The sequence below is a fragment of the Crocodylus siamensis genome, chromosome 13 (genome assembly GCF_052110815.1).
Source record: "Crocodylus siamensis isolate JL-2025a chromosome 13, ASM5211081v1, whole genome shotgun sequence".
Classification (NCBI taxonomy): Eukaryota; Metazoa; Chordata; order Crocodylia; family Crocodylidae; genus Crocodylus; species Crocodylus siamensis.
The window spans coordinates 19988194-20258063 of record NC_143407.1 but is presented as its reverse complement, the minus strand read 5'-3'; the positions used below and the strand labels follow the sequence as shown (position 1 = coordinate 20258063).

The following is a 269870-nucleotide window of genomic DNA, read 5'->3' as shown; positions in this document are numbered from 1 at the left end:
AAACTTAAAACCCTTAACTATGTTAGCTAATTAAGATACTTGTTATAAATTACTCCACAAGAAAATCTTTCCAAGCAGTGAGAAACAGGAGTTTTTGTGGGAGATACCTTTTATTGGACCAACTACATTGCTGGGCTAGATTTAGACAAGCTTTTGTGTACCGCCACACCATTTTTCAGGTCTCTAGAAGATAAACAGACACAGCAAGGTTAACTAGCAGATGGAACAAACCTTGTGTAAAATTCGATATGTAAATAAGTACAGGATTTTATTTTTTATTTACGTATGGAGTTTTGCACAAGGCTTTGTTCCATCCACTAATGAGCTCTGCTGTGCCTGCTTCTCTCCCAGAGACCTTAGGAAGGGTGCTGTAATACCCAGAAGCTTATCTAAATCTATCCCATCCAAGCAGTTGGTCTAATAAAATATATCCCCCATACAAATTCTTGCCTCTCTGATTTCCTGGACCATAACAGCTATATTGCTTCTGCATTTCCAAGTAACAAAATTTGCTTTTAGTTCATTAAGAAATGCCTCCCCCTAAGCCGATAGATTGGCCTTCCAAGGGAGGATTAAATCAGAAGCATATGGTAAGTACCTAGAGACAAGGGCTCAAGTGTTTGCATAGTCTATGTTAATTAAACCATTGGAATTTTTAAAATTTTTTGAAGCATTGATAAAAATATGTATTTTTCTTTTTGCAAAAAGCTGTTATGTAGTTTTCAACCCATTTTACTGTTTGTTAAAAGCAGCAGTAGAAAACTAAAAGTACTACAGTTCAGCTGTAGCCAGCTCCATGTTTAAGTAAGTTCTTAGGAAATGAGGTCAAGACTACTGTGCAACTATGTACCAAGTGATAGGATTGTTCAGTTCCCCCTGTTGTTTTCAGGTAGTACCAGGAAGGTCTAGGTCTGAAGTGTATTCAGTAAGATTGGTAGAAGCATTAGCCCACTGAGCAGTTAGCACTACTTGAAGAAGTGCTGTAGAAGCTTATCCTGGAACCTACCCTATACACATATGCAGAACCTGGTCCGACATGCTGGGAATCCAGCACATGGGAGCATACTTGATTAATTGATTAATTGAGTATGTTGAAGCACAAAAATTGATGCACTCCAGCAAGCTTACATGTCACATGTATCAGCGTTGCTGCATGTCCCTGCACTGAAAAAATGGTGGTGAGGCACTTTGAAATAAAGCACGTTCGATCAGCTTTAGTTCAAAGTACCCCGCTGCCATTTTTTCAGCATGAGGATGTGTAGCGATACTGATACACATGACACATGGGTGCTTTTAATTAGTGCAGCTCACTAATTAGAGCACCTGTTGCCATGTCCCAAGCACATGTAAAAATGCTCCTACAGACTACAAGCCCATTGTCCTGTTTTAAGATTTATGAAGTGTGCAACATAAAATGTCCTAACACTCTTCTTTCCCCATCAACCCCCACCCTGCAACTCATCTCGGGTCATTCAAGTTCATTGCCAGTCATTCCAGGGACAAGTCAATCAAGAGAGCCAGCCAAGTAACTTGGAAAGGCTATATATGTGTAAAGGGCTGTGTTACTCCTTGTTTGTCCCAGGTTTTGATCAGGATTAATCTGAACCCCCTCAAAGGAGATGTCAGATTTTAACAAGCTCCCAAGAAGATCCTCAAGGCTGCAGGATTGGATGTGTGGTGTGAAATGCTTAAGGGTGTCACTGCCTTCTGCTACCTGCAGTGGATCAGTTGAGTGACATTCTGTGCTATCCATTGCTCATACAGTGCCACATGTTTCACTTTAATTACATGCTATTAGTTATTAGAAACACACTAACAGCCTCCATTGCAGAATGAAATTGAAGATATGGTATCAGAGCATTTACGGTGGACATGACAGCTAGGGGTTATAGTGCTTTGTTGAGGATTGGTTGACCATCACATTTCTTTCCCATAAGATGCAGAGCCTATGTGAAAGGTGATGAAAATAGAGGCAGGCATCACGGTGGGTCCCTTGGAACATGAAGAGTCTGACCAGGGCTGTGAACATTTGTTTCTTTCCTAACAGACAGAAATTAGGATGAATGGCAAAGGATCAGACATAGTATCTTCTTGAGCAAGTGGCATCCCTTTGGTAACTTGATCAACCTGGTAGAAACCTGGATCCAAGTCTCTGTTTTAAAGTGTAATAGTGGAGACAAGAATTAAGTCCTCTTTGAAGCAGATCTATCTGAAAGCTTGTACTGCTTAATGCTAGACCTGAATTTGTCCATCTTCTTCCAAGACAGATAAGAATGATGACATATGTGCATGACATGATTATCACAGACCCTTGATACAATCAAAATGTCATTAGGACTAAAGCTTGATGACATTGATCACCATTTATGTTTTTGCTGACAGTAAATGTTAGATCCAAATCTCTTCTGCTGTCTTTCCATGGCACATAAGAGCTTTTGAGTCTCTGTGGGGTTTGTTTGTTTTTTTGTACAAGTGATCCTATATCTGTTATAGTGTTGTAGCTGTGCTGCGTGGGTGGGACTGGAGCAATGTTTTTGTGGACTTTATTACATGGATGCCTGGACTCAGTAACCCAGATGGCCCCTTTTGCTCCTATATTCCTGTGATCCCACAGCCCATTATGCATGTGTTTTATGCATATGAATAACACAATTACATTTAGTGGACCACTGCCCATCTCTTTAACTAGATGTGTTAGGGGCAGATTAATGGCCTTAGGCTCATCATCATTCTTTGGGTACTTCGGATGTAATGGGAAAGGTCCCTTTTGCCATACTTTGTTTCTGCTTCTAAATACAGACAATCCCAGCACCGTTTCAAGAAATTCTCTGTTAACAGTCAGGAATACTTATTTTTTAAATGATTTTCATAATAAAAAAGAAGGTTGAATATGGAATAATCGCTTGGTTAAAATGCCTTTAAAGGTGATAATTTACAAATGAAAGAAAGCAGCAAGTTGCAGCGGTATAAGTTTTTCTATCTACTTCTGTCTGGCCATCTCATATACACTGGTGAATTTATCTACAGAGTACCCCAACAAGGCAGAGAAAGAGGATTATCCTCATAGTACTTAGTTTTCCCCTTTTGGTAAAGAAAGATCAAGTGATTTGCCTATGTTGATCCACGAAATTATTCTAGACCTGGGAGTTCAACCCTGAATCCCAATCGAGTGATTAAACCACAAGAACGTGTGTCATATCTTGGCTGCATCCAGACAAATGCAGCTGTATGGTACGTGGTACCACATAGCACACATTCAGCTGTTCTCTGCACTGCAAGGGAGCAGTGTGGGTTTGGGTTTTTTTTGACCCCTGGATATCCAGGGGTCCAAAAACCCATGTAAAAAAATGCAGAGTGGTACATGCGGGGACAGTATGCACAGCTCAAAACTGGAGCCTGGACAGCCAAAGCCACGCTCCAGCTGCTGGCCATGATCCGATTGCCAGAATTGCTGCTGCTGCAGCTCCAAAAGGCCCCCAGGACTCCAGGTAAGGCTGCTGGGGCCAGCCCTGTGCTAACCCCAGCCCTCCCTACCATATCCAGGGTAACCTGCTGCACGCCAGAGGGCACATGGCACAGGTGTTTCCCTGGGACAACTTCCAGTGGCACAAGGTGTCCCACTGCTAGTTGTCCCTGGGGAACCAAACATTCACACTTGTATGGACACAGTCCTTGACTGCATAGCATGAAAGTGTATTGGTGATATATATTTATACTGTCTTTGTGTACTGTGGATGTATTTAGAAGTTTGTGCAGCTCTGGATCTCTGTGTCTGTGAGTGTGCAGTAGTAAAGAACCTTATTGTTGTTACTCATTTGAAATGGGCATTGAAAAAGGCAGAAATTCGGTCGTTCCTTCAAAGACCCTTCTGAACTGTCTAACAAATTAATAGGGTCAGTTCCCCTGCTCAGGAGGCCTCCAATAAAAAAGATACTGCCCAGGTAGAAAAGATAGTAGTAGGAAACAGATCATAGACATTAGAGAGGGAAAAGACCTGCTAATTTTCAAGCTAAGCAAGGAACCAAAGTACTGTATATGCACCCAATAGGTCTTGCCATTAGTGTATAGGAATAACTGGGCAATGAGACTGCAGAAAGCAGCTAGTGGAACATAGTGCCAGACTTTTATTGAAGGTGGAAGATGCATTTTGAGAGGAGAAATCTAGTGGAGGAGTTCCTTCGTAGCAGAGTATGAAGCACCTTCACTACAACTCCCAAGCAGTTCTGGGGCAGCATTACACAGCTGAACCATTTTGGTTTCAGCATTCTTTTTCTTTTTTTTGACAGAGCAACATTTTCTGGGAAGAGTAGATATTTTTTACTTTTGTTTTTTTGCAACAAGTATTTTCTTTTGCAAAACTAAAACATTTTTAACAGATTATTTTTCCACAAGTCTGCAAGGATTTTTTTTCCTAATAGCTCTGTTGAAATGTGTTTTTGAAACTTTCTTTGGTAATTTTCTTCTGTGACTCATCACCATCTCCTCCTCCTCTTTCAAAAAGGCTAAGCTGGGGGTGGGGAGGTATTAAGTTATCAGGAGGCGATTTAAGGATTGTTTTAAGAGGCATAAGAATTAGGTAGTCAGAGATTAGTTTGTAACTAGGGGAAATGGAGTCAGAAGCAGATGTCTGCAGATGAGTCTGCAGTTCTGAATCTTACACCTGTTGGGAGCTCATTTTGTGGCATCTGAAGCTTGAAGACATGTTTCCCATGGTCCTTCAGGGTTCTGCATCCAACACGCTAGTTAGGGCATGCCTCCACGGAAGTCAGTAAATAGTGGCAGTTATCAGAAGACATGCAATGCTCCCCTCAAATCCTACTTGGAGCTTCCCTTCATCCTGTGAAACAGACATGAATTCCCAGATGAAGAAAGTCTTAAAGAAGATCACACACCCTTACTCACTGGATCCAGACATGCAGGCACGCGTGGTTTGTGGTACTTGCTGCACCACAAACTGCATGAGTTGCACAAGAATCAGTGTACGGCACTCCTAATTTGCAGCATTTGGCCAAAATTTGCTACTGGGATTTCCCTGTAGCAAAAAAAAAAAAAAACCTGGGAAAAAAGCAATGCAGCCCATGCCAAAGTGGTGAATGCTTGGACAAACGCAGAGAGGAGGGAGCGGGCAGCCCTGGGCTGCCCGCTCCCCCATCTCCACGTGCTGCTTTCCAGCTGGCCAGGACACAGGGTGCCTCAGTGCAGAGGTTGGTTAGCCCCTGCTGAGGCACCCTGTGCCCCAGCCAGCACCCCCTCCAGCACAATGGAGCAGTGGGACACAGGCAGGGACATGCCACTACTATTTGTGCTGTTTCAAAGGCATACCGCTGCTCATGAGGACCTGGCCACTGTGTGCAAGTGTCTTTTGATCCAGGGGTGTACTTGATAGCCGTGTTGGTCTGAGACAAAAAGACATACAAAAAACTAGAACTCTTGGTTCCAAAATGATACTTTTTATTAAATCAACTGATCCAGGGCTTTCTGTAGCTCCAGTATAGCTACTAATTCTAACCTTCAGAAGGAACTAATGACAATATTAGCACAATTGTCTTGCAACCAGTGTTTGTGTGTCCAGCTCAAAGAAGAAGAATGAGGTCAAATCATTCTTGCCCATGGTAGGAGTTCTTTTTTGTGTTGGGGGGTCTCTGCATCATTGCCCTGTTTGGGCACATGCTTGCAGCAGGTGAGACAAGATAGCTATACAAATGAAAGGTATCCCTTCCTACAAGTATTTTAAGTATTGGTATTTCATCAGATAGTTGGAAAGAGAATGCAGCCCAAGTTTTCTTCTCTCTTTAGCCCTATGTATAAATTAGTTGATGCAAAGAGGAGATGTTTCAATTGCACAGCTTGAGAATAGGACAGAGCAGCAGTTCTCAATGCTTTTAGATGCAAAGCACTCCTGAGGAAATGCCGGCTTTTAGCTTTTACTCATTTCTTGATTACAGAAAAACAATAGAGAAATTATTCTGTTGTAAAGAAGTCAGAACAACAGTCAGAATTTTTTTGTCACCATATGGGTTCCTATTTGACATCTCTGGGCACATCCAGATGAGCTCGCATGTGCGGTTTGTGGCACCTCAAACTGTTTGAGGCACTGCAAATCGCATGCAGCACAAAATGTGATACTGGGAACTCCTGGTATCAAAAAAACCTGTGCTAAAAAAAAAGCAGCACAACAGTGACTCTGTCCTCCAGGGAGACGTTCTGGCTGCCAGCCAGAATATCTCCCCTGTTCTAGTTGTCCCCCAGTTCCTCCAGCATAGTGGGAGCCTGGAGGAGCGGGGAAATGGCAGTTTCCCAGAAGCATAGCAATTTGCCCCACACCAAACCATACATGCAGGGGCATGTGCAGCAGCAAAAAGTAGTGGCAAAAATTTGTGCCACTACTTTTATCCCGCTGCAAGTGCACACCCCTGCATTTAGAGAGATGCCATCTGGGTTTACATGAGTCATGTGGAGTTTCCTAGGAATCAGTTTAATGGCTTTCTGCAAATCTTCTGGTTTGTAATCCAAATTCCTCATAACTTCTAACTGTGGTAATCCTTCAAGCTCTTCGTGTTTGATATCAGTCTCACTGGAGTACCCAATTCCATAATGTTCAAGCCAACGCTTGAGTTGTTTTGGCTTATCAATAATGACACTTCCATTTAAATCTTTCATCAGAGCTGTTTTCTTCTTAACTGGACTAATTGCTCTTTTGATGCCTTCATACATTCTGCAGCTATCACCTGCATCAGCTGCTTTCTGAATATCTTCACAGAGTTTCAGCCCAAAATCCTGGGCACAACTCCTAGCCTCCTTTTGCATTTCTCTTGAAGCCTTTCTCAAATTTTCCAGGGCTGTGGTGTTGGGAGACTTCTTGTGGATGGTTAGTGTTATCCTTCTGTTCTCAACCAGTGGTAGAAAGGTCTCGGAGCGTTCTTCAAACACACTGTTACAGTAGGATTACACGTTAGTTTTTAGGCTTTCCCAAGCCTAAACGTCTGAGTTATTAGGTAAACTTGCTTCACAGCTTCTTCATTGAATAGCCTACATCTTTCTACATCTTTAGCTTGGCTGATGTCAATCTGAAGATGACAAGTAGTTTTGCCACTGTGGATCTTTTTGGCATTGATTCTGACTTTGCAGCAGACTAAGGCATGGTCAGTGTCACAGTCAGCACTGTGATCAGACCTCGTGTGCAGGACTTCTTTCAGGTGATTGTGCCTAGTCAGTTGTGCTTAATAACTGGTGCCAGTCCCCTGACCTTAGATGTTTGCCTGCTGAAATCTATGAACGTGCTAGTGACAAATTACTTTGAAAGCTCCATGAAATTATACGGCTCTGTTGGAAAGAGGTAGTGCTACTGCAAGATTTCCAAGATGCTCAGTTTGTACAATTACATTAAAACTAGGGGGATAGAAGTGACTGTGACAACTCTAGAGGTTGAATGTCATTAGAAAAGTTGTCACTTGTATTATACTCCCTACGCTGCAATCTCTAGGTGAAAGTATCTATCCTGAAAGTCAATGTGGCTTTTCCTCAGGACACTCCACCTGTGATATGACACTTTCAATCAAGCAACTGCAAGAGAAGTGTAGAGAAAAACAATAATCAATTTGACAAAGGTCTTCAGTATGGTCAACACCTTTCTACTGTTCTGAAGAAATTGGATTGTCCCCCCAAATCATTGAGCATCCTTCACTCATGACTTCAAGGTATAAAGGCAACTGTACTGTATGGAAATAAAGAATCAAAAGTCATTGACATCAACAATGGGGTTTCATTCCTGCTTCTTCATGTATTCAGGGACTGCAATGATGGCATTTATCTTTGAACCAGACTAGATGGAGTCTTGTTCAACATTCACACGGTTTAAAACAAGGTGAAAGAACTGGTTCTGAGAGATTTCCTGTTTGCAGATGACTCAGCCTTGGTTGTCCACACTGAATCTTCCCTGCAAAAATCTCTTGAGCAGATTTTCTGCATTTTGCAAGAGCTTTGGGTTGACAGTCTCAAGAAGACTGTGATCATGTACTAAGGGGTGGAAGAACCAGTGCCTGGCATCACGCTGGAGGGTGAATCGCTTGGTGTCATCGACAGCTTTTGCTACTTGGGTTCTACAACCAGCTGGAATCTTGACCTTCAGATTGAGTCATCGAATCATAGGAAGTTAAGGTTGGAAGGGACCTCAAATCAGCTAGTCCAACCCCCTGCTCAGACAGGACCATCCTGATCATTTTAGCTTTAGGTTTTAGCCAGGTCTTAAAAACCTCCAAGGATTCAGCTTCCACCACCTCTCTGGGTAACCTGTTCCAGTGTTTTACTAGCCTCCTACTGAGAAAATTCTTCCTAATATTTAACTCAAACTTCCCTTGCTGCAATTTGAGACCATTGCTCTTTGTTCTGTCATCTGCCATCACAGAACAGTCCAGCTCCATCCTCTTTCCAACCCCCCTAAGGTAGTTGAAGGCTGATGTTAAATCCTTCCTCAGTCTTCTCTTCTCCAGACTAAATAAGTCCAGTTCATAGTTTCATAGTTTCATAATTTCTAGGGTCGGAAGGGACCTGAGCAAGTCATCTAGTCCGACCCCCTGCCATGGCAGGAAAGAGTACTGGGGTCAAATGACCCCAGCAACATGTTCATCCAGCCTCCTCTTAAACACCCCCAGGGTAGGAGCCTGCACCACCTCTCTTGAAAGTTGGTTCCAGACCCTAGCCGCCCTGACCGTGAGGTAGCGCCTCCTGATATCTAACCTAAACCTACCCTCTGCCAGCTTGTGACCGTTGTTTCTGGTCACCCCTGGTGGTGCTCAGGGGAACAGTGACTCCCCCCAGTGCCCGCAGGGAGGTGGCTGTTCTGGTCCCTACTTAGGAAGACAGAGGCAAAGAAATCGTTAAACATGTTAGCTTTGCCGTCCGGTGTGACGACCAAATTTCCCAACGCGTCCTGCAAGGGCCCCACATTACCCGGGACCTTCTTTTTACCTCCTATGTATTTAAAAAAGGACTTCTTATTGTCCTTAATCTGGGAAGCTAGTCCCAGTTCCATCTCTGCCTTGGCTGAGTTCCCTCAGCCTCTACTTAGAAGTTATGTGCCCCAGTCCCTGAGCCATTTTTGTTGCCCTCTGCTGGACTCTTCAATGTGTCTGCATCCTTTCTGTAGCAGGGGAGCCCAAAACTGGACACAGTACTCCAGCTATGGCTTCACCAGTGCCGAATAGAAGGGAAGCAAAGCTTCTATTAATTCAGCCCAGTATATTGTTAGCCTTCTTTGCAGCAAGGGCACACTGTTGGTGCAAATTCAGTTTATTGTCCACTGTAACCCCCAGGTCCTTTTGTGCAGAGCTGCTGCCCAGCCTGTCAGCCCCCAGCCTATACTGGTGCATGGGACTGAACCGACTAACAGAACTGGAAAACCAGCTAAGAATTTCAGGCTATTACAAAAATGTTGCATAGAAAAACAGCAAACTATCAATTAAGGTGAAGGTTCAAATCTACGAGACGTGTGTTGTCAGCCCTGTTTTATATTCAGAAATGTGGACTACATGTGCTAGGCATATCAGGAGACTGATGTTGAATGACTTAATCTTGTGCAGGCATCTCATGTGCAAGTTGCTCAGCGTAGAAAGCTGGGAGAAAGAAGTGCACAGAATCCCATGCAATCTGGAGGGAACATCTGGCACTGGGTGCAGCTCGATACAAAGCAGCTTTGATCCAGAGGATGGAAGCAAAGTGAGAAAGAAGCAAGCAGCATGCTGTAAACTTGGAAGAAAAGCAGGAAAAAAGAATGCAGCGTGGACACATGAGCGTGTGAAACTTGTAACAAGCTTTGTCACTCTTGAATTGGGCTTCTCAGCCACAAACAAATTCATCAGGCACCTGACTTAGACCTCTTATGCCTACACCATGATTAGGGAGCTACTTAATTTGCAGTTTCCCAGTTTTGTGAAAGAAGCTGAACGTCAAACTAGATCTCTCATATCCAGAGTGTGTTTAGCTATTGAATAAAGGGTGACGGATACCACCTCCTTTTTTGGCTGTTTTTTTGAACTGGGTGATATATCCTAAAAAAAACCCTATTTATTCAAGTGCAGCAGAGGAGAAAAATAGCAGAATGTGCAAGTTTGTGAATTGTGGCAGGGCTTAAGCATGAGGTAGGTGCCTAGCTGCTCAGTACTGTCAAGATGTAAGGGCTATGGGGTATGCCCACAAGCAGGTCTGTAGATGTCTGGGGAACTTTACTGCTGGAAAGGTACTTCCCTTTGTGGTCAGGCAAGTTTGAGGACATCAATTTTGGACTCATGCACCAAATGTAGCAGTTATGTACTTAAGCCTGTCTACATTAAACAGCAACACAGAAAAGCTTTCAGGAATGCTAATTTCTGAAACTTTTTATGCCTCCACTTTATATAGCCCCAGAATCTAATTAAAAATTCAGATTGGATAAAAAATGCTTCAGCTCTGTCCTCTCAACTAACGTAACTTCTGTTAAGTGCCTCAGCTGAGGGAGGGAGACACCTGGGAGTCATTTCACACTCATTTCCAGCACCTAGGAAGATAAGGGAAATTTTTCCATTGTCTTTGGTTCAAATCCAGAGTGTTCCCCCTTAAGCCAGCCAACTGAGACTTAAACTATCCAGAAATGCTTTCAAAACCTAGAGCACCAAATAGAGAATGAACTCCTTTTAATAGATTTTTTAAATCACTAAATTACACTGGCAATGAAAGGCCTTATTAAATTCTAGAGACTCACAAAGAAAGCCTAAAGAATTCTACAGGACTTCCTCCTGACATGGCCCAGGCCTGAGGAGACCTGGGTGATGGCTGATGCCTTTCTAGTTGTTTCCTGGGTTTGCATTCATCTCACTATATGATCTACAACCTGCTGAGGTAGTTAAGGCATGGTTTATTATGAAGCTGAAAGGTCTGAGGAAGAACCAACTGAAATAGTGCCAGTTCCACTCACCTGCTTATTGTATTGCCTCCAATGAGTGCTGGCATGAACCTGGCTTCTATTCAGAGTTTTGAGGGATTTGGAGAGATCTCTATTTAGTTTATATGCACTAAGATTCAGGCTGCACTCTGTCTTGGGGCATACTATCCCTGAAAATAACCCAGCATCTGGCTCTGAACTCCTGAATGGGTAAGAAGAGGTATCGGGTTTGTAATATAGTTGGGTATGCCCACCAGGCTTTAGTTACCCCGAGAATACGGCTCTGATGTTTCAGCCGGGCCTAAGGGCTCTTAAAGGCATTGAGGTTATTCGTTCCCTGCGTCGCCAATCCTGCTCTTGCCTGCCAAGTCTTGATGTCTTGCCAATGGGTGGGCCGCCTAGCAGGTCCCTTGCTGCCCAGGTCTGGCCCAGCAGATGTACACGGGGCTCCACCACCCCTGCACCCCGGCCTCACGCCACCTTTCTTGAGCCGACTCAGTGGAGTTCTGTGGCCCGTCAAGCCCAGCCCACTTCCTCCAGGGCCCCATCCCTTAAACGCCTAGGGTCGAGCTGCCCTGGATACAGGGTTGGCTCCCGGCCCCTTTCCCTGGTCCCCTAAGCCTCATCTAACCCCACTTCTGGAGTTCGGGCGGCGACCCCGCCCCAATCACGACCCCTCATCCGGGTCCTTTGCTCCCCTCCGGGTCAGTCCTTCACCTGAGTCCTGTGCATTCCCTGCGGCTGCTCCCACTCTCCAACGTCCCGGTCAGCCCCCGCTCTTTCTTCACCGGCTGCTGGGGAATCCTGCGGGGTTCCTCACCAAGGAGCTCCTCACTCTCTCCCTCTAATGTCTTCTGGATGCCTCAGGGAGCCAGCTTCCTCCCAAGACGCCTGCTGCCTTCCCTCCCCGGGGCCATCTGCCCCCTCCGCTGCAGCCGCCATCATTTTTATCTTCGTCAGCCGGCATCTGGTGCTGATGTCACCGGCCGGCCGCAGCTGCACATAAAGCCAGCTCACGAGCCGCGTGGGTTTCCCGGGAGCGTCGTTCCGCACCGCAGGTAAGTCGCCAGCGTCACCCTGCTCCCTGGGACATTGGGCTTTGCAAGTTCTCTTAAGGACACTTCCTTTGGTATGGAAGGGAATCAAACACTGGAGGTCTCTTTGCATCCAGGTGGAATTTGGCTCAGGACAAAAAGAGACAGCCTATTTCCTCCTGTATCTCATCTCATTTACAGCAGTACAATATCATCACCATGTACATGGCCAAACAAATCAGAGTGACAGTGGAGACCCAAGTGTCTAGTAAGTGCATCTGCCCCTGGACAGCGTATGCAATTTTATGTGGTGTTTCTTAAAGGGCTCAACTCAGCACAGACCTAATAACTTCAAGACCAGTAACTTCAAGAAACCTAAGCCACACCCTGTTCTGAGCTGCTCCATGAGACACCCCCAAGGCACTCCATGGGTGGGAGCACCACACATCACCAGCAAGAATAGTCCTTGTGTTGTGGTTCATTGCGGGGGGGGGGGAGGTTAATAGGCCAGACTAGTGCTGTCCCATACAAGGCTGTGTCAGGATAATTTTTACTTGTTATTTCTGTTCATCTGTAAGCTGATTCAGCAGAATTCAGGGTACATCAGAGTGCAAAAAATCACAGCCACTAGACCCAGACCTTTTCCTTTGCTCTTGACATCAAGAGTAAGAAAGGTCTCTGTGCCAGAGCTGCCATTCTCGTTAGTAACAAGGTACATCTCACTCACTGTGCCATAGTTTTCAGCTTCTCTTTCAGTGGAATGGTGTTGTATCCTGTTGCCCCATGGCACTACACTGTGGCTGTTGGGACGCACAATCATCAAGCCAGTTCGTTGTTATTTTAGCTGCAAAGGAAAAGTGTTCAGCCTCTCTTTATAAAGAAACCAGCAAATTTCCAATGTAACTACATATAGCAGGCAAGCATGGATCCTTCTGGATCATGGTATATGCGTGAGACGTCATCAGGACCTTTGATGCATACACATAGGCAAGAATATGGAGGAGTGGAGGCTGCCCAGACCTTCCATTCCCCCTTTAGACCATTGAGACAGAATCCAAAGGCCAGACAGAGCCCAGTCCAGGCCTTCAGTCCCTCAACTGTGTGGCAGACAAGGATTCTACCCCTGAACCACAACAGCAGGTATGTAACCACTTACACATACAGAATTAAGGCTATAAAAAGACACTGAAAGATTATCTAGTCCAACCTGGCCTTGAACTCATGACTTCAGGGCAGTAGCACCATGCACGAATCAACTAAGCTGAACAGTAAAGAGTTATGCTTTTTATTTCAGTTCTAACCCCAATTGGGTCAATAGTATAGAAAACAACATGCATCAGTAATTTGCTTCAGTCAGAAACTGTTGATGCTGAAGGGATGGAATGAGCTCATTAAAAAAAAGCTTTAGAAATATGCTGAGTTGGCGTTAATGAGGATTTGATTGAACTATATTATGCATAGTGAGAATTTCCAGACTTAACATAATTAATAGCAACAATAATTATGGAGATGTTAAGCCTAATGCTCCAGGTTTAAGCTACTATTTGCAATCAGGATGAGATCTCACATACAAGCAGATTATCTCTCATCTGCTTGATCTGGGGTTATAACAACTTTTCTGAACCTTCTGGTATAGACCAGTGTCAGACACAGCACCATACCTAGACTCCTGGCAGCCCTGGGCTAACTTTTAGAATTAGGCCCCCCCTTCACCAGAGATAATGATGATAATAATAAAAACATTACCATTTTTGGGCCCCCTTTCTGTCCAGGCCCTGGGCGCCCTCCCAGTTTGCCCATGCCCGTGTCTGGCCCTGATATGGACTTTGGGTCTGATCCACTAGAATTCTGAGTTGCAGAAATGGGAAGGTGTCCATGCTGGCCAGTTGATAAAGAAGAGGAGTGCAGAGGCAGGAAAACAAATAGACACCAAAAGAAAATGACAGAGACGTGGGTACAGAACAAGGGAAAACATACCTGATTTTAATCTGATTTCAAATAACAGGGGTACAGTGTGTTACAGGTTTTACAGACATCTTAAGGACTCTCTAACAAGAAATCAAAGAGGAAGTAGAAACCCGGGTCCAAGAAAACCCCAAACTAAACAGAAGAAAGAATGTGCATGGGGGAGGTGGGGATAGTGAATGAAATAAATTGCACTTCAGTCTGCACATTTCCTCCAAGACAGAATGATGAACAACAGGCGCACATAGCAAAGAGCAATGCAAGTCTCCCCTCTGCCTCCCAGGGAAGACGTCTGCTAAGAAGGCTTGGGAACAATTTTCCTGCCATGGAAAGAGAGCTGAGTGAATAAAACACAGATTGAGAAATGTTCCATCTTATACCAGAAACCTGTTTATAGGAAGAGTATGGTAACACTTTATATTAAGGGTTGATTTGTAAACAGTTTATTGATAAAAACATTTCTGATTAAACCATTCAAAAACAGCTTCTTTGTAAATATTACTGACCTTGTTTCTTTCTCCCACCTGTTGGTGAGGTCACATCCCAGTACCAACACCAACTAACACCTTCTGGTGCTCTTAGCATGGGATTGGCAGTGTAGAACTCCTCCATTCTAACTGCAGCTTTGCCAACAGCAATTTCTGTTACCTTGGGAAACAGAGTTAATTTTTCTACCTTAGACTTCCTGCCTGTAATAATTATAACTAAACCCTCAAGGTTGTTGTGAGGATTTGGCGTCTGTAACTGCAGTTCACATCAATGCTGAAAAGCACTATATAAATTATAAGTATTGTCAATACGAATATATTTTTCTGCCTATAAATTACTATAAAACATAATTATATTTATAATGTATTTCAAAATATTAAAACCTGTAACTGTGCTATGAACTGCAAGCTACAGGTTTACAATAATCTATGTATTGGCTTACTATGTGATATGTTTACATTATAGCACATTATAAATGCTATAATTATTATATGCATTTACAAATTAATTTTCTTATCAAACAAGATTAAGGGATAAAGTTGACATGAGAACAATAACTTGGACATAATGTGTCAATGAATATCAAAGAGCTGGCATGAGGACAGGGGTGGGGAAAATACAGCCTGCAAGCTGGATCCAGCCTGCCAAGGGATGTTATCTGGCCCAGGTGCAGGGAGCAGGTTGGGCCATAGTACCAGTCCCCCTACTCGGCACGGGGGGCTGGGGCGGCGCAATGGCCGGACTCCACTCCTTGGCAGGCTTGGCCGCGGCAGCTCCTTCTGACTGCTGCTGCCAGTGTCACTGCTGCTGCCAGACGCAGCCCTGCTGCCTGGGCACCCCAGCCTGTCCACCCCACACTCACCACCAGGGGTGGTGGACGGAGCAGGCAGGATTTCCATGAAGACTGGCCTGGGACGCCTGCAGGCAGAGTGCGCTGGGCCAAGCAGATAGGATGGGGCCACGGATGGGCAGGAAGCAGTATCTGGGAGTGGGACTGGGGCCAGGATTGTGGGGTGGTAACAGTGTGGGGCCACAATTTGCTCCCCACACAATGGACTGTGACCAGCCTGACCCAGGAGGAGGGCAGAGTACACCCATGACCTGGCCCCTGCTGCCGCCACCCCAGCACAGGTGCACGTGGGCAGCCCCAGTACAGCACTGTGACCAGATTAGGCCACCCTGCATTGCCAGGCTGTACTGCTCCACAGCTGCACCGTATTGGGGCTGCCCACATGTGCCTGTGCTGGGATGGGGGCAGGGGGCCAGGTCACAGGAGTACACTCCATCCCTCTCCCAGTTTGGGCCGGTTACGATCCGTTGCGCAGAGCGTAGATCGCACCTCTGCCCTGGGCTCTGGGCCTGAGCTATCTCCACCTTGCAATCCAGATCTTGGTCCCAGCCCCAGCTGCCTCATGCCCAGACGCCACTCCCTACCCGCTACCTCATCCCATCCACCTGGCTGAGCACTTTCTGCCTGCAGGAACCACTCAGGGAGTCTTGGTGAGCTGGCGGGGGGAGCAGGGTTGCTCGCCCAGCTTACAATGGCTCACCAAAGTTCCCGCCAACTCAAATAACTGCCCTCCCCTACATTAGGACAACCTGTAGCAAAACATGTTACATTTTGTACTACAGGCAGGGTACAGAATAAATAACAAAAAACAGTTAATTCTGGGATCACAGTTCCAGCAAGAGCTTCTACTGACCTTGATCACAGAGTCTGAGTAGTTTGGTTAATCAACTATGATTCTCAGTGGACTCATAAACCTAGAATTTACAGTTGATTATTTATAGCATAATGTATGGGTTGTTATGAATATGTATCACTGCCTTTTACTGGACTGACTCAACTATGTGTCACAGATGCAATAATGATAATAGAGATTCTTCTTTACCTGAAGTGATAAGGACCTATTGTTTATGAACAATAAATGAAGATCTATTGTTTTATGAACAATAGATCTTAGGTGCCAACAGCTGCTCTCTGTGGGTACAGCAAAGTGCCAACTGTCTGTAATATGCAGCATTGTAACAAATGTAGAGAACTAGGTTGTCGTAGCTGCAAGTTTTTCTTGCTTTCATGCTACTATGCTATCCTCTCTAGTGGAAATGAAAGCTAACCACAATTCCAGTTGCAAAACTGACCTCAGTGTAATCCATATTCTACCAAGTGCCTTTGCTGTTAAGCATTATACAGTCTCCAAAGTGCCATGGACTGGGTCAAAAAAGTGAAACTTGTTTGAGTTCTTTTTTAAAAAAATGTACTCTTAATAAAAAGTGTTACCAAGCTGAGAATAGCATTCCTGTGAAATGGGACCTGTCAAGGAGAAAATATTGGACTTATGTCTTTTTCCTAGCTAAAGGAGGCCTGGATTTTCTTATCTGCTTTTTTATTATTATTACTTTTTTACCGTAGATGTTCCATGGCTGGGCAGGCTAGAGAACATGCTGGTCTCTGATAAGGTTCGGGAGCTTTTTCTACCCAAATTGACCCTTTAACAAAGACGACTTTTTTCTCAGATGTTTGAGTTAGAGGGTCTAACAAAACAGCCCTTTTAAAAAAAGACTAAATAAAAATCAGTTCTCCTCCCAATCTGTTTTCACCTAGAAGATGTCTCTGATGTTATAACCCAAACACGTCTCCACTTGCCCACAGAATCTTCTTGGGGGAAAAAAGAATAGACAAGCTGAATTTGTAATATAAAAGCAGAAATGAACCTTAAAAAAAATACAGGCCTCAATCATCTATCATAAAGAAGGGGAAAAAAGGCTCATACCCTACTTCTCATTCCTTTGCAGCTTGCCTTCAAACAAATTCAGTGTTGACACAATGCCATTCAGGAGCCTGCCATGAGATGGCATCAGTGTTTCTTGTAAGAGTTTTATTTAGAGAAAGGATTGTTTAGGAAAAAGTGATAACAGAAGAGCCTAGAAAATTTAACAGTGGTATTTACAGCACATCCTCCTTGTAAAGCCTGGACAATGAACCCTCTCTCTTAAGTCTCACTTGTTTTATTATGACAGTCCTGGGCTCCACGGAGTGTATGTGTGTTTGTGAATTAAGCCGCTTTCATTGGGAAGTTGAGATCCACTGTAGCTGCCTATGAGCCCTTTTAAACAGTTTAAGGAGACAGCTTTACTTGTTAGGAAATTGTATATACCTGCATATAAGCTGAGTCACCGAAAAATGTATATGTCCATCAGTCTTTACAAGGTAGCCTTAAGCCAGGGTAAATTTAGTGGGCAACTTATGTGAAACTGCAGCCGATGAGTTTCTAATGGTATGTGACTCTTCTTTCATCTCCTATGCTGTTAATAAACCAGTCCCCACAAGTGACGCATATAGAGCTGGGGATGACTTTGTCATCAGACCTGATATGTATTGACACAAATGCTCCTTTGCACAAAGGGAGGCAACATTGGTTTGGCGTAAATTAACATAAGTCCTGCCATATGTTTATATTAGCCAAAGTATCTCTGTTACTCAGTAAATCAGCTTATACCTGTATACACAGTATTTTCTTTTCTTTATCCTTCAAGTAGGCTGATGCCTAGTTTTGTTTCAGTATTATAATCATTTTCTAATTGGTACACAACTGACAGTGGTCAGATCTAGCAAGAAGAGGTAGAATCCAGTACCTTTCAGACAAAGCCGGTGTAGTTAGATGCGGGCTGTGTTGAGGGGGAGCGGTACTGCCCCAAGAATACCAGGATCATTTTGCTTTAAACCTACCTGCTGAAGGAATAGCTTGTTTGAAACAAGGAATGAGAAAAAGATAAAAAGGAGGAAGGAAGAAAAAACAGCTGCCAGATCTTTGTCATTAGCAGGAAGGTGGGTGGACATGCATGTATGTGTGAATGTGGACACAGATGCAGCAGTAAGGGGACCTCTTAGACCTGGGCTCATGTTATTGAGATTCTAAAAAAGGCTCTGAGCTTGTAGAAATAGATCAGGAGAAAACAGGAGGGTAGAACCTAACTTTTTGGGGTAATTTATTTTCTTTTTTGGTACCATTGGAAAATTCTCTCCAGAAATAAAAAAATAAAACCCTCAATTCAGCTGTGCCTTGTGCTGTCAGGCCACTCTGTCCTTCGAGGGAGGAAGCTCCAGATAGAAAGGGTGAAAGGAAGGAGGATTTGGCTTCCCTGCTGACATGCTTCTCTCCTGGTGGGAGAATGAATGGCCTGTTGATTTAAGGCTGGTTGGTTCCTTATGTCCCTGAGTGCAGTGAAGACATCTCTGGTCACCACAGCGAGCCAAAGGTGCATGCAGCTTCACTCCACTCGGGAACATGTTTGCATTAGGTAGTTGGTGTTAACAGGATCCAGTTGATGTTAACAGGATAGCCCATTCTCTCTGGAAATCTGCCACTTGTCAAGAGTAGGAGGCTGTCCAGAGGAAACCAATAGGGCTTGCTCATCAATGTCAATGAGAGCTTCATGCATCTCCCCACAAAAATGACTGGGCCCTGAGAGTTTCCTGCCACTCCCATCTTTTGCCTTCACTAAGTGGTGAAAGATTGTGCTTGGAACTGTGGAAAAGAAGCCTGCAGAGGAGGACACGCAGGATGGGATTGACACGGGGAGAGAAAAGCTTGATGGGACAGACATACAGAAAGAAAAAGTACGGAAGAATGAGACCTATAGCAGGACAGGTGCTGGGGAAAATAGGCCTTACAGTCTGATGTACAGTGGAATAGACTTATGGGGGGAGCAGACTCAGGATGGGCCAGATGCATACAGCTATGTGGCAGGACAAACTCGGAGTGCACACTGACAGTGCAGTGTATATAGTCAGGAACCCATGGCGACAGAGGTGAATAAGTGGTTCAGAGAAGGTGTAAGCCATGGACAGGGGACAGGGTGGGGAAGGGCATATTCCTGATCAGGATAGCTATAAGATGGGCCTGGCTAAGCACAGAATAGCAGTCTTAAGGCACAATGCAAATGGCCAGGGGAAGAGACAAATGCACTGTGACTGTGACTGGCCCAAGACAGAGAGATGTGGTGACATTCTGACCTGCTCTGGAGGTTTATAAACTGAGCTTTAGGACCACGGTCTCCCTGACATCATCTCCCTTCTGCCATGGATCAATTGATGGGTGCCAAGCCCAATGATCAGGTTTAAATTCTAGTTTTTATTCAGATAGTGCTGTGTCCCCACGCCCCACTACAGAGCCCCATATCTGCTGTGTCATAGATGGACCTAATGAGTAAAATTCTGGATCAAAACACCTACAAAATTTGGAAGTGCTTGGATCTGAGGTTTTAATCTATGACCTTCCTTCATATGTGATATCCACTCCCTGAAAGGCAAGCTGGCCACCCAATCTGTCACCCTTGGGTAACAGCCAGGTGGTAGCCTCCCAGCTCTGCCTTGCTCCACGCTGTCATGGCTCACCAACTGTCTGCAATATAAACAGAGAGACTTCCCCTGTCCCTTCTCTCTCCACGGTGACAGTTAACCTCTTTTCTCTTATGAAGTACTGCATAGTTCAGTCCATGATCCAATGCAGCTGATGGGAGTGGAAGGCAGAGCATGACACCACTGCCTTGAATCTACAGGCCATGCCATTGGTATGTTAAGGTTAGGCAGGGATGAGGCAGGTCATGCTGAGGCTTCATCCAGGAGAGACGGGCATGCCACTGACAGTGCTTCCTTTGAAAATAGAGTTGCTTGTGTCCTCCTGGCCGTGCTCCTCCAGTTTAGAGAAGACTCTGGTCTCTGAGTGTACGTATGGGCATAGTGAGCAAGCCTCACATAATGGTGCAACGGTTCCTGCGCAGTGCCCCCTGGAAGCGGATGGTGGTATGAACGTGCTTGCAGCGGGCACAGCCCACGCTCTTGAGGAGCTCACTGAAGAGCAGCAGGATGTGCCAATTGTATTTGGCTGAGCACTCAATGTAGCCACATTTCCATGTCTTTTTTACTAGGTTGGAGACGTTCCAGCGGGGGATGACTCGGCCTCTCTGCAGGTCCCGCTTGTTGCCTACGATAATGATGGGGGTCTCTGTGGTGCCAATGACTCTGAAAAGAAGAACGATTCAGAGAGCAATGGTGAGAATGGGAATATGAAATAGTTATGTTAGTTCCATTCCACCTCAGGGTCACAGTCCATCAATCCCAATCAGTCCCCAGCTAGCTCCTTTCAGCTCCCTTATTCCTTCTCCTCTAGCTCTTCTCTTCCCCACTAGCTCACTTGTAACATCCCTGAAGTTTATCTCTTGGCTAACATTTGTCTCCTGGGAACACCTTCCTGTCCTCAGGACTTTGCTCTGCCTGTCCAGATGGCACAAGAAAGCAATCAGAAGCTACCCATGTGTATCACAAGGGTGGCAAACAAGCTACTGTTTTGGGCCTGTCAGCAGGACATCTTGCTCTGCCTGGAGGGGCATGTCACATGCAGTGCAGCAAACAACTCTGCAGCTCACACAGTCTACAAATATTGTTAAGAAACTCAAAAATGTTTGTCAATGATTCAGTATGGCCCAACTGTGGATCCTAATATCTCACTGGTAGCTGCTAGCAGCTGGGAAATTTCTTTTCTGACCTATTTGCTACCCTTTGTGTTTTTACAATGCCTGTGTGAATTACCAGTAAGTGCTGGTGGAAGGGGCCTTGATTCTAATTTGCTCCTGTCAGAAGACATTCATCTCTAGGGCAATCAGCATTGATAGGAGCATGAGATTCTTGGAGGGACCTGGGCTCTAACCTACTCTTCTGGCCCAGTATATAATTGAAGAGGATGCACAAGTGAAAACAGATTTGAGTCATGCACAGGGCTCTTTTTGTAACTCAGAAGGGCCCAGCACTTACCTTGTTTCCAGGATCTGTTGTCGAATAGTTTTGATATACTCAAAGCTGTCAAAGCAACAGATGTCATAGACCAGGATGTAGGCATGGACACTCCGGAGCCCCCTGCAGCACACGTCTGCCCACTCCTGCAATATGCAGACAGGAATCAGCCTCAGCTCAGGCCCGTGACTCTGTCCCACCAACACTTCCAGCTAGCCCTTTTGCCATCTCACCTATGAGACAGCTTCTACACCAATGCCATGCTGTATGCTACCAGGGTCTAAACAAAGGTTTTCTTAGATGGGGGTGTCACGGAGTGGGGCCTGCGAGCGGCCGTGAGCTCGCTAGCTCCCCCTGCCGTGTCAATTAAGGTGATCCAGCACCCTCTTCTCGCCCGCCACGTCTTTGTTCTTATAAAGTTCAGTAAGGGAGGCTGCTTACTTTCACCTTGACACCGTGCTGGTATTACCTCTGTTCCAAGTGGGGTGCTCCAACACCCCCACCCCTATGGGCAATGAGTGCCTCCTACCTCCCCTTCAGCACTCGCAGCTCTTCCTGGATGATATCTGGTCCTTCTTTCTTACTGCGTCCTCTCTGGCGCCCCTGGGCCTGTCTTGCAACCAGCACACCTTGTCTGGCGCCTCTGGGCTTGTCTCACCCCCAACTGGGCCGTCTTCCTAAGCCTTTACTGGCCCCTCTGAAGTCAGTTAATGGTGGATATCAGATTAGGCTCAGGCAGCCGGAGCCTTACCTGGCCTTTCTGACCCTACTGGGTTCTTGCCAATATTATGAGTCCGATTAGGCTCAGGTGACCTGAGCCTTACCTGGCCTGCCTGACCCTTCCGGGTCCTGTCAATCCTTGGTGTCCGTTTAGGCTCAGGCGACCGAAGCCTTACCTGGCCTTTTAGGCCCCTCGGGGTCCCCAATACTGAGGAACCCCTCTAGGATCCTTTTTAGTCTCCCCCCTACAGGGTTTCTAACAATCAGAAATGCCCTGCCTACTCCTGGGGCCTCTCTTGGTACCCGCACCTGCTCCTGGAGCACCTCTCAGCGCACGCTCCTGCTCCTGGGGCTTCCCTCGGTGCACTCACCCTCTCCTAGGGTTCTTCCTAGTGTACTCGCCCACTCCCAGAGCTTCCTTGTTGCACCCTTGCACTCCTGGCACTTCTCCTGGTACATCTGCCCGCCCCCCCCCGGGCTGGGGTTCACCCCCACATTACCGCACCACCGGTGCAAACTACTGTGCCAGCTCAGGCACCGCTCTCTGTGCCCTTGCTGGGCACCAGGAACTCCCAAACTACTGGGGAGCCCTTGTGAGGCCTCCTCTCACCCCTACAGCCTTACCTGGTCCTCCGGAGTAATAATCACCACAACCAACCAAAGTCTCCCCCTCTGGAGCCACAACAACTTGAAAACCATAACAGAACACAGAGCCTCTCGGCTGTAACATAAACCTTAGGCCAACCTGGCTAACTGTCCGTCACCTCCTTATCAGGGTCTTCTCCACCCTGTATCTGCATGTCGACGCTCAGGCTGCTCGGCTCCTAGTCTGCTCCTTGGCAGAGCTCCTGCCGCTTAGGCTGCCAGAGGGGAGCTGTTGGCTAGGATCTGGCCTGGGCTATTTATACAGGCCCGGCTCTGCCCCCTTCCGGTCACATGACCACCCGGTTGCCGCAGCGACCGGCACCTGAGCTGCCCCTGGAGATTGGCAGCTCCCCTTCTCCACTCCTTAGGAACAGGGCACCTAAGTGCTCCTGTGACAAGGGTGCACTGCTGTCTCAAAGCAATATCATTTCTGCTTGTGCAGATAGAAATGCTAGCACCAAAGCCAAGCAGTATTGTACTTCTCTACTTCCAGCATCTCTGGGATCTACAATGCAACACTGGTTCCAAATCTGTAGTTACTACTGTTTTGATATGGGTGGCATGAAGACACAAGGCTACTCCAAGACTTCCTTCCCAGTGTCCTGCTCGTTGGTGAAAAAGGTGTTATGTTAGATAATTACAGAGGCAGTATGTTCTAGTGTTTAATGAACTAGGAGTAATTCCTGCTATAATTTTCATGGTATTACAACAAGAAAAGCAAATAACCACCCTTGGTGTATGTTTCTCTAAATGCTGCCTCTGCCTCATGCTCAGGGATCCTGGTTTTCCCTGATAAAATATCACAAACTCTCTGCTAAAAAAAACCAAAATCCATGTGTGACAGGAGTACTACTATCGAAGCCTCTCCGGGTATGCCTCCGGCCTCCTGTAATGGGCCAACCGCCTGCTTACTCTCCTGCCATGCCTTGATCTTACTCTATTAATAGATTGTTGTAATCAGTGGGAGGCTGCCCACTTCTACGCACTCCAATGACAGGGGGCTGCCTGTGGCTCCTTTTCCTCCCCTACACCGCAGCCCAGGCCTTGCAGATGGTCCTGATGTAATCTGACCAGGGCCCTGTTATGTCTTGGCCCTCCTTTTCCTCTCGGGGCTCCTCGCTGCCCCCCTCACTCTAGGGCTGGGGCCAATGCACCCCAAAGATGCTGCACCCCCTCAGGCTACCATGGAGTCCCTATGAGGCCTCCTCCAACCCCTAATAGCCTCACCCGGTCCTCCAGTAAACAGTAAACACAACGTACAAAGCCCCTGGGCTATAATGTAAAGCTAAACCGTCTGGTCAAACAACATTTGATCCCTACCGGGAAAATACTCCAGGCCCTGGCAGCAACCAGTGGATACTCATGCAGTCACTCCTTGTCCTTCTCCCCGTACTGGCTGAGCTCCCTACTCCTTGGCTGCCAGAGGAGGAACTGACACCCTGGCCTCCTGCCTGGGTTTAAGAAGGGCTAAGCCCTGCCCCTTCCTGTCAGCAGGCTTCGCTGGTTACCGCAGTAACCAGCACCTGTGCTGCCCTGGTGGCTGGCAGCTGTGCCTCCCCCTTCTCACTGCTAGGGGCCTCTCTTGAGCTGTCCTGTTCTCAGGTGCAGGGCACCTAAATGCTCTGTGACACATCTCCCCCCCTTTTACTCCAGACTCACCGAGCTGAGTACTTCTTTCGTCATGCGTTCCATCCGCCTGGGGTTCTCCTCTCGGCCATTTCCTCAGGCACCCAGCCATTTAGGTATAGGAGGTGGAGGTTTTTAGGCGTCTCCTGCTCACCTTTTACCCAAGGCGCACTGTGTGGGATTTGTTGAGAGTAACCTACCACAGGTAGTCCCCCCACACTAGCCAACCTTGGTAGGGCGCTGCTTAGGCCGGTCCTCCCTCCCTGTTTTAAATGTTCACGAGAATAGCCCTGGGCAGGGCATGTCCCGCTGAAGAAGGCAGCAGGCACATTATTATCATCATTGGGAGCCCGTCTCCCTGCTGCTCTCCTGCCTCGCTCCAGTTGTCCTTCTCCAGGTCTTGGCTTTCCTTCTCCAGTTGCCTGCCTGACTGGCCCCCCCGGGAGATCCCAAAATTGGAGGGGTCACTCGGCCTCCTAACAGCGAGTTTAGGGTCTCTAAATATACGCCCCCTTCTTTCTCTTGTCGGGGGTCCCTCTGTTCCTTCTGGTCCCTCTTCTTCCTCGTACTGTCTTGAAAGAAAGTCAGCATTTCTATTCTGGGTTCCTGGGTGATGTTCCACCTTAAAACAATACGGTTGAAGGCTAAGGACCCACCTCAGGTGTTTTGCATTAATCGGTCTTCATACTCTGCAACCAGCGCAGGGGTGTGTGATCGGTGACCAACGTGAACTTCCGCCCTAATAAATAGTACCTGAGTGTTTTGATGGCCCATTTAATTGCTAGACACTCTCTCTCAACTGTGGCATAATTCCGCTCCGGCAGGTGTAGCTTCCTACTTATGCAGGCTATAGGGTGCTCGTCTTCTCTTTCCCTTTGCACCAATACCGCACCGATAGCCACATCTGATGCATCGGTCTGTACCAGGAAACGTTTGTTAAAGTTGGGTGTATATAAAAGTGGTTTTAAGCATAGCACATCCTTCACCACTCAGAATGCCTTCTCTGCCTCTGGTGTCCATCTTACTTTGGTTGGGGTCCCTGCCTTTATCATCTCCATTAACGGTACAACCACATCTGCAAAGTGAGGTACAAATTTCCTGTAATAGCTGGCCAGCCCCAAGAAGGCCCTTACTTGTCTTTTGGTACGGGGTGCCTGATACCTCCGCAAAGCCTCCACTTTGCTCAGCAAAGGTCTCACCTTTCCACTTCCTACTAGGAAGCCCAGGTACTGCATTTCCTCTTTTCCTATCGTACACTTCCTGGGATTGGCTGTCAGCCCCGCTTTCCTTAAGTCTTGCACTACGGCTCTCAGCACGGCAAGGTGTTCATCCCAGCCCTCCATATATATAATAATATCATCAATATATGCTGCAGCGTAACCCCCATGGGGAGACAACTGTCCATTAGCCGCTGGAGCGTAGCCGCAGCTCCATGCAACCCGGACGGCATGAGGCAGAACTGGAAGAGCCCCCACGGGGTGGCAAATGCTGTTTTTTCTTGATCCTCAGGAGCCACTGGAATCTGCCAGTAACCCTTTGTCAGGTCCAGAGTGGAAATGTAGCGTGCCTGCCCAATGTTTTCCACCAGTTCATCTACTCTGGGCATTGGATAAGCGTCAAACTTGGCCACTGCGTTTACCTTCCAATAATCGATGCAGAGACGGATTTTTCCATCGGACTTAGGCACCGCTACGATGGGGCTTCACCAGTCACTGTGGGATTCGCATATTATACCTTGCTCCAGCATCATTGCCAGCTCAGCTTTTATCTGGCCCTGGAGTCGCTGGGGGATCTGTCTCCAATTCTCACATATCACCTGGCCTGGAGGAGTTTTTATCCAGTGTACCACACCCTGAGCTTCCCCCGGGGTTCCCCGGAATACATCTTTAAATTTTTTGACTAGCTCAGCAGCCTGACTCCTCTGTTCTTCTGACAGGCACAGGGCCAGCTCTACATCGCCCAGTCCACTTTCCTTCGCTAACAGGGGTCCCAACTCCAACTCCTCGGGATGAGGGACTAAGTACATACCCTCCTGGGCCTCCCACTTCAACATGTTGACGTGATATACTTGCTTTTTTTTCTTATCTATCTGGTGTACCTCGTAGTCTATGGGCCCTACTCGGCGTATGATTTTATAGGGTCCCTGCCACTGGGTCAGCAATTTACTTTTGCTGTCTGGCAATAGGACCAACACGCGGTCCCCCACATCAAACTGTCTTTCCCGGGTGCCTCGGCTGTAATGCTTTACTTGCCATTGCTGGGCTTCTCTAAAACCGTGTTCCAAGCCGCTTCAAGGCATCCCCGAAGTTGGATCACATATTGGATGATGTTCTGGTCGTTACTCTGTTGTTCTTCCCACCTCTCTTTAATTAGATCTAGGATTCCCCTTGGTTGGCAGCTGTATAATAATTCAAAAGGTGAAAACCCCGTGGAGGCCTGGGGTGCCTCTTGTACTGCAAACAATAAAGGAGGTATCATTCTGTCCCAATTTTGAGGGCTCTCCACCACAAATTTTGTTAGCATCTGTTTCAATGTCTGATTAAAACGTTCCACCAGCCTGTCTGTTTGAGGATGATACATGGCCGTCTTCAGATGCTTGATTCCCAAGGCTTTACTTACTGCCTCAAACACGAATGATGTACAGTTCATCCCCTGATCAGTTAGTAGTTCTTTAGGGAGTCCTACCCAGGAGAATATTTTCAAGAATTCATTCGCCACCTTTGGTGCGGACACTGTCTGCACTGGCACAGCTTCCGGGTACCACGTTGCATAATCCAGTAAGACTAATATGTACTGGTTTCCTGTGCTACTTCAAGGGAGTGGCCCGACAATGTCTACTGCCACCCTCCCAAAGGGGACCTCAACCAGAGGCATCGGGACTAACGGAGCTTTTGCAGGCTGCCTTGGGTTTGCTTTTTGGCAGACAGGACACGAAGCGCAGTATCTCGCCACTTCCTCCATCATACCTGGCCAATAAAACCTTGCCCGAACGTGTGTTTGTGTCTTGTCCCAACCTAGGTGCCCGCCCATGGGGAGCTCATGAGCTACCTTTAACAAAGCCCATCGATACTGCTGCAGGATCAACAGCTGAACAACCTCTTCGCCTTCTGACTTCCCTTGCTCGATCTGATATAGGAGGCTGTTCCTCACCTCGAACCTTGGGGTTGTTCTCATCAGCTCCGGCCTCAATACCTCATCGTTCCTTCAAATGAGGTGTTTCTGCAGTGCCCACTAAAAGTCCGTCTCTTGACTTTGTTCCAGTTGAAAGTGTTCGTCTTCCCCCAACTGGGCGATATCCACCCTCTGTCCCGCTTCCTCTTCGGGGGAGGGTTGCTCAGTTTTGCCCACGAACCCCTCCACAGTCGCTTTGTGCCTTACGCCTACTATTTCTTCTAACAACTTGGGCCAGTCGCAGCCCAGTACCACAGGGAGGGTAAATGGTCTGCGACCCCCATGAGCATCCGGCGGGTCCTATTGCCTACTCATAGAGTGACCCTCATCCTGTCAAATTCAAGGGGGTCCCCGCACCAACACTGCACCCTTGCACAATCCACTCGTCTTATCTCTCTTGCCGATAACATATCGCTCCGCATCACGGTCTGCGCTGAGCCCAAGTCCAGCATAGCCACTACTCTTTTTCCCACTATAGTTATTTCTACCACCGGTGTGGGCAGCTCATCTGCTGCCTCACGGCCAACTCAGGCTGTGTAGCCGCATATTCCTACCTGCACCGTTGGGCCGGGTCAGGTGCTTCCAGTCTCACTGGCTTGCAGGGTTGGTTGTCCTGCTGCTTGATCCCGTAAGCCTTGCACCACTGGGTGTGGTCGATCCAAATCTTGTTTCCCCGACTCTGGGTCGGGGGTTAGCATCCATCCTCTTTTCCCTCTCCACGTGGACCCAAGGGTTCTCTGCTTCTTTCCCAGCCAATGCACCATTGTGACAAGGAGTACTACTATTGAAGCCTCTCCGGGTATGCCTCCAGCCTCCTGTAATGGGCCAACCGCCTGCTTACTCTCCTGCCATGCCTTGATCTTATTCTATTAATAGACTGTTGTAATCAGCGGGAGGCTGCCCACTTCTATGCACCCCGATGACAGGGGGCACTAACTGAGGCTCCTTTTCCTCCCCTACACTGCAGCCCAAGCCTTGCAGATGGTGCTGATGTAATCTGACCAGGGCCCTGTTATGTCTTGGCCCTCCTTTTCGCTCTCAGGGCTCCTCGACGCCCCCCCGCCTTGGGGCTCCTCGCCACCTCTCTCTCTCTCTCTCGGGGCTCCTCGCCGCCTCCCTCTCTCTCTTGGGGCTCCTCGCTGCCCCCCTCTTACTCTAGGCCTGGGGCCAATGCACCCCAAAGATGCTGCGCCCTCTCAGGCACCAGGACCCCACGCTACCATGGAGTCCCTATGAGGCCTCCTCCAACCCCTAATAGCCTCACCTGGTCCTCCAGTAAACAGTAAACACAAAGCACAAAGCCCCTGGGCTATAACATAAAGCTAAACCGCCTGGTCAAACAACATTTGATCCCTACCGGGAAAATACTCCAGGCCCTGGCAGCAACCAATGGATACTCATGCAGTCACTCCTTGCCCTTCTCCCCGCACTGGCTGAACTCCCCACTCCTTTGTTGCTAGAGGGGAACTGCCACCCTGGCCTCCTGCCTGGGTTTAAGAAGGGCTAAGCCCTGCCCCTTCCTGTCAGCAGGCTTCGCTGGTTGCCCCAGTAACCAGCACCTGTGCTGCCCTGGTGACCGGCAGCTGCGCCTCCCCCTTCTCACCGCTAGGGGCCTCTCTTGAGCCGTCCCTGTTCTCAGGCGCAGGGCACCTAAGTGCTCTGCGACACCATGATAAAAATTAAAGGGTCTCCAGAGTTCCCCTGGCACTGCGGGTGCCCCTTGCACCCCACTCACAGCCCCTGCTCCCCCAGCCCTGCTGGAGGGGGCCTGCATCTGTCAGGGCTACGGGCCTGGGTCCGCAGCCCCCTGCCCTCCACCCCTCTGCTCTGGACTCAGATTGGGCAGCTCTCTGCCACAGCATACACTCCTGGGGGACAGAGGGAACCCACGCCCCCCCAGATCTGTATCAGGGGACAGTCACAGACTTCGGGCTCAGGCCCCCACCCTGCTTCACTCCCTGAGGTCTCTGCAGCCCTGCAGGAATGACCCAGTGCCGCTAGAGGCAGAAGAAATGCAAAAGGATCTCACTGCTGCTCGCCCTGAACTGCCCCAGCAATGCACCTACTACATGCAGGGCTGCACTGAGGGAAATGGCACAAGGCTATGCCCCTCAAAACAGTAGCAGGTGCTGAAGGTGTGTCACCAGGGCAGTGTGGGGTGAGCAGATCCCCATGCAGCTCCTCTGCTGCCTGCCATGCTGGATTGCACCTGCCAGGCTGGGGAGGCCCTGGGGGACAGAAGCAGGGTGGCAGGGAGCAGTAGAGCCATGCAGAGAAGTTGCTCACTGCTGTTCCCTGCCACCATGCTTTTCTCCCCCAGGGCCTCTGCAGCCCTGCAGGCATGACCCAGCATGGCAGGCAGCCGCAGAGCACTGCAGAGAAGTTGCTCACCGCTGTTCCTTGCTGCCCTGCTTCTCTCCCCGGGAGCCTCCCCAGCCCACTGGGTGCGACCCAATGCGGCAAACAGCAGCAGGGCCACACAAGGATTTCCCCGCTGCTGCTTGCCTGCACTGCCCTGCCGATGTGCCTCCTGTATGCAGGGTTGCAGTGAGGGCAGCAGCGCAGGGATGCACCCCTCAAAGCAACTTCCCTCCCCCCACCTAGCTTCTACTATCTCTAATTATTACTAGTTGGCCAATCTCACGGCCAAGGGTTAGATCAAGGAATAGTTCCAATTCTCTTCTAGAATATGGTTTTAAATATGGTTCAGATGCACTGTGACTGAAATCACTTGTATCTGCGAACTGTTTAATTGTGTGTAAGAACTGATTTGGATTTTCTGGAGATGGGATTCAAGTTCTAGCAGTTTGTTCTCCTTCATATCTGTATTGGAAGGGCAACATGTTGGAAAACTGCATATGAAAGCCTTTGGTTAGGTGCCTTCCAATAGCACTAAGCTTATTGTGATTTCTCAAGTCACAGACTGAGTTACAGAGGGTGTGTCTACATGAGACGCTAACTGTGCAGTAGCTTAATAACGCTGCACAGTAGCATGCCAGGCAAAACCCATGGTAACCCACTACTGTGCAGCAGTATTAGGCTACTGCTCAGTTAATGTCCAAAAAAACCTGTGCACCAGCACTACCACACAGTATGGCAAATTAGTGCATATTGGTTATCCAAGTACTAAACTTAATGCACAATAACTATGGCGCATTAATGAACATGTAGACACAGTCAGAAAGGTAGCAGTTCTGAAACTGTGGGTTGTGACTCCAAATGGGGTTGCAACATCAGCGGTTGGGGTTGCAAGATTTCTGTGCCCACCGTGGGCTATGGAGCTGCAACAGGGCTGGACCAGCTCCAGGCAGAAACCGCCTCCACAGCCCAGCAGGCAGGACCCAGCGCAGGAGGGAGCGCTGCACCATCATGGCCACCAAGGTGAGATGCGGCAGCAGCAGCACCATAGGATTGTGTCCCCACTGCTGCCAAGAGAGCAGTGGGCACCTCAGCTTGGCAGCTGTGGCAGCACAGCACTCTCTCTTGTCCCAGGTCCCACCCACTGGGCCATGGAGCCCCCAGGGGAGGGGCAGAAGGGGAGGGAACCCCAAGCCCACAGCAGGCAGCTTGCATCCTTCCTTCTCCATCTCCCAAGGGCTCTCCTCTGGCTGTGCTGCTCACAGAGGAGGGGACAGGGGAAGGGGTAGGAGCTGGGCTCCACACTCTGCTCTGGCTACAGAAGCTGCCACCTCCCACGGGCAGCAGCTGAGGCTTGGGTGCTGCTGGCGGGGAGGAAGGGTGCTGCAGGCCCTGGCTCTGGGGCACCCAGGGGGAGTGGGAGCCAACAGGTTGGGAGGGAGAGGCACCAGCAGGGCCAGAGGGCTGTGGGTCAGGATTGAGGGGCACCAGCAGGGCCAGGGGGCTACAAGTTGGGATTGAGAGACACTGTCAAGGCTAAGGGACTGCAGGTTGGGAGTGAGGAGTCATAAACGGGGTCATGCTGAGGAAAAGTTTGGGAAGCACTGCAGAAAGGCATGTTAGTTCATGCGCTGTCCATGGTCCTTACAAAGCTAGTTTCCTTGATGTACACTGCTTACCTCTACCTAATGAACTTCACTGGATATTTAATTGGTGGTAATGAATGTACTTTGTGTAAGTGGGGATCTAGATGCATGAAAATTGTGTAGATCTCAGAAGTAATATGTTTGTTTTCCCTTTAGTTCAGAGTAGGTCTTATCCACATCATAACTGTGATATATAACATGATTGTTTTTTCCCTTAGGAAAGGCTGGGACTGAGATAAGATTCACAGATAAGATGGCCCAAGATCCATTAGCAGATCTGAATGGCAGTCCAGAAGAGATTAGAACTGAAAGCCATTGGCAAAACTATATTTATGTTGAGTGGGGGTGACAGGATGCAAGAGCAGGATGAACAATAGACCATGACTGGCAATATGAGCTTAGTCCCTTGACTGGAGTAAGACATGCCTACAACAGCACTGTAGCATATCGGCAGCACTGTAGTATGTGGGATTTAAGGATTTTATAATAGTAGGTTAGGGCTGAGATGCTCTGGCACAGCCATGCTGGCAAAACAGCACCAGCCCACACAATGTCTGGAGCTAGCTCAAATGCTGTTCATTCCTCCCCACGTTTTTTAGCTCTACAGTTGACTTGTGTGTATGTATGTAGCGTGCGTGTGTGTAAGAGACAGACAGACGGACATGTTACATATGGAAGCTGAAATTATAAAAATTGTATGTCAATCGAAAGCAAAGTTAGTAAAAAAAGACATTTGTTGAACAGCTGGCACTTTTCAAGAAATTTCAATAAAGAATAGTCAGGATTTTGTGAAGGATGCAGAAGTGAAAATATACCCTGCTTTTACCGCCCTTCAGCAGCAGCTTCAGCAGTATTTGCTCAAAAAGAAACTGAAAAAACTACTCATTCCCAGTGCCCAATCAGGGCTCTTGGAAAAGCTGTATCAGAACCTGGCAAATACTTTCACCTCCTTCTACAATGCTAGCAAAGTGGTGACCCTAGAAAGGCAGCTGCTATCAAAGGATTAGAGAGAAGCGTGTTCCAGAAGAAAAAAAAGGGGTGTGGGAGAAATAACAGGTGTCCATCTTTGTCCACTGCCCAAACAACAATCTAACCCAGAGTTTTTCTACCTTTCTGGATCAGTGTACCCTTGACAGCTGGACATGGAGCGGGAAAGGGTGGGGGCATGTGGCTGGATGTGGACTGGGAGGTGGCACGCAGATGGACACAGAGTGGGGCGGTGGCACAAGGCCGAATGTGGAGGATCTGGCCAGGCAGGCAGTGCCTGTGCAGCAGCGTGGAATGGTGTGTGGTGGCGCTCCATCCCCGCCCACCCACATGTAGCCCTTTGGGTATACCCCCAGTTGACAAACCCTGATCTACCCCATGGCAGTACCATGAAGTGATAAAAATCCAATTTCTGGCAGCCTGAGATCCACTTGTGAGCCATACAAACTGGCAGCATTGTGTGAGCATATGCAGAGAGATGCAACTTACACTTCCTATCCAAACTCTCTCCAGATGGGAATCATGCTGGTTTACACTGCTCTGAAGTGATGCAGAGAGGGGACAAAATCTTCCGGGCCTTATGGAAATAGTAATACTTATATGCAATATGGAATAGATGATGCTAACTGTGGCAGTCTCCTGTTGGATTGCAGTATGTGCAGGAGAAACCCCAAAACCTCTTGAGACTTGAATATTAAGAGTATAATAATGCAGTTAGAAGAAATTATATCAATTTTTCTGTGAGACATGAATCATCCCCTTTTGAGTTTATAATATTTGGGAATAAAGCAAATGAAAAGACCTAGGCCTGAAGGAAATGGTAAAGGGAAACTACTGTTTGGAATGCTACTTTGTAGGCCATAAAAAACGGAATGAATCAGAGATTAGAAAGGGACAGGACCTAACTCACCTATGATGCAACCAGTGCCTGAAAAAAATGACAGGATAACTCTTCAATCACTGTTATCAGAGATAAAGCGTATTCTAGTGGCAGCATATCAGGGGCAGGCTGACATCTAGGCATAATGGTCCCAGTCTGACTGGGAGAGTAATAAATTACAGCTCATTATGTGGCAAATGCTGAGGCTGGGACACAATTTGCTTGAATGGTGTAACTTTTGACTCGCTTTCAGCCTTGCCTATCACGGTTTCTTGTTAGATTTCACTGGGGTGTTGTTATCCTATAAAGCTTTCTCTTTTACTGTCTTTTCTCCTGATGACTCCTGCAGTCACATGGTATCAGCAGAACAGAAAGGATTCTAAAAATGATGATTAGTTCATTAAAGATCAATTGCTGTTTGGGGTGGCTTATTGATTAAATACTCGGGTTAACACCTGACTTCTAATAGAAAGAATGAGAGACTGTAACTTGCCCTGAAGGCACCTAGACGCACAATGCACAGACTGGATAGACAGGAATCACAATATAGTTCCACTGGTTCACAGCACAGGTCTTGAGGGGACAGAAGTACTTGGATTCTACAGTTACCTATGGCAGTGTATCTCCAAGTGTCCTCAACTCCTTTTACTTTGGTTTCGTTTTCCATAAAACGCATTTAGTGATGCTATACCATTTCAAAGAGGAAGTCAAGAAGCTTTATTTAATGTTTACATAGGGATGCTGCTGCCTTGAGCAGGGGGCTAGACAAGATGTCCTCCTGAGGTCCCTACCCGCCTATTTTTCTATGATCTGAAAAGGACTTTGAGCTTAAAGTAACTCAAGGACGGCTGAGATATAATTAGACATCAACAGGATTGGTGTGAAGACATGTCTATGTTGATGGGAGTTTGCCTAAGTGCAAAACTGTTTGTCGTAACCCTGAGGGAAGCAAGTATTGCTAGAAGGGAGGCTTATGTTCTATATTTCCAGAAAAGTGCTTGAAAAAAACACCCAAAGACACAGGAGCAGCCAGCCTGTGATGGGCGATATGAAGCTGATGCCTGTTTCAACTGGTTTCTTTGAAATGGGAGTTAGTACCATGGTGAATATAAAATGGCTGTGGAGGGCTGACTAAATTTGACTAAATTGTCCTTGGTAACTACATACACCAGTTGTGTGAACATGAACCTGTGAGTTCAATTTCTTGCTGCTTACTATGGGGTTCACATGCTTCCTTTGAAGCATCTAACTCAGGCCACTGTCCAGAAAATACTGGACTGGGTGTACACTGGAGCTGATTCATTCAAACAAGCCACTTCCCTGTAGCTGATGTGTTTACCCTGAGATGAGTAACAAGGGAACTAAACCTCATATATTCTTTCTCGTGCATGGTGACAAACTCCCCATATTTAACCAGAAGGTGACTGAAACTTGATGTACATGCTTTGTAGCCTCTTGTCAGGCTGGCCTGTTCTGCCTCACCAAGAGACTTTCCTTAGAGGAAGCTTGCACCGATTTTCAGAGCATTAGATTCTAGATGGAGAGCTAAATTTGGAACTGAGTTTGCACACCACTGTAGATAAGGCTGCTGCTTCCTTACCAATTTCCTTGGGAACAAGCGGGAGAATATCTGCCATGACATCAGGTCCCTATTGCTTTTTTCCTCATGAACTGATGACAGTGTCTTCCTGCTTTCCCTTGTGAAATGAATGTGAAAAAGTAGTAGCCATGATGTTCTCTCCTGGCTGCTTTCCCTTGTGAAACAAGTGTGAGAATGTTTGCTGTGACATTAGCTCCACGCTGCTTCTGTTGGACCAACTAGCAGATAAAAGAAGCTAACAGTGACAGGTCTGGCTGCCCTGGCTGAAATGCTCCTGGAAGAAGAGTGTGAGACTAGTGAGTTTGAACACCTTCCCCGACCTGTACAAACCTACATTGTGGGTCAACTACACCCATGAAGACTGATATGTGGTGAAGCCCTGCAAATCTGAGAGAAGGCAGTACAGAGCTGCCAAATCAAGAGGGATGTGGACAGCATGGAGAGGGTCCAGAGGAGGCCACTCGTATGATCAGGGGGCAGCAGGGCCGGTCCTATGAGGACAGGCTGTGGGACCTGAACCTGTTCAGCCTCCACAAGAGAAGGCTGAGGGGGGATCTTGTGGCCTGTTATAAACTAGTCAGGGGGGATCAGCAGGCATTGGGGGAGTCCCTGTTCCCCCATGCACTGCCAGGAGTGACCAGGAATAACGGTCACAAGCTGGCAGAGGGTAGGTTTAGGTTAGATATCAGGAGGCGCTACTTCACGGTCAGGGCGGCTAGGGTCTGGAACCAACTTCCAAGAGAAGTGGTGCAGGCTCCTACCCTGGGGGTCTTTAAGAGGAGGCTGGATGAGCACCTTGCTGGGGTCATTTGACCCCAGTACTCTTTCCTGCTATGGCAGGGGGTCGGACTAGATGATCTGCTCAGGTCCCTTCCGACCCTAGAAACTATGAAATCCATGTTCCTCACAACACAGAGAAATGAGCCATACATTCGTCCTCACAATAAAGACTTGTTCATGTAACAATCAGGCAGTTTCAGGAGGAGTGGCTGTCATTACTTGCCTGGGGCATTAGTAAATTAAGGGCTGTTTCTTCCATCTCATGACCCCCAGGGAGAAAAGCTTATCTCCTGATAGCCTGCTTCCCACAGTCTCGTCAACTGCTGAATTATGCATTGCTACAAGTCCCATATTTTGTGATTATAAACACTGTATATTTATAGATCACTGAATGGCTCTTTCCACTTCACGCTGGAGCAGGCCTGGCCCTACTGCTGCCAAGCTCCGCTTAACAGAAAGGACTGGAGCTATTTAAAGGAACGAGCACAGGGCAACCAAATCCACGTGATGTATATGGGCAGGGGCAAGGTCTGTCAGCAGTGCTGCAGCCCACATGAAATAACACATGCCTAACTACCTTCCCTTGCAGCTCTTTGCATCCCCATTGCATTGCATCCTGGCTGCTACCTTGCCTGTGATTGTCTTAAAGCCAGGACAATTGCATATGTATCTTCCTCTGCATTAGGTCCAGATTCATTTATTGATACAGCATTCAGCAAATCAGCTCCTGCAGTAGCAGCAATTACAGGCACAGGCACTGATCAGGGTGGGGGAGCAAGGCACAGAGACAGAAAAGGCAAGGAGCAGGAAACAGCAGCAGATCTTGCAGGGGGAGGGGATCGGTGTCACTTGGGGAAGGTGGGAGGCTTAACTTGTGGCACATCTGCTAAAAAAGTTGGTCCCCCACAGCTGTAGGGACACCCACAGGGGAATGTTTCTGTAGCCTGTCTCCAGTCTCTTGAGCCATCCAGATCACCAACCTCTCTCAACAGCCTTCTCTTTCCTATTCACACAACCTACTATCTGGCTTCTCTCTTTCTATTCTCCTTGGCAACTGAGTCCTTAGAGCAGCTATGGTAGGCCAAGGCCTGCCTTCCCCTTCTCCCTTCACTATCTTGAGCTTGTTCCAGGGAGCAATCTTTTCTCCCTGGAAATCTCCAGCTGTTTGCATCCTATGCCCTTGCCTGCACACTGTGGCATGGAGTTAATTGAGTATGTTAACATCATCCCCTGTGTCAATAAATTACCCTTCGCTGTTTCAGTCCGTCTCTCTGGCTGACCTTTTGTTCCCTCTGCACGCTGTTTCATTTTTAATCTTTCTCCTTTCCTGTGCAGCCTCCTTTCCACCCTCTCCTTTCACACTGCTTTGGGGGAATCCTCCCTCCTTTAACCATTTCCTGTATTCATCCTTCATCACAGCAACACTCCTCCCCACTGAAAGGAGCTGAGCTCAATTCTTCATACCCCATGAATGTGTCTCTGGCTGCAGGATGCAATGGGTCAATCTACAGTGTAAATAGGAGGCTTAAAAGAGGTTTAAGTGAAGCACGAGTTTTATGTATGACCCCTGTTTTCAGTGCACGGCCGCTGCTTTCGTCAAATGAAAAATGGCTTTATGACCAAATAAGGTTAGTCAATTACCAGTGTCGCCAAGATTCCCAAATTTCTGGAGGAGATTGCTATTTGAAAAATGAAACCCAAACTTTTTTTCCCCCCAACTGAAACTTTGTTTTCCTTTAAAAAAATACTAGAGATTTCTTTTTGGTTTCTGAGTCATAGGTTTTTTTTTTTGAATAACTGTCTATTTTGTGACAAACATTTGCGGAGGAAACACCACTTTTCTAATGGTCTTTTAAAATAATTAGCATTTCCAAGCAGCTCTTATTTCACTCACTGAGCAGTGGTATCAACCACCTAGACCATGTCTATACCCACCTCATTCTCCCACTAGAACTCCCTGCTAGCCAGGACCATAACCTTACTGGACTGCTCTACATGCATCACCTGCGCCTTAGCTCAAGAATGGTGTTGTAGGCTTAGGAATCAGCAAATTAGGGATATACGCCTGCCTCTCTATGTGCCTAAGCTTTGTCTTCTATAAAGGAGAGGTCAACATGCCGACCCAATCTCATAAAGTCTCATTAGCTGTTGGCAGTAAAGTTGCAAAGTATTACTTAGCTCAGGTCTCTCTTCCACTTATAATCTATCAACTTCCAAGGCACCAAACAAGATGACTGCCTGGTCTTTGCCCCCAGATACCTTTAGCTCACCGCAGCAAGAACTATGAGACCAGTTCACATTCTCTGCATTGTGAGTCACCTAATTTATACCCACCAAAAAACAGGGTGATGTAGCTGAATGGAAACACAAGACAAATCTAGTATGTTTAATGGACGGTCTGGGAGTCAACAGAACCATTGGGTAAACAGTTTATGCTCAGGACAGCAGTCCCACCACAAGACTCTCAGATCAGATCTTTTAAACCACAGTTAGTTATTATTAGGAGGATGCCAGGAGGGACCAGGCTACTGTCCCAAGAAACTAGACATCCTCTGGCAGAAAGTGGTGCTATGCAAAGAAGGGAAAGAGGATGCTTGGTTGCTGATGGGCACAGACAGGCTGGGACTCTTTCCCCCCTCTGGGAACTCTGCTGCACACCCCTGCTGGTTTCCATCACCTCTTGGTACCAGTTCTTGATTTCCCCCTCAGGCACAGACTGAGGACAAGCACACGGTACTGAGGAGCTGATGGAGAGAGCAGGGGGTTACAGGTCCCAACAGAGTGAACGAGTGAAGCAAGCTGGGCTTGCTGTGATCTAAGGAAGGAGAAAATTAGACTTACAAGACTGCTGGTGGGTGGGGGAGCCATCTTTTGCTGTGTGTACCAAAATAGCTCAGGAGGCAAGGGCCATCTTGTTTGTTCCAGGAATAGAGCAAGAGCTAAGAGAGGATTTGGGCTTCAGGCTACTCCTGGGGAGGAGAGACTGAGCCTGCAGACCATTATCCTAGTGCAGTACTGCCTGGCTGGAGGGAGACTTCTTAACTGGAGCACAGCCCCTAACATCCAGCTGACCCGAAGAACTGACTGCCACAGGGGAAGAAAACTCCCACTGCTTCCAAACAGGGCTGCAGAGGCTCAGTACTTTTCAAAATAAGGTCTGCAAATCCTTTCCACCCTATCCTCTTATATCTAGGACAGAAAGTGAAAAGCCTGGCCATCACTCTGTAAGGTGCCTAGAGTGCAAGGTGGGAAAATGGAAGCAGCCCCACTGGGCTCAGCAAGCAAGAAAACAGCATCATCTCAGAACTGAAATGGGACTGCGATCTGGAAAACCTCTGCTATGTAAATACTTTCTGTCTCCTCTCCCCCTTCCTTTCTCTCTCTTCAGTCCTAGGCATTTGCGCTCATTTTCTCTTGCCTCGACTCCTGAATACTAATGCACTGTTGGAAACAATCAAACTACTAAGGTGGGGCTTTGATTTATCCCTTGTGCTCTGTTGGAACAATATCAGGTGCTCACATTAAATCCCCAGCAAGCCTGAAAGCGCAACATAACAGCCCTTCTGAGAGAGCAAATCAAAATGACAGAACATGTCAGGAGAACAGGAAGTCTGCAGGATGCAGGATGGGGATGTTTTCTAGTGGACTGAGCGTGGTGCTGGAGTCAGAACTCACTTTTTGTTCTGACGTATTGGGCAGCTATGGGCAAGTCACTAAACTTTTCTGGACCCTGTTTTCCTCACTGGAAAGAAGAAACGTTGCAAAGATTCAACCATGATTTGAATACAAGTATGAGATTTTCTAGCCCTCAAAGATGTTTTTGAAATGTAGTAATAGAGAGTAATCTATTCATTTGGCAATTTAAGAAACATTGAAGTATCTCTTACAAAGGGAAAACCAGAGCATGGAATTACTGGTATCTCCTGTAACATTAACTAAGGAGTCACTAACCTAACCTCTTAACATCATTTCATCTTCCACCAGTCCTCTATGAACCCTGAAGATGGCAGCTATAAAATTAGGGTCTCAGCAAACTGACTCGACCTTAGTGCTGACTTTAAGCACTGCAGCTCCTGGGAAAAAATCAATAAATTTTGCATTGCACAGTTGCAATAAGATCCAAAGGGTTTGTTGCTCCCAAATCCTCAATATTCTGTCACCCATCAGCCTGTTGGTTGACATGTCATCTATGACATTAGCAGATTGATGATGGGGGGATGTAATACCTTACTAAGGAGTAATTTTTAAAAGGACAGCCTGTTTCTGTTGGTGCAGCACAACGTCCTCAAAAAGCCCCAGATTTGTTTTGCCTGAAGAACAAAGAAAGCTTACCATACTTAGCAAATCCAATCACACAATACATGGGTAAAGGCAAAAAAGGCGGAGCAATGGATTAGAAATTCAGGAGGAGTTTAGCTGGACACTGGATTTTGTTGGTGTGCCACTAAGAGAAAAAACAGAGGCACCAGCCAACATTTGCTAAGATATGTACCGGAAGTTAGTTAACCAAATGTTTTTTCAAGAGGCCTGCAGCTGCCATTGAGGTTAATGGGACTTGTGTGGCTCAGCTCCTCTGCAAATCAAATGCTAAAGCAGGGCTTTGGCTAATCCCTGATTGTGCATCAGCGCAAGGCCAGGTGTTCATACTAAATCCATAAGCGCATACTAAGCCCGTAAGTCCTAAAGTGCAGACATCCTGCTCGCCTGGCCATCAACATGCTGTTGGGCTCTTTTTATCATACTGGGAAAGGGAACAAGTTTCACTCTCATTAGCACCATTTCAGCGAAGCATGTAAGCCTGTGCTTAAGTCCCATTTAAATCAGAGGCTTAAGCATGTGCCTAAAGCTAAGCACGTGTTTCAGCTTTCTGCTGAAACTAGGCCATCTTTCCTACTGTTACGCAAATCCTTAGGTTGAGTTAGGAACACCCTTATCCCTCTCCCACAGGAATATAGACAATGTCTAAATTATCCTAAATGATTTGAGTGCATCCAAAACATTCAGATCTGTATAAAGAGAAAGGCATGTGGCAGCAAGATGCATCAGGTGGAATGCCCCAGGGGTCAGTCCTGGGGCTGGTTTTGCTCAATACCTTCATCAATGACCTGGAAGATGCGATACAGTGCACCCTCAACTAGTGTGCAGATGACACTAAGCTAAGGGTAGTAGTAGATATGCTGGAGGGCAGGGCTAGGATTCAGAGAGACCTAGACAAATTGGAGGATTGGACCCAAAGAAATCTCTTGAGGTCCAATAAGGAAGAGTGCAAAGTCCTGCACTTAAGATGAAACAATTCCATGCACCATTACAGGCTGGGGATTGACTGGCTAAGCAGTAGAGCTGTGCAAAACTTCAGCAGCCATTTTGTTTTGGACAGGCTTTGGCCCATTCTGGTGCCCGAAACACCAAATCTGAAATGAAACAGAAGGCTCCAAAACATCTCTGGAATGAAACAAAAACATCCAAAACGTTTTGGAGATGTTTCAGGAAATTTTGGAGTTTTGGAGCCAAACTTGCAAGGAAACAAAAACTAAGGAGATGGAGGGAGAAGAGGGGGAAGGACTGCTCTGATATTGACATCTGTACCTGGCCAGTGTCTGCAATCCGTCTCTGAGGTCCCTTCCAACCCTAGTGCTCTAGGAGAAGGATGGCAGCCTGCTGTCATCCCATGCGCAGATCTGGGGGTCCACACCCCTCGGGAGGAGTCTGGTACAGCCCTGCAGGCCTCCTGGGGGGCGCAGGCTCCCAGATCTACGTGCAGGATGACAGCATGCTGCCGCTCCTAGCAAGTGATATGAGTTTTGCTTTGAACAGTTTGAGGTGCAGTTTCACAGAAACTCCAGCACCTATCTCCTTGAAATTTGGCAGGATTCGTGTCCTCAGAAGGGGCTACCGTCCCTGTAATTTTCATCTGAATCAGGCAAAAAAGACAAAGTTATAGGCATTTTAGTGATTCCCCATTACAGACTAAGGTCAAATAACTAAAACAGCGTTGAAACTCCGAAACAGATTCGCCCAAATGGAAACGGAACAGTGATCCGAAATACCGAAACAAATTACAGTCCTCCAAAACCAAAATGAGACATAGCTGTTTTGCACAGTCCTATTAAGCAGCAGCTCTGCAGAAAATGACCTGGGGGTTACACTAGACAATAAGATGAATATGAGCTAAGGGTGTCACTGTGGCAAAGAAGACTAATGGCAAACTGGGCTGCATCAGCAGGAGTGCTGGCAGCAGACTGAGGAAAGCACTTCTTTCCCTCTACTCAGCACTGGTGAGGCCACATGTGAAATAATGTGTCTAGTTTTGGGGCCCCACTACAGAAAGGACATGGACATATTAGAGAGAATCCAGTGGAAAGCAACCAAAAGTGGGGCTGGAGCACATAATTTCTGAAAAGAAGCTGAAGGAACTGGGGTTATTTAGTCTGGAGAAGATAAGACCAAGGCGGGATTTAATAGCAGCCTTCAACTTTCTGAAGGGTGGTTCTAAAGAAGATGGAGATGGACCAGGGGTGGACAGTTATTTTGGCATTTAATGAGTTTTGGTGAGCTGTTGAGGGCCGCACACAAAATCTTCCAGAAGATATGATTTTATCCATAACAAGTTATAGATAAAAAAAAAATCATATACTAAAAATCAAACACCTACTATACCATATTTTAATTTTATTAAAAAAATAATTTTTATCCTGATTGATTGATTGTTTAGTAGTATATGTAGAAGCAATTGCATAATAGCTCAAAATAAAGTCTCTTGTATATTGTGGACGGGTGTTGGGGGAACGTGCACGTGTGTGTGGGAGAGTGGGGGCATGAGGTGGGTATGTGGGGGTGTGCATGCATGTGGCGGGGGGGCTGCCCACGTGCTATGTCCTGGGAGCTGACTATGGTGGTGGGAGGAAGAACTGGGGCACGTGCAGCAGAGCTTGCCAAGGCCGTGTGGTGCAGGTAGAGTCTGCCCCACCTTCTGGTCCACAGATACTCCCATGGCACTCTCCATGGGGCCAAGACCCCTGTGCTCCTGCCTGGGGCACCCTGCATAATACTCCTGCTGGAGCTGCTGGAGGCAGGGGGAACTGAGCAATCCCTGAGTGGCTGCAGCAGCAGAAGCAGCCCCACCAGGAAGCTGTGTATACTGGCCAGGGCTGGGGACAAGGCCAGGCTGGTGACAACAGCAAGCGTGGGGTGGATGCAGGTAGGAGCACAGAGTGGGCTGCTTCACTGCTTAGCCCCATGCAGACCACCACAGGGGCAGCTGTGGGTCAGATGAGATCAACTGGCAGGCTGGATCTGGCCCATGGGCTGTATTCTGTGCCCCCCCCATTAAACTGTTCTGTGGGTCGTGTAATGGTGGAAGATAACAGAACAAGAAGCAATGGTCTCAAGTTGCAGCAAAGGAAGTTTAGGTTAGATATTAGGAGAACCTCTCTCACCAGGAGGGTAGTAAAGCACTGGAATAGGTTTTCAGAGAAGTTGTGGACTCTCCACCCTTGGAGGTCTTAAAACCCGGCTCAAGGAAGCCTTGTCTGGGATGATCTGGTTGGGGATGGTCCTGCTTTAAGCAGGAGACTGGACTAGATGACCTCCCGAGGTCCCTTCCAACCCTAATTTTCTATCATTCTATAAGAATGGGAATGTCCGATGCGAGTGTGGTTTCTTAGCTGCGTGGGCATACTAGCTGGTGTTTGGATGATCAGAGTCATTGTGCACTGTGTGTGTGTACGTGCGTGTGTGATGTGCATCAAGAAATGCATAACCGCTCTCATTAACATACAACTTCTGCAAAACCAGAAAAGGGCAATGGCTAGGCTACTGAAAGCTGAGACAGGTGCCTATCACACTGAGCAATATTGTCTCATCTGTCTGGGTCCATCTGCCTCGTCTTAGATTGTGTCAAGGGCTGCCCTTTTGTCTGTGTTTGTACAGTACGTAGTGCAAAGACATGCTGGTCAATAACTAGGGCTTGTAGGCACGACTACCAGGAATGACCTATTTTGTGGTATTGTGGTATTTTACCAACTGAAACAGTGACACACTGTGATGATTTAATATCTTCCACCTAAAGGTTTCAGAGAGTTGAGATGGAGGAAGAAAGAGGTATAATGACTTGCTCTGGCCAACGCTGTGATTCCTGGAATAGAACCCAGGAGTCCTGACTCTCGCTCCTGCACTTGGAACACGAGAACAAGCCTTTACTAGGCAGCCCCCTTAAACATTTGTTTAACAGTCACGTCCTGTCTTACACACCTAAGACGCATCCTAATTCTAAGAGGCAAGCGGATGCAAAAATACAACATCAGCTGTGGACTAGTATCAACTACTGAATCAAATGGCAGGAGTCCAGTGGCAGTGGGTTTGTGTCATAACAGCACATGCAACCTTGAGGAAAAACCAGGACTGACTCCTCAATAAGGATGGGTCAGTAGCCAAGAAGTCGCATCTCCCTTTGGCAGGCATTACAGGGTCAGTGACTGGCACATGTACCTGCAGAGTGTTAACTGGGAAAGATGTGATGGGCGGGAAGTCCATGATCTGTAGGTCGTGCACATGGCCGTTCATGACCACTGCTGGCAGGTAGACGCGCCGCGTCTTGGTGGGCACGCAGACGTCGCTGAACTCGTTGTAGAGGAACTGGCGGACGATGGCGCTCTTTCCAACCCCTTGAGCCCCAAGCACGGCAATCTTGAAAGTTGTCACCATGCCTCCCGGCCGTGGCCCCCCTGTGCAACTTGGCAATTGGCTCCTTGGCACAGTCCACTTTGTTGGCACTGCCAGGAAGGCCCCTGGCCTGCATATTCCAGCGGCTGCAGTGTCAGCCCCATTCAGGAAGCATTTCCTCTTCAGGCCAGCCCATCACTACAAGACCGAGAAAGATCCAATGAAAAAAAGACACCTTCTTAAAAAACAAAAACAAAAAACACCCCCTTACAGCCACCCACCAGACAACACCACATCCCTCCTGTCTGCCTGAGATTCATGCACTGTCATGTCCACATAGTATCTGAACACATCACAGTCTTCAGTGTATTTCTCCTAACACTCCTGTGAGGCAGGGCAGGGCTGTTATCCTCCTTCTATGGCTGGGGACCAAAGGCAAGTGAGACCACAGCCCAGAAATCAGAAGCAATTAGGCATTTAAATACCTCTGAGGATCTGGGTCTAAAGTACCCACCGGAGGTCACACAGGAAGTCTGTGGCAGAAAAGGAACAAAAGTGCAGGTCTACTGAGGTTTCATTCACTGATCAAACCACTGGGCCATGCTTCCTCCTAGCCAGCCCGCTCCTTCCCCAGTGTTGGCACAGTCCCGGATGCGCTCCATTCACTGCAACCTAGATACAAGGTACCAGTGGTGTCACTAAGTTGGGGCAACTATGGCATCTACCCCAGGTACAATCTTGTGAGGGTGGGGAACCAGCTACTGCAACAGCCATGAGACCATGATTGCAGTGGCAGTAGCAACCAGAAGTCACCGCTGCCCCGGGTGCCCGGTACTCCATATGATACTTAACAGGACAGTTAAGTACCTTACAGAGGTGTAACAGTGCATTACACCTCTGTTGTAAGGTACTTAACTGTCCTGTTCTGAATAAAAGCTGCTCTAAACTCCACCAGTTGGCTGCTGCTGCCCACTAAGGATTGTTGGAGAACATCATTTTGGGCCATTTCCCTTGCCTGCCCCAGACAGTCCCCTGTAGAGGAGGCTGCAGAGAAGTAGAGGGAGGCGGGTTAGGAAATAGGTCCTCTCTTGTTGGGAAAGTCCATCTATTTGCTAGAGGTGCACCGATACATCAGTCCAAATTGTATTTAGACTGCAAGCGGCTCATCTGGTGGGTGGAGGGAGGGGGGGAGGACAGCTCCTGCGGCTGTACACATCCTAGGGGAGGCATGGGGGAGCATGTCCCCCCTGGATCTGGGCATGGGGTGAGGGTAGGCTGCTGCTGCAGACTGAGGTTGGGCTCTTCCCAGCAGGGGGACTGGGCTGGAGCTGAGCTCAGGGCAGGTGGAGGCAGAGCTGGGAGGGGGGGGCTACAGCCACCCCAAAATTAACCCAAGCCCCCCTGAGCTCCCCCTCTCAGTGCTGCTGCTCCCCATGGCAAACACAGCCCCAGCCTATCACTCCTGCTGGAAACAGCCCTGTGCTGCCCCTGACCCTGGCTCTGACTAACAGAAGCAGCCCACCCACGCTGAGCGCACAGATCTGGGGGCACATGCTGCCCCTAGGGGTGCATGCAGTGGTTGGCACCCCCCCACACTTCCTGGACAAACCACTTGCAGCCCCACTCTGTGGCCCACCCTGGCTGGGTAGTGCCTGCCCCAGCCCCTCCCTCACTGTGGAGGCTTCAATCTGCAGCCCCCATGCCCCTTTCCTTCCCTCAAAAGACTTGCCAGCCAGATGCTACTCTCCAAGCTGCTGGGCTGCATGTTGGAAATTGGGCTGGTATCGGCCAATATGGCTCGTTAATAATTGACCATCAGCATCAGCCCAAAAAATCTTTATCGGTGCACCCCTACTATTTGTTTACTATTTGCAAGCAAAGGATTTAAGGGATGCTGCTGCTAAAAATGCTTGCAATGTCATTGCTAGCTCATAGTCCTTTGGTATTCTTAAAATCCCAGTTTCTGGAGTCAAGTGATTAGATGAGGCACTCAGTTTTCATTTTAAACCAAATACTGTTTCTAGCCCCTGAGGTGGTGCAGAAAAACTCAAAAAACATGAACCATACAGTTTCAAACATAAGATGGCAAATAAAAGAAGCTCAAAGTACCATTTTTAAAAACCCATGTGGCTTTTAAACTAGCCTCACGTGGTTTTTAAATGGTGAGATGTGTAGAGGATACAGCAAGAAATGGCATGTGCTTAGTTATTTCCAAAGGGGTTTTCATCTTATGGTGCAGTAGGAAGTATGAAACTTTATCTGCTTCTCCACTATATTGCACTTGTTTGGGATTTAAAAATCTTACCTAACTGAGATATGAAGGTGTTTCTCCCAGTTTCTCAACACTGGCAATTTTATTTTAGAAATACAATGGCAAAAATATCCCCAGCAGGTTTCTAGTCTCAGAGCCTCTGTTAGTGCTGGCTCTGTCCACCAAATACCTACTAGCACTGGTAACTGATTTTCTTCTGGCACTGGAGAAGGACTGGGTATATGCATTGGGCATGCTAGTTTAGAGTGAGCTATCAGACTAGACAACATGTCTAGTCTGCCTGCTTAGGATCAGTCTTGTGCCTAGTGAAGGGATTGAGGAAATTCTTGTTTGGCATCAAAAGTACTGAGATCAGACACTCCTAGCCCACACCCCTAACTGTCAAATCTAGTGCCTGCAAATTTGTATTCACAAATGGGGAGGAGCTGGTATCCTGTCCTGCAATTGAACTCTCAGTACATTATCTACTCTCAGGATTCAGCAGCACTGAGATGGGAGACTGCTGATCAGCCAGCTGAAGAATAATACTAGTGTTATTTATAAAGCAAGCGTATACACCCACTTGCTACACACGCATTCATCCTTCTGAATGCCAGGGATGCAGTACATCATCATCACCCAGCAGCAGCGGGGGCAGATAATCCCACATCTGCCACTTAATCTTACAGAGTGAAAAGACCCCTTTTTAAAAGCTTAACAGATCTCTTGGCACAAGCAAACAAAGGCCTGGGGAGCAGTAGGTCTTTCATGGCAATCCAGCAGCGATCAAAAACTGGATTCCATATATCAGTTCTTATACCCCCTCCTTTCCATAATAGCCCAGATGGACAGCAGGCTCACCGCCCTACAACCTAGCCCAGCAGAGATCCAGTCACCCAAGATGCCACGATGAGTCCTTGGAGAATTATGGCTCAGCAGATATCCAGCAGGTTGAGGATCAACAGGATATAAAAGCTAGAAAATAGTGATCTTGGGGTGATCTCCTGTGAAGAAGCCATTAATTACTGTGGGCCCTACTTCCTGAAAGGAGAAGGGACCTGGTAGTGAAAATGCTTCTATTAATATATGGCTTCCTTGATTAGGTTAGATAGGGCTAGGGAGACAGATTAAATTAGGCACACGCACATAGATGTGGCGACCATCTAATTAGGAAATGTAGGAGTTGCCAGGATGCATCCAATCCAGCATCCTGCTTCTGACTGTGGCCAGCTCCAGATGTTCCAGAGGAAAGAGTGAGGACCCTACGGTAACAGGTGGGAGGTAAATGATCCCCTATGTCAGGTTTTATTTTGGTCTCTGCTAACCAGAGATGGACTGAGAGAGGAGGTTTCACCTCCCTTCCAAGATTTTGGTTATTAAGTACAATGGCTCTAGATGTTCTTGTTCCTGTTTTTGGAAAGCCCTGGAGGAGTCCTGCCCTCAGTGACCTCCTGTGGCAGTGCATTCTGCAGTACGAGAATACACTGTGTGGGGAAATGGTAGTTTCTTTTAATTACCTTGCATGTCCCCTTGCTGTGGTGTTCTGGGAGAGGACGAGCAGATAACTCTCTAATCTAGACCATTTCTACGTTACTCAGGTCTTCTCTAGTTACAGCCACTGCATTTCTAAAATAAAATTGCCAGTGTTGAGAAATTGGGAGAAACACCTTCTTATCTCCATTAGGTAAGGTCAGGGCAGAAGAAAAGAGATGCTCCCTGGGGGGACCAGGCTTAGATTCCTTGGGCAGGGCCCATCCCCATTTGTGCATGATGGAGCCCTGGTCCAGGGCTAGGACACCTCAATGTTAGTGCCATTCAAATAATCACAAAAATACCTTGCTTAGCACCTTGTTCCCAGAGACCTCTCACCCTAGTGCTGGAGGGCTCTCATCCACACTCCTTTACATAACCCCGATGTGTACCACTAGAATACCTCACTCAGCTTTCTGCCTCACAAGCCCAGAGGCCCCACACTCCAGAGCGACCAAAGAATTAATCCCACTGTACGTAGCCTTGAGAACACATCTGGGCCCTGCACTAGGGACTCAGGGTCCTCCAAGGGCCTTCCCAGAGCTCAGAAACACCTCTCTTGTCTGTCTGACTAGGAGGAAAGGCATTTAACTGGGAGAGTTTCTCTGCTGCAGGAACAGCTCTGCTGTTTCATTTCAGGGCTTGACTGGTGAGGTAATTAACTTGGCAGAAGCTAATTTCTGAGCAGGCTGATGTGCCGAGTACTAGAGAGGCGGATGCACGTGGAGAGACAGGTGCACACACGCGTGCGCACCCAATTAGGGAGACAATTGTGGACCAACACACACACCCAGAGCAGTATTCATTCACATACAAGGACAATGGAGACACATCTAGACACACACACAGGACCCAGCATTTCTCAAAGCTACCCACAAACACACAAACAAATTCTAGTCTGCAGTCACCACCCTGCCTGGCCATATTCCCACAGCCAGGTGAAAGACACTGTGCACAGTGATGGAGAGCTGCATATGGAGACAGGCTCTCCAGGCCTCCCTGATCCCAGTAAGAGAACACCCATTAACTCAATGGGGGACAAGATTTCTCCCACTGATTGCAGAGGCCTGGGTGACATGGGAGCCTGTGTTTCTAATCAGGCAGGTACAGCTAAGAAGGAAAAAGTGCTTCTTTCTCTCTGCGGAATCTGAACTCTCAAAAGAACGGATTTGGCCTCTAAGGGAAAGCCCTGATCCTACCCCCATAGCAGCAGAGCTGCACGTGCCCATTCAGGCTGATTATATCTCCATGCAAGATCACGCCAGTCTGGAAAGAACGCTGTAGCAAATCGCTTAGTTACAACCACCAACGAGGCTCAGCATGGAGATGAGACAGATTAGATGGCAGTGTCTCCTTTGCCATGCATCACTCTCCATGGGGCAAAGGCGCTCAGGCTTTCTGTTCAGTTATGTCTCCTCAAAACTCCCCGTGTTTTGGAGGAAGATGGGTGACCTAGTGATTAAAGCAGAAGGCTGGGAGTCAGGACTCCTGGGTTCCACACCTTGTTCTGTGACTCACTTTGCTACATGATCTCAGCTTATTTATTTCCCATCTCTGTGCCTCAGTTTACCCGCCAGCAAATCAAGGGAAATGCTTAATTCACTGTGTTCGGTGTTGATGAGGCCACATCTGGAGTACAGTGTCCAGTTTTGGGCTCCCGCTACACACAGGATGTGGACAAATTGGAGACAGTCTAGTGGAGGTCAGTGAAAATGGTTAGGGGGCTAGGGCACAAGACTTCTGAAGAGAGGCTGAGGGAGCTGGGATTATTAGTCTAGAGAAGAGAAGGCTGAGAGGGGATTTAATAGCAGCCTTCAACTATCTGAAGGGCGGTTCCAAAGAGGATGGAGCTGGACAGTTCTCAGTGGTGGCAGATGACAGAACAAGGAGCAACGGTCTCAAGTTGCAGCAAGGAAAGTTTAGGTTAGGTATTAGGAAGAACTTTCTCACTAGCAGGTTAATAAAACACTGGAACAGGTTACCCAGAGAGTTTGTGGAATCTCCATCCTTGGAGGTCTTTAAGACCCAACTAGACAAAGCCTTGACTGGGATGATCTAGTTGAGGATGATCCTGTTTTGAGCAAGGACATGGACTAGATGTCTTCCTGAGGTCCCTTCCAAGCTTAATTTTCTCTGATTTGTAAATTGAAAACAGTTAATATAGACCTACTCTTTGAGGCTGAAAACTTTAGTATCTGTGAAGCCTTTGGGAATCCCCAGGGAAAAGGTGCACTTTGCAAAGCTTGTCCTGTGAATGGATTTCTTCCTACACTTCCTTTCATTCTTCTTTATAGACTTGCAAAGCCATTTGCCACAGCCAGGTGGCATCTGGCACTTCACCATTTGTGACTAGCTCTTATATTCCTGGAGGCAGGGACTGGAACCAGAGTGAGGGACACCAGTTCCCTGGGCTCCAGTAACAGAATCTATGACTTAGTGAGGTTCTGCGGTACCTGTTTGCGAGGCAGCTTCACCCCATCACATCACCACCACTTCACATGCAAACTGAATGGAAGTTTGCCAGCCTGGAGTGGAAGACGAGGGATTTGGGAAAGATTTCAGTACCTTCCAAGCTCATGAAAAATCAGGACAGCATCCTATCACCTTGGATGGATGGTAAGTCTAGGACCATGGGCATTACACCTATTTAGTCCAAGACCCTCTGAGGATTACACATGGCTTAAAGTACTGCTTACCATCAGAAGAAGTCAGGTTAGTTTTCTTCCTTGGATGTGATGGAAATATATGCCTAAGCAGGGGGAAATTGAGAAAATGGGGGGCCTTTATGTTACTAGCAGGCAGAGAGGCAGAAGTAGCTCTAGTGGATGGGGGAGTAGTTCCTGGAAGTCTCAGCTTTAACAAGACTGCTCAGATACAATTATCCCAGATAGTCCTGCCACTTCTGGAGCTGCCCACAGATACAAAACCACACACCTCTGCTGCTACCTTGGAAAGAAAAAGTCCCTTGGGCTGGCAGTAGCACAAGAGCCTTTATCCTCTTTGTAAGTCTCCTCCACACAGAGCCAATTTAATCACCACCTCCTAGGCAGGCAGGGCATGGTCCAAAAGCAGCATGTGAGTCCATCCCATCAGAGGGCAGGCATATTTTGCGTAGGGAGGGCAGGGGCTTGGGCATGCAGTCACCATGTCCTGGTTTTCTCCTCCACTGGGGAGGTTCACTATGGCTGTGGGTAAGGGAAACAGTCACAGAGGGTGTATGGCAGTACTAGGTCGGACTCCTTTGTCTCCTTTCCCAGACAACACCACCTCCTCATAGGGATTTGTGATGGGAATCCCAGACTGCTGGAAGTTTTGGAGTTAGGGGGGAAATCAACCCTCCCCCTCCAGGTCCAGATTCCCTTATTATCAGAGGGCTCAAGCTGCAGCCCATCATTTTGCTTGTGCGCCAAGTTATCTGAGATCCAGGTTAATGAAAGACCCAGGACATGGTCTGCTCCCTGCTCGCTTCATAGCAGCCTGCTCGGAGGCTGAGTCTGACCTAATCAATCTCTTGCTTTCCTGATGAAGGAATCCACCAGCTTCATGCTACACAATAAGATTATTTCCAAAAGCCGAGAGAAATTGCTATTTTAAATAAAATAATCCAAACTCTCTTGGGCAGCATGTAAACACAGACCCCTTCTATTCCCACTGTGCTTTGCAACCAGTTAAAGCGAGCAAACCCCTTCTGATGATCAGCCCTACTTCAGAGAAGAGGAGACAGGCCTGCCTGGCTGTAAAGCGACTCACCCAAGGTCACTCAATGAGAGCCAGGGGCAGAACTGGAACAAGACCGTAGGTCACCTATTTGCCCTCTGCCTGAACCACTGAGCCAAGCTCTTTCTGCCTTGGACTGGTGCAGGTCCTTGGATTTAGAGAGAGGGCATGTTTCAAGCTCCTGCAGGACTGTCAAAGCAGCGGGGGAGGGTCACGGTGGTCAGGACTCCAGGTACAGTAACCAGGTTCAATTCAGTGCCCTGCAACAGCTTGCCTAGGTCATCACGAGCAAAACACTTATAGCCTCTCAGCTCCCCATCTGTACAACTGCCCTCGCTCCCAACGCTGCTGTGAGCAAAAGTACGTTAAGGATCAGACACTACTGGAATGGATGCCATGTAAGCACATCAGACACGGTGAGAAAAGCCCTTAGTCTCGCCACAGTTTTGAAGCTGTCACTTTGAAAGGAGACACCGGATTTACAGTCTGAATTAAACAGAAAGGTTTGAAGTGAGACTAAATCTGGAATCGCTAGTGACTGTTGCGCCCCTGAGCTAAAATAGCTGCTAGCTTAATCCAGCCAAGACGTTTATTTCAGCCAAATCCCTTCATCGGTCTCTCTGCCACCCCTCTGTGTACAAAACAGCGTTTTACCTGCAGATCATCACAGCGCACGAGAGGGCCCATCCAGCCAGGGGGGAGCTGGGAAGTTACTGCTTGCGCTTGCACATAACGGCGCGCATAGGCGGTCGGCGCGACAGCACGCGGCCGCGGGCAGCGACACGGGCAGGTCCGCACCTGCGGTCAGCGCTGCCCCGGGAGGTGCGGGCAGGGCAGGGCAGGGCAGGGCAGGGCGGGCGCGTCCGCAGGAAGCATGTGCCGGCGGGGCTCGCGGACACGCACACGGAGCGCGGCGACCAGCTCGGCCGGCCCGAGGCCCGGGTGCAGCGCCTGCGTAGGAGCCCGCCCGGCCCCGGCCGCGGCCCCGGCCCCGGCCCCGGCCCCGAAATGCCGGCGGGGGCAGCGCCGACGCGGGGAAGGAGCGCGCGGCCCGGCCCGGCCCGGCCCGGCCGCACGTGGAGGCGCCCGCGCTGCCCCGGCCCGGCCCCTCTTACCTGGCGGCGCTGCGGGCGCCGAGGCCGCGCTCCCCGGCCGGGGCCGGGCCCGGGCGCCTGGCGGCGGGGGCGCTTTCCCATCCGGCGCGCGGGGCGGCGCGGGGGCCCGTCTCCGCACCTGCCGCCTCGGCCGCGCTGCCCCGGGCCCGGGGGCGGGGGCGCGTGTGCGGCGCGCGGGGCTCCGCCTCGCCTCGGCTCCGGGCGCCGCTGGGTCGCAGCGCCCGCCGGCTGCCGGGCCGGGCCGGGCGGGGCCGAGGGCTGCAGTCCGCCCCCGGGACGGAGCGGGCGGGGGTGCCAAGGCTGCTCCTTGGCGGCCGCTCGGCGCGCCTGGCCCTGCGGGCGGCGGCAGGGCCGTGGGCCCGCCGGCGCGCTCTCCAGCCCGGCCTGGCTCGCCGCACCGAGGCGCAGGAGCCAGCTCCCGCTGCAGGGCCCGGGGCCGGCCCGTGGGGCTCCCCCCGGATCCAGAACTTCGGCGGCAAGGGAGCAGCAATGAACGCTGCCCGCCTGCAAACGGCCAGCCCCATGGGGAGCCCCCTGGGCTGGCCGACACAGCTCTGCGAGCTGGCTCCAGCCTGCTGGTTTCTTCTAGTCTTCTGTAAGAACAGTTCTCCAGCCCCCCGATGATCGCAGTCGCCCTTAGGTGCGCCCTGCGAGTGCGAATCCTTCTCTCTTGAGCGTGGGTGACCAGGGTTACGCACAGCATCCCAGGTGAGGTTGCACTGATAGCATTAAAGCTTCCCTGTCTCTAAGGGAAGTACATTGATGATGATCTTCCTTTTTCTGCAGTGTTGATGTTGCTGTCCTCCCAAGGATCGCAGCCTTGGCATGGTGAAGAGGCTTGTATGCTACCCAGTGACCTCAAGAATGGTGCTGTTTGTTCTGTAGGTGGGGTCACCAGTGGCAGTGAGATGGAGAGGGAGGTTTCCAGACTCACAAAAACTCAAAAATAAAAGCAGGTGGATGAAGAAAGAACACTTCACAATAGCTTCAAGGGCAGATGAAAGCTATAGCTGAACAGAAACCTCCAGTTATCTAGGTCTTCCTTGCCAAGAAATGAAGGTTTCCTTCCCACACAGTATTATAGGGTTGCTGACAGGGGCATAGGCCGTAGCCGTGTTGGTCTGAGGACATAGGCAGACAAGGTTCTTTGGGTGATGCAAAGATGGAGTTGCTGATATCAGCACAGTGCGTAACCAGGCCTGGCCTCTCTCGGTCTCCTAGCTGGTTCCATGTAAACCAGCGCAGCCTGTTCCATGGTCAGGTTGCTGGTAACTAAACTGGTGCCGCTCCGTGGGCTAGCCTGAGCGAGGAGGGCGTGTGGACTAAAAACAAGACCTGTCAAAGGATGGATGAGCTCCCTGCCAGCCAGCAACCATCCATACCTGGAGAGGAGAGGGGCACTGCCATGCCACTGCCCAAAGAATCACCAGTGATACAAAGCAACTCAACTAACCTAGGAGGGTTGTTACAGCATCTAAGGTGCCCCAACAGTCAGAGCAGCCTCGGGATTGACTTGACTTGATGTACAGTAGCACCCACTGCATTAAAGACACATGCAGGTGTCTTCCTTGTAATAGCATGCCCTATTTTAATGGGTGAATGGCAATGGGGGCAGTTCTTAAATACTGGAACCCCCTAGTTATAGACCTACATGGAGGTGATGATTGTATGATGGTGGTTTTGTACTGACATCAGTAACTTATCAAGAGGCCTTGGGAGTCATTAAGCACATGAAGAACAAAGCATGTGGTCCTGATAGAATCCCAGAGGAAATATGTAAGGTGGAAAACATGATCTTTTACCAACTGCATCTCATTATTAGGTACATTTGAAAACATGGATTCCTAGTAACTTGAGAAATGCCAGAATCATTGCCACATTCAAGAAAGGAGATAGAGCTGTTTGCAGCAGTTATTGTGACATTGTACTCCTGACCTAGCCTGCATTCTCCTGAACAGACTCATTTTCCTCACTGAGGAGAGTCTACCTGAGTCCCAGTGTGGTTTCAGACCACTCAGGAGGTACAAAAGATATTATCTTTGTTGCTAGACAATTGCAGGAAAAGCACTGCAAGCAACACTGAAATGTTTAGATAGCCTTTATTGACCTAACTAAGGCCTTTGATTCAATCAACAGAGAGGCCCTGTGGGAGATTCTGGTGAGATTTGGATTTCTACCAAAATTTGTTACCATTATCAAAATTCTTTATGATGACATGACATCAACCGCCCTAAGCAAGGGCTCCTCTATAGAGTACTTTGGGGCAAGGACTGTACCTGTGTTTGGACAGTGAGTGCTCTTGGGCTGGAACTACTAAACACAATAGCAGGAACAATATCTAATGGGATTTAGGGTGTGAATTCTTTTCTATGTGGGCATTGTCATTAGTGAGATCTTATGGATAGGTCCAGACAGCTTTGAAATCCTGTTGGCGCTCCTGGGTGTACACAGCTGTAACCTGTGGGAGTGGAGCAACCTCTTTTGCTGATGGAACAGCTATTCATGCTCCTTCCCCTGGCTCTGAAGGAGTGAGGAGCAGCAACGTTGTATTTCTCTGCAGTGCTAACCCTATCCATGGCAAAGAGGTGCTCTATGTCAGTGGATTCTCTGCACAAATCCCCTGGTGCCTGGATCTGGTGAAACTTGAGACTATGTTTTCTGCACAGGTGGCGGAAGGGAGGAGCTAACAGGGCTTAGCCCCACCAAGCTGCAGGGCAGCGGGTAGGGCTGCAATGCAGCCTGGCTGCAGGCTCCAGGCAGCTACAGCAGGGGTGGGAAGAGGCACACACTCAGTGGTGAGGGAGGGAGTGGAGCTGGGGCAGGGGCTGCACAGCTGGGGCAGGACAGACCCACAAGCAGCATGTCCAAGGGGTGCAGCTCCTACTGCTATGCACACCCTGGGAGGGCATGGGGGGCATGTGCCCTGGATCTGCATGCAGGGCGAGGGCAGGCTGCGCTGTGCTCAGGGTGGATGGTGGTAGCGCTGGGAGGGAGGTTTGGGGGTGGGGGGGCAGCAACCACCCCAAAATTTGCTCTAGCCCCCTAAACCCCTCTCCCAGTGCCACCACCGCCCGCCCCAAGTGCAGTGCAGCCCACCACCCCCACTGAGAAGAGCCCCGGTCTGCAGTGGCAACCTGGCTCTCCCCATGAGGAGCCACCACCCCCTTCCCATGCTGGGCACCCCCCAGACAAGCCACTCACAGCTTCTCTGTCCTATGCACCTGCCCCAACTGTGCAGGACCTGCCCCTGCCCCTGCCCCAGCCCCACTCCCTCGTTCACCACCGTGGAGGGGTGCAGATCGAGGCCCCAGTGAAGAGGGAGGGAGCAGGTCTCAGGCAGGATCAGGGACTGTGGAGTGTGGGGCCCTGGCTGGGCCAGGTGGTGGGACAAGTGGAGGTCCAGGGGACATGTGTCCCCTGGTCAGTGTGCAAGGCAGAGGCAGCTGCCACTGTCCACTGGGCTTTGAACTCCACTGCCCCAAGAGCCACACGACGCCACGTGCCTCCCACCACCAGGTGGGCAGGAGTGCAGTGCAGCCCAGTGGCAGTAGGCACATGGCATTGGCCACTCCCAGAGCAGCTGCAGCAGGGAGCAAAGCACAGCACACAGCAGCAGCCACCTCCACCCCAAAAACAGATCGGGGGGAGGGGCATGTGGCCCCCAGGCCTCCGCTTGTGCCACCAGCTGGCCTGGCCAGGGCCCTACGCACCTCAGCCCCTGCCTGTGCCTGGCTCCCTCCCTCACCGCTGGCACCTCAGTTTGCCCCCCTCTGCCCCCCATGGCCTTTTCCCCTCGCTGGCCCTTTTCCCTACAGGCTTACAGCTGGGGGGCGGGAGGGGAGCATGCACACTCAGCCCCCACCCCAATCATTTTTTCTCCCTCTGCCTATGCCTGGGAGGTTTCTGAATCCTGGTGAGAATGGTTCACTTTTCACCTTTTGTCCAAAGAGAAGGAGAGGGCAAGATGGAGGCAGAAGCTAGAACGTGCAGCTGGAATGAGGGGGTGGAGGGGTGAGAGGGCTTGAACAGCTGCAAGAGCGTCTCAGGTCCACCAGCATTTGCCAGATGGGAGTCAGTCCTGCCCTCAAAGCTCCTTTCCTGCCTGTGTTGCCTGGCTCTGATAGAGCATGGTTCACAGAAGTTAGGGGCTAGAAGGGACTTCAGAGATCATCAGGTCCAGCCCCCTGCACTAAGTCAGGAAAGACTACTGAGGTCAGATGACCCCAGCAAGTTGTGCATCCGGTTGTCTTTTGAAGATCTCCAGGGAAGGTGACTGTACCACCTCTGGGGGGGGAGTCTGTTCCAAACTCTGAACACACGTACAATAAAGAAGTTTTTCCTAATATGTAATCTGAAGTGATCCTCTTATCAGTTTATGACCATTATTCCTAGTCTTTCCATGGGGTGCCTTGGTGAACAGGTGTTTTCCAACCCCCTTATGTTTGTCCCTTATATACCTAAAGGCTGCCACCAAGTCCCCTCTGTGTCTTCTCTTCTCCAGACTGAACAGTCCCTCAACCTCTCCTCATGTGTTTTCCATACCTCTGAGCATTCGTGTGGCTCTCCTTTGGACTCTTTCCAGCTTCTCCACATCCCTCTTGAAGTGCAGTGCCCAGAACTGGATGCAGTACTCCAGCTGTGGCTTCACCAATGCTGAGTAGAGCAGGAGGATGACATCCTTAGTCTTACTTGTGATGCATGGGTTGATGCATGCCAAAGTGTTGTTTGCTTTGCCAGCTATGGCATCACAATGGTGACTCGTGTTCATTTTATGGTTGATTGTGAACCCCAAGTCTCTTTCAATTATGTTGCTGGCTAGTTTAGCACCACCGAGCTTGTAAGTATGTTGTGGGTTATTTCTCCCCAGATGGAGCACTTTATACTTCTCAGTGTTAAATATCATCAGGTTTATATTTGCCTACTTTACAAGCCTGTCCAGGTCTTCCTGTATCCTTAGCCTGTCTTCCAGCGTGACTGCACTTCCTCATAACTTGGTGTCATCCACGAACTTTGCCAGTACACTTTCCACATCCACGTCCAAATCATTGATAAAAATATTGAAAAGCACTGGTCTGACTACCGAGGCATAATGGACACCACTGGTCACCTTTTGTCACGTCGACTCAGTTCTGTCTGTTAACGGTTTCTGGGTCCAACCTCAGAGCCAGTTTCCTAGCCACCAGACTTTTTAGTTGTTGAGGTTGCAACTTGCCCATTTTATCATGAGGACATCATGGGAGACCAAGTCAAAGGCCTTTTTGAAACCCAAGTATGTGACATCAACCTCATCACCCTTATTGAGGTGGCAAGTTGCCTGATCATAGAAGTAGACAAGGTTCGGCAGGCATGAACTACCCACAACAAAGCCATGTTGCCTGTTTTTTCTAGAATACTGCCTTCTGTTAGCCTATCAATGATGGATTATTTGATAAATGTTTCCAGGCTTTTTCCAGGGATTGAGGTCAGACTGATCAGCCTATAAATTCCCTGGGTCCTCCTTCCTTCCCTTCATGAAGATATGCACCACACTGGCCCTCTTCCAGTCTTCTGGGATGTCACCCGAGCACCATGAGTTCTCAAATAACTTTGCCATTTGTTGTGCAGTGATGTCAGTCAGTTCTTTCAGCACTCTAGGGTGTAGTGCATCAGGTCCTGCTGACTTGTAGATATCCAGCCTCTCTAGGTATTCTCTCACAAGATCTTCATTGATTATAGGTGCATGCTGTCAGGATGCTAGTGTTTTAGGGACTTTTATTCCAGTGGTGCATGTGGGGCCATGTAGGGCTGCAGCTACTAGGAACTAATCCTAGCAGGCTTGGCATCAAACATCTACAGGGTACAGGTTAGGGGCAAGAGGAGGGTGGGGATGAATGCCTTTAGGGAAACCCTATTATTGAACCTCAAGCCTAGAAAGTGTGAAAAAACAAGAGTTTTTGGCACCTTGTAGCACTCTACTGTTACTTGTGTAACTGAGTGCAGTACAGACACATACTAAGAGTGCTTATCCTTTGAGTAGACAACGGGTCAGAGTGGAAACTGAAGCAGAAAGTGGAGGAGTAATTTGGCTAAAGTCACCCAGTAACTCAGTGGCAAGGCTGAGAATAAACTCCAGGTTCGAGTCTCAATCAGGATGTCCTTGGACCTGGACCAAGCTGCTGCCTTTGCCATCATTGCCACCCTTTCATAGTTTCATAGTAGCTAGAGTTGGAAGGGACCTAGGTAGATCATCTAGTCCGACCCCCTGCCTTGGCAGGAAAGAGCACCGGGGTCAGATGACCCCGGCAAGGTGCTCATCTAACTTCCTTTTAAAAATCCCCAGGCTAGGAGCCTGCACCACTTCCCCTGGAAGCCGGTTCCAGGCCCTAGCCGCCCTGACTGTGAAGTAGCGCCTCCTAATATCTAATCTAAACTTACCCTCCACCAGCTTGTGACCATTATTCCTGGTCACTCCTGGCAGCACACGGGGGAACAGGGACTCCCCCAATACCTGCTGATCCCCCCTGACCAGTTTGTAGCAGGCCACAAGGTCCCCCCTTAACCTTCTCTTGTGGAGGCTAAACAGGTTCAGGTCCCGTAGCCTCTCCTCATAAGGCCTGCCCTGCTGACCCTTGATCATACGAGTGGCCCTCCTCTGGACTCTTTCCATATCGTCCACGTCCCTCTTGAAGTGTGGCGCCCAGAACTGGACGCAGTACTCCAGCTGCGGCCTGACCAGTGCCGCATAGAGGGGGAGGATCACCTCCCTGGACCTGCTCGAGATGCATCTGTGGATGCATGACAGGGTATGGTTGGCCTTCTTGACTGCCTCCCCACACTGCCAGCCCATGTTCATCGTGGAGTCAATGACGACTCCAAGATCCTTTTCCGTCTCCATGCTGGCAAGAGGGGAGTTCCCCAACCTGTAAGTGTGGTGCCGGTTCTTCCTCCCCATGTGCAACACCTTGCACTTATCAGTGTTAAACCCCATCCTGTTCTCATCCGCCCACCGTTGCAACCTGTCAAGGTCAGCTTGTAGCCTATTGCACCCTTCTAGTGCACCCACACCCCCCTACATCTTAGTGTCATCAGCAAACTTGAACAGGGTGCTTTCTACCCCGTCATCCAAGTCACTGATGAAGATGTTGAACAGTGCAGGCCCGAGGACCGAGCCCTGCGGAACCCCCCTGCCCACGTCCTTCCAGGTCGAGAAGAACCCATCCACTACCACCCTCTGGGTGCGGCCCTCCAACCAGTTGGCGACCCATTTGACCGTGTGGGCATCGACACCACAGTCTCCCAGCTTTTTGATGAGGACAGGGTGAGAGACAGTGACACAAGCCCTTTCTCTACATGGGACATTCCTGACATGAGCAACAGCCCTTCATACCCCAGCACATCCCTGCTCACCCACGGGTCCTGCATGAAGCATTTACCCTCTTTAGGAGCTGCTGACTGGTAATGGGCAGTTCCCAGTCCCAACCCACCCAGCTGAAGGGTGTCTGCTCAGCCTTGCCTTTCTCCTCTCCAAGGCATCTCTTCCTTCTGACCACAGCCCCGGGGCGGGGCACTGTGGGTTCTCTCCACTGCTGGAATCCAGTCTTTAGGAATGGGACTGTGGCCACCAGCCCAGTAGAACTGTGACCTCTGTCTAACTATCACAGTTGATGGGTGGTTGATGTAGGCGATGCGTATGCCCACCCTCTGCAGTCTCTAGCCAGTCAGTACTTGGCAAGGGAAATACCCTTTTTCTTGGCCTGGAATGATGTGGTGTAGTTAGAGAGTGAAGGTCTGTCCGTTGCACCGTGGGCAGGTACCCCACAAATCTACAAATGCAAGAACATCAGTTACTCAATTTATAGTGATATAGGACTGCTCTCAGGCTCCCTTTAGCTTTTTCCTTTGGCCTTTTGGCTAGGGGCAAGTGAGACTAGGGGGCATCTGAACTACAAGGCCTATGGGCTTGGGGCTTGCGTGTAGGATGCCTGCTGTAGATTTGGGAGCATCTCAAGCCCCAGGCTGAAGTCGGGGAGGTAAGATACTTGCTGGTGGTAGCAAGCACACAGACTTGAATGATTGAGCTCTCCTCATTCAGTAGAATTCAGAATTGATTTGGCTTGAGACACAAAATTAAAAAAAAAAAAATTCTATGGGGTGGAGGATGAGGGAAGCCAAAAGACCCTGTCTCCTGGTTGGAGGAACCAGAGTGCTAGGAAAAGATGAACAGGAACATGCCCATGCCAAGGCAATGGCTAGGCTGGATATACTTCTAACTTGTCCTCTCCTAGGGTAAAGCCTGGCATCTGAGTGGGTTTTGCTGGAACTTGGGATGCTTTGGCTTGTGCACTCTAAAGCTGAATCAGAGCACATCAGCCACAGCAACAGCTCTAACAGGACAGTAATATGTTACAGAGGCCGCACAGAGGGAAGGGCAGCACCTCGTAGACACCCCCCTCCTCTATTTGGAGACACCCGTCTCCCCAGCTGTCCCCGCCATCTCTTGCTGACAGCACTTCACTGGGGCAAGAGACCTGACATCCATAACAAAGGCCTCCTGTTCCTTTTATTGCATCTTTGAGCCAAGCAGAGAACACAGGCTCCAGATACCAGGTTTCTGATTTTCCATCATGCTTCCCTAAGGGCAAGCACAGGGAGGCTGCTTTGCTTTCTTCCACAGTTCCTGTGAACTCAGCCTCTATCTTCCCCCCCACACACACACACAGAGTCTGGCTCCTTTCTCTGGAATGCTAAGCAGAAGCAGGATGCAAAGCCTCCCATGGAGTTCCTCTGCCACCTCCTGTCTCCTGTTCAGTGTCCAGGCCTGTCCAGAGATCCAGCTGGCAAAAGGATACAGCAAAGCTTGCACCTTTTCATCAGTGCTGTATTTATGCTTGGATGAACCAATGAAGCCTCTGTTGGGAGTTGCTCAGTCCTGGCAATGCTTGCATCCTTAGCCATGGGATTCCTCCCCTTGGTCTGCTGATGCTTTCGGCAACAAAGAGCTCAGCAAATCTTCCATTATTGAAGGGCATTCCAAAGCCACAGGCAGGTGCACTTCCCTGCTCCTGCTGTTCTGCCTACACTGATCCTAAGCCAGGACTCTCAGGGGTGATAACAGGCCAGGGCAGGAGGGTCACATGGCTATTTGTGGGAGAGACTACCCAGCCCATTAACTCTCCAAAGGCTCAATGTTCATGGCCTCCATAACTCTCCTGCAAACATCTCTGAAACAGAGATAAGAACACCTTTGTGGTCTTCCTGTAAAGAGTTCTTCATACAAGGGATCCTTAGGCATATGGCCATTGTCCATTCTCCTCATGTGACCAAGCCACGAAAGTTGATGCTGACCGAGAAGAGAATGGATGCTCTAAATCTTGGCATGTTCCAAGACCTCAGTGCGAGTAACTTTGTCCTGCCAGGAAATTCCGTTCATGTCGCCTTCTCTGCATTCTAGGAAGCTGTTGAGGTGCTTTTCTTGAGAGGAGCATGTGGTCCCGGATCCACTGCTATACAAAAGTGCTGATGACATAATCATGATATAATTTAACATTGGTCTTAACAGTCAGTCAGTCTGTTGTTCCACTGTGGGAGCTTGGCTCAGATGCAAGTGGCCTGGCCTGTGGACAGACCTTTAGGGCAACTAGGAGGTCAACAGGATGGGGGTACAGGTTACTGAATCATCAGGTCAGGGACTGGCTGCTGGAGCAAAGAGTTTGGGACCAAGTTCCAATGCAGCTGAGAGGGGAGATCCAAGAGACTTAGTCTGAACCTTACGCCGAGATAAGGAGCCAGGGGCCAGAGCCAGTGTCAAGTTCCAGGGAAAATCTGAGATTAGAGTCAGGATGCTAGAGAAACTCAGAAGACAGCAAAGCCAGTGCTGAGTTTCAGGGGAGATCCAAAAATCAAAGTCTGGAAAGCCAAAGCCACGGTCAGAAGTCAGGAGAACCAGGGAGAGCTGTGAATATGAATGCGATGAAAGGAACCTACTTGTGGCTGGTCAAACTGGCCACCTCTCCATCTAGGGCAGCCTGTCCTGTCTCACCAGCCATGATTTGTTGATATCTACCTGATGTAATAAGCAGGAGGCTGCGCTTTTTAATGTCCCGATGCCAAAGGGTTTACATACAGCTCCGAACTCCCCTTATTGTGTCCCATGCCTTGCAGATGGCATCCAAAGTATAATAGCTCTGGCCAGAGACCAGGCCAAACCCTGCCCCTTGCTGGGCCTCTCACAGTCTACTCATACACTCTGCCCCCTCACAGGGCCTCACTCACTCTGTCTCCTCTCACAGGGCCTCTTTCATACTGCCCTTCACTGAGCCACACTCAACCCACCCTGCTCCATGAGTGGCCTTATTTGGGCCACAGGCTTGCCTACTTATACTCTGGGTGATCCCATGCAGCCCTTCAGGTGCCCAATGCACCCTACTCTACATGGTAATAGTCCTTAAGTCTAACACAAGGCTGACTTTAGCCACTAGCCCCTCTCCAGGGAATTGGCTCTTACTATGCTCTTTCAGGGTCTGCCCAAGTGCAGCCTTTCAGGTCTGCCTCAGCTGACCCTACTCTGCACACCCTGGTGCAGTCCTTCAGACCCGCCTAAGCAAGCCCTACTTTACACCTGGTACACATAGTCCTTCAGACCCACCTCAGCAAACCTCACTTTTTGCAGGCCTCTCTACTTCTTCCTGCCCCACTTCCTGGGGCCACTCTCTACCCCCTCACTGGGGCCAACTCTATGCTCCCTTCCTGGAGCTTGGGGTCTTATACCCCCAGGGACTCAGGTGCCTCTCCCTAGGTGTGCTGGTCCCAGTGTCTGTTCTGTTCCATAACCACTGGATAGCGGGGCTGGGGTTATAAGGCACCCCTACGTACCCTACACTGGGCAGGTAACTGGTTTAGCATTTCTGGGGCGCTACCCCAGCGCAGGCAGCCCCACCAAGCCATCCTTCTCTAGCAGGGTTCCTGAGCAGCTGCTCAGCTGGGTGTTGTCTTTCCAGCTACCAGCAGCAGACTGCTACCTTAGCCCTGAGGGCCTGAGCTAAAACAGAGTCTGCTCAGCTCTCTCTTCCAATCACATGGTACTTACAGGGTCATGTGACTGCCTCATCAGGACTGGCCTGCATCTGCCAGGTGCCCCTCAGAGCCATTAAAATGGCAGGCATGAAAAGTTCTGTGTTGCAGTGAGGCTTCTTGGAACAAACTAAGGCTGTGTCAAAGCATGATTGCAGCCTGAATAAGGAGTGAGTGGCACTTTCAGCAGCCAACCTGGCTGCAGAGAACTGGGGCAGTTGCATTAGCCAAGGATCAGGGACAGGTGTGGTAACTTAGCAGTTTGGCTCATCCAGGTGCACTTGATCAAAGGCACTCACATCCACACTAGTTTGCTCAGCATACTCATGGGGCCTCATGATTTGCCAATACAGGTATTCAATTAAGTCTCAAGTGACAGGTTGTTGGTAACAATGGAGCCAAGGTATGTAAAATTACTTACAACATCCAATATGTTTCCACCTATTGTGACTGCTGGTATTGAATCAATATTCTGACTCATAATGTTGGTATTCTTGATGCTGATTGTAAGGCCAAACTCCTGGCAGGCACAAGTGAAGCAACTGATGAGGATTTGAAGGTCAATGTGTGGGTTATCAATGCAGCAACAGCAGCAAATAGCAGCTCACAGAGCAGAACTTTCTGTACTTTAGTCTTTGCTTTAAAGTGTATGGGGTTGAATAACTTTCCATCTGAGCATATGTGCAGATACATTCCTTCACTGGTGGTCCCACAAATGTACATCAGAAGAAGACAGAAGAAAATCCCAAGTAGGGTCAGGGCATGGACACAGCCCTGCTTGACTCCACTTTGACTCCTAAAACCTCAGGCATTGATCTCTCATAGCTGATTGTTCCCTGCATTCCATCATGGAAAGGGCAGATTACCGGAGGAGACAGATAGATAATAACCCATCTGTAACTTGACCTCCAGGCAGCTGATGATTGAAGCATCAGACTTTATGCCCCTTGCAGTTGAATGTCATTTTGGACCCCCTCACTCTCTGTCCTTTATTTTGCATGCAATTAAGCTCTTCACTTCCATGATCTCTCAGACAGTGAGATCCACATTTACTTTTATTCATCCAGGCACATACCTCACTTCTAAGAACACATCACACACCACTACTGGGACTCAGAGGACAAGCTGGGGCATCAGAGCCTGAGTTGCCCACAGTCATGCAGGAAGTTGGTGGCAAAGTCTGTTCTTTCCCAGACTGGTGCCCTAGCCCCGCTCCCCCTTTCTTCAGTGGATTGAAAGTGGAAGCCGTCTAGTGTCAAGCTGCCCTTCAGCTTATGTTATGAGACAATGAACAGAAGTCCTATCTTTGTTGTGCCACTCATTCTGTGCACCTCTACTATGGCTCTGCTTATTATTCTAGACACAGCAATCCTTAGGGACCGTGACCCCAGGGAGATGGGAGTTCAAGAAGAGTGGTTGCTTCTCAAGGAAGCGATCCTCAATGCACAAGCTAAATCTATTCCAACACGGGGAAAAGGCAGCAAGAAGGCACAGCAGCCCTCCTGGCTCTCCAGGGACCTAGTGGACCTCCTCCGGCTAAAAAGGAAAGCCTACAGAGGATGGAGGACGGGATTCACCTCCAAGGAGAATTGTTCTGCATTGGTCCGGTCCTGCAGGGAGCAAACCAGGAAAGCCAAGGCTGCAACTGAACTCCAACTAGCTTCAAGCATCAAGGACATCAAAAAGTCCTTTTTCAGATATGTGGGGAGCTGGAGGAAAAGCAAGGGCAACGTTGGACCCCTGCTAAACCAGCTGGGGCAACTGGCAACTGACGCCCAGGAAAAAGCCAACCTATTAAATGGGTACTTTGCGTCCGTCTTTCATCAGTCCCATGGGACGCCCATGCCTGCTATGGGACAGGGAGATTCGGGTGATGGGGATCCCTACCCTCCATAAATGCTGACCTCGTGAAGGAACATCTTGAGAAGCTGGATACCTTCAAGTCAGCCGGCCCTGACAATCTGCACCCCAGGGTACTCAAGGAGCTGGCGAGCGTTGTAGCCCAGCCCCTGGCACAGATCTTTGAAAACTCCTGGTGCTCTGGTGTAGTGCCCGAAGACTGGAAGAAGGCCAATGTGGTGCCGATCTTCAAGAAAGGGAGGAGAGTGGATCCGGCTAACTACAGGCCCATTAGCCTGACTTCTATCCTGGGGAAGATCTTAGAAAAGTTTATTAAGGAGGTCATCCTTGAGGGACTGGCCCAGGCTAACACCCTAAGGGATGGGCAGCACGGGTTTGTTGCGGGTAGGTCTTGTTTGACCAATCTCATTTCCTTTATGACCAGGTGACCTATCACCTGGACCAGGGAGAAGAGATTGATGTCATATATCTTGACTTCAAAAAAGCTTTTGATCTGGTATCCCATGATCACCTCGTGGCCAAATTGGCCAGTTGTGGCCTTGGCTCCACCACGATCTGCTGGCTGGGAAACTGGCTCTGTGGTCGGACTCAGAGGGTTGTAATTGATGGCAGTCACTCATCGTGGTGCCCTGTGACCAGTGGAGTCCCTCAAGGCTCTGTCCTTGGACCCATCCTGTTCAACATCTTCATTAATGATGTGGACACTGGAGTCAGGAGTGGACTGGCCAAGTTCGCCGATGACACCAAACTTTGGGGCAAAGCATCCACGCCAGAAGATAGGAGGGTGATCCAGGCTGACCTGGACAAGCTCAGCAAATGGGCAGACAAGAACCTCATGGTGTTTAACACCGAAAAATGCAAGGTTCTCCACCTTGGGAGGAAAAACCTGCAGCACCCTTATAGGCTCGGCAGTGCTACGTTGGTTAGCACTACAGAAGAAAGAGACTTGGGGGTCATCATTGACCACAAGATGAACGTGAGCTTCCAATGCGATGCTGCGGCTAGTAAAGCGACCAAAATGCTGGCTTGCATCCATAGATGCTTCTCGAGCAAATCCCGGGACGTCATTCTCCCCTTGTACTCGGCCTTGGTGAGGCCGCAGCTGGAGTACTGCGTCCAGTTTTGGGCTCCACAATTCAAAAAGGATGTGGAGAAGCTGGAGAGAGTCCAGAGGAGAGCCACGCGCATGATCAGAGGTCAGGAAAACAGATCTTACGATGACAGGCTGAGAGACATGGGACTCTTTAGCCTGGAAAAGCATAGGCTCAGGGGTGATCTGATGGCCACCTATAAGTTTCTCAGGGGTGACCACCAGGATCTGGGGGAACGTCTGTTCACCAGAGCGCCCCAAGGGACGACGAGGTCGAACAGTCACAAACTCCTGCAAGACCGTTTCAGGCTGGACATAAGGAAGAATTTCTTTACTGTCCGAGCCCCCAAGGTCTGGAACAGTCTGCCAGCGGAGGTGGTTCAAGCACCTACACTGAACACCTTCAAGAGTAAACTGGATGCTTATCTTGCTGGGATCCTATGACCCCAGCTGACTTCCTGCCCTTTGGGCAGGGGGCTGGACTCAGTGATCTCCCAAGGTCCCTTCCAGCCCTGATCTCTATGAAATCTATGAAATCAACAGCAGGGAAAGCCTCAGAGCACATGTGGGGCTGATGCTTCACCATTACCCCCAGAGGAACCAGTGGAGCAGGGTGGAATGGAAAGACTATTGTGCAGCAGAGGTTGAAATCTGATTTTGTTCTGATTTGAGACAAAACCCCCACAAATCTCAAAATACTGCATGGAAGAGAAACCAAGCCCTTGTCAGAGTGATTTGCCTTTAGTCATTTTCTTCTATAACCCACAATTTTAAAAAAAGAGAACAGAAAGACCAGTCTGAAACGACACCCTGAGACATTGTGTTCAGTGCAGCCTGAATGCTTCCCCCTCCCCCACCCAGCATGCAAACCAGTAGTGAAACTGCTCCAGTGATATGTTGGGGTGCAGCAGAACTGCATTTGCAAACTGCTCTGAAGTGTGTCTGCTCCATTCTAGAAGTCCCTGCCTGCCAAGGGTCTAATGAAAAGACACAATTACTGACCCCTTGGGAGTTTCCTACTCCGCTATCCACCTATGCCACTAACGAGGGCAGTGCTGTGTCAGGGCACAGCCCCTTGGGAAGGAACACTGGTTCACGCTGGAACACTGCACATATGGCTAAGCTGCTACAGCCAGGGGCTGCAATCGGGGCTCCTGAGTTGTTCCTCAGTTTGACTTACTATGAGACTCCCCAGTGTTGCCATCAGCATGGTACATACATGCCTCACCCTGCCACTTCCACTATCGGACACTTCTCTGATGCTCTCAGCCGAACCCTGCCATGTTAAAAGCAAAGGATTCACCTCAGGATTTCCATATGTGCCCTGTAGCTGCAGCCCTTGTCAGCTTTAGGAGGAGTAGCTGCCCCCATCAGTGCCTCTAAGACAGCGGTGGACAATTTTTTGGACTGGAGGGCCGCTTAAGGAGTTTTGTTGAGTTAAGGGAGGTGGGTAATTGATCCTATCCGACTTGGCAGCTGCAGCCAGGAGCCTGCGGAGGGAAGGTTGCACCCTGTGCCACTCCACTCTCCTGCAGCTGGGGCCAGGCTGGGTTGCATTTCAGCTGCTTTTGTCTATGCAATCCAGCCTGTAGTACTTTTCTATTCATGACAGCTGGGATCCAGTGCATGACACCAGGGTGTATAGGATTGCTGCATCAGCCCTAGAGCCTGACTTGAGGGAAACGTGAATGGGCATCAGCTACTAACGCTGATGGAGGCAGAAGGGGATGGGGTGCCAGGCAGGGAATTGAATGTTCCAGGTCAGATGGGATGAGAGGATGGGTGGGGAGGGAGGCAGCAAACGTGAGTGGAGAGACCCTGCTCAGGTCATTAGCTGTGGGCTCAACTCAGTCCTTCCCAATATAAACCCACTACAGCAGAGGCAAGCATAACACAATCATTCCCCAGTGCATCCGCATGGGTCCCTCCTGAGACTTCTCTTCAGGAAATTACTCGGAGCTGAGGAGTTTCTTTGGGCTGCAATCCCTACAACTAGCTCTTCCTTGCTTTCCTGCCTCATTCAGTCAGCTTTTCCCACCTTCTGCTCCTCCGTTTCCTTGCTGGTCAGTCATAAGTCAGAATTGCTTGGGCTTGAAGAAAGCGTTTCTTTCACATGGCCCCTGGCAGAAAAGTCTCTGTACTGGAGTGGCGGTGCCTCCAGCAATGCCGCCACAGCTGGTCTGCAGATGCTGCCTGACAATTGCTTTCTCTGTCAGGACAGAAGGTGGCCTTTTAGTGGAGGCCTGGATTGTGATTCAGACAATACATCTTCTGTTCCTGCCCCAAGGACCTTGGGCAAAAAGTCGCACAATCACTCCATGCCCCACTTGTGTATCTGGAGAATCAGAATCTGGGACCCAGCAGCATTGCTTTTTTTCATTGCTATTTCTATCATGTCCCCACATACACCATACTGTGTACCATGCAACCCTTGTCCCAGCTGGAGTCCCTAGTTGCTCCCAGAAACGATAAGCTTGGTCTTGCCCATCCTTGGTGCTCCAGTGTGGAAATGACTGGAGTTCATCTTTCCCTCTCCTTTCACCAGCTCACCATCTAATCTGTTCTGAGTCTCTAAGGCATGCCCACTCGCTGCTGGATGGGACCATGGATAGCTGAGGCACTCCCTTGCATTGTTGTGCATCTAAAGGGTAGGTTTGAGCACAGCCCTCCTATGAAGGCTACCTAGCAGGAGAGTATCACAGAGCGTGGAGAAGCTGAGGTTCCTTGAGGTGCTGCTTGGAGTCAAAGGGCCTCAACTTTTCTTGCTGCTCTAAGCTGACTCCAAGAGGCACTTTTCCCTCACCCACTTCTAGGAGTCTCTAACTTACTCTGTTCCTGCAAACAAGAGCTTGCCAAAATCAGAGAGGGATAAGAACAAAGTCACCCTTGTACAGCCTGCTCCAAGAGTCTGACTCCAACCCTGCCTGAAGCAGGAAAAGTCAGATCCCAAAGGGGAAACCACTCCTTACCCTCAAACACTTTCCCCAGGCACAGTGCTCTGGGCTAAGGTGCTTTCATTGGCCCAATGTACCCTGGCTACTTCTCTTCCCAAGAGCAATGTCTGTTGGTGGAAACACACAAAGGTGAAAGGTGATACTATAGGAAATGAGACTGGTCAAGCAAGACCTACCCGCAAGAAACCTGTGCTGGCTATCCCTTAGGATGCTGGCATTGGCCAGTCCATTAAGGATGGCCTCTTTAATAAACTTTTCTAAGATCTTCCCCAGGATAGAAGTCAGGCTGATGGGCCTATAGTTAGCTGGATCCACTTTCCTCCCTTTCTTGAAGATAGGCACCACATTGGCCTTCTTCCAGTCTTTGGGCACGACGCGAGAGCGCCAGGAGTTTTCAAAGATCCGTACCAGGGGCTGGGCTATGACGCTCGCCAGCTCCTTGAGTACCCTGGGGTGTAGATTGTCAGGGCCGACTGACTTGAAGGTATCCAGCCTCTCAATGTGTTCCTTCACGAGGTCAGCATTAATGGAGGGCAGGGGATCTCCCTCACCCGGACCTCCCTGTCCCATAGCAGGCATGGACTGATGGAAGAACGACACAAAGTACCCATTTAATAGGTTGGCTTTTTCCTGGGCGTCAGTTGCCCCATCTGGTTTAGCAGGGGTCCAACGTTGCCCTTGCTTTTCCTCCGGCTCCCCACATATCAAACGTATAGGTGCCTTCCAGAAGGCCGCCCAGCCTGACTGCAGGCTCCATGTCTATTAACCGCTGGGATTGTCCCCAAACTTCTCTTGTTTTAGTCCCTGGGATGTGGAAGTGCAATAGAGCCATCCAAATGTTTTGGCTCTCCCATGAGTAACATGCCCTGAGAGCCCATCAGTCAGGGCCATGCAGGGGAGCTGCACAGGGTGCCAAGAAATAACTATGGCCAACAAAGGGTACAAGACAAATGAAGGCAGGGAGATCATAGTTGTTGAGAGCTGGGCAACGGCCAGCTCAGAGTGGCTGTTAGCTACAGGGACTGTACCACCAATTTCATTGAAGCATGAAGCAATGGTACAAGGGCTAGTCTCGGTCTTACTACCAGACAAAGAGTGCAGTCAGACAAAGAGTGCAGTCTAATGGCTATCGCAGGCAATGGAGGCACTAAAACTGGACTTTTCCCATTTCTGCCACTAAATTTTGGAAGGTCACCTTAATCTTCCATGTAATTGGGGCTGATCCATTTAACCCTGGGTGCTCTTGATATTGAAGCCCTGTGTAGATTATAACCAGGACAATCACTGATCAAACTTGTTTTATAACAGTAAGAAACATGCCTAATAACAAGAGATGGACGAACATTTCTTTTTCAGACATGCTTTTCAGGATAAAACCCTTGCAAACCTTTGCTATCTCAGCCCTTGACCCCTTGCAGAAGTTGCCACTTTGCAGCTGTTTAGCAACAAGGAGATAAGGATTAAGGTGAAACAATCCACTTTTTTCACTTGAGGGTCTGAATAAATAGCACATCTGTAGACTAACAGCTCCAGCCCATCACACCTTCCTCCCCTCAGTGTGTTAAAGGTACACAGCTACTATAAAGGATTAGCTACAATAGAAGGTCCCTATCTCCCCACCATCTGTATGGCCTCAGAAAAGAAACCTGAGAATTATTTGGTCTAAATAACACAAGAAGCATTCCAACCCCCCAAACCTGACAAATCATTGCCTAATTACCCCGTTACTCAGTGCTGTTATGCTGCTATAACCCGCTGAATGAGAAGATTTGAGCTTCAGGAAGAGAATTACTTGATGGAAGCTTTCCTAAAAGAAGAGATTCTAGCTCAGCCTTCGTGTATTGTATCAGAGAGAAAATGGGCAATTAGGATTCGTTTTGACAAGTATTGTGAAAGACTTAAACTGTCCTCCATGTCTTCAGTAAGATCATGCTTGCTGAGCAGCAAGGAAGGAGTGGCAGGCAAGGGCCACAATCTACACTGTGTAGGGCATTGAACCAGGGACCTCAGCAGATCTGATGTGATGCCCACTCATCTGGGCTGGATGGATGAACTGTAAGGTAGATAGAAAACTGGCTGAAGCATCAGGCTCAGAGAGTAGTAATCAATAGCTCAATGTCTAGTTGGCAGCTAGTAGCAAATGGAGTGCCCCACGGATCAGTCCTGGGGCCATTTTTGGTCAACCTCTTCATCAACAACCTGGAAAATGGCATAATGTGCACCCTCAGCAAGTTTGCAGATGACACGAAGGTGGGGGTGGTGGGTAGTAGATATGCTGGAGGGCAGGGCCATGATTCAGAGTGACCTAGACAAATTGGAGGATTGGGCCAAAAGGAAGCTCATGAAGTTCAAGAAGGACAAATGTTTAGGTGTTCACAGAGCATGTGTAACACACTGACATGAAATGCAGTTGTGACCACTTCTCTGCCTCTTCCCATAGCTGTGTTGTACAATCGTGCAGTTCTTCTGTGTACCTAAAGCTTAGAGAGTATTCCTCTGATGTGGGAGGCATGGGTTATATTCCTTAGTCTGGGGGGAATTCAAACCCACAGTTCTCCCCCTGAAAGACTGCTATAACCACAAGGTGATAGCTATTCTGGGAAGAAAATTAAGTTACATGGTCCTTAAATAAAATTCAGAAATTGCTCTTAGAGCGGGAACAAAAAAAAAACCTGGGTGTCCTTGACCACCCAGCTGAGTGCCTTGGCCCCAAAGCCACAAAATCATGGTTCCTGATCCAGGAAAAGCAAACACCAACTGCAGGTGCTTCCTCAACCTGAGGAAGGGTATTCATACCTGAAAGCTTGTTAAGAAGAATTTCTCCAACTGCTGAGGGTCTGGAACAGGCTCCCCACAGAGGTGGTACAGTCATCCACCCTGGATGGTCTTCAAAAAGTGTCTCCTGATGCCCATCGTGCTGGGGTCATCTGACTCCAGCAGTCTTTCCTGCCCAAGTGCAGGGGGGCTGGACCCGATGATCTGTAAGGTCCCTTCCTGCCCCCAACAACTATGAAACTATGAAAGTGCGAAGTCGTGTATTTAGGATGGAACAATCCCATGCACTGGTACAAGCTGGGGACTGACAGCCTGGGCAGCAGCTCTGCAGAAAAGAGCGTGGGGGTTACAGTTGGACCATAAGCTGAATATGAGCCCCCAACTACACAAAGTATGTGGACAAACTGGGAACAGTCTGGCAGAGTGCAACAAAAATGTTCAGGGGCCTGGGGGACATGACTTATAAGGAAAGGCTGAAGGAACTGGGCTTATTTAGTCTATAGAGCAGAGGTTCTCAAACTGCGGTCCATGGACCACCATCAGTCTGCAAGCTCCATTCAAGTGGTCTGCAGAAAGGTTGCTGAACAATTGAGAATATCTGTACTTGGCCCTGCACTTGAATTATTTTTTCTGACAACAAAGATCAAGGCCATTTTGACAATGATGCTGGCGCTGAATAAAAATAAAATAACATTTTTTTCTTTCTATTTAATCCAGAATCCATCGTTTTTAAAATTGGTATCACCCTACTACGCTACATACGTAGTTTTAATTGGTTGCATTTTTCAACTGTGTATGCGTGGTTTTCATTGGACGCAATTCAGCTAACATACCTGTATTGTATTTGCTGGTCATCATTGTCATGTGGAAAGTACTGACTGTACCAGAATCCAGTGCTTTTTCAAAAAATGTAACAGTTGTCAATCCAGTAAGTAGGATGGTAGGTCAACCCCCAGAAATGGGTTTGTGGTTGAAAAAGAGATACTTGAAAAAAGAAAACAACAAATAATCAAACCAGTGACGGTGAGATCAGCGAAAAGTTCAAAGTTGAACGTGTGACTACAGCAAGCAAACATACATCTGTAAAGGAAATTTTAAGTGCAACCCTGTGTTTACCAGGAACCAGCACGAGTAGAAGTACAGGTAATGAAAATACACTGAAATGCTGAAAGACGGTAAGACAGTACATCTTAAGCTATATTAATTTAGGCCTCACGTGGACTGGTGAACAAGACGAACCAAGGCCGCAATGTGTGTTACGCTACACCCTGCTGGCTAACAAAAGCTTGAAGCCTGTAAATCTCCGGCATCATTTGGGGACATTTGGGCTTTCAAAGATAAGCCTCCTGAATTTTTTCAGGGCAAACTCAATGAGTTGAAACAAGGGACGGTAACAATGTTTGCTCATGCAACAGTAAATGTAAAGGCCCTGGAAGCTTCATAATGTGCAAGCCTTTGAATCGCCAAAGTGGGAAGCCTCACGCTATTAAGGAAGAACTTATTCTGCCTGCAGCTAAAGAACTTGTGTTTATAATGTGTGGCGAGAACATGGCAAAGTAGTTAGATTGTGTGCCTCTTTCAAATAACACTGTCACGCAGAATTGAAGATATGGCAACTCATATTAAAGACATGTTTGTGAAATGTGTGAACAGTAGTAGGTATTTTGCATTGCAATTGGATGAGACCACTGATATTGCTGACCTTGCAAATCTTCTTGCATACATCAGGTACGAGTGGGAAGGGAAACTACTGGAAGATATTTTGTTTTGTTTTTCAGTGCCAAGAAGAACAACCGCCAAACAACTTTTCCAGTCACTAGATGAGTTTGTGAAGGAACATGGTATTGATTGGCAACGTTGCATTGGAGTATGCAATTTCTGGGTACTCTCCAGTAGGGGTGTGCGAAATGGGCCCTACTCAATTTGGATTCGGAAGTGCTTCTGGTCCACTTCCAGGTCTGCTGCCAAGTGCCCTGGGGACTCCCCTGCGTTCCTGCGGGACACTCCATGCGCCCCAGCATCACAGCTTTTACAAGCCACCTGCTACCTAGAGGTATGTAGAAAAAACATTTAAAGCTGGCTCTACATCTGAATCTCTTAATCTTTCTGAATCTCTACAAATTGACTCGGAGGGTTCCGATTCGGTACAGAGAGGTTGAAGGGTCCTGTGGTTTGAGTCGTAGATTTGGCCACCGAATCTGGCCAAATCTCCGCCGAATTGAATCAGGGACCGAAGCTTCGCACAGCCCTATGCTCCAGTTCTTTGAATCCAAAACTCAAGTAAGGAATGTCTTTTAAATTCTGACCATAACGTTTTGTTGCAAGAAAGCTCCAACAAGCACTCTTGTGCCTTATTTGACAAACCAGAGGGCAGCTCAGTGATTTCAGTTCTGAGAGGATTACTTATCTAGTTGTTTGGTTCATCTTCTACTGGAGAGTAATCTTCAAACTGTTTCTTGAGAGCAACAAGATGTTCTTTGATGTTGTTTTTTATTTTTTTTGTCAAGAATCAGTTCATTTTTAGACAGAAAACCTTCCAATGCTGGGAATGCGCTGAAGTTGTCCTTTTTTCTGCGACTAGCAAACAAGTCAAATTTCCTGATCATCACATTGATTTCATCTCGCACACCCAATATAGCCATTAAAACTCCCTGCAGCCCAGCGTTCAACTCATTTAGGTGTGTGAATATATTGGAAAGGTCAGCCAATTGCGAAAGCCAGGATAGATCTTCAAAATAACTTGCGAATTGGAATGGATGGTCTGTTAGAAATCACTATACTTCTGAAAGTAGCTCTAATAAACGAGTAAGTATTTTGCTTCTTGACAACCACCATACTATTGAATGAAGAACTTGTACATGAGCACTACCCATTTCATTGCACAGTACACTAAAAATTGGAGAACTCATAGATCTAGCTTTTATAAAATTAACAGTTTTCACAGCAGAGTCCAAAACACCCTTCATTTCCATTGGCATTTTCTTGGCAGCTAGTGCCTTTCGATGAATGCTAGAGTGCACCCACGTGGCATTAGGTGCCACTTTGCGGATACAAGCCATTACCCCGCTACGTCTTCTCATCTTTGCTTGTGCACAGTCAGTACATACTCCAATGCAACGTTGCCAATCAATACCGTGTTCCTTCACAAACTTATCTAGTAACTGGAAAAGTTGTTCAGCAGTTGTTCTTGGCATTGAATGACAAAATATTTTCCAGTACTTTCCCTTCCCACTCATACCTGATGTATGCAAGAAGATTTGCAAGGTCAGTGACATCAGTGGTCTCATCCAATTGCAATGCAAAATACCTACTGCTGTTCACACATTTCACAAACATGTCTTTAACATGAGCTGCCATATCTTCAATTCTGCATGACAGTGTCATTTGAAAGAGGCACACAATCTGCTTTGCCATCTTCTCTCCACACATTATAAATGCAAGTTCTTTAGCAGATGTATGTTTGCTTGCTGTAGTCACATGTTCAACTTTGAACTTTTCGCTGATCTCACCGTCACTGGTTTGATTATTTGTTGTTTTCTTTTTTCAAGTATCTCATTTTCAACCACAAACCCATTTCTGGGGGTTGACCTACCATCCTACTTACTGGATTGACAACTGTTACATTTTTTGAAAAAGCACTGGATTCTGGTACAGTCAGTACTTTCCACGTGACAACGATGACCAATAAATACAATACAGGTATGTTAGCTGAATTCCGTCCAATGAAAACCACGTAAACACAGTTGAAAAATGTGACCAATTAAAACTATGTATGTAGTGTGTAGGGTGATACCAATTTTAAAAATGACACATTTTGCTTCTGGATTAAATATGAATAAAAATAAAATAAAATTATTTTCTTTAGTGCCAGCATCATCATCAAAATGGCCTTGATCTCCATTGTCAGAAAAAATAATTCAAGTGCAGGGCCAAGTAGATATTCTCGATTGTTCCGCAACCTTTCTGCAGACCACTTGAATAGAGTTTGAGGACCAGTGGTGGTCCACAGATCACAGTTTGAGAGGAGACTGAGAGGGGTTTTAACAGCAGCCCTCAACTACCTGAAGGCAGGTTCGAAAGAGGATGGAGCTAGAGTCTGTTTTCAGTGGTGGCAGATGACAGAACAAGGAGCAATGGTCTCAAGTTGCAGCAGGGGAAGTTTAGGAATTAGGAAAGACTTTCTTACTAGGAGGGTGGTAAAACACTGGAACAGGTTACCCAGACAGGTGGTGGATGCTCCATCCTTGGGGACTTTCAAAACCTAGCTAGACAAAGCTTTGGCTGGGATGATCTAGTTGGGGATGGTCCTGCTTTGAGCAGGGGGTTGGACTAGATGACCTCCTGAGGTCCCTTCCAATCCTAACTTATTATGATTCTATGATTTTTCATTCCGTCACCATGATCAAACAGGACATTGGCCTCATCATTTAATCACTCCTGGTCTCAGTTCTTCTTACTATGTTTGTGATTGTTTCCTGAGGGCTTCAGGACCACAAAAATGAGGTTCTTCTGTTCTTGAACCCATCAGGCTGATAGAGAGGATATCATGCCTTTTAACTTAGTAGAAAGCAAATCTTCTAGTGAATTAAAATGAAGTACAAAAAGTAAAATTCAAGAGTTAAGCCTGCTGGAGCTAAGCAGAGCATAGGATGACATCAACAGTCCTTAGGTATTTGAAAAGAATCATTCAAACTTCACCCCACTTGTCTCACTCTCTTCAGAACTGCATGGCCTGAGTGAAGACAATTTATGAGTACTCTGTTGCAACCACTATTTTGGGGCATACTGTGCACATGGAGAACCAGCTCAGCCCTCCCAGGGTTCCTAGTCTTCTCCACCTTACCCATGTCACTGCTCCCTTGCAGAACAGTCTGGTGCTTGCAATGTGGCAGCTCCCCTTCACCTGGACCTTCAGCTGATTCAGTGCTCCAACAAAATGTATCAGGTGCTCTGAGGTTAGCAAAGGGCTCTCTAATCCTGATAGGTCTGCAAACAACCCTGAGATTACTCTTGTTAATGAATTTATGGAAATTGTTCAGTTGTTTTCTAGTTCCCAATCCTCCACCCCCTCTCTGTTCACAAGGCTCATGTTCTAAGCCACATGAAATAAAACCTTGCTTTATTTTTAAAATCCAAGCTGAGATTCTCATGTAACCCCATTACTCCAGAAACTGCGGCTTTAAATAACTTAGCTGACCGCACTCACTTCCTTCCTACAGGATCAGATCCACTGCTTGCTCACTGACTCCTGTGGAACCAAGCCAAGCCCTGATTTCCTGTGCCTCAAATTCAAGGAGAGAGGGAAGGGTAAGCCAGCTTGATTCAGCAATGTTCCTTCCTTTACCATCTCCATCCTGCTCCAGATGTGAGAGTCATGTCTATAAATTCATTAATGTGCCATAGTTACAACACATTAAAATTTAGTACCTGTAATAACAGGTACTAACTCAGTGCACAGTAACTGGCACTACTGCGCAATAGCACTGGCATATGTATTTTAAGTGATACTAACATGCAGTAGACTAATTCTATTGCGCATTAGCACAGCTTTTCCCATGATGCACTAATGCACAGTAGAATTAGTCTACTGTGCATTTAGCAGCTTGTATAGAGGTGCAGCTTTACACAAAGTCTGTGCCTCAGTTTCTCCTCTCCATCTTGCCTATTAAGACTGCCAAACTCTTCAGAACAGGTACCAGCTCTCATTGTGATGAAACAGCACCTGGCACAGGGGACACTGATCTCACCCATCGTAATGGAAAGCACAGAAGGGCGGCAATGTATATTTTCTGGGCAGGGGAATTACTGAGCTCAGAGCCAGGGAACAGAATACTGGCTTGCTGGGATGGAATCGTAACCTCCCAGTCACAAGACACCTTCTCTCCTTCCAAAGAACATGCAAGGGGTTGCAGCACATCCAAGGACAGGAGCAAAGAGAAGCAGCATGTCCATCCTAAATGGGTCTCTGAAAGGCATGAACAGTAACTGAACTGGCTATTCCTACCTAGCAGCACCAGACAGGCTGTAACACACCTGCCCCTTACCCAGACAGAGTCACACCACAGCAGAAGCCTTCGTGTAAATGACAGTTTATTGACAAGGACACAAGGGAAAGCTTACCAAAAAGTGAACACATCAGAAAGGATGAACAATAAAACCAATGGAATGGGGCTGCCACTGACCAACCCCCCTTCCTTGCCTTCCCGCTCCTCTCCCCACATACCACGCTTCACAGCATGCAGACACACAAACACAGCACAGGCCAGGAGAGAGGCATGGATGCTGGGAAGGAGTTTATGGCAGGCAGGACTAGCTGAGTACTCAGTTGGAACTCTCTTCCCTGGGGTCAACTGAGTAAGACTTGTGGCATTAAACCTGGAGATCCTCTTTTGCTTCTTCCAACTCACGGGCATATTCTGGTGCAGGCTGAGCAGAAAACCCATTATGTGGTACTGCAGCAAGGGGCAGGATCTGCATGCAGGGGTCCCCTGAACCCTACTCAAGCTGCCTTCTCCCACCTTGGCAGCTCTCAGGCCTGCTCTGCCTACCAGCACAGCTCGCCTCCAAACAACAAGCTTCCAAGAGGCAAGGCCAGTATGTAACTTGGCTCAGGACAGGATGGAGAACAGCGTGCATCTCAGCACAGCCAGCACTTTATTAGTTACTGTAATAATTATTTACGTAGTGTTCTTAGCCCACCAATCCATAGGGTGCCAAGCCACCACTCTGGCTCAATGTGCAAGTGCCAAGCTTCAACAACGCTGTCCCACATTCATCTCAGCCAGGAGTCTTGCTGCCAAACCAAATTGCTCTGCATAGAGGACACCGTCCTGTGCCACTGACTAAGAATCCTGCTGCTCCACTCCTTACTCACTGGCTCAGAACTGGCTTCAGGAGTCTCCAATTCAGAACCTGGCTGACCCTTCCTTTTCCCTGTATTTTTTAACATTACAGCCCCACTCTGCATCCTCCCAAAGAACTGATGGTGGCAAAAGACGGGTGACTGGACCCCAGCCATCTCTGACTGGTACTGCAGAAGCTTGTGAATGCCTTGCTTTAAGGGTAGGAAGTGGTTTTAACCATGGAGGCACGAAGGGCCTTGCTCAAACTAGGGGGAAGATGCTGTATCAAGCAGAAGCAGGAGAGTGGCGTGAACAGCAGAATCCATTCTGTTGTGTGGCCTAATTTAAGTGCAAAGCTGTACAGGGTTTCTGAATAGAACAGAGGCAGGCAGCAGCTTTGCTTTTACATTAGCCTTCATGGCATCCATTTCAGCTCCTTACCTGGGACATGGCAACTCCACAGCACGTGGAGAAAATGAGCAGCCATCCTTGATCCCTGGAGAATGCCATATGACAAGGATATATGGCAAAGAAGGGAGAGAGCACTCCTAAATCCCTCCCCATGCAGGGGAGTTTGAGACAATAGGGACCCAAATGATCCCTAGTCTATTGCCTGTGGCACAGGAAGCCCAGACCCAGTTTTTGGAATCACGGCTAGAACCAAGGACCCTGCTAAAGCTCCATGCCCACTGGCCTCTAAAACAGGAGCATCCAGCACTGAGGGTTACAAAGTAACATCAAAACACAGCAGAGGACTAACCCCAGGGGATCTTCCCCCTCCTTCCCATCATCACGTAGTTACTGCAGTACCACCAGATAAGCTGCAACTCCTGCACAGTTTCTTAGGGACCTTCCCTGTTCTATGGATGCTCTCCCCCAAGCATCTGCTAGGATTTTGACAGAACCCAGGGATTATTTGCCAGGCAGCAAACCTGTGTCCTGTCTTGCTGACCTCAGAACACTCCCATAAAGGGGACAAGGTGAGTCTCAGATCCCTCAGTACTTCAGTCATCATTGCCCAAGGCAGCCCTGTGCTCCTGTTCACAGCACACTGAGGTGTGAATGTGAATCAGCTGATGCTGCTATGGAGAAACATGGGCAAGTGACTGCGATTACCCTACAGATTTCCTGCATAAGTCTTTCAGTCTGGCCAACACACACTGCTAAATGAAATGCAATCAGGCCAGCTGAAGCTGACACAGGTGAATTTGGAGCAGGGGGTGGTGACGGACTGTAGCAGCAGCAGGCAGGGTGGGGATGACCAAGAAAGGGGTTTTACAAACAGGAAAAAGGCAAGGATGACATCCCACACTCTACCAGGTGGGAAGTTTCTCTTCCCTTGGTTTTTCACTATGCTGTACCATTGTCATACAAACCCAACCAGCTCGTGCTCCCATCTACTCCACAATAAAAATCCTGTCCAGCAAATCAGTGTCTAGTGAGCAGGTGAGATGACTGGGAAATGGTGGACAGAAGGCAGGGGAGGGAGTGGGGGGGAGGGGAAAGAATGTAATATTTTGAATGAACTGGGCAAGTCACCCAGCTCAAATACAATAATCAGTCCTCACAGGGCCTCCTTTCAATTCCTAGACATGAGACCCCTCTCATGCTCCCTCTCCTCATTATTAGCTCTAGGAAAGCCCATCTCATTCCTTTGGATACTTTCACTGACCTGGATTTGCTTTTCCTTTGTTTTTTTTTTAAGCCGGTTACAATTAAAAAAAAAAAATCAAATGTATAAAAAATATAAAATAAAGTGCAGTTTTTATGTTTTTGATGCATTTGCCTTGTTTTAATGAACAGAGACTTAGTGGGAGGGTTGTTTTGAAATGAGCCATATTTTACAAAATATTACCTATGCCTAAAGCAGTTTAGAAAATGCTGAACATTGGCACAAGATGGAGAAGCCCACGAGAAAGAACAGCAGCAGTGGCGGTGAAGGGGTAACAGGGGGGTGGTTGAAGCAGTGGTTACAAAGTTTCCATGGACGCTAAAAATATCAAACAGGTTTGTTCCCTATTATTATTATTATTAGCACGTGGAGACTAATCGCTACCTTGGTTTCTCAGTGCCTTTGACTGAAATCCTACACATGAATACAGCTGCTTCCAGTTAGACAGTGTTTTGCCAACACCAACAAGAGGACCATCCGGAGTCCCCCCTCCTCCCTCCGCGGGGTGAGGCATGGACCAATCCTGTTAGTTTTTCAAAATGGCGTCGTAGGCCTGGTAGATGTACTGGGAGACTTCAGGAGCCCGGCACTTCAGGGACAGCTGAGGAGAGAAGGAAACCTCTGGTAAGCATCAAGAAAATGTCAGCGGGATACATGTGGCCAGTCTTTACTAACGTACTAGTTTGGTTGGTCCCTTAGGACCCATTTAGCTGTTTATGACCCACACTCCACCTCCTTATGTCAAACAGCATTAACCTCTAGTAGTGGAGCTAAAAGATCACAGCCCTTGGTGTAGATGCAGCTCCAGGCAGACTCAAACTTCTTAGAGGACCACCCACAAAGTGTTTTAGGTGTTGTTAGCAGGCTTGTGCGAAGCAGCAAGTATTCACTTTGGATTTGGCCAATTTGGAGGGACAGCGATTTGATCTGGAGATTCAAATCACTGTCCCAATTCGATCTGGCTGAATCAGATCCGAAGACTCAGTGCTGCTTCAGAGATTCAACCATAGACTAAACAGGCAGCTGCCTCCAGCTGGTAAGTCTGTTGGGGTTGGGGGAGGGAGGAATTGGGGCTGGGACAAGCTGTCCAGCAGAGGCGCAGGGGCTCTGCCCTGCTGCTGCTTGCCCAGCCGGGGAGGAGGGGTGGGATGTGGGCATGGCTCACCCCAGATGGAAGGGGACAAGTGGCAGCAGGACATGGCCCCTGCTCCCAGCGCTGCCGTGCCTGCATCCGCCTCACGTCAGCTAGACAAGCGACAGCAGCACCCGCCTCTCTGCATCCGCTGGGAAGTGGCAACAGTGCCTCTTCTCCCCCCCTCCCACCTCTGTGCTCCCTGGCAAGAGGCAGCAGCACCTGCCCGCCGGCACCGGCTGGGCAAGCAGCAGCAGGGCACCGGGATACAAGCGCAGCAGTGCTGAGACTGGGGGCTATGCCCTGCTGCTGCTTGTCCCTTTTGCCCGAAGTGAGCTGCATCCGCATCCCATCCCCACTCTGCCTGGCTCAGCTGGGCAACCAGCAGCAGGGCGCAGCCCCGGCTCCAAGCGCTGCCGCACCCACAATGCACAACCCCCCCGCCCTTACTGAGTCCCATGCCACCAACCCCAGCTGGGCAGCTTGTCCCAGCTCCAATCCCTCCCTCCCCCATCTCCATCAGTTGGAGCCAGCTGTGTCCAGTGTGGTGAGGACTGCTGCCTGTTTAGTCTACGGCTGAATCTCCAAAGCAGTGCTGAATCTTTTCCGAATCGACTCGGAGGCTTCCAATTCAATTTGGATTTAAAAATTCAGTTGCCAAATCGGGCCAAATCTCCTCCGAATCAAATTGGCTACTGAAGCTTCACACAGCCCTAGCTGTTAGTATATAATTCTTCTTGAAACTTAAAATGTTTTAGTCTCAGTTACCTTAAGGACATTTATCACCAGAAGGATAAGACACGCAAAAGCAAATTCCCACACGTGCATGGAAAACAAGCTGCTTTGTGGCAGAACTTTGGAAATGAGCAGTGGGAGAAAGATGGGACACTGGCCCCGAGTCCATCACCGGCTGTTCTACTTGCTCCTCAGAGTTACTGACATGCTTGCCGTAACCCAGGGCTTCTCAAACTGTGGGCTGCAACCTCTTGGGGGGTCTCAAGCAACTTAAGAGGGGGTTGCAAACCTCCTGTGCCTCCCCAACGCACAAACGCTCTGCCTGCTTCCCTCCCTCAGCGGTGATACATGTGTTTGTGGACTCGCCCACATTGGAAGCGTCTCTTTTGTTTTCTAATCTCGGCGTGTACAGTTTGGTGAAGCTCAGTATTTATCTGTCAACAGTTCAGTTGACTGTGTGCAACTGAATGTGAGTTTTTTCAGCAGTTTTATTTTTGATCAGTATTTGCTCTTAATAGTGGCAACTGCTGAAAAAAAAATGTGGAGCATGAAATGAGACTATTTTTGAGACTGCCAAAGCCCAGGATTGAAAAACTAACAAGTACCAAGCAAGCTCATCCTTCTCGCGGAAAACTATTGACAGTTTTAAATTTGACACTTTTTTTCGGTTAAACAGTTTTGAATTTGATAAGCTACGGCATACAAAGGTAAATGTGCTTTATTTATCTCCTACCTATCCTAATGAAATCAACAGCTTTAATCATTGGGGGGTCGTGTACATTTATATATTATTTTATGGGGTTGCTGTATCACAAAGTTTAAGAAACCCTGACCTAATGCACCTTTTGCTCTTCATGGAGCTGTACAATCCTTATAGCGCCACCACCCAGAATCAGAATTGTCACCACATTAAAATAAGACCACGCCTGTGACACTGGGGTGGCAGAGGTCAATAACCTTTTAGAAGGTTATGCTAATTGCCTTTTGAATCACCAAGAGAGATTCCCAAGAGTCCACCACCTAGCAAATAAGAGGACTGCTCTCATGCTAATGTGTAATCAGAGCACTGAAAACAAAGCATGGTTCCTTTGTAAGTACAGTAAAAGTTCTGTTATCCAGCATCCCCCCAGGATGGGGGGATGCCGGATAACAAAATATGCTGGTTAATTGAGTGGTCCCGGCCATTGCTTCTCCTGTCGTGTCTGGGGTGTCCCTCTGCCCCTTCCTCAGCATCGTCGCCCCTCCCACGGGCCCTGCAGGACAGGGAGGCAGACCCTGCACAGCCCTGCGCAGCCTGTTATGCCCCCGGGCCGTGGAGGCTTGGCAGCGCAAGCTGCTTTACTCCCAGCTGTGGGGGCTTGGAGAAACCAGAAGTGTCACAGGGGGCACTTCCAGTTTCACTTTATCTTGCAAGCCAGCATGCCAGTTAATTGAGCATGCCAGCTTGTAAGATGCTGGATAGTGCAGCTTTTACTGTAGCATATTTTTAATGATTTTCTACTGTTTTCTTTCCCCTTAAGGGACCCTTCCCCATGAGTGCATCCTGAGATTCTCAGGAAGGGATCCTCCAAGAACAGAAGAAATTTCACTGGCAAGAAGGAAAGCATGTGAATATAAACAGATGCTCAGGGGAGTGGGTAAAGGAAAGAGGTACATCCAGGACATGGGGGGGGGGGAGGGGGAGACAGTACTCTCCTGCTGAGCAGTGATTGCCACTGATACAAAGCCAACATTGAGACAGCTGGTCTCCTCTTTAGGAGCACAGAGTTGGGCATAAATCTATAGTATCACTTACCAGAGTGGGGAGGGAAAGCAAGGGCTGCTGAATTCTGGCAAAGCTTTCTTGTTAATTTCTCTTGGCTTAATCAAATAGTAACAACCTTGGCCAATAAACTCCTGCTGTGGAGTCAGCATTAACCCAGCCAAATGGGCAACAGACGTTGTTCATTTCAGGGTTTCCCTGACTGCTTCCAGCTCAGCAGGGATTCCCTTCAGAGTCGCAATCAACAGGATCTGACCCTAAAACCATGTGCTAGGTAAAGTGGGAGGGGAAACATAGCTATGGGGTTGAGCTAGGTAATGAAAGGTTCTTCACTTTCCCCCACAGCCTCTAGCAGAGGGTCCAACGGGCCTTACCGTGTAGTTCGGATTTCCTGGCTGAATACGTAGCTCAGCCAAGATCCAGATACCATTGGTTAGCTTCAGAGACTGGTAGAGCATGTCCTGGCCTTCCACGTTCCTCTTGGCAATGGTGTAAACATTGTTGTTCTGCAGCTTACTGGAAACAGTATCTGCAAACAGCAACAAAGTCACTGTTAATTCAGGACCATGCACAAAGTGCCCAGAGAGGAAAACAGGCAGCAGCATCCCTAAGACATGTGCATGTGCCAGGAGGAGCTGACAGCCACAAGACAGTGCCAGTCTATGGCTAGAGGAGCAGGTCTGACAAGAGGAAGATGAAGAAAGAGAAGATTTGGTCTTAACTGCTCTATCCTCCTGGAGACCACACGCTGGAGTTGGGGCTTCCTGCTGATTATCCGCTCCTTCCTTTAGGGCTCAACACTTCTACCTCACTGCTTGGGACTGCAACTTAGCTTGGGTGAACTTCTACCTTCCCGCAACAAAGCCTATAGACCTTGGCCAGACTGATCTGGGACTCAATGCCATGCCCTCCCCAAGCCAGAGGAAACTGGATCAGAGCAAAGATCATGACCGACTTTGCTTCTTGGCCATTGACATAATTGCTGAACTCAAGAGGCAAAGACTGTCCAGACTCAAGGACCTCACAGCTCACTCCCAGTTAGGAGTTGCTATGTAATCATGTACCTACTATACCACACATCTTTTTCTAATGATAGCAACTGGCAATGATCCGCCCCCCCCCTCCCCCCAGCCATCTACCTCTAGGCACTGTGGCCATGAAAAGCCTTTAGTGAAATCTATGACTAGCAGTCAGGGAAGACATGGTTTTACCTGCATGTAAATATAAAGATATAACCATGATGCATGTTATTTCCAAGTCACTTTACAGAGAAACAATAGAACCAGATGAATGCAAAAAGCACTGAATCTAAATCAAAGTCCTATTCTGAAGATCTCTGGAAGCCAAGAGGTTTTTACACCTGGTTTAAGAATCGGTGAACTGTACTTCCCTTAAGGAAGGATGTTTCACAGACTTTGGTGCAGAGGCCAAGATGGGAACAGTACTCACCCGAGCTCCAACTTTCACTCCTAAAGCTGTACAACCTGCCAACCCAGGAAGAAAAGTTTAGCAAGTATGGATGTTCCTTGGAGTCCCTGTTCCCTACTCACTGTAAGTGATCAGGCTTTTTTTTCCCTGGCATTTTGGAAAGTTTTTCACACAGGTAGGTTTAATAGTTTTGTTCTCCAGTGGATCTTGTATGTGGGTCTGGTTGAGGCCTGCAGATGGTGGGGTTGCAACTGGAGCTCCTTCAGTCTCCCAGTCCCTTTGATATAATCACCTAACCACACAGTCCCCTATCTCTAGACTAGCTGGTCAGATGACTCTCATGAACCAAAGATGCAGAAAGTGAAAAAGCAAGTGTAGGTAAGGCCTCTACTCCAAGACTTGTGCCCTGAGATAACAGCAAATGCATGCAGATGGTGGGGGACAGGACTGCTGAGGTAGAGCTGAATCCTGTAACAAACTGGTTGTTTATCAATAGCTTGTACTTTGTGTGTCCCATTCCCCCCCGAGAGGTAAATACGAACTAGAACATCTGTCTAGCCAGCAAGAGAGTCAGAGAGGCCCCTCCAGAACCAATGGCCAATAAGTGTAGAACTGCTGGGAAACAGTGCGCCCTCTTCCATCAGGCCTATGCACAACAAGAGGAGGAGGAGGAAGAGAAAACAAGGATCGTGCTGCTGAGCAGAAGTTTCTGTGTGGACAGCGTGCAACTGACCAGAGCCCAAGCAGCCCCCACAACAGGGCTGGGCAATTATTTTGGGTCGAGGGCCCCTTGATGAGTTTTGGTGAGCTGTTAAGGTCCGCATCGGTAGCCCCACCCCTTGACAGAAGCCCTGCCCCCCTGGTTGCCATCTTGGGACCCAAAGTCCTACCCCCTAACCTTTGCCACCAGAAGTCCCACCACTTGCCTCCAGAAGTGCTCCTTTTGGGAAGGGGGTTTGCTATTTTGCAATCAGAAAAAAATATTATAAAGTAAAAATCAAACACTGACAACAACATATTTTAATTTTATTTAAAAAATATTTTTGTCTTGATCTGTGTGTTGTATATAGAGATGATTGCATAATAGCTCAAAATGAGGTCTTACTCTTGTATACTGGAGGGAGGGGGAGAGTATGGGTGGGTGGTATGCAGTTTGTGGGGGGCTATGGGCGTGTATGTGTTTGTATGTGGGGGTGTATGTGGGGGTGTGCGTGTATGTGTAGGTATGGGGGCAGGGTGTGTGTGTGTGTGCGCGCACGCGTGCACACACACGTAGCAGTGAGCGGGGCTCCCCCCAGAGGTGCATGGGGAGGGTGCGTGTGAGATTTGTGGAGGAGGGTGTGGGTGGGTGGGGTGTTCGTGGGGCGTGAGTGTGTGTGGGGGAGGGTGTCGTTGTGGGGTTTGTGGGGAAGGGTTTGTGGGTATGGGAGCCCCCAATGCACACCCCCCCTTGAGCTGCTTAGCAACAGCCCTGCAGTGCCTCCCTGCCATCACCAGCAGCATGCAGCCCCAGCACACCCTGCGCCTGCTCTAGACTCACCACCACCAGAGAAGTTCAGCAGGAACCCAAGTACAGCCCTGCCCCACATCTGCTCTGTATTGCCTGCCTGTGGTGTGTCCTGCCCCCCCCAGGTACACAGTAGGGCTGGGGCAGCTCCGCAGCTAGACTGTCTTTCTAGGTAGCCTGGGTGGTGGCGGCCCCTTCCAGCTGCTGCCCCTAGCCCTGTGGTACTGGTGGGGACTTGCATTGCACAGCCCTGACCCTGTGTGTCCCACGCCTGCTCCGGGATCACCTGTCTATGTTCAGCAGCAGGGGTGTGGGACAGAAGCTATTGCTCAATGCAGGGGAAAGCAGCCCCTCTCCCTCCTGCTGCTTGGCATTTCCTGCTGCAGCCACCTGGAGCCCGCACCGCACCAGGCTGCCCTGTGTTTGCTCTGTGTTGCCACCGCTGCCCTGCTGGCCAGCTCAACACAGGGCAGCTGGGCACACTGCAGGCTCTGGGTGGCTGCAGCAGGAACTGTGCAGCAGTGGGAGGCATTGTTTTCCCCCCGTGCTGAGGAACAGCTTCTGTCCCTCGTCACTACTACTGAACCTAAATGGGTGAGCTCCGAGCAGGCGCAGGGTTGGGGCTGCATGCACGGGTCCTTGCCGGTACCATGGGGCTGAAGCCAGCAGCTGCAGCAACTGCAAAAAGAGCTGCTGTCACCCAGGCTGCCTAGAAATGCAGTCCAGCTGCAGAGCTGCCCCAGCCCCACTGCATGCCCAGGGAGCTGCAGCTAGACTGTCTGGGTCAGGTGGGACCAAGGGACCCTCTGCGGCCTGGACAAAGACCTGCCACAGGCCATATTTTGCCTACCCCTGCCCTATACTCATGGATGCTAAAATCCACAGAGGTCCAGCTGGCTCAAAGCTTTCTAATTTGAAAAAGCAAAGTGTTTAGGGCAGTGCTGGTGCCAGAAGCTAAGAAGGAGCCTCTTAGATGCTCTCTTTCAGCTATCTGAGCCTCTGTCTGCACAGCAGAGAGCAAAGACAGAGATTCAGGGGTCTCATGTCCCTACTGCAATCTGGCATCCTGCCCCTTCTCCTCCTCCTCCTGAAGCAGGATCTGTCCAGCCAGAGCAGCAGGATACCTGCGCAGCATGCACATTTTGCTGAATCAAGCCTCAGTCCTGAGGCCTGCAGCTGGGTTAACCTCTGCCTGCTCCCGCAGGCTGTAGAACAGCTGCTGGCAGAAGTTATGTGCAGGTTTCATGCAGCTGCAGCTCCTTGTTCAGTTTGGGTTTTCCTTTCTTCCTAGGTTACTATGGAAACTAGGAGATACAAGCAGCTAATGAGCTCCCAGGCTTTCCAACCTCCCTCCCTCCTATCCTACCCTTCTCTGTGGAACAGAGGCTTCCAGATTAGGGGAACACACAGTGCAGAAGAGCCTCCCCCAATGCAACAGCCACAGGCAGGGGAGCCCTGCACTGTAAGTGGCATCAGCTGCTAGGGATCAGGATAAATCCAACATGTGCTTTTTGTCCCACCTAAACAGGATGTTGCTGCCAAGTCTGCAGAGGTTTCTGAAGCCAAAAACCTACTACTGGGTGAGATGCATCCCAGATAGTTCTCTTGGCTGAAGTTACCTGCAATTTATCGCACAGGTATGATTGTCCTCTGAGCAAGTCATGTTTAAACCACGGCACACAAGCCCAGCTTCAAGGGACTTGACTGTATAATCAGTTTTACTCCTACCAGTCAACCCATCTCTTAACAGTCAGCAGTTCCTCTGAGCCTTGAGATGCTGACTGGCTGAAGGTTTGCAAAAGCACTCCCAGCAAAAGATGCAGGGAACACTAAGCTGAATCCAAAGCCAACTGTGTTTAACCCATAGGCTTCAGTCTTGCTTTATCAGATAGCAACTGTTGCTTTAAATTTAGCAACCACCGCTCCTTGCTAGGGCACAGGGGTTCAGACTACACAGAGGCTGAGCTCTGGCTCTGCAGCTCCCTATTATAGCCCTGTAGCAACAGTAATGGCTGCTTCCAACAAGCCTTGGGTAGGAGCATCCTTCCAGGGTACGACATCAGGGCAGCTCCGACTGTCAGTGCAAACTAAAGATTCCAGGCTGCAGCAGGGCCACTAGATATGGTCTCCTATGGAGCCGTCCACTCTAAAAGCTCTTCCCTAGAGCCTGCCTTCTACCTGAGAGCTCTGCTTTCACCTCTTGCTCCCCACAGCACAACTGGTCCTACCATCCCTTTCCACAGATAAGGGAACTAGGAGGGAAGGTCCAAAGAGATGCATCTCCACGATCAGAGCTAGGGTGAGAACTCTGAAGTCTTGACAGCTTCCTACTTCAGCCATTATAGGGACTCTTCATATTAACCACCCTGACATGCACACTGCATGCAAATTATCGGTGACTCAGCCACAGCCCCTTAAAACAATCCAAGCCATGCTGGGGTCTGCATCATCACCTGATTCCATCTCCCTCAGTGCAGGCGCTAGAAATGCAAACTGGAGAGCAAGTGTCATTTCTGATTCCCTCCCACCCCCAGGTACTGGCTCCAGCCACTTCTCTGTAAGCAAGTCTGAGCCAATGTCAGGTTCTCCAAGATGGGACAGTGTTGCTAGGCAACGATGCCAGGCAGTGCTTTGCTGAAAGCAGGGCAGCTAATGTCATGTGACAGTACAGCCTTTAAAAACACATTTGCTGGGAGCTGAGCTCAGCCTTGCTTTAAATTGTGCTGTGGATTTACCATTGTGCAGCAAAGCTCCTGTTAATGACCATGAGTTACAAGCAGAAGCTTATAAGTGGGCCCTGCTGACTATGCAGAGATCCTTCCAGGGACCAGCTCGATTGGATGATGTTGCATACCAGAAATGTAGAATTACAGAGTTGAAGGGACCCTGAGGTCACTAAGTCCAAATGCAGCAGAGATGCACGACACTTTTCCTAAAGCACTCAGACAGATTGCTACTATCCTGCTTCTTGAAAGTCTTCAATGAATAGAGATGCCACTGTTTCCCTGGGCAAAAGTCAATCCTTTAGCAAGATGACCCCCTGTGCCTCTGTCCTTGCCACATGACTTGCTACAGTGCGGTGTTTCTGCCACCTGCTCATACGTAAAATGGATTTTTTTTTTTTTTTTAACAAAAATGTTAAATTTTACAAGATATGCATGAGGATGCTTTTTCTTTCTAGCACTGAAAACACAACCATCATTTTTTTCATGAAAAAAAACTCAAAGTGTTTCTTTTTCTGTTTGTTTCATATTGGAACAAAACAGTGAAACCTCAACCTTTCTTTCCTGAAAGGAAATCTTTGAGGGGATTCTTGGGTAAGTCTGCCTAGCTTCACCCTTCTGGATGCCTTTACATCTCTGAGTTTTGGGAAGTGCTGGATAGTTGACTGGTTGCAGGTAATAAAATCCTATTTATTCATGGGTTGTTGACATCTTTGCATTATACACAAGAAATGTTCTTGCCCATGAGAAAGACCATTGTAAGAACAGCAAGGCAGTGGAACAATCTGCTTAAGGAAACTGTGGAACCTCCTCCATTAGAAGTTTTTAAAAGGAAGTTGGACAAACATTGTTTAGGGATGATCTAGGAGTAGTAGTGCCTAGAGTGTACAGCGAAGAGCGATAGCTGGAAGCTCTGGAGATCCCCGCACAGGCATTGCTCAGAAATCATGAGGAGGCCTCTGAAGTCCAGAGCAGGCTGGAGAGATTATCCTCTGCAACAGCAGAATGAAGTAGGGCTCCACAATCTGTCTTAGCTATGAAAGAAGCTTGAAGGTGCTGGGAAAAGTTCATGGAGAGAACAGGATGACAGAAAGAGGAATTCTGGCCCTCCATTTAGGATGTGGGGTGGGTGGAATTGCGCTCTGCTATCCATAATTTGCAGAGCAGAGTGGAGGGTGTTTGGTTTTCCCCATGCTTCTGGGCTTTGCTGGTTGTTAAATGGGGTTAAGCAGAAATTCCCTCCTCCTCCTCCTGTTTCCAGGAGTGTCAGGTTTGGGCTTCTTTTTCCCCCCTCAGAAACACTGGGTGTTAGCTTCAGCTAAGGTTAGAGATTTTGACTAGGGTGTGCTGAAGCTCCTGCTCGGACTGAAAACCCAAGAGGCTCCTGGTCAGAGGGTCTTGCTTCTCCACTCAGGGTCTGATTGATCACCACATTTAGCATCAGGAAGGAATTTCACCGCATGGTCAGATTAGCATGGACTGTTGGGAGTTTTTGCCTTCCTTATCTCTCCTGAAAGCACTTAACAAGTACTTCTGTCCTTGCAGTGGCAGGACACTGACAGTCTCCCTGCTTTACCTATGGCAAATGAGCCTCTTTTTGATGTTTAGAGCACTGAGCCTAGTACCAGAGTACCGTCTGCAAAGGTTTTAAGAACAAGTTAGACAAATACTTATCTACGATAGTTTTGTCAGGAATGGTCCTGCCTTGATCAGGGGGTTGGACTAGATGTGATATCCCAAGGTCCTGTCCAGCCCTATTCTTCTGTGATTCTATAATACTGTTCTGTAAGCACTGACCTATGAAACATACCCATTTCATTTAGGTGTCTAAATTAAATTCTCCAGTGCCAAGGTCTTCTGAAAATTTGGTCTGTGATATTCTTTGAACAGATTTATCACACCAAATCTGGCTTCTGAATCAGCTCCAGTATATTCAGATCTCCTCTGGCAGTGACAGAGATGGAGGAAACCAGGAGGAGTTACATAAGAAAAAAGAACAGAATCTCTTTCTCTTACTAGATAGCATATACACAGCCATTATGTTAAAATAAGAAATGTTCTTTAGATTAGGCTGACAAAGCAAAGCCCAAGTTACTGAGCAGTTTAATTTGTAAAACAGTGATAGGGCAAACAACAGCAAACAAAAGGTATAAATTGTATGAGAAAATGGAAGGAAATATAGCTAGATACAGATAAAACATATTCAAATGAAAACAACGAAGACATGCAATGTATTTTTGAAACACCTTCTTTTAACTGATGTATATTGACTTTATTGTAATGGTTCTTTTGGCCCTGAGTGTGCTTTAGCACATTTAAAATAAAACCAGTGGAGGAAAGGCAAATGTCATTTTAACATGAGTTAGCTGGTAAAGAAGAACGCTGCACCATCTGCAGGAAATGAATAATCTGAACTGTCAAGATTGATGAATTTGCTTTCACACATGTAGGACAGTCATGTTGGCTAACATTAAGAGCTATGAGAAACTGGTTAGTAGCTGTCAGCTAGCATCTCTGACATGTCACTAGGTAGATTTTCAATGCAGAAAAGGATAGAGCATTGAAAACCTTATGCTCCTGGGGAGTTTCAAAATTTAGCAATATAAGGTAGCCTCATTGTTCTGGAGCTTCTAAATTTTGGAAGACTTGGATTTTTCTGCCCTTTTCACTTTTTAACTAGATTTTTCTTTCCTTTTCATTTATAGAACATAAAGATTAAAGAACATAAGATCTAAGTCAGTATAAAAGTAACGACATTAGGAAGTGAAGTTTATAACCTTAACTCTGACCCCTCGGATGTATTCATTATAGCCAAATGAAAAGATCACATGCTATCTCTCTAATCCATTTCCAAAATCAGAGTTTCTCTCTGTTGAAGTGGTTCCCAACCCACAGCTCAAATCTGAAACCCTGTCATATTACTTGTAGTCACAGGAAAGCAAAAAGTTAATATAGAACTTGGTAGGGAAAGCAAAGTATGATGATGCCTGCAGCCCCTTGCTCGGTATTCTTGCCCACAAACCAGCAAACACTGGTGCTCTAAATGCTGGAGACAGCTCTACAGCTTTAAGGACTGGATATATGGTGAGTTTAATGCGAGTGTAACCCACCCTTATACCAGCATTAAAGCAAAAAAACAAAAAACCCAGCAAACATATGATACTAATTTACCAGTGTAGAACTACTCGTGGAAAAATCAGAGTACTGTAGTTATACTGATTTAAATATGGTATGTCTGCTTCTATTCCAGGATAGATGTGTGGTCCCTGAAAATGCATCAGTCAGATATTAATCTACTGTACATCAGGGCTCTTAGGTCATCAACACATTCAAAATACAAACTATGTCACAAGCACACTTTAAATGGAAGATATGTGTATAGTTACATGACCATCTTGCTTGGCAAGTGACTCCATGGCAGAGTGACACCCATATATACATGAAGCCTTCCTGATTACACTGGGTTTACAAGGACATTGACATCAGCCCCTGCAATCACTTGTGGGGGTAAAGGTCTTAAAGTCATGAGTTAGAGATGCAAGAGAGTAAAAGCTAGATTCTGTTTCATCTGTTAAGATGCTTAAACATGATCCTATTCCACCTTGCTTGAGTCCCTTCAGTTCGCACAAAAGGATGTGCATCCTCCTCTTGCTGCTTTTTGTGACTTAAGATGGCACGTCACAAAATTCAGTGCATTAACAGTTTTTTAAAGGGACTTGAGTGGACAGGATCACAACTGAGTGTGTAAGAGCTGTAACAGGATGGGGCTGTAAATCACTCCTATGCATTCTAGCCACTCCTGTAGTCTAGAAACCTCCTTCCTGTAAATTTTGCCCTGGCAGGAACAAAAGCAGCAACTCGAGTAAAACCCCAGAGTTTAGGCTAGAACTGCTTTGAAGTTAGACTACTGAACTGGGGCAGCCAATCATACAGCATGCAAGAAATTAGCAAGCCAAATCCCTGAGTCAGTAAAGGACAAAACAATAGGTCTGTTGTTCTGAGTCATTCATGCCTCCTTAAGGAAATTGGTATTCTCCACTCAGATGGATGGCAGGGCTCTGTGCATCATCCACATCCCTATGCATGACAGTGAGGGACTTTGTGGCAAGGAGCAGGAATGCCAGATGGCACACCAATGATGTAGGCAATACTATTTGGATTACTCCCCAATCCCACCTCAGTTCCTCAGTAGCCAATCCACAGTATTCTGTGTGTTCTACTCCATCTGTCCACTGCCAGCTATGTCTACTATATTTAAAGAGCTGGTTTTGCTGTTATTAGGGCACATCAGCTGAGGAGTGGAGGTGTTTTTAGCTGCTAAAATTTTCAGCTAAATTCATGTTGCTGAACCGGAATCAGTTAGATTGGAGAATGAATGTTGTGTTATGGTTCCTAAACTTGGGAGGGAACTCAACACTGGGTATTCATGGAAACATGCTAGTCGTTAATCAGTTATCCGAGTGGGTGTGATGGGATTAATAAAATTTGTACCGACAAGTGATGGCCTGGACATGTATTATAGAAGCAAGCAGCTATTGGAAGTAGTAAATGGTGCTGAAATGCTGCAGTCCAGCAAATTTTGAATTTTAATTGGGAGCTACTGAAATTTGTAGATTCTTTTTGTGATGTCTGCTGCCCTGGCAGAGCCAATCAGTTGGCTATGACTACAGTCCCAAAGTGGTTGTCCTCTGCTTTGCCAACATTATGAGAGCCATACAGCTGCTACTGGGCTGACTTTCCAGTGGCAGCTGAGGGAAGGTGCACTGCATTTATTTATCTGTTCCTGGATTCCTTCAGGAGGAAAGAGGCCATGAACTGACACTGACAGCAAGGTCTCAAGGATTTCAGTGCTGAATGCTACCATCTCTTGAAAAAATGAGGGCTCTTGCTCCACTCTACACTGGTTAAATCACACCCATGCTCACTTATACTGGACTTAAACTGAGGCAGGGTGGTTTCTACAGGGGCAGCTTATACCACCCTGAAAACTGGCCAACCTTCAATGGTACAATTTGTGCTGTACCAGCAGCATGTTAGACGTACACTGGGAGCTAAAGCCCCTGGGCAGGCAACCCCCATACCTTCCATTCCCAGGCCAATGTCTTGGCTTTCTGACTCTCAGCCCGCTTGTTTCAGAAATCCAGGTGGCCAGGGAAGGAAGTGGCCTATGTAATTGCGACAGGGGAAGAGGCATCAGCTTAGGAGATACAAGAAGAGTGTCTTCAGCTGATAAAAAAGCATTTGAAGTCTGTTTATCAGACATGACCCACTTTCCTCCCTAAATAAGCAGAGGAGGTTGACAGATTCTACTTGCTTTATAGCCTCCCTGGTGACTGATTGCACTCAAAAGAGACACCGTTTCCAAAGCTCTCACTAAAGAGACTGACAACAGCTTCCTATCTTGGAGTCCTGGTGATGGCTGCAGATAACATGACAATAGAGAAATGTTATTACTCGCATAGAGAATACAACAGCAGAGAAACATGCTTAGGTGACAGTGTGCCCATGGACCGTTCTTCCCCCAACACCAGAGCTCATCTTCATTACAATTTTAAGTGAGCCTAGGTATGAGGTCTGGCACTTGGCTAGTAAACAGCCTAATAGCAAATGCTACTAGTTATTGATATCCTGTTGTTTCTCCCAGTAAAAATAAATAAATAACTGACCTACATTGTATAAACTGGCCAGAGACAGAAGCAGAAATTCCCTGAATGGTACAATACCCCATAATTACAGGCATCTGGAACTGGTTAATGTGATGGTACCCTGGACCACACAGCCAGCTGAGTATGTCAATTCCTGTTCCAATAACTGGGAAGTAAATTGGCAGCTTCTCTCCTCTCCTATCCTGAGCAGGCAGATTCATTACAATTACAGGTTATAGAGGCTGAGTCAGGGTGAAAGAAGTAGCTCTGTGAATCTACAGGCTATAAAGGCACCTAAAAGTGATAGAATGTACATAATCCAAGCCCACGTGGAAAAAATTACAAGAAGGAAATGTGCAATTGAACGTTTCCTTTCTAAACTACCCTGTAGATCCCAGTACTTCTGCCATCCAGAAGCAGTCAGCAGCCAACAAAAAGCCATCCTCTAGTTCCTCCTGTATTGCACAGTGCTCATAACAGAGTAGCTAACGGATGGCTACAGAGGAAGAAGGGCATGACCGACAACAATGCAGAGTTTTAAGTTAGGCTGCATGGTCTGTGGGCTGAGTTAGGGTTTAAGAGGATGGAAAGTCATGGCAAAGGTTCAGGGGTTGCTTTCGTCAGAAGCCCTTGGATGGAATCAAGTCACAAGGGACACCAGCTGTTATTTTTTCCAGCTTAGGTTCCAAAATAGCAATAATTATAACTACAAAAGGACCTGTAGTTCCTGCCTTTGAGTGAAGTCAGAGTGCTATCACTGTGTAATGGCAAGCATGAAAGAAAATAAAATAGTTACATGGAGCTGCAATCAACAGGGACATGTTTCTCCTCTGTAAAACACTGGGCTTTCAGGAGAAGCATTTGGATCCCATCCAGGCCTCAGACAAAGCTGATTTGCTAGCTGCACTCTCTCTCCTCCTTCAGTAGTAACAAGGTCATAAGTACAAGTCTAATGCTCTCACATAGAGGCAAAGAAATGACTAAGCATTCCGTTGTTCTGGGCAGATGATAGGAAGACATCAACAGATTTACCAATAACTGTGTAAGACATTGCACCTAACAGAAAGATTTTATCTGCAGCTGTTAATGCACAAGACACAAGATTATTATTCCATATCTGTAAGTAAGTGTGTAACAAAGCAAGAGACAAAGTTATTTGGCCAAGGTCACACCATAGGTAAGTGGCACACCACAGCTAGAATCCCCATTTTTTGGTTCCTAATCACTTCTTCTCACTCTGCTGGATCACGGCTGCCCCTGCAGCTAACAAAAAACTTGTCTCGGGGACCAGCATAGCACTGAAAGACTGACATGGAACAACAGGTTTTGAGATCCACTCCAAAGACAGTTCTGTGCTGGGTTTACAGACAAATCAGCTAAGCACAAAAGAGAACAGAAGGTAAGAAAAGAAGGGACCAGAAAAAAAAGGGGCCAGAAATGGGGAACTTCTTTGTATAGGATTTAGACAAAATTTTAGTCAATTAAAAACAAAACCTGGGATCTGCAGTTGAAAGCTGCTCTGCTTCTACCTGCAGTGTTATGGATATGCAATACCAGCATCCATCCATTCCACATGTTATACAAAGGCTTTTGGCATCAGAGTCAAGTCACTCACCAGCATTCAGGTGACAGTCTTTAATCTGGAATTGCAGCTCATTTTCATTTGGAATGTCCTTCCATGTTGCAAGGAAAACCTGGCGTTCTAGATAAGGCAGAAAAGGCAGTGTGAGTACTCCATCCTCCTGGCTCTTTGAGCTATCCACAGCATCACAGTATCATACAGAAGTAGGGCTGGAAGGGTCATCAGAGGTCATCTAGTGCCTGAGATAGAATCATCCTTATCTAAACTATCCTATACAATCCATAATCTAAACTCCTCAACTCTGACACAACATAAAAATAACACTGTAACCTGCCACAGGTAAAGTAGGGGAACAATGGCAGCCAATGTCCTGCTTCTATAAAATCGAGTAAATATACACTCAAGAGGTCCTGGGAAGAGGGGCCTGACTCCCCACTACAGAGGAAAGTAAAAATACCCACAGTTCATACCAATCTGACTATGGGGTAAAATTTCTTCCTTACCCCAATTATGGTGATTGGTCTTATCTCGAGTGGAAGTCCAAGACCATCTAGCCAGGAACCTGTAGCTTTAGCCCCAGTAGAAGCGCTGGCACACCTCAATCCATCCCCAGCAAAAAATTAACCAACACTCAAATGCCCCTGAGGAAGGCTTAACAATACCCTGACACATAGCAGAAAAAGAGGGGTGGGGGCAAACAGTAAAGCCCAGAAGTACAGGAAATGCCCATAATACAACACAGGTCTACATCTAAATCATCCCAAACTAGTGGCTGTCCAGTTTCTTCCTGAACACCTCTAGTGACAGAGAGTCCACAACTTCCTTAGGTAGTCTATTCCACTGTCTCACTATTCTGACAGCGAAGAAGTTTTTCCAATCTAAAAACTTATAACCATTGGTCTGAAGCAAGAGAGAAAAAATGCTTTCTCTCTTTAAGGCAGTGCTTCAAGTATTTGAAGACTGCTATCATATTCCCTCTTAAGTGTCTTTTCTGCAAGCTGAAAATGCCTAGCTCCTTCAGCCTCTGCATATGACTTGCTTTCCAAACCCTTTATCATCTTTGTCACCTGCCTCTCTAATTTCTCCACGACCTTTTTAAAATTTGGAGCCCAGAACTGCACAGAAATATTCTAGATGAGGCCTAATCAGAATTGAGTAGAGAGGCACTATCAGCTCATATGCTTTGAACCTATTGCTCCTATTGATGCAATCGTTAAGAGTCAAAGTGATGCAGCAGAAATTGAAAAGACGCAAGTAGCTAAACCTCATGCACCCCTATAAGGTCAGGTTCATGATTATTTCCTGCAATATATTTTCTCGCTGTTTAAATTAACTTTACTGTAAGCAACAAAGTGTTAAAGACCATCTAGGTGTGGATTTAAGATAATCTTTACTATGACAGCCATTTATAAACCCAGGGTAGGTACGACTGGCTAGGAAGGAGACCCTAAAGCTCAAAAATAACAGAACAGCCATGTCATTGAGGATTTCCACTTTTACCACCAGAAAAAGGCTGGGAGTAAAAGCAAGAGAAATTTCTGTTTATTCAAGCAGCTTCCCCACCTAAAGAAAAGTGGGCTACTGAACAGAGGTGCACGAGAAAAAGTGATGTTTATATAAGCCAGTAAAATCAATGTCCAACTTCCCTCTAATACCAAAGAGAACAGAATTCAGCTTTTGAACAGAGCTGTCCAACTTTGGAGTGGCTGGAGGGGGGTGACACACACTGTGTAGGCTCCCTGGGCCCTGCAACTGCCCTGCCCCCAGGAGCAGAAGCAGGAAGGAGAATCTGGAAGAAGGTGGACAAGCCTAGGTGCTACAATGGCAGTAGCTTCCAGAGTGATGAGAGAAGTGGCACCCAGGTGGGAGACTGGGGCCACAAATGAATGCCACATGGGCTGCATGCAGCCTGCAGGTCACTAATTGGACAGCCGTCCTCTAGAAGAAAACTAATCTGCCTATGTTTGTTGAACTCCACTGAATGGCAACTAGAAGAGAGGAGAGACCACTTAATTTTAATGCCCAGATTTTTAGGGGCCATTGGCACTGCTTCATTAATGGACTGGTCTGAAGCACTAGTTTGAAGCTGATAGATCTTTGCTGAGGGATGTCTGGCTATAAACTACGCTTTGCCAATTTCTTGCCTGCCTGCCTGCATTAGTCTCCAAAGGGCCCAGAAAAAGCTAACCATATATCTTAATATACAATACTCACCCATCTTGCCATCCTCCACAAAAAGCACATTGAGGGGAATTAGGCAGCTGAAGTAGAAGACATCAATGTTGTTTTTCACAGCCACCTACAATGGGAACAAACAGAAGAATTATGGTATCTTATGGAGTGCACACAAGTGTACCTGGTAAGGCGGGGCAGAGAAAGGCAGGGAGACCTTAGGAATCTTCCAGCCACCATCAACAATGGCTCATGTATTTCTCAGAGAAATATTGGTAGGAATATCCAGCTATGCCTACTGTGATATGCGGAAGAAGATGCTGAGTCTCAAACATCACACAGGAGGTAGACAGGGATCACATCTAGCCCTCTGTTATCTCCCCTTCAGTATCAGCCACACGCTCTCCTCCCATAGCTATTTCACTGGGCTTTCTTCAGAAGCATAAAATGCCAGTCACATTGCAGGGGATGGCAGCAAGTGCCCTCATTCTCCTTTTATTTCTTGTTTCTTTCTCCTTTCCCAACACTTTTTTCCTTTCACCTCCTCTGTAAGCTCATCTGTTCTGGCTGCACACAGCTACTCTGTCATCTCAGATCTTCAGCCCATATGTTTCTTCCTCTCTCTTGCAGTCTGGCCATTACCAACCAACCTATCAATTTTTGGATTCTCTAGCCTCCTGATCTTCTTCACCCCTTCAGCTCCTTGCTGTTCCATCACTTGTTTATGCAGATGCCCTTCTTTCTGCTTTCTCAGTCTAAACACTTTCTTGATTCTCTGTAATTTCCAGTCACAGGCATCCTCTCCCTTTTCTCTTCACAACATGCAAGGATCCAGTGAGTTTGATGTCTTTACCAGAAGGAGAGATGTGAAAACATCACTATGGCAGAACCTGAGTCAATAGCTCTGTGTTGGGCTGGAGAGCAGGATCTGCTTTACAGCATCTGAGACAGGGAAATCAATACGTAAAATGTTTAATCCACAGGATCATAAGCTACCAGCTGGAGAGATGCCATGGATTGCCTCCTACCACAAACTACAAAGCATTCAACATACTCCTAACTTGTTTTTGCCCACAAACCTTGAATTTTCCCCTTGCTGAAGTTTATGATGCGAGCAAAACAGAGACCTAGGAAAATGTACTGCCACATCAAAACATTTAGGGACTGTCACACTAGCCTTCTATTTCTACCTTGCCTGCTCCCTGCCCACACCATACTGCAACCTGATTATGGGTCCCTGGAGCAGAGTGGCAGTTATAAGCAATCCTTCTAGTGCAGAAAACCAAACCCAGGTACAGCATGGATAGTATTGACAGGAAAAACTATAAATGCCCTTGCTATAAACACTGACTGAGCTCTTGTGAACAGCCTTAAATTTCAGTAGGAGTTTAGGTTTGAGGCCTCTGAAAATCCTAGCCTCTAAGTCCTCCAATTGCAATATAAATCCAGCCACTGTGCCTATTGGTGAACAGAGATCTCACAGCTGGTCCAATTTAGCAATTAAAATATATCTGGATTCTGTCTGGAAAACCAAATGTCCTGGGGTGGGGGGAGGAGAAAAAAAAAAGGTGCCTGCTCTGTGTTTGGAAATAAAATGAATCCCTGTAAAAACAGCTGTTGATAAATATAATGCAGAAGAGAAATAATTGGGAAATCTGAACACCCAGCTCAGCTGATTTGAAAACACATGCAAAGTAGAGTGTTAATGAAATGAGGTCAGCTTTCCAAACCACTGAAAATGATCTGAGAAGCTGGGTTGTTTCCAAAGAGTGGAATAACATAAGGTTGAATGTGACAATTTTTTTCTTAGCTGTCTTTTTAAAAATAGGTTTATATTTAATTCACACAGTGAGAAAAAAAACACCCTTTAGAGAGGAGGGATAAGTTAAAAGCCATGATCAACCTGTAAATTATGGTGCAACCCACATCACAGTGCAAATGGTTGCACATAATAATTAGTTGTCATGCACTTTGATTGCTGGCGTCATGTTTGCAGGTGGGAAAGCTCAGAGGTAGATAGAACTATATTACATTCAGTTCTTGGCAGCCCATTACCACTGGAATGGAAACAAACTCATAGCCTTGTAGAGAAACAAAACTGACTTAAAACGGTTAAATTAACACTACAAGGGTGGGAATAATTCATGCATAAATTTTCGAAGGGAGTAGCCAGCAAGAAGGAAAATAGAACTGCTTCGGGTGGCACAATTAGGCAGAACTGAAGAGAGTACGAGGATTAAATGGGGAAAATTTAGGCTAAATGCATCAGAAAACTTGACAGCAAGGTCTTTTAGGCAATACAGTAAACTCCTGAGGGAAGTTTATTTTTGCAGTGCTTGGAGTATTTAATATTAGACTCAACAGTGCTCCAGCCAGAGGTACAGTAGCTGACATGGTGTGGCAGAGAACTGGTCTTTCTGACCAAAGATCCTTTCTATCTCTGGTTTCTGTTATGAACTGCAGCATTTGTTCTACAGCAAGAGTCACTCGTTTTCAGAGCTAGCTGTTGTTGCTATACAACAGCAGCACCTTGCAACAGGAACTGGGAAGCTCTTCCTTTCTCTAGTCATGGATCTAGAAACACATGCCCAATTAGGGTGGCTACTGATGACCAGAATACAGGGCATCCGGATTCATCAATGATTTGGATTTGGGTAGTAAAAGCAAACTGGCAAAGTTTGTTGACAACACTAAACTATGGGGGTGTGTGGTCATGCTTGAGGACAGGCTGGTAATACAGGCTGACCTGGACAGGTTTGTGAGGTGGACAGACATCAACCTGATGTCATTTAATACAGAGAAATGTAAAGTGCTCCATCTGGAGAAAAAATAATCCATAACATACTAACGGTCTTGGCAGTGCTACACTTGTCAGCACCACAACTGAATGAGACCTGAGTGTTGTGATAGACAACAAAATGAACGTGAGCCACCAATGTGATGCTGTAGCTAGCAGAGCTTATCAAATATTGGCATGCATCCCCTGAGGCACCTTGAGCAAGGCTAAGGATGTCATCCTCCCGCTCTACTCGGCCTTTGTGAGACCACAGCTGGAGTAATGTATCCAGTTCTAGATGCCGCACTTCAGAAAGAATACGGAGAAGCTCAAGACAGTCCAAAAGAGGGCCATGCGCATGATTAGAGGCCTAGAGACCAGGTTATGCAAGGAGAGACTGAAAGACTTGGGACTGTTCAGCCTGGAGAAGGGAAGACTCGGAGGGGACTTGGTGGCAGCCTATGAGTACATCAGGGCCTGGGGGAGCAACTATTCACCAAGGCCCCACAGGGGAGGTCAAGAAATAATGGACACAAGCTGACTGAAGATTGCTTCAGAATAGACATAAGGAAAAACTTCTTGACAAGTCAAGCACTGAGGATTTGGAACAGGCTCTCCCCAGAGGTGGTACAGTCACCTACATTGGCAATCTTCAAAAAGCATCTTAATGCCCACCTTGCTGGGGTCATCTGATCCCAGCAGTCTTTCCTGCCCAAGTGCAGGGGAGCTGGGCCTGATGTCCTGTAATAGGGTTACCATACTTCCGGGTTTTCCTGGACATGTTCTCTTTTTTTGATGCTCTGTGCTGCGTCCAGGTGGGTTTTTTAAATGCAAGCAAAATGTTCAGGATTTCCTCCCCAAGTCCATTTTCAACATGGCTGACGCTAGGTAGAACTATAGTTCCCAAAATACCTAGTGCTGCATGTGCACAATTGGGAGCTGAGTTCATGATTTTGCTTTGCTCTGCTGGTTGGAGCAGGCGGAGGGTGATCCGAGGCAGGAGAGAGCACAGAGGGTCGGAAGCAAGGGGCACTGGCAGAGCTGGGGGTGTAGGAGGCTGTGGATCGGGAGTGTGGGGCACTAGCAGGGTTGGGGGGGCAGGGAGCTGCACAACTGTGGATTGAGTGTGCGGGGCACTGGCAGCACCAGGGGCTGCAGGTTGGGAGTGTGGGGTACCAGCGGGAGGGGCAGGGTACTGTTTTCTTGGGAGTGAGGTGCACTGGCAGGGCTGGGGTCAGTGGGTTGGGAGTGAGGGGCAGCAGCAGGGCTGGGGGTGCTGTGGCTTGTCAGTGAAGGGCAACAGAATGAGCAGGGCACCAGCATGTCGTTTCCCTCCTGTCCCCCCACTCCTTCCCCCCATGTCCTCTTTTTTGGACCTGGAAATATGGTAATCCTATCTGTAAGGTTCTTTCCAGCCCACTAACAACTATGAAACTATGACATCCCCTTGGTGAGGGGGCAGGACCACTGGCCCTCTCAGCCAATCAGTGGTGAGGGGTGTGGGGGCACTGCCTCCTTAGCCAATCAGCAGTGGGGGGTGGGACCACTGAACCCCAAGGCCAATCAGCATCAAGGGGCAGGACCACCCCAGACTACTATTTCATCTATGAACCCCAGGGCTGATGAACTGTGTGGTGCCCTGTGACATGAGGGAGAGTAAGTGCCAGGATCAGCAGCAAGTTGGTGAACCTCTGCAGGTCAGCCAGCAGCCAGCCTTGGCCCCCCTGCATCGTGGTTTCACATATCCCACAGCCCTGCCTTTCTCTCCAGACAGTCCAGCCTTGAGAGAATGGGGCAGAGCAGGAGTGAGGCTCGAGCACTCCCTCCCCTCACTGGATCTGGTGTCACTCCAGCCCAGCTCTGTGCTTGGGAGCCAGAGGCACACACTGCACAGGGACCTCACCTCTCCCCATCAGTATTCAGCACCGACAGTGCGCACCCGGGAATCTGCCTTGGCCACGTTCTGGTCAGAGCTAGCTGAGTGGGGTCAGGGGGTATGAGATGCCTGTGGCAGTGCAGCCAGCTGCCTAGTGGGACCTTCCCTTCCTTCCCCTGAAGACAGATAGGTTTGCCTGTCCCAGGGGAGAAATAATGGCTTAATGAGCTGGCACAACCACCCAGGAGCCTGAAGGCCCCTCTGCCCAAAGCTTCCCTGCCCTCTGCAGCAGGATACCTCAGGGACCTACTGTGCTGCTCTGTGGGTTCAAAGACAGTGACAAGAGCCTCCTCCCAAGTCCCACCTGCATTCCAGCAGATACGAATACAGTTCTCCACCTGCCTGCTCCCAAATCCATTACCTTGCGCTGAGGCTGTGCAGGAGAGTGTATGTAGAGACCAACTGTCTGGCCCTGGGCCCACCTGCACACACCCAACTCAAGTTCAGAGAGTTTAGGCATGCAATAGTATCTCGCCTCTCACTGCACCTGCATGTTCACTGCAGCCATGGCTCCTCGCATAGGCACATAGCAACCAGCACCGGCAACAGAGGGGGTGCGCACAGGTGCACGTGCACCCCTGAGCTTGATGGTGCACCCCCTGCAAAAAGTACTGTCAACGCTACCAGCAGTGCCTGTGGGCGGTTGCTGCTTGCCACCCCTCCACCGACACAACCCGTGGCGTCTGCAGGCAGTCTCCGATTGCTGCTGGCCGCTGCTGCCAGTGGTCTTTGCGGGTGGTTGCTGACCACTGGTCAGCACTGACCATCCCCCTGCCCCATCACTGACACTGCCACAGCTGCCTGCTCATCGCGACCACATCCCTGCCACTGACTCTGCCACCACCTGCGGGCAGTCACCATGCCTCCCCAGCTGCCAGGGTCACATGGCGTTCATGGCAACCAGCTTGTGAAATCTTCCAACCCCCCCTGCCATGGCTGGCTTGGAACCTGCTCCTCCTGGTTGTGCACTGCCCAACCGCCAGGCTCAGACAAAGAATTGTGAGGACAAATAATTGACATGTATATCCAACAATAAACTGAAAAACAGGACTTTTTGCAGTCTGTCCCTCATTCAGGAATGGACAGGGGACAAAGGGATGGTCTAGTATAAAACAGAACCAATGACCCCCCTATGCCCAACTGATATGCTAACCTTGTTCCAGCAGTTCAAGAGTGTTATGTAAAGGTACCTGCTGACCTCCCTCTCAACTCTGCTGAAGCTTACGGCATAATCTGCCCTGCTATACTCTATAGCAGCAGTTCCCAAACTCCTGACAGATTGCACACCACCAATTTAAAACAATACAACCTTAAGTACCACCAGCAATTTTTTGTCATATAAAGTAACTATAATAAATCTGTTAACATGCATCACTGACAGGCTGTCTGCATACCACTGATGGTACACGTACCACAGATTGGGAACCTCTGCTCTATGGGTCTTGCCAGTTAACATGGGCTGGAGCACCATTTTCTTTTGACAGAATAGCAAGCACTGCAGCTGCCTTCCCAGCAAGCTGCATCAATTCACTAATGGCATCACTTGCAACCTTGAAGATGACCTTTGCAATCAGCTTTTGGAAAGGAGAAGCATGAGAGAGAGGTAATCTTTGCTAAGACTCCAGCTCAACACTATGCTGTGGTATGCCCTGTATGCTTAACAACATGCCTTACTGAATGCATTACTGTGCATGTCCCTTTGGGTGCATCTACAAGAGACATTTACTGCAGAGTAGACTAATTAGCTCTGCAGTAAATGTCTTGGCATCTACACATGCAGGGCTATTATGCTGAAGTAACCTAATTAACTCCACAGCAGCGCATACGTAGACACTGATGCGACTAGCTGGGGCACAAAGGTACTTCAGTGGGGGGCTGCCTGCCAGCTAGTCCTGCACTGGAGCACCCTTGTGGCCCAGCCAGCCCCTCTGCAGCATACTGAGCTAGGTCAGAGCAGGCCCAGTCTAGCAAGCTGACCCTTTGGCACCCTGGTGCCATTGGCACCCTTTAGCACAATAAGTGCTAGAGTTTATTGCATTGTATTAATATGCATGTGTAGACACACCCTTTGACTAGCTGGGTCTTTTGGACCCAGCTAGTCAAAGGCCCAAAGGTCCAAAGTCAAGGGTCTTTTGGAAAGGTCTATCAGAGCACAGATGCAAACCAAAAACAGTAACACTCCCCCTCCTCCCTCCCAATCACTGAGGCTCACTGAAGTTGTCCAAAGATGAGAGCTGCCACCTGAAGTTTCACCAGTGCCAGATCAGTTTCAGTGACAAATTCATTATTTTCTAATGGCAGTTTGGCAATTCTGAGAGGAGGATCTAGTAGTCTCAGTGCAGTGTTAGTGGGTGAGGACCCCCTCAAAACCTACCCTGAAAAGCAAGATGAAATGGAACTGCAGCCTCTGTAGGAGAGCCAAAACATATGGGTACAGAGATAGCATTTCTCTCCTATCTCTGAGAAAGAGGCTGGCACATGGGGGATATGGAAATTCTGCCCATTCTGGGGTGAGTTCTCATGGGCGTTTCAGCTCCTTTCCTGAGCACTACAGTTACTTACAAATGAAAGGAGTCATACATGCACCATAGCATAAGTTTTCAAAACAACCAAAAAAACTGGTTTTCTTGGATCAGGCTTCCAAGATCCCTTCAGGTGTTTAATCTTTGATGCTCCTAGTGCTGTCTTTCATCAGTGACATGAACCACGCAGAATATGAAATGGGTCTTATTTAGAAGCTCTATGTACAGGAAAGAAGTCTAATGAAGACAAAGGGCCAAGTCCTATACCACCTGTTAGGCACCTAAATGTGACCCTATCCCACCCTGCTGAAGTCCCTGAAAAGTATATGCCTATGGTAACACACTGCTATCTTAAGACTAAGTCACAAAAAGCAGCAGGGAGAAAGACCTGCCCACCTTCTGCATCAGAGGTGCCAACTTTTATTTTTGCTGGGGGGAAGCCTAAGATGATGGACATGTGCCCCCAGCCCTCCAGTGTGGGGGGAACAGGGTGGATGTGCAGAGAAAGGGGGGCTGTGGACACAGGTGATGCTTGGGGGGGACACGATGGGACAGAGGGCTGCAGCAGGGCTGGACCAGCTTCAGGCAGGAGCCACCTCCATAGCCCAGCAGGTGGGAATCGGTGTGTGGAAGGGAGCACTGCACCATCATGGCAGCCAAGGTGAAGCATCCCCTCCCTGCCTGGCAGCAGCAGAGAAACAAGTCTGCACCTCCACTACTGCTGTGTCTCGAGCCTGGGGAGCCACAGTGATACAGCACTCCCTCCTGCACCAGGTCTCGCCTGCTAGGCCATGGAGGTGGCTCCTGCCAGATGCTGGTCCACCCAGCTGCTGCCCCAAACCCCACCGTGGGCGCAGAAATCACAGGGGGTACATCCCTACCTCCCCCCCCGCCCTCTCTACTGTTTCACCTATGCTCACCTGCTCTCCCCCCAGTGCACTCCCTGTGCTCCCCTGTCACTGGCCCAATGGACTGCTTGTGCCCTCCAACCCCACAGACTTACCTGGAGGGAGCTGCTCTCCACCACTGCTTGGCTGCCAGGTGTGCATGTGCATGGACATGCACATGTACTTGGTGACCCTGCTTCCAATCTCCCTCCCCACCAGCCCCAAGCATCCCCTAGCAGGAAACCTGCTGGTTCCAGCTTTTTTCTCTGTTAAAAGAAAAAATCTGCATTTTTCCAGTGAGTGGAAAACCTGGATCCCTGGTAATAGCTCAGGCCTCAGTCATCATTTCTGAGCATGTCACTTCACATCTAGTGTGCTCAATGTAACTGAATCTATTTATTACACCATAAAATAATATTGCAATATTACATAATTTTCCTCTGGTTTAGGCCCTGACAGCCCTCTTCGCAGGGGGGCCAGGGCCCTTAGGCCCCTATATACTCAGTGCCTATGTTTTGCATCAACTGGTTTTAACAGATTCTAGTAGGGTGGAATAGGATTGCACTTAGGTGCCTAATACGTGTTTCTAGGGCCAATGGCCCAGTTCACCCACCCTTTGCTGTTTAAATGAAAATTACTGTATTTTCACGCATATACTCTGCAGGCTATATAATTTTTACAAACATGACAGATGGCTGCCGGCTATACAAGAATGCGGGCTATGCAGAGTCTTTAGAACAGTCTTTAATGAAAATTAAAACTGCGCTGTGCCTGTCCGTCCTTGGCTGCGGGCTGATGTCACGGTGGCAGCGAGCCCTGGCGGCGGTGAGCCCCGGCATTCTCCCCTGCCCACTTGCAGCTCCTCACCCCTTCCCCTCCCCTGCAGCAATTAGCACCACTTTTATCCAGCTCCAGCAGCAGAGCCTGTGCTGCCTCCCTCCCGCCACATGCGGGAGCCCCGTGTGCAACTGTGCTCCTCCGCCACCATGCAGCAGGGCCTGGCAGGGGCCGCCCAGTGCCTGAGCTCCAATAGGGCAGCCGCACTTGCGGCCATATCTCGGGGGGCGGCTCCAGGCGGGCAGTAAGAGCCCGATCCCCGCACGTTGGCAGCGAGCACCCGTAGCCAGGGCCAGCACCTCTCAGGCTTAATAGGCTTAAAATCGTCCCCGGCACTGACACTATTAGGTATGGGGAATACATGGGTGCAGTTTATACATGGACCATTTTCTGACAATACGGTTTTCCATGGGTTATACACTGTTGCGGGTTATATCAGTGTGCAGGCTATATGCAAGAAAATACAGTAACTAGTGCTACTATGTCTTCCTTGATGCCCACGTCCACCCCCGTAGCATCTATTATCTACTACAACACACTGTTCTATGCTCTTTCAACTCGAAATGGAGTTGACGTGGAGACTATTTATCTTTTATTGGTTTAAGCCATAATTGTATTATAGAAATCAATAGAATCTGATAAATTACTTGTGCCATTTGAATGATTTAAAATGGCTGTCTGTGTTGCCTGCAGGTATCTTAAGGAGCTGATGCTATTCCCAAAGAGGAACATTGTGAAAAGCTCTCAACTATTTTTAGCACAAGTTTATCCCTGATCATTCTGGCTCCTTTCAAAGGGTGGTTGATACTGGAAACTGAAGGAAAATTCATCAACTAATGTCAAAATCCTTTGTGCCCTGCACTGCTCAACTATCTCCCCAAAACTTTATCTAAAGGCACTTTTGTTTGATGCAAATATCTATTCATCATCAATAGATCCTCTAGTTCTATGCACAGAAGTGTGCCATTCTTAGTGATCTGGATATGGTTCACCCTTCAGAGAAGGGTTCCTGTGTGCAGGTTGTAATTATGGACATTCTGACACTTTCTGCTTCAACGTCTTTTAAGAGTGAGCCAGACTAGCATTATCCTGCTTTAAAGTTGGTTTTCCATCTGTTACCTTGGTTGAGGGAAGAAAAACTTACTTCTTTTTAAAACCCATCAAACACAAGACCAGAAAAGTTTTTGCAAAAACAAAGACACCAAAATTTGCTCAGCTGGATTTTCTTGTGCTGTTCCAAAAATGAAAAGGTCTCACCCTGCTAAATCCTGCACCAAACACTTGCATCTTGTTTAAATGCAGCCCTTTGGCACTCTTGAGGAAAAATTAGGGAGAGATGCACACCTCTGGAGGTAGCACTCTGCCACATTTGCTTGCTCTGCTAAGTTGGTGTCTTGCTACAGCTAAACCATTTGATAGCTGGCAACTGGTACTCTAGGAAGGGATAAGCAACATGCACAGCAGGCAGCTATTTTCTTAGACATCTACTGATTTAAAACAAAGCAAACCCAAACCACACTAGAACAAGAACTAAGGTCGAAAGCACATATTCATATGCCCTAGAATGTCCTTTCCTACAGCTCTCATTACACAACCTACTGATTCTGAAGGTGGAAGTACCTAGGCTGCATTGAAAATTAATTTTAGATTTAGTTTTGCAGTGGGGCATGGTATAACCATACAATTACAATGAGATCTTTCTTATACAGAATAGTTCACCTCTGCTGGCACAAGGTCATGGTTTATTCTGTGGCAAAGCCTACTGCTCTGGTTGTCAGAAACCGCAAGTGAGGACTCTTTTTTTTTTTTTTGGGGGGGGGGGGGTCATTTTGTTTGACAGGTAGGGGTCTTGGAATCCTACAGGCACTTGACAGCCACTGCTAGCCTGATACTCTACCTAAAGACAAAACCTGAGCTCAGGCAGTAGGCTCATGTGTGCAGAGAGCCAAGGCTGGACGATATGCCCTTAGCTGCATCTGTCATCTCCTGGCGTGCGATTTACGTCAACAGTCAGGGAACGGTAAGTTACTGGGGGGAGGGTTAGGTTCTCATGTGTGCCTGGCTATACTAAACTTCAAAAGCATATTTTTAGTTTATTTAATATTCTGCATCACATGCTGGTAAGGACAAGTCTTGCAAACCAACAGCTTTCCGCAGCTGGGCTAGGAACCTGGCTCTGTATTCCAGGCTGTGCTTTGGGTATGCACATCATGGAGGTTTTCAGGATGGTTTCTACCCCTCCTCACTGTACTAGGGCTCCTTCCCCTCTAGGGTTTTCAAAAGTAATGAAACTTGGATTAAACAGATACGATTTCTATGCATGGAATAAGGCTGTCACCTGGAAGCAGCACGCGGCTTGAAAACAAAATGAGTGATACCCTATTAGCTATCAAACTCTCTGGAGATGGAGCACTTCTTAGCTGTTGGACCCAGCATGGCTGGAGGTTGTAGTTAAACCCTGGGTGACCTGGGTCTATGTTCCCAAATGCTGTTGGCTCCTCTTTACTCATTCCATGTCACCATACTGCTCACTGCCTCAGCTTCCCCTCCATAAATGCTGAGTGAAGGTGTATCAAGTGGGGCTGGAGATGCTGCACAAGCCGATACTAAAGCATTAGAAGATTGGAATACCAGCACCAACAAAGCATGACTGCCCCCAAGCAGACCCACTGGGACAGCTGAATGCCTCTACTGTAAGGTCCTGGCAGTTCTCTCTCAAAATAGACATTTTTTGGTAAACTGTGACTGTCACAAGAATAGTATAATTTGCCATCAAAAGCCAGCCAACTGTGGAGTGGAGTGTGATATCTGTTTAACACTTCACAGCATTAAAGAGCTATTCAGGGGAGGAGAAAGGAGATGCTACTGAGCTGAAACCACAGGGGGAACACTTCAGGCATGAAGACTACAGTTACTCAAAAGTTGTCTGGTCAAGATTGGAGCTAACATCGACCCCAGTAGTCAGTATCTTTGATATCAAACTATCTGAAAGATAATGTCCTTTTAGGGGTGTACCGATAAAGATTTTCTTGGCTGATACTGATATCTTATACTGACATAAACCATTTTTTTGGTGCATTCCAGCAGCCTCCTGCATCACGTGCATCAGCATCTCAGTGCTTAAAAATGGTGGTGGGGGTGCTTGAACTGAAGCTCAGCGAATAAGCTAAGCACGGGGACACTGATACATGAGAAACTGCGGCACTTTAATTAGAGTGGCTCTTAGAGCCGCTGTAATTGAAGTGCTGCCCCCCACTACCCCTGGAGCACATGTAAAAGTGCCTGAGCCTGCCCAGCAGGGCAGAGGGGGAAGGTGCAAGCCTGCCTGGCTGCCCAGGGTTGCGTGGTCTCTGGGCCAGGCTTCCTACTTCCCTTCCTCTGCCTAGGGCAGGGCCATGGGACTATTCCACACCACTCCTCCCCCTCAGCTGGGCTCCAGTTCCCAGGAGCTGGACTCCAGCAGGGGGAAGGGATCCTTCCCCTCCTGGTGCTGCTACTGCCAGGAGTAAGGCAAGTCCCCATGCCCTGTGGGGGAGGCTGAATGGACCGGTTGGGCTGAGGGTAGGATGACACATGCCCACCTCTTCTCCCTGCCCCCTCTTCCTGCCACAGCCAGAGCACAGCGGAGCAAGGTGAAAGCGGATGTGGGCTGCCCACTGTGGCACTGTGCCTCCCTGCTACCTTTGCCCCAGAAACTAAAATGCTGCCTACCTGCAAGGGAAAACCCACCATTTCCTGAGGGAACCCAGGCGTCTGGGGGGCCCCAGCCCCATGGGCAAGAGGGAACCCAGGCATCCAGGGCCTTGGCCAAAAGGCATAATTATTGGAAAGCATTATCAACTACAAAAAAGTTGATAATGTAAATTTCCCTATTGGTGCCGATCCGATAGGCAACTGACATCAGTGCACCTCTACCTTCTTTAACAGCACAATGCCTCCGAACCCTCTGCTGTGTAACTGGTTCAGTGCTACCTCAGAACAGGACCCCTATTCAACTGCCAACATTGCCTTCATCTCAACTAAGTGCCCCAGCAGGTTCAGCATTGCTGTTTGTGAAATGTGACAAGATTACAGCCCCCTGTCCAGAATTTCTTCTGTGTCCTTGTCCTATCATGCCCCCTAATCTCATGAACTTCTTTCCAGGAGGGCTAATGTATCCCGTTAGAGCAGGGGTTCTTAACCTTTTTTGTGCCATGGACCCCTTTGGCAGTCTGGTGAAGCCTATGGACCCCTTCTCAGAATAATGTTTTTAAATGCATAAAATAAAACACATAGAGGTTAGTGAAAATAAAGATGTAATTTTTTTCCCATCCAAGTTCACGGACCCCCTGAAATCTATCCACAGACCCCTTGGGGGTCCGTGGACCCCAGGTTAAGAACCTCTGCCTTAGAGAAAGGTTAATGCCACAGGGTGGCTAGGGTGACATATTGAATCAACTAGAGATTCAATATTTGCTTTTTCCATTTAACCTCCAAGGGCCAAATCTACTGGTTAAGGCAAAGAGCACCTTGCCGGGGTCATCTGACCCCGGTGCTCTTTCCTGCTAAGGCAGGGGGTCGGACTAGATGATCTACCTAGGTCCCTTCCGACTCTAGCTACTATGAAACTATGAAACTTTAAACCTTTATTCCTTACACAACCACCCAGTGCCTTCCCACTTACTTCCTCTACTGAGACACTGAGTCTCTCCATCACCACTGTGCCTGACCTGCCTGCATATTAATGAGTGTATCTTAACCGATACAGTAGTATCATTATCTCCAGATTATGAGCAGAGAGCCAAAGAAAGGAAAGAAATATGTAACTAGCCCATGAGTGTACAGGAAGTCAGTGGCAAAGCTAGGATAGTTTGGTCCCATTCCCACATCCCACAACAGTGGTATCCTTCTTCAAGTAGGAAAATGCATCTTCCCCCAACCGCTGGAGGAAGAAGGTTTGATCACAATTTTCAGCACACATTCCGCACTTCAGCAGCCTGTAAAAATTCCTCTTTACCAATATCACTTTCTATGACAAAATGAAGCAATTAGCACAATAACTATACCAGCCCATTCATAACAACATTAAGGGCATTCTGAAATACTTAAGTTGGACTCATTTCAGCTGCTAGCTCAGTAGCAGCAATGAACAAGCACTTGTGATTGATAGGAAGTAATGCTAAGGAAGGGAATGCATTGATTGTCAATTTAAAGTGTTTACCTCGGGAGAATGTCAGTACTTCAGGCTTGAGCAGGTACATTAAAGGCACTGCAAGCCTCTCTAGCTTGTTTTCAATTAAGTCAACTAGTGCAAGTGGTTATTGTCTGGACAAACAATCACAAGCAGTAGTAAGTGAGACCCAGTACATACTAGGCTAGAGAGTTTCAGAAACGTCTGTGGTCTCCAGCAACTGACACCTTCTATAAATCTCCGGGTGAGTATCACCCACTTTGGTGGCAATGCATAGTGGATGCACATGCACCCCCTGACAGGCCATGCTCACTGCTTTGTGGAGGGGGGGGCTGTGGCGCAGGCTGGAGTGCCTGTGCCCCCACTGCAAGTGCCAGCTGAGGAGTGGGACAGCCATAGCGCTCCCAGAAGCGGCTGCAGCAGTTGGCCACAGGGGACCCCCCCCAGCAAGATTGACCGTGGGGGACTCCCCCCGGTCACTGACTAAGGCGACATCAGTCACCCATGACCCACTTCTTAAAAGGGTGGGGGCAGGGGGAGAAGATGTACAGCCAAGCCAAGGCTACCACACTTCTAAAAGTCACATATTTAGGCAAGACCCTGGTATTATTTATACCTACACCCTAGGAAAAGCCAGCTTTGTGCAAGTTGAGTTCAAGTCAAAGGCCAGGTAAGCCATGCAAAGTGACAAAACATTTTCAAAATGCTCCTAAGCAGCTACAGCCAGTGTAAATAGGACAAGAACAAATGAGTCAGAAAGACTTCGTTTGGCAACAGGCTTAAAAGGGTGCACTCCAAAAGCAGCTTCCTATTTGTATGATGTAATAAAAGTACAAATGAGAAATACCAGAATAGGCTCTGCAGTCTGTTTAATTCTAAATTGCGGGACAGCCTCATCCTCTGATTAAGGGTCAAACCACCACACTACAACAGGCATTGAACTTGGCTGATTGCATGTATCAGTTGGTCACAACCATTTCTCAACACCAGTTTGGAAATGGGCAGGGAAGGAGTCTGCTCTCCATTATCACACACACACACACACACACACACACCAGGACTGCTGGCAAATACAGCCCAGTCTACTATCACTGCTGTGATTTTATGCAAGACCACCTGTCAAAGAAGATTCAGTCCTTCAATTTAGCAGATTTTTATTAACTTGTCAAATGTTTTAATTGCTCTCTTTGATTGGGAAAGTGGCAAGAATTAACTCAACTGCACTGGTGAAGAACTACATTATTTCACTGAAGTTACAACATGAATAACTTAAAATTATTACTTCTGAAACTGCTGCCTAGAGAATGAACTACTTGGCCTTTGAAGTTTCTAATTAACATGCCCAGGAAGTCGAGAGATCAGTTTGTTTACATGAGGACTTATTTTTCTGGTCATAAAACAAAAGTCTAGGATAAAATCTGAATGTAAGGTCCTCACATTCAAACATACCCTCTCTCTAGTTCCCAACAGCAATTCCATGAGCAGAAAGTCCCCTCATGAACCACACTGAGCATTTTAATTTCTCCAATGTACACGGGGATAGAGACAGACAAAACAACCTTATATTTTGTTACAAGTCACTTACAGTGATTTTAGTACTTTAGCAGTAATTATTTTTGTGTGAAAACACAACATACAATTCCAGTGCTTAATACTATCAGGACAATGACAGATCTCCATCAAAGCCACTCCTATCTGCACAATAATGGTTGTATTCTTAACTGGCATCAGCTATCGTGACTCAACTCTCAGAAGAGATACTATTACTCCATATGGCAGCTTTCCCGATTGTAAGAGGACAGCCAACTTCTGAGACAATGACTTAGCTAGCAATCTAGCAAGCAGGTTGGCACTAACAAATACTCTGCTTATTTCCATATAGGGCAACTGGAGGTTTCCTCATGTGTTTTCTATTTGTTTTGCTCTTGTAGGAAAACAAATCCTGCTAGGAAAAAGACAACCAAAACCAAAACCCTGTGTTCTGATGCTTTGAAGATTTAACGGTAACCCAAATATCTCAGATCCTCTCTGATCAAGGGAAGCAGCAGCTTCCAGATGTCTTATTGAGTCTTGTCGGACAGTTTCTTGTTTCTAATACCAAAAAGAGAGATTTAGAATTTAAGTTATAGGGATGTCTGAATTGTGACCATACGAAGTGGCAGTAACCCAGCAGTTAACCCAATCTGATATGATAACCACCTTGACATGCACAGTTTTTCTGCAGGAGCCTGCAACTATGTCACTATGAAGTAGACACCACATAAACCATCAAAACTCTCTCAAAACAGAAAAAGCCCCCATAGGGATGACAGAACACATAGCTCATTCACTGTCCACGTGCTCTGAGCTTGTAACTTCGCCAAGAGGCTCAGAGATCCGGGACTGCTCATTGCCTAAGCAGTTACTGCACCAGCTCCCGACATGGTGACAATTTGGAGCCTCTGGAACTAAGCAGTGAAGCTATTTCTAGCTATTTGCCCATAGACTTATTAATAAGTCATAAGCCTCAGAATGAAACAGTCAAGGGAAAACAGTTGTTCAGGCAAATGAAAGTTACAATTTAAGCATTTAAAAAAACCACAGGAGAAAAGGAGAACTGCCTCTAAATGGGAAATGCCTCATCCTGTCTCGATACCAGAGAAGAGAAAACTTATAGGCTGCATATTCAAGACCTTTTTCTCACTCACCCCTAGATAGTGGTTAAAATAGACTGAAGAATTATTTACCTGCATCTCTGGATACCACAAGTCTCTACAACGAAGATACAGAGATGTGTGTGTAACAAATTACGCACAAGGGGGTTAACTAAGCTATCCAAATTCCAGGAAACAGGAGGTATAGGTATAGTCTGCAGTTACTCCCTGTATAGGTTTACACAGGTGAAGATGACTGTAGCATCTGCTAACATACCATCAATAGCTTAATCTAGTTACCACAAGTAGCAGCAGCAGCGAAGATGCTGAATGAAGCACAAGCTGTCCCATGTACTGGGCAGGGTACAAAATCTGCAGGGACCCTGAATGAAAATTCTGGTTGTGAACTCATGCTGAAACCCATGCTGCCACACCATCACTGCTCTTATTTTCTGCATATTAACTGAGTACAAATATTACTAGAACATCCTACAATCACACCATCATTCCACTATGTACCCAGAGAGCAACTGCAGGACTCCAGTGACGGAGTGGAACTACTTTTCATATAAGAGATGAAGCTGCCTGGCCATTATCATGCATGCTAACAGTTAAATTTAGTAGTGCCAATGTCCTCAGCATCTCTATGTCTGGTTCTCTTAACTTAAGGGAAATGTAAAATACTCCAAAGCATTCACTGGATTTCCTGGTTTCCCCTGGCACTGCTTGGTGAGATACGAGATCCCCCTTTAAAGGCAAATGCAGTCACAACTGTAAAGGCCTGATAACTGAAATCCACAAAACAACATCATTAAGGCAGCATTACACTACTATCTTCCCTTCCTAGAACTAGTCCTGTAGTCTTTGACTAAACTCTTTCTGACAGGGAATAAACCAACAGTCTTTGTAAGGCACTGTGTATGTTGACAGTGCTGGATAAATATTTAATCAGTTCAGCAGCAGCCACCTTTCCTGCAGGTTCCTTTAGTCTGACCAACTTCGTGCCACCTCCTACTCTGTATTAGAACTCAACATGGGGATACTTCTTTTGTATTTGAGGCCAGCACTATTTAGCAAGCCTGCCCATTCCCCATGCCTTACACTCTGGAATGCCTATAAATGTAGAACAAAAAAGGGCAGGTTTTTTATTGGAAATACTGACAAGACACAAGGGGGTCATTATTTTTAACTCCCTCAGAAAGCACACACAGATGGGAGAGGCAAAATTTTCCAGGTAAAGGAGTAGTTGTCATAAGCCCAACTTGCCTTATTTATAGCTGTCCTTGTTTCTGCTGCATCAGTGACTTTTCAGCACTATATATTACCACCACTAGGTATGCCTGGATGTTGTGGAACCCTGTATTTTGTGGACCAACTCCCTCATTTGTTCTTCTAAGACCATCATCATTTATCCATAATCAGTCACTTCAGAGGTCATGACTCTCAGATACAGGAGAGAGTAGATGTTCTCATAGTTTGAATTGGATGTAGAGGTTAAACAGATTATACCTTCCTGCCATAATTATGTTGGGGAGATGGGGTAGTTTTAAACTAGCCATAGGACAGTGGAAGTTCCTGAGCCCCATAGTTAGCCAGTGTGTGCATAATCATTGAGCCATGTGATAGCATCCTCAATGGCCACGTACAGTTCCTGTAGTCGACAGCTGAACTTAAGTCAGTGGGCAGTCATTGACAATATGCAACATGGTGTGTGTTTTGCCACAGCTACAGTCTGGGTTGTTGCGAAGATTCCAACAATGAACCCCATACAATCATAAGGCTATGTAAAGCTTTGGATTAGGGATTACACTGGGGCCTCAGGAATGATTGAGTATTGCAGCAAAGCCCATGCTTGGCAACCACTTTCTTGTTCCAATTAAACCAAGAATCCTCCTTCACCTCTTGCTCTACACCTTTTGCCATGTCTGTGCACCCTGGCCAGGTGCTTCACTCCACTTCAGAGGTCACTGCATTCACAATGGTGGAAGGGGATGCCTCACTGTTAATTTAGGTTGCAAAATACTCAAGGATTTTTTGGGATGAAAAGGAGGTTAAAAAAACAGTTATTGAAGACTTACCTATCAGTGCTTGCTACAAAAAAAAAAAACAGTGCCCACACCTCTGCTCCTAACAGACTCATAGCCAGCAGTCAGCTCCACACCCCTGGAAAGCCAATGCTCAGTTTCCCTAGTACACTTGGGGTCATTATCCTTATTCCCCAAGCAGGTGTAACATCTACTACAGATCAGAGGAATAAAGCAATTGACCTGTGACTGATCTCTCGCCCCCCGCAACTTTCATGGGTCTTTCAGATGTCCTCTTACCTGGAGATTGTTGAGAGGCTCCATTTTCATGACTGGTCCCAAAGTGTTGAGAGGAAGGGAGATGTCAATACTCTGGTTTGGCATCAGAGGCGTATGAATGGCTAGCGGGGTGCTGGGGATGACTCCAAAGCTGGTTAACAGAAAGCCAGAAGATGTTCACATCAGTGTATTACTGAAAAGCACCCTATGTGACCTGTGTAGAGGGAAGGGACACAGGCCTGCCATCACAAAGGCTCTCTCCTTCCCTTTCTGTGATGCAGGCTGGCCTAGCTTGGTGCTATTTCTGGGCTTATCTTGCTGCTGCTTAGTGGAAAGGGAAATTTTTGACAATTTGCACTGGAATAGATAATTTAAGACAAAGAGATTCTGGTCAGTCTTTCTGATAAGGTGCCTACTTTGTCTGGATTACCTGCTGGCAACGCTTCTGCGCTCTTTCTTTCTCTCACATGAAGCTGATTTATTTGTTGAGCAGCCGCCTGCCCAGCAAGCAGCAGTTTACTAGCACATGAAGTTAGAGTAGTGGGAAAGAAGGTTCTGGCCCCTGGACAGACGCTCTTCACTTTCATGACAGAAACAGATGAAGAGGATGCTCTGGGCCATAGATCAAAGGTGTTAGTGCTGGGAGCAAACGAAGGAGGGAAGTGGAGTGAGTACAAGGCATAGAGAAATAGCTAGCCAAGGAGGAAATCACTTTGCACCAGCAGTGCTATTAAGCAAGGCAGGCCCTCCACACTGTTGGATGGCTGGTTCTCCATGACAGCAGATGGGTTTGATGTTGGGTCTCTGCTTTATTCTTTACTCCTCAAGCTGGGGAAACATGTCCCATAAAGGTGGATGGGATTTATACTCACCTATTCAACCTAAGATATTTAACAACATATGCTTTCTACTTAGATGTGTGGTTTAAACAGAACACATACTCTGCACTGGCTTTCCTTCAAGTACAAGTCAAGGTGTGAGCTGGCACCAGAGTGGCCAAACTTTCTAAGCCTTCTAGCCACAGACTAAAACCAAGAGTTGCAGAAAACAAAATTTTGAAAGCGTGCATACCCCATAATCAAAAGATTTGCAAGCCCTGGCCCTACTCAAATAATAATTTAAATAAATCAGCAAGAATTTAAGAAAATCAAAAATAGAAAATAATAACCAGCAAGAGAGAAAGAATGTTTTTAGTTAACTACTTCTCTCTAACATTAGCCACTTCCAAACAGCCCAGGAATGACATGAGGATCATGAACCATGGCTTGGCTCCCCCAGCTTAGATCCAAAAACCCTAGGTGCTTTGGACACTGTTTTCCTTAGTCATTTTGTCTCCCTACACCTACTTGTCCCAGCAGCTGAGCCCAGCTAAGGCACCTTCTACTAGGTTCTCTAAATTTAAGATCTTTAGACCTGAAGGCAGGTTATTTTCACTAAAGAGTGCCCCATCCCTAGACTCATTTTCCCCACCTACCTGACCTTCATGCTATGTAACAAGCCCTGGTAACAAAGCCTTTATGGGCATGTGGGCTGCATATCACTGGCCAGGGAACAGATACTGTTGGAATGAGTGCACTAAAAATGCTGGGAGTTCTTACTGCATTGATTTAGGGGGTGAACAAACACCCTGGACTGCAATGGGTACAAATTAGTATCGTGAGGAAAGGGAACCTTCCCCTTCATTGGCCTTATAACCACTGCTATGGAGAAACTGCCACATTTGCAAGGAAAGGCGATTCCTATGCATCTCACCCCCCATAAGCCAAGTGGGGCAGGAAGCAGCGACAGGAAGACAAGCGAAGTAAGAAAAAGTTGAAGGGGTTAGGATAACTGGGAATAAAGAGGAAATGGGAGCCGTTTACAACTACAGAATGAATGGGAAGAGCAGCTTTCACTGGGGCTCATTCAGCCAGCCCTCACTCCCTCAGTCCATGGGCTTCCTCAACAGATAACCAGAGCTATCTGGCAACGTGCTCTGAGGCCCTGCCATTTTGGTGAGCTGTCCTTGAAACCCATCCCTCACCTTGGTTCACCTGATTCATCTTACTGGACGGGCCGAGTTCCTGCTGACCTCTAATGCCCTAAGCCATCAAATTATACTAGGCTCCAGGGCTATTAACTATGTTTGTTGCAAAATCTGAATGTAAATGGCGGTGGGGAGGGGAAGGATTTCTTACAGTGATATCTTTTATTGGAAAAACTATGTAGTTGGGAGAGAGTTAGACAAGCTTTCCAATGCAAACTGTGCTTTGTCAGGTCTGAGCAGAATGAGTCAGGCACAGCATAGTGAAGACCAGTAAAGGCATGACAGGTACTTTAGGAGGATTGAAAAAGGAATAGATGGCCTGGGTGGATGAAAATCTTCCAAAGGGACAGTGCCAGCTGAGACAGAAAAGAAGTCTTCCTGGGACTGTCACAGGAGGTAGAGGACAAGATCATCAAGAACAACTGCCACCTGCTCAAAAACTATAAGGAAGCCAAACTATTGTATGATTCAGATGGTCCATGTGTAGTGTAAATCATATGAGCTAATCTGTGCAAAAGCCATATGGGTTGATTACCATGCACTGCAAATTATATTACACATACTATACATGCTTTGGAATATAATCCCAAAGGTAAAATAGGGCTTCTTACAGTGAAAAACTCTAACGTAATATATTCAAGTCAGGCAAACACATAGAATAAAACCTGTTGATTATAGCTTTGCAAAAGTACAGGAATTTAGAAAGAAAGAAAATGCATTCAGGCTTGATCACATTTTCATAGAATCATAGAAGTAGGGTCGGAAGGGACCTTGTAGATTTTCAAGCCCGACCCCCCGCCTGGGTGGGAGAAAAAGACTGGACTCAAATGAGTCCAGCCAGGTAAAATTTTTGATAATTTGGATAAGTAAATATTGTATGTCCCAAGCAAGTATAATTTTCTAAGGTCAACACTGTGACTACAGAAAAAAGAGAGCTGCAGCTTGACAGAAATGAAAGGCCCTGTGTACACTAGCCAACTTGAGGTCATGGTGCTCCCCCCAGATATTGTGCAGTATTAGCTATGGCAACCCTTCCACCTCAAGCTGAAGCAGGTATAGGGATGAAGAAGAACAGAGGCAATTTTGCAGCTTGGTCATATCTTTTTGTTAGGGCTGGTTTGTGAATAGTGTCTGTATGCTCTCAGCCTTCTTCTCCACTGCAAGTGGCAACTCTTTCTGGCAAAATAATTTCCCCAACCGCTGTTGGTAAAGTGCTTGCCCTGAGCTATTTTGCCTTGTGATTTGTTCATTGACAAATACTTTATCAGAAAAAAAACCTGTTTTTCCAGGCAGTTTAACTTTTGTTGGGATGCTGCACTCCAACTTGCTAATGAAGTCCTTCAGCTACTCACTAAAGGCTGCAGTATTGGCTGACTCAGCTAAGTAGGCAGGCAGTTATCTTTGGTTAAGGTTTTACTAGCCATAAAATGCTTTCCAGTCCTACAAGTTTAGGAGCTATTTAAAACATTCAGAGGATTATACAGAAGCAGCTGCAACTTCAGAGCTAGGAGACTGAGTGGACCATCTATGTGCTGCCTCACTGGGGCAGAGAAGACTGTAGAGATCAGACTACATTAAAAACACTACATATGGATCAATTTTCTGTTGTAGCTCATACATACATTGCCTGAATTCTTCATCACATCATATTAAACCTTCCTTTCTCAGGACATCTACATTAAGGCCTGTTTGGTTCTTTAGAGTAGTTCCTTATCAATTTACCTTGAAGAATGTACCAATAGCAATCAAAAAGTTGGGATCAAATGGCCACAGCTGGTCGGCTTTCTATTAAAAAGTGCATTGTTTACCTTATAGCCCACTGCACAGACTCCCTTAAGACAGTCAAAGATGAACAGGAAAGTTACCAAAGTTATTAAAACTAGACATATAGTGGGAAGTTACCAAAGTTATTAAAACTAGACATATAGAGTGGAACTGTCAAAGGCCCTCAAACGCAGTTTAACAGCTACCACTGAAGTCACTGGAAGTTCTACTGTACACTTCAATAGAAAAAAAATAGGACAATGTTAAAGGCTTTAAAATCCCACTCAGAGCTCATATGAAGTTCATCACAACTTGCTTCTAGCATTTCCCCCACCAGATGTAACCCCACAATCCTTCCTCTCATTGGAGAGGAAGTGGAGGAGGGAAAAACCTTTGGAAGGATCTGCAGTATGCTTTTAACCTCACTGCACTGATGCTTTACACCCATAGTTAGCAGGTAACTAAGGACAACAAGAGTTTAAATGACAAAACACTGATATTATTTTTTTCACTGTGTCACTGACAGCCTGGGAATATTCAGTGGAATTAACATATATTTTTGCCTTTATTTTTGATAACTTCACCTTCTGTTCAGCCAGCAAAAGGAAATTGACACAGTTAACCCATGAGCATGCTACTTTCCTATGACACAGGCTTGGCATGTGGGTTCCTTACCTGTTCTTATTAAACTGAATGGCAAAGTCAGTCATGTGCTGCAAAGCCTTATTGGTGAAGTTCATCTCCATGTAGATATGTCCCTGCCTGTGACTGAATGTACCAGAGATCTCCAGTCCTTTAGCCTTCACAGCAGGCAACCAAACCTGAAATGCAACAAGAAAGGACCTTCAGCATGAATGTTGTTTGACTTGTAGAAACATATTCAATCCCATACAGATTCTGCATGGCTAAAGGCCAAAAGTAATTAAGCCAATTCACCCAGTGACTATGCTACCGTGCACGTGTACAAGACAGGCAGGGCGTGGGAACCTGAAAGAATGAGGCTCACCAATGAGCGATATCACCATGTTGCTCTTATTCCTGCTGCTTTACAATGCTTGTTGGAACCCTGAAGTGTTCAGTAACATTTAAGTGCTTAGATATAACAGCAGATTAGTGTCCTTTACTCTAAACTGAGGCCAATATAATTAAAACACAGATTTCTTCAGGGAACTTGCTGGTTATCAGAGGCAGTGAAATGCTGAACCAAAGAAAATGAGGAGGTGGATTACTTGTTTATACTGAAAAATACCTGTGGATAATCCTGGACTTAAGTACAATTGATTCAGTGGCAATATTGTTTTTAGCTTGAGATTTGCCATGACCTCTTGTGCACTATCTTTTACTTGGTGTAGCACAAGTGATCACAAGCATGCTGAAAACTTGGCATACAATCAGCTGCTGTTTATACATATGGATTTTATATTACAGAAGATTTTAGCTTGTTTATTTTCTGGCTTCATAATAGGAATTAACAAAAGTGCAAGGTTTTGTTGCACTAGGAAGCTCTAAAAGGGAAACTGGTGAACACACCAGTTACATAAGGAACAAAGCACTTCAGAGTGTCTTGGGGCAGGAACAAGCCTAACACCAGCTCCAACAGTTGTTCTTAACTGGCATGCCTTCCATTTTCCAGTCACGTACATCAGCTTGGCCAAAGGTTTGTTAGCAAAATTGAGTGTGAAACCCTTAAGACAAAGCAGCTTCTCTTGGTGAGTTTGCCGTCTCTTTCACAGTTAGGGTAAGTACTTTGGTATCATGCCTAACTTAGCACTCACCCCAATTATGTGGATTCATTTTATCCCTTAAGTAAGATTCTGTCTTTTAAAAAAACTTTGCAATTAATATCAATGCTAACTGAAGGGCATTAAGTCTTGTGGTCCTGCTGCTTTTGGGGCAAAGGGCTACTCAACTTATTACAGTTCCTACAAACCTCTCCTTAGTGTAATCATGTTACAGGCAAAAATGGCAAACTGTTGAAAACTGAAATCTCTGGCTGATTAGACTTGCCTTCAACAGCTATCACACTTGGAGAAAGACGATTTATCTAATGGAATGGAATTCAACTAGCCAGTCCCAGATTGGCAAAGGACTCTATGCTACCAGTGTCAAGCGATGTGCTGCAGTAAGGTTTCTCTTACGTACAGATTTTGAAGCCACATATCCACCGGGGGCCATGCCTATACCGGATGAGAGTTCAAATAGGTCATTGAGTCCACTGCTCACCACAGCTGGGGTGGGCGAAGGGGCGAAAGTGGCAGGCACGGACGATGGAATGTAGGTCTGACCCACCTGAAGGAGTTAAGAAAGGTTACTGATTAACATTGCCAACAATGAATGCTGCTTATTAAATAAAGCATGAACTTGGAAAATAACCTGAATATTTTAAAGCACTCTGCAGCTTCCCTGCTGAATTATCTATAGTGTTAAATAATGTATTTGAATTCTAAGGCTCTGGGCAACTGAACCCTGCAATCTGTGCTGTCACCTTAACCATGTGATGGACTTGAAATCACCACTAACAATCCTCCTGTCCTCACAGACAGACAGAAAGGTCTCCACAGAGGAAGGCTGGTGAGAGAGCAGGCATAAGGGAACAATTCTGTATAGGCCTAGGAAAAGGGCAAGAGGATCCCACTCTGTTCCCTTTCCCTGTGCTAATTTTCATGGTCTTACTGAAAGACTTTCCACATCCAGAAATAGTAAGGGAGTCATGATGCACCTGGAAGCACATGGTCATGGAGTTCTGTATTCTTAATCCCATGGTTACAAATGGTTCACCTGTATACAAGTTAGGAGTCTAGGCTCATCTGCATGCCAGGAGAAGAGAGCCTCCTTTCCACAAGTGAGGTCATTTCTTCAAAGGACTTAGTTACCACCACCAGCAGACAAAAGAGATCCAGCAGAGATTACAGTGCCCCTCTGTTGTTCAGCAGAGTTGGAAGACAGCTTTCTCTCCAGAGATACCAGTCTTGAAGAGTTCATCTTAACACAATGTAGCTTGGGACCGAAGGACCTGCCTACCATCCCTTGTGGTTACAGCAGTCTGTGTTCCCAAGCATTTTTGGTTATTAAAGCAGCCACGTGTGTGGGGAAAGATTATGTTAAAAATGTGGTATGTGCGAGGGGGCTCTTTGTTGGGATAAAAAATGGAATGGCACTTACTGCCGGACTTCCGCCAATGCCCCCGCCAAGGTCACTGCCAAGCTGAAAGAGAGAAAGGAGAGAGAGGAGAGAAAGAGAGAGTTTAAGTGAAGTGTCAGATGCTAGGAATAGGGTTTTCAAGTCCATTTGACTTCATCACTGCCAGAGGGTCTCACTCACTCACCACATGCAGGACTGTTGAACCGTAAGTTGTGAAAGTACAAAAAATGGTGGGTTTCTAACGCTAACAGCATGGCCTGGAGAGAAGCTGGAAAGTCAGCTGAGCACCTTGTAATGCTTTTAATAAACAAGTTTTAATTGATCTCCCCCTGACAACGGGATTAAAAGAGGCAGTGGGGGTTGGGGAAGGGAACTGATATTTTCCAGGTTGATACATGAAAATTACAGGCCACGCGTGAGCCTATCTCATGTTTAAAAGAAATCTGTGAAACTGTCTTTGAGTTTCATGCATCAGCGCTTTTCCCTTCAATCCACCATGTTGCCCATCAGCAGTTTTAACCAGTTCTATAAGCACCAGGTGGAGGGAAACTGTGATAGAGGATAAAAAATATAAAGCGACAGGGAAGCTCATTTCAGTTTTGGGTATCTAGGGAGCCATTACCAACCACAGAAAAGAATAAATAAATAGTTAAAAAAAGAAAAGAAAAGAAAAGAAAAGAAAAAGAATTATTTAAATGTTTCTTGGCTACGTTTCCTTTAAGGGGTGACTAATTTCAAGGTCTTGGGAGGAGAAAAAAAAGAAGCATCCACTTCTCATCTGCCACCTATAACACCTCAGCAGCATGCATTTTTCCTCCTCTGCCCACAGGGGAATAGAAGAGTTCCATTGGTCCACAGGAGTAACTTGACTGATAATAGATTTAACTTTAGGTCACAATATAATCCACTGGTTCAATAATTATCCCATTTAAGCTACTTCGCTGGCATTATGAACAGCTAATATTGCCAAACTTGCTCTGCTTCAAACAACCTGAATTTCAAATCCTGCCTTTGTGCTCTGTGTTTCCCTGCTGGAACTCTTCTTCTGAAGCCTGCGTTTCCTTGAAGCTCACCTTTCAGTCACTCTTTGCTTTTTAGGCTTACCATTAACTCCCCCCAGAAAAAAAAACAACACATTTGGATTCTTTGTCTAAAAGACAACATGATGTGTACACTTCTGAGTTTTCAAGAGAGAATTTGGTGTTGGGGACAGCTTATGACATACTACACTAGCTAAAAGCTGGGATCATGCAGCAGTATCCAATTAAAACAGACTTAAGTAATACTACAGCTACTACAATGCGCTTTCACAGAACCATTTATCATTACTATTAATATTTATAAAGCACCAGATGACTGACAGCAATGAGGAAACTATTATCTTATACTGAATAACTACTTAGATCTTAAATCTCCAGATTTATCTTAGCTTTAAAGCTTGCGTCCACAGGAATGTTATCCATCTCCTGCCATACAGCTCTCTCAGTCACATGCAGAACATTGATCTAAGGACAAACACACAAGACAACCAGGGACAACAGGGGGCACATGGAAAACATGTGGCAATATAAGGAAGGGCTCACTTGTCAGGGCAACAAAGAACATTATATGGAAAGTTCTGTTGTATACGAGAGTGTTTAGGCACATGTCCAGCAAACATGGACAGTGGATGCACTGATAGAGATTTTTTGGGCCGATACCAACGGCCTATTTTTAACGAGCCATTATTGGCCTATACCAATCTGATTGCTAATATGCAGTCCAGCAGCATGGAGAGCCACGCCCATCTGGTAAGTCTGTTGTGGGGGAAGGGGCAGATCGAGGCCCCTGCAGTGAGGGAGGGAGTGGGGTTGGGGCAGAGGCAGGTGCTGCACAGCCAGGGCAGGACACAGGACAGAGCCGCGAGAGGCTTGCCCTTGAGGGGGGGGCAGGCCCCCGCTGCTGCGTACACCCTAGGAGGGCATGGGGGTATGTGCCCACAGATCTATGCATGGGATGAAGGCACGCTGCTGCTGCAGGCTGATGCCACGGCTGCGCCGGGTTCTTCCCAGCCAGGGGCTGGGCTGGGCTATGCTTGAGGTAGGCAGTGGCAGTGCTGGGAGTGGGAGGTTGGGAAGGGCTATGGTAAATTTTGGGATGGCTGCCCATTACCCCCTCCCAGCACCACCATAGCCCTCCCCAAGCACAGCTGGGCCCAACCCCTACTGGGAAGAACCTGGCGCCACCCCAGCCCACAGTGGCAGGCTGCCCTTACCCCCCAAGCAGATCTGGGGGCACACGTCCCCCATGTCTTCCTGGGATGTGTGCAGCAGCAGAAGCCGTTCCCTGCCCGGGCCCCACCCTGGCTGTGCAGCATGTGCCTCTGCCCCAGCCCTACTCCCTCCCTCACCACGGGGGCCTCAATCTGCACCCCCCAGCCCCTGCCCTCGCAACAGACTTACCAGCCAGACCCAGATGCTCTCCACATTGCCGGGCTGCAATCCTGGCCACCTGCATGCTGCACTGCAGTTGCACATGTGCACCGGCCATTTATCAGCAACATTAAATCAGCCACATCAGCCAAAAAAAGCTGATTGCTGATACTGTAAATGTTTCTTATATTGGTGCCTATCTGATATGGGACCGAGGTATTGGTGCACCTCTAAAGATTAGGCATACTCCTTCCCATACAGACAGATTGCCACTGTGAGCTCAGAGCCTACAAGGCTCCCCCATTCAAATTCTCTCCTGCTGTACTGCAAAGATGGAGACACCCTTGCTCTCCCACACAGCCCTGTTTTCTGATGGATCTTGGGGTCAACACATGTTTGCATTTTAAATCAGTTAAAATATGGCATATTAACTTATCCCTTTCTAAGGCAGTTGACATAGGAAGCCTTGTAGCAGCTTAGAGGACATATGCACTAAGTCACCAGGGCATATATTAAAAAAGGGCAGGACCCTCACAGCTGATCTGTGTGAAATTCTTGGCTCTGTCAAATCCTTGAGCTGTCTGGATTTTCCTAATCTCTTGGGTATATCTCCGTCTCTCCTACATCTTGAAGTCATAATGCTGCTTACTATGAAGTAGGTGCTAAAGAATAGTGCAAATGTCACTAAAATATCCCCTGGTCATAAGATCAAAGAGGTTCTTTCTACATGAAGCTCTCAGGTGCGCCCCTTCCCAAGGTCATACCAAAACCTGGGTCTACTGTCTGGAAGTACAATCCTCCAGGCTGCCTTTCATTTGAACTCTATCCTCCCACATTGCTGCAGCAACCACTTCATGTCTCTCTCATCCATAAGCCTCAGGGTCTTTACCTACTGTCACTCAAGGCAGAAAGCAAGGAGCTCTGTGGGCAATAGCTGAACTTACCATTTCTCATAGTTCGCTCAAGAGACAACAGATCAGGGTGAACAATTCCCCTGTCAAATAAGGACCAGAGAAAGGCCTCAAAAGTCAGCAGCAGGACATAACTATGTTCTGATTAATGCCAAGCTTGTATAATGGGGTTTATTAATCTTTTGGCTGCCAGGTTCCAACCTGCTCCAACAGAGCTTAACGCAGCAGTGTCCTGTTATAACGAAGGCTTGCAATCTGAGCTGCAAGTTAAGAGAAAATATCTGAATGCTTAAGCATTGCAAATGGCTTGCTGTGAAGCAATCACATGCAACCATTACATCTTTTCTATTTATATTTGTGCCTGTAGGTGACAGAGAACTTATACTGCACTTTATATTGAAAGGCAGTAAAGTCCAGAGCAGGGTGGGGGGAGGGAAAAGAGAGAAACAGAACGAATGACAGAGGGTCTGGAAAGGCACCGCCATGATAGTCTTATTTCCAAACATTGTATAGTTCTAAGGTTTCTGGAACAGTTGTTTCAACCAATAACAGAAAAAAGCTCTTCAATCATGCACCAAGCATCTTATGTAAAGTACTATGGAAATGACTGAATAACTTTGCATAATTGAACCAGATGTTTTTATCTTTTTTTTTTTTTTAATCTGTTCCCTACTAAGTTCATCTTAAAAAGCCAGAGGCAAGGGACCCAAACTGAAAGAATCACTTCTTTATAGCTCTGGCAGTCATGGGATGGTGTTGGGAGAGAAGGGAGAGGGAAGGGAAAGAAATGGTTGGGGACTATGAAGGCATTTACACACTGCCCATTTTCCCAACCTTAGTTCCTTCTTTTGGTGAAAAAATCTCCAGATTTATTGTTCATTTTCAGAACAAGAATCCCTACCTCTCACCTCTAAGGGGTATAGATGGATTTGATACCTTAAACCAGGGGCGGCCAACCTGCAGCTGCACAGCCACATGCGGCTCTTCAGAAGTTAATATGCATCTTTTTTAATCTTTGCACAAGCACACGGTGACCAGCTTCGATAGCCATTATGTCATGTTGTATGCTTGTGCAAAGATTCGAGGAGACACGTATTAACTTCTGAAGAGCCGTATGTGGCTCTGAAGCTGCAGGCTGGCCAGCCCTGCCCTAGACAGTTTCCCATAGCCCTTCTCTGATATCTCCTTAAGTTCCATCACTTACTTGCTGCAAAATAGTGATGTCCCTGCAAACAGAAGTTTTGATGCAGTCCCCATTAAACCTGCCAGTCTCTTTCAACTCAGCCAATGAGACCTAGTACAGCAATGCAAAGCCCCACAAACACTCTGCCAACTCTTATCACATGGCATCAAATACAACTGATGCATAATGAGGAGGCTGCTGAGCCATGATATGGAGCAGGAGTCCCTTGGACAAGCCTTCTCAGCAGAGCAAGTACTAGCTCGAGAGAGTATGGAAAAAGTAAATTGGGACATAGAAGGCTATATTTTTTCTTTAAGCAGCAAATGCTACAAAATAGATGTAATATGTGCTAGGTTGAGTCCTGGAAACCCTATTCACAACAGCATCAAAATGACCAACTTCTAGTGGATGATGCAATTATGAACAGTACTAAAAGGTGGATACATAACTGCTTGGAGCATTGTTAGGGGTCTACTTAAAACATGCAGAGGGGAAATAAAAGTTGTGGATCACTTGCAGTGCCTGGCACCATTTTTGTGGTATTGATGCAGCAAGTCCCACCCCCGTCATCTTGACTGGCCAAGAGCCCCTGTCCCTTCCTCATCATTCGCCAAGAGGGTTTCCCTTTATGAAGCCTGGCCCCTTGCCACTGATTGGTGGAAAGGGCTGTCCTTCATGCCCACCCCTCACTGCTGATTGGTAGAGGGTGGCGGGGTTGCAGAAAAAGCAGCCTTCAGCCAGTGGTGAAGGGAGGAGGGAGTGGCCATCATCTTGGCTGCTTCCCTTTCTGCTAGTGGTTAGGGCTGCGCAAAACTTCGCTGGCTGTTTTGTTGCAATGCATTTCAAGCTCAAAACAGCAAAATTGAAACAAAGGGCTTCGAAGCAGCCTTGAAACAAAACATTTAGAAAGTTTCAAGTTTCGAAGCAGCAGCCCAGCCAGGCGGTGGGAGGTAGGGGAGAGCCAGGGCTGTGCTCCCAGTGGCTCTGCACACCCCCATGTGGCTCAGCCTAGCAGGGAGCTCAGCCCTGGCTCACCCCACCTCCTGCCACTGGGCTGCATGCCCCGGGGCTGGCGGAGCCGATCGGAGCACAGCTCTGGCTCTGCCTGCCTCCTGATGCCACGCTGCACTCTGATAGTCGCCACCAGCCCCCGGAGCTCAGCCCTGTGATGGGAAGCAGGCGGAGCCAGGGCTGCACTGTCTCCTGCCACCGGGCTGAGTTCCACGGGGCTGGGCACCACCGGGCACTGAGCCCGGTAGAGGGAGGTGGAGCACAGCCCTGGAGTCCCTCCTCCCTCCACCAGGCTGCAAGCCGCTGGGAACCCAGCCTGGGGGAGGCGGGCGCAAGCCCGAGGACTGCACTTCGCCTCCACCCGGCTTGGTTCCCAGTCACTTACAGCCCCACTGAACTGAGCCTGGTGGGGGGTAGTGGAGCGCAGCACCACCAGGACTGTGCTCTACCTCCCTCCACCAGCTCAGCTTCCAGGGAGGTGGCAGTGGCAGCCTCCCACCCACACCCCTGGGAGGGCTGTGGGGCTCTGCCAGACTCCTCCCCAGGGTGCCGGTCCCAATCTGCCTGTGATCAGAGGAGACTGCTCCTCCTCCAGTTTCGTGCTTATTATAGCCTGGGTGAAACGTCAAAACTGTTTCAATGAAACCAAAAGAAACAGTGCTTGTGAAATGAAACTCAAATGAAACACTGTTCTGTTGAAACACAAGTCAAAGTGAAATGGTGCTTTTCACATAGCCCTACTAGCGGATCCTCTTCTCCCAGCCCTGGTGGGCTGTGAGGCTGGGCTGCAGTGGTTGGCTGACTCCCACTGGGGAGCAAGCATTTTATTTTTAGGGTTTTTTTCCTCCCCAGCCATTTCATGCAAAATCACAGAGAATGCCACTTTCTGCAGTGATTGTGGAAACTGCCTTTTTTCACAGTTTCCACAAAAATCATGAAATCATAAATTGAGTAGAACCCTAATCATTGTACTCATCAGTGGCTCAACATCGAGTCAGGATGAGGTATCAAGTAGGGTTCTCCAGGGATTTCTCCTGTGTCTGGTGTTGCTTAATATCTTCATTAATGATTTAGACAATGTTTAGCAAATTTGCAGATGACACCAAGTTGGATAGAATGAGAGAGACTCCAGAGAGTGGGGCTAGGATGTAGAATACCCTGGATAGACAAGAAAAATGGTCTGCAATCGATCAGATGAAATTCAGCAAAGACAAATGTAAAATCTTGCACCTGCGATGGAATAATTGTGCTCACAAATACACACTGAGAAGTAACTGGCTAGGCTGCAATACTGGAGAGAAGGACCTGGGGGTTACAGTAGACCACAACCTGAATATGAGCCAACAGTGTGCTCTTGTTGCAAAAAAATGCCAACAGCATACTAGACTGTATTAACAGGAGTACCACTTGCAAATCAAGGGAAGTGATGCTTCCATTCTATTTAGCACTGGTGAGGCCTCACCTGGAGGCGGTGTCCAGTTTTGGGTCCCACACTCTAAGGATGTAGAACAAGTCAGTACACAGCAACAAGACTTGGGAGACAAGACTTAAGAGGAAAGACAGATGATGGAGATGGGCTTTTCTCCATAACTGTAGGGGAAGGACAAGGAACAATGGCCTCAAGCTTCAGCAGAGGAAATGTAGAGACTAGGAGGAAATTTCTAAGTATGAGGGTGGTGGTCAAGCATTGGAATAGGTTACTTGGAGAAAATGTGGAATCTCCACTCCCGGAAGTTTTCAAGAACAGGCTGGACTGACACTTCGCTGGGATGCTTTAGTCAGGATTATCCTGCCTTGGACTTCCAAACTCTCCAAGTCCCTTCCAGCTCTACTTTCCTATGATCCTATGTTTTGGCATGATCTAGCTTCCTCTGCCTTCATCTTTTCAGAGTATCTACACTTTTCCAGCACAGAAACTAGTTCCAGCCTGTATCTTTCCTCTGCTGTAGGATGCCTAGGGTTGATTTTACACTGAATTTAAAGGATAGAGTAAAGTGGCAACACTAATGTCTATAAGCAACAATGAGAAAGGAGGAAAACAGCAAAAACAGGAACCAATTACCCATTGAATGTCCTCTCCCATCTGCCAAATTCAAAAGGAAAGAAGCACATATATCAAGTCAAGTGTAAAGTGACGTTGAACTAGTTTCGCTGGAGAGCTGGTAGCTTCTGTTAGCCACTTCCATGCATTTTAAGAGCTGATCTCTAATTGGCCAGCAGGAAGACTTTCAAGGAAATGCAATGTATCCCCACATTACATACACAAGCAGAAAATTAGGGGCAGATCTGATGGTGGAATGCTAAAGGTATGTAAAGTGATGGGACTGACAAAGCTGGGTACCCATTCTCACTAGTGATGAATTCTCACTGGTGAGGTTGGATGGGCGAAGAACAACCTATAGGTGACTCTCTGGCATGGGTTTATGTAATAATACAAGTACCTGCACAGGCCTTAAACTGTTCTGGGAATTAATAACATGGCACTGTCCTGAAAAAGCAGCTACTGGGCACCCCGTCTCTTTCTCCATGATGGAAACGCAGCGTCTAAGCAGCCATTTCAATGGAGGGGAGTGCTGCATATGAAAACTGTGAAAGCTTGGACAGTGTCTGTTGCATAAAAACGAAGGACAGTGATTGGGGCAAGACTGGATTGTGGTAACAAGACTGCCACAAGAAAATCAAACTTTGCTAATGGCTTGCAACCCATTAGGCGTTGAGACAGTGGAGTGCTTGCAGTACCCAATACCAGACTCATGCCATAAAATAATAAAAGTGGCTAAAATTGTTGGCAGGGTCCTGATGCGCTCATCACATATGTGTATCTAAGAAAGCACTTTAAAGAAAGGCTGAGTCAGTGAAGGCAAGGAAACTGCATATGCATTGCAATTGACCTAGCAGCTAAAGAAAATAAAAGTCTAAATATCTATCTCAAAAGAAACCTGTAAAAGGAGCACTGAATATAGGGAGGATGTTCTGCATGCGACATCCTTACATTTCTAAAAACAGGCACCCAATGTCACTCTAAGGTGTTAAAAATGTCTGAACCATTCAGTGCATGTCTCTGTAAATATACCCCATCAATAAACAAATACCCCAAAACAAGTTTGATGATACTTCTAAGTATCCTGTCTGACAACTCAAGGCCCATCATCTGTGGTTGACCTATAATTGCAGAGGCTGCAGAAACACCATCTCTACACCTAGATGATGAAGAACAGGAGCCAGCAATTAACAAGTATGATATGATGATCAACCTTTTCCTCCCTGTTTTTGTTTGGACTTTAATTGGCCAACCATCAAGAAAAATGCTTTGAAGAAACAGTATAAGAACTAAGCAGACTTGTCATCAAGTTCTTTGCAGTCCAGACCAGAAGCCAGGCTGCCACCCTGCAAAATAGCTGGCACGGGAAACATCGTGCATCTGCATCCAAGAAGGCAGTTCTCCTTAAGTGTTCCTGGGAATAACTGTTCTTCTGGTGCGGTTTAGTACCCGCCGAGGTGTTGGGGCTTAAAGCCCACTTTATGGGAATGGGAGGCTCTTCCTTAGCTTGCTCCTGCGGTTATCTGGTTGAGGGTAGGCAAGAGTTAGTGGCATCTGAACCCCAAGCCTCCAGGCTTGGGCCTGCAAGTAGGATGCCCACCAAAAGACTTTGGAAATATCTGAAGCCTCTGGTGGGAGTGGAGGATGTTTGCCGGTTGCAGGGCCACTTATAGTTCTGGGTTAACTCACGGATTTGGACTTGATTTGGCTGATTTGGCTTGAAACAATTTAAAGAAATGTTTTTAAAGAAAAGCCAACAAGTGAAGGACCCACACTTTGAGGCTATACAAGAGCTGCTTCCTGCCTGCATTGGGTAAAGTTCTCTGTGTGGCTAAGAAAATACTACGGACTAATAGCTTATTTTATATTGGGAAAGAGTCTCTTCTGTCATTTAGTTCTGTAACTTGTTGGTAGTTATTACAGCAAGCCTTTCTGCTATTCATCAACCGAGTGTTGCGTCAATTCATAAAGCACTAGGTTAGAAATTTGGTTTTTAAGTGCAACAGGGAGTGGCTCGTAGCCACAGTGACTTGGAGGAAGATGCTAGACTTCTGCACAAATGGCAACAGCATTGTTACCTGCCCTTGACTGACTTCAACATTTTCTTCACACTAGCTGACTCCAATGACACTGCAGATGCTCTGCAGTCAAAGTGCAACTGCTCTGTAACTTTAGTGTGCAGTTCTGCTGACTTCTATAGTAGCTCCGGCATTGCTACACTACACTAGAGAACCTATTTGCACTGTAAAGCAGATTTGTAAGGAAGGCAACTTCCAAAATGTTTGTTCATACAATGGGTGGTAGAAGACAGGCTTCCACAATCTTTTCTGCAATGTTACGTAATGTACATGGAGGGTGTATAACAAGAAAAGGGCTGAGCTAGTGAAAGAGGCTGCAACAATCTCCTTTCAGACCTAGCTAGATCTTTCAGTGCAGTGATGTAATGCATACAGCCATAATTTATGGGCCAACAGGATATGCGTTATATATATATATACATACACACACACACACACACACACACACACACATTGCATTCAGGAGCTCCATGTTATGGATCGGGGAGCTAGATGAAAACGTTTGGGTTTTTGGTAACACAGCACAGTGATTCCACCTCACAGCAAGGAATATAAAGCATTTACTGACTAAAATCAATTGATCTGGTTGACTACATAGCTGAGAAACAAACAGTTGCTGGCATGACAATTGATTCAGGCTACTTCTATTTAATGTAGAAGGGACTGTGCATGCTGCCTTCCTACAGCTCTGGGGCTGTTGACACTCCGCTTTGCAGATTCATCTTTCCTTTGGTTCACACTTGTACATTTTCAACGCTTTAGCTTTAGGTAAAGGCTTCTTATTGCGCATGGACTTTTCTGAGCAATGAGATTAGGGTTGAGTAGGGAGCCTTGTGTGGAGCTGTTGGCTTGTATGAATGCAGTGGTGTTGGTACATGATAAGGACAGTGCACACTAACGGAGCTGCACCACAGGATACGACAGACCATAGATTTCAGACCATAGAATATCAATAACTCCCCCTTTGCAGTGCTTGTATTAGAATGAATTGCATGAATATTCATTAGTTATTTGTTTTGATTTAAATAATAAGTAGTGTCTAAATAATGCTCTAGCTGCCTTAACACTTAATTAACATATCATAACTCCAACATCCTTAAACAATCAAACAAGAATTCAGACAACCAGTGACTAAGAGATGTTTTTTCAAACGCATTCTGTTCCAGAAACATACCTCAATCCTCTCTAGAAAATGTATTAAATACATATTCTGGACTAACGAAGTGAGCTGTATAACAGCCTTGGAAAATAGTCAAGTATCCCCATTTTACAGAAAGGGGAGCTGAGGCATGGGTAGTTTTAAGTAGAGGTGCACCAATAGAGATTTTTGGGGCCAATACTGATATCTGATTTTTAAGGGGGCATATCGGCTGATACCAATCCAATTTCTGATACAGCATGGAAAGTTGCCTCCCTCTGGTAAGTCTGCTGTGGTGGAAGAGGAGTGGGGAGGGAAGGGGCATGGAAGGGCAGATCAACCCCCGTCCCCCACAGTCAGGGAGGTGGCAGAGGAAGGGGTAAGTGCTGCCCAGCCAGGGTGGGGCAGGGTGCTGAAGCACAGATCCCACCACTGCACAGACTCCAGAAGGTCACGGAGGGTGAGGGAGGCCACATGGCGCATGTGCCCCTGAATCTGCACGGGGTGGGGTGGGTGGGCTGCAGTTGCAGGCTAGAGCCAGGTCTCTTCTTGCCGCGGGCTGGGCTTGGGGCACCTGAGGAGGGGGCAAAAGCCATCCCAAGTTTCGCCATAACTCCCTCCCAAGCACCACTGCCTGCTCGCCTGCCTGGTGCAACCCCCAGCTCTTCTCAGCTCAACTGCCCCCAAAGAGCCAAGGGTCCATCCCACTCACCATCCCCATCCTGGCTGGGCAGCACCTGCTCCCGCCCCCTCCCTCACCATGGGGGGAAGGGGGGAGGTGCTGATCTGTATTTATGAACCAAATTATCAGCCCCATTGGGCTGATTTTCTGATCCAGCAAATTTTATTTATATCAGTACCTGTTGGATTGATGCATTGGTGCACCTCTAATAACTTCCACAAGACACCACAGTAAATCAGTTGCAGAATTGGGAACAGAACTCAGAATCCTAGAACAATCCTGTGTTTTAATAAATAAATCCATCTACTTGATTTAATACTGCCAGGATATAGACAAAGCTAAAGCCATTACAGAAAGTAATTAGTAATAAGTATCTGTAAAACTATGAAGTAGTTTCAAGTTTAAAAAAAAAAAAAGAATTTCTACTGGCCAGTTCCCACTAGGGACTAATGGTCAAACTTCTAATTCACTGGCTTTGTTCTTTTCTATACACTATAAGGAACAGTCATCCGAAACTGGTATTCAGATAACACTATGCACCCCAAATTCCCCAGCTTAACACTTCGATAATCAGATCTTGGGTGCCTGAGGTCAGGTAACATCAGAAGCCCAGTGATTGTTGCTAACCAGCATTTTTGGTTTGACGCATGGGGAAGCATGGCCCACAACTGAAGGGCAAGCAAACTGGTGACCCAAACCCAGGGAGTGCTGCAGGTATAGGCTTGTAGCACTGCAGTGCAAACCATTGGGAAGCCAAGGTATTGGCTTTTTCACTGAAACAAGACACATGAGGTCAAGCAGGCCTGAGCCACAGCAAGTCTAATCTCATCCTAAATATTAGTGAGCACATTCACCTGCCTTACAATCTTCTCTAGAGTCTGCCAAGATATTCTACTTCAGGGAATTATTACAGGAAGTCTGAATATCCAGTATTTATTAGGCAGCTGCACAGTCCTGGGCATAAATCAGTCTGACAAGCTGCCAGTCTCATGTCAATAACATTATTTTAGATGAATGACTGGCACATTTAAAAAAAAAAAAAAAAGCTTTTACAGAACAGACAAGTTAAGCAGCCTATTTCAACAAATTTCCTGTCTGTCCTGCTCAGGAGGTTAAAATGGGCACTGCCTTATGTTGTCATATAACAGTTAAATGTGCAGGATTACAATACATGTCTTCTCTGGTTGTCTGATTGTTCACTTAGTGCATTTACACCTGATGGGTTCTCAAAGTGTGGGTGTGTGGGTGGAGCGGGGGGAGGGGAGGGGGAAAGAATGGGACTTTAAGGCACAAAAATAGCCACCGTTTGTTCCAGCAGGGATAGTCACACTGTTCCACCAAGAACTCCATAACAATGAAGCCTGCACATAATTTGCATTAAGCACAGCCAATCATAATCAGGTGCAGTATGTAAACTCCCCACTTCTCAGCATGCCCTGTTTATTCTCAATTCAAACAGCTTCTGCTTGGGTCAAGTTGGCACGCTGCTTCCAGAAACCTGTAGCTTGAGTCAAATGTTCCTCCCCCACATTAACAGATTCTGTCATCACCTTTTGCTATAAGAATGCTTTTCAACTGAACACCTCAAGTACTTTATAAAGGGCTGGGGGACATGGTCGCTATTTTACAGAGAGAAAAGCAAGGGCTAAGGGAACTGCCCAGGGTCTCGGATGCAGTGACAAAGAACAGAACCCAACTCTCCAGACTCTGTTCCCTGAACAACAACCACCCATAGTATTATAGTCAGAGTAAGCCCGGGCAACAAGAATATACCTTGGCTGATCCTGTGTTGGGAGCTGAATATTTTTAATTTTATGCTTTTAATTGTAACATGTACTGAAGCATATTCCCTTTGTGCAGGTGCAGGTACAATGAATACCCAGATTTGTTACAAGGTTATATCAATTGATTTTCGGGCTCACTCTGACAAAATACAAGTTTCTTGCTAAAGAAATTAGTCTAGTAAATAGTTGGAAGGATCATCTTCCACCGGAGACGATGCCTAGCAAAGCTCAGCGTGGAATTCAATGAAGGTAATAGTGTCAATTTGCTGGGTATTATGTTCTGCACAATGCATCCCCCAATTCAAATGGACAGAAGAAAAAATATTAAAATGTAGTAGGATAATTTGCTGGGGAAGTTGGAAGCCAGATTGTTGCTTCTCCTGGGCTTTCATGTTTTGTTTCACTACACACTGCAAGCACCCAGTCCCTCTAGCCCATGGAGGGACTAGGTGCTGCCCAACCACGAGTCAGAAAGGTTGAACATCATTGTCCTATTCCATCAAGATGCCATGTATTATTCTGGTTTGGATAGAAAGGCTGCTATTGTGCCTTACCCTGGTATATAAATTATGACTTTGGTAAAGCCTTCATTTCTACTGAAAGTGTGTTTGATTTCAGAAGGGTGCTTGCAGTGTGTAGTGAAACAAAACATGAAAGCCCAGGAGAAGCAACAATCTGGCTTCCAACTTCCCCAGCAAATTATCCTACTACATTTTAATATTTTTTCTTCTGTGCATTTGAATTGAGGGATGCACTGAACATAATACCCAGCAAATTGACACTATTACCTTCATTGAATTCCACACTTAGCTTTGCTAGGCATCGTCTCTGGTGGAAGATGATCCTTCCAGCTATTTACTACGCTAATTTCTTTAGCAAGAAACTTGTTCTTTTCTATACACTATAAGGAATAGTCATCTGAAACTGGTATTCAGGTAACACTATGTACCCCAAATTCCCCAGCTTCACACTTTGATAATAAGAAGATCTTGGGTGCCTGAGGTCAGGTAACATCAGTAGCCCAGTGGACACAAACTGGTGGCTGAGGTGGGTGTTGTGAAGCCCCATCCTGCTGCACAGAGGCAGAGGGGTGAGAGGGTTGAGAGGGGGAGGGGAGCCCAGCCCAATCCAGATGTGTGGGGGAAAGAAGCATTACCTGACACTGTGGGAGGAAAAGGATGTGGGCTGGCCCCAACAAGGCAAGGTGGAAGGGAAGGGGGTATGGTCCAGCTCCAATCTGGCCACGTGGGGGGAGGGTCATGGCCCAGCTCTGAACCACTGCTCAAGGCTTGGTATTCTGGCTGTGGGGAGGGGTGGCGGTATTAACTGCCACTGTTCATCTACCGCCAAATTTCCTACCCACAAGGAGGCCCCTGGGCCAGATTCTAAGGCTTTGCAGGCCACATTTGGCCTGTGGACCATAGGTTGAATCTCCCTGGAATAGGAGACTATTTTAGCTGGGTGATTCTACTAGTAAGCTAAATTTTCAGTGACATGCAAAACAACCATGGTACCAATGTACTCTCATAAGCCAAGCCACAAACATTGGTTTCAAATGTAAATTCAGACATATGCCAGTTTGTTTCTTTCCACAGTAATTGAGAGGAATTTGTACCATGGATACAACAGAGTTAACTTTAAAAACCTGAGTTACCTGGGGCAAATACTTTCCCATCTGGTCACTATGTACACATGACAGTTCAGAAGTCACATGTCACAAATCATCCTCTATAATAATTTGCTTCATTTGTGTCTGTCACTCTGTCTGTCACACTCAAAAAACCCATATTTGTGCTCACTTTTCTGGACTTTTAGTGATTGATTTCATTTAGTTATGGTGTACTCTCAGTATCTGAGCAAAAATTGTCCCTTAACACCCTTACTTTAACTTTAACCCATAACACCCTTACCAAGGTGAAGCAGAGAAAAGATGGCAATTGAATGCAGAAAGAATGGCAGAAGTAGACAAAATTAAATAGATGAGCAAAGAGGATGTCGTAGAAGAGATGCAATGGAAAGGTAAAGGGTTTACAGAGGGAACAGAAGACAACAACAGATTCACTGAAGATGAGATTGAGGAACATAGCTGTGGATTGATGAACACGATGTGCCAATTCAGTAACTCTTTAAATTTCCAAGCTGAAAAACCATCAGATGGTCAATTCCAGAGTTGTTGTCATAAGAGTAAAGTGATTCTGCCTCCAAGACCATTTCCAGAGTATTTGCAGGATTCGATGATGAATTGGAACAGCGAGCATTACCAGAACTTTAAAACAAACATTTGATCATAAAACAGAGCATTGCCTGTTGAGCAAAGATCATTGTAACAAGATGTACAATTCATGGACCATGTGGAGGACTGAATCCAAATGCACCATGCACAGAAAATCAATGTCTGAAGAAATATCCAAAGAAGTTTTAGAAAGGAGACACCTGGAAATGTTGATGGGCATCCGTTGTATACAAGAAGACTACACAGAACAACTCAGGTTGGTAATGACACAGTGGATAACAGAAACATGGTACCCTATAACAAGTAGCCTATTTTTGCCTGTCATTTTTGACAGACTTTTATGCTAGTATTGTTTTATTTGAACAGCCCCCATTCTCATACTTCCCTGTGTGCTGATTCAGTTGCTGGATTGGGCTGGAATGATGGACAGTGTCTAGTGGAAGGAAGCAGATGAAAACAGGAGGGGCCAGCAAAGGAGTCAACTACAGTATTTACCTGAATACAAGATGGTCCCCCTCCCCACCAAACTAGCATGGGAAAAAAAAAGTCCCTCATCTTATAGTCACATACAAGGAAATCTCACTAAATACATTGTCTATCGTTAAACTGATGCCAAAAGCAGCGTGTGCTCAGCAATGGAAACCAACTATGAAGCTGAATGCAAGCCAACATTGAGGAGGACTATAAAACACACGGCCCTGTACAGTATTGGGCAAACATGCTGATGGGAACCTACCACAAGGTACATTAGTGCAGCCAAAAGGAATAACGCATATAATAGTGCCCATTAAGTGCACCCCCCCTCACCATCGACTCTTTTTCAAGTATGGGGAGCCATTATATTGCATGCATTTTGACTTCCTCTTCACTCCCACAGCCGAGCATGGATCCTCTGTGGGGGAGAAGAGGGTATCAGTAGTACACACACATAATGAGCAGCCCTAAGTCATGGCGTCACCATAGGTTGAAATGCTGTCGACTCTGGTGAGACCCAGCCCAATGAACTATGTGGTATAAGCCTCTGACTTTGGACTAATATCATACATAGTTTGTACTGCGTGTAAAAGTGCTGCTCAAATGTGTGTTTATGGAGTAACTGTGATAAAACTTGCAACATTTGCAAAAAGAGGTAAACACACATCAGTGGGCTACATGACCCCCCCCAGGGTGACAAATTCTAGACAAACCTCCAATAATTAGCTTCTATACCTGGAAAAATATAACAAATGTATAAAATTTCCATATATAGAATATAATTAAGGGGGAGGGGTAGAAGTTGTCTTATAATCAGGATCATCTCTTATTTGAGTAAATATTGTAATCATAGGTTAGGGAAAAGTGTGTCACCATAAAGGTCAGCACATCCGAATTCAGGGTCAAACTTGGTCCTTTTCTCCATGAGTGACAAGAACCAACTCTGGCACAGATACAACAGCATGAGCTGAGCATTTTGAATCACTCCTTATGATGTGCTCACATGACACTGACTGAGCACGAAGAGCCATACTTGAATGTCTCCAGTGACTGGTAGGCCCTTGGAAGAGTCTTGAAGGATTAAGAGGGAAGCTCAGAACAGGGAACCCAGGCAGTGATGTGGGAAAAATGCATAAACTGCTAAAGGAGTGTGGCTGGAAGAGGGAAAAAGTGGCTCAAGAGGTTAAAAAAAACCAAAACAAAACAAAACAAAAAAAATCAGTAACTGTAAAAGATGACAGTCATTTATGATCCTAATCTGGTAATGATGAACTGCCGTGCAGTCACAAGAATCTGGAATATCCCAGCTACCCCTTTGCCATTTTATGACCCTTTATGAACATTAAGGATGAAAATGTATCGCTTTCTTTTAGAGTATTTCTCCATGTTAGTCTTACAAGAATAACCATTGTCATCTACATACAAAACCATGAACTACATGCTTAAATACAATTTTGAACTCATGCTGGTCTGTACAGCTGACGGTAGAGGTTATAGTTTCAGGTATGATTTAACTTGGACTGGTGGAGCTTGCACACTTTGTGGTGAGGAAATAGGCAAGATCAGCTGAGTTCAGGTAAGTCCAACCAATGCTCTTCCCACACTTCCGGCTCCTTCCCTATGCCAAGGGATGGGCACATTTTCTCACAACTGACCAGGAAACAGCCTAGGAATGTTTCAGTGCAAAGAACCCTGGGATATGTTCTCAGGCTACGCATGCAAGTGAGGAAACAAATGGAGCTACAGTAAAGCTTATTCTTTTGAGGATGAAGTAATGTAGACAAAGTTTTGTTATACCCATATCAGGGCTAACTCTGCATTTTAGACATACTGCCAGAGACTCAATCCCAGGTTCCGGTAATTAAACTTGAGATTTTCCATATATGTAGTTATACAGACACAAGCACACAGACATAGAAATCATGTTCTTTCACATACAAAGCACTGAGAAAAGGGTTAGTTAAGGAATAAAGGCCAGCAAAAGAATCCATGGGGGTCTGGGATTTACAGGGAAGAGAGTCACTTGTGTATCTCATGGGTAAGAAGCAGCCAACAGGGACATGGATATGGCAGCATTTCACTGGAAAGCATTGGAAGGAGACACTATCTAGGACTGCATCCTAACCTATTTGTGATTAGGCAGGCCAACTTTTTTAGCCTGGAGTTTAAACCAGGGCTTGCCACTCTGCTGAGATGCAGCTCTGTGTCAGATAGCAATGAAGAGCACAAACAGAACATTACAAGAAGTGACAAGACTTCAGACCTCCCAATTTGAGAGCTGCATTGCCAAAGTGGGTCACGAAGTTAACCCCTCGCATGCAGACAGTTACAGGAACCCTTTTCCCAACATCTAATCCAGTTGTGCTTAACCTCCAGCTTGCAGAGCAGATCCAGCCCATGAAGCCATGTAATCTGGTCTATGGGGCTCCCCATGGGTCTGGAAATTTGGCAGCAGAGGAGCAGTGGCTATTATTAACATTACCACCACTCCACTGCCAAATTTCCAAGCCCTGCAGGCCCTTACAAAGTTCTAGGTGTCGGTCTGGGGCCACGCACTGGGACAGCCCTGTGCACCAGATCAGGCCACACACTGGGCCAGCCCTGCACGCCAGCTTGGACACACAAACCGGATCCACCCTGTACATCGATCCTACCCCAATCGTCCAACCACATGGGGCCAAATGGTTGGACATGACTTATCTAATCCAGTTTAGTCCTTAAGTTACTGTCATCCACAGGTTCTCTGGTCAACAACCAAGTGCCTCGATTAGTGTCTGGACATTCAATACAGAAGATTTGTCTCTGCAACTAGAGATGAAGGTGTCTGTTCAAAAATCCATGGCTCAAATGCCTCTTTTAAGCTGTCACACAACATTGTTTTCTGAATTGTATGAATGCAATTAAAGAAATAAAATTAGTTACAGTGCACAGCAGTGGCTGTCGCTCTCTTCATCAGAGGTCACTGAACTGAGCTCCCGCTGCTAGGCTTATACAGCACATGCTGCTGAGAACTCCAGCCAAGGACTAGCATGCCTGTTCCACTGATGTGAACTTCAGGCACATGAACCGCTGCTCAAACAGTGCAGAGATCAAATCAGTTGAGCATATCTGATCTCTGTGAACAGAAAGGCTAGGGAGAGTTAGGTTAGTTTTTACTTCATCAGCTTGAGAAACACCAGAAGTTGGGCTCTGTATTTAATGTCTGTTTTAGCAAGATTGCTACAATGAATGGAGAAGCCCACAAATAAGGATTTATTGTATCGGGGCTCGTTCAGCTGTATGAACAGCCTCCCACTCCTCCAAAGCTGCTGCCTTATGGTAGAGGCCTGACTCACTGTGCTGAAGGCTAAATGTGCTACTGTGTTCAGTGATCTGTTCTCTTACTGAATGGTAGCCACAGATTTAAGACCCACTGCACCCATTATTCAGTTGCATAATAAATTTTTCCCCTTCTGATTTAGTCATGACAGCTTATGCTTAGCTTCCCCTCCCCAGGCAAGAGGCAGAATTAATTTATTCATTCTCTGGCGCTGACCCTTTTAATATTAGAATACTAACTTGTGAGTGGCTGCGGTGAAGGGCAGGACTATGTGGAACAGCAGAGTGCTTCCTCTTGGCCTAACTGGAATTAAGATGTCACCGATACTATAGCAAGACATGCTCTGGAGAATACACAAATAAGATGATGCAAGCTATAAAGATGGAGCTTGTAATTAAATTCAGTTGAGTTGGGAACAAGACGGCATCATGACAGCCCTTTTGTAGAGGAACTGGTGTATTTTATAATGCTCTCGGACACCTAAGGAACTGGCAGGGCTCTTTAATCCTCCTTCCCTGCTTCCCAGTGAGAGAAAGCAGGAAATAGTTCTATCGATCTACAATGGGAATCTATGTTGTGTGGTAGCATTCTTTACTAAAGGAAGAACCTGGCTGTGAACTGGCACAAAAGTAACAATGGCTTCTGAGGGTCCCAGTAATCTATGAATCTCTTCAGGCTCCAGTAGTGGGCACTCAGCACAAAGGGAATTAATACCTAAGGTCTTGCCAACAGCTGAGACCACAAATATTTTTAGTTACTGTACAGCATTTGAAATGGAAGAAAGAGTACATTTCTTACCAAACTGTCTAACCCTCCACCAAGAAGGTCCACAGCACCCATCTGCATGGAGGACACTTGGGGTACATTCACTGGGGGGCCCAGGTCAAGGTTCAGAAGATCACCCAGAAGGTCACCCTGAGATGGGATAACCTGAGGCTGCTCCAAGTTGGTAGTGGCAGTGGTTCCCACAGGGCTGTCTCCTGCATCAGTGCTGTGGGCAGACAGAAAAATAAATAAGGGAGAATATTTAGTTACTTTTGTTGCAGCCTTTGGAGCTCCAGAGAAGAGAAACTGCAGAATGAAGACCCATGAATGACAGCCAAAAATACAAATGACCCACAAACAGCGATGTGGTACAGCTCCAAGCAATGGTGTTTTGGTTTTTTCACTATTGACCAAAACACATGATTTATGATCACCAATTGGAGGCAACAAGTAATGGGAACCGGTGGTTAGTGTTTATTGCTTAAGGTGTCCTTGGGTTAGCCAAATTATCTCCTTAGCCAACACACATGGGACATACCAAGTCAATCAACTGTCTTGTCTTCCTTCTAGCAATCGCAACAATCTGAAGCTTCAGACACAAGGCACAAATGGGAAAAGGACAAATTTATTTCTCTAGCAATTAGCTTTCTTGCAAAAGCATGAAATATAACTTGCCCTATGCCAGCATCTAATTTTCACTTGTTGCGAAATATTCTAGCCCTTTTTTTAAACCCAGCTAGCATTATTTCAATGTAAGGTGCAGGGCGGGGGGGCACAACACAACACACGATGGATGGACTGCAAATGCCATAGTGGCCACTCAAATTCCTGTGCATCATTACAATATTTTTATATTCAGAGAAGCTATACAATTTTAGATTCACTTTATGCTTCTCCTACCCCCACACTCCAAACTGTCTGCAGTAAGGGAGCAAGTTATTTTCACTCAGTATTACTGCACATACACTAGGGGTTTGTAAGGAAGTTCTCCTGGAATTAATTTTCTGATAAGGTGTTTTAAAAGGAGAACATTTCTGTAGGAATCCCACCCTACTGATTTGTGAGTAGCCTTGATCCTCCTTCCTGATACTGCCATGATCTGTGTGAAGATACCTTCAGAAACTGCATACATGCTGTTGGTCACTTTGGTGAATGCAGAAAAGGATATAAGAAAAAGATTAATGGAATGAGAGTCAGGTAACAGCCAGCAAAGAAAAGAAAGGCTGAAAGGTTATTAAGAAATTTAGCCCCTTAATAGTGTTAATGCTGATTTTCTTTCATGCTTCCACCTTTAGTAGCAGGGCTTTTACATACTGAATATGCTGAAAATGCTCACTTGAAAGCAATTTCCCTGATCCAGCTCAATCCCCATTAAGAGCAAAACGTGAGACCTGGATGATTTTTATGAACAATGGACATGAGTAAAATTGTATTACAGCAATGCCAAAGCCGCCAAACCCTTTCCTTCAGTCTTCTTCCTCCTGCATATGATGACACTTTAAAGTTCCACCTCTCCTCTACTTACGTGTGTTTTTTGTTTTGTTTTTTTAAACAGTAGCTGCCCCCAAGGCCAATGAGAAATCTGCACGACAGCTTTCAAAAGAATAAAAAGAATCACGAATGGCCATATATTAAGAATACAGATATGCTATCATGTCTCCTTTCTTTATTGCCCTGGGAAAACAATGAAAGGGAGAATGTTTCAATCCCTTTTCACCAGCAGATCTCCTCTTGAATTAATATATTTGGGCTTTCCCAGAACATCAGCACAGCTCCCAGAATCCTTAAGCCAAAGTTACACTGGTTGTTTCTCTAAATTCCCCAGCTTTGGCTGCTCCCAGAACACCAGCAGCAAAAACTTGTTGGAAGACAAGTAGCTGCTGGTGGCTGTAAACCAAGGACTGCCATACAAACAACCTAAAAGAAGAGCAAGCATGGTTATTTAAAGATAATATCACTGTAAAGAAAAATCCCCACAAGCAAAAAAAGAGTCTGACCTTCCACTGCTGATAGGCAAAACACTGGCTTTCAACCTACTCCCCTGACTCTTGGGATTTCATCACAGAACCCCAAAAAGTACCACTAATTCATGACAACTGGTGTGCCAGAACAGAAAGAGCTGAGCACCTGGAAGCAGCTCATGTGGCTGAGAATTGCTTATCAGTTGAGAATTGGAGCAGTTAAAGGCCAATATACTACACCTTTAGAGTACAATGCATAGGAGAAAGTTCACACTGCCAACTACATCGATGAGTAATTTCTTACAGGATTATGCCCAGAAGTTCAACACTTAACCCTTCCACTTTAATTACACCATACAGGTGGGGGGGAGGGGGGGAAGGGGTGGAATCAATAATTTAAGTAAGCACTAATCCCAAGAATCTGCCACCAAAAAGTCTCATCTCCTCAGAACAAAAGAAATTAAAACCCAACCCAAGTTTTTAAAAAATCAGTCTTCCACTGGCACTTTTAGCTTGATCCAAGTGAACAGACGTACAAGTATTGCTGGCATCCGGAAGATGCAAGTCAATTTCCTTGCATAGAGCAAGAGGACATGCAATGAGCGATTTCAGTCGCCCCACAACACTGTCCCTGAGGAGTAGTATTGCGAGTACGAGATTGAAAGCCATAATTTGGCTTACTACAATACTGCTGCAAAGAAGGCCCTTCTCTGAAGCCTGATCGACATGTCTTTTTTATCATGCATTTAAGACTGATAATCACAATAATGACATCTCTTTATTAAGCTGAGTTCATGTGGAAGGAATCTAATTTACCAATGAATAGCACCATTTGCCTTTAATTTACAAAGAGCACAGGAGCACTGCACTGAAAGTTAATACTCTCTCCAAAGTAATGTTTGTCGTTCCCCTGGTTGCTTCTTCATATTGTTGCGGATTGAGGTATAGAGGATATTGGCCCAGCTAACAGATGATTAAGTAACATGAGATATTAGAGCAGTGAAGTGATATAAGCAATAGCTATACAGTACTTGGAAAATCAAAGGGAGTCCATTGGCTATCTGGACAGCATCTGCCAGTGTTGAATCCCTAAGCTCTGTGCTCTAGAAGCAGTGAAGAACTCATCTGAGCTAGTAAAAACCTGAGATATCAGCTTTGACCTGAAATAACCATGAACAGGAGAGCTAGTTGGCCAAGCCTGAGATGGAGATTTGGTCTCACCTTTGGCCTGAGCTAGCCCATTCTGCTATTGGCCCCTGAGCAGGACATAGTTCTTCTGTTTCCATTGCACTAGGCTGCAGAAGCCCCAGAAGTCCTGAGTGTAACTTGAGGTTGCAGGCCTTTGGTCAATGCAGCCAGACTAAGTTTCAGATAGAGGAAAAGCTACTAAACTCCACAATGCTCCAAAGCCATGGAAAGTATTTTAGCCATCAGGAGTATTTGTATCTATGGAAGGGAGATATGAGGAGACAGCAAAGGCACAACTGTCTATACAGATTTGCAAGAGGACAGCAAAACAAACAAACAAACAAACAAACAATAACCAACAGTGGTTCAAGAACAACTTCCCAGGATTTCTGGTACACACTACATTGACACTATACCTTCGACTGTAAAAAGAGCTACAACTGTAACTGATGCACTCAGCAAGAAGTATAACTCACCTGAAGAAGGAACCATGGAACAGAATGAAATACTGTAACATGGGGGTGTCCAACTTCTAAGCCACTGAAAGCCACACCAATGGGGGCTGCACACTGCAGGCTGCAGCAGCAGGCAAGCCATGGATGGATGACTGGGCTGCACAGATATGCACCGGGAGGCCCACAACTGCTCTGTGCCTCCCTCCCCGAAGCTGCTACACTGTAGAGGCACAATTCCTTTATATATTGCTGCAACACATGCACTCATGGACACTTCCCCCGCATCACTGCACCAAAAGCCACCTCACATACCACAGGGAATATAATGCTTCCCCCCTTGCCCTCCCACTCCCCTCTCCCCTGCACAGCCCAGCTTCACTGTCAGGTCCCCATGTGGCGCTGCACTGCCTTGCCTTCTGAAGCGAGAGCAGGAGGCAGCAGAGACTTTGGCCGCTAGGAGCAGCTGCCTGGTTTGAGCCTGAAGACTGAATTTAACCCCTGCCAGTTGAACAGACCTGCTATACAACAAGGATTCCAGTACACTATGCACTTACTATTTGATTTCAGATCACACGCTTATTTCCCAGTCTGCTCTTTGGTTTGTATTTTTTGTCCTTAGAGAAAACTTGTAACATATACAGAACAAACCAAAACCTTTCTATTTTCACAGCATTATTTAAGCTTTAACTTATCTAACTTAGTTTTAGTCCAGACCAAGCTTCAATGATGTAGACTTTTTCTACCCTTTCTGTTTTTGAAAAGTTAATATACTGGGGGAATTTTTTTGCTATTTCTTCCCTAATTCATGTTCTCAGAGCAGGGAAGGCCAATAACGTAGCTACTCCCTGCTTACCTGCCATGGTGAATTGGCAAATGCTTGCGATGGATCCCGTGGCTGCCCTCCACAAAGGCGTTGGGTGGTTTGTGGTACACAGAAGCCAATGACCCAATGTGGCAGATAAGCTCATCCAGCAGTGTTGGCTCAATCAGGTCAGTCTCCTCAGAAATCAGTGGCTTTTCTGATAAAACCACTTCTTTGGCAGTCACAGGATCCGTGGAGAGAAGGCGCCAATAGATATAACCACGATCCCGCAGGTCTGGGTTGTCTGAATCCTAAAAGAAAACAGAGTCTTATCCAGGGATCTAAAGCAGGCTTATTTGCTGCAGTCACATTCTTTTTCTTCCAGTAACCTTTTTTTTTTGTTTTGTTTTTTGTTTTCAAGTGGAAATGAAACTACAACCTTGAAGACAATGCTACTGACTGAAGTACTTGTCATGAACAGCAACATTTGAAACAAAAATTAGAGTCTGGCCTCTTGCCCCTCAGCTAAATAGCCAGTCAAAGAGGAAAACATCTAGTTGAACAGAAAAAGGATCGAGTACTTGGGATAATCAAGTACAACAACAGACCTCAGGGTTTAGAACTCCCTCCATTCCATTCCAAATGTGCTCTTCTAATTGTCCTTCTTTAATCCTACCATAAATATAAAGAGGGATCAAAATGACTTCCTCATTCAGCCACATACTAGCAGCAGATGCATAATACTGTGTCATGAAAGACAATGAGTGAGGATTACAAGGGCACTGGTAGGATAAGGCACATAAAGCCACAGGATAGGTTGCTAATTTGCTAAGAGTTTACTTTACATACACTTTTGAAAGGGAGCATAAAAGGTCTCATCACACACACACACACACACACACACACACACACACACACACACACACACACACACACACATCATATTCATTGTTAAAGACATTCTTCAGTCTTTCAGGCCTCCAGCTGTCAGTAGCATCCTTTTTATTGTAGATAATTCTGTACCAGCATGAAAAGCTGCTTCAAAAAAGAGAGATAAAAGCCTAGCTTCAAAAGGAAAAGAAACAAGAAGCAGCTCCAGTATTTTGGAGGTGTAAGGAGTAATTTTATATTGTACACTTAACCTCCCCATGGAAGTAAAGGGGCTGATCACCAGGGATCCAGATTTCTGCTTCCCATGCAAAAATGGGAAAAACCGTGGATTTTCCCTTTTAACAGAGAAAAAAGAAGATTTTTAATTTTAATGGAGATACCCACAGATTTTCCACTTTTGTAAAGAGCTCTCTGCAGGCTGGAAGAGTTCCAGCCTGCACGAGCTTCTTGCAAGAAGTGCAGCAAACCCTCAGCCAAGGGCTAGCAAAATACGGCCTGTGGGCTGGATCTGGCCCATGGAGGGGCTTTGTCCAGCCCGTGGTGGGTCCCTCAGCCCCACCTGGCCCAGGCACCACCCACCCGGCCCAGGCACCACCCACCCATTGCATGTGCTGCAGCCCCCTGAACATGCAGCAGGGCTGGGGTGACTCTATGGCTGGACTGCCTTTCTAGGCAGCCCAGGCGGCAGTGGCTCCTCCTGGCAGCCACTGCTGTTGGCCCTAGCTTCACTGTACCAGCAACACAACTCCAACTCAGCCCACTCTGCACCTACTTGAGACTCACCTGCCCAGGCTTAGCAGTGGCAGCTGCCAGGCAGAAACTGTTTCTCAGCATGAGGGAAAAGTAGCCCTGCCCCCTCACTGCTGTCAGGTCATTCCTGCTGCAGCTGCCCAGGGCCTGTGCCAGGGTGCCTTGCTTCTCCACTGCTCTGTGACCGCTGCCCCACTGGGCAGCCCAGACACGGTGATGAAGGCGCAGGGAAACCCAACGTGGGCTCCAGGCGGCTGCAGCAGGATGGATTCAGCAATGATGAGGGGGAGGAGCCACTTTTCCCCCATGCTGAGGAACAGTTTTTGCCTGGCAGCTGCTACTGCTGAGTCTGGGCAGATGAATCCAGAGCAAGCATGGGGCAGGCTGCATCAGGGCTACACACATGGGTTCCTACTGGTACAACAGACCTGGGGCCAGCGGTGGCAGCACTGGAAGGAGGCAGCACTGGAAGGAGCCACCGCCACCTGGGCTGCCTAGAAAAGCAGTCCAGGTGTGGAGCTGCCTCAGCCTTGCTGTGTGTCCAGGGGGCAGCAGGACATGCCACATGTGGGTGGTGCAGAGCAGGCACAGGGTGGGCTGGGGTTGGGAATACGTATGTGGATTTCTGGCCAGTCTGCTCCTGCTGGGGTGAATCCCAGAGTGGGCATGGGACGGGGCTAGGACTGCAGGGCTGGGTGCATAGACTCCAGGCTGTTGTGGGGCAGATGCTGACCAGCTCAGGGGGCTGTGCGCAGGGGGGAGGGGGGGGCAGGCACCTTCCATGCACACCCTGCCAGACCCAAAACCCCTTCCCCCAGAAGCACCACATTTCCCACACACAATCACACATCCTTCCCCAAATGCACCCCTCCCCCTACACATCCATGCACCTCTAGGACCCCCACTCACTGCTACAGGCACACCCCACCACACACATGCACCCCACCCCAAATACACAGAAACCTAGCCACCCCTCCCTTCCACCCCTGCACAAACCCCATACCCACCTACACACATTCCCACAAACATCCCCCCCATTCCCATACTCGCCCACCCATACCCCCCCCATATACAAGAGTAAGACTTCATTTTGAGCTATTATGCAATCACCTCCATATACATGACACAAACACAAACAAATCAGGACAAAAATATTTTTGTAAAACAGAATTTAAATATGTTATTGTGGATCTTTGATTTTTATATACAATTTGGTTTTTTTTTCGTGTTTCAAGATGACAAACCCCCTTCCCAAAAGGAGTACTTCCAGGGACAAGGGGAGGGACTTCCAATGCCAAAGGTCAAGGGTTAGGGGGCGAGACTTCTGGTCCCAAGATGGCAATGAAGAAGCAGGACCCCTGTCAAGGGGTGGGGCTACCACTGCAGTCCTTGACAGCTCACCAAAACTTAAGCAGCCCTCCACCCAAAATAATTGCCTGCCCCTTCCCTAAGCCCTGTCCTGAGGGGAAAGCAGCAGGACTTGAGACTCTCAGTCACCAGGGTTTGGCTCAGGCTCACTTTCCCTCCTGGAGCCTTTGAGGTAAGTGGGGCTTGCAGGAGGTTGGGGGCCTCCTTTGGCAGGGCTGGGTGGGCTGTGGGTCAGGGATGAGGGGCCCTGTGGGGTGGGTGCAGGTAACTGCCAGGGGTGGGGGTGGGGAGCTGTGGGAAGAGCTAATGAGGCAGGTGGGTGACAGAGTTGGGTGTGTCGGTGGGGGCTGAGTAGAACAGAAGAGAATACCACCTGTGCACCTATCGCCTTCAGCACGCCCCGCAGAGCATGGTAGTCTGCCATCAGGTGATCAGGGCTTCTCCTGGCCGCATCATTAGTACCCACATGGATTAGGACCATGGGGTAGTAATCGGTGGGCTGGATCACAGCCTGGATCATCTCCGTCACATCCTGAATCTTTGCTCTGGGTAGGCAGTAGACCTCGCGTGCTGAGGGGTCCTGGCGACAGACGAGGCCCTCTGAACCTCTCAGGATGGATTCGCCTATGACAATCACTCGATGCTTTCTCCTCTGGGACTGCTTAGCTCTTTCAGCATGTTCGGAGTGTGGAGCATGTGGAGTTGCCTCCTCTCCCTCCTTCTCCTCCAGTGTTGCCAGGGCCTCGTACATGTTCTCCAGCCGGACTGGAGGAACTGGTACTGCTGTGTTACGAGCAGCCCTGGTTCTGAGGCTGTGGGTATGGGATTTTGTGGGGGGCTTGTGAAGGGGTGTGTGAGGGTGGGCATGGAAGTATGTGGGCTTTGTGGACAGGTGTGGAGTTTGGGGGGGGGGGGGGGATTGTGGTGCACAGCCGCCACCACTGGCACCTTAGTAGCAGGAAGCAGCAGGCCCTCAGGAAACTCATGGCCACAGCAAGCAGATCCCCCAGCAGTGTGCACCTCTAGCTGAGTCCCAGGGCTTGTACAGGCTGACATGGAGCCAACCTGGCCCACTGGCATGTGCCTTTGCACCAGACTGGGCTGCTTCTCGCCATCACGTACAGATCACAGCACTGCAGGCAGGAGCCACATGCTACTGGGCCAGGTGGGCTCCATGCCTCCATGGGGGCCTCCCCCCTGGAAGCCCCATGTGGAGGCATGGAGCTGGCCAGCCTGACCCAATGACATGTGTACTGGGAGCTGCGCGCCATTAAGCTGGGTAGGCTTTGTGCCTCCACGTGGAGCTTCCAGCACTGCAGCAGGAAGCCAACGTGGAAGACGGCATGAGACGTGCATCACAGAGACCAACTGGCGGCTTCGGGAATGGTGTCTTGAGGCAGACTTTGGCTTCCTTGACAACGACCCGCACATCACAACAAGAGACAAGCTCGGGTGGGATGGGCTCCACCTTTCCCCTAAAGGTAAGCTGTGTTCTCTTCTAGGTTGGCAGATCTCCTCCGGCAGGCTTTAAACTAGGCTCGTTGGGGGAAGGGGAAGACGAGGGAGGAGGAAGCCTTGGACCGCTAAACCAAGCAGCACTCACAAGTACAGCCCAGCCTACACCGACAAGTGGAACACATACACAGATAAGCAACAGGGGCCAGGGCAATGCTGTGATTAGGGGGCCAGTGCATGCATCTTCAGGAGGCCTCAAATGCCTCTATACAAACCCTTGTAGTATGGGAAACAAGCAGGAGGAACTTACCCTCCTGCTAGCTGACACCAACCCAGACACAGTGGGGCTCACTGAAACGTGGTGGGACCCAACGCATAACTGGGTGGTGAATATCAAGGGCTATAGGCTGTACAGGAGGGACAGGACAGGGAGGAAAGGCAGGGGTGTGGCCCTCTACATTAAGGAGGAATATACATCCTCATCAAGTAGCACAGAGTCAGAGGAGGGGCACACAGAAGTACTCTGGGTTAGAATACAAGGCAGGCAAAGGGAAAGAGACTTAATGGTGGGGCGTCTACTACAGACCACCCAAACAAGGGGAAGAGCTAGACCAGGAATTCTTAAGTCAGGTAGTTAGGTCAAAGGACGTGGTCATCATGGGTCACCTGAACTTTCCAGACATCTGCTGGGAAGAGCAGTCAGCCAGACCTGACTGCTCACATAGGTTCCTAGCCAGAATGCAGGACCTCCATCTAACCCAGGAGGTACACAGCCCCACCAGGGGAGATGCCTTGATGGACCTGGTGAGGGAGCTGCGGGTGCTCGGCCACCTGGGCAACAGTGATCATTGCCTGCTGGAATTCACCATCCAGCACAAGGTGGCAAAGGCCTGCAGCAAGGGAGCAGCCCTAGATTTCAGGAGGGCAGGACTTCAGTGAGCTAAGGAGAATAGTTGGGGAAGCACTCAGGTCCCAGAAGGGAGGGGTGTCCAAGGTGTCCAAGAAGAGTGGTTGCTTCTTAAGGAGATGATCCTCCAAGCCCAAAGGGAGGTAATCCCAACACGGATCAAAGGAAGCAGGAGGGCGCAAAAGCCCCCATGGCTCACCAAAAGCATCTAGGAATGTCTTCTAGCTAAAAGGGAGGCGTACACGCAATGGAAGGGAGGGGCCATCACCAGGGAGGATTATACTGTGGTTGCTCGGGGCTGAAGGGGGGCAGTCAGGGAGGCCGAGGTGGAGATGGAACTGGGACTAGCTTCCCGGATCAAGGACAACAAGAAGTCCTTTTTTAAATATATAGGGACAAAAAGAAGGTACCCAGTGCCATGGGGCCCCTGCAAGACACGCTAGGAAATTTGGTCGTCACACCAAATGACAATGCTAACCTATTTAACAACTTCTTTGCCTCCATTTTTCTGAGCAGTGTCCACACTGGGCCCCCCTCAGGCCCCAGGGGAGGTGCACCTAAGCCAAGGGTCAGTGAGAATCTAGTTAGGGAACTTCTGGAGGGACTGGATGTATTTAAATCACCTGGCCCTGATGATCTCCACCCCAGAGTGCTGAGGGAATTAGCTGAGGTCATTGTGGGACCCCTAGCACAGCTTTATGAGCACTTGTGGTGTTCTGGTGTGGTGCCAGAGGACTGGAAGAGGGCCAATGTGGTTCCCATCTTCAAAAAAGGGAGGAAGGAGGACCCGAGGAACTATAGGCTAGTTAGTCTTACCTCAATCCTGAGTAAGCTTTTTGAGAGAATTATTCTGGCACATGTCCACGAGGGGCCAGCAGGGGAGATTATGCTCACCAACATGGTTTTATTAGACAGAGGTCCTGTCAGACCAACCTGGTGGCCCTCTATGACCAGGTCACCAAATCCTTAGATGCAGGGGTAGCAGTGGACATAGTCTTCCTGGACTTTCAGAAGGCCTTCGACACTGTCTCTCACCCCATTCTCATTAAAAAGCTGGGGGACTGTGGTGTTGACACCTACACAGTCAAATGGGTCGCTAACTGGCTGGAGGGTCGCACCCAGAGAATGGTAGTGAACAGGTCATTTTCGACCTGGAGGAATGTGGGCAGTGTGGTTCTCCAGGGCTTGGTCCTCGGGCCCGCACTGTTCAACATCTTCATCAGCGACTTGGATGAGGGGGTAAAAAGCACCCTGTTCAAATTTGCTGATGACACTAAGATGTGGGGGGATGTGGGCACACTAGAAGGAAGAAATAGGCTACAATTGGACCTAGACAGGTTACAGGGGTGGGCGGATGGGAATAGGATGGGATTCAACACTGACAAGTGCAAGGTGATGCACCTGGGGAGGAAGAACCAGCACCATACCTACAGGCTGGGGAACTTCCTTCTTATCAGTGCAGAGGCAGAAAAGGATCTTGGAGTCATCATTGACTCCAAGATGAATATGGGCAGGCAGTGTGGGGATCCAGTCAGGAAGGCCAACCGCACCTTGTCATGCATCTACAGATGCATCTCAAGCATGTCCAGGGAGGTGATACTCCCCCTCTATGCGGCACTGGTAAGGCTGCAGCTGGAGTACTGCATCCAGTTCTGGGCGCCGCACTTCAAGAGGGATGTGGACAGCATGGAGAGGGTCCAGAGGAGGGCCACTCCCATGATCAAGGGGCAGCAGGGAAGGCCCTATGAGGACAGGCTACAGGACCTGAACCTGTTCAGCCTCCATAAGAGAAAACTGAGGGGGGATCTAATGGCCTGTTGCAAGCTAGTCAGGGAGAACCAGCAGGCATGGGGGGAGTCCCTGTTTCCCTGAGCACTACCAGGAGTGACTAGAAATAACGGTCACAAGCTGGCGGAGGGTAGATTCAGGCTAGATATCAGAAGGCGCTACCTCACGGTCAGGGTGGCTAGGGTCTGGAACCAACTTTCAAGCAAAGTGGTGCTGGCTCCTACCCTGGGGGTCTTTAAGAGGAGGCTAGATGGTCACCTTGCTGGGGTCGTTTGACCCCAGTACTCTTTCCTACCATGGCAGGGGGTCAGACTTGATGATCTGCTCAGGTCCCTTCCAAACCCTACTAACCAACTATGAAACCCACCACATAGACCCACAAACCTCACACACATACCCAACACCTTCACAAATCTCCCCCCCACCACCTCCCAACCATACAAAGTACCTGCATATATTTCTAAAGAAGGGTCAAAATAGTGTTATATTTAATTTAATTTGTAATAAATAAATAAATAAATAAATAGTCTTTCATAATTTTGAGTTTTCCTGCCCATCATTCCCTGGAGTGTAAACAGTGCTCTCAGCAGGAGCTCTGATTTTCCATGATGAAAAACCCCAAATCAAATGCCAAAATATATAGGTATTCAGAATTTATTTTATTATAGTGATCAAGCACTAGTAGATGAATGAAAGAGAACCTGAAGGAAACACCATCTGCACTGTCTACTTTCAAGTAGGCTTAGACACAAGTCTAAATGCTTGTCCAGCATTATAACCAACTGAATGTAGCCAGGTTTTATAAGATTTCAATCTCAAAACATCTGCTGGAATAGACAAACATGGATTTTTTTTCCTCCTCACTTCCTTCTCCTACTCTGTCTTCAGTGAGGTTGTTATCTAGGCTGGATAATTTGGGCTAGCACGGGTACCCTACCACATGCTACAATCTCACCTTCATTTTGTTCTGGAGATCTATCCCGACATACATTAAGCCCTCAAGTCAGAGATGGCTGGAAACACATGCTTAGATACTCTCATGCTAAAGTGAAAAATAACAGTATCTCTACCCCTGAATCAGAGGTCAGAGCACTAAAACACTAAAGGACCTATTGCTATGTAGCCTGCATTGCATTATTATTCATAGAAATATGCAATAAGCCAGACTGAATTAAGGTTTGTGACAAACGAGTGGAAAAAGAGCCTATTATAATCATAGGGTGCCATTAAGTGTTTTGTGACTCAGCAGAGTGGGTTTTAATGCCTGGCACATTTCTTTTGCAGGCTCTCTCTATAATGATACACTGTATCCTAGACCCAACCAAGTATAAAGTTCAGGGACTGCCTAATGGCATCTTTGTCTTTGCTGCTATGCAGGTTCCAAACCCAACTTTTACCCCATTCTTTGATGGCATTAACAGTGGCTCCACACATCAAAATGAGGATTTTAAATGCCAGCAGACCATGCCTGTGACCTTTCTTAAAGTAAAGCAGACCAGATGATGGCAGTTTAAAACATTTGGGAAAAAAGCAAACTCGCTGATTATTCTGAAGGGATTTTATATTAATTGTACAATGCAGCAGGTCTTTGGAAGAGAGGGTGCAAAAGGCACTGGACGACTAGCCCCAATGAATGCAGAGAGCTAAGCTGAGGCCTCCGCTGTTTCTGTCAGAGGAAAATCCTCTCTAACAATCTGGAGTTGCAGAACTTCACGCTGTCAGTTCAAATCTGGTTCAGATTCACAGGGATCCAAGGTCAGGGGATCTCTGCTCAGCAGCCCCTGCAAGCTGGTTTAAATCCAGCATTAAAAATGTCCAACAACATTGCCACTTTTGTTGGCAGCCTGGGAGCAAAAGAAAGCCTTGTTCTTTTGATTTCATAACACTGCTAGTGTTCTGCTCCAATGCCCACTGGTTACAAAATGTTTGCCAATCCCAACATCTCTTCTCTTCTACTTCATCTCTCTGATTTTAACTACAAGCATCTTTCTGAGGGAGAAGATTCTTTGGATCTCTATGGAACCTACCCATCCTATGCTTCATGTTCCACATCACAGAGACAAAACCAGGGTGGGAGCAAGGGTTGAAGAAGAATTAAGCAGCAACTACACCACAGCAAGATAACTTACAATAGTGCCTTGGCAAACCCAAGCACTGAAAGTCACAGCCCTTTGACTCAGAATGGAGGAACTGGTTATGCTGTAGATACCCTTCATTCCTGTCTCTTGGCACACCTAGTTCCCTTGGCATTGTCAAGGCAGAACACGCTGTACTGCCTGCCAGCATCATGATACTTGGACCACCTGGGTTCCTACTGGATACAGCTTGGCATACCTGTGTGGCCAGACTTAGGACCTGCTGAACCAGCTCCTGCGTTTCTGAGGGCTTCTTTAAGAACAGCTTCACAATAGCAGTCAGCAGAGTGAGCTGCACCTAAGATAAAGCAGCAACACAAAAAGGGTTAGGAAAGGAACATAAAAGTATGCAGATACTCAAAGATACAATATGAGGATAGCTTGTAATGCTGGCCTTGTCCAAACCCAAAAACACAGCAGAACCATGCTACTGTGTCATTTTAACTGGCTAGAAGCTAATGCAAACTGCACAGATCACATGCAAATACAGAATATTGCTTTAACACAAAGCATGTGAACCTTTTGCCCAATGAGTTAAGCAGCTCTATTTTTTTTAAATCACAGGTTTTATTTTATACTTCCATTGCTGTAGTTTTGCATTAAGATCTCAAGCTGCCTTAACAAGCTGTTGGGGTCAGTGATGATCACATTATAAGTTACTTCATTGTTCACCTCCCTCTTTGGTCCCAAGCAGCCATTGCCGGGGTCGGGGGGGGCAGTGTTAAAGACAACTAGGATGGCATATATAAGTCTTTCCTTTCCTCAGAGCAAAAGCTACCTACTTGATGCACTAACTCCCAGTAGACACAAAACAAGCCTACTAAATTCTTATGCAAATGGCAGAGAGGGCCATTCAGCCTTAGCCTCAGGCATTACCCCAATAGGAATACCAACATGCTATCCTGGCAAAGTGCTCCTACCATCCACTCATAATGGCAAGACTGCATTGTAGCTGGTGTTAGCTTATTTCAACCTCCAACCTAGTGACTTAAACTAGTAACAGTGAAGTTTTGTTAGAATAATTTGAGTCCCCACTATGCCAGCACAGCTAGGTCACTCAGGATCACTCCTGATGTAATATGCCTTGGAATATGCAATTTCACACTCAGGACTGGCTGAAAGTTTTCAACAGAAAGTGTCCTCTAGAAAACTGGGTCTTCAACTAAATGAAATTTTGTATGAAGTGTCAGGTCTTCCCATAACATTGATACTTTTGTCAGAAAACAAAATGGTCCCAAGCCACAAAATATTTTGCTGCTGTAGCACCTCCAGGGGCCTCACACTGGGATATCCTTGTGTCCCCATTTGTCCTGGTTTTCCTGGCAGAAGTAACATTTCCCATGATACACTACATAGGGAAACTCCCATCATGCACTGCTTTCCACCTGTTTTATTTTTTAGAGGACATATTATGGTGTATTATGCAAGACACAGTCAGACCAGGGAGCCAGTCTACAGAAGGAAATGAAAGCAGGGGATCCTGAAGGACAGCCTCCCAAGAGTCTTTGAATTTTAGTCAAACATTTGAAGTTCTCCAATGAGCTCTAGTAATACTGTGGTCAGCCATGTACACCTACTGCAAATCGCCTTGAAGGATGGGGGTGGAGAGCAGAGAATTACCTGGGTGCTTTCATCATGGAATCCTTCCAAAAAGCTCTCCAGCAGCTCATCTGCGTTGTCTATTCTTTCTGCATATTCACCCACTATCCATATCATGGCAGCTCTGGCATCCGGCTCATCCAGGGAATCTAGATTCTCACATAATGTGGCAATGATGCTCTCATACCTGATTTACCAGAACAAAGCCTGATTACTGGGGGCAAATCATGTCACTGTGGAACTGGCACTCTAACCCATGCCATGCCATTAGGGGTGAAGCCCTCTGATCCAAGTCATGACAACTTACATTATTACGAGCTATAAAATGGCACACAGCAAGGAGATGAGTTACATGATAAAAATGTTTCCAGTGACACTATCATCTTTGGAAATGAAGCCCACTTAGTTACGATTCCAAAGGCTCTTCTTTCTCTTTTAGGAGCAAGACTATGTAGGAGATAAAACTTAAGACACAGACTTGACATATTTGTCTCCTTAATAAAAGGTATCTTTGCTCCAACAATTCAAATAAGCACAATCACTTCTCTTGAATCTTTATCAGGTCTTGCCTTTTCACTGGCTGCTGTTCCTGGCTGGGATGTCTAACCAGGGTATCAATATTTCCCCAATAGCTTAGCACTAAAATGAATATTGGCATCAGCACACAGCTCTGGTGGGGTACCTCTATGGCATGTAGGGAGCCTCCCTGCAACTGACAGTAGGATTAGCCACAGAAGCCTGAAGATGTATGTATACCCTTTGCTACTCATCTATCCTCACATCTCAGTTGAAAGATGCTGCTGTACTAGTTGAACACACACAAGTTCCTGGAATAAAACAGAAGGCTAAGCCCATGGTAACATTTAACAAATGGAGCAGTTTGTTTGAAACAACACCCTGAACTCTTGGGAGGTGAAATATGTTTTGAAGTTTGTGAACCTTCTGCTGCAGGTAGCTTATAAAATCACCCAACAGATACTAGCAATTACATGAGCCTAATGCTGTAAGATAGGTAAGTGTTTCATTGTAACCACCATAATCAGAATTTTACTGATTTTGATTAACTTGTACTTAATGAAAACTAAACATCTGTATGGAGGAAAACTCTTCTCACTCAAACATTGTGTCAAAGAGCAATCTATTAGCAACACTGGGGTACCACATTCTTGGATTAGAATAGCCTCTTTTCAGAAAGAGAGCTACATTACCCATTAAAGTTGGAGAAGTTACACAAATGATGGAAGCTTTGAGTTACAGGGCACTGACAGAAATAGGGGCAGTTGTCCTTCAAGACATTTGCTGCTTAGGTCCTTAGCCCTGAAATACTTTCACTTACTTGTTGGGATACTTGCGGAAGATGTCTCTGATGACAACAATAGCCTCCTGGACAACATAGTTGACCTTGGTCTGGATGAGATCCAGCAGGGTACTCACACAGCGTTCTGCAGATTGCTGAGGAGAAAAGCAGTGTGGTAGTTTTAGAACAACTGCTTCTTAGAACTTGTCACAAGGCAAAACAAATAAACCACCCTCATGTTGTATATGATCAGAAAATCAAGGTGTACTTCTAAGCCCAAAACAGAGGCAAAGGCTAGCAAGCAGCCCAGAGCACATGCACAGTTTGCAGACAGGAGCTCAGTGCTGGCATATTCAAAACGTTGCAGGACAAAGACATTGTCCTTTAACTCAAGGACTTGTCACAAGAAAAAAAAAGGTTTTATTCTGACATGATATCCAAACAGTGCTCAGCACATGTGCAAAAGTGATATTAACAGACGCTACCTGCATTAATACTTCTGCATCTCCTTGCTAGCCAATATACAAAACAGGCTAGCACCCTGTAGGAGCTGCCTGTCAATACTCAGGATTGAAAGGAAGTTCAAGGGGGAGTAGTACAATGCACTGGGGGAAGAGAAGAATGTAAAAGCTAGGGGGAGAAACGGCAGGGATCCTGATTTTCCCTGATAAAAACGTTGCATATTCTCTAATAAAAAATTGCAAATTCTCCAATAACCCCCCCCATATCCATGATTAAAATTAAAGGCACGCCACAGCCCTCACAGCCCTGCTGGTGCCCCTCACTCCCCGCACCTTCCCCACAGCCTGCCCAGCCCTGCTGGTTTCCTTCTACAGCAGAAGGAGTTCCAGGCCCAGTTGTATAATGCACTGGAACAAGTCCCTAGCAATGATGGTATCTCTATCCAGGCACACTGGGAGTAACTCAAGTCTGCTGTCCAAGATGCCTGTGCCCAGACTATTGAATTCGCATCACAACAGAACCAGGACTGGTTTGACACCAATGATACTCAGATCTGCAATCTCCTCAAGCAGAAGTGTGCAGCCTTCATCACCTGGCAAAGCTATCCACAAACTCGGTGAAAGACAACAGTGTACCATCAGCTGAAGGCTAAGGTCCAGCAATGCATCCGTGACATGAAAAACAATTGGTGGGTAGAGAAGGTGTGCGTGATCCAGGGCTATGCTGACCAACATGACATACATAACTTCTTCCAGGCTACCAAGACAACCTACAGACACTGCTCCATTGGACAAAACCCCCTCAGATTACAGGATGGCTCCTGGCTCCTCGAGATGATGATGCATCCATCTGCGCGGGAAGGAGCATTTTGAACTCCTGAACCGGGACTCCACCATATCGGAGGAGACCCTCCAAGTCATCCCGCAATGCCCTGTGATGGTTTCCCTTGGTGAACCACCAACCATCAGAGAGCTGAAGCGGGCCATCCAACAAATGAAAACCAACAAAGCCTGCAGGCCCAATGGTATACCCACAGAGGTCTACCATGCTGGTGGCTTCCGGCTCACATCACGACTCCACCAGCTTATCCTCCACCTTTGGGACAAAGAAGACATTCCCCAGGGATCTCAAGAACACGATCATCATGACCTTCCACAAGAAGGGGGACAAATCTGACTGTGGGAACTACAGGGGGATTTCTATCCTGTCCATTGCAGGTAAGTTCCTGGCCCGCATCCTTCTGAACTGCCTTCATCCCATCACCATAGAGATCCTTCTGGAAACCCAATGTGGCTTCCAACCATCTGGGGCACTGCAGACATGGTTTTTGTTGCTAGGCAGATCCAAGAAAAACATCGGAAGCAAAATCAAGAACTGTTCCTTGCCTTCACTCACCTGACCAAGGCGTTTGATTCCTTAAATCGTGAAGCGCTGTGGACTATCCTCCAATGCCTTGGCTGCCCGCTGAAGTCTGTCACCATACTGAGATTCCTGCATGACTATATGACCGCCACCATCCTGAGTGGAAGATCTGAAAACAACGCCTTCTGCACCCAGACTGGGGTCAAACAAGGTTGCACAGTCACCCCCAGCTTGTTCACCATCTACCTGACCACCATCATCCACCTCATCCAAGATGATCTACCACCTGGCGTCGGTACCCAGTATTGACTGGACGGGAAGATTTTTGATCTTGGGCACTTCACCACCAAGGACATCCATAACCTTCAGTTTGTAGACAATTGCTGCGTGATGGGTCACTGCACAGGATGTGCAAGCGACCCTAGATCTCTTCAACACTTTGTATAAGAGACTTGGCCTGTTCCTGAACGTTGCCAAAATGAAGGTTCTCCACCCACCCTCCCCAAGCCAGCTGAACATCCCTTGCGCTATCTATGTAGACAGGGAGGCTCCGGAGTACGTGGAGCACTTTCTGTATTTCGACAGCCACCTCTCTCAACAGGCTACCATCGGGTCAACTGCACCAAGCTGCTTTCAAGCTGCGACAATGTGTCTTCAAAAACAGAGACCTTCAGAAGTTAACGAAGCTCCTGCTTTATAAGGCTGTCGTACTGACCACTCTCCTCTACTGCAGTAAAAGCTGGACTGTCTACTGACGCCACATTAAGACCCTCAAGAGCTTTCACCAGCGCTGCTCCTGTCGAATCCCAGGGATCAAATGGGAGGACTGCTGGACTAGCGCGAGTGTCCTCCACAAAGCTGCGTCCACTAGCATCAAAGCCTTGCTCTTCAGAAATCAAGTCTGATGGACAGGTCACTGCACACAGATGTCTGAGAACCACCTCCCTCACCAGAGTCTCTTTTCCCAGCTCTCTGTTGGCCAATGCTCAAAGGGCAACTGAAGGAAATGGTACAAAGACATGTTCAAGGTTGCCCTCAAGCACAGAGGCATTGACACCAACAGCTGGGAGGAGCAAGCTGCTGACTGCTCGGTGTACAGCCACTTGGTCCACCAAGGTGCACACCACTTCGAGGCCCAACAACTTGATACTGAGGTGAAATGGCAGCAGTGGAAGAAGACGACCAACCCAGGACTGTGAATCCCACTCCTCTGCGAAACACCATGCCCCATTGCCAAAGAATATGTGCATCCAGAATTGGGCTCCTCAGTCACCTGAGGACCCAGCAAGCCTAATGGACATCATCCTCGACTTCAAGAGACTGCCACTGCCGATGATGTGGCACCCCTGCCTAACCACCTTCCTCTTGCTCCCCCCAGCTCCTTTCAGGCTGGAACTCTGGCAGCCTGCAGAGAACTCACTGCAAAACTGCAAAATCCTTGGGTTTCTCTGCTAAAATGAGAAACCCATGTTTTACTCCAGTAAGGAGGGAAATCCTCATTTTACTACATTTTTCTGTGGGAAACAGAAAACCCAGATTCCTGCTGATTAGCACAAGCAAACGTGGTACAGAACAGCAGCTTCAGTATCTGTGGAGTGGGTTCACTAACTCTATGGCCGGATACCTCTCTCAGATTAACTATGGCTAGAACAATTTAAAGACTAACTGGCGTGAAATCTTAGCTTTAAGCACCATTACAGAGCAAGACTGGATGCTAGAATGCTCTCTGTGCTAACAGAATATCTAGGTGGTAAAGCTATATTCATTAGCAGATAGGAAAAAAAAAAAAAAAAAAAAAAAAAAAAATCAGGAAGACAATGCTCTAAGGGTTACTAGCAATGGATGCCACACACAAGAGCTATAAATGGCTCAGATGCAACAGGGCCTAGAATGAGGTGTTAGCAAAGTACATATAAAGCCTCATTACATAGCCAATGATTAATGTGAGAAACAGACTGCTCAAGGCAGTGTATAAGCAGCCATCATAAATATATTCACAGAGCATTCAGTATAGACACACAAACATTATTGGGTACAAACAATATCTATGTAGGTGGATCTTAGACCTGGGTGAGCTAATAGTCCCCTTCAATCTTGAAGTGCTTGGTGGTGGTAAGGAGGAACAAAGGGGATTAAACAGCAAAATCAGAAGCTCAGTTGGAGAACTGACAAAATCTCATGGACAAACCTCAGGCAGCAAATAAATCCAGCCCGTGACATTTGGCTCGTGTGACCAGGAACCTCCTCCCAGCCAAGAAAACAACATTTTTCGAAGTGTAGCATCCTACTCAGTGACAGCCCTGGCAATAGGAAGAGGTAGGAAAGGGGCTTTAATCACGTACTTGTCCTGTCCTCGCACTGAAAACAAAAAGCTACCTAGAAGTCTCTCTCATAGAGGCACACAGAATACAAAAGGTATCCTCCCCAGCACTGCTCAGTGTGTGTCACACCATTACAGCAAGAAAAATACAACCAGGAACCTTGTAATTGAAAGGTGTCTGCCTTGATAACAGGGTGCTCTGATCTCTTCTCTTGCTTGCTTGGGAAGCCATCATTTGAGGTGTAAGAAACCATCATTTGAGGACTGTGAAGCTGAAAAGCCTCAGGGTCTCCAGGTTACAAATGTTATGCAGATGGACTTGTGGGCTGTCTGTTCACCTGGGGATCTCAATGAGTTCCACAGGCTCAGCCAGTAAGGAAGACATATCCAGATGAGTTATTTCATCTCTTCACAGATGTTCAATAGCAATGATGGATGTGAAGCAGTTCTACAGCTCCACTTCGCTCCATGATTTCAAACAAGGTGAACTTTTAATTCTTCCTATCTGACCTTAAAGGAACATGGGTTATAATTGTACTAAAACAGTATGATTTCTTTTCAAAGAAGTTGTACAAAGCCTAGCTTGCCATTAGAAATATTTTTGCTTGCAGTCCAAAAAATGCAGTGGGGCATGAGAACTTAAAGGTGAAATTGATGAAACCTCATTGTCCAAGTACTGAGAACTGCACCAGGAAAATCAAATTAATATGGGTAATTCTGACCCATTGAACAGTCTGCAGAATGCTCTCTTATGCCAGGGATAACATCCTATGTTTACACAGTACTGATCTGTACCATTAGGAGCTCTTTATAAGGGAATTGCTAGGGAAGGACATGCAATTCTACTTTGACTCTTGGCAAGATGCATCTCACCATATGGGGGGAGTTTATTATTGTGCGACAGGCATTTGAGAGGTTTCTGCAGGCAGACTCCAGACAAAAACATATCACTGCAGGAATAATGCGTGTGTGGCAGACTAGTCTGTAGTGCAAAGGTAGAAACTGAGCCAATATGAAAAGACGCAGTTTCTAGCTAGGGGGTATTCAAAATTGCTGCTGTTCTACAGAAACCAAACACAACCCAGAGAAGGTAAGCCCAATTCTGTAAACGGTACTGTAAAGATCCCACTCCTGCACTTATCTGAGAACTTTTGCTGACGTCTCTCCAGAAGGAATCTTACTGTGAATGGGATTTGACCCCTCCCGCCATGCCCCCACACCTACCGTATTTACTACATTAGCTTTGCTACTTGCACTCAGTGTCTGTCTAGCCTGTCTGCTCTAACCTGATGGAAAGTTTTGGGGCCGGCTGATGCTTCATTTGTATCCCTATGAAGATAGCTGCAGGTGGCATGTTTCTCTTTTGCCTTGCAGCTAGAGATAGCCAATACATGATTCCCTGTACTCTTGACAGATAATGTACTTGCTCCCAAACCAGTTGCTCCCAAACTAGAGGAATGCACTTGCTCCCAGCCTCTAGTCGCAGTGGATACAAATATATTCATGAATCTACTCTCCTAGAACAGACACAATTAGATGAAAGGCAGGATTCCTGCAGGCGGAGATGAGGTTCCCTGTGAACTCTCATTCATCATGAGCTCCTGCTGGCTCTGTCCTGTGTCAAAGGAAGATTTTTAAGCCATCAAAAACTTGAGCGCTTTGATTGCTCAGAGAATAAGGAGATGCCTCCATTAGTTACAATCCATGATGGAAATGGCCTCTAATAAACTCTGTTGTCCTGGGAACAGGTGTCTATTAACCCAGAGACAAGAGTCCTCTTACATGCTATAGTGGATTGTTTTGAGATTGCCTTCTTTTCAAGCTATTGCCAGAGAAATAAACAGACCTTAATTTTCAAAAGCAAAGTCTTCAGAGGATGCTAAAAGTAAAATTAACTCTGCTTATTAGGACATGCATTTTTATGGTAATATGGTACAGAATTATCACTGAAAATAAGCTAGGCATCTTTAGTAAGCCCTTACATATACTGGACATGAGTCTCACAAGACCTGATGTGTGAGGGCAGACAAGAGGCCTCCTACAGCATCCTGATATCTTAGCAACCTGATTCTGTGGAAATCAGAGGGCCTGGTTAGCAAATTAACTGCTGATGTGGAGGGACTGGAGTGGATTCAGGTGAGAGATTTGGCGAATACTAGCCTGTAAAGGCATCACCTCCAAATCTGTTCAAGCTTCTTCACAGAGGTAGTACTTTCTGCCTCAGGAGCCCAATTTTTTGCTGTTGCTGGTTTTTAAACAGTCTCCTTCTCATTACTTGACTAGAAAGGATCCACCAAAATTAGAAATGCAAATGGGCTGGCAGGAGATCACCTCCTCCGTTGCCTCCGACATGTGGTGGGAAGTCCATAGAAGTAAAAATCTGCAACCAAAATCTATTCAGACCAGAGGAACTAGGTGGCAGCAAGGCAGGTGGCAGCAAATGGACCATATCGCCTAGAAGAAAGTAAATAGTGCAAGTCTGTGTGTGGATACTTTAATTTAAGGAAGGTTTGTTTTGGGTTTCTTTAAATCTGCTCCCAAAGTCAACAGGGACTTGAGCTAAATTTAAACAAGTCTGATTTAACTTAAAGCATAAGTATCCACATAGTACTTTGCATGAGTTATCTACAGTGGCTTAACAAGCCAGGACTTTATACCATAAGTCCCTGCTCTCTTTATAGATCTGTCCGACCCTTGAGAAGTACAAGTTTGCCTAAAATTAGTAAACTCATATATTGCCTACTGTTTTCCTTTGAAAATAGTTTCTGCCTTTAAACTGAAAAGGAATCTTGAACACTGAAATAAATTTGGAAGTTTTACAAACCTTTAACACTAAATGATCTGAACACTAAATGATCTAAGGGGTGGGATGGGGATGGGAGACTTCAAATCTGAATATTGAAAAATAACAAATTTTCAGAACTTCTCAAAGCTCTTATTCAGATGCATCTGGGTCCTGTGGCAGGCCAGCAGGGGGCAGTCCTGCGTTGAGCCACCCATCTCCCTGCACCCAACCTGCTTCCAGGCTCCGAGTGCCTCCCTAGGGGTGCCTCACGTCCGGCTGTCCCCCTTCCTGGAGCACACTTGCTAGCCTGGGGGTAACATAAGCTGCCACCACCCCGAGAAGGGACAGTCTCGGCCCTCTGTCCTCAGGGAAACACAGGCCTAATTGTCCTACGGGTACTCGACCCAGTACAGGCACTTGGGGCACTTCCCCAAATCGGGGGCCAAAAAGGAAAGTCTCCCTTAGTCCACACACCTAAGGGGCCTCTTAGGCATAATTTAGACCCACCCCCTCAATAACTCTCCTACACCGGTCACAAAGGAGAACTTTATTGATTACACGTGTAAGGTGAAAATAGGGTGCAAGATAGAGCAATATCATAGAAATCCCATAGAGCAAAACAGTCTGGCTGAGGTAGCCTTTTGATCACACATCTGAGTTACTGCCAGCTATATAGCTAACCAGATCTCGAGTAGCTTACTCACAAGCATCACCCTGAGGCTGTTGGAGATTCCCTCTGGAGGCAGGCCATTCCTAGCTCATGAGTTATGGGGGAGAGAGCCAGTTTCAAATAGCAAAGCTCCTCTCTAAGTGAGTCCCCCACATGGCTGCTGCCCCTTCCTCCTGGGCAGTCTTAACTTGTATAGCCCCTGTGACCTCATTCACCTGGTCCAATGGAGGCCAGCACCTGTTGGCTGTCGGCCAACCAATTTGAAATGCATCACTAGTTGCCAGGCAGACTCTAGCCTACCAGGTAGATGCCCCTCACCCAGGTAGCTGATACCAGTCAGGTAGGCAGAGGGAGCAGGTTTCCCCCTCCCTCAGGAATGTAGCCAATTCAGGTTACCTAAAGAGATAGGGTAAAGGTGTGTCTCCTCTGCTGAGCCCATCCTAATCAAATTGTCACAGCACAGAGATTTTGGGGAGAAACAGAGGTGGATTCCTGCCACAGGGCCATCAGCCATTTTAGAGAGAAATATTTTTCTGCTTTTTTATGCAATAAACACAGTCTCTCTTTTCCCTTCCCCAAATGCCAGCTCACAGCCATTGTGGGTAATTGTTATTGTTCTACTGAAGCCAGTGGAGTGATGACAATTTATATCAGCTAAGCGTCTGGCACAACCTCAAGATCAAAGAGAATCATAAGACCATCCCCTCTAAGGCACTGAACTGAGATTCACGATTTTCACGTTCCATCTCAGACTCTGGCATAGACCCATGTATAACCATGAGCAAGTTATTTAATCTTTAAGACAGGAATAAGGAGCCTTCCCCACCATGCAGGGTAGAAGAGAGAAATCCAACAGCATTGCCATAGATCTCAAAAATTGTCATTTCATAGCACATTCTAGACACAAATGCCAAATACTTACCTCAACCTTGATGGCACATCGTCCAATTGCTCGCACAGCCTTACGGACAAAGTCAACATCCACCTCAGTAGCATATTCCTTGAGTTCTGCCAGAACCTGTTGGGCAGCATCACACAAAACCTGAGTTGTTTGAGTCAGGGAGTGAAGGGTAACATTTCCAATGGCTCTTTTTCACTTCTAACCAAACTTGGTTATTAGACTGTAAGTGGAGCTGTAGTGTCCTCATGGCAGAGAGTGCAGTAAATGCAATTCAAGTTTTATATTTAAACTTAATCTAAAATGTCCTCTCCATAACTGTACGTGCAGGTATTAAATGAATATAGTCCTTAAACTCCAGGAGCAGCCTCTAGATTCAAACTCTAAACTCCACTTAGAGAAGGGCTGCCTAGAATGAAGCAGCAAGATCAACCTCACTGTGGGACCAGTGGGTGAAAGCAGAATGACACAGTCTGACCTATTTTCAAATTTCCTTGACCAACTTGGAAGCACAATCCATCCTTGATTTAGAAGCATCACCAGAGAGTATAGGAGACAAAGGGGAGAAGGGAGCTAGTGCTGTCCATTCCTTTATAGGCTTATCACAGAGGTGGGCAAAGTCCGGCTGGCTGTGGAGTCCATTTGCCAGCAGCCCCTGGTCACATGAAGACCAGCCCCAGCTGCACTGGCAGGGCACATGGCAGTGGGCTGCTCTGGAGCTGCTGGGATTTTGTGACAGGGCAGCTTAGTTGGGGCCAGGGCAGAGCAGATCTGCAGACTGCCTGCTGAGCAGGAGCACACAGGCAGCGCATCGTGGCTCTGCCCTGGCTCCTTGCAGCGGTGACAGTGTGGTCCTGAGCAAGGGCCGAGGCATGATCTGCTGCCTATACACGCCTGCCAAGAACATGCAGGCTGCAGACTGCAGCTCTGCCCCGGCCCTGACCAAGCTGTCCCCACTGCAAGATCCCAGTGACACCAGAGCAGCCCCCTGCCCTGCCACAAGCCCCACCAGTGCAGCTGGGGCTAGTCTCCATGGCAACCGTAGCCCTGGTATCACAGTGAGCTGTGGCTGGGGTCTTCATGGAGATCAGCCCAAGCCATGTGGGCAGGGGCTGCTAGGAAATGGAGTCCAGCTGCCAGCTAGAGCTGTCATTTTGCACACCCCTGGCCTATCAGTCTGCTGCATGGAGATGCATGCATTCTGGGGCACAACAGCAGTCCTTGGGGGTAGCTGCATGAAGGTTCTAGGACACTTTGCTTAAGAGAAGCAATCCTTTCCTGGGAAAATTTTGGGTTGATTTTTTTTTTTTTTTTGTTAGTTCTAGAGACATTTAAAATACAAATGGGATGTGTTATTTTATATTATTACTACTTCAAACTCATCTGCTCCTCCAGGAGCAGATAATTTAACCAGGTTCAAAAGGGGATTGGACAAATTCATGGTGGATAGGTCCCTCAGCAGGTATTAATGCAATAGAGTACAAATTTAATGTTAAGACAACCTAGGACTCTGAATGCTGGGAGCAGTGAAGAGAGAGGCACAAGGGAGGGATCATTTGAGATACTGTATGTCCTGCTTAAACTCTTCCCTTCAGAATTTACTCTGTTACTGAGAGGGACAAGATACTGAGCTAGATGGATCTGTGGTCTGACCCAGCAGGGCACTTATATTCTTGTTTCTCATATGTTCCATGTGTATGAAAGAGCTGATGTGAATTGGTTACATCACAAAGGCATTGTAAGAAAGAAGAAAAACATTTGTCTGCAGAATTTGTGCCTGCTTTCTCTTTGCTTGCTGCTCTTAAAGCTCTCTCATGAAGACTGGCACTCTGAGCTCACAAATATTGCCAAAGAGAATGGACAAACCGTGGCATTTCAGCAATGTAGTAACAGGACAGAGAAGATGCACAGCATGAACAGTCAAGTTTCCTAAATTCTAACCTCAGCTCTGCTGAGACCCAACTACAAAAATGTAAAACCCACTTAACAGGTGTGCTGCTCCTGCTTCTAAATTATTAAACAATATACTGTGCTGAAGGGAGCATTGATTTGCTGTCACTTCTTGCACAGTGGTTGAAAACACTTTAAGGAGGTATAAATTTGTACATAAATCCTCCCTCACATTGTTTGCCATCCCTAGGATGCATGCAGGGCTAAGAGCACTTTAAGAAGCTGACCTGGGCGATGTTTGCTTGAGAGGCCAGGCGGATCATGATGTCCAGCTTTTCCAGTTTGACATAAATGGGGTCATTGTACTTCACAAAGAACACCTTGATTTCTTGCTTCAAGATCTCAGGCCTGGAGAACACATGCAACAGAATCAACCCAAGCCTGAAAATTAAACAGCTTCCTATTTCAAATGCAAGTAGTTTAGTTTTTAAATCAACTTCAGCTTTTGCTGGGAATTCACTGATAACAGTTCAGCACAGATTTACAAACAGATGTAAGAACAATTGTTTAAAAAGCAATCACAAGGCTCTAGTGGCAGAGTGATGCTTTCAAAATGTAGAGTTCAAGCTGCCACCATCTATTTGAAGAGTACACAAGAATGGACTGGCTTAAAAGACACCAACCACATTCCCTCTAATTCAGCAGAGCTCCATGTTCATCAATCTCTTCTATTGGTTTAGATTCTTTACTTGACTACATGAAGGGAAGGGTCCGTCTGGCTGTCACTATGACAGGGAAAGGAAGAAAATAATAGTGTCCTACATCATCCACTTAAAAAAAAGAAAAAAGAAAAAAAACAGTCTTACTGGCTCAATACTGTTGTGACAACTAGTCAACCATTTCCTCACAGATGCATCTAGAACTTAAGTCTTCCAAGTAAGCTTGTACATATCAACCAGCACCCTTTCATTGCACCCAAGGAGGGCAGAACTCCAGCCTTTACCTTTTCTGCACAATTAAGTTGATATTCCTCAGAGCAACATACTGAACTTCAGGCTCTCCTGACAGCAGGGTTACAAGTGGAGGAGCTAGTTTCTTTAGCAGCATGTTGTAGTAGTCTGAGTCCTTGGGTAAGAGCTCTAGGAACTTCATCAAGACTTTCACTGCAGAGAGCACCACTGCCGAGTTGGCATGAGACAGCCGTGGAGTCACTCTCTCGCAAATGCTAAAAAACAAATGCAAGAAATTTTTTTTAAGATTATTTCAGAACTCCTTCCATAAGACTTCACCTGAACTGAGGACACAAAGTTGTTTCTGTTCAAAAGAGAAACTGCTGAAGTCAGGTGTTTGTTTCATGCAATGGTGCATATTTACAAAGAACATCCAAGTCTTGTTTTCCTGAACACAGAAGGAACTAAACAAGGAAGTGTCACTGCACACATTTCCAAGACTTTCCACTCAGCATTTATCCCCATAAATGGAAATGATACCAACCTTCTTTGTAAAACTCCTGGAAATCTATGGAAGCAAAGTGCTATACAAGTTTCCCTCGATTTATGCAGGTTCTGTATATGCAAATGAGCTCTTATGCGATGACCCTTTTTATACCCAAAATTGTAAGATTAGATGTAAGGTAAATTCACTCTTATGCGATCAGCATAGGCACTGCCCCCCCCTCCCCAAGTAAGTAAGTCTGTGTGGGGAGGGGAAAGGGCTGTGGGGCTAAGGCCCCACTCACCCCAGCCCCTGCTGCCGCTGTTCTGGGAGCAGTCGACACCAGCTGCCTGCAGCCACTGGGCTGCACTGTGCCCGGAACCCTCCAGGGCTCCGCTTGTCCCCACTCACCCCAGCTCTTGGGCTGCGCCATGCCACGGTGGAGACAGGTGGTGCTGGCTGCTTCAGCAGGTGTTGGAATTAGTGGGGAGAAGCGGAGCCCTGGAGGGTCTGGGGCATGGTGCAGCCCAGCAGCTGCAGGCAGCTGGTGTTGGCTACTGCTGGGCCGGCTGCAGCAGGCGATGGGGCGAGTGGGAGAAGCAGAGGCCTGGGGCTGCAGCAGGGAGCAAAGCGGAGGGAACTGTAAGTGGGTGCAGGGCATGGGACGGGGGGCCCGGCAGTGACACTGGGCTCTTCCTGGAGTTCAATGGCGCTGGGAGGAGAGCTGCTGCCACCCCAAAATTCGCCATAGCGCCCCCCCAACCTGCCCTTCCAGGGCCGCCACCGAGCACTGGGAAGAGTGTGGGGCCGTCACCAGCTCCAGCCTGCAACAGCAGCCTGCCCTCCTCCCATGCCCGGATCCAGGGGCATGTGTCCCCTGGAAAGAGCCTGGCACAGCCCCCCAGCCCACAGCTCTCCTGGGTGTGCATAGCAGCAAAAGCTGCACCATGCCCCCCCTGAGTCCTGCGTCCACTCACAGTTTCCTCTTCTTTGCTAACAGGAGTGGCCAACAGGTTACACCATGACCCTCCCCCCACCCTTTCCCTAGTCCCAGCCTTCCTCCCTTCCTCCCTCACTGCTGTTGGAATGTATCCCTATTTCTTAGATTGTAAACTGGGTTCCCTTTATGCAAACTCAATTTATGCGCAGTTTTCCAGGAACACATGTACTGCATAAATCGAGGGAAACCTGTATAACAAGGAATGAACTTATCAGAAACCAGACAGGATTCAAGAAGAAAGGGCTACCCAGCAACTCTGAACTAAGGAGTCAAGGGTCAAGCTCCACAGAAAGGTGCAACAAACATGTTGCACCTGTTTGCAAACACTGCCTTTCAAAGGATTTAAAACCGACAGCTCCATTCTGCTGAAGCCAAGGTAACTCAAACATAGTGTCTTGGAGATCTTTGTGGGGTTTTAGAGATAATTAAGAGCTTGAGTTTGGGCCCAGGCACAGGAGATATTAGAACATCTGTATAAAGAAGAAACCAGCAAAATTTAAGATGGAATTATGCGTTCTGCTGCAAAAACACAGCCACTGAATAAAACCTAGCAAGTCAAAATGTGCCTGCACGGAATTTTAAAAACACAGACCTTCATCCTTTCTCACTGCTTTAAGAAGAAACAATTGTAGCTTTCTGACTTTATGCTCTGCCCCCAACCTTTTCCTCCCACCCTTCAAATATCAGAGACAGAGCCTGACCATTCCGTGGTTTGCCAGAGAACCAAAAGGGAGGTTTTCAAGGAGTGTTAACTGTGATCTTAACCAGAATTGATGGTGCTGAATCTAGCACAAACTCCTTTTATTCTCAGTTGTGCATTGAAGTTATAGGTATGAACCAAAGAGAGAGTTTTAAACGCATGACAAAGATCCCTTCCTAGTTGTCATTCCTCAGGTTTATTTCCTAACCTGTGATATTAGCTTAGTTTTCTAGTCATAAGAACTTCCAGTTCATAAAAAAACTGACAGAATATAAAAAATAAGTTATTTTTAAAACACTTTCCAGGGCTTTTGTGGCATATAAACTAAGAAAACAAAGCAAAAATATTTTTTTTTCTTTTAAGGAACAATACTAAAACTTTTGTATTGTGTAATGTGCACTGGCCAGTTGTTACAATAGGGCTAGCTCTCCACTAATCCATTGCTGGGATGAGGGATTACCATGTCCAGCTCCTTAAGGAAAATACAGAGAACCAGTAATGGCCTGATGGGAGAGGCTAGGCCTATGCAGCTTGGTAACTGGTCCTAGCAGATGCCTGCAATACCAAACACCCATGCCTTTGAAGTAATTTATGTGAAATATATTTCTGCCATTCAAAGCCTGTATGAACCTGTTTTATCAAGCCTGCCCATACAGCCTCAAAGAGAGGGGACACTGGGCTTGTTTTGCACTGCCCCATGTTAGTCCAGTTAAATGCCAGAGAAGAGGCCTTAGCACAACCCTGAGCATCCAACAAGGAGCATGCTGAAGAAAGAGCATTTGAGAGTGGTGCCAAAGTGTGTGCTTAGGGTTGCTCTAAATCTTCTACCCTGCCCCCTTTTTGGATTTGACTCATGCTGAGCAAGGGTGAGCAACCAAGATACATTTCTCAGCAGGGGTGCCAGATGTGACACAGAGGCAGCATAGACATGTGGCCATTAGCTGCATGTGAAGGGTATGACCTAGCATACCTCTGAGCCTCACGATCATCCTTGGGGTTATAGTTGGACAGACAGTCCAGAATGAAGATCTGGCCCCATTCGGTGCATTCATTTAGAGCAGTTAGCAATTTGTTAATGTTCTGTGGGTTCAGGTCCAGCAGGTTACTATTAGGATGCGATTCGCTGATCTCAGACAAGGCAGCCACAGCATTCGCCACCACCTGGGAGAGAGAGATGAAAACAATTCATTGTCTGTGTGTCACTCATACTGGGGTGTATAGCTGGGATCTGGGGGCTTAGCACAGGTTGAGAACTGGGGCTGATGGCACTATCTGGTTTAGCTCATGGGGGACCCAAAGTAGCCTGAGAACTTGCAATTTGTTTTTCACTGTCTGCCAAAAGCATGGAGAGTCCTTGCTAAAATGCTTTTGGTCTCTGAGGGAGGAAGAGAAAGAGAACATCAGCAGTGCCATTGGAAGGCAGCTGCCAATATACCAGGGGAGCACAAAGAGACTGCAGCAGCAGATGGTGCTGGGAGAAAAACTGTAGCAAAAATATTTTAAAAAGACGGTAAAGTCCTAAATTGGCTATAGGCGTGGCCAATTGGTGTTGTCCAAAGGAATGGAGTCCTTTCAGCAATACTGCCTTTTGTGATGCTACTTTTGGCCATGTCAGGCAAAAAGAGGTGGCAACACAAAGTACACAGCTGGAACAAGTAAAGTAGACAAAATATTTCAACCAACTCCAGGTATCAAATATCTACTCAGGTTATGAAGCTCTTCCTGGCCTTAACTTCCATAAAGGTCACTCTCCCCACTAATGAAAAATGTTTAAAAAAAACAGACCTCATCATAAAACCACTGATTCCCATATTGATATGCATGACACCCAGTTAATTCAGTTTGAAAGGCAACAGGCAGCTTCTGAAGCCAACAAGTCTCCCTACTGACTTTTTAACATACAAAGTCACACCTGATTCCAGAATGTCCCCAACACTATTGTCTACGTATTGCTACCTTTAGGGGATCTAGGTGCTGTAAATACACTTGCAACTGCAACAAAAATCAGACAAAATTAGGTTTGGAAGGGACCTCAGGAGGTAATTTAGTCCAACCCCCTGTTCAAAGCAGGACCATCTCTAACTAGATCATCCCAGCCAAGGCTTTGTCTAGCCAGGTCCTAGACAAGGATGGATATTCTACAACCTCTCTAGGTAGCCTGTTCCAATGCCTTACTACCCTCTTCATGAGCACTGCTCTGATTTAATGAAAAGATGGGAACTTATAGAAAATCTGTGATGAGGAGACTGATGAGTAAAACTCCCACAAAACTACCACTACCTAAATTTCCCTTTCTGCAACTTGAGACCATTGCTCCTTGTTTGTCATCTGCTACCACTGCAAACACTCCAGCTCCATCCTTTTTGGAACCACCCACCAGGTAGCTGAAGGCTGCTATTAAATCCTCCCTCAGTCTTCTCTCTTCTAGACTAAATAAGCCCAGCTTCCTTAGCCTCTACTGAGGAAAAATAATTTCATTTCTTTAATGTACCTTGTCATGCATCCACAGATGCATCTCGAGCAGCTCCAAGGAGGTGATTCTCCCCCTCTATGCAGCACTGGTCAGGCCGCAGTTGGAGTACTGCGTCCAGTTCTGGGCGCCGCACTTCAAGAGGGATGTGGACAGCATGGAGAGGGTCCAGAGGAGGGCCACTCGCATGATCAGGGGACAGCAGGGACAACCCTATGAGGAGAGGCTGAGGGACCTGAACCTGTTCAGTCTCCAAAAGAGAAGGCTGAAGGGGGATCTAGTGGCCTGTTATAAACTAGTCAGGGGGGATCAGCAGGCATTGGGGGAGTCACTGTTCCCCCGAGCACTGCCAGGAGCGACCAGGAATAATGGTCACAAGCTGGCGGAGGGTAGATTTAGGCTGGATATCAGGAGGCGCTACTTCACGGTCAGGGCGGCTAGGATGTGGAACCAACTTCCAAGAGAGGTGGTGCAGGATCCTACCCTGCGGGTTTTTAAGAGGAGGCTAGATGAACACCTTGCTGGGGTCGTTTGACCCAGTACTCTTTCCTGCCATGGCAGTGGGTCGGACTAGATGATCTACTCAGGTCCCTTCCAACCCTAGAAACTATGAAACTATGGTCCTCCTGCCACAAAACCAAAGAAAGGACTCTCAATCCTGACTTCCAACACTACTCTGATTTAATGAAAAGCTGGGGACTTATAAAAGGCTTGAGACAAGGAGACTGATGAGAAAGACTACCACATTTTTCAACATAATTTGAGAGCAGGAACAGACAATATCAAAACAGCAAAGAAAAGGAATCTAAGCAACTGCTGAGGTGCTGAACTTTTCTAAGCAACTGGCCAGTCTTCTACAGCATTATCCTAAGCAAAATAAAGGGAAACAGTTGTGGCCAAGCAGGCTCGCTTCCAAGTCTGTAGATTACATATCAAGTAGATTTTCATTCTGAGAATGATCAACAAGATAACTGGATAGCTAAACAGTGAAAACTAAAGAAGTTAATCATTTTTAAAAGAAGCTTTTGGTGGTTTTCATTGCTATTCACGTGGGAATGTCTTGAAGTGTTAGGTCAACAAAAGAATTAATATTGTCAAAGGTGTACATACCAACAGAACATGCAGTTAAGTAAAACCAGATTTCAGAAAAATCCTCACTCACTCACTCACATACTGGTGACACCTCCCCTATTAGGTGGTGCCACTGGCTTTACAGCTATAAGAACATAGCTGCTCTAACATAGCACAAATAGTCTGCAAAAAGATTTAGATTATGCTGACAAGAGTTCTCTCTTGGTAACAGCTCAACCAACATGTAAGCAGAGGCCAAAAGACCATTTACTGATTCAGCATGGAAAAGAAACCTGTTACTAAGAAGCTCAGCAACTCACAACTGAAGCATTTTATTAGAAGGCTAAGAGAATACAAAGGAGGACAGTCATCCTACCTTGGCAGTAACATACAAACCTATGGGAATAATCAGAAGAAAATAAGAAGTTATAAAAGTTGGCAAGGCAGCATTATATTATCCAGCTTCAAGATTTGATCACTGAAATCTACTATTCAAAGACCAAAATGCAAATATTTAATTCAAATATTATTTCCATCTTAGTATATGGGGACAGGAGTTGTAAATCCACCAATGGTATAGACAGATATCTCCAGGCCTTTGAAAGTGAAGGCCTTGCTGGGGCATTGATCGATATATGCTGCTCACACAAAGGCTTTGCTAAAGCATTGGCCAGAATAGGTCTCGTCACCAAACCTGACCAACGTATGAACTTCTCACATAAACAAAATTTGTTATGTGAGCCAGATGTGCATTCCTACCAAGAGATGGGAGTGGGAGATGATGGTACAAGGTAAGATAGTTCAGTACCAGAATGATACGTCTGGAATGGGAACACCCAGGTCAAAATGTGAAATAAGCCCACGGTACAAGATGGCTTGAGACTTTCAACATACATAATTTGTTTTGATAACTATAAAAAGAGAATTTGGAAAGCAAGGGAATTTTGTAGTGGCCTGGGGGAACCTGTGTCGGGCTGTACCAACTACTTTGTCACTGAGGCCTTAACTGATGTACTTGTTAGGTCAAAACATGTTAGGACTGTGCTGGTACACAATAAACCTGGTCAAATCTTTACCACTGAACTGAGCCTGTGGTCATTTTTTAAAAACAAAATTGGTGCTGAGATCTCCTGGCTGTGACTTTTGCCGGCATTGTAGTTCCTGAAACTTCAACACTTTAACAATACAGCAATAATGCTCGATGAAGACAAAAGCAAGACGACACAAATAACCCCAGACAACAGAAAGCAACCATTGAACAGAATGAACTTATAAACAATTCCAAGCAAGTTCAGTTGCTCCTCATCTCCAAAGCTATCATCTGAAGATAACATAGATATCTAGGATAGTCATTCAAAATTAAATCAAAGCATGTGGCCGTGAAGTCATGTAAGTTTTAAGGAAAATTATACCAATGAATTAGCGGAAGTCACTAATAATTTAATTTCTTGAATGATCCTCCTGCCACAAAACCAAAGAAAGGGCTCTCAACCCTGACTTCCAGCACTGCTCTGATTTAACGACTTATAAAAAGCTTGCGACAAGGAGACTGATGAGAAAAACTACCACATTTTTCAGGTTGCTAAAGTGCTAAACCAAGTTGACAGTAGTAGTCTCTTTTACAGGAGCAGATCAAGAATATTCTTTGTTTCAATTTATCCATCCAGTTCATTTCAATAACTAGTTCATTCAAAGTTGAGAAACTGATCTGGAATTTTTTTAAAAAATGAATAAAAATGACATGGGAGAGAAAGACATCCTCTATTTTAAAATCCTGAAAGACACAGCACCCAGAAATGATCAGCTCAAGTTAACTAATTATAATTAATGCCTTCTGTGTTCAATACCCTTGGGTCTCTCTTTATGCAAATTCATTTTGTGTGAATTCGCTTCTATGCAACAACCTTATTTATACCAGAAATTTGCTTTGTGCGAGAAAAATCTGATCTCATGTGAAATTGGCCGGCAATGGGCAGGCTGGCAGAATTCTAGCTTGCAGGGAGCTGGGAAGAAGTGGAAGGAAGGCAGTGAGATAGGGGCTGCCACAGTCCATGTACAGTCCATGCACACGGCCCCAAGTAGCTCTGAGGGCAGCTCTGGCAGGTAAGTGGGGTGGGGGGCAGAGGAAGAGAGGGATTGAGGCCCCAGTAGGGAGGGAGCTGGGCAGGGCTGGGGCTGCTGTCCAGCTGGGGAATGCTTGGAGCCCAGGGCCACAGTGTGCAGCTGCAGGGCCCCAGCAGAGAGAAGGGCAGAGCCTCTGGTGGCCTGTCGTGGGAAAAGAAGGGCCAGCTCCCCACTACCCTGCACACTTCCAAAGGAAAGGGGGAGACGCATGGGTGCAGTGGGCCCTAGCCCCAATCCTGGGCCTGGCACAGCTCAGCTCCTCTCCCTGCCTGGTCCCAGCACCCCACAACCCACTGCCCTGGGCACGCGCCTCCTGTGGTGCGGGGCTGCACTCCTCAAAGAGCAGCAGGCATAGGAGACACGTCCCCAGGGCAGCACAGGACAAGCAGCCACCATTCCCTGCCACCTTGCTTCCCCGCCCCAGGTGCCTCTCCAGCCCAAGCAGGCATGACCCAGCATGGCTGGGAACAGCAGGGCTGCATGGATAGGCTATGAGCTCCCTGCTGCACTGGGTCATGCCCGTCAGGCTCCAGAGGCTCAGGAGCAGGGAAGCAGAGAACAGCCGTGCAGAGAAGGTGCTCGCCCCATGCTGCCGTGGCGATGTGCCCGCTGTGTATGCTGCCATTTGCAGTGTGGGGCAATCACCTTCTCCACGCAGCCCCACTGTGGGGCAATCACCTTCTCCACGCAGCCCCACTGTTCCCTGCTCCAGGTGCCTCCACAGCCCAGCAGGAATGACCCAGTGCAGCAAGGAGCTCATGCCCTCTCCACGCAACCCCATTGCTCCCAGCCACATTTTTTTGGAATGCAACCATCGCATAAAGAGAGACCTGAGTGTAAATTAGTTTGAAATGCAGAATATGTTTGGATAAACTAGCTTAAAGAAAAAGTATCTGGCACAGGTACTTAAAGTTTTTTAAAATATAAAGTTTTAAAATGTTGTTTTTGCATTTTGAATTCTATCCCAAATTTCCAGCCAAATACAGCACAGATTTGATGAAAAAATTAAGCACCTAGTATATAAAAAACCAAACTTATAATTCACATTTTTCTGCCCTAAAACCCGGAAAAAGTTCCCAAATAAATCTATAATACGCAATATAATTACTTAAGTAAACTACATCTTAGACAGCAAAAAAACACTAAATTTAAAGGGTATTTTCTCAGGTTAAGAATTTAACCTGTTTAATGTTTACCAATCAAACATAATTTATTTTGGAAAATGAATAGACATGTAAAGCAATATTAAGCTGACCATTCAAAATCAAGGTATTCTGCTTGTTGATAAATTATGATCAAGTCAGCAACTTAAATCATTCTGATTTAAAATCAGCCCCTGCTGGTCTCATTTAAATATATTCCAAGGGAGCTGCAAGCGTGGGTCACAGCATAGTTTGGATATAAATTTCAGCTGGGATTTCCTGAACAATTCAGATTCTCAGAAGGCATTTCCTTGGGTCTTGGGTACCAAGTTTTTACTACATTCCTTTGACAGCCTCAATCTTAAAACCATACTACAGGCTTGTAAATATTAGTTTACTTGGGGCACGACAGACACAGTGAAACATGGTTTATGCAGCAAATCTATTAGACCAGACCAAGTCCTTGAGAAACCTGCAGAAGGAGCAATTCTGGTTTGTGAATTATTTCCTCCAGCAGCTCTGGCTCTCACCTCAGTTCAAAGGGCAGAGTAAAATATAGTCACAAGGAGGCAGGGGGAGGGTAGAAGCCAGAACATGCATCTTTCTGTCAACCTACACAGAAAAGCTTTGATTGGGGGTGGAGGGGGTGGAGGGGAAGCAGAGGGAACAGAGAATGCTGAGCAAGATAAGCAATCAGATTATTTTATCGTCTAATGCTAATTGGAAATTAAACCAAGTGCGTAATTTACTTAATGAAGTATAATGTTCTCCTGCTTCAAAACAGGAATCTTCCACTTACTATACTATTAAAATAACAAAGAAATGGTGAAAAAAGGTGACCAGATTAAGCAGCTTCAAAGAGAGATGGCAAGATGGCTTCCATACAGAGCAAAGAGCTTTCCTCACAGTAGCAACGAACAGCTCTGCCTCTCCAAGAAGCCTAGAGGACCATGTGGTATGTATAAGTTATTAAGTGCAGTTACAATGATGCTCTTTAATTCTGCACTTGGGTAATGGGTAAAACAGGAGAGCAGTTATAAGGACCCTCAAACATAAGACCCACACTATTAACATGACTATTGAATTGGCACCTACACATTGTATTGAGAGTTGTGATGGACTCTGCTGCTCATACTAGTTATACCCTTTTCTACAGCAACGGGCCACCTTAACTTTGCTTCCTGTACAACTATTAAAAATATTACTGTATTTACCCAAATCCAAGATGACCCCAAATTTAAGAAAACTTTCCAATAATTAGATTGTATACACTGAAATCCTGCTATCATTTTCTATGTGTAGAATCTAATTATTAAAGGATTATCTTAAGTTTGTCCCCACCATCACTGCAGTGGAGAAAGCAGTAGTAATGGGGCAGGCAGTGAAAGAGGCAGTCAGAGGGCAGGTTGTAGGGTGAGCAGCAGGGGCTGCCCCTGCCCTTGTAATCCCTCCCAGCAACTCACCCTCCACTTTGTGCCTGCCCCTCCCACAGCCTCAATTCCCTGCTTCCCCCCCAGCTTCTCCCCCCCCTCCCATTTACCATTGCTCTGTGCTAACAAGTCTGTCCCAGCTGCAGCCTGCAACAGAGGCCCAGCTCAGGCCTGTAGCAGCAGTGCCAGCTCCATGCCACTGCTGTGGGGACACACTGGGCTGTGTTCTGTACCCCAGACTGCAACAGGAATAGAGCCTGCTGGAGCAAGGAGCCAGGGGCCTGAGGCTGCAGAAGCTAATGCAGGGACAGGCAGGAGTTATGGCTCTAGCCGCTGTCTGTGCCCTGCCACCTCATACTCTATTCCAAGATCCCTCCCACCACGTTAAATGAGGGGAAAAAACCTTGTTGTGGAATTGGGTAAATACCATATGAGTCTCGAGTAGCCAAATAGTTCAGATTAAGGTCAGGCTGCCCTCTATCCATTTTAGGCTAGTAACATGTATCAATTTTAAAAAGACCAATTACTGTTCCCTTCCTGGTGATGCTATTCCTGGTCTGAACCTAAGACTGGACGCTAATAAGTGCCATTTTCTAATTTTACCACTGACAAAGAATTCCCTTCTGGGCCCTTAGGCAAGGCATCCATCCTTTACTTACAGTCGCTTTCCAGGGCTGCTGCATTGTAATGTCTACAGTCCTTGGGAGATTAAATAACTGGTCCTCAATCTAGCCTGGAAGATTGCTTCCCATTTCAAAATGGTTAAAAAACCCCCAAACAAACTAATAAAAACCCTCATCCTCTAGCTTAACCTTTTAGTGACAATAATTTTTTTGTATGAGGTAGAGTGTGCGGGGGGGGAATGTGAGCTCAGTTTTACCAGCCTGCCTGCTTTGAACTATTTTTAAGCATTTCCCATTTCTACCAGGCAGAGCTGAAAAATGCCACCTTCTGTCAAACTGAAACATCACTTCCCTCTCCTCATCTCCCATTCAGGAACGAGGCCACCTTGGCAGTCGGGAAGTGAGATTTACTCTGGAAGTCAGACTGAGGCACAGCTCTTGGCAGGATGCAGAGAATCTGTCTGAGCCGCACATGTGGATTCCAGCAGCGACAGTGGCTCCTCAGTGGGGTGGCTCTGAGCACTACAGGCAGAGTGAGAATTCCCAGAAGCCTCATGGCAGATGGTTTAGTAGTCTTTTTACCCCCTCCTTGCCTAGAGAAACAGTTTATCTCTCTGGGTTGCTCAGGCAAATGTCCTCCACACCCTATCAGGGCTTGTTTGCCACTTCTCAAACAAGGCACTTGGTAATTTCCTCTGCAGAGACTTCCTGGTGCCATTCAGTGGCAGAGATGACCACTGTCTCGTAGGCAGGCTTGTTAGTATATAGCAGGGGTGGGCAAAGTCTGGCTCATGGGCCAGGTCAGGCCCCTGGGGGATTCCATTTCCCAGCAGCCCCTGCCTGTGCCACTCTGGCTGGCCTCCATGGAAACCCCAGGAGCAATGGGACCATGATAACATTGGGCTGTGATGACCCCATGCTTCTAGGGTCTCCATGAAGACTAGCCCGAGTGCTACTGACAAGGTATGCAACTGGGTGGGGAGCTGCTTTGGGGCCAGGGCTGGGATCTTGCAGTGGTGACAGCACAAGGCCAGAGCCAGGCCAGAGCCAAGACCTGCTGCCTGCACAAGATACTAGCCCCAGATGCAGCTCCCCTCTCAGCCACATGCCCTGCCAGTGCTGCTTGGGCCAGTCTCCATGGAAACCCTGGGAGGATGGGGCCATCACAGCCCCATGCTGTCACAGCCCCGCTGCTCCTGGGGTCTCCATGGAGACTGGCCAGATCAGTACGGGCAAGAGCTGCTGGGAAATGGAGTCCAGCTGCCAGCTGGATCTCCCATTTTGCTCCCCCGCAGTATACAGCAGAGGTGGCAAAATATAGCCTGTGGGCTGGATCCACCAATGAACTGTACCCAGCGTAGCCCTTCAGCCTACAAGGGTGGGAGTGAGGCACCCTTGTATACACCCCCCAACATACCCTCGCTCCCATCCTTGTGGGCGAAGGGCCTGGCCCAGCCAGCAGCAGCTTCCAGGAGGGCTGCTGCCACTGCTGCAGCCGCCCTAGGGGGATCTGCTTGGCTTCCCCAGTGTCCCCCTCATTTCACTCCAGGCAGTATGCAGGGAAGAGGCGGAGGCAGGGGGAGCTGCAGCTGGGTGCGGGCACATAGCATGGAGCTGGGGCTGGCAGCAGTGCAGGTTTGGCTAGGCAGGGTGTGAGGAAGGGTGCGGGGTTGTGGGGACCACCTACACAATGCACAGTCCCCCGTGGGGGCAGTAGCAGTAGGTGGTGTTGCTCAGGGTGCTTGTGCTCCACGCAGGCACTGGCACCCAGCAGCATGCAGCTTTGGCCAGTACTGTGCATGGGGGTGAGAAGCGCAGTCTGCCCTGCCCGCCTCTATCACAGGGGCTCCACGCAGCACATGTGCAGCTCCTGGCACTCATGCGGCACTGGCTGAAGACCCAGGCTGAAGCTGACAGGCTTCCCCATCGCCTGCCATGCAAGTTCCAGGACTCTGCTGGAAAGCAGGGGTGGGATGCACTCCATTCCTGGCAGAGTCCCGGGACCTGCAGGGCAAGAGACGGGGAAGCTCCAGCACAGGTCTTCCCCCAGTGCTGTGCAAATGTGGGGGTTGCAGGCGCACGGTACAGAATGCCCACAATAGAGGCGGGCTGGGCAGGCTGCATTCCTCACCCCATAAAAAAATATTTTTTGTAATAAAATTAAAATATGTTATAGTAGATGTTTGACTTTTAGTGTATGACTTTTTTTTCTGGTTCTAAGTTGGCAACCCTCCCCTCCCAAAAGGAGAATTTATGGGGAGCAAGGGGACAGACTCCTGGTGGCAAAGGTCAGGGATTAGGGAGCGGGACTTCTGGTCCCAATATGGCAACCAGGGGGCGGGAAACTGTCAAAGGGCAAGATTACCTATCCAGCCCTCGACAAGTCACCAAAACTCGTTAAGTGGCACTCCTGCTGAAATAATTACCCACCCCTGGTATATTGGCTCTAACTCACAGGTGGACCAAACAAGGCCCAAGGGCTGGATCTGGCCCACCAAGGGATTTTGTCAGACCCATGGCAGGTCCCTCAGCCCCACCCAGCCCAGGTACAAGGGACAGGACAGGCCATGGCAAGTGCAGCTGGTCCTGTGGCCCCTTGGGTACACAGTGGGGCTATGGTGGCTCAGCAGCCAGCCTCAGCTTCCTGGCAGTGCTGCCAGCAGCAGCTCCCTCAGCTGCCAAATGACACTGTCATTGTCACTGTTGCTGGACTTAGCCCCTCTGCCTGGGCACCCCAACCTGGTGCCAGGTGGATGGGTCTGGGCCAGATAGGATCACTTGCCTGCCTGCCTGCCCCCCTGCTCCCCAAACTGTGCTAGCACTATCCCCCTGCTGCGCTGGCTCACAACAGCTCACCAGAACTCCCAAAGTGGCTCTCCAGCCCAAATAATTGCCCACCCCTGCTCTAACCAAACACTAAACACAACAATGTAAACCATAGCAACAGCATAGATGATCACGCCAGGTAGAAAACACAAGCTGAGAAAAAAGGAATACATTGCAACAAGTGCCTGCTCTAGCAAATAGCTAAAGAGGACCGTTCTGTTCCAAAACACACAGGCCAGACATACGGTAAAACCTACTCAAGAGTTGCAACCTTCTGATGCGTATTAGACAACCTAGAATGAGCCATTCTGCTAAACAGACAGCTTGGAAATGAGCTGGATACTGGAAGCAGGTGTTAAATTATTGCTCAGTAATCGGAAGACGACAGGCTTATGATGGATGAATCCGGCGGTTAACCTTTATAAATGAGGTGTCTGCTGAAACAGATGCTATAGAATCATGAAATATGCACAGACGATTGTCTTAATGCTATAAATGTTACGCATCTTTGCGGGGTTGACAGAAGTTGTAATCCTAGAGTAGGATAAGAAATGGTTCTTGCAGGGAGCTGTGTAAAACTGACACATTCCATCCAAGAACTGACAGGTGTAACACCAGCCAATGTAGACTTGAAACACTCTAAACCTGCTGGGGTCGCTCTATGGAAGGTAAGCTAAGTTAAGCATGCACTTGTGTTTTCTCTGAAATTATTTTGTTCTGAATAACTATTGCCTGGCATTATGACTGCTGCCTGGTCTCGGTTAACCCAGTCACTGCTTTAGAGAGCAGTATTACCGAGGCTGAGATGAAGGCAGACCTACTGAGGCATTGCAAACCCAAAGCCCCAGTCAGCAGGGAGAGAATGGCAGGATTCAGCCCAAGAAAGGAGATGGCTAGTGGGGAAACCTTAAAGAATACAAGGAGGTAAAAAATGCAGCCAAGCTAGGAACTGTGACATTTCCTGTGATTCCTAGCCCCCACTGCAACTATTTAAATCAGTGGTTCTTAACCCATTTAGGCTCGAGGCACCCCTCAGAAAATACCAGCTCTTCACTTTCACTCACTTTTTGAACAGAAAAATAGTTTAGCAATTCTTTTGTTGCAAACAACTCAGAATGACCACAGCAGAACCAAATGTGTTGGACACTATGGAATCCTACAGGAAATCTTTGGGTTTATCTTGTGAATCTTGTATATATGTTTGCACACCTAACCTTTCTAATATTGTGTGGCACCCTGAAGCATAAGGATCTTGTGGTACCCAGGCAGAGAACCACTAGTTTAAACTCCAGTTTATTTGCCCTGCAATACAACCATATGGCTGCTTTCTCTGATTCTTGGGTATTTGGAGAAGACAGTCTTCCAAGCTTATTGCTTTGACCATGCCAGTCTCTTTTCCAGTGACTTCCCCAATTTCTGCTGTATCAAACATAAGTTGTGGGCTTCAAAGCCCTTCCCACCGTATGTGTCCTCCCCCATTCAGTATCAGCTGGTTGATGCCATCTCCTATGATGGAGATTTGTGGCTTAGTCCACATAGGCTCTTCAACACTTAAGAAGAGCAGCATAAAAAGTCACCTCTTTATTCCATCCCAAATCCCATGGTATAACTCTCCCTTGATGCAAAGCCAAATATGAGGTAAGATGAGATCATGCTCCATGCTGCCAAGAAAAAAATGGAAAGAAAGGACAATGGAGCCAGTGTCCATCATAAGGGACATCACTGTTCACTTTTCACACCAGCGATTGGAACCAACTCTTTCAGGAAGGGTAGTATGAGGATATTTATCCCAGGCTGGAGCAGCTTGGGAACTCCAAGCTTAGGCATCTTGCAGTAGACAAGCTGGAAGGAAGAAGTGAATCCAGCGTGGTCCAAAGGCAGGAATTAATAATACATTGCTCAGGCATAGCCAAGAAGCATTGGAACAAACAGCCCAAGAGGCACCCCAGGCACAGAAGCACTGGCATTAGAGAACCAACTGCAAACCTCAGGGTCTGTCAAACAGCACATTCCAATGCAAAGTTTTCCTACAAATCTCCAGTTTGGAAGAGACAAGTGGGTAGGCAAAATCCCAAACTGCCTGACAAAGGCAGCTCTTACATGGCACAAAAACCTAGGTGTAGGGAAGACTGACAGCACCAAGCCAACCAGGAGATGGGAGTCAGCTTCTTCTGCAAAAATCATACCAGCTCCCATAATCAGTTTCATAAAGGTGATCAGAATCATCATCCCTGTCTAATATATAGGGAAAACAGGGGAAGGGAGGGTCACATGACTTGATAGATTCCCCAAAAAAAAAATCAGTGACAGAGCTGGAATTTGCATCCATATCTTCTGCATCCCAATACAGGGCTTAATCCAGTGGGATAAGAAACACTGTGTAAAAGTACAGGATTAAATTCCTGTTTAATACAAAAATCAACCCTCATTTGTTAAAGTTTAAATCAATTCAGAACATTTACCCCCCCCCATTCTATCCATTGCACCAGAGTGCTTCACAGCATACCCCCGTGGCTAGATAACCAGCCTGACTCATATCTGCTCACTGCTCAGTTTAAACCTCTTAACAGGGGCATTCCTCATTGCAACTCTTTGCCAATCCCAGCACGTCCTCTGATCCTGGAGTGTCATCCTTTAGGAATAGGTGGCTAATTCAAAACAGACCCCAAATGCCAGGCTGTTTTCAATTACAGCAGGAGCAAGAAAAGGTCCCTCTGCACTTTCCTACGAGAGACATGTCAGAACACGGCCAAAGTCAGTTACTTTAGGTCTTCCTGGGACTCCTTAGCCATCACTATTCTCTTACGAAGTGTTCTATTTCTTACCTTTAATATTTAATAACTAGTCAATAAGAATCAAATCTCTGGAGCATCAGCATGGGGGGGATAAGAGCATATCAGCGGCTTATAACCTATTATTTTATGGATTTTATTTTATCAGAATCTAGCCTGCTACACAAGAATAACTTCAGTGCTTGCACAAACTGTGCCTTCTAGTAGACAGGTTAGAGAAGGGAAGGGGAGGAGAGGTAAAAACCACCCCTCTCTTGCCCTAAAGAGATCACCTAACTGAACTGAACAAATGTTCTCTGCAGGTCCGGTTGCCCACTGTACAGCCCCCACAGGAGACGCATCCAATGCAGGAGTGGCAGAAGGTGTCCAAATCCAGAGCTGCCAGGCCTAGAGTGGTGGAAGCCCCTCAGGTTCACCTGGGGAACAGGTTTGATGCCCTGGCAGCTGTGATGGAGAAAGACAGTGAAATTGCCTCTGGCAGGGACGATGCCACTCCCCACATGATAAAGAATGGGCAGAGAGCGAACACCAGCAGGAAGAAATGCTGGGCCCTTGTCATCGAAGACTCCACCCTACGAGGACTGGAAGGTCCCATCTGCCAGCCTGATCCCATGATGTGAGAGGTCTGCTTCATGCCTGGGCTTGGGTTAGAGACACCACAGAGAGGATCCTGGCCTACATCCAACCTGCAGACCAGTACTACATGGTTGTCATCCACATGGGGATGATGCAGCCAGAGGCAACCATGACTGCATTATGAAGGATTTCAAGGCCCTGGGGGACAAGCTTAAGGAGACAGGAGCACAGGTGGTATTCTCCTCTCTTCTTCCAGTGAGTAGGTGGGGACGGTGACATGAGGCCTGCATTGGTGAGATCAACCAGCGCTTAAGCAGTTGGTACCGCCAGGCAGGCCTTGGGCTCCTAGATAATGACCCATGCTTTCGGGCTGGGGACTTGCTGGGGTGGGACGGGCTTCACCTCTCTCCTAAAGGCAAGCGTGTCTTCTCTTCCAGGTTGGCTGATCTCAAACAGCGAGCTTTAAACTAGCATCACTGGGGGAGGGGACTGCAGGAAGATGAGGAGACACCACCCGAGCAAGACAGGTAACAAATGCAAGGAGTGACCAGGTAAGAAAGCACATCTGCAATGGGCTGGCCTCAGAGATGTTGCTCAAGGGCAACCAGCACAGTTTCATTAGGGGCAGGTCATGTCAGACCAGCCTGACTGCCTTTTATCATCAGGTCACAAAAGCACTGGATACAGGTGTCGCCGTGGATGTAGTCTTTCTGGACTTCAGCAAGGCCTTTGAAACTGTCTCCCACCCCATCCTCATTAAAAAAATGGGCAACTGTGGCATTGATGCCTACACAGTCAAGATGGATTGCAGATTGGCTGAAGGGTCGCACTCAGAGGGTGGTGGTGGATGGGTCATATTCGACCTGGGGAGAAGTGCGCAGCGGAGTCCCCCAGGGCTCGGTCCTTGGGCCCGCACTGTTCAATTTCTTTATCAGTGATTTGGACGACGGGGTGAAAAGCAACCTGTTTAAATTCGCTGATGATACCAAAATTTGGGGTGAGGTGAGCATGCTAGTAGGGAGGGAAAGACTGCAGCAAGACCTGGATAGGTTGCAGGGGTGAGCTAACAAAAACAGGATGCGTTTCAACACTGACAAGTGCAGGGTGCTGCACTTGGGCAGTAGTAACCAGCAGCACACTTATAAGATGGGAAACTCCTTCCTCGAGCACGGAGGCAGAAAGGGATCTTGGAGCCATTACTGATTCCAAGATGAACATGGGCCAACAATGCGAGGTCACGGTTGGCAGGGCTAACGGGACCTTGTCGTGCATCCACAGGTGCATCTCAAGCAGGGCCAAGGAGATAATCCTCCCCCCTCTACGCAACGCTGGTCAGGCCGCAGCTGGAGTACTGCATCCAGTTCTGTGCGCCCCACCTCAGGAGGGATGTGGACAACATGGAGAGGGTCCAGAGGAGGGCCACCCGCATGATCCGGGGACAACAGGGCAGACCCTACAATGAGATGGCGGGACCTGAACCTGTTCAGCCTTCACAAGAGAAGGCTGAGGGGGGACCTGGTGACCGTCTATAAACTCACTAGGGGGGGACCAGAAGGGTTTGGGAGAGACCCTGTTTCCCCTAGCGCCCCCTGGCATAACGAGGAATAACGGCCGTAAGTTGTTGGAGAATAGGTTTAGATTAGACATCCGTAAGAACTATTTCACTTTCAGGGCGGCTAGGATCTGGAACCAACTCCCAAGAGAAGTAGTGCTGGCTCCTACCCTGGGGGTCTTTAAGAGGAGGCCCGATGCCTACCTGGCTGGAATCATTCGAGCCCAGTTTTTTCTCCTGCCCAGGCAGGCGGTCAGACTTGAAGATCTACAAGGTCCCTTCCGACCCGACTTCTATGATTCTATGAAATGGACACTAGTGAGTTCCCACCTCCCCAGGAGATCACCAAAAGGAAGTAACAGTCATAGGTGGAAAGAGAAAAGGACCAGACTGGTAACAGCCCATCTTAAATGGCTTTGGAACTTGATCTAGGAGTGATACAAGCTCTAGGCTGCTAGACCAGATTCCAATTAAATCAACCTGATGGGTTTACCAGCTCAAAGCACCTACAGCTGTCAGACCTGGATGCACTTTCTTCTCAGTACACACTATTAATGCCACAAGAAGATCTAGGCGCAACAAAATGAGTCTAATTACATGTTCTATACTATAGCTTGGTATGCTTGCTAATTGTACTATTTCAGGAGAAACTCTATGGTGAAAGGGGAACTTGTATAAGGTATTAAATGGAATAAAGTGTCCAAATAGCATGCTGAGGGTTAGGTCCCCACAGCAAAACATAGGTGTGATTGCCAAACAGGCAGCTATAACTGTCATAGCTTTAATCTACTGAGCAAGGTTAATGATGAATTGATGATAGCAGAAAAGATATCTTGGCAGGGGGCAGCAAAGAGTTCAAGCCCAGCTGGGCAGATAGATGCTCTGCTAGCTCACAAGGCCGTATGTTCACAATTACTTGTTTTATCCAGATTAAATGCATCACAGATATGCTTACCTGTGCAACAATCACCCTTTCATTTTGTTGTAGGAAAATAGTCCCATCACAGTCAACTAAAGCTTCTTTGATCCAGTTCTCAAGAATGCCCAGACTCAGGGCCCCTCTACAAGTGCAAGTAAAGACACAATGGGGATCTAATATGGAATCTATACAATCACGCCTCCTGCCATACCACACATGCATGACAGGAGGCATGATTGTTGAATTGCATATTAGATCTCGTTACACTTTATTGCCCGATCCTAGGCTCCTCCTGCATCCACAAGAAACAAACTCCTGCGGCTGGGAGCCTCATAAGCTGAAGGACTACCAGCCTTGGGGGTGCATGAAGACCCTGGGGCTGAGAGATCATGGCTGCCATCATCTCTCAGCCTGGGGGGTGCATGAAATCCTGGAGGCTGGGAGATGGTGGCAGTTGCTGTCTACCAGCCCCAAGGGTTCACACACTCCTGAAGCTGGGAGACTGCAGCCATACCATGCAGCTGCCAAGAGCTAACTGAGTTCCAGCACCAACAGATGTGCTGCCAGAACCCAGTGTCTGCAGCTGCCGGGACCCAGAGTTTGCAGCTGCTCAGGCTAACAGTCCCCTCAGCTGCAGCCCCTCCCAGCAACTTCTGCTCACCGTCACAAGCAAAGACACGTCTTCTCTGCCAAGAATCAGGACAATGGCATCACCCGAGCAAAAATAATATTCTGCAAAACCATTTGGTTTTATAATTGCTCTTTATGCTCATCAAGAGAATACAGGAGTTTCGGCATATTAGCACAACTCCTGCATTCTTTGATCATAAAGGTACTGGCAAAGAAAAGAGATTAGAAACCAAGAGGGTGCTCTTGCACAGGAGGAGAATGGTGTCCCAGCTGCATAGTGCCTACCCCCAGTCAGTTTCCTCCCATCAGCCAAGCTGTCTGCATCAACCTCCAGCCAAGACAATTTAGTATTTGTATTACTGTACAGCTCAGGAGCCCTACTCATGGACAAAAATGCTATTGTTAGGCCCTGCACAAACAAGCACAAAATCAAAAGACCATCCCTATTTCAGAAGGCCTACAATATAAACTTCCTTCCTTACTGCACACTCACTTTGCTATTGTTATCTTGGTGCTGTTACAGCCACTGAACAGTTCAGTGCTTGTCACGCATGTATTCTGTAACAAAAAGAGCTGGATATTTACTGGTGAATAGAAACTAACATAAGAACCCTGTCATTAGCACACATCACTGTGCATTCAGAGCCAGATCTGCTCCAATTCACAGATTCACAGACTGTAAGGCTGGAAGGGACCTCAGAAGATCATTGGGTGCAGCCTCCCTGAACCAAGCAGGAAAGACAAGTAGGGTCAAGTGACCCCAGCAAGGTGACTGTCCAGTCTCCTCTTGAAGATCTTCAGGGTAGGCGACTGCACAACCTCTGGTGGGAGCTTATTCCACAGTCTGGACACCATGGCTGTGAGGAAGTTTTTCCTAATGTTGAGCCTGAAACAGTCTTCCAGGAGTTTGTGGCCATTACGCCTGGTTTTCCCCAAAGGTGCCCTGGTAAACAGTTGTTCACCAAGCCCTTGATATACACCCTTGATGTAGCAGTAAGTTGCTACCAAGTCCCGTCTCAGCCTTCTCTTCTTCAGGCTGAAGAGTCCCAGGTCCCTCCTCAGCCTTACCTCATATGGCTTGGCGTGCAAGTTTCTGATCACATGGGTGGCCTTTCTCTGGACTCTCTTGAGCAAGCATGGCAACAAAGCCATGCTGGCTGTCGTTCAGAATCCTACCTTCTGCGAGCCTAATGCACATAGACTCCTTAATTAATTTTTTGAGGATTTTCCCTGGGAGAGAAGTTAGAGCTGATTACATGCATTCTATTCCTTTTAGCTCATCAGGTCCAACACAAGTCAGAGTCCATTCTGGATTTCCACACCTCTTGGGAATCAACACTCAACACCTGCTTCAAACAATGGGATAACAAGGACAGAAAAGAAGGTGACTGAAGATAATGGGCTGGCAGAGGAGTCACTTACAGTATAACCTGAGGACAAGGTTTCACAGATATTACTGACAGTCTACCTTGGCCTGATGGTGCTGTATTAAAAATGAACTCAGCTCTAAGCCTAGAATATAACATTTTTCTTCTAGTAACCTGACCCCATGGGAAGCCTAGATGCAAATGTAGAACTTCGCCATGTGGTGCTCAGTCACACTGCCAGAGCGACACTTAGGAGAATGGTACCAAGTGTTACTACAGCCTGAAGAGGAGAAATGTGCAAGACTAACATGCAATACTACATCCTGAAGGCACCAATCAAAAAGAGTGAGGCCAACTGAGCCCAAGACGCATGAAATCTAAGGGAGTTGTCTACAGAGACTGCTCTGAAAATTAAAAGTTACCAATGGTAGTAACATGACCAATATCAGGACAGAAAAATACTGCTGGGTTTAAGAGTGAGAAGGCCAATACGGGCCAGGATGCATTTTATACTGTATTTTCCTGCTACCTTTCCAATTCCTGAAAAAAGTCAAACATCTCTATGTACTGAACCCCAAGAGAAGTAATTATAGAATATGATCTTCTCTCATCCAAATGGAGTTTCATGTTCTACTTTAAAAGACTGCCACCTTGTGGTTTAGTTTCTAATAGCCATGGAGACAACCCAGAGACCATTTTGCATGCAGGGCTACTGAAAAGGCTGATGATTAGCTCATCTACAACAGGGTTTCAAAATGCAAGAACAAACTTCAGTAGCAGCATCGTGTGCACACCAAGAAACAATTCCTTAGGAGCATACGAACTAGGACCACCATTAACAGTAATAAGTAGATTTCATGACACAGAAACCAGGAGCTTTATTACAAGTGTTTGAAGATATTCCAAGTCAGAGCCAGGTGAGCCCAGTTACCTTTTTCTGCTGCATTAAGTGCCAGCCTCTCTCATTAACAATACTAACAGACCCAGTAAGAACTGCCATCTCTTAAAGTAGCACAATTACACTGAATTCAGGTGACATAACCCTGTACACTAGAGCATTAAAACTGAGATTTTTAAAAAATGAAGATACCGTCTCAGGAAAATAAGGCAAATGTAGTTGAGATGCCTTTCCTGAACCAAGCTGACCCAAAGCTATTAGTATAACAAAGGAAGCCATGAGATTGAAAGTGATCAGAAAGAGTCTATACTTCTAAGCTGGCAACTCTCCGAATTCCATACTTATCCTCACATTGGTTCTGAACCAAGGGAGTGGGCAGTAAAGAGAAAGAAAGAGTTGTTGTGCGATCAAGCTCCAGGTCTGGGGAAAGACCTGGGTTCTCTTTACAGTTTCATGGAGGACACTGGACAAGCACCAACTACTCTGGACCTCACATGACTGTGAACAGAGTAATTTCTTTCTCTGCTTCAGACAACTATTGAGAGTTCCAGTTAATTCAGGTCTGCAAAGCTGAGAAGCTACCACAGTAAGCACTACAGAGCAGCTTCTGAATAAATCAAATAAAAAAGCCAGATGTTGCTCATGTTAGTCAGAGGGGAGAGGGGGGAGAAAGGATTACTACTACAAAGACTGAAAGGCCACAATGTAAACCTATTCAAAAGGCAGTGCCTTCTAAGTCAAATGGGCTATTACATTTTAATGAATAACAGAAATATGAAGTTTTAGGATGCCCAGCTTAAGGGTATATTTGCATACATCTACATGCATTCCTTCTTATGGACTTCTAAAATTAGTATTGTGGCACCTGAACACTTAAGTCTAAATGCCCCATGACTCCTTCATAATGAGATATTACTGTAAGGGAAAATTTCTGCTGCTAACAAGTTCACTGTAATTTAGAGCCAGATAACAGAAACATATGGAAGATTTGGACTGGTAGGAATACGCATCCCAATCTTTGCTCAATTACCTAGCAATCAGCAGACTGCAGATGGAGTTATTACTCTATGCAGCAACCAGCTTGAATGATGTACCATGTGGCAGAGAGGCAGCTGATTAGAGACAATAAAAACCCATCATGCTGGATGTGTGTGTTATTAAAGAGGAGGTTTCCATCCTATACCCCTCTTGCCTTCCCTTGAAGAAATATTTAACATCTCCCGGGAAAGAAAAACCCAATACACACTAGAAATGAGGATTTCCTCCCATAAGCTAAACACTATGCTTATGCAAAATGCAGCTGCTCTGCATTCTCACATCTCATCAAAAGAAAAGGAAGACTTTTTTGTTCCAAAGAAAACATGCATGAGTTAACAAAAAAGGGCTCTAGCCAGCTGGGTCCACCTTTGTACATGAGAGAGAATATCCTGCAGGGATAGAGGCTGTTTGTACTTGGATAGCTACTCTTTGTTTAAATGAAAATTTCCAGTCAGGCCTGCTTTCACCTAGTGAACGCCCAAGATCAAAGAGAACGAGCTTGTTAGCAAATATTGGTGTTTACACAAAGATGAAACTTATTTGGTATATTTTTTATATAGCACTTCATGATCAGCTTCACTGCAACACAGCCAATTTAATTTTACATTGGGGAAAGCAGTGATGAGCTGGACTTTCTGAATAGGAAAGAAATGAATATATTAAATCTATATCAGATACAGACAAAATCCCTGTGGACCCCATCACAGGAGGCTGGTAAAACATATCTAGTCAGGTTAACAGATGCCTTTAATAAAAGACTGTAATGAGGTTAAATGTTATATAGACAACCCTTCTGCCCTTGGAAATGGATACATTCTCACCTTGCTGGTTGTACATTCTTATCTTTTAACAAAGTCCAGCTAAGGACAGAAAGAAAGAAAGAAAGAAATACATACACCAGATGCCTCCTGCACCCCTCTCTGCCCTTGATCCTCAAAGCAAAACTCTTCCTGTGAATATATCCCAAGAACAAGGGAGAGCTGCCAGGAATGAATGTATCAATCGGTTTTGTGTTGCTGCCTTGTTGAATTTTTGGTGGATACCTATGACAGGTAACACCTGCTCCATTTAACCTTCCTTGGGATCAGGTAGGCTATTATAGGTTTGTTCTGCTGGCAGGTGAGACGATTTATTAAAATTTCCCAGCCTGGTTGAAGTGATTAACCCAGAAAAATGGGACAATCATTGCCTTTGGTACTTTTCCCATTTTCACTTAATTTAATGCAGAACTGTAGTTTAAATGCTTTAGAAACACATATGGTCATTCATGATAGCTGAAGGCTTATTTACCACAGTGGTTTCTTCTGGCCAAGGTGCTGGATTCAGGATGGAGAACAGGCCAAGCCTTATTAATTCCTGCTAAAAAACTGTCCCCTCTCAGTGAAACTGAAAAGACCACAAGCAAATATCTTCTTGGGCTACTCCACATGCAGCCTTGTAATCAAGCATAGGAAAAAAGGTCTTCTCCTTATGCTTCAAAGGACAGGATCATCTTCCTCAACAGGGCACTGTGTATCCAAGCAAACATCATGTGAAAGTTTGGTGTTAATTCAGGGCAGAATGGGGAAAAAAAACAAACCACATCTTGAAAGAGATCATTCAGTTGACAGGTTCCCTAAACTTCTAGGGGGAGTCCCAGCTACCAGGCTTGCCCCTGTAAAAGCCAAACACGTAAGTTCCACTGTCTCTAAAAAGGGCACAAGAAGAGCAGTAAGAACCTTCTGTTCTCTGGCTGGAAAAAGCAAAAAAAGTTGGCTTTTCACCACCTGCCCTGATTTATTACTGATTGCAGGAAATTCTGGACAAGTCAGTTGTTGTATGGTTTGATATGTACACAAATGACAGCTGTGGGACATATAACAGTGGGAAATGATCACCACAAACAGAGTCCATCAGACTTGGCACTCTCCAGCTGCCAAAAATCAGCGACAGTCTTATGTCCCCCTGCTTTCCAACATAAAAGCTTGAAGAAATTTACCTTCTTTGCTTCCTGCTGGAATTACATTTCGAGTTTATCAGACATGAGGGATCTTACATGTATCCCTACGAAATATATTTAAAGGATCATCCACTGTGGGATTTTTCAAGCTGTCGTCCACCAGCTTTAATCACAAGTACTAATAATGGCCCAGGGGTAGAAACAGGTTCCTTTAGAATCCCAGCTGATGGACAGATTTACTGCATTACTGAGCTCAGTGGAAGTGTCTTGTAAAGGATGAACTATTAATCCCAAATCTCTACCTCTGTTCCAACAGTTCACATAACCTTATTAAAAATACAAGCATCGACTTCCTCCAGTCACTAATTCATATAAATTCACTGCCTGTAATGACTGAAGTCATCAATCCACCTACCCCCAGGACGGCCAGGAAGCCTGCAGAAGGCAGCAGTAAGTAGATGTCACATATACAAGGCAAGCCTGGATTTTTTCAGAATATGGGCTGATTCTGCAACTCTGATTTTTCCTCATGGAAAAGTAACCTTATGGGACTTCAGCACCCTAGGACTCCAAACTGCCATAAGCAGCTCTCTGAGCCAACCTGTGAGTGCCACTTATTTCACATCTAGCTGTATAGAATTCCAAGCCTCTCAATTTCAAGACACTGTTTTATATGAAGAAAGTGTCATAAGGGGGTTAAAACATCAGATATGGAACATACAGGTGGCATTAAACTGCTGGGCCAAACTAGCCCTTCATCATTCAAACACTCACATGTTGATGAAGGGATTGTTTCCATGACATTCACTCTTTCAAGCCATGAAAGGAGAATTTAAGATTCTGAGGTCTTGCCACAGCTGGACAAAGCCTGGGATTCTCTAAGGGGCCTATGAGTTATGCACTTAACTCAATGAAATTCAGTGAATGCACAAATCTCTCCCCTGAAGGTCTTCAAAAAAATCCCAGTGACACTTGATGTACCAGGTCAAACATACAAGTGACAACATCATTTTGCATAAATGCAGCATCCAAACATAAAAAAAAAATCCCTTGCACTATTATTGGGCTGAGCAGGATCTGATGGATGTTATCAGCAAAATGGCAGTGCACAAAGATACTAGAGCAGTGAGAAAGGGTGAACGTGGAACTAGTATTTCTAAAGCCTTTTTAAAAAGGCTCTAATATCTATAGTCTCTCTCCAGCTAAAGATCATTGTGATGATGGAAGTAAAATGCAGCTAGAAAAGTAAAGCACAATTGTGACAGAAAAACTGCTAGCATTTACAAACCTGTGCATTTTATGTGGATTTAAAAAAAAAAGGCTAATATGAGAAGTTCTGTTCAGTCAAAAGGCACAAGATTTTGTTGTTCTTCATCCTGACAAGTTAATTAAAGGTGTGCACAACAGAGAAACTGACACTATCCATGTGTTATCAAATGTACAAACAATATAAAATAAAGACAGAGGATTTTTCCTCTCTAATCTTTATCCAGTTCTAGGACTGGATAAAGGTGTTACAAGTAGCTAAGGAAGGGAAAAGTATTGCGAGAAGTGTGGTTTAAGAGGATAGGTTCCCTGAACTGCAGAAGGCTAAAGGAAAAGTAGTTTATTTACTAAATTCCCACTCTGACTTAAAAGCAATCTTTCCTCTAAAGAGTTTCTTAGTATCTGCAGTTCTCACCAGCTAGGTGAGAAAAACCATCTCCACTCCTTTGCACTGTAAATAAACAGGGAGTGAAGACAGGAAGATCTGCTTTGCAAACTTCCGGGGGAGAGGGGGTGGGGGAAGAAAATTCATTAGGTTGTTCTTCCAGTGCTGAATTTTGTAAGAGGCTTTTCCCCTCAAACCTTTCCCTTATAAGTATTTGCAATCTGACATCTGCTGCACACAGATTCCTAGATAGAGCAATTGTACCATGACTTTGCTACAATAGCCCTCAGGGAATGGATGAATTTTAAAAACTAGCCTGCCCCTCCTAACTTATAAACAGGGATCTGGGTTTTCCATTTTCCACAGAAAAATGGAGGAGTGAACTGCGGATTTTGCCTTTTACCAAAAGCAAATGCGGATTTCTCATTTTACCAGAGAAACCCATGGAATTTGCCATTTTGCAATGAGCTCCCTGCAGGCTGGCAGACTTCCAGCCTGCAGGGAATGGGAAGAAGGTGGAAAGACAGTGGGCACCACATGCATAGACATGCATGTGGCCCCAAGCAGCCTGCAGAACAGCTCCAGGAGGTAAGTGGGGGGGGGGGATTGAGGCCCCTGTAGGGAGGGAACTAGGCAGGGCTGGGGAACAGTCCCGGGGCTGGGGAACAGTAGTGAGCAGGGGGCCTACTGTTCCCTGCTGCGCCGCTTCCCCCGCCATGACCCAGTGCGGCAGGGAGTGGAGGAGCTGTGTGGACAACCTCCTCGCCCATTCTTGCACCCCCACCCCTGCTGCCCCGGCAACACACCTCCTGTGCACACAGCTGCACTGAGGGGGAAGCGGGTCACCAGGGTAGTGGCGAGGAATCCCCATGCGGCCCTGCTATCTCCAGCTGCGCCAGGTCGTGCACACCAGCTCCAGAGGCCCTGGGGAAGGGAAGCAGGGTGGAAGCTTGAGCCTGCAGCATGCACCTGTCCTGAGTACAGATCTGGGGGCGTGGGTCTTCCCTGAGCCCCGGGAGTGCACACGGCAGTGGGGAACTGGGCCTCCCCCTCCCCCAGACGAGCTACCCACGGCCCCGTCCTGCTCCCTGCTGGGGCCCTGCAGCTGCATGTTGCAGCCCCAAGTCCCATCTGACTAGGCAGCAGCCTCAGCCTGTGCCTGCCCCAGGTACAGATCGGTGGGATGGGCAGTCCCCCCTACTCCCTGGGAGTGCATGCAGCTGCGGAGAGCCGCCTAACCCAAGCCCGCAGCCAGGGGAAGCTGGGGCAGGGTGCTGCGAACCCAGGGCCATACCCCTGACAGCTGGGGGCCCCCTCTGGCAAGGTTGGGGGAGCAGGGGCTGTGGGTGGGGGGCAAGGGGCACCAGCAGGGCTGTGGGGGGACCTTTAATTTTAATCATGGATTCTGGGGGTTTTAGCAGAGACTTTGTGATTTGTTTTATCAGGAAAAATCAGGATCCCTGCTTATAAGACCAAAGAGGGATTTCCTGTTTAACACCTAGTGACCTGTACAGATGACTCCACTGCCCTTGTTCAGCAATTTGATTTTATAAGTACCCATGTTGCAATTAACCATTTACATTTTTTTCCCCCTCGAGCTCACAAGCGCCAAAATGGGCACTGCCCATAGGGAGTTCAATGAACTCTTCAATCTGCCTGAAGCAACTAAGCCTAAGTGCCCCAATGAAGCCTCAGCGTTGCACCTCTCTCCTTGCAAGTGAAAACAGTGGTACCTGAATGAGCTAAGTGTAGATCCCAAGCTTGCTCAGATAGTGATTCTTACCTGAAATAATTAAAACCTAAGGATCACACAGTCTCTTCTTGAACACTATTTCAAACCGAATCATCAGGGCCACGATACCATATTCATGGCAGGACAAATTTTTTACTTTTATTATAATACGAAGAAGTTACAAGTTCTGAACCCAAAGCCTTTAGCATCCATTAAAAAGGGACAGAACTGTGCTGAAGAACACTGAACTAAAAGAGCAATAAATGAGTGCAGGGCCTTCTTTCAGGCTCAAACCACCTATAGCAAGCACCTTCACATTAAAGGTCAGGGAAATTTTAGGGATGAATCTACCTGGATACATGATTCCCTTGCACTGCAGCCAAGTCAATGGGCATGGGGAGAATAGCAGGAGACCATTAAAATGATACTCCATGAAGCAAGATTCTCCAAACTAACCTCAATCTTCTCCCTTTCTTAAGGGCAAATACCTTTTGCTTTTGTTACCATGGCTGTCATTGTATTGATAAAGCCTTCCTTCTCTTTCTGCTTGTTTGCTGGCACACACCTACAATAAAATTGCTCTCTGCTTCTCACTTACAACTCTTTTCCCTCTGCATAGGCTCTGTATTTACTTGGAAAGCCTGGTTGCTTTTCCTGCAATACAATCTTAAACCTGGATGCCCCACCTACCTAGAAAAACTAACCCCAGCCCAAACACATTTAGATCTAAGAACTACTGAAAATGAGCAACAGCTTTTAGGGTGGCAGAAGAGAGCACTAGAGAGCCCCTGGAGCTTCCTCAACCTCCTTGAGGACTCCACTTCAGATGGTGCCATTGTTATGATGGAGATCAGAGATTACTTGCTCATGAGTCACTCATTACAGCTCCAGCCCTGGCTGAAAGGGAAGTGTGTCACTTGCGTGACACTGATACTGTGGTGTTCCTCTCTTCCCAGGACTAAAACATTCTGTGTAGGAAAAGAACAGGAGTCACAGTAAATTTTACCATCTGCCTTGGAAAGCAGGTTGATTACAAAAAGAGATTTTATAATTGTGAAATACAGGTTTTTCTCATTAACTGCTAAAGAGGAGGGATCAATTCCCAGGTTTCAGCCAGATTCAAGAGGCAGCTGACTCATGGGCTGGTTAAAGTGCCAGTTCTATTCAGCTCCACTGAAGAACCAGACATTGGTTCATAACCACTTTAATAAAGACAAATGTGGCCACAACTGACAAGAGTTCTAGCCCTGCTTCTCAGCTGCCACCAAGCTAGAGTGCGGGTTGGGGTAGAACTGATTCTTCATCACCATCACCCTTTCAAATCATATAGGTTAATGCTTCTCTTACTTTAATGTGGATCTACAACACATTTTTCTGCATAGTTTGGAAGGAAAGGGTGCTTTGATATACTAAGAAGAGGCACCAGGTGAACCAAAATTTCATTTCAACCATGGAAGAGGCAAGAAATCTACCAAGGTATAGAAAATGAGGGTATATGTTGAAGGGACAAACTGCAATGATTTTAAGAACCTACTGTGAGTTCAGGCATTCTGGCTATGGTGATGAAGTTGTTGTGCACTCATTAGTATGCAAACTTATTTATTTATGCATGCAATATATGTGCTACATATATATATATATATATATATATATATATATATAAAATAATTGTCCTAGTACAAAGGTTCAAGGCAACTCACAGTAAGAGACCAAAACAGAAGAGTGACAAGAAAAAAAAGAGCACGAGAACAAAACAACTGAAGAGGGGAATATAAAACAGAAACCCACTAAAGAATATCTCAGCATGGCTTTGCTTGCTAAATGCCTGACCAAATGCAAAGGTTTTCTAGTGCTTCCAAAACATGTCCAGGCTTGGGCTCTGGCAGACCTCAAAAAAAAGAGTTCTAGAGCTGAGGAAAAATAACAGAGACCTCCGACACATTTTTGCCAAGCAAACTTGACATACTCCGTATTTGCAGGAGGGTGCTCTTGGCTGACCTCTGGGATTGCCATGGGACTGGTGGATTATGAAAGCCTCATGAATGTGTACCCCCTTGGCAGAGGACACTTGTGGCTTGTACTCATTAGACAAGGGTCCATGGTTCAAGCACATACATTGAACACCTTTAAGAGAAATTTGGATGCTTATCTTGCTGGGATCCTATGACCCCACTGACTTCCTGCCCCTTGGGCAGGGGGCTGGACTCGATGATCTGCTGAGGTCCCTTCCAGCCCTAATGTCTATGAGGGAGTATTGAGCTTACCAACTATGCTTTGATCAAAACCAGGTACATGTTGAGATGGATAGAACAGGGAAACCAGTCTGACCATGGTCCTCTACTGGGGCTAGTGGAGAATCTATATTCCTCCCAAGCAGAATAGTAGGACAGAAGTAATAAAGAAACAGTATATAAAGAACTCAGAAGAAACAAAGGGATGACCCTCACACAAAGTACTGAACAGGAGAGAGGAATAGGTAAGTATGTTTTCTGTAGTGGGAAATCCTGGTTTAGCAGTAGGAGCAGGCAAGGCCAGAAGGGAGGTGAGCTAAAAGGACTCCATGGTTCAGAAGACAAACTGGGAGCATCACAAAAGGATCCCACATCACCCTAGAGGCCCTGACCTCAGCCCCCAAAATACTTTAGAGTGGTAAAGAAGCTAAAGCAGGGAAAATGCATGCAGGGTTCATAGATCTGTACATTTTTCAGGCTATTAAATAATGACAATGGTGCTTTCAGAATCCTTGTGCTAAGCCACCAGTGTGCACACAAATGTGTCTTCATGTTTGCTTTTATTATTAGCTATCCTTGAAGGGCTAAACCACAGCCTAGAATGCCCCTGGGGAAAGCATACATTTCAGCTACAGATGGATCAGCATCAGATGCAGGGTGACAAATAGATGGGCTATAGGTTCTAGCTTTTGGGTAAGGGAATGCTAAATCAAGACTCTGCATACCAAAAGACCCCAGCTGAGCCATGGGCAGCACCTACAAGCTGTTTAAGCCCTAGAGCCTTGAAGTACACAGGACACAAGGACTGGGACCCAACCTAGTCATCAGGGCATGTCCAAACAAGGTAAGGCCTTGATCAGACCTACAAAACAAGATGCTTCTTTTCAAGGTTTGAATAATCTCCAGTTAACACATCCATGAACTGGACAGCAAGTAATAGTTCCAACTACATGCCCTATTACAAATATAGGAGAAGACATTTTGAAGCACAAATACATTACCATGGGATTGGAGTCTGCAATCAGATCACGCAGGGAATCCAGGAACCCCTGATCCTCCACCATTTGGGCATTAATGTCATGCAGCTTCGCCACACAGACAGCTGCAGTCTTCCGTACATAAGGGTCTTCATCCTTCAGACACTTGCGGAGTGGTTCACACAAATACTCTGTGATTTTGTCCACGCGAATGCATCCCATTGTACGGACTGCCAATGCACGGATCAGCGGGTTTGGATCTTCACAGTCCTGCGGGGGAAGCACTTGCAATAAGTGGGTTTTGCAGTACTAACCACTGATATTAGTGAGCACTAGAATGGCTAGCCCTGGAATTAGGAAATTCTGTTCTTAACCTGCCCAGACAATGGCTCTCTCAGAGTACAGCAATAATTGTCCTAGTCCAATCCAAACCCCAGGAAAGTTTACAGGTTCCAAAAACATTCTATACAAGTTCAAAATGGTTTGTACTTCTGGCAGTTTGTGCTACTTGCTTTTCTCCATCCAAAACTTTAACTAACATGACTTTGCAGCCAAATCTGGGGAGCCGCTAACTAAGGAAAAATGTTTTTGCACCCTGAAAGCTAGAAATCCTTGTTTTTCAGATGGCACAGCACATTAACACAGCCATAGTGACGGCTCAAATCAGACAATTTGAGTGGGTGAAAGATGGTAATTAACTCACGGCAATTTTTATTAAGGTAAACTTCCCGAAGACCATCAGGTCTAGAAACAGAGTTCTACACAGCACTGCCTTGAAGCTGAGATTTTATAGACTTAACAGTGATCCATCTGATATATCAGACCCTAGTCAAAGATATATCAACATAGATGTGCTTTTCAGAGGCAGAAATGCACACAGCAGGTTCAATACCTCAGACAGTGTAACTTTCAAACCCTGATTTTAGAAATTCAAGCATTAGCTTCAGTCTGTTTCTAGCATATCAGACATAATTCATTTATACAGTCAAGAAAGTGCTTCAAAATTTAGTTTACAAAAGCATGAGACACATTTCCTTTAATTATTTAATCCCTTATCAATGAAAAGCACCAAAAATGGGTTGAGCTTAAAATGTACACAGACTATTTTCTTACAGACCCCAGAGATGACAAATTGTAACTAAAATGCTGACATATAAATTATCTCAAACGCTCTTTCATTTGACCAACTCTTGCTCCTTGTAACACATTAAAGGGGAAGTCAGAGATAAAACATTTCCTTCCAAAGACAAAGGTGGTCAAAGTATTAGATCTACTTACTAATTTGTCATAAAGAAAGCAAGGACTTAAGGTGTAATGGGTAAGAGTGCACTGCTCTAGAAGTCAGTTGAGTCTCACCTAAAATTTAATTAGCCAGGAAAGCAAAAGTCCATTCTGAACCGGATTCCCTCCCTGTAGCCAGGAAGGACACCCCCTACTGCCCTGCTAGAAGCTCAGACATGTTCTAATTTACCAGATTTATCTGAAACCAAGACAACTTAATTTAAGGTGACCCAGTCCAAAACTTAGATTCCATATATGGAAAATGTATAAATCTGTTATAATTCTCCATGTATAGAATCCAATTATCAAAGGGTCGCCTTAAATTCACCCCCCTCACTGCTGCAGCATGGAAAGCAGCAACAAGGGGTGTATGGTAGAAGGAAGACAGGTGGTGGGGATCAAGCCCCCCCTTGACTCCTACCACTTCTCTCCCCTGCAGCCTGCCCCCTCCACCATGCCTGTGCCCCTTGCCCCCATGCCTGCCCCCTGTCTACCTACCACTGACTGCCCTGCACCTCCTTTCAGCCTTTCTCTCCCCTGCACCGCTTACTGTCAGGTTCAGATTCAGCTTTATTCCCTCCTGGGTATGGAGGAGACAGAAGCTCTAGTCCCTGCCTGCTCATGCAGCAGTGGCAGCAGGAGCTCTGGTCTCAGGATATTGCCACGCGGTCAGGCAGAAGCCAGAACTTCTGTGTGCTCCATGTCCTAGGAGGGAATGGAGCCAGAGCTGAGCCTGACGGTAAGCAAAAAAATCACAAAGTCTCTCATTAAAAAACCCCAAATCCATGTTTTTCCGCAATAAAATGAAACACAACCATATATATAGGTATCAGCTGAACACAATGTTTTACTGATATACTTACAATTTTAAAGCAATTTGAAAGCCTACCAGTCCCTCAATCATTATAATAAGATAAATTCTAAATACCTACATATTTTGGCATTTGATTTGGTTTTTATTATCATAGCAAATCAGAGCTCCCCCTGCTTCCTTCAGTCACCAAGAACAGGTTCAGCTGCAACTGTGTCCCCAACCCCCCAGTGCTCTGGGGCATTGAGCAGCCCTGATATGCCCATGCCATTACCACCAAGGTGAGGTGCTGCAGTGGCAGCACCATGGAGTTGTGCCCCCCAACTGCTGCCTAGCAGGCAGGGGGCGCCTCACCTTGGTGGCCCTGGTGGTGTGGCACTCCTAGTGGCAGAAGCAGCAGCGGCACTGAGCCTCCCTGTCCCACTCCACCCTCCTGTGCTAGGTCCTGCCCATTGCACTGCAGAGGCAGCACCTGCTCAGTGCTGGTCTGGCCAGGCCGCAGCCCCAAGCCCCACTCTGGGTGCAGAAATCTGAAAGAGGGAGGCACATGTCCTCCCACACGCTGCCTATGTCCCCCACCCCGTAAACTTACTTCCAGCTGCTTTTTACCATGCTGCCTATCTGCATTCTGATCCATGTGCATGTGTGTTCGTGCACATGAACACGGTCCCCTGACCCCAATCACCCTTCTCCCACTCCCCTGAGGCCTAAGCAGCCTTGCAGGCTCGAACTCTGTCAGCCTGCAAGGGAAACCCAGTTTCCTGTGATTTTCTCCTTTAAAAAGGATAAATCTGTGAGCCGAGGTAGAGCCACAATCCACTGCCTACACACCCCTGCCCAGAGCAAGCAGGCTGTAGATCGTGGCTTTGCCCTGGCTCTGGACCACGCTGTCACTGCTGCAAGATCCCAGCCCAGCTCCCTGCCCTACCACACACCCTACCAGCACTGCTGGGGCTGATCTCCATGGAAACCCTGGCCTCCCGCTATCAGCGTGACTGCTGCTCTAAGTCTCCATGGAAACCAGCCCCGGACATGCAGGCAGACACTGCTGAGAAATGGAGTCCACTGCCAGCTGGATCCAGCCCATGGCCTGGACTTTGCTTGCCCCTGCTTTAAAGCACCTGGTGTTGCCTACTGATGGAGACAGGAAACAATTTCAGACGGACCCACTGGTCTAGTCCACTCTGATAATTTTGCTTCCTTAGATACAATCCCAATTCAGCCCAGCAACTTTCAAGCACAAAGCCACAGACTACATGTGACAAACAGCACGCACCAAAGCAGGCACAATGATAAGAACCATAGGAGGGAGCCTTCTAATAAGCCTTGCTCCATGTTACCTTCACAAAACTGTTCACAGCCATAATAGCCATATCTGGCTGACTTTTGGCATAGTTCATTAGGTACAGATACACCAGCTTCTTCAGCTCCAAGTTGTCAGTCTGCATGCAATTCACCACATCAGGAAAGAGAGAGCTGGATAAAATGAGAGTGAGGCAAAGGGAGAGAAAAGTTACATTTACCATATGCAAAGAGAAAGGAAGCTTCCTGACTACATGGCAACATTATTGACTGAGGCCAGGGGAACGCTGAAACATATCCCACATATTCTGTTATAACTACTCTATATTCAAATTAGAGGTCACTCTCCTCTTCAAAAGCAGCTTGCAGGGCACTTTGTAACTGTTTAATTATTTAATCTCTTCCTGGATTAAACCAGTGCCTGAAGCAGGTAAAATAAAGTGCTCATACAAAATTGGATCCAATTAGGAAGTTGACAGAACAAGACAATAATGTTAATGTGCCCAGTTTTGGGAGTTAACTGGCAACAGCAAGAAACAAATAAATCCTCAGGTTTCTTTGCTTGCGAAGGGAGCCTTGTTTAGAGGAACCTATATAACAAATTTCAGGCTAGTAAAATCTAAAATGATTAAGAAATTAAAACTGCGATAACCAGACTTTTACATAAATACCAAATGGCAACTTGTAAGTAGCATTGCGGAGGAAACTTGGAGGTTATACTGGATCCCCATATCTCAGGTACATTATGAGAATCTAAAGGTTAAGGTCTTTGGCTAACTGAAAGATGCTTCCCTCCAACGCTTCATCTGCTCCTTCATCCTGCAATGAAGTCATGCTGCTAAACCTGCAACCTTACGTTTACTTCCCTGGCAACAGACCATGTCACCATGAATCCAGTACTATTATGATTTTACTGCAGGATCTAGGAGAAGCTGACAGGAGAAAGCCTTGACTCAAGTCACTTCAGCTGCTACAAAAGAAAAATATTGGCAGAGTCATTTGCCTTTGATTTAAAGGTTTCCTTTTAGCAAGCGTGATGAAGTGTTAAAGGCCCAGTTTAATGACTTTATCACAAGCTAAGAGGTATTTAAAAACAATGCCTTTTTAAAACTTAAAAAAAATTCTGGATTAACAACTTGATTTGAAAATGTCAGCTCAGATAGAACATCTAAAAATAGCTGAGTTACAAACAGGTTTTAAACAACTACACAGCTTTTGGCTTATCTGGGGACTGGTTACTTTTTCATTCTGTGATTAAATTAAACTGCTCATGAAATCACAAAGTGAGAACTGGTTTGAACCAAGCAAAAGAGCTGCCAAAGATGCATAAAATTTCCCTCATATTGCCACTAGCTCCCATCCATCTAAAAAAAAACCCAGACCCCAAACCTGAAAAGGCCCTTGGTTCTGCTAGCCCCTCCAAGATGAAGCTGTTCATTGTACCCCAATTCGGGAGCTTCAGGAGCAAAAGATTCCCAGGTAGGATAGGGGAGGACTGGACCTGCTGAAGTTAGACCACCAGGAAGAGCAAAAGCAGCATTTACCTTACATCCTTCCCTACAGTCATGGCAGCAATAACCTTCTTTACAGCTTCTTTCCTCTTCTCTTTCTTTTCATTGTTGAGCTCAGCCTTGAGCTCGAAGATCTCTCCTGTAAAGGGACAGAACAACCTGAAGCTCAGGTGAAGAGAAAAGCAAGCTTTAGGGCTCCCTGAAGAATAATTTGTGTCACCACTACAGGTGAAAAGCAAATGCCATTGCCTTTAGGCTAGTGCAAGTGATTCATTAGCTACCAGAAAACCAGAAAACCACCGTGTGCACCAATTTGATTATTGGACTTTTCCAATCCAAGCTGAGGTAGCCTGTGACACGAAGGAAAGATTAACTGAGCTAACCTGTTGAGTTAAAGAGCAGTGCTGATGGTATCCTAAGAACATTCTTTTCAGCCCGCTACAGTCAGATAATTGGTGCAGTAGCACATGAGGCCTGCAAAATGTATGGAGGTTATGATACAGTGAGAAGGCAATCTTCAGAGCTGCAGTAATAGTACTATGGCAGACATGGCTTCAAAATGTTTAATAAAATTAATGAAGTACAATCAAAACTCACCACTTTCAAGGAACATTAGATCAGCATCACTAAATTAGCTACTGAAGTACTATTGGATATCAAGGATCAAACAAAAAAACTGGGGAAAAGAGAGGACATCCTGGAACAGAAAATGTAAAAAACACTGGCTCAGTTCAGCTAATTATTTTCCCTAGACTGTCCTACCATCACCATTTGCTTCCTGCAAGCACAGATGAGCCATCACCATTTGCTTCCTGCAAGCACAGATGAGGAAACAGTGTGATGACACAGGTCACAGTGCAATACAGACATTGTAGGAACAGCTGCATCTATTTTACTCCAACAGAAAAACACGTGCAAGGTTAAAAAGGGAGAACTACTGCTAACAAGCACAGAAATCCAGAGAAGCACAAGGCCTGGATTCCTGATGCCATACATAAAGTGACTGAAGGGACCTTCCATGAGATTAATTCTTCCAGCTGTTACCATGTAGAGAAATCAATTGAGGATGGATCCCTGCAGTCATAAAGTAAACCTCAATCCATACCAGTACTGATTCCTGAACCTGCTTGGACAGTACCTATCTATAAAATCCAGCTGGCCTGGGAAGGGAAATAACTTTCCCTCCAACTGGAGATGGTTTCTAGGAATACACAGAAGGCAGCATCACCACTGGATACAAGCTATCTAATAAGGACACACAGAATGGCAGAAGTCAAGGCTAACTTCAGAGATGAGCTTTTGGGGAAAAAATATCTCTTTCAAGGCTACACTGCAAGATCTGAACCATTGTTTCCCATATACCACTGATAAGGTATGGTCCCATCTATCATGGGAGCCTTCTACAGAACCTACAACCGCAATATGAAGGCTGAATAATGTGACAGGTACCTATTCCCTTAACAATTAGCAGAGATACAGAAACAGCCAACAGAGAAGATATTCTTTGGGCCTCTAGTAGGTATGTGGATAAGACTCTTGGATCCACGTGGGCAGCTCTGAAACCAAAGAAGCATTTCCAACCCTAGTTTTTCAGCTTTTCCTGATCACCATTTAAACAGGAAAAGGAACAGATAAGTCAGCATATGACAACAGTCCCCTGGGGGTATGGTGTGTTATTGTTGATTCCACCATGCCAAACTACAGGTGAAAGAAGCGAGCACAATTCTCTAAAGGCAAACAAAACAGGAAAAGGGAGTTGAAAACAATAAAGAATACACAAGGAAATGGATTTGTTAGTGTCAGGGACTACTGTAGATCAAGTTTATAAGCCAGCAGGGGCGAATGAAACCACAGACTGGATAAAGAAGCCTGCTTGGGATTTTTTGCCAGCTGTTTTAAAATAAAGATGCAATAAGTATCCTTAAAAATGTTCTATTCCAAAAAGCAATTTTAAGAAAGCCTAGTGGGCTGGCATGTCTGGAAACAGGGTGCAGCAGTCAGGGCTGCTGAGAGAAGAGAGGTGCATAAATCCTGATCTTCTCATTAAGCATTGCCTCAGATTCTCAGGCCCAGCAGTTTGTTCCATCTGAGTCATGAATGTACTGGGTGCCAAGAATTTTAAATTAGGCAAGGCCAGGAAATCGAAAAGGAAAGCGCTGCAAAGATGCTGGCCCTCTTGCTTTACTGGCCGATCGGCCCAGGTAATACAAGCCACTGTTTCTATAGAAAACAGTAGCAGCAAAACTAGCTGCTAGATGGTTGTTGAGTTGTTATGAATTACTTCTACAGGGCTATAAATGAACACAGTATTTTACAGTGAGGTACATTCTCTTCCTTGGTACCATTCACTAGCAGGGCTCCTGAAAAAGAATGAAATTATTGTTCTGAGGAATGCCGGGGTGTCTGGTTATATTGCCAGTGACCTGAAAAAGACATCCGGATCATAAATAGGCTGAGATCCTGCCCAGGAGTCTCACTGAACCGGTATGCACCACTAGCATTTTCCCTTTGCGCTGAGTGAGGATGTACAGTTTTGATGCCTCGTATAATCATCTCAGTGAGACCCTGAAGATTCAGTCAAAGGGAAGTAAGTTGAGAGTGCTGTTGTTTCTCAGAAAGACGTGAACTCCATTAGATCCAAGGGTGTGTTGAATCTGAAGCATAATGACATCAATGTCATCACACAGTTACTAGTAACTGGTCAACAGAAATATCTCGCTACTCTGGCACTGTAGAGGGGCTATGGACGACATAATCAAACCAACATTCTCCCCTCAATCAGGACTTTGATCTTGGCAGCATCAAATGTAGGATTAGTTCGACAGGCCCACTGTGACTGGAAAAGGCCAAGTTCAGTGGGTTTGGCATGAACATTCCACAATTTCCATTAGTCCTTTATGCCAGAAGTTAAACTAAGAAAAAATAACTTCACAAAGATGGAGGAAGTCCACAGCTACCCTGATGTGCGCATTATTCCTTTTTTATGCCCATGAATCAAGTTATCCAGAAAAAACCTCCCTTTTCAACACATTTTATAGTATATCACTAGGCAGTCATCATAGTTACTATAAACCCAAGAGGAAGTCATGTGAAGGACAAAGGTGAGAAAAGTACATGAGTAGATTTGGTAGATTTCACCAGGACTGGCAGGGGGCAGCAAGAAGAGACCCACAATATTTTAACAACACATAATATCTGAGACTTGTGGCCCAACTTTCCCCACACTCCAAATGGCTACTACTACACAGACAAGTCTGCATTCTTAAACTCTGCTTTTCCCTTCTAGCTAACCCAAGCATGCTTCTAGTTAGGTCCACTTTTAAATGCACTGCCTGTAGTCCTGACCACTTCGCCCTGTATATAAATCTCTACCTCTATGTCTAAAAGGCTATTGAATGTTTCAAATCCCAAAGTTCCATTTTTGACCTTCCAGAAAGTAATACAGAGCCAGAAAAGGTACTTGAGGTTGCCTTGTTTGCATACTGCAAGCATGTTCAATTCATCAATCCTGTCTTTCGACATTGTGTGGGAGGGGGCTGGGTGTTAGGGAACTGTTTTATGGCCTACTTTTGAAGACCTTCTGGATGACTAAGAGGAGAAATGGGGACACAGCACATAGGAAAGCACAAACTCTATTGTATGGAGTTAAAAACATCATTTTAAAATAGGCACTCACTGTCCCCAGGAGCCTCCAGTACACTGGAATAGTTTAAAGCTCACCTTTTTTATTAGTTGTGAAATACTTGGAGTCTGTCATGGTTCCAATTCCTTAGAACACCTGCAAGAACAAGGAACATTTGGACAAACGTTGTAGCCGCTGTTCCCCAATATGTGAGCCCCGCATTCAAAGAACCATAATTTAGCCAGAGTACATATCAGACAAGACGGCTGCTCTGCAAATGTATTCCCCAGAAGTTTCACAATCTTCACACTGTACCAACTAATGACATCACAGAATATTTTTATATAGATACATCTCTCTCTCTCTCTCTTCAGAATATATATATATTCTGTATTGAAAAAAAGACCGTATCAAAGAAGGCTTTGATTCCTAAAAGAAAGAAACCCAGGTTTCACAACTCTTTTCAAACAATGAAAATAATCTACAGAAACAAATTGTAAGACTCCCTCTACAGGTATATTCAGGAGTTGCAGCACCACAGAAAGGACTGTAAAAACACTGTTTCTATACACACCACAAGGCTGTTTGATCACTTAGTTTTCTGAATCATGACGACACTGGCAATCCCCCAACATTAAGAAAAATGAATGGCTCTACAGTAACCTTACGGACGCTTGAAACTGAAATCTCTCCATCACTCTCTACACCAACATTTTTCACCCCCACTATCACAGACACCTTGACCTGTAGTACAGCAGTTCCTGAACTCTGATAGATTGAGCACCACCAATTTAAAATGATACAGCCTTACCATCAACAAGTTTTTCAGTTCAACCTTAAGTACCACCAATAAATTTCTGTCATATAAATTAATTATAATAAATCTGTTAACGTGTACCACTTACGGATTGTTTGTGTATCACTAGTGGTACCTGCATCACAGATTGGGAACCTCTGCTGTAATGCTGTGCTCTCACATCCAGCGGCTACTGTGGATAGGCTGATCATAAAGACTAGACTGTAGGAGCACACATTCATTTACTGCTGTAGGACTTTCAGAATGACTTTGATGTTCACTTTTTTTTTCTTCCACCAAGCTGAGTCGATTAACAATGAAATATAGAGATCAGATGGGCTGCCCCAACTTCCCATGAATGCAGACCCATTTTGAACTGTTCTTAAATGGAACTGCTGCCAGCTGGATGAGGAAACTGACTCTCTCAAACTTGCAACCATGGGCTGAAAAAGAAATGACCGCTGGAGAAAGAGATCTTACTGCTTTTGATTATTTATTGCATCAGGGTAACAACCAAAAACCTGAAATCCAATCTATCCCCACAATGCCATAATCACTTTTTTTCAATTTTTGCCTGATCTTCATTCTTACTTTCTGCACACTTCTCTCCTCCCTTTGTTTCTCTCTTGCTGTATTGGTGTCTCACCCCTATTTCACTCTTCTTTCTTTTCTCTGGGTTAAAGGCATCTCTTCGGATAGCCCTACTTTCTCAATGACTCTGCCTAGCTAAAGAGGGACAAATTAAAAACCTACAGTAAGATATTGCATCCGTTTCCCCTTTTGTTGGCTTAAAGTATTGGCTAGTAAATGAATGAGATCTCTTTCCCCTAAGGTCTGGTTGCTTTGCTTCCATGGAGCACCGAGACACTGCAGCACCAGAAATCAAGGAAACACATTTGGCGTGGAACAGCAACGCAGCCCCATGCATCACTTGTGGACCTCATCTTCCAAATCATAGATTGGTGATTCTCAAACAGGGTACTGTGGCACCCTGGGGTGCCATTAGATTCTTTTTAGGATACTGCACAGCACACTACACTATTAGCACTGTTAGGTGTAAACACACCTGTACAATTCACAAGATTTCAAATAGGAACCCATAAAATCAAAACCATTCTGACATGTTGTGGTCTTCTGAGTTCTTCTAGTGCAAAAAAATTGCTCTACTACTTTTCCCATCAAGAAACAAGTGAAGGTAAGAGCTGGCATTTTCTGAGAGGTGCCCCAAATTTCAAGGGATACCTTGAATCTAAAAAGATTGAATACCACTGCCCTAGACACACCCTGCATCGTAGTGCATCTCTTCTTCTCAAAGATTGTTTCTTTTCTCCCACCCTTAAGATCAGACTAATGCTGCTGCTTCTGGTTCAGCTGTAAAGTTAACAGAAGTAGCAGCTAAGAAGCAATAAGCAAGTCTTGGTTAGTTTCAGTCTGATCTCAAGGGAGCACTCTGGGCACGAGACTGTGATGTCTAAATGCCTAAGTGTGGGAAAGGCAAACATTAGCCTCTATCTCTCCATACTCCTTAAAGATTGTGCTTGTACTGTACCTTTTGGATTACTGTACCTTTTGGGTTACCTGTCCTTAACCCAACAGTTAGGACAGGATGACAGTGATCAGAGCAGTTTACTTTCACTCCAGGTCTGTTCCAGCTGAGCCAAACACAACACCAAGTGCAAGTCTACTGCAGGACAGAGTATTTTGATTCATGAAGCCTGGAAACACCTAGAAAAAACATGGAAATATAACATTGCCCAGATCAAATCAAATGTAAACCCCTCAAGCTTACCAATCTTGGCAACAATCCCTTCAAGCAAAACCATAAGTGTTCCAAGAGAGGAAGCTGCCCCAGTCTTTTTTAATTATCAAACAAGCCCAGCCTACTTTCAACTGCAATCTTCTTGCTGACACATTGCTTACGGTTTTAACCCAGTTGAAAGAGGACTCAGATGTTTTGCTATATACTAGGCCACAAGGCCTAACACCATCCAAAAGAGATGTAATATAAATTTCTTCCCATGCTTCAGTTTCATTATATTACATGCAAGATTTGGCAGTGTGGGCCAGAAACGCTGGCTGATCAAGTCTGGCATTGAACAGCAGCCAACCCCTGGTACTTCAGAGAAAAGCCAGACACCCAAGACACGCACCCACCTGACTGTGCAATGCCAGAGGAAAATTCCTTGCTAAACGTGCAAGGAGGCCTTTATGCCTTCAAGATAAACACTTCACTCCCTTATTATTTTTGCTCACATACCTACAAGCGTCATTACCAGTCATTAAATTAGCTTGCCCTTATTTAATTGTAATCACAATGTGTGCCTTCACAACAGCGTTAGCAGATCCAAACAAGATTTGACTGTTATTTTAGTTAGCAGCACAGCTACCACCATCCAAGTGCAACCTGGTCTAAGGCTGCCCGTCCCTGAGGTGAACAGGCATTTTGCTGCCTTCTGGGTTGGAGCTTGCCCCATACTCACTGTCAAAGGCAATTTCCCTGGCTATTTCGTATCATCTGATTTCCTAAGCAAACAAGAGTACAGAGAAGCTCGGCTGAGGCCCAGCCGGCCCGGAGACAGGAGCTGGGACTCGCAAGAGGCAGCTCTTCCCGAGCGCTGCAAGGTAAATCCGGGTTTCTTCTGCAGGAGGCAAAACTTCGGGAAGAGGCAGATGTTAAGGCTAGGAAGAGAGGTGCTCTCCTCAGCAAAGATTGACACCGGGGGGGCAGGCCCAGCCCCGCCCTGCCTCAGCCGGGAAGCCGCAAACAGGGCCCGGAGCCTCCTGGGCCCGCCCAGCTCTCGCCCACGACTGCTCCCGGGTCCCGGCCGCGCCTCCGCCCGGGGCAGTGCGGGGGCCACAGTGGGGCGACCCCGGCGGGATCCGCGGGAGTGCTAGGAACCGCCGCAGCTGGGAGGGGGGCCGCCCCCGCAGCACCCGCCCCACTCCCCCCGCCCAGACCGGGCCGGCCCGGGCCCGCGGCGCTCGGGGCAGGCGGTGGCCCGAGCGTGGGGGCGGTGCCGGAGCCCCTGCTCACCGGACTGCGGCGGCGGCGGAGACAAGCGGAAGCGGACGCGGCACCGAGCGGCTCCGACGACTGAGACTCGCCGCCCAGAGCGTCCGCGCCGCCGAGACCATAGAGAGCGGCTGGGGGCAGAGCGCCGCCTCCGGCTCTACTTCCGGGTACTGCTTGCGCCGCCGCCGGTGCTCCCTCCCCCTCCTCGTCAGGCGGGTGGTAGCGAGGCCCCGCCTGTCCCCGCGCAACCCCGGCCCGGCGGGGGCCCACGCGCATCCGTGCCCGCGGCAGCCCGGGCGGGGCCGCCATGGCGGAGCACGGCGCGCACTTGACGGCGGCGGGCGGCGGCGAGGAGGCTCCGTCTATCTTCGAGGCGGTGGCTCAGGACAGCCTGATGGCGGCTCTGCGGCCCGCGCTGCGCCACATGGCCAAGGTGCGCCGGGGCCAGGACCCTGCAGCCCCCGCGCAGGTGGAGGGGCGGCTCCCTGGCAGCCCGGGGCGGGTGGCACGCAGCGTGGGGGTGCTCAGCCAGGGCCGGCAAAATATAGCCCGGGGCCGGCTCCCTCGGTCCCGCTGCCCTAGCTGGGACGAGAGCGGGGAAGCTGCTGGCTTTGAGCACCAAGGCCCCCACTCTTGCCCACCTGCCCCAACGACCGGAGGAGCATCAGTGCCCAACACGGGCTGCAGGGCAGAGCCCTGCACCAGACACCTCGGGACAGGAGCCCAGCAGCGACCACCTGCATTTACAGAAACCCTATCATGCCAGGTGTCCAGCACGGCTGCCATGGTGCAACTCCCACCCGGCACTCGCCACCCGATGTGCCCCGCACAGCCCTGCCCAGCCCAGCCTAGGCCCTCCCCTGCTCCCCACCTTGGCAGGAGCTTCCAAGCCGCAACCCTCTGCCAAGTTTTCCACTTCCACTCCCTTTGCTGCCATCCCTGGCTCCTTTCAGCCACACGATGGGCTGCAAATGCCATCTGCTTAGGTCTCTCTTGCAGCACCATTTGAACTGGGCTAATGCTCAGCTCCGTGTAGTGCCAGGAGTCGGGGCAGCCACAGAAAGTCAAGCCCCTGCTGGGACTACTGGCAGGAGTTCCTTGCATTCTGCATGCTCCCATTGCATGGTCCAGTCAGCCACAAAGCTTCTGCTTACTGTTTGGGTTTTGCGGGCAGCTGCCACTTAGCCAGGGATCCCAGCCACTTGCTCCCTGCCCATCTGCAACCCCATCCTGTCCACCTGTCCAAGCACAGAGCAGAGCCACAATCGACTGCCTGCATGCAGCTGCAATGAGTGCTAGTTCTGCATGCAGGGAGGGAGCAGTGCCTATCGCAGGATTGTGCAGGCGGTGGAGTGGGGCTCTGCTGTGCAGTTGGCTGGGATTGGGCCATAGATGGGCAGGAAACAGCATCTGGGAGCGGGATGGGCAGCAGGGCTGGGATCCGCAACTAAGCAGCAGCAGCCTGTGGGACACAAACCAAAGTGGCAGCTTGGACCCATGTGGGCAGGGCACACGGCCACGCCAATGGGATCAGCACCTTGGAGAGTGAGTTGGGGGGTGTCAGGGGGCAGGATGCTGACCTGGCCAACAACTCATCAAAACTCCCCATGTGGCTTGCAGGCCAAAATAATTGCCCACCCCTCTGTTAACCCATCCTCTTCCCTGCAGTGAGGCAGGGAAACAGTCTCCAGAGGAGGAAACTCAGAAAGGCCTGGTAACTTAATCTTTTTTTTGAGCAAGTCTGAGACAGAGCCAGAACTGAGCAGAGCCTGGTCTTGTGTGCAGGCCCCTAGTTCATGAAGGGATGAGTGCACATGTTTTAGGTTTTTCTGCCAGGGATACTGCTCCTGCTAATGCTACTTAGTTCCATGCAGGGAGTCGCAAGGTATCTCTTGAATAAGCTCCTTTTTGTGCAGGTGAAACACTTGCACACCATGTATTCACATCCCTGTTGTGGGAGGAAGCACTGTTATTCCTGGAAGCCTTGGAAGTGTATGCAGCCATCAGCTTGGAAGCTTTTCATCCCTGGAAGCCAAGATTCACCTCTGGCTTATTTAATAACCAGCTGACATGCTAGGGTCAGGTATGATGCTCACACTGCCCTGCTGTAATCATGCCTCTGGTCTTTTGTTTTTGAATTGTTTCATAACATGGATGTGTGGCCTATGGCAGCTTTAATTTAATGAGCCGCTCTTTGACACCTTTTCTGCTTTGTGTGCCTTGTACTAGGTTCTTGCTGAATCCAATCCTGGCCGTTATGGCTGCCTCTGGACTTGGTTTGATGAGCTCTATGCACTCCTAGACCTACTGCTCCAGCAGCATTATCTGTCCAAGTGCAGTGCTTCTTTTTCTGAAAACTTCTATAGCTTAAAGAGGACAGTGTTGGGACACAGCAAGGGGCCATGCCGGCTGGCAAGTGCTGGACTTCCGAAGCAGGAACACTGGAAGTCTCTCCTCCTGCTCGTTCTCATTCCTTACTTGAAAGGGAAGTTGGAGAAACTGGTCTCCAGCTTAAGAGAAGAAGATGAATATTCCATCCACCCTCCATCCTCTGCCTGGAAGCGCTTTTATAGGGCCTTTCTAGCAGCCTACCCATTTGTAAACATGGCCTGGGAGGGCTGGTTTCTCATCCAGCAGCTCTGTTATATCCTTGGTAAGGCTCAACACCATTCGCCGCTGCTAAGGCTGGCTGGTGTACGTCTGGTAAGACTGACAGTGGATGACATCCAGGCCTTGGAGGAGAAACTGGCTGCAGCTACTGCAAGCCACAGGTAAGTTATAGACTGGAGAAATCTTACACAGTGGTACCCAGCTTTTTTGCCCTGCAGGCTAGACAGACAGTGCTCCAGCAAATGGGCCCAATCCAGTGTGTGGGACAGGCAAGGCAGGGCCTGGTCCAGCTGTGTATGGCAGGGAGAAGGGGGTTACAGCCCAGCCTTGATCTGGGCCCATAGGTGTGGCTCAGCCCCAGTCTGGCCCGGGGGGGGAGCATGGCCAACACCAATTTGGTCCACAGGGCTTGGGAATTTGGCAGCAGGGGAGGGGTAATAGTATTATTTGCCACTGCTCCCTCACCACCAAATTTGCCAACCCATAGGGAGTCCCCATGGGCCAGATGCCATGGCTCCATGGCCACGTTTGGCCTGTGTGCTGGAGTTTAAACACTCCTGGTCTAACACATTCAACATAGAGCTTTTGCAGTGCTTTGTGGGAATGTTCCAGGTTCTTTCTTTTCACAGATTGTTCTGTGAAATGAAACTATCAGTGTTAGAGATTAAGAGGGAAGGTCATAATGCACTTTAAATATAAATGAAATAGTTTCCTTGACTTCTTGTTGAAGTTAATTGCAGAGCTGCCTGGCTGGAAACATGCAAGGATAGTTGGTCTCTAACCTATTCAGCACTCTGAGCATTTCTGAGGCTGGTACCAAGGGAGATTGATGGCATCAGTTATCTGTTCAGATGAGCAACTTGCCTTATTCAGACAGCAATGAATTTTGGGTACTGCTAACCTGAGCCTTCTGAAACAGACCCTGGGTGAAGGTCCTGTTGTCTCTTGTCCTAAGCTCTTCTACCTCAGAAATGCAGTAAACCTAGATCTAAATTTTTCAAAGTGTTAAGAATTGCTATATTCCTCAGGCAGGCCAAGTTATACCTTCCTAGACTTATTTGCATTAAGAATCTGGCTGATTCTAAATAGCTTTGTAAACATGTGATACATATGTAACGGAATTTTTAAAAAGTTAAATTCAATCACAGAGGGTTGGAAGGCACCTCAGGGGTCATCCAGTCCAACCATTGTCCAGTTGCAGGATTCACTCTTGCCGAACCATCCCAGTTGCCTACTGAACCTTTTCTTGTAAGTTTCCAGTGAAGGAGATTGTACAGCTTCCCTAGACAACTTGTTTGCTCTCTCTGCTTTTACAAGTAGGGGTTTTTTTTTTAAATGAAGTTTAATCAGTATCTGTTTTGCTGTAGTTTAAGCCCATTGCCACTTGGGGATGCCCTGAACCTCTACTACATAGCATCCAATTCTGTCTGTTAGCACTGTTGGTTTCCAGGTGGACAAATGTGTTGTACTAACTATCCATACCTCATCTCCCTGATATAGCATCAAGGAACAAGTGCATGCGGCAGTGAAGAAAGCATTTGGAGGTATTGCCTTCTCTCTGTCCACTGGTCTCTCTGTGGGTGTGTTCTTCCTGCAGTTTCTGGACTGGTGGTACTCATCTGAAAACCAGGAGACCATCAAATCTCTGACTGTACTCCCTACTCCTCCACCCCCCATACACCTTGACCACAGCACGGGCTCACCCCTCTTACCAAAACTGAAGACAGTGTGTCCACTCTGCCACAAGATCCGAACCAATGACACCGTTTTGTCCACATCGGGCTTTGTGTTCTGTTACCGCTGTGTTTATAACTACGTAAAGAATCACCAGAGATGCCCAATTACTGGCTATGCAACAGAGCTGCAGCACCTTGTCAAACTGTATTCCCCTGAAAGCTGAAAGGACTGCACTCTGCCTCTACCTGACATACAGCTCGGGTCTTATATAATCTAGGCTCTCTTACACCCTGAATACGATCTTTGTGCCAACACAGAAGACCGTCACGCAAGACAGGAAAATGTACAGTGCCAGCTTATGACTAGTATAACTGGGCACTATGGCACATTTGGACTTTAATGCCAGTAGTAGTTTTTGCTGCCTTGCCCAAATTTTAACAAGCCTTGGCTTCATCCAGTTTGAACACATTACAACAAGATTGTCAGGTTCAGCTACAATTATATGCTGTAATTAGGGTTACCAGTGCTTTGAATACTGAAGTTGTAAAGTTACACTAAATAACATGGAATGCCCAAATGGATAACAAAGTGTGCATTTAGGAAAGATTAAAGAGACTATCAAAATCTGGAAGAGGTATAAATCCTGCTTAAAGGCAGTAATTAGCCACTGAAGGTACTGGGCAGGAGATAGGGGGAAAAATCTTAGCCTCTAGATAAACTGTTTAATCACTCATTGCAGGGCTTCTTGAGCCTTCCTTAAACTCAGGGTCTTAACCAGCAATTTTGGTACCCTGAGCAGACAGCATCACATAGGTGTACATAGGTGCAGGCCTAGAGATACTTCTCCTCTGCTAATTCTTCTGCTCTTAAGCTTCGTCATGTTACCAGGCTACTCATTTTAGTATTGATAAGTGTTCGGAGTGCCTATCAACCATTTATAAATTTAAGCTTTTTGCCTTTGGAAATGAGATTTACAAAGCAACCGATACAAGCATGAACTGAGGAGAGGATTCGCTGTCTGAATTAGGCTTATTAAGTATAGGCAGCAAATTCCATTAAAGCAGGAATGGTGCCCGTTCAGTTTATAAGAATCCTTAGTAACAGTTCTTGCAGTAAAAAAAAAAAAGCTGCATCTCTCCTGTTCTTCTTGGCTATTAGGACTCTTGGAATCAGGCACTTGGTATCTGGTAAATTTCTGTTGATTATATTTGATAAACTCATCTAAGTACCATATTTGTATGAATTAGCTGAGGCCACAGCTACCTTCATCTTAAGATGTATATAGGCACAGTGGATGAAGATCCTGTGCATAAAACCTTGCATACTAGAAATAAGCTGAAGAGAATGTCTTCATATTAATAAGGAACCAAAGCATCAAGTTACAACTGGCCAGACCCAATTTAAACCAGCCACACCTGTAGCATAACCTCATTTAGCAAGTTACACCTATTTCATCATATTGAAGGATTTGCTACATGAAGCTAGGGAATGCAGTGAAGGTGGATATTATGCTTTAAAGTTAATCCCTGCTTTAGAGTTTTGACCAATTTTAAGGAACAAATGTCTAAGGACAATGGTGATTTTCTATTGAAAGTGCTCTAGGGGCAGCAGTAAGCTATCCCAGCTAGTGTGGCATTAGACTAAATTGTAGAAACGCCAGTTAAACTCCTTGCTGTCAATATGTGGTTTTAGAGGGTAACAAGGGGCTTGGTCTTAATCTAAGACAAGGGTTGGCAATCTTTTAGTGCCAGTCTTCTGCTACTGCCCCAACCATTTATGCTTCATTCTCCCCACCCCACCCTCCCCATCCAACATAACCTGTTTACTGGGTGCAGCTGAAAGGTATGCCAAACAGCAGTGGGGAGCAATGATTACAGGAGAAAGGACAAGCAGGCACTGCTAGCAGGTGAGAGAGCAGAAAGGCCAGGGATAACAGCAGCAGGGAAGTTGGGAATGCAGCCTCTTTAAATTAGCCCAGAGCTGCTATACCCTCCCTCATGTCTCCATCTTTTAATGCAAAAATACCTTATAAAAACGTCAGATTCAACACAAGATGATCAACATTTGAAAAGGCTTTTAATACAAGCTTATTACAGTTTTATATGTGGCATTAATTCATGTCTCCATTCTATCACTTTTATTTCAACAGATTTTTTATCCTCCCTCTGAAAAACTGATACTTAAGGAAACCTGACAGCACAAACCTTTTTTGGATAGTCCCAATGATTTCAATGTAAGTCCTTATATACACAGTGACTATAGGCCTGGGTCTAGAGTATACTGAAGAGTTTGAGGATGATATTTTATTTTTTCCAGGACCTTTTGTTTTCCAATAGTGCTGGTCTTTCATTTGTAGCAGAGGTGAAAATGGCTTCTATCTGCCTGTCATAGCCCATGGGCCAAATATCAAGGACAATTCAGTCACTGACATGTACCATCATAATTACGTTAATTATGTTTGTCATTAGCAGTATGCTTGGTCTTATGGACTTAGATTAATTTTAAATCAGTGACTCATTATAGAGGTGATCTAAGATTTATCCACTTTAAAGTAAAGAGTGGAAATAGACTGGCTACTTTAAGTAAAAGTACATACATCTTGCTCTGTCCCTGGATCTTTTTTTTCTAATGAAACTGCAACAATTCAAGTACAGTAAAAGCTTTGTTATCCAGCAACCACAAGGAATGGAGGCTGGATAACAAAATTTGCCAGTTAACTGAGCGGCTCAAACTGGTGTCTTTGCCTGTTCAGGCTGCTGCATCTTGGGTGTTGCTACCCCTCCCGTGGGCCCTGAGGGACAGGGAGGGGGGGACCTGTGCATGCTGCTATGCCCCAGGCCATGTGGACTTGGTAGCACAGGCTGCTTTCCTCTGGGCTGTGAGCCCTCCGTGAAACCAGAAGTGCCATAGTTCCCTTACAAGCCAGCATGCCGGTTAACGGAGTTTGCTGGCTTATAAAGGTACCAAATAACTCAGCTCTTACTGTACTTGTGAAATTGCTATGTGGCTTTTGGCAGGGACGTTCAACTGGGGGTTAGTATTTCTCTTTACATCTTTCTTTTGGGCTACACTTTTTCTGAGTGGATGAAATGGAAGTAATTCTTAATACTATATACACACACACTTGTAGTACAAAGGCAGGACATAAGCAAAACATCTACATATTTAAATGACACTGATACATTTGCCTACAAGTAACACGGTAAAAAAAAAGTTAACTTTTCAGTGTGAAAACTGTGGATCCTCCATCTTCTGCACAAGAGGACCTATATCAACTGACTCCTCAGTTAAGGCCAGTCGAAGTGAGCGAGTGAGGGCCTCATCTGTAAGCGAACATGGATACTGAGATTTTATAGACTTCATTGTAGAAAAGGCACTTTCGCATAGGTACGTACTGCCAAACATTGATACAATCTTTAAACCAAGATCCCTTAAATGTGGAAAGCGATTCTCTGGTATAAGTTTAAAGAAGTCCTGGCCTATTTCTCGTCTCCCAGCTAAGAATGGGTCAGCTTGTAGATCACACAGTTCAAGCTGTATGTTGGAAGACTGATTTTCAAGCACAGATCCAAGCGGGTTGTTGAAAAGCATCAGTGTGTTTTTCAGTAACTCCAGTTCGGTAAAGCGATTGTCAAATTCTGTCACCATAGCATCTACATTGGATGAGAATTCCAAAAAGTTTACACCTTCAAAATTTTCCATTTCTTTCTCCAGTTCCTTGCAAGATGGGAAATGTATAAGATCACCCTTTTCGAGACCAACCTTGAACAGTTTTAGCTTTCTACGAAACCCATTCACACATCCAAAGAGGTCTGATATTGTATTATTCTTACTCTGCAACTTTAAATTTAATTCATTTAAGTGAGTGGTAGTATCTGTCAAAAAAGCTAATTCGGCCAGAAACTGGGGCGACAAAAATCTTTCTTCAAGCTCTGTGGTGTCAGTTTTCACTTGTTCTTTTAGGAACACTGGAATTTCTTTTCTGAGAGCAAAGAACTTTATGAGAACCTTACCAGCACTTAGCCAACGTATTTCGGAATCCAGAGGTAAATCTCCATACACCAATTGCATTTCTTCCAAAAATGAGTGGAATTTACTGTGTAACAAAGATTTATTTCCACCACAAATAAGACTGGTAACCTTCACAACAACTTTCATAGCCTCAGCTTGTTTCACCCATTTCCCACACAAAGATTCTTGGTGAATCACACAGTGAATCATGGGGCATGTAACACCAGACTTCTTCAGCAGATCTGATAATCCAAATTCAGAACCGATAACAGTCCTACCACCATCTGTGGCAATACAGGTACATTTCTCAAAACCGCCATATTCACTCACGCTGTTCTGAAGAGCTTCAAATATATCTGTTCCCTTTGTAGTGTCATGTAATGAGACAAGAGACAGCAACTCCTCCTTCACTGAGAAATCTTCCTCCACAGTTCTGATAAATATGAGAAGCTGACTTGTATCAGTTTGGTCAGTAATCTCTGCTAACGATAAGGAAAAATAGCGACACTTTTTGACATTGTATAATAACTTTTCACATACCTGATTACTCATATCTTCAATTCTTTGGGCTACTGTCTGATGAGAGAGTGAAACTGTTTCAAAGTTTTTCACCATGTTCTCATCCCCAAATGCCCTGGCCATTTCAATTGCACATTTTTTCACTAGATCCCCATCACTGTACGGTTTCTTTGCTTTGGCTAACTGCAAAGTTACTGCGTAAGAAGCTGCAGCACTTGATAGCTGTTCAGTATAATCCACTTCCCAATGTTCTGGAAATCTATTATTTTCTTCCTTAATTTTCCTCTTCTTTGACACATGCTTTGCCATCTTCACTCACGCCCACAAGGCAAAACAAAAGAGAACCCCCCTCCAAACCCTAGGTACAGGGTTTTTTTGAGCAGCTCACTACTGTGCAAAGTGAATAGCTTGTCAGCAGAAAGAGTACAGAGCATACACAAATCCACACTACTCTGTTTCCTAGTAATGCTTCCTCTTATACTTCATGGCATGTGTTCATTTATTGCACTGGTGAAAAATACTAATCCCTGTTGCTCAGAAACACACCAATAATACCAATGTAAAGGTAATAAAACTCCTGTGGTTTTTCCTATATTATATATTTTTCAGGCTTCAATTATTCCATGATCTTCCATAAGGTACAAAAGAGAGATAAGTGGATGTGAAGCTGTCAGCCAAACCTGGGAAGAAAAAAAAAAAGAACCAGATAAGAATGTAGTTTAGAGACCTCCAAGGTCTCTCAAACAACTTGGTCTATTTCCATTATGAATGGGTTTCTTACAAATAGATTAAATGGAACAGCAGAATAGTTGAGGTTTGATACATCGCCCTCTATGACAAAAAGAACAACTAGGAACCTCTAGTAGCCTCAGAAATAATGGATTGTTAAGTGAAGATACAGTGGCCCTAACATTATTGACAGTACCAATGTAGCTTTTGAATAAATGTTTATACAAGAACTTAAAATAGAATTCTTCCTATTTTTTCCACTAATGGTTTCCACCATATTGCTCGATGGCTGTTTAGATACATTGGTCAGAGAGATTAAAGGGATATATAAAAAACATTTAGAAGCAAATGAGACTATAGCCTGAATGAGCTCAGAGAGAAGATTATATGATCATACCCTGGTCAGAACCAAGACATGACATCTTGGTAATACCAGGTCAAACTATACTTCACTCATCATTGCTTTAGGCACATCTTATTTACGTCTAATAGATAAATTACTTCTACAGGCAAAAAAATACCATTATCTGAATGGACTCTTAACTCTAGGACTGGAACAATCCTATTCCTGTCCCCTGAGAAGCCGCTTTCCACAATTTTTTTCCTTCCCAGTCCCTAACAGCTATGAAACTATAATTCATTTGGGGACCTGTATACTTTCCCCACAGTAATAATTTTGTTTACAAGAGTGCCTAAAACATTTAACAACCTGTTGATGCTTTCCCTGCACAGGCAAGGCAGGAATGACCAGATTTACAAACAATAAAAAATGAAATACTAGCAAAGTCTGCCTATGCCTTGGTACATCTTCCTACACCTACACCACAGACCCGTGATCCATGTGGCACTTCATTAGTAAAGGCAGCTCTTTCCCCTGCAGCAGCAATTCCCAACAGGTTGTGCAGCACCTTAAGGGTGCCTTGAGATCCCAACCAGAGCACTATGGTGCCACACAATGTGAGCACTGCTAGGTGCACAAATATGACTCTCAAGACAAACCCGGAGATGTCAAAAAGAAATCCATCGCCTTAAAAAGATTCTGACCTGGTCCGACTTTTCTCAGTTCTTTGCAACAGAAAAAAAAAAACCTCTTTTGTTTTTCTGTAGTCAAAACACAAGCGAGTACTACTAAGAGCTGGCAGTTTCCAAGAGGGGAGGCTCGAGTCCCTGGCGGCTACGGCCTACTCGCTGTAGGGAGCTGACAAGATGCGAGGTCCCGGCTCGAGCCACCGTCGCGCTGGAAGGACGTTTCCGCTCGTGGTATTACTGCTTCCCCGCGTGTCCGGACGGCCGCGACGGGGACCGCGCTCGGGGACGCCGCAGGCCCCGCGTAAAACTCAAGACGCCGCGTAAGGGCGTTTGCGGCCATCTGGGCGGGGCACGGCTGGGCTCGCTACGGCCAGCGCCTCGCGCAACGCCACAAGCCCAAGCGGAGCGCGGGAACCCGCGGAGGTTCCTCGGCCCGGCGGGGGCCGAGACAAAGAGCGCGCCGCCCCAGCCCGGCCCGACCTCAGGCCGCAGCAGCCACCCCGACACTGCCCCCGCGCCAAGCTCAGCCGCCGGTTGGCCCGCCCCCTCCCCGCAGCAGCCAATCGCGGCGCCCCGCACGGATCACCTGACGGCGCCGGAACGCCAGGCTGAGCCAAGCGCGTGGTTGCAATACTGTGGCGGCGTTGCGCGCGCACGCTGTCAGCTCTGTGACTGCACGGCCCCCCCTGGTGGCGGGAGGAACCACAGAGGCGGGGGGCGGCGGCGCCGCGGGCGAGGTGGGCCGGGGCCGGGGCCGGGGCGTCCCCTTCCCCTAGCAGCGCCCCGGGTGCGGGCGCTGCTCCTTGTGGGAAGCGGCCTGTCCTGCGGCGCCGGTCCCCGCGGGTGCCCGCGGCGCTGCTCGGGCGAGGCGCCGCCTGCCGCGTGTTGGCGCGGGGATGCCGGGGCAATCTCCAGCCCCGGGGCAGCGGCTGCGGAGCCCCCGTGCTCCGGGCTCGCGCCTTGGGGCGCTCCGCCGTGGCATCCGCCCGCGCGGCTCGAGCTTCCCCGGAGGGCGACGGGCTGGGCAGCCCCCGGGGAGCGGAGTCGTGCCTCGCTTGCCCTTTGCTCTGTTACCCTGGGAAGGAAACTCCAAAGGTCATTGGAGAAAACGGAGCCGCGCCGAGAGCACAGTCGTCCCCAGCGCAGCACATGCGAGGGCAGAGCCGGGGTGGGCGGCTGCCAGCCCCTCGTTTTTCAGATGAGGGAAGGGCCCAAGGGCCCCCCATTCTTGCCTGTTTTTGAGCCGTGTTAAGTAGGACCTGTCTACACCCTGCCGATACCAGTACCTGCGAAACTGCACCATTGCTTCACCCTGGGGTACAAGATAGCACCTGGCACTAGGTTTTCACATACCTTTGGCTAAACCCACTTGTCGCACCCTTCTCCCTGTAATTACTGACAGTCCTCACGGTAGCCAGCCACTGGCACACCCCATACCACAGAGGCCAACTTTTTTGGCAGGCATGCCAAAAATGAGCCCCACATGCTGCTCCAATCCCCTTCTGTGCCTGATCTGCTGCTCTGCCTTCTGCTTCCTGCCTTGTGCTCCCTGTTCCTGTGAGACCCCGATTCCATGCTGTGCCCAACGGTTAGGGAGACTTTTTTTTTTTCCTTCTGTTTTTTTGCAGCGGTCCTGGAAGCACTGTAATACCAGGTCAATGCATGGAGTGGATGGAGCAAGCTCCGGTTCCACCACCCAACACCAAAAAGAATCTGCTCAATATAGACCTCCGATGGAGGACATATCAGCTACGTTAGGTGTTAGTGAAGACAGGGTGGATCCAGTTGCTCAGAGAGCAAGCAAGGAGCAAACACCAACACACATTGCACAACAACAGCTTTATTCAGAATGGAGGCAGGTTCGGGCGAGCTGCCAAAAAATAGCGGGGAGCTGCAGTGAACATTCATTCTTTTCACGTTTATACACCTTGGTTCATACTCATTAACATTTACTCCACCTTCCCCCCTCCTTTGTTCTACCCATATCTCCTTGTCTCCCAAGCTCTGCCTCTGTTTACTGTTTGCTTCATTAGCATAAGAGTGCCTATGTATTTCATTCATTTACATACCTTTTTGCTATGAGCACATGTGTAAGACCGTGAACTCAGCTTCTCTCAGTTAATCGCTGTTTCTTGTGGACTCCTTCATCTTCAAGGTCTTGCGTTGGCTTTATCTCCTGACAATAGCTGGTAGGCTGCATCTAGTTTCCTTACACCATGAACTCATAACACTACGACATTGTTAGAAAACTGCTTGCCTAAGTGTCTGCAGTGTTACTTTTAATATGAAGCTTCCTTGTGGTTTGCAGCTTTGCTGAGACACAGAAAAAAGCCTTTATTCAGCTGCAAATCCAGAACTCCCCAAGATCCAAACAGTGTCACCCTAACCTAGTGTCACCTCTGCAGCTCTGCCTTCTGCTTCCTGCCCTACCTGCCCTTGTGCTGCCTATCCCCACCCTGATGCATGCTCTGCATAGAGGCTGTCCATGCCACATAGGACACACCTACCACAAATTGGCCACTCCAACCATACAATGGAGTGGTGAAAGGATGCATGTTGGGTCACTCGTATGCATACACCCCTTTCCTTTGATCACAGGGATTAAGGGGAGAAGGTCCCCCCCCTTCCCAACCCAGAAGACAGTTTTCCCATCGCACTCCACATTATAATTACAGCACTGCCAAAGCAGTTACAATTAACACACTGAATACTGCTGGAGTGCATGCAGATCATTTCCAGTGCACATTGCCCACCCCAAGGTGCAGAGTTAGAGTTATGTTGGCATGTACTTCAGATTGGTATTATTTTATTTTCAGAAGTCAGAGTTTGTGTTCTGGAGAGATAGGACAGGGATTCCTAACCTTTTTATGCTAAGGACCGGCAAACCCCAGACCAGAAGTGGCTCAGTATAAAAAAGGGTTGGCTACCTGTCTGCAGTATGCTGGTCATTTCCAGTCTGCAGTTTGCCGGTCTGTGGTCACTTCTGGTCTGGCAGCCAACCCTCTTGCAGACCGGCAGCCAACCCTTAACTGTCTGGCACTGGCCCACAGCCCATGGTGTTGGGCACCCCTGAGATAGGGCTAAGTAATCCAGTGATATCTCCTCCTTCACTGAGAGCTAAGCTACCACATTTAAATTTCATTTACCACAGGGTAAGGTTGTTTACATGTGCCATTATTGCAGAACAGCTTATGTGTATTGATTATAGCCATTTGTTTCCAAAGGTTTCTGAAAGTTCTGGCTGTTGAAGAAGCAGGATGACCCAGAAGGAGAAATCGTTGCTTATTTATGATACAGACTATCCTGATGTGGTTGTAGATGTAGGAAAAGTAACTCTGGGTGAGAAGAGAAAAAAAATGGCAGGTGATCATATAAGGGCACAAAACAGTGTCCTTATCCCAGCAGCGTGTGCACTATTGAATTCTGGAGGTGGTGTGATAACACTAGAGATTGAAAATGAGGATTACAACTACAAAAATTATGGCATTGGACTGGATATGGAGACCTCCTTTAGGAACCACGTTATTAATTCTCCAGATTTGACAAAGTATTTTAACGATATACAGCAAAACAGCAAATTTCTGATTTTGAAATCTCGGAGCAGAGAGAAGTTGTCATCTGCCCCAGCTCTCTTGAAGCAACATATTTGCTCCCTAAATTCTGGATTGTGTCAAAAATCTCTCACCTCTGTTGCTAGCCTGAAACCAGATGAAGCTTTTGAATTTCTTGAGGAGAGGAAAGCTGATTCTAGGCAAAGATACGAAGAAAAGACAGGTCCAACAGCCAAGAGAGCCCAATAGAGCAGCACTCAAGCAACATTGGAACTTAATGTGCAGGAGGAAAATGACATACTTGAAGCTACTGCTAATTTCTTTTGAAAGAGACAAACTGCTGCACAGAGGGACCCTGCCATTCACTGAGTCTACGCATGTTGTATTTAAAGGCTTTGTGACAAAGAATGTCTTGAAATATGTTAAAAGCACTCTTCCAAATTATGTACCTACATTTGCAAACACACAAGGCTATTTAATTATTGGAGTGGATGATAAGAGGACAGTGGTTGGATGTCAAAGACAAGTTACGTATGGAAGTAATTCATGGCATCGAGAATTTACCTATCATTTCTGCAAAGCAGGGGGAAAAGTGAAATATGAAATCAAAATCTTGGATGTATATGATGCATCTAGAAAAAATATGGTTATGTTTCTGCTGTGAAAAATGAGCTGTTTTGTTGTGTCGTGTTTTCATTCAACCCTGATTCATGGATTATGAAGGGCCAGCTTGTCAAGAGACTGACAGTCACGGAATGGACAGATGTGATGGTGGCTGCTGACCCAGGTCTTATGAAAGAAGAGAAGTCTCATAGCTAATTCCTCCTGATCTTTGGTTTTTGTGCTTCTAGGGTGGTGATCTGCCTTCCAGATGTCTGTTGTTGAAACGATAATATAAAGAGCTCTAAAAAAACCCCTCTGCCTTCATCCTGCCCAGGATATGTGCAGGGCTTTACATGTATGAAGCACTGACAAACATTGTGGGTGAGGACTGATTAAGAACCTGAATTAAATAGGAAAAAAAAAAAAAGGAGTAGCAACATAAAAAGGCCAAGCTGTATGAGCAGTATTAGGGACCTGGGTTGTGGATTTAGGAGAATACAGTGGTATGGGCCCCACAGTATTTCAGCTTAGGTACAAGTAAACAGGAAGGCAAACAACTTCCAGGCATGATGAGTTTGACTTCATGTCTTTCCAAGTGGTAGGATTTTCTTTCCACAACCCAACCTGTGGGACATTTTTAAGTAATCTATGATCCAGATGCCATTGGAATCAATGGGGATCTTCCTACTGATTTTAGTTCAGGCACTAAGGGCATTTTTACATGTGCTCTGGAAGACATGGGAGGGTGCTTTAATTAGCAAGCTGTGCTAATTAAAAGTGCCCAAGTGTCACGTGTATCAGTATTTCCACACTAAAAAATGGTGGCAGGGCACTTTGAACTAAAGCTCATTGAACGAGCTTTAGTTCAAAGTGCCCCACTGCCATTTTTCAGCACGGAGATGCTGATACATGATGCTAGAGTCTGCTGGAGCTCATTAATTTCCATGCTCTAGCAGACTCTATTAATGTCTCGATTAATCGAGTCTCCTTCAATGCGTTGGAGCAGGCTCTCTGCACATGTATAGGAACCCTAAGAGAGGAGGCACACAAAGGCCTTGAGATGTATTTACAGTCAAGTGAAGAGGACTACATCCAAGGTTGGATTCAGAATGTCTCATTATACACATAAGAGATGCTTTGCCCACCTACATCCCAAGCAGTGATTCAAAGTCACCTTGTGCCAGCATGCACAACACTCATTATGTGCTCATATGCCTTATACATTTCCATTTTGGAGGGCAAAGTTCCCAAAGTGTCTTTACTCAGGCCAGTGAGCCTGCTGAGACCTGACCTGAAGCAGACACTTGCAAGCCTCACTTCCACTTAAGATTTTTCTAGCACTTGCAGGAGGTGTATGAACTCTGCCTGCAGCATCAGAGAGGCTCCAGAAGTTAGTCAGAGTTATAAAAAACCTACATCTAAAATCAACTACAAGGTATTCAGTTCAGATCTAAAATTAACCTCACTGCATTCTAACTACCAGGTTACAGATGGTGCCCAATACCCTAGTATTTAGAGTATTTACCCAAGAAGTCAGGACCTGAGTTCTAGGCCTTCTTTACCCCTAGAGGATTTGAATCCAGTTCCCTAGAGAATGCCCTCACCCCTGGACTACAGAATAGGATAGATCACTGTTTCTCAACCTGAGTCACAAAAATATATGAAAGGGTCACAAACAAACTTTAAAAATGGATCTCTTTTCAAGGAGAAAAGTGTGGGAAACCATGGCTTTTTCCTTGCAGGCTGGCAGAGTTCCAGCCTATGAGGGGCTGTTTGGGCTCTTCAATGCCCCTGTAACAGGTCTCCCTTCCCAGCACCATCTTCTTGGTCATCCACGCTTTATGTGGGGCGCCCTTGGAGCCCTCTTGGAATTCTTCTGTCCCACCCTAATTTTGTCTGCCACGTCTTGATGGAAATTATTATGTGAGCGGGAGACTGCCTATTCTATTGGGTATGTTGGGGTCTCTCTTAGGAGGGCCTGATCCCTTTTTTCTCTAGCTAGGCCTTCCCATCCAAACCCACCAAACAGGGTTTGACTCTGAGGCTCTAGCTTCTCTTTCTAGTGTCTGGAGGCTCGTGGCCTGCTTTTCTACTCCCTTCTGGAGCATGGCACTCCCTGGCTCAGAGGCACGGGCACCAGCCCCACAGCAAGGGGGTTGCAAGTCCAACACCAGGGTGCGACCCCACCAGTCCAAACAAAAACACAAAAAAACCAAAATATATACACCTGCACCTCTAGGTGCACCAGGCCTCCCTGGCTTTTTTAAGATCGTCCCAAACTGCCCCCTTCCTGGCTCTCAAGCTCTCCACTGCCCTGTCTCACTCTGCACCTCACTGACACTGGGGTCTGTGCCCTAAAAAAGCTGCACCCCCACTGGCGCTGGGTCTATGCCCTAAAAAAGCTGCACCCCCACTGGCGCCGGGATCTGTGCCCTAAAAAAGCTGCGCCCTCCTTGGCACCAGGGTTCCCACTCTGAAGTGTGTCCCCAAAAATGAGGCCTCCTCCATCCCCTAATAGCCTCACCCAAACCTCCAGTTATACAGCAAACAAAACACAAGCCTCTGGGCTATAACATAAATTCACGCCTCTTGGCTAAAACATCATTCAAGCCATCCCAAGGGTGCTCTTATCTCCCACCAGTATCAGGAGCCTCTCATGTAGTCAGGCCTCTCCCCTTTGCTCGTGTACGCAGAGCTCCTTTCCCCTTGGTTGCCAGCAGGGAACTGCTCGCCTGGCCTCAGCCCTGGGGTTTAAATGTGAGCCAGGCCCTGTCCCTTCCAGTCAGCTGACCGCTGGCAGGTGTGGGTCACTAGCTCCCTCTGGTTGCCCCAGCAACCGGCACCTACGTAGTTATCTCTGCTCTACAAGTAGCAGGCACCTTACTGCCCTGCTACAGCCCCATATACCCACCCCTTGCCCCATACACTGTGGACTGGCAGCAGAGGGCAGTGGGTTAGGGGGAAGGACACTAGGTCAGGACAGGCCATCAGTGTTTACAAATGGGTCCTGATACAAAAAAGGTTGAGAACCTCTAGGATTGATGAAGCTGGACCAATAGGCAGCCAAGAGTCAAGGGGCCAAAAAAAAAACCAAAGGCAGCCTGCCTGTGTAGTCTAGTGGTTACAGTATTCCCTTGGGAGGCGTGAACCTTGGCTTCTGTTGCCAGAGACAGGATTCTTATCTGAAATATTCAGGACTAGGATTTGGGCATTTGACCTTCCAGTGGTGATTGGACTGGGGCAATGAGAAGTGAGTCTTAACATGAATTTTAATTGTTTTTCCGAGATCTTTCCAAATTGACTACAGACTTCATGACTCAGGTAAGTGTGTCAGGTGCACCACTGCTGGCCAAACCAATCTATTCAAAGCAAGGCCTCATCTGTTTGGAAGAGCTGCAAAATCATCTTTTTGCAGGTACAGTGGAGTGAGCATGTTTCAAAAGTTTTTGGAAATTAAGAGAGGCTGGATGATTGGGAAGGGAAGGGGAGAAAAGACTACTACTATGTATTCCAATCACAAACTGTCAGCTTTAACCCTGAGGCTGTAAATCAGCAGTGGGCAAAATATGGCTCACGGCCCGGATTCAGCCCACCAAGGGATATAATCCTGGCCCACAGTGGAGCCCTCAGCCCTGTCTAGCCCAGGAGCAGAGGGCAGCCCCAGCTGTGGCACATGTGGCCAGTCACACCACCCCGAGCTCGCAGAAGGGTTGGAGTGGTTCAGCAGTTCGACTTCACTTTCTGCCGGTCCCTGGCAGCGGTGGCTCCTTCCAGCAGCCACTGCGAGTATTGTCACCACTGCTGGACTTGGAACCACCATCCAGGCACCCTGGCCTGCCCACCCCACGCCCTCTGTCAGGGGTGCCAGCTGGAGTGGCAAGTCACACGATGAAGCCATTTGTGACCGACTGGGGCATAACCATCACCCATTCTAGCCCCGGGTACCCACAGTCCAATGCCCAGGCTGACTGCACAGTTCAGACCACAGGAGCAGCATCCAGGCATTTTTTAAAGTTCCCAGATCAGGTACGAAGCTCCCCGTCCCCAACACTCAGGATCCCCTCTCTTGCCCTGTGTGCTCAGCAGGACCTCCCCTCCCCTTCCACTCTCACTTCTGCTTTGGGGCACAGGAATGGGAGACCCATGTGCCATAGCTGCTTCTGCCTGCTCCCGCTCCAGGGGCTGCAGGGAATGGCTGCAAAGGGAGCCAGGCGACACTGTAGACACCGGTGCCAATGGCTGGGTTTGCCCTCCCTATGCCTGCTCCCCAACCGGTGGGGAATATCTGGGTGGGCCAGCAAGGCAGGGGAGCCCACATGCTACCACTGCTACTGCTGTGCCCACCTGAGCTCAGCTCCCATTCCCCACGGCCCTAGCTGGAGCAGGATAGAAGCACATCTGAGGCTCCTGCAGCCCTGGGGCAGCCAGGGACAGAGATGGGCTGGCTCTCCCCTTCTCTGTGTTCCTGTGTGGAAGTAGAGAGGGGCTTGTGATCTCATCTCAAACTTACGCTGGCCAAAACCCTGTTGCTTGTTGCTCTGGCTACATGGAGCTCCTCCTTGGCCCCTCTCTGGCCTCCTCACTTCGAGTTTGCATCAGGACCTTCAGAACGGAGCTGATCTAGTCATCTACCGCAACGTGGACGCCAGCTATCGCTCCCCTTGAAAACCTCTACCTTAAACCTCCTTGCCATCTCCTCCCCCTCTACTCTGCACAGACCTTCCTTAACTGCTCAATACTGAGAATTTAGACTGAAATAGCACGTGCTTGACTAGAGCTAAGCTAAGAGGAGAAGCAACTCAGAAAATGGGGACGGGCGGGGGGGGGGGGCGCAATGCTAGAGTTCAAAAGATTTTAGAAAGGAACCTAGGTTAAGGTACGTCAATTTTGGGTCACTTAGAGCTACTTTGATGATTTCGTGCCAGGCAAACCGCATCTAACAATAAAACTGGGTTTATGTTAGTGGTTGCAAAGAGATCTCTACTTGACAACAAAAAGGTGCATTTCAGTCCCATGTTAGAATAATGCAGCTTCATCTTACTGAGTAGATAACGTATTAGGTATATCCAAACATCTACTAACCTTATTTGAGATCTTTTAATTTCGTAAGTTTTTACACTCTGGCAAAGGAATCAAGCACAGAACTCAGCTCCACCCCGGGATTTTTACTGAGCTGCTCATTTGCAGATGAACCAAGCTTAGGGATATTTTCAGACGTAGCTTTTGAAATCTAGGGAAAAAGTTCCTTTTCCTTGGCAGGCTGCTCATCTCGAGATGTTTTTAACACTTTAGGACTCCATATAGATCTAAGGTTAATATTCTTCTATTTTAGAGTTGAGTAATTATTTTGATAATGAGCGTGATATTATTTTTAATCATTACCTGTATTGTCATCGTTTATTCAGTGCTAAAATCCTATTAAAATATCCTTCACCGTGTTTCTTGGCGTGTTTGGTTTTCCTGGGACAGGCTTTTTGAATCTTCCTTCGTCCCTATGACTTAGAAAATCCTTCTTGCAGGCTGTGTGTGGGGGGGCGATGGGTATAGCTGCGGTGGCCTAGGCTCCCCAATGGTACCTCAGTTTTATAAGAGCATACAAACAAGTCGGGGCAGGAGAGGCTGGAGGGAGGGGACGACGGGGTGGACGGGGAGGGGAGGAGTGCAGGTCGTCACCTCCTCAGGGTGAAGCAGCACGGGAGCAGCCAGGCGAGCTGGAACCTGCGGCAGAAGGGCAGAGTCGGGGCACGCTCAGCGTGGGCCCCTCCGCTCACCCCCGGGAACACGCCCGGGGTAGAGGAGAGTCTCCCCAGCAGGGAGCAGGACGTGGCTCTCACACGTGGTTCAGTGGGGCTTTCTGTCCCAGCAGGCCCGGCCTGGGCCAGAAGCTGTGATTCCCAGGGTGAAGCCCTGGCAACAGGGTCCTCGGGCCCAGAGGTGGGCAACGAGGGGCCAACCCAGGACATAGCCGGTCCCTGCAGGGCACTACGGCCCCGGCAGAGAGGCGGGACGGTGTGGGCTGGCGGAGGGGCAGCCCCCCAGGCCTGGGGCTGGCTGGGGTGCAGGGGGGACACTCACCTCCTTGCTGCCCCCGACCTTCTCCTCCTCCCCTCTGCCGCCGTGTCAGGCCTGGGGGTGGGAGGCAGAGACACTGGTCACCTCACATTCACCCCAAGCCCCCAGGCTCCGGCCACTGCCACCACCCCGTGCCCAGGCCTCCCCTCTCTCCATGCCTGCCTTGGTAGCAGGGACCGGTCCTGGGCGCCCTGCCAGACCCAGCTCCCTTCCTCCCTCTGCGCCGCCTGCGCCTAGGTCTGCTTCCTGGCTGCCGTCTGCACGCGCACAGCAGGGGCGGCTCCCAGCACAGAGAGCCCAGGCCTGCAGCGCCCCTGCCCCACCGAGACACCCAGGGCGCCCCCACCCCGGCCTTCTTCCAACCTGGGAGACCCTTCGCAGGACCAGGAACGGGCTCCTGGCTCCAGCCCTCCTTCAGCTCCCCTCACTGACCCTCCGCTCATAACCTAAGGCTAGGAAAAGCATCACCTTTGCCAGCTGGAGGGCCACTTATGGTTCTGCACTGAGTCGTGGATCTGGCTGATTTGTCTTGGAAGACGAACCCTTGCTTTAGAAGAAACCCAAAACAACTAGGAAGATCATCATACCTTTCCCCCTGCCCTGTCGCCTTTGGACCCTGGAAGGCTTTGGGCCACGGGGGCGGGGGGTCGCAGCCCGCATCTACCAGGCAGAGGGCCCTGGTCTGGGTGAAGGCGTCCTGATTTTGGGGGCCCCCTGCCTGGGTGCTGGCCTCCGTGGTGGGGGGGACGCTGGCCTGCGTGCCGGCCTCAACCCCCTGGGCGGGGCGTTTCCTCCTGCTCGCACAAGAAGCCACTGGTCGGAGATGCATCCTTGACTGAATTCAAGCCCAACAGGCCCTTTGAGGGAAGAACTCCCCGACCTGCAAACACCCCTGCTGCCAGCCCCGCCAGCCTGCCCTGCAGCGGGAACGCTGCGCGCGACACCCCCAGTGCCCCCACACACTAAGAGTACAAAAAGCACCACACCTCTCCCTGTGTCCTGCGCCGTTCGGACAGCGGCGAGCCTCTGTTTGTGTGCTCGCCGCTGTCCTGGCCAGGGGTTCCGCCTGGCAGCCCGCGTCGGCCAGGCAGAGGGCCCTGGTCTGGGTACCAGCGTGCTCGTGGCGGGGGCCCTCTGCCTGGGTGCTGGCCTCTGCGGTAGGAGGCGGGCGCTCCTCCGCCACCCCCTCCACGGGAGGCTGTTGCAAATGGAACGAGAAAGTGGCGGTGAGGACAAAATCGAAGCCCCTGGCCCAGTGCTGGCACCTGGCGGAGTATGGCAGGCGGGGACAGCCACCCACGAAGCAGGGCAGGTCAGTGCAGCACAGACATGTCAGCCCACCCGTCTGACAGTGCTGACGTGGCGCCCAGCACCACACACACAAGCCCTCCACCCACCGAGCCAGGGCAGCACCCGGCCCCCTCCAGTGCAGGGCCTTCCCCTGGGTGCACACAGGCGCACACACACTCTCCCTCTCCCTGGGCAGGGGCATGCGCAGGGGCTCACCTCCGTGGGGCTGTCCTCCACGGACCGGCCCTGCTCCCTCTGTGCCTGGAGGGCCAGCACCAGGGCGCGATTCTCCCGTTGCAGCTCCTCCACTTGAGTCTGCACCAGAATCAGCCCAGCCCGTCAGACCATGCCCACGGCTGCACCGAGCGTATCGGGCCTGTGCACCCAACAGCGGTACCTCCCGAGGCACCCGTCAGGCCCCACCTGTCCCCACACGCAAGGTGCCAGGACTCTGTTCCCCACTTTCACGTCCTCTGGGATTTCGCCTGCCTGGCTAAGCTGGGCCTCAGCCTGCTCCCTCCCCTGCCCCACGGCCCTGCCGGCCTCGGCCCCCGCCCCGTGAACTCACCAGGAGCTGCTCTTCCCTTTGCCGAGCACTGTGGAGACAAAACACATTTGCGGGCTCAGGGAGACTGACGGCGCCATGCCACAAAACAGCCCTTCGCCAAGGAGAGTCTCGCGCAGAAGCAGGGCGGGGCCCTGGGCTTCAGCCCCGAGCCCTGCGCCGCAGCCCGGGAACAACCCGCTCCCTCCCAGCCCCACACCTACCGGGACAGGAGGACAGCTGCGTCCTGCTCCTGTTGAGCCAGGCGGGCCCTTAGCGCCTTCAGCTCCAGCTGCAGCAAAGGAGACCGTGCGAGTCAGAGAGGCCTCCCGCCCCTGCCCGTCTGCCTGCGCACGGAGCCACCTCTTGCCCCATCTGTCTCTCTGGCCCTGCCTTCGCCCTCCACCCCCCAGCCCAGCCCAGGCCAGCCCCAGGCTTGTCCCTCTGGTCCAGCCCTCCGTGCAGCCATCGGCCAGCCCGCTTGGTCTCCCTCACAGCCCTGCGCCCCGCCTGGGACCCGCTCACCTGCTGGTGGCGGGACCCGCCTCGGGGTTTCTCCTCCTGAGAAAGAAAGAGCGTCTGGGGCGATGGGCTCGCTTGGGCAGCGAGGTCCCATCTCCCCATGATGCAGGCTTGGCAGCCCCCCGGGGCCCGGTGCCGGGCGGGGCTCCTAGAGCTGGGTCCGGGGATGCCAGGCCTTGGTTGTTACCAGCTGTCTCAGGTGAGTCCCCACCTCCCAGCTCAAGGTCCCAGGTCCCATCAGACACTTGGATTTGGGAAGGACTGTCCCTGTGATTGGGGGATGAGCCCACGACCCTCCCTTATTCTTGGAGGGCCCCTGGAGTTGGCGGGAGATGGAGACTGTCCCTGGGGTCTCATGTGCTGCGTGGGGCTGGGAGGGGCAGGGGGCACGTGGCGAGAGACCCCCACCCCCAGATCCGCCCGGCCCGCTCCCCGGGCAGGGGAAACACTCACGGCAGCAGGGGGGCGCGCCCACGTCTGGCCCCTCACCTCGCTTGCCCCCGGCACTGCTCCCGGGCCTGCGGGGAGACAAGGGGCCGCGCGTCAGCCGGGCCCACTCTGCTGCGGGGTGACCAGCCCCTCTGGAGTCCTGCGTGCCGCAAGGGCAGGGCCTTCCTCCACGGGGGTCGGGTGCGAGGCCCTCCCCATGCAAGCGCGCCAGTCCCTCCACAGCTCACGCCAGACCCAGACTCACCGGGTGCAGGGTCCCTCCTCTCCTGGACTTGTCCAACGGAGGAGACAGATGGGAACCCCTTAATGGGGGGCAGTTTTGCTTTGGCCCACCCGGCTGCGCCCAGGCTGGCATCTGGTGCTGAGAGGACGCGAGGGCTGAGCATCAGGCTGGGTGGCGCTGAGCACCACTTTTAGGACGGGGAGCCCAGAGCCCACGTGAGCCCCACCTTGCAAGGCAGCAGAGGGCAGCAGGGCCATTGCCAGGAGGAAGGCTCGCAGGGCTGGGGCATGGGCAGGGGCTGCAGGGCCAGGACCCGGCTCAGGCTGACGAGCCCGTGGGGGCCAGTGTGTTCCCCTGCCCCAGGGAAGTTGCTGGTGAGGAGCAGGAGGTGACAGCTGGCGGGGAGGGCACGGGGCGGGGGCTGTCCAGATTGGACCTTGGACAGCTTGGGCTTGGCCTGCCAGCCAAACCCTGTTTGGGAGGGGAGGCCACACAGCCCTGTGGACTCTCGTGCTGCCCAGCCCCCGCTGCTCCCATGGCGGGGCACGTGCCCAGGGCTCACCCAGGTTGCTGGAGCGCAGGCGCACGGGGGGCAGCTTCTCCCGCCGGAGCATCTGCAAAGAAACACGGCCCTGAGCCTGACTGCCGAGAGCAGGGACGAGGCATGGGGCCGAGCGCTGGGCCCTTGCCCAACCTCAGCCCCTGCTCACAACTTGCCACATCTCCCAAAAGTCCCCGGGACGGAGCCGTGCCGTGTCCCCAGCGCCGCCCTCCCCCTCCCCCTCGCCCTGCCCCGGCTGAATGAGAAAGGGCACTCACGGCTGCAGCTGGCGCTCGCGTCCGACGCCCGGATAGGAAGATGGGCACAACCTAACTATCTAACTAATGGGCTAAGCTAACTAAGGAACTACCTAAACTAACAAACAAACAATCGAAGTAACTAAGGACTTAATGAACTAACTAACTAACTATGGAACTAGCTAACAAACTAAGAAACTATCTATCGAAGAAACAAACTAACTAACTACCTAATAAACTCAGAAAGTAACTCTCTAACCAACTAAGAATCTAACTAGCTACCCAACTAAGAAACGACCTCACGAACTAACAAACTACCTAACCAACTGCTAAACTCCGGAGCTAACTAAGCAAGAGAAACAAGGCACGAGGGAGGAGGAAAGGCGAGTGGCTCGGGCGAAGGGCGGGAGAGCACTGGCGGGAGCCGGTACCTGGGGATTGTGATGTCACTGGGCACAACAGCACGGTTGCCACGGCAACCAGGGGTCTCCGCCCCAGCTGGGCAAGGCGCTGAGTGCTGGGGCCGTGGGCGCCTTTGGCCTGGCCTGGCCGGGGGGTGCTCCCGGCCCGGGACGACCTGAGAGCCTGAACTCTTTGGGCGCGTTGTCCTTCCTTGTCCGTGTGGCCCAGGCAGCGACAGCCCTGGCTGGAGGGTCCCCGCAGTGACAGCCCGGGTCCAGGGGGTCCTGCTTAAACAGTGGCCAGATCTCAGCCCCTCTCCGATCACTGCCCCGTGGGGTCAGGGCTCATCAGGGCAGTGGCTGGGGTGGGCACACAGAGCCCCGCTCTACCTCAGCCCCTTTCCGTGCAGGGCGGGGTGACAGGATCCCGGGAAGAAGAGGCCGGCCGGAGCAAGGGTCAGCAGGCACCTACCTCCAGTGCGCTGTTGGGCCTGGTCCCGGTGCAGCACGTAGGCGGTGCCCTGTGCCGCACGTAGCAGTGAGACGTATAGAGCCATACATCCGTGCACACCGCCCCGCCCCACCCCACCCCCCGGTGACGCTCCCGTGCACACGCACGCAGCAGTGACACCCAGGTGCACACACCAACACTGTGGAAGAAGAATAGAGTACTTCTTCTGAGGCAAAGAACTCAGAAAGATCCCGACAGGGCAGAACGTTTTTGACACGGCAGATTGCCTTTTGAAGTCTCTGGATTTATTTTGCGAAACCCGTGCAGATGTTTGCACGCCTCTCAGTGCTAATTCTGCGAGGCTTTCTTCCCATGGCACATGTAAAAAGGCTGCGTGGCACCCAGGATGGCGCAGCACCCTGCTTGAAAAGAATTGCTCTAGAGACATATCACACAGACACAGCATTACACATTTCCTTTGATTCTTGCCCTGGCATGGATGATGGTTTTTCCTACTACATCTAGTTTTAGAGGAGACGTATCTTTTTGATCATTTTAGGAACAGGATGCCCAACGAAAAGGATCACCCAGAGACACCCCTTGGAAACGGCCAGTTCTTAGCTTTTCAGTCAAGAAAGGAGTGAAAGCTAAGAACTGGCCGTTTCCAAGGGGCGCCTTCACTCTGAAAATGTTGAGACCCACTGCTCTACAGGTTGAACCAAAGCACTTTGGCCCGTACGCTGAGAAGCTTCACAGCCTGAACTAAACGCCCCTGTTGTGTAACAGCTGGAAAAGGTCAGAACATTTTCATCAAAACACAGGTTTTCATCAGAAAAACAGAAGTTGCTCCAGTGGCCTGGAATGGTGTGCTAAAGAGTAGTGATTTGGAAGAAAATCCTAGCGGGGGAAAAATTCCTAAGAAAACCAATGGTTTCATTTGGTCCGACAATTCTGACCGTTGCCTTTCGAATGTTGTTTGTTTGTGTCAGGTTATCTTAGTCTTTGAATTTATATTGATTATTGATAGTGTATCACTGCTAGTGCAATTTTAGTTTCAGAAGCATTGATGCCAGCTGCTATCTTTGTACCTATTGAAGCATTTTGATGTACAAAACAAGATAATACCTGTCCCTGTTGCAATGAAATAGCTCGACCTGGATCTTAGTGCTGCGTGCTTAAAGCAACCAACACAAACCCATGCAGATCAAGCAGTACCCGCAATGACTGAACGGAAGTGATCTTTGGCTGGAAATGCAGACCTGCAACGTTTATTTCGTTATGCCTTAGATTGAGAAGGACTCCCAAGAAGGCACCCGTTGAGAGCCACTGACGATGTCATTGCACTAAATCATGAAGGAGGGATTTCAGGAGGCTTTTTGCTTCAGTGGGACAAGGTCTCTTTGTTTATAGTGTTGGGCCCCAGAGGTGTTCCAGGAGGAAGCACTCCCCCGGGTTGTCAAGAGTTAAGCAGAGGGCTGGGGCCTCCCCAACCCCAGGAAAGCCAGCCCCAGAGAGCTAGGTGGAACTAGAGCCGCCAGGCTACTTGGAGGGCTAGCAGGAAGGCAAAAGGGAAGAAGGAGCTGCAAGTTGGAGGCCACCTTGCCCGGAGCCCTGTGAACGAGTGTGGAGGGCGGCCTTGCTCCCTGCCACGCGCCATGCAGCCTTGAGAGAGGCCCAGGGAGATCCTGACCAGCTACTGCTACAGACTGAGTGACATTGAAAAGGCGGCAAAAGGGAGCCAGGTCAGGGTGACTGTGAAAGTCCTTGTGGCATCTGGGACAGCTTGTACTATGCACAAGGTGAAGCCTCTCACCCCAAAGGGTCTCTCTTTTTTTTCTTCCATAGGTTTTTCATAGGAAAAGTCTTTGCAAATGTTGGAGTTTTAAGTTGCGCTGATGACAAAATTATCCCTTTCCAAAGGTTCCCATGCTGGGCTTCACGCGTGAAATTGCAGTTTTTGTGCTAATGCCTATGGGTATAAATAAGTCCGACTTGTTTGTATGCTCTTATAAAACTGAGGTACCGTTGGGGAGCCTAGGCCACCGCACCTACACCCCACCCCCGCCCCCACCACCTTGCCAGAAGGATTTTCTAAGTCATAGGGATAAGGAAGATTCAAAAAGCCTGTCCCAGGAAAACCAAACACTCCAAGAAACACGGTGAAGGATATTTTAATAGGATTTTAGCACTGAATAAACGATGACGATACAGGTAATGATTAAAAATAATATCACGCTCATTATCAAAATAATTACTCAACTCTAAAATAGAAGAATATTAACCTTAGATCTATATGGAGTCCTAAAGTGTTAAAAACATCTCGAGATGAGCAGCCTGCCAAGGAAAAGGAACTTTTTCCCTAGATTTCAAAAGCTACGTCTGAAAATATCCCTAAGCTTGGTTCATCTGCAAATGAGCAGCTCAGTAAAAATCCCGGGGTGGAGCTGAGTTCTGTGCTTGATTCCTTTGCCAGAGTGTAAAAACTTACGAAATTAAAAGATCTCAAATAAGGTTAGTAGATGTTTGGATATACCTAATACGTTATCTACTCAGTAAGATGAAGCTGCATTATTCTAACATGGGACTGAAATGCACCTTTTTGTTGTCAAGTAGAGATCTCTTTGCAACCACTAACATAAACCCAGTTTTATTGTTAGATGCGGTTTGCCTGGCACGAAATCATCAAAGTAGCTCTAAGTGACCCAAAATTGACGTACCTTAACCTAGGTTCCTTTCTAAAATCTTTTGAACTCTAGCATTGCGCCCCCCCCCCCGCCCGTCCCCATTTTCTGAGTTGCTTCTCCTCTTAGCTTAGCTCTAGTCAAGCACGTGCTATTTCAGTCTAAATTCTCAGTATTGAGCAGTTAAGGAAGGTCTGTGCAGAGTAGAGGGGGAGGAGATGGCAAGGAGGTTTAAGGTAGAGGTTTTCAAGGGGAGCGATAGCTGGCGTCCACGTTGCGGTAGATGACTAGATCAGCTCCGTTCTGAAGGTCCTGATGCAAACTCGAAGTGAGGAGGCCAGAGAGGGGCCAAGGAGGAGCTCCATGTAGCCAGAGCAACAAGCAACAGGGTTTTGGCCAGCGTAAGTTTGAGATGAGATCACAAGCCCCTCTCTACTTCCACACAGGAACACAGAGAAGGGGAGAGCCAGCCCATCTCTGTCCCTGGCTGCCCCAGGGCTGCAGGAGCCTCAGATGTGCTTCTATCCTGCTCCAGCTAGGGCCGTGGGGAATGGGAGCTGAGCTCAGGTGGGCACAGCAGTAGCAGTGGTAGCATGTGGGCTCCCCTGCCTTGCTGGCCCACCCAGATATTCCCCACCGGTTGGGGAGCAGGCATAGGGAGGGCAAACCCAGCCATTGGCACCGGTGTCTACAGTGTCGCCTGGCTCCCTTTGCAGCCATTCCCTGCAGCCCCTGCGGCGGGAGCAGGCAGAAGCAGCAATGGCACATGGGTCTCCCATTCCTGTGCCCCAAAGCAGAAGTGAGAGTGGAAGGGGAGGGGAGGGGAGGTCCTGCTGAGCACACAGGGCAAGAGAGGGGATCCTGAGGGTTGGGGACGGGGAGCTTCGTACCTGATCTGGGAACTTTAAAAAATCCCTGCATGCTGCTCCTGTGTTATGGACCATCCACCCTGGAGTGGGGGAAAGGCTAGGAGCAGGGGCTGCAGCCACCCCTGACGTGCCCGTTTTTACTTTGGCCCGCCCCACCCCCCGTCCGCCTTTTAAAAACTCCTGGAACCACCGATGATGGAAGCCAATAAAGGGCAGGATTTTAAGAAGTGTAAGGTGTGACTGCCCGCATCAACACATACAAGGGGGATCAAGGGGGTCCAAGACTGCAGTATAGGCCTGGGGATGGGCCGAGAAGGGGTCACGGGAGTTGCTGCTTTAGTAACAGACAACAGCTTGAGTGCAGCGCAAACAGCAGCAGCAGCACGGACAGTCATGGGAGGAACTCCAGAGAGCGGTTGCAGACAACACCTTCAGCTTTGCCATGAAGTTTTCCAGCCTTGTTGGTTGTGGGTGGTTCAAAATCAGCCACCTTGGATTAAGAATTACTTAGTAAAGTCTCATGTGATGGTTGTTAAGGGAAAGACTCGAGAGGGGCCGCCTGTACTCCGTGAGTCTGATGAGGGGGGGAGATTCTGAATTGGCTGAGCATCGGACCCGCGCTCCGGTTGCCGTGTCAGGTAGCGAAGATGAGTCAGACACCTCCTCGGGATCCACTCCCTCTGCACCACCGCCCCCTCCCTTAGGGAGACCACCACCGACGTATCAAAGCATACCTAATGATTTAGAGCGTGAGCCTCAGTCAAGTGCCCCACCTGAATCGGGGAATAAGGGCTATTATTTGCGCAAGCCTGTAGAGTCACAGCTGGTGCTGAACTGCCCGATGCGAGAGGTTATTGGGGAAGGAGGCAATGCAACTTTTGTCTACACCCCATTTAGCACTTCAGATTTATTTAACTGGAAGAATGAGAGCCCCTCTTTTCGTGAAGACCCTGAAAAGTTCCGCTCTCTTTCATACAGCAAATGAAGCTGTAAATTAGCTCGGGACGCAACACATAATAAGAGGTTTTCAGAAATCGCCTCATAGGTAGGGACAGGATCGATGCCAAATACGGCGCATCTTTCCAAGCCAGAAAAGCAACGCATGCTGTCAAGAGCAATGGCATTTCCCACCATGGCTTCTGCTGTTGTGAAAGATGCCTCTAGCCTGAAATGCCTCATTTTGTTTCTCGTGAAGGGTGGCAGAATTGTCCTTCTCTCTCACGCTACAGCATAACATAGCAATGTCTTTCCCTGAGTAACCATTTTTTTAAATATTGGGGACACTTAGCAACCCCGGAATGTGCTATTTGCCTCTGATTCAAATTATACTCTCTGCTGTAGGAACCTGGCAAGCAGTGGCCATATTCTGCTTCATCTACCGACTCTCTTAATTGTTGGCGGGGGATATTTCGTTGCGATCCTTCTTCATCTGTTTTGCCATGCTCTCGGACATCTGTGTCGCATTCTGGACCCCTCTGGTTAATTGCAGTCATCGAGTGAGTCACCCCACAAGAGGGAAGTCCAACACTTCCTAAGGCTCCCTATCTTCTGTAGACATTTTCTCCGGGAGTCTTGGCACCTTAGCCCAGAGGTGGGCAATTCTTTGGGCCTGAGGGCCACTTAAGGAGTTGGGATCAGCAGCTGTGGGCCAGGTCAGCACCGCCACTTCCCCTGCTCCTCCCCAACATCTCACCAAAACTCCCTATTGCGCTGTGAGTGGGTCGGAGTAGAGTGGGAGGGGCAGAAGAGGCTGGTCCTGCCCTCTGGGGTACATGTACGTGTGCTCGCAAGCCATCCGGTGCTGCTGTAGACCCCCCTGCCCCCCACCTCCAGTTTCATAGATTTCATAGACATTAGGGAAAACCACCGGGTCCCTCCTGGCTGCGAGGATAGCGTCTACAAAAGTTGACAGTGTCTCAGGGGAAGCTCCCGGGCGTGCCTCCCTCTCCAAGCCCGCTTTCAGCCCGTTGCAGGCAAGCCCTTTGCCAATGGGCGAGGCTCCGCTCTTCGCCGTGGCACTGGATCCTAGAACGTAGCCGGGCCACCTGAGTGGCAGTGCCCAGGTGAGTCGGGCGGGGGCCTGTGACAAGGTGACATGAGAGTGAGGGGGCAGTCTCAACATTCGGACTTACCAGGCCCCTCTCTTGGCGTGCGCGGGCCCAAGACAAGGAGACAAGAGAAGAGGCTGCAGAAACCGACAAGGAGTGAGTAGCCACTTACACGCTCAGACCGGCAGAGGCACCAAGGCGGTCATCCTGTGGGTGCTTCCCAGATGGGGCAGGGGAGGCTGGAGGGAGGGGACGACGGGGTGGACGGGGAGGGGAGGAGTGCAGGTCGTCACCTCCTCAGGGTGAAGCAGCACGGGAGCAGCCAGGCGAGCTGGAACCTGCGGCAGAAGGGCAGAGTCGGGGCACGCTCAGCGTGGGCCCCTCCGCTCACCCCCGGGAACACGCCCGGGGTAGAGGAGAGTCTCCCCAGCAGGGAGCGGGACGTGGCTCTCACACGTGGCTCAGTGGGGCTTTCTGTCCCAGCAGGCCCGGCCTGGGCCAGAAGCTGTGATTCCCAGGGTGAAGCCCTGGCAACAGGGTCCTCGGGCCCAGAGGTGGGCAACGAGGGGCCAACCCAGGACATAGCCGGTCCCTGCAGGGCACTACGGCCCCGGCAGAGAGGCGGGACGGTGTGGGCTGGCGGAGGGGCAGCCCCCCAGGCCTGGGGCTGGCTGGGGTGCAGGGGGGACACTCACCTCCTTGCTGCCCCCGACCTTCTCCTCCTCCCCTCTGCCGCCGTGTCAGGCCTGGGGGTGGGAGGCAGAGACACTGGTCACCTCACATTCACCCCAAGCCCCCAGGCTCCGGCCACTGCCACCACCCCGTGCCCAGGCCTCCCCTCTCTCCATGCCTGCCTTGGTAGCAGGGACCGGTCCTGGGCGCCCTGCCAGACCCAGCTCCCTTCCTCCCTCTGCGCCGCCTGCGCCTAGGTCTGCTTCCTGGCTGCCGTCTGCACGCGCACAGCAGGGGCGGCTCCCAGCACAGAGAGCCCAGGCCTGCAGCGCCCCTGCCCCACCGAGACACCCAGGGCGCCCCCACCCCGGCCTTCTTCCAACCTGGGAGACCCTTCGCAGGACCAGGAACGGGCTCCTGGCTCCAGCCCTCCTTCAGCTCCCCTCACTGACCCTCCGCTCATAACCTAAGGCTAGGAAAAGCATCACCTTTGCCAGCTGGAGGGCCACTTATGGTTCTGCACTGAGTCGTGGATCTGGCTGATTTGTCTTGGAAGACGAACCCTTGCTTTAGAAGAAACCCAAAACAACTAGGAAGATCATCATACCTTTCCCCCTGCCCTGTCGCCTTTGGACCCTGGAAGGCTTTGGGCCACGGGGGCGGGGGGTCGCAGCCCGCATCTACCAGGCAGAGGGCCCTGGTCTGGGTGGAGGCGTCCTGATTTTGGGGGCCCTCTGCCTGGGTGCTGGCCTCCGTGGTGGGGGGGACGCTGGCCTGCGTGCCGGCCTCAACCCCCTGGGCGGGGCGTTTCCTCCTGCTTGCACAAGAAGCCACTGGTCGGAGATGCATCCTTGACTGAATTCAAGCCCAACAGGCCCTTTGAGGGAAGAACTCCCCGACCTGCAAACACCCCTGCTGCCAGTCCCGCCAGCCTGCCCTGCAGCGGGAACGCTGCGCGCGACACCCCCAGTGCCCCCACACACTAAGAGTACAAAAAGCACCACACCTCTCCCTGTGTCCTGCGCCGTTTGGACAGCGGCGAGCCTCTGTTTGTGTGCTCGCCGCTGTCCTGGCCAGGGGTTCCGCCTGGCAGCCCGCGTCGGCCAGGCAGAGGGCCCTGGTCTGGGTACCAGCGTGCTCGTGGCGGGGGCCCTCTGCCTGGGTGCTGGCCTCTGCGGTAGGAGGCGGGCGCTCCTCCGCCACCCCCTCCACGGGAGGCTGTTGCAAATGGAACGAGAAAGTGGCGGTGAGGACAAAATCGAAGCCCCTGGCCCAGTGCTGGCACCTGGCGGAGTATGGCAGGCGGGGACAGCCACCCACGAAGCAGGGCAGGTCAGTGCAGCACAGACATGTCAGCCCACCCGTCTGACAGTGCTGACGTGGCGCCCAGCACCACACACACAAGCCCTCCACCCACCGAGCCAGGGCAGCACCCGGCCCCCTCCAGTGCAGGGCCTTCCCCTGGGTGCACACAGGCGCACACACACTCTCCCTCTCCCTGGGCAGGGGCATGCGCAGGGGCTCACCTCCGTGGGGCTGTCCTCCACGGACCGGCCCTGCTCCCTCTGTGCCTGGAGGGCCAGCACCAGGGCGCGATTCTCCCGTTGCAGCTCCTCCACTTGAGTCTGCACCAGAATCAGCCCAGCCCGTCAGACCATGCCCACGGCTGCACCGAGCGTATCGGGCCTGTGCACCCAACAGCGGTACCTCCCGAGGCACCCGTCAGGCCCCACCTGTCCCCACACGCAAGGTGCCAGGACTCTGTTCCCCACTTTCACGTCCTCTGGGATTTCGCCTGCCTGGCTAAGCTGGGCCTCAGCCTGCTCCCTCCCCTGCCCCACGGCCCTGCCGGCCTCGGCCCCCGCCCCGTGAACTCACCAGGAGCTGCTCTTCCCTTTGCCGAGCACTGTGGAGACAAAACACATTTGCGGGCTCAGGGAGACTGACGGCGCCATGCCACAAAACAGCCCTTCGCCAAGGAGAGTCTCGCGCAGAAGCAGGGCGGGGCCCTGGGCTTCAGCCCCGAGCCCTGCGCCGCAGCCCGGGAACAACCCGCTCCCTCCCAGCCCCACACCTACCGGGACAGGAGGACAGCTGCGTCCTGCTCCTGTTGAGCCAGGCGGGCCCTTAGCGCCTTCAGCTCCAGCTGCAGCAAAGGAGACCGTGCGAGTCAGAGAGGCCTCCCGCCCCTGCCCGTCTGCCTGCGCACGGAGCCACCTCTTGCCCCATCTGTCTCTCTGGCCCTGCCTTCGCCCTCCACCCCCCAGCCCAGCCCAGGCCAGCCCCAGGCTTGTCCCTCTGGTCCAGCCCTCCGTGCAGCCATCGGCCAGCCCGCTTGGTCTCCCTCACAGCCCTGCGCCCCGCCTGGGACCCGCTCACCTGCTGGTGGCGGGACCCGCCTCGGGGTTTCTCCTCCTGAGAAAGAAAGAGCGTCTGGGGCGATGGGCTCGCTTGGGCAGCGAGGTCCCATCTCCCCATGATGCAGGCTTGGCAGCCCCCCGGGGCCCGGTGCCGGGCGGGGCTCCTAGAGCTGGGTCCGGGGATGCCAGGCCTTGGTTGTTACCAGCTGTCTCAGGTGAGTCCCCACCTCCCAGCTCAAGGTCCCAGGTCCCATCAGACACTTGGATTTGGGAAGGACTGTCCCTGTGATTGGGGGATGAGCCCACGACCCTCCCTTATTCTTGGAGGGCCCCTGGAGTTGGCGGGAGATGGAGACTGTCCCTGGGGTCTCATGTGCTGCGTGGGGCTGGGAGGGGCAGGGGGCACGTGGCGAGAGACCCCCACCCCCAGATCCGCCCGGCCCGCTCCCCGGGCAGGGGAAACACTCACGGCAGCAGGGGGGCGCGCCCACGTCTGGCCCCTCACCTCGCTTGCCCCCGGCACTGCTCCCGGGCCTGCGGGGAGACAAGGGGCCGCGCGTCAGCCGGGCCCACTCTGCTGCGGGGTGACCAGCCCCTCTGGAGTCCTGCGTGCCGCAAGGGCAGGGCCTTCCTCCACGGGGGTCGGGTGCGAGGCCCTCCCCATGCAAGCGCGCCAGTCCCTCCACAGCTCACGCCAGACCCAGACTCACCGGGTGCAGGGTCCCTCCTCTCCTGGACTTGTCCAACGGAGGAGACAGATGGGAACCCCTTAATGGGGGGCAGTTTTGCTTTGGCCCACCCGGCTGCGCCCAGGCTGGCATCTGGTGCTGAGAGGACGCGAGGGCTGAGCATCAGGCTGGGTGGCGCTGAGCACCACTTTTAGGACGGGGAGCCCAGAGCCCACGTGAGCCCCACCTTGCAAGGCAGCAGAGGGCAGCAGGGCCATTGCCAGGAGGAAGGCTCGCAGGGCTGGGGCATGGGCAGGGGCTGCAGGGCCAGGACCCGGCTCAGGCTGACGAGCCCGTGGGGGCCAGTGTGTTCCCCTGCCCCAGGGAAGTTGCTGGTGAGGAGCAGGAGGTGACAGCTGGCGGGGAGGGCACGGGGCGGGGGCTGTCCAGATTGGACCTTGGACAGCTTGGGCTTGGCCTGCCAGCCAAACCCTGTTTGGGAGGGGAGGCCACACAGCCCTGTGGACTCTCGTGCTGCCCAGCCCCCGCTGCTCCCATGGCGGGGCACGTGCCCAGGGCTCACCCAGGTTGCTGGAGCGCAGGCGCACGGGGGGCAGCTTCTCCCGCCGGAGCATCTGCAAAGAAACACGGCCCTGAGCCTGACTGCCGAGAGCAGGGACGAGGCATGGGGCCGAGCGCTGGGCCCTTGCCCAACCTCAGCCCCTGCTCACAACTTGCCACATCTCCCAAAAGTCCCCGGGACGGAGCCGTGCCGTGTCCCCAGCGCCGCCCTCCCCCTCCCCCTCGCCCTGCCCCGGCTGAATGAGAAAGGGCACTCACGGCTGCAGCTGGCGCTCGCGTCCGACGCCCGGATAGGAAGATGGGCACAACCTAACTATCTAACTAATGGGCTAAGCTAACTAAGGAACTACCTAAACTAACAAACAAACAATCGAAGTAACTAAGGACTTAATGAACTAACTAACTAACTATGGAACTAGCTAACAAACTAAGAAACTATCTATCGAAGAAACAAACTAACTAACTACCTAATAAACTCAGAAAGTAACTCTCTAACCAACTAAGAATCTAACTAGCTACCCAACTAAGAAACGACCTCACGAACTAACAAACTACCTAACCAACTGCTAAACTCCGGAGCTAACTAAGCAAGAGAAACAAGGCACGAGGGAGGAGGAAAGGCGAGTGGCTCGGGCGAAGGGCGGGAGAGCACTGGCGGGAGCCGGTACCTGGGGATTGTGATGTCACTGGGCACAACAGCACGGTTGCCACGGCAACCAGGGGTCTCCGCCCCAGCTGGGCAAGGCGCTGAGTGCTGGGGCCGTGGGCGCCTTTGGCCTGGCCTGGCCGGGGGGTGCTCCCGGCCCGGGACGACCTGAGAGCCTGAACTCTTTGGGCGCGTTGTCCTTCCTTGTCCGTGTGGCCCAGGCAGCGACAGCCCTGGCTGGAGGGTCCCCGCAGTGACAGCCCGGGTCCAGGGGGTCCTGCTTAAACAGTGGCCAGATCTCAGCCCCTCTCCGATCACTGCCCCGTGGGGTCAGGGCTCATCAGGGCAGTGGCTGGGGTGGGCACACAGAGCCCCGCTCTACCTCAGCCCCTTTCCGTGCAGGGCGGGGTGACAGGATCCCGGGAAGAAGAGGCCGGCCGGAGCAAGGGTCAGCAGGCACCTACCTCCAGTGCGCTGTTGGGCCTGGTCCCGGTGCAGCACGTAGGCGGTGCCCTGTGCCGCACGTAGCAGTGAGACGTATAGAGCCATACATCCGTGCACACCGCCCCGCCCCACCCCACCCCCCGGTGACGCTCCCGTGCACACACGCGCAGCAGTGACACCCAGGTGCACACACCAACACTGTGGAAGAAGAATAGAGTACTTCTTCTGAGGCAAAGAACTCAGAAAGATCCCGACAGGGCAGAACGTTTTTGACACGGCAGATTGCCTTTTGAAGTCTCTGGATTTATTTTGCGAAACCCGTGCAGATGTTTGCACGCCTCTCAGTGCTAATTCTGCGAGGCTTTCTTCCCATGGCACATGTAAAAAGGCTGCGTGGCACCCAGGATGGCGCAGCACCCTGCTTGAAAAGAATTGCTCTAGAGACATATCACACAGACACAGCATTACACATTTCCTTTGATTCTTGCCCTGGCATGGATGATGGTTTTTCCTACTACATCTAGTTTTAGAGGAGACGTATCTTTTTGATCATTTTAGGAACAGGATGCCCAACGAAAAGGATCACCCAGAGACACCCCTTGGAAACGGCCAGTTCTTAGCTTTTCAGTCAAGAAAGGAGTGAAAGCTAAGAACTGGCCGTTTCCAAGGGGCGCCTTCACTCTGAAAATGTTGAGACCCACTGCTCTACAGGTTGAACCAAAGCACTTTGGCCCGTACGCTGAGAAGCTTCACAGCCTGAACTAAACGCCCCTGTTGTGTAACAGCTGGAAAAGGTCAGAACATTTTCATCAAAACACAGGTTTTCATCAGAAAAACAGAAGTTGCTCCAGTGGCCTGGAATGGTGTGCTAAAGAGTAGTGATTTGGAAGAAAATCCTAGCGGGGGAAAAATTCCTAAGAAAACCAATGGTTTCATTTGGTCCGACAATTCTGACCGTTGCCTTTCGAATGTTGTTTGTTTGTGTCAGGTTATCTTAGTCTTTGAATTTATATTGATTATTGATAGTGTATCACTGCTAGTGCAATTTTAGTTTCAGAAGCATTGATGCCAGCTGCTATCTTTGTACCTATTGAAGCATTTTGATGTACAAAACAAGATAATACCTGTCCCTGTTGCAATGAAATAGCTCGACCTGGATCTTAGTGCTGCGTGCTTAAAGCAACCAACACAAACCCATGCAGATCAAGCAGTACCCGCAATGACTGAACGGAAGTGATCTTTGGCTGGAAATGCAGACCTGCAACGTTTATTTCGTTATGCCTTAGATTGAGAAGGACTCCCAAGAAGGCACCCGTTGAGAGCCACTGACGATGTCATTGCACTAAATCATGAAGGAGGGATTTCAGGAGGCTTTTTGCTTCAGTGGGACAAGGTCTCTTTGTTTATAGTGTTGGGCCCCAGAGGTGTTCCAGGAGGAAGCACTCCCCCGGGTTGTCAAGAGTTAAGCAGAGGGCTGGGGCCTCCCCAACCCCAGGAAAGCCAGCCCCAGAGAGCTAGGTGGAACTAGAGCCGCCAGGCTACTTGGAGGGCTAGCAGGAAGGCAAAAGGGAAGAAGGAGCTGCAAGTTGGAGGCCACCTTGCCCGGAGCCCTGTGAACGAGTGTGGAGGGCGGCCTTGCTCCCTGCCACGCGCCATGCAGCCTTGAGAGAGGCCCAGGGAGATCCTGACCAGCTACTGCTACAGACTGAGTGACATTGAAAAGGCGGCAAAAGGGAGCCAGGTCAGGGTGACTGTGAAAGTCCTTGTGGCATCTGGGACAGCTTGTACTATGCACAAGGTGAAGCCTCTCACCCCAAAGGGTCTCTCTTTTTTTTCTTCCATAGGTTTTTCATAGGAAAAGTCTTTGCAAATGTTGGAGTTTTAAGTTGCGCTGATGACAAAATTATCCCTTTCCAAAGGTTCCCATGCTGGGCTTCACGCGTGAAATTGCAGTTTTTGTGCTAATGCCTATGGGTATAAATAAGTCCGACTTGTTTGTATGCTCTTATAAAACTGAGGTACCGTTGGGGAGCCTAGGCCACCGCACCTACACCCCACCCCCGCCCCCACCACCTTGCCAGAAGGATTTTCTAAGTCATAGGGATAAGGAAGATTCAAAAAGCCTGTCCCAGGAAAACCAAACACTCCAAGAAACACGGTGAAGGATATTTTAATAGGATTTTAGCACTGAATAAACGATGACGATACAGGTAATGATTAAAAATAATATCACGCTCATTATCAAAATAATTACTCAACTCTAAAATAGAAGAATATTAACCTTAGATCTATATGGAGTCCTAAAGTGTTAAAAACATCTCGAGATGAGCAGCCTGCCAAGGAAAAGGAACTTTTTCCCTAGATTTCAAAAGCTACGTCTGAAAATATCCCTAAGCTTGGTTCATCTGCAAATGAGCAGCTCAGTAAAAATCCCGGGGTGGAGCTGAGTTCTGTGCTTGATTCCTTTGCCAGAGTGTAAAAACTTACGAAATTAAAAGATCTCAAATAAGGTTAGTAGATGTTTGGATATACCTAATACGTTATCTACTCAGTAAGATGAAGCTGCATTATTCTAACATGGGACTGAAATGCACCTTTTTGTTGTCAAGTAGAGATCTCTTTGCAACCACTAACATAAACCCAGTTTTATTGTTAGATGCGGTTTGCCTGGCACGAAATCATCAAAGTAGCTCTAAGTGACCCAAAATTGACGTACCTTAACCTAGGTTCCTTTCTAAAATCTTTTGAACTCTAGCATTGCCCCCCCCCCCCCGCCCGTCCCCATTTTCTGAGTTGCTTCTCCTCTTAGCTTAGCTCTAGTCAAGCACGTGCTATTTCAGTCTAAATTCTCAGTATTGAGCAGTTAAGGAAGGTCTGTGCAGAGTAGAGGGGGAGGAGATGGCAAGGAGGTTTAAGGTAGAGGTTTTCAAGGGGAGCGATAGCTGGCGTCCACGTTGCGGTAGATGACTAGATCAGCTCCGTTCTGAAGGTCCTGATGCAAACTCGAAGTGAGGAGGCCAGAGAGGGGCCAAGGAGGAGCTCCATGTAGCCAGAGCAACAAGCAACAGGGTTTTGGCCAGCGTAAGTTTGAGATGAGATCACAAGCCCCTCTCTACTTCCACACAGGAACACAGAGAAGGGGAGAGCCAGCCCATCTCTGTCCCTGGCTGCCCCAGGGCTGCAGGAGCCTCAGATGTGCTTCTATCCTGCTCCAGCTAGGGCCGTGGGGAATGGGAGCTGAGCTCAGGTGGGCACAGCAGTAGCAGTGGTAGCATGTGGGCTCCCCTGCCTTGCTGGCCCACCCAGATATTCCCCACCGGTTGGGGAGCAGGCATAGGGAGGGCAAACCCAGCCATTGGCACCGGTGTCTACAGTGTCGCCTGGCTCCCTTTGCAGCCATTCCCTGCAGCCCCTGCGGCGGGAGCAGGCAGAAGCAGCAATGGCACATGGGTCTCCCATTCCTGTGCCCCAAAGCAGAAGTGAGAGTGGAAGGGGAGGGGAGGGGAGGTCCTGCTGAGCACACAGGGCAAGAGAGGGGATCCTGAGGGTTGGGGACGGGGAGCTTCGTACCTGATCTGGGAACTTTAAAAAATCCCTGCATGCTGCTCCTGTGTTATGGACCATCCACCCTGGAGTGGGGGAAAGGCTAGGAGCAGGGGCTGCAGCCACCCCTGACGTGCCCGTTTTTACTTTGGCCCGCCCCACCCCCCGTCCGCCTTTTAAAAACTCCTGGAACCACCGATGATGGAAGCCAATAAAGGGCAGGATTTTAAGAAGTGTAAGGTGTGACTGCCCGCATCAACACATACAAGGGGGATCAAGGGGGTCCAAGACTGCAGTATAGGCCTGGGGATGGGCCGAGAAGGGGTCACGGGAGTTGCTGCTTTAGTAACAGACAACAGCTTGAGTGCAGCGCAAACAGCAGCAGCAGCACGGACAGTCATGGGAGGAACTCCAGAGAGCGGTTGCAGACAACACCTTCAGCTTTGCCATGAAGTTTTCCAGCCTTCCGCTCTCTTTCATACAGCAAATGAAGCTGTAAATTAGCTCGGGACGCAACACATAATAAGAGGTTTTCAGAAATCGCCTCATAGGTAGGGACAGGATCGATGCCAAATACGGCGCATCTTTCCAAGCCAGAAAAGCAACGCATGCTGTCAAGAGCAATGGCATTTCCCACCATGGCTTCTGCTGTTGTGAAAGATGCCTCTAGCCTGAAATGCCTCATTTTGTTTCTCGTGAAGGGTGGCAGAATTGTCCTTCTCTCTCACGCTACAGCATAACATAGCAATGTCTTTCCCTGAGTAACCATTTTTTTAAATATTGGGGACACTTAGCAACCCCGGAATGTGCTATTTGCCTCTGATTCAAATTATACTCTCTGCTGTAGGAACCTGGCAAGCAGTGGCCATATTCTGCTTCATCTACCGACTCTCTTAATTGTTGGCGGGGGATATTTCGTTGCGATCCTTCTTCATCTGTTTTGCCATGCTCTCGGACATCTGTGTCGCATTCTGGACCCCTCTGGTTAATTGCAGTCATCGAGTGAGTCACCCCACAAGAGGGAAGTCCAACACTTCCTAAGGCTCCCTATCTTCTGTAGACATTTTCTCCGGGAGTCTTGGCACCTTAGCCCAGAGGTGGGCAATTCTTTGGGCCTGAGGGCCACTTAAGGAGTTGGGATCAGCAGCTGTGGGCCAGGTCAGCACCGCCACTTCCCCTGCTCCTCCCCAACATCTCACCAAAACTCCCTATTGCGCTGTGAGTGGGTCAGAGTAGAGTGGGAGGGGCAGAAGAGGCTGGTCCTGCCCTCTGGGGTACATGTACGTGTGCTCGCAAGCCATCCGGTGCTGCTGTAGACCCCCCTGCCCCCCACCTCCAGTTTCATAGATTTCATAGACATTAGGGAAAACCACCGGGTCCCTCCTGGCTGCGAGGATAGCGTCTACAAAAGTTGACAGTGTCTCAGGGGAAGCTCCCGGGCGTGCCTCCCTCTCCAAGCCCGCTTTCAGCCCGTTGCAGGCAAGCCCTTTGCCAATGGGCGAGGCTCCGCTCTTCGCCGTGGCACTGGATCCTAGAACGTAGCCGGGCCACCTGAGTGGCAGTGCCCAGGTGAGTCGGGCGGGGGCCTGTGACAAGGTGACATGAGAGTGAGGGGGCAGTCTCAACATTCGGACTTACCAGGCCCCTCTCTTGGCGTGCGCGGGCCCAAGACAAGGAGACAAGAGAAGAGGCTGCAGAAACCGACAAGGAGTGAGTAGCCACTTACACGCTCAGACCGGCAGAGGCACCAAGGCGGTCATCCTGTGGGTGCTTCCCAGATGGGGCAGGGGAGGCTGGAGGGAGGGGACGACGGGGTGGACGGGGAGGGGAGGAGTGCAGGTCGTCACCTCCTCAGGGTGAAGCAGCACGGGAGCAGCCAGGCGAGCTGGAACCTGCGGCAGAAGGGCAGAGTCGGGGCACGCTCAGCGTGGGCCCCTCCGCTCACCCCCGGGAACACGCCCGGGGTAGAGGAGAGTCTCCCCAGCAGGGAGCGGGACGTGGCTCTCACACGTGGCTCAGTGGGGCTTTCTGTCCCAGCAGGCCCGGCCTGGGCCAGAAGCTGTGATTCCCAGGGTGAAGCCCTGGCAACAGGGTCCTCGGGCCCAGAGGTGGGCAACGAGGGGCCAACCCAGGACATAGCCGGTCCCTGCAGGGCACTACGGCCCCGGCAGAGAGGCGGGACGGTGTGGGCTGGCGGAGGGGCAGCCCCCCAGGCCTGGGGCTGGCTGGGGTGCAGGGGGGACACTCACCTCCTTGCTGCCCCCGACCTTCTCCTCCTCCCCTCTGCCGCCGTGTCAGGCCTGGGGGTGGGAGGCAGAGACACTGGTCACCTCACATTCACCCCAAGCCCCCAGGCTCCGGCCACTGCCACCACCCCGTGCCCAGGCCTCCCCTCTCTCCATGCCTGCCTTGGTAGCAGGGACCGGTCCTGGGCGCCCTGCCAGACCCAGCTCCCTTCCTCCCTCTGCGCCGCCTGCGCCTAGGTCTGCTTCCTGGCTGCCGTCTGCACGCGCACAGCAGGGGCGGCTCCCAGCACAGAGAGCCCAGGCCTGCAGCGCCCCTGCCCCACCGAGACACCCAGGGCGCCCCCACCCCGGCCTTCTTCCAACCTGGGAGACCCTTCGCAGGACCAGGAACGGGCTCCTGGCTCCAGCCCTCCTTCAGCTCCCCTCACTGACCCTCCGCTCATAACCTAAGGCTAGGAAAAGCATCACCTTTGCCAGCTGGAGGGCCACTTATGGTTCTGCACTGAGTCGTGGATCTGGCTGATTTGTCTTGGAAGACGAACCCTTGCTTTAGAAGAAACCCAAAACAACTAGGAAGATCATCATACCTTTCCCCCTGCCCTGTCGCCTTTGGACCCTGGAAGGCTTTGGGCCACGGGGGCGGGGGGTCGCAGCCCGCATCTACCAGGCAGAGGGCCCTGGTCTGGGTGGAGGCGTCCTGATTTTGGGGGCCCTCTGCCTGGGTGCTGGCCTCCGTGGTGGGGGGGACGCTGGCCTGCGTGCCGGCCTCAACCCCCTGGGCGGGGCGTTTCCTCCTGCTTGCACAAGAAGCCACTGGTCGGAGATGCATCCTTGACTGAATTCAAGCCCAACAGGCCCTTTGAGGGAAGAACTCCCCGACCTGCAAACACCCCTGCTGCCAGTCCCGCCAGCCTGCCCTGCAGCGGGAACGCTGCGCGCGACACCCCCAGTGCCCCCACACACTAAGAGTACAAAAAGCACCACACCTCTCCCTGTGTCCTGCGCCGTTTGGACAGCGGCGAGCCTCTGTTTGTGTGCTCGCCGCTGTCCTGGCCAGGGGTTCCGCCTGGCAGCCCGCGTCGGCCAGGCAGAGGGCCCTGGTCTGGGTACCAGCGTGCTCGTGGCGGGGGCCCTCTGCCTGGGTGCTGGCCTCTGCGGTAGGAGGCGGGCGCTCCTCCGCCACCCCCTCCACGGGAGGCTGTTGCAAATGGAACGAGAAAGTGGCGGTGAGGACAAAATCGAAGCCCCTGGCCCAGTGCTGGCACCTGGCGGAGTATGGCAGGCGGGGACAGCCACCCACGAAGCAGGGCAGGTCAGTGCAGCACAGACATGTCAGCCCACCCGTCTGACAGTGCTGACGTGGCGCCCAGCACCACACACACAAGCCCTCCACCCACCGAGCCAGGGCAGCACCCGGCCCCCTCCAGTGCAGGGCCTTCCCCTGGGTGCACACAGGCGCACACACACTCTCCCTCTCCCTGGGCAGGGGCATGCGCAGGGGCTCACCTCCGTGGGGCTGTCCTCCACGGACCGGCCCTGCTCCCTCTGTGCCTGGAGGGCCAGCACCAGGGCGCGATTCTCCCGTTGCAGCTCCTCCACTTGAGTCTGCACCAGAATCAGCCCAGCCCGTCAGACCATGCCCACGGCTGCACCGAGCGTATCGGGCCTGTGCACCCAACAGCGGTACCTCCCGAGGCACCCGTCAGGCCCCACCTGTCCCCACACGCAAGGTGCCAGGACTCTGTTCCCCACTTTCACGTCCTCTGGGATTTCGCCTGCCTGGCTAAGCTGGGCCTCAGCCTGCTCCCTCCCCTGCCCCACGGCCCTGCCGGCCTCGGCCCCCGCCCCGTGAACTCACCAGGAGCTGCTCTTCCCTTTGCCGAGCACTGTGGAGACAAAACACATTTGCGGGCTCAGGGAGACTGACGGCGCCATGCCACAAAACAGCCCTTCGCCAAGGAGAGTCTCGCGCAGAAGCAGGGCGGGGCCCTGGGCTTCAGCCCCGAGCCCTGCGCCGCAGCCCGGGAACAACCCGCTCCCTCCCAGCCCCACACCTACCGGGACAGGAGGACAGCTGCGTCCTGCTCCTGTTGAGCCAGGCGGGCCCTTAGCGCCTTCAGCTCCAGCTGCAGCAAAGGAGACCGTGCGAGTCAGAGAGGCCTCCCGCCCCTGCCCGTCTGCCTGCGCACGGAGCCACCTCTTGCCCCATCTGTCTCTCTGGCCCTGCCTTCGCCCTCCACCCCCCAGCCCAGCCCAGGCCAGCCCCAGGCTTGTCCCTCTGGTCCAGCCCTCCGTGCAGCCATCGGCCAGCCCGCTTGGTCTCCCTCACAGCCCTGCGCCCCGCCTGGGACCCGCTCACCTGCTGGTGGCGGGACCCGCCTCGGGGTTTCTCCTCCTGAGAAAGAAAGAGCGTCTGGGGCGATGGGCTCGCTTGGGCAGCGAGGTCCCATCTCCCCATGATGCAGGCTTGGCAGCCCCCCGGGGCCCGGTGCCGGGCGGGGCTCCTAGAGCTGGGTCCGGGGATGCCAGGCCTTGGTTGTTACCAGCTGTCTCAGGTGAGTCCCCACCTCCCAGCTCAAGGTCCCAGGTCCCATCAGACACTTGGATTTGGGAAGGACTGTCCCTGTGATTGGGGGATGAGCCCACGACCCTCCCTTATTCTTGGAGGGCCCCTGGAGTTGGCGGGAGATGGAGACTGTCCCTGGGGTCTCATGTGCTGCGTGGGGCTGGGAGGGGCAGGGGGCACGTGGCGAGAGACCCCCACCCCCAGATCCGCCCGGCCCGCTCCCCGGGCAGGGGAAACACTCACGGCAGCAGGGGGGCGCGCCCACGTCTGGCCCCTCACCTCGCTTGCCCCCGGCACTGCTCCCGGGCCTGCGGGGAGACAAGGGGCCGCGCGTCAGCCGGGCCCACTCTGCTGCGGGGTGACCAGCCCCTCTGGAGTCCTGCGTGCCGCAAGGGCAGGGCCTTCCTCCACGGGGGTCGGGTGCGAGGCCCTCCCCATGCAAGCGCGCCAGTCCCTCCACAGCTCACGCCAGACCCAGACTCACCGGGTGCAGGGTCCCTCCTCTCCTGGACTTGTCCAACGGAGGAGACAGATGGGAACCCCTTAATGGGGGGCAGTTTTGCTTTGGCCCACCCGGCTGCGCCCAGGCTGGCATCTGGTGCTGAGAGGACGCGAGGGCTGAGCATCAGGCTGGGTGGCGCTGAGCACCACTTTTAGGACGGGGAGCCCAGAGCCCACGTGAGCCCCACCTTGCAAGGCAGCAGAGGGCAGCAGGGCCATTGCCAGGAGGAAGGCTCGCAGGGCTGGGGCATGGGCAGGGGCTGCAGGGCCAGGACCCGGCTCAGGCTGACGAGCCCGTGGGGGCCAGTGTGTTCCCCTGCCCCAGGGAAGTTGCTGGTGAGGAGCAGGAGGTGACAGCTGGCGGGGAGGGCACGGGGCGGGGGCTGTCCAGATTGGACCTTGGACAGCTTGGGCTTGGCCTGCCAGCCAAACCCTGTTTGGGAGGGGAGGCCACACAGCCCTGTGGACTCTCGTGCTGCCCAGCCCCCGCTGCTCCCATGGCGGGGCACGTGCCCAGGGCTCACCCAGGTTGCTGGAGCGCAGGCGCACGGGGGGCAGCTTCTCCCGCCGGAGCATCTGCAAAGAAACACGGCCCTGAGCCTGACTGCCGAGAGCAGGGACGAGGCATGGGGCCGAGCGCTGGGCCCTTGCCCAACCTCAGCCCCTGCTCACAACTTGCCACATCTCCCAAAAGTCCCCGGGACGGAGCCGTGCCGTGTCCCCAGCGCCGCCCTCCCCCTCCCCCTCGCCCTGCCCCGGCTGAATGAGAAAGGGCACTCACGGCTGCAGCTGGCGCTCGCGTCCGACGCCCGGATAGGAAGATGGGCACAACCTAACTATCTAACTAATGGGCTAAGCTAACTAAGGAACTACCTAAACTAACAAACAAACAATCGAAGTAACTAAGGACTTAATGAACTAACTAACTAACTATGGAACTAGCTAACAAACTAAGAAACTATCTATCGAAGAAACAAACTAACTAACTACCTAATAAACTCAGAAAGTAACTCTCTAACCAACTAAGAATCTAACTAGCTACCCAACTAAGAAACGACCTCACGAACTAACAAACTACCTAACCAACTGCTAAACTCCGGAGCTAACTAAGCAAGAGAAACAAGGCACGAGGGAGGAGGAAAGGCGAGTGGCTCGGGCGAAGGGCGGGAGAGCACTGGCGGGAGCCGGTACCTGGGGATTGTGATGTCACTGGGCACAACAGCACGGTTGCCACGGCAACCAGGGGTCTCCGCCCCAGCTGGGCAAGGCGCTGAGTGCTGGGGCCGTGGGCGCCTTTGGCCTGGCCTGGCCGGGGGGTGCTCCCGGCCCGGGACGACCTGAGAGCCTGAACTCTTTGGGCGCGTTGTCCTTCCTTGTCCGTGTGGCCCAGGCAGCGACAGCCCTGGCTGGAGGGTCCCCGCAGTGACAGCCCGGGTCCAGGGGGTCCTGCTTAAACAGTGGCCAGATCTCAGCCCCTCTCCGATCACTGCCCCGTGGGGTCAGGGCTCATCAGGGCAGTGGCTGGGGTGGGCACACAGAGCCCCGCTCTACCTCAGCCCCTTTCCGTGCAGGGCGGGGTGACAGGATCCCGGGAAGAAGAGGCCGGCCGGAGCAAGGGTCAGCAGGCACCTACCTCCAGTGCGCTGTTGGGCCTGGTCCCGGTGCAGCACGTAGGCGGTGCCCTGTGCCGCACGTAGCAGTGAGACGTATAGAGCCATACATCCGTGCACACCGCCCCGCCCCACCCCACCCCCCGGTGACGCTCCCGTGCACACGCACGCAGCAGTGACACCCAGGTGCACACACCAACACTGTGGAAGAAGAATAGAGTACTTCTTCTGAGGCAAAGAACTCAGAAAGATCCCGACAGGGCAGAACGTTTTTGACACGGCAGATTGCCTTTTGAAGTCTCTGGATTTATTTTGCGAAACCCGTGCAGATGTTTGCACGCCTCTCAGTGCTAATTCTGCGAGGCTTTCTTCCCATGGCACATGTAAAAAGGCTGCGTGGCACCCAGGATGGCGCAGCACCCTGCTTGAAAAGAATTGCTCTAGAGACATATCACACAGACACAGCATTACACATTTCCTTTGATTCTTGCCCTGGCATGGATGATGGTTTTTCCTACTACATCTAGTTTTAGAGGAGACGTATCTTTTTGATCATTTTAGGAACAGGATGCCCAACGAAAAGGATCACCCAGAGACACCCCTTGGAAACGGCCAGTTCTTAGCTTTTCAGTCAAGAAAGGAGTGAAAGCTAAGAACTGGCCGTTTCCAAGGGGCGCCTTCACTCTGAAAATGTTGAGACCCACTGCTCTACAGGTTGAACCAAAGCACTTTGGCCCGTACGCTGAGAAGCTTCACAGCCTGAACTAAACGCCCCTGTTGTGTAACAGCTGGAAAAGGTCAGAACATTTTCATCAAAACACAGGTTTTCATCAGAAAAACAGAAGTTGCTCCAGTGGCCTGGAATGGTGTGCTAAAGAGTAGTGATTTGGAAGAAAATCCTAGCGGGGGAAAAATTCCTAAGAAAACCAATGGTTTCATTTGGTCCGACAATTCTGACCGTTGCCTTTCGAATGTTGTTTGTTTGTGTCAGGTTATCTTAGTCTTTGAATTTATATTGATTATTGATAGTGTATCACTGCTAGTGCAATTTTAGTTTCAGAAGCATTGATGCCAGCTGCTATCTTTGTACCTATTGAAGCATTTTGATGTACAAAACAAGATAATACCTGTCCCTGTTGCAATGAAATAGCTCGACCTGGATCTTAGTGCTGCGTGCTTAAAGCAACCAACACAAACCCATGCAGATCAAGCAGTACCCGCAATGACTGAACGGAAGTGATCTTTGGCTGGAAATGCAGACCTGCAACGTTTATTTCGTTATGCCTTAGATTGAGAAGGACTCCCAAGAAGGCACCCGTTGAGAGCCACTGACGATGTCATTGCACTAAATCATGAAGGAGGGATTTCAGGAGGCTTTTTGCTTCAGTGGGACAAGGTCTCTTTGTTTATAGTGTTGGGCCCCAGAGGTGTTCCAGGAGGAAGCACTCCCCCGGGTTGTCAAGAGTTAAGCAGAGGGCTGGGGCCTCCCCAACCCCAGGAAAGCCAGCCCCAGAGAGCTAGGTGGAACTAGAGCCGCCAGGCTACTTGGAGGGCTAGCAGGAAGGCAAAAGGGAAGAAGGAGCTGCAAGTTGGAGGCCACCTTGCCCGGAGCCCTGTGAACGAGTGTGGAGGGCGGCCTTGCTCCCTGCCACGCGCCATGCAGCCTTGAGAGAGGCCCAGGGAGATCCTGACCAGCTACTGCTACAGACTGAGTGACATTGAAAAGGCGGCAAAAGGGAGCCAGGTCAGGGTGACTGTGAAAGTCCTTGTGGCATCTGGGACAGCTTGTACTATGCACAAGGTGAAGCCTCTCACCCCAAAGGGTCTCTCTTTTTTTTCTTCCATAGGTTTTTCATAGGAAAAGTCTTTGCAAATGTTGGAGTTTTAAGTTGCGCTGATGACAAAATTATCCCTTTCCAAAGGTTCCCATGCTGGGCTTCACGCGTGAAATTGCAGTTTTTGTGCTAATGCCTATGGGTATAAATAAGTCCGACTTGTTTGTATGCTCTTATAAAACTGAGGTACCGTTGGGGAGCCTAGGCCACCGCACCTACACCCCACCCCCGCCCCCACCACCTTGCCAGAAGGATTTTCTAAGTCATAGGGATAAGGAAGATTCAAAAAGCCTGTCCCAGGAAAACCAAACACTCCAAGAAACACGGTGAAGGATATTTTAATAGGATTTTAGCACTGAATAAACGATGACGATACAGGTAATGATTAAAAATAATATCACGCTCATTATCAAAATAATTACTCAACTCTAAAATAGAAGAATATTAACCTTAGATCTATATGGAGTCCTAAAGTGTTAAAAACATCTCGAGATGAGCAGCCTGCCAAGGAAAAGGAACTTTTTCCCTAGATTTCAAAAGCTACGTCTGAAAATATCCCTAAGCTTGGTTCATCTGCAAATGAGCAGCTCAGTAAAAATCCCGGGGTGGAGCTGAGTTCTGTGCTTGATTCCTTTGCCAGAGTGTAAAAACTTACGAAATTAAAAGATCTCAAATAAGGTTAGTAGATGTTTGGATATACCTAATACGTTATCTACTCAGTAAGATGAAGCTGCATTATTCTAACATGGGACTGAAATGCACCTTTTTGTTGTCAAGTAGAGATCTCTTTGCAACCACTAACATAAACCCAGTTTTATTGTTAGATGCGGTTTGCCTGGCACGAAATCATCAAAGTAGCTCTAAGTGACCCAAAATTGACGTACCTTAACCTAGGTTCCTTTCTAAAATCTTTTGAACTCTAGCATTGCGCCCCCCCCCCCGCCCGTCCCCATTTTCTGAGTTGCTTCTCCTCTTAGCTTAGCTCTAGTCAAGCACGTGCTATTTCAGTCTAAATTCTCAGTATTGAGCAGTTAAGGAAGGTCTGTGCAGAGTAGAGGGGGAGGAGATGGCAAGGAGGTTTAAGGTAGAGGTTTTCAAGGGGAGCGATAGCTGGCGTCCACGTTGCGGTAGATGACTAGATCAGCTCCGTTCTGAAGGTCCTGATGCAAACTCGAAGTGAGGAGGCCAGAGAGGGGCCAAGGAGGAGCTCCATGTAGCCAGAGCAACAAGCAACAGGGTTTTGGCCAGCGTAAGTTTGAGATGAGATCACAAGCCCCTCTCTACTTCCACACAGGAACACAGAGAAGGGGAGAGCCAGCCCATCTCTGTCCCTGGCTGCCCCAGGGCTGCAGGAGCCTCAGATGTGCTTCTATCCTGCTCCAGCTAGGGCCGTGGGGAATGGGAGCTGAGCTCAGGTGGGCACAGCAGTAGCAGTGGTAGCATGTGGGCTCCCCTGCCTTGCTGGCCCACCCAGATATTCCCCACCGGTTGGGGAGCAGGCATAGGGAGGGCAAACCCAGCCATTGGCACCGGTGTCTACAGTGTCGCCTGGCTCCCTTTGCAGCCATTCCCTGCAGCCCCTGCGGCGGGAGCAGGCAGAAGCAGCAATGGCACATGGGTCTCCCATTCCTGTGCCCCAAAGCAGAAGTGAGAGTGGAAGGGGAGGGGAGGGGAGGTCCTGCTGAGCACACAGGGCAAGAGAGGGGATCCTGAGGGTTGGGGACGGGGAGCTTCGTACCTGATCTGGGAACTTTAAAAAATCCCTGCATGCTGCTCCTGTGTTATGGACCATCCACCCTGGAGTGGGGGAAAGGCTAGGAGCAGGGGCTGCAGCCACCCCTGACGTGCCCGTTTTTACTTTGGCCCGCCCCACCCCCCGTCCGCCTTTTAAAAACTCCTGGAACCACCGATGATGCAAGCCAATAAAGGGCAGGATTTTAAGAAGTGTAAGGTGTGACTGCCCGCATCAACACATACAAGGGGGATCAAGGGGGTCCAAGACTGCAGTATAGGCCTGGGGATGGGCCGAGAAGGGGTCACGGGAGTTGCTGCTTTAGTAACAGACAACAGCTTGAGTGCAGCGCAAACAGCAGCAGCAGCACGGACAGTCATGGGAGGAACTCCAGAGAGCGGTTGCAGACAACACCTTCAGCTTTGCCATGAAGTTTTCCAGCCTTCCGCTCTCTTTCATACAGCAAATGAAGCTGTAAATTAGCTCGGGACGCAACACATAATAAGAGGTTTTGCAGAAATCGCCTCATAGGTAGGGACAGGATCGATGCGAAATACCGCGCATCTTTCCAAGCCAGAAAAGCAACGCACCCTCGGTGCAGCCGTGGGCATGGTCTGACGGGCTGGGCTGATTCTGGTGCAGACTCAAGTGGAGGAGCTGCAACGGGAGAATCGCGCCCTGGTGCTGGCCCTCCAGGCACAGAGGGAGCAGGGCCGGTCCGTGGAGGACAGCCCCACGGAGGTGAGCCCCTGCGCATGCCCCTGCCCAGGGAGAGGGGGAGTGTGTGTGCGCCTGTGTGCACCCAGGGGAAGGCCCTGCACTGGAGGGGGCCGGGTGCTGCCCTGGCTCGGTGGGTGGAGGGCTTGTGTGTGTGGTGCTGGGTGCCACATCAGCACTCTTCGGACGGGTGATTTAATTAAGTTTTGTCAAGTCGAGTGGCCAACATTTGGGGTCCACTGGACCCCGAAAGGATCCTTTGTGCTAAAAGATGTGATAGCTATCCATGAAATTGTTATGCAGAACGGGTATTGGAATCAGTTTCCTTATATTGATTGTTGGTTGTGGGTGGTTCAAAATCAGCCACCTTGGATTAAGAATTACTTAGTAAAG

The 269870-nt window shown here is 48.3% G+C and overlaps 5 protein-coding genes, 1 long non-coding RNA gene and 2 other non-coding genes across 11 annotated transcripts; 3 read left to right on the top strand and 5 right to left on the bottom strand.

The window, feature by feature from the left end:
* Nucleotides 1–13904: 13904 nt before the first annotated feature.
* On the bottom strand, nt 13905–53041 carry RASL10B (RAS like family 10 member B). Its single transcript, XM_090025335.1, has 4 exons — nt 52884–53041; nt 44097–44468; nt 21218–21342; nt 13905–20428 (listed from the first exon to the last, which is right to left on the bottom strand). Exons 2-4 carry the CDS (start codon nt 44310–44312, stop codon nt 20158–20160), a joined length of 612 nt encoding a protein of 203 aa, XP_089881461.1. The 5' UTR covers nt 44313–44468; nt 52884–53041; the 3' UTR covers nt 13905–20157.
* LOC149854053 (uncharacterized) lies at nt 51233–54750 on the top strand. The gene is made up of 4 exons (XM_090026356.1): nt 51233–51242; nt 52415–52590; nt 52728–53591; nt 53670–54750. The coding sequence occupies exons 1-3, from the start codon at nt 51233–51235 to the stop codon at nt 53505–53507; spliced, it is 966 nt and encodes a 321-aa protein (XP_089882482.1). The 3' UTR covers nt 53508–53591; nt 53670–54750.
* Nucleotides 54751–78684: 23934 nt separating this feature from the next.
* On the bottom strand, nt 78685–218432 carry AP2B1 (adaptor related protein complex 2 subunit beta 1). 4 transcript variants are annotated; one of them, XM_090026665.1, is made up of 24 exons: nt 218299–218408; nt 217745–217943; nt 216831–216989; nt 214567–214624; nt 210880–210985; nt 209374–209509; nt 205966–206211; nt 176924–177114; nt 173823–174044; nt 173107–173227; nt 170954–171049; nt 162472–162587; nt 161157–161322; nt 159736–159834; nt 150294–150553; nt 145870–146062; nt 125828–125869; nt 124808–124954; nt 123341–123486; nt 118897–119026; nt 99854–99938; nt 97673–97759; nt 85129–85283; nt 78685–81726 (listed from the first exon to the last, which is right to left on the bottom strand). In XM_090026665.1, the coding sequence occupies exons 4-24, from the start codon at nt 214601–214603 to the stop codon at nt 81652–81654; spliced, it is 2856 nt and encodes a 951-aa protein (XP_089882791.1). In that variant the 5' UTR covers nt 214604–214624; nt 216831–216989; nt 217745–217943; nt 218299–218408; the 3' UTR covers nt 78685–81651. The 4 variants fall into 4 exon arrangements, with proteins under 4 accessions (XP_089882791.1, XP_089882792.1, XP_089882790.1 ...); XM_090026666.1 differs by lacking the exon at nt 217745–217943 and having other exon boundaries at nt 216814–216989; nt 218299–218432; XM_090026664.1 differs by lacking the exon at nt 217745–217943 and having other exon boundaries at nt 218299–218432.
* A 3-nt stretch (nt 218433–218435) lies between these two features.
* On the top strand, nt 218436–224370 carry PEX12 (peroxisomal biogenesis factor 12). The gene is made up of 3 exons (XM_090026668.1): nt 218436–218710; nt 220507–221048; nt 222388–224370. Exons 1-3 carry the CDS (start codon nt 218585–218587, stop codon nt 222785–222787), a joined length of 1068 nt encoding a protein of 355 aa, XP_089882794.1. The 5' UTR covers nt 218436–218584; the 3' UTR covers nt 222788–224370.
* A 253-nt stretch (nt 224371–224623) lies between these two features.
* Nucleotides 224624–229386, bottom strand: LOC149854049 (uncharacterized). The gene is made up of 2 exons (XR_016439048.1): nt 228868–229386; nt 224624–227774 (listed from the first exon to the last, which is right to left on the bottom strand). It is a non-coding gene; the product is annotated as an uncharacterized LOC149854049 (long non-coding RNA).
* On the bottom strand, nt 228191–228288 carry LOC149854050 (Z30 small nucleolar RNA). The gene has a single exon (XR_016439080.1). It is a non-coding gene; the product is annotated as a Z30 small nucleolar RNA (small nucleolar RNA).
* Nucleotides 229387–230469: 1083 nt separating the features above from the next.
* On the bottom strand, nt 230470–230653 carry LOC149854048 (U2 spliceosomal RNA). Its single transcript, XR_016439063.1, has one exon. It is a non-coding gene; the product is annotated as a U2 spliceosomal RNA (small nuclear RNA).
* A 1456-nt stretch (nt 230654–232109) lies between these two features.
* Nucleotides 232110–233259, top strand: LOC149854047 (protein SLFN14-like). Its single transcript, XM_090026355.1, is given in 4 exon segments — nt 232110–232191; nt 232666–232724; nt 232726–233040; nt 233043–233259. Coding segments are annotated over 4 exon segments (636 nt in total). The 3' UTR covers nt 233223–233259.
* The last annotated feature ends 36611 nt before the right edge of the window (nt 233260–269870 follow it).

Bases quoted from the DNA above. Each gene is read 5' to 3' on its own strand.
- RASL10B (XM_090025335.1), bottom strand. From the start codon at position 44,312: ATGGTGACAACTTTCAAGATTGCCGTGCTTGGGGCTCAAGGGGTTGGA. The intron at 21,343-44,096 runs GTACATGTGCCA...TGCATATTGCAG, and splicing joins TCCCAGTTAACACTCTGCAG to GAGTGGGCAGACGTGTGCTG. The intron at 20,429-21,217 runs GTAAGTGCTGGG...TCTTCTTTTCAG, and splicing joins CAACAGATCCTGGAAACAAG to AGTCATTGGCACCACAGAGA.
- LOC149854053 (XM_090026356.1), top strand. The intron at 52,591-52,727 runs GTGCGGGCAGGG...GCGCCTGCGTAG, and splicing joins GGTCAGCGCTGCCCCGGGAG to GAGCCCGCCCGGCCCCGGCC.
- AP2B1 (XM_090026666.1), bottom strand. From the start codon at position 214,603: ATGACAGACTCCAAGTATTTCACAACTAATAAAAAAG. The intron at 171,050-173,106 runs GTCAGCTTCTTA...GCTGCCCAACAG, and splicing joins CTCAAGCAAACATCGCCCAG to GTTCTGGCAGAACTCAAGGA. The intron at 85,284-97,672 runs GTGAGTGACTTG...TGCTGTTTGCAG, and splicing joins AGACTGTCACCTGAATGCTG to ATACTGTTTCCAGTAAGCTG.
- PEX12 (XM_090026668.1), top strand. From the start codon at position 218,585: ATGGCGGAGCACGGCGCGCACTTGACGGCGGCGGGCGGCGGCGAGGAG. The intron at 218,711-220,506 runs GTGCGCCGGGGC...GCCTTGTACTAG, and splicing joins CGCTGCGCCACATGGCCAAG to GTTCTTGCTGAATCCAATCC. The intron at 221,049-222,387 runs GTAAGTTATAGA...TCCCTGATATAG, and splicing joins GCAGCTACTGCAAGCCACAG to CATCAAGGAACAAGTGCATG.